The sequence below is a fragment of the Pinus tabuliformis genome, chromosome 5_2 (genome assembly GCF_031772625.1).
Source record: "Pinus tabuliformis cultivar Carrire ecotype Pingquan chromosome 5_2, CPIR1, whole genome shotgun sequence".
Taxonomy (NCBI): domain Eukaryota; kingdom Viridiplantae; phylum Streptophyta; class Pinopsida; order Pinales; family Pinaceae; genus Pinus; species Pinus tabuliformis.
In genome coordinates this window covers 1,108,188,193-1,108,476,550 of record NC_142306.1, presented here as the reverse complement: position 1 = coordinate 1,108,476,550, position 288,358 = coordinate 1,108,188,193, and the positions used below count along the sequence as shown (strand labels likewise).

Sequence of the window (288,358 nt, the reverse complement as noted above, 5' to 3'; positions counted from 1 at the left end):
AGTTGTTTCAGATTGGGAGCCAAAGGACTGGGAAGATGTGTACAATGTATGACCAAAGTATTTATGAGGAGCTCTACATAATCTAGACAATCATAATACTTTTTCATGGTAGATTTGATGTCAAAGAACTGACACCAAGCCATATTTGTTGTTTTCTTGTATCAGGGGATGTATGAGGTCCATTATCCCTAGTACAGGAACGCTCGACTATTTTATTGTCAATTTGATTAATATAACGAATTTGGGTTGTTGTAAAAATCGTGTATATATTGTGCACTAATTGATTTACTGTTGTATATTATTCCATTATGCATAGTCTTGTTGTGATACTTGGATTGGTAGAGTTATTGATTTAAGCCTCTATCCTAGACTATAGTTTCATGGAAAAAAACAACCACTAGATAGCTCAATTTCCCACCATTCTCCGCCACTTGAACTATCCATTGTCTGCCCTTGCCCATATGTTATGACCATATGTTTGAAGGTGGGCCGTCCAAACCTGAAGGTATTAATTTTCATTATATAATTCAATGTTTATGCTTGCTTTTATTGGGAAAATTTGGACATGGATTAGTGGGGGGATTCAACAGATAGAATGGGCTTGGATTATACTCTTTTTTCCATGCCCCAACTTGGTGGTTAGTTTGGTATCCTAGTCCCCGTGGCATATCATGTATGGGCTACCGTCTTTACGAGTGGCACTACATGGGAATCCTTGATTTTGGTTGAGTGGTCCCACTTCCCGACACCATATATCTCACTCTCCTCTACTCATTACAACCCCTTTTCTCTATTTTCCCATCTAGGTCCACTTTTGTCCATTGGGTCCATAAAGTGTTAGCCTGGCCCTCCCCTTCTCCACATTTGGGTCAGGCATGGGATGATGCCCCGGAGGTTGATACAGCTAAAGGAAAGTTAAAAGCATAATTTGGCCACTTACAACAGGAAATGTATCACAAAATGAAAAATATGGATGGGACATAAAAATTAGGCACGGGGAAAAAGATAAACATGGGATCTACCCCTTTTATGGCCATCACCCTAGTTCCTAGTGCCCCTATGAGTGCCCCCCCTTCATCATTAAGGAACCCACTATTTTCCCAACCCATGGTGGTCGATGAACTACTCAACCTTAAGGGATAATCACTTATAGATCATTCACAGCATGATCTCATGCCCTAGATCCTCGAGCAACAAAATGAATAAAAAACAATAAAAGGAAAAGCACATATGAAGAAGTTTGGAAAAGGAAAGGTTGAGGTAACTCATGTACCACGATTTCTCCCTCCTACATCCACAGACCCAATGTATGGGCTTGCCTCAGTATAGTTGCCCTAGAATGATGGAATGTGGCTTGGAGCCTTCCTTATTGCCCCACTTCATTCCACTGTCATTTCATGTGACATCTTCCATTTGATGGATGTACCATGGACCTCTCTCTCCCCTATAGGTTGAAACCAACTAATAGAGTCCTTTATTAACCTCTCTTGTCAAGAAAGGTGTTGGAAATAATACTGAGAGGGGGGGTGAATCAGTATTATCAAACTAATAATTTTTCATTTCCATAATCAGATTTATATACGCTACTTCATTTAAAGGAACTCGCATGTACACGCAACTGTGTTTAGAGCAACTAGCGTATATCTAGCAAACTTATGATTCAGTTAATTCATCATATATTGATCTTTAATCAGTGCATCAGAACCATATAAACAGTAACCAGGTGCAGTAAAATAGAACAGATCATCACACATAAGAAACACACATGAACACCAAGATATAAGGTGGAAACCCAATGTGGGTGAAAACCACCTGCTGCAATCGTCTCTATCTTCTTTTAATAAGAGAATTATGTTTACAATTTTTTGTACTGGTGTAGTCTTATACCAATACACAGGCTTCTACCTGCAGAAGGCTACAACCTTCTCTCGTTCTCCAGATTCTACTGGAAGGGAGCTACAACCCCCTAGCTCTTGTACTAGCTGATATGTTTACTAGTACGTAGGTGTCAGCCTATAGAAGGCTACAACCTTCTCTTTTCTTCTAGGGAACACGTTTCATAAATTTTCAGACTAGATCCATCAACAACATCATTCAATCATCAAATATATCGGCATCAACCAATCTCCTTTTTGAACCAACCACAATTGAATCAATCAATCACTCTGATCATTCAGAATGTTGTCACCAGAATACAGTAACCAAAACCCAAGCAATAACCCAGAACACTACAACAACAAACAGAAGCAACTAAAACATATTTTATAAGGTATACGCTACTTCCATGTGTCGAACCTGCGTGCATACGCGCTTTCCTCAAAGCGAACCAGCGTACAGATCTACAAATCAAATTTATGATGTATACATTGTTTTGATATGCAGAACCAGCGTGTATATGCTTCTTTTCTGAAGTGAACCTGTGTACAGATCTGTAAAAGATGATTTAAACATAACAATTGTTCCAGACTTCAATCATACCCAGATCATCATATTTACAGACTACAACATGCGCCAATTATTCAGATACATGATCAAACCACATAAATATAATTCACTTCAAGCCTTAATATCTTGATGCATCATTAGATCTTATCCTTCATCAACTGCTAAGGTTCTTCCTCGATTCAGATCCAGCACAACACCATAAGCCAATAACCTGCATATTAGATCTCACACTATATCATATATTCGCTACTTGCACACTTTGGCCTAATGATCTTCTCCTCCTTTTATAGTTTTAGTCCTTTCTCAATACCATGGTCCAAAACCACTTAGGACCAATACCATGGACCAAATACCTGGGATCAATACTTCGGACCCAATACCTTGGACCAATACCATGGACCAAATACTTCGGACCAAGCATTTAGTTTTCCAAGGTATACACGCTTTTCCTTTTGTGAAAGTGTATGTGTACGTATACGCAACTTCTATACAGTGAACCCGCATGTATATACGGTTTGGCCAATGGTGAACCTGCGTATACCTCTCTTTCTTCATTTTGTGTAGTCTGATCTGTAACTCTGTATTGTTAACCTGCACTACTATGATCTATCATCTGATTGAGTTGCTTTCTGAACTGATTCCTTGAAGCTGCCCTGCATTTCATCACATTTGTAAACACTCCTGTCATGCATTCTGTCACATCTGATATCTTTTCTGTAGATTCATCTAGTTACCATATACAAGAGAGTTGTTTTGCTACAAGTGGGTTGCCATCAAGTACAACACATACATCATAATGCCAACAATCTCCCCCTTTGGACTTTATGGAAACAACCACACCAAGTCACTCTCCCCCTTTGACATCAAGGGCAAAGGGTCATGCTCCCCCTAAGTGTATGCTGAATTATCTGATATGCTGAAGTGCTGATTGAGCTCCCATGATCGAGTCCATGCTCCCCCTAATCATAAGAAAAGTTTGCAAAAAGATGTTCTAAAAGAAGAACATGACTCTATACATACATCATAAATGATCTGCCTATCACCAATGACTCATACATGCATCCATCTCCCAACCAAGTAGGGATATACCAAATTTGACTCATCCACCCATCCAAGTGGGGATATATCAATTGTTTATAAAAGTCAAGAAACATTACATCATTCATCCCATGCATAGTGGGGTTACAAATTAGGTCTTTTCATGACCGTTACAATAAAAGATATACATGACATATATAACAGAGACCAAATGTCTTGAACAAGACCATGATAGTCATCAGCAATTATCATCAGCAGCATTTGTCAACAGCCAGCACCAGCATCAGGATCCAGCATCTAGACCAACAACCTGTATATGTCCATCAATTGTTCCCAAAATATCATCAACCATGTTCTCCCCTTGAACCTGTTCCACAGGTTCACTATCAGATATGATCATTGCATATGTCAGTAAGAGATATCAAAGCATTATCATCAATCAGATATACATCAAGTGATCAAAAACACTATGAGGACCAATATATCAGTAGATTGAAATCATCATCAAATAGAGCAAATAATTGACAGATCCATAGCAGACCACCTTTTTCCTGAGTCTGGCCCACTATTTTTCTTCAAACCAACATATATGCGACTGTGTCCACAGAAACTCACGTATGTACGTGACTACACTTCATGAAACTCGCATATAACCACCTTTTTCTAGAAAAAAAAAGGATTTAACAACAGGATGATGCGGAAACTACTCCCAGCTTTTGTCTGAGATATTCAAATGTCTCTCTGGGCAGTGGTTTAGTGAATATATCAGAAACTTGTTCTTTGGAGGGAACATACTCCAATTTGACTTTTTGTTCAAGCACTTGTTCACATAGGAAATGATATTTGATGGGTATGTGCTCGGTCTTGGAGTGCATAACTGGATTCTTTGAAATACTGATGGCACTTGTATTATCACATAGAATGGAGATGGGTGGAGTACATGTGATCTAAATATCTTGCAAGGTTTGCATCATCCAAAGTAATTGTGTGCGGCAAGATGCAGCAGCCACGTATTCTACTTCAGCTATAGATAATGCAATTGAACTTTGCTTCTTGCTAAACCAAGACACCAACTTGGAACCCATATAGAATGCACCACCAGTAGTGCTTTTTCTATCATCAACACTTCCTGCCCAATCTGCATCTATATATGCATGAAGTGTAAGATCTATATCTCTAGGATACCATAAACCAAAGTTCTATGTTCCTTGAAGATATTTGAAGATCCTTTTGACTGCCTGAAGGTGAGATTCCTTTGGATTTTCTTGGAATCTTCCAACTATTCCCACTGCATGCATGATGTTCGGTCAGGTACCTGTTAGATAAAGCAGATTGCCAATCATGGATCTGTAAGTTGGTTGATGTACCGCTGTTGATTCATCATTTGAGCTGAGACTACATCCTGTTACCATTGGAGTACATACTGGTTTAGAATCTTCCATGCCATACCTTTTCAAGATCTGTTTGAGATATTTGGTTTGTGAGAGAAAAATACCATCTTTATTTTGCTGAACTTGTAGACCAAGAAAGTAGGTAAGCTCACCAAGCAAGAACATTTCAAATTCTTGCTGCATTACTGAAGCAAAATTCTGACTCATGGATTCTTCATTGCTACCAAAAATGATATCATCAACATACACAACAATTATTAGCAATTTATCAGTGTCCATCTTTGTATATAGATTGCTATCTGCTGACCCATTTGAAAAACCCTGTTGGTGGAGATATTTTTCAAGACAGTAATACCATGCCCTTGGAGCTTGTTTTAGACCATAGAGAGATTTCCTAAGTTTGCATACAAGTTTTGCATTATTTCCAAGAATGAATCCTTATGGTTGTTCAATATAGACTTCTTCTTTAAGTCTCCATTAAAAAAGGCAGATTTTACATCCATTTGGTGTACTTTGAATTTCTAAAAACTAGAAAGAGCAAGAAACATTCTGATGGCTTCAAGTCTAGCAACAGGTGCAAAAGTTTCTTCAAAGTCTATACCTTCTTGTTGAGCATATCCTTTAAAAACAAGTCTGGCCTTGTTTCTAATAACTTCTCCATTTTCGTTCAGCTTGTTTTTGAATATCCATTTAGTTCCTATGATATTCTTATCATAAGGTCTAGGAACTAATTCCCAAGTATTATTCTTTTCAATTTGCTCAAGTTATTCATTCATGGCCTTGACCCAACATTCATCTATGTATGCTTCATTTATAGTTTGAGTTTTAGTGGAAGATAGTAATGCTAGATAGCTTGAGGCTTCAGCAATGGTTCTTCTAGTCTGCACATCTGCCCCTTTTTTCCTAAGATTTGAGTTTCTGAATGATTTTTCTGAACATACCTGGATGGAGTCTTTTCTTCTATCGTTATCTCTTCTTCTGGTGCTTGATTGGTTTCTTCTTCAGAATTAGTGTGATTTGATGTGGGAAAATGATCCTCATCTTCTTCATTGTCATAATCTTCGGTTTTTATCTATTTTGGATTTTTGCATGCTTCATCAACCACAACATCAATACTTTCAATCATTTTCCCAAGTCTTGTGTTGTAACAATTATATCCTTTACTTCGGGAAGAGTAGCCAAGAAGAATACCTTCATCTGCTCTGGGTTCAAACTTACCAAGTTTTTCGTTAGTCCTTTTGATGTAACATTTGCTTCCAAAAACTTTGAAGTATTTTACAGTAGGAGTCCTACCATACCAAAGTTCATGTGGAGTTTGAGTGTTGTTTGCCCGAACATTTGCTTAATTGAGAATAGTGACGGTGGTGAATGCAGCTTCACCCCAGAAGGTTGCAGGAGTTCTAGATTCATTAGCATAGCACGAGCCATTTGTTGAATAGTTGTTCATCCTTTCTACCACTCCATTTTGTTGAGGAGTCCTTGCAATGGAGAACTGCCTTTTTATTCCATGTTGTTCACAAAAGTCAAAGAATTCGTCTCAGTTAAATTCCCCTCCTCGATCAGATCTGAGGCATTTGATTTTGTGATCTGATTCATTTTCAACCAAAGCTTTGTAGGCTTTGAACTTTTCAAATGCTTGATCTTTATGCTTTAGAAGACCTATCCAACACATTCTAGAAAAATCATCAATGAAAAATATAAAGTATTCTTCTCCACGAGGTGACTTTTTCCTTGACGGACCACATAAATCAGTGTGAACAAGTTCAAGAGGCTTACTAGCTGACCCTTCCTTTTCGATGAATTGAGATCTGGTTTGCTTATCGAATTGACATGATTTGCATATAGTATTCTCAGGAATGTTGATATTTGGAAGATCACGAACAACCTGGAATCTGCATGCTTTTCTTATTTGAGAAAAGCTTAGATGTCCCAACCTTCTGTGCCATAGCCAGTTTTCATCATTTTTGCTTAGATAGCATTGTTGTTGTCCTCCCTTGAGTATGTATAGGTTGTTTGGAGTTCTAATCCCTTTAATCACAGTTTCTTCTGTTTCAATCTCACGAACAACACATCCATTTGATCGAAACACTACTTCATTTCCTTGATCACACATTTGACTCACACTCAATAGATTATGCTTTAAGCCATCAACATACATAACATTCCTAGCTTTAACTTTTTCTTTCAAGAAAACAAAGCCTTTAACTATTATGACAGCAGGAGTTTCATTTCCAAATGAGACATTCTTTTCCTTTTCTAAGGCATTATATGAGTGTAGTTTTTCTCTATCACCTGTCATGTGTTTTGAGCATCCACTGTCGATGTACCACTGGTTTTCTTGTCCTTCTGCATACAAGGCTATACCACATCTTTCTGTTTGCAATTCCTTCTTCCTCCATATTTTGGGATTTAATGGAGTTTTCTCTTTTTGAGTTATTTGCCAAAATTTACTCCTACATTTAGATTCTTCATGGCCAAAATTGTTACAAATTGAGCATTCTATTTCATTTTCAAGAAGAGAAAAGTTATTATAGGAACTTTTCTTGATCCCTGTCACATTCCTTTGATTTTGTGATTCTCTAGTCATGATAGTTTTGTAAGCAACACATTGAGCAGCTTTGTGTCCAACATTATGACATGAGAAACATTGACCATTAAAGAAGTTCCTGCAATTATCAAATCTACTGACCTGTTGATTGTATTTGAAGTTCCTCCTACTGACCTGTTGATTGATATTCTTTGAAGCAAATTGAGTATGATTTACCTGAGGATGATTGTGGCTTATGTTCATCCTTGAAGTAAATTGAGCCTGATTCACCTGGTGATTCGCTTTATGCCTTTTCTGACGATTGTCGAACTGTTCATTGCTCTTTGCTGCATCATGATAGCTTTTAATGGAGGTTGACGGCTTCTATGATTGAAATGTTTCTTCAGTGTATCCAAGACCTGTCTTTATTAGAGGAGAGCATTGCACTTTGATAATTTCATTTAAGATTTCTGATCCTTTAGCAAATCTAAGATTGAGAGCTTTTGTTTTCTCAAGATCCTTTGTTAGACCCACAATTTCACATTCTAGCTTTTCATTGTGTTTTTGTCTTTCAGCAAGTTGGAATGTCAAGGTATCTATAATCATATTCTTTTCTTCTAAACATATTTTTAGTTTAGAGATTTCTTCATAAAGGTCATCTTCATCTAAAACATCCAAAATATCATCATCTTCATAAGCCATTAGAAGTCTATAGTCATTACTATTTTCATCTTCATCACTATTTGATAAACCATCGCTATCTTCATGAGTATAGCAGCTCTTTTTACTTACACTTTGTTTTCTATTCCATTTTGCAGTTTCCTTCCCTTTATCATATTTATCTTTATGAGGACATTTGGCAGCATAATGACCGACTCTACCGCAGGCAAAACATTTGAAAGGTAGTTTACCTTTGAATCTACCGAAACCACGTTGAAGATTCTTGACAAAGTTCGATTCCTCTTCTTCTGCTTAAATATGTCCTGATTCATTGAGTTCTTCCTTTCCTTTTGTTGAAGCTTTAAATGCGGCTTCTCTCATATCTGATGGACCTCATTTTCTCATCTCAAAGGCAGTTAAGATTCCATGAAGTTGTGTCATAGTAATAGTCTGTAGATCCTGCTTTTCTTCTATGGCAGATACTTTTGATTCAAATTTAGCAGATAAGGATCTTAAAACTTTTTCAACTAAGGTAACTTCCTTTATCTCTTCACCCAAATTCTTCATGCAATTAAAAATCTCATCTATACGTAAGAAGTAACTAGCTACACTTTCATCATTGTGCATCTTGAGAGTTTAATATTGAATTCTGAGAGTTTGTAGTTTAGCACGTTTTACCTAAGAGTCTCCTTCGTAGCTTAGAACGATTTTGTCCCATATTTCTTTGGTTGATTTGAGCTGCATAACTTTGACAAACTGTGATTGTGACAGACTTCCCAATAATGTATTGACAGCCTTGGCATTGGTTTCATATTGTTCTTTGTTGGGTGTGGAGCCTGATTATCTTCTGTATTCAAGGGTTTCAGCCGGATGTATACCCCAGGAAGACTGTACACCCCTCCATGCGGGTGGGTGCGAGGGGGGACCTGTCCCCCCTGCGGGGGTCCCCGGGGAGGTAAATCCCCCCTGGCTGGGGGGTCCAGGGGCCAGCGTTCCCCCAACGGGGGTTCAGGGGCAGTGCCCCCGAAGCTAAAAAGAGATGCAAAATTGCCTTGTAAAAGTCTAGTAATTTCTAGTCAATCTGGGTCGTTCATTAGGCGGATGATCTGACGGTAGAAGTTATGTTTAATTTAGGGTTTTTTTTCCCTAGAAGGCAACCCCTCATTATATTTGATGGAATTGTATTGCGTCTATGTATATCTGTATTCTGAGTGAGGAAGAGAGAGGAGATTGAGAGCGAAGAGGGTGTTACAGCGGATCTGTTGTAGGTTGTATCTCTTCAGTTTGCTAGATAATATAATAAAAGAAGGACTGGTTGTTTCTCCGTGGATGTATCCCAAACTGGGTGAACCACGTATATCTGTGTCTCTCTTGTTTTATGCATTTTCTGTGTTTATATTTCTGCAATATTTTATGTGTTCCATTGCTCCGTAATATATAATTTTCTAACATTCTTTACCTGTTGCGTCTGTAGGAATTGCTAATGGAAAAGTATATCCTCCATCTACGATTTCCCAAACATCTATTCCAAGAGATTGAAGATAGGTTGTGGTTCTTACCTTCCAATAAACAAAATTTCTCCCATCAAAGATTGGCGGTCTGATGGATCCCTCGCTTTCTTGATTACTCATGATGATGGATCTTCCTTCAAGTGATCAAGCTTCTTCTAAAGGACCAGCTCTAATACCAATTGTTGGAAATAATACTGAGATGGGGGGTGAATCAGTATTATCAAACTAATCATTTTTCATTTCCATAATCAGATTTATATACGCTACTTCAGTTAATGGAACTCGCATGTACACGCAACTGTGTTTAGAGCAACTAGCGTATATCCAGCAAACTTATGATTCAGTTAATTCATAATATATTGATCTTTAATCAGTGCATCAGAACCATATAAACAGTAACCAGGTGCAGTAAAACAGAACAAATCATCACACATAAGAAACACACATGAACACCAAGATATAAGGTTGAAACCCAATGTGGGTGAAAACCACCTGCTCCAATTGTCTCTGTCTTCTTTTAATAAGAGAATTCTGTTTACAATTTTTGTACTGGTGCGGTCTTATACCAGTACACAGGCTTCTACCTGCAGAAGGCTACAACCTTCTCTCTTTCTCCAGCTTCTACTAGAAGGGAGCTACAACCCCTTAGCTCTTGTACTAGCTGATGTGTTTACTAGTATGTACGTGTCAGCCTAAAGAAGGCTACAGCCTTCTCTTTTCTTCCAGGGACCACGTTTCATAAATTTTCATACTGGATCCATCAACAACATCATTCAATCATCAAATATATCTACATCAACCAATCTCCTTTTTGAACCAACCACAACCGAATCAATCAATCACTCTGATCATTCAAAATGTTGTCACCAGAATACAGTAACCAGAACCCAAGCAATAACCCAGAACACTGCAACAACAAACAGAAGCAACTAAAACATATTTTATAAGGTATATGCTACTTCCATGTGTCGAACCTGCATGCATATGCGCTTTCCTCAAAGAGAACTAGCGTATAGATCTGCAAATCAAATTTATGATGTATACGTTGTTTTGATATGCAGAACCAGCGTGTATACGCTTCTTTTCTGAAGTGAACCTGTGTACAGATCTGTAAAAGATGATTTAAACATAACAACTGTTCCAGACTTCAATCATACTGAGATCATCATATTTACAGACTACAACATGTGTCAGTTATTCAGATACATGATCAAACCACATAAATATAATTCACTTCAAGCCTTAAGATCTTGATGCATCATTAGATCTTATCCTTCATCAACCGCTAAGGTTCTTCCTCAATTCAGATCCAGCACAACACCATAAGCCAATAACTTTCTTATTAGATCTCACACTATATCAAATATTCGATACTTGCAGACTTTGGCCTAATGATCTTCTCCTCCTTTTATAGTTTTAGGCCTTTCTCAATACCATGGTCCAAAACCACTTAGGACCAATACCATGGACCAAATACCTGGGGCCAATACCTTGGACCCAATACCTTGGACCAATACCATGGATCAAAATACCATGGACCAAATACTTCAGAACAAGCATTTAGTTTTCCAACGTATACGCACTTTTCCTTTTGTGAAAGTGTGTGTGTACGTATACGTGACTTGTATACAGTGAACTCGCGTGTATACGCAGTTTGGTCAATGGTGAACCTGTGTATACCTCTCTTTCTTCATTCTATGTAGTCTGATCTGTAAATTTGTGTGTTAACCTGCAATAATGTAATCTTTCATCTGAGTGAGTTGCTTTCTGAACTGATTCCTTGAAGCTGCCCTGCATTTCATCACATTTGTAAACACTCTTGTCATTCATTCTGTCACATCTGATATCTCTTCTGTAGATTCATCTAGTTACCATATACAAGAGAGTTGTTCTGCTACAAGTGGGTTGCCATCAAGTACAACACATACATCATAATGCCAAAAATCTCCCCCTTTGGACTTGATGGCAACAACCACACCAAGTCACTCTCCCCCTTTGACATCAAGGGCAAAAGTTCATGCTCCCCCTAAGTGCATGTTGAATTCTCTGATATGCTAAAGTGTTGATTGAGCTCCCATGATCGAGTCCATGCTCCCCCTAAGCATAAGCAAAGTCTGCAAAAAGATATTCTAAAAGAAGAACATGACTCTATACATACATCACAAATGACCTGCCTATCACCAATGACTCATACATGTATCCATCTCCCAACCAAGTGAGGATATACCAAATTTGACTCATCCACCCATCCAAGTGGGGATATATCAATTTTTTATACAAGTCAAGAAATATTACATCATTCATCCCATGCATAGTGGGGTTACAAATTAGGTCTTTTCATGACCGTTACAGTAAAATATATAAATGACATATATAACAAAGACCAAATGTCTTGAACAAGACCATGATAGTCATTAGCAACTATCATCAGCAGCATTTGTCAACAGCCAGCACCAGCATAAGCATCCAGCATCCAAACCAGCAACCTGTATATGTCCATCAATAGTTCCCAAAATATCATCAACCATGTTCTCCCCCTGAACCTGTTCCACCTGTTCACTATCAGATCTGATCATTGCATATGTCAGTAGGAGATATCAAAGCATCATCATCAATCAGATATACATCAAGTGATCAAAAACACTATGAGGACCAATATATCAGCATATATTGACATCATCATCAAATAGAGCAGATAATTGACAGATTCAACTAGTCTGGCCCACTGTTTTTTCTTTAAACCAACATATACGCGAATGTGTCCACAGAAACTCGCGTATGTACGTGACTACACTTCATGAAACTCATGAATAACCACCTTTTTCTGGAAAAAAAAAAGGATTTAACAGCAGGATGATGCAGAAACTACTCCCAACTTTTGTCTAAGATATTCAAATGTCTCTCTGGGCAGTGGTTTAGTGAATATATCAGAAACTTGTTCTTTGGAGGGAACATACTCCAATTTGACTTTTTGTTCAAGCACTTGTTCACGTAGGAAATGATATTTGATGGGTATGTGCTTGGTCTTGGAGTGCATGACTGGATTCTTTGAAATATTGATGGCACTTGTATTATCACATAGAATGGAGATGGGTGTAGTACATGTGATCTGAATATCTTGCAAAGTTTGCATCATCCAAAGCAATTGTGTGCAGCATGATGCAGCAGCCACGTATTCTGATTCAGTTGTAGATAATGCAATTGAACATTGTTTCTTGTTGAACCAATACACCAACCTGGAACTCATATAGAATGCACCATCACTAGTGCTTTTTCTGTCATCAACACTTCCTGCCCAATCTGCATCTGTATATGCATGAAATGTAAGATTTGTATCTCTAAGATACCATAAACCAAAGTTCTGTGTTCCTTGAAGATATTTGAAGATCCTTTTGACTGCCCGAAGGTGAGATTCCTTTGGATTTTCTTGGAATCTTCCAACTATTCCCACTGCATGCATGATGTCCGGTCGGGTATCTGTTAGATAACGCAGATTTCCAATCATGGATCTGTAAGTTGGTTAATGTACCGCTGCTAATTCATCATTTGAGCTGAGACTACATCCTGTTACCATTGGAGTACATACTGGTTTAGAATCTTCCATGCCATACCTTTTCAAGATCTATTTGAGATATTTGGTTTGTGAGAGAAAAATACCATCTTTATTTTGCTGAACTTGTAAACCAAGAAAGTAGGTAAGCTCACCAAGCAAGGACATTTCAAATTCTTGCTGCATTACTGAAGCAAAATTCTGACTCATGGATTCTTCATTGCTACCAAAAATGATATCATCAACATACACAACAATTATTAGCAATTTATCAGTGTCCATCTTTGTATATAGATTTCTATCTGCTGACCCATTTGAAAACCCTGTTGGTGGAGATATCTGTCAAGACAGTAATACCATGCCCTTGGAGCCTGTTTTAGACCATAGAGAGTTTTCCTAATTTTGCATACAAGTTTTGCATTATTTCCAAGAATGAATCCTTATGGTTGTTCAATATAGACTTCTTCTTTAAGTCTCCATTAAGAAAGGCAGATTTTACATCCATTTGGTATACTTTGAATTTCTAAAAACTAGAAAGAGCAAGAAACATTTTGATGGCTTCAAGTCTAGCAACAGGTGCAAAAGTTTCTTCAAAGTCTGTACCTTCTTGTTGAGCATATCCTTTACAAACAAGTCTGGCCTTGTTTCTAATAACTTCCCTATTTTCGTTCAGCTTGTTTTTGAATATCCATTTAGTTCCTATGATATTCTTATCATGAGGTCTAGGAACTAATTCCCAAGTATTATTCTTTTCAATTTGCTCAAGTTATTCATTCATGGCCTTGACCCAACATTCATCTCTACATGCTTCATTTACATTTTGAGGTTCAGTGGAAGATAGTAATGCTAGATAGATTGAGGCTTCGGCAATTGTTCTTCTAGTCTGCACACCTGCCCCTTTTTCTCCTAAGATTTGAGCTTCTGGATGATTTTTCTGAACATACCTGGACAGAGTCTTTTCTTCTATCGTTATCTCTTCTTCTAGTGCTTCATTGGTTTCTTCTTCAGAATCAGTGTGATTTGGTGTGGGAAAATGACCCTCATCTTCTTCATTGTCATAATCTTCGATTTTTATCTGTTTTCGATTTTTTCATGCTTCATCAACCACAACATTAATACTTTCAATAATTTTCCCAAGTCTTTTGTTGCAACATTTATATCCTTTACTTTGGGAAGAGTAGCCAAGAAGAATACCTTCATCTGCTCTGGGTTCAAACTTACCACGTTTTTCATCAGTCCTTTTGATGTAACATTTGCTTTCAAAAACTTTGAAGTATTTTATAGGAGGAGTCTTACCATACCAAGGTTCATGTGGAGTTTGAATGTTGTTTAACCAAACATTTTCTTGATTGAGAATAGTGACGGCGGCAAATGCAGCTTCACCCCAGAAGGTTGCAGGAGTTCTAGATTCATCTAGCATAGCATGAGCTATTTGTTGAATAGTTATGTTCATCCTTTCTACCACTCCATTTTGTTGAGGAGTCCTTGTGGTGGAGAACTGCCTTTTTATTCCATGTTGTTCACAAAAGTCAAAGAATTCGTCTGAGGTAAATTCCCCTCCTCGATCAGATCTGAGGCATTTGATTTTATGATCTGATTCATTTTCAACCAAAGCTTTGAAGGCTTTGAACTTTTCAAATGCTTGATCTTTATGCTTTAAAAGACCTATCCAACACATTCTGGAAAAATCATCAATGAACAATATAAAGTATTCTTCTCCACGAGGCGACTTTTTCCTTGATGGACCACATAAATCAGTATGAACAAGTTCAAGAGGCTTACTAGCTGACCCTTCCTTTTCGATGAATTAAGATCTGGTTTGCTTACCGAATTGACATGATTTGCATATAGTATTTTCAAGAATGTTGATATTTGGAAGATCACGAACAGCCTGGAATCTGCATGCTTTTCTTATTTGAGAAAAGCTTAGATGTCCCAATCTTCTGTGTCATAGCCAGTTTTCATCATTTTTTCTTAGATATCACTATTGTTGTCCTCCCCTGAGTATGTATAGGTTTTTTGGAGTTCTAGTCCCTTTAATCACGGTTTCTCCTGTATCAAGCTCACGAACAACACATCCATTTGATCGAAACACTACTTCATTTCCTTGATCACACATTTGACTCACACTCAACAGATTATGCTTTAAGCCATCAACATACATAACATTCCCAGCTTTAACTTTTTCTTTCAAGAAAACAGAGCCTTTACCTTTTATGACAGCAGGAGTGTCATTTCCAAATGAGACATTCTTTTCCTTTTCTAAGGCATTATATGAGTGTAGTTTTTCTCTGTCACCTGTCATGTGTTTTGAGCATCCACTGTTGATGTACCACTGGTTTTCTTGTCCTTCTGCATACAAGGCTATACCACATCTTTCTATTTGCGGTTCTCTCTTTCTCCATATTTTGGTATTTAATGGAGTTTGCTCTTTTTGAGCTATTTGCCAAAATTTACTCCTGCATTCAAATTCTTCATGGCCAAAGTTGTTACAGATTGAGCATTCTATTTCATTTTCAAGAAGAGAAAAGTTATTATAGGAACTTTCCTTGATCCCTGTCACATTCGTTTGATTTCGTGCTTCTCTAGTCATGATAGTTTTGTAAGAAAAACATTGAGCAGTTTTGTGTCCAAAATTATGACTTGAGAAACATTGACCATTAAAGAAGTTCCTACGATTATCAAATCTACTAACCTGTTGATTGTAGTTGAAGTTCCTCCTACCGACCTGTTGATTGTAGTTGAAGTTCCTCTTACTGACCTGTTGATTGATATTCTTTGAAGCAAATTGAGTATGATTTACCTAAGGTTGATTGTGGCTTATGTTCATCCTTGAAGTAAATTGAGCCTAATTCACCAGGTGATTTGCTTTATGCCTTTGTTGATGATTGTCAAACTCTTCACTGCTCTTTGTTGCATCACGATAGCTTTTAGTGGAGGTTGATGACTTCTGTGATTGAGATGTTTCTTCAGTGTATCCAAGACCTGTCTTTATTAGAGGAGAGCACTGCACTTTGATAATTTCATTTAAGGTTTCTGATCCTTTAGCAAATCTAAGATTGAGAGCTTTGTTTTCTCAAGATCCTTTCTTAGACCCACAATTTCACATTCTAGCTTTTCATTGTGTTTTTCTCTTTCAGCAAGTTGGAATGTCAACGTATCTATAATCATATTCTTTTCTTCTAAACAAATTTTGAGTTTATATATTTCTTCATAAAGTTCATCTTCATCTAAAGCATCCAAAAAATCATCATCTTCATAAGCCATCAGAAGTCTATAGTCATTACTATTTTCATCTTCATAAGCCATCAGAAGTCTATAGTCATTATTATTTTCATCTTCATCACTATTTGATAAACCATCGCTATCTTCATGAGTATAGTAGTTCTTTTTACTTACACTTTGTTTTCTATTCCATTTTGCAGTTTCCTTCCCTTTATCATATTTATCTTTATGAGGACATTTAATAGCATAGTGATAGACTCTACCACAGGCAAAACATTTGAAAGGTAGTTTACCTCTGAATCTACCGGAACCATGTTGAAGATTCTTGACAAAGTTCGCTTCCTCTTCTTCTTCTGAAATGTGTCCTGATTCATTGAGTTCTTCCTTTCCTTTTGTTGAAGCTTTAAATGCAGCTTCTCTCATACTTGATGGACCTCCTTTCCTCATCTCAAAGGCAGTTAAGATTTCATGAAGTTGTGTCATAGTAATAGTCTGTAGATCCTACTTTTCTTCTATGGCAGATACTTTTGATTCAAATTTAGCAGATAAGGATATTAAATCTTTTTCAACTAAGGTAACTTCCTTTATCTCTTCAGCCAAAGTCTTCATGCAATTAACAATCTCATCTATACGTAAGAAGTAACTAGCTACACTTTCATCATTGTGCATCTCGAGAGTTTCATATTGAATTCTGAGAGTTTGTAGTTTAGCACGTTTTACCTTAGAGTCTCCTTCGTAGCTTAGAACGATTTTTTCCCATATTTCTTTGGCTGATTTGAGTTGCATAACTTTGACAAACTCTAATTGTGACAGACTTCCCAATAATGTATTGACAGCCTTGGCATTAGTTTCATATTGCTTTTTACCTGCTGCATCTGTAGGAATTGCTGATGGAAAAGTATATCCTCCTTCCACGATTTACCAAACATCTGTTCCAAGAGATTGAAGATAGGCTATGGTTCTTACCTTCCAATAAACAAAGTTTCTCCCATCAAATGTTGGCGGTTTGATGGATCCCCGCTTTCTTGATTACTCATATGATGGATCTTCCTTCAAGTGATCAAGCTTCTTCTGAAGGACCTGCTCTAATACCAATTGTTGGAAATAATACTAAGAGGGGAGGTGAATCAGTATTATCAAACTAATAATTTTTCATTTCCATAATCATATTTATATACGTTACTTCAGTTAATGGAACTCGCGTGTACATGCAATTGTGTTTGGAGCAACTAACGTATATCCAGCAAACTTATGATTCAATTAATTCATCATATATTGATCTTTAATCAGTGCATCAGAACCATATAAATAGTAACCAGGTGCAGTGAAACAGAACAGATCATCACACATAAGAAACACACATGAACACCAAGATATAAGGTGGAAACCCAATGTGGGTGAAAACCACCTGCTGCAATCGTCTTTGTCTTCTTTTAATAAGAGAATTATGTTTACAATTTTTGTACTGGTGCAGTCTTATACCAGTACGCAAGCTTCTACCTGCAGAAGGCTACAACCTTCTCTCGTTCTCCATCTTCTACTTGAAGGAAGCTACAACCCCCTAGCTCTTGTACTAGCTGATATGTTTATTAGTATGTAGGTGCCAGCCTATAGAAGGCTACAACCTTCTCTTTTCTTCTAGGGACCATGTTTCATAATTTTTCAGACTGGATCCATCCACAACATCATTCAATCATCAAATATATTTGCATCAACCAATCTCCTCTTTGAACCAACCACAACTGAATCAATCAATCACTCTGATCATTCAGAATGCTGTCACCAGGATACAGTAACCAGAACCCAAGCAATAACCTAGAACACTTCAACAGCAAACAGAAGCAACTAAAACATATTTTATAAGGTATACACTAATTCCATGTGTTGAACCTACATGCATACGCGCTTTCCTCAAAGTGAACCAACATATAGATCTGTAAATCAAATTTATGATGTATACACTATTTTGATATGCAGAACCAGCGTGTATATGCTTCTTTTCTTAAGTGAACCTGCGTATAGATCTGTAAAAGATGATTTAAACATAACAACTGTTTCAGACTTCAATCATGCCCAGATCATCCTATTTACAGACTACAACATGCACTAGTTATTCAAATACATGATCAAAACACATAAATATAATTCACTTCAAGCCTTAAGATCTTGATGCATCATTATATATTATCCTTCATCAACTGCTAAGGTTCTTCCTCGGTTCAGATCTAGCACAACACCATAAGCCAATAACCTACATATTAGATCTCACACTATATCATATATTCGATACTTGCACACTTTGGCCTAATGATCTTCTCCTCCTTTTATAGTTTTAGGCCTTTCTCAATACCATGGTCCAAAACCACTTAGGACCAATACCACGGACCAAATACCTGGGGTCAATACCTTGGACCCAATACCTTGGACCAATACCATGGACCAAATACTTCGGACCAAGCATTTAGTTTTCCAAGGTATACGCACTTTTCCTTTTGTGAAAGTGCGTGTGTATGTATACGCGACTTGTATACAGTGAACCCGCGTGTATACGCAGTTTGGTCAATGGTGAACCTGCGTATACCTCTCTTTCTTCATTTTGTGTAGTCTGATCTGTAACTCTATGCTATTAACCTGCAGTACTGTGATCTGTTATCTGAGTGAGTTGCTTTCTGAACTGATTCCTTGAAATTGCCCTGCATTTCATCACATTTGTAAACACTCCTATCATGCATTCTGTCACATCTGATATCTCTTCTGTAGATTCATCTAGTTACCATATACAAGAGAGTTATTCTGCTACAAGTGGGTTGCCATCAAGTACAACACATACATCATAATGCCAACACAAGGAAACACATGTAATTTCTAAAGCCCATTTGGAAGGGAATGCCACTACGAAGTGTCCACCTTTTCCCCTGATTAGTAAGCTCATTTGTTCCATTGCACTGATAGATTGTTGTATTATAAAGTAAGGAGATGCATTGGATCTTATACAAGATTGCAGGTGGGTCTTCATCTTGGACTTGGTCTCCCTATATGGGATCCAAGCCCTCGAGAGGTTCATCATGGCACTTATAGGGTGAGCATTGAGAGACATGGGCCTCCACCACATTAGAGCATTTATTTCCACACCATGGGATTATTTAGCACCACAAATTTCCTAATCCTTCCCTAGCCATACATATATGATGATGTACTTGGACCATGTTGCCCAGCCGGCCACACACTTGCACCTGACACTTGGCAGTCGATCCAGGGTCCAGATGGATTTTGTCTCATCTAGAGAGACATGAGAGGGCATGCATCATCTTCTAGTCCTCACTAATCAAGCATCAAATTTTTATTAAGCCATTGGAGACCCATGAGACCATAAATTGTGCCCCATAGCCACTTGGGAGCACCAGATGATGTTTTTCTTGGAAATCAAGGGGCCACCCCCTTGATCATCATTTTTAGAGCCCTCCTCTTCATCGTGAAACTTAGAGGACTCATTTTGGCCTTCCAACAACCCTTCCTACTCCATTATGCACTATTTCCACCCCCTTGGGATGGCTTATCATTCACTTTTTATAGCTATTTAGTGGGCTTGTCACCAAAAGAGTTGTTATTTGCACATTAAAATATTATTAGGGGCATAATTAGGCTAATTAGACCAAATCGGATTTGTGAGAGGCTCATATAAATTAAAGAGATCTCATTTGTATTTGGAAATCACATTTGGGATTTTCGGCCCTCTCATTAGAGGTTTAGACCTACAATTTGTGGAATGATTTGGATGAATCAATGCATTTTGATGTGTGGAAAGATTTCACTCTCTCTCTTGGAGCTTCTTATTGGCAAAATTTATGGATGAATATACTCTTCTTTGTCTTCTAAGTGCAATATAATACTACATTTATGTTTTAATGGATGTTAAAAACAATGTAAACTTTGAAACAGGAACTATAAACTCAAAACGGGAACTCTGGCCAAAAAACCCCAAAAAAACATCAAAAACAGTGCTAAAAACGAAAAGTGTTGATGCTAGAATAACACCTTTTTTTTTCTAGGGTAAATTTTCAAAATGTTTTAAAAATGGAGATGAAAACCAATTTTTTGTGCAAAAATTGTCCAAAAAACACCCTCAAAACGAAGTGTTGATGTTCGAATAACATTTTTTTCTTCTCAATGGTAAATTTTGTGCAAAAAACACCCTCAAAACGAAAAATGTTGATGCTGGGATAACAAAAAAAAATTTCAAAAGTGAAATTTCAACATTTCAAAATAATAACATAAAATATTTTATCATGACCCCGAAAAAAAATTAAAATTTCAAAAAAAAAAAATAGTTAATTAATTAATTAAAATTAAAATTAAAACAATGAAAAAACACAAAACAAAAAAAATAAAAATAAAAAATAACAAAACATAAATAAAAATATATACTAAAAACAAAACATAAAATAAAATAAAAAACAAAAAAAATCAAACATCAAAAATAAAAATCATTCATAAAAGTGTAAAATGTAAAAAAACAAAAAAACAAAACAAAACAAAATTAACCTATAAAAAATAAGAATTAAAAAACTAGAAAAAATTACAAATTATAAACAAATAAATAGTAAAAACAAAAAAACAAACAAATATGTTAAAAAAAAACACACACACACACACACATTAAAAAAAACTATAAAATTAAGTAGGTAAAAATAGAAAAATTAAAAAAACATTAACAAAAATCTAAAAAAAAATGAAAATTAAAAACAAACTAGATTTAAAAAAAAAATGGAAAATTAACAAAAATAAAAATAAAAAACTAGTGAAATCAAGATTAAAATGATGATTACGTAAAAAAATAAATGTAAAAATAAATATATATGAGACAAAAAATAAATAAAAAATGTTAAAAAAAAATTGTTTCAGAAACCATAAAAGAATTTGGGAAAAAATAAATAAATAAATAAAATAAAATATAAAATAAAAAAAAAATTATATATAAAATTAAGTAAGTAAAAATAGAAACATTAAAAAAATCATTAACAAAAACTAGCAAAAAATAAAAATTAAAATTAAAAACAAACTAAATTAAACAAAAATAGAAAATTAAAAAAAAAAATAAAATTAAAAACTAGTAAAATTAATATTAAAAACATTTAGAAAAGACAAAAATAAGCTCAAATTATTAAAAAAAAAAAAATCTAAAAAAATATCGAAAATTTAAAAATATAGGTCTTTTCCAATTAAAAAAATTAAAAATTAAAAAACATTTTCAACTTACAAAAAAAATGTGTTTTTGATTTAAAACATAAATAAATAAATAAATTTTTTATTAAATTTTCATTATTTATTTAAAAACAAACCCAAAATATATATATATATATATATATATATTTTTTTTAAATGTAATTTTTTTCTATTTGAAAAAAAATATTCATTAAACAGTTTTAATAAAAATTATTAAATTTTAATTTATTAAACAATTTTAATAAAAATTAAATTATTAAAAAAATTTATTAAAATATTTTAATAAAAATTAAATTTTAATTTTGTTTTTATTATTAAAAAAAAAAAAATTGGCCCTTGGCCGCGCCACCACTGGGCGGCGAGAGGGCCGTGGGGCAATTCCACGAGACCTCCCGCCGCCCTGTGGTGGCGCGGCCAGGGTTTGCATGCAGGCCCTGTTCAACGGCCGTGCCACCACCGGGGGCGGGAGGGTCGTGGGGCTATTCCACGCAGATCCTCGGCCCCCGGCCGCGCCACCACCGGGCAGCGGGCGGGCCGTGGGGCGATTCCAGGAATCGCCCCACGGCCCGCCGCCGCCCGGTGGTGGCGCGGCCGGGGGCCAAATATTTTTATTTTTTTTTAAATAAAAACAAAATTTTAAAAAATAAAATTTAATTTAATTTTTATTAAAAAAATTTATTAAATTTTTTTAATAATTTAATTTTTATTAAAATTGTTTAAAATTTATTTTTTATTAAAATTGTTTAATAAATTAAAATTTAATAATTTTTATTAAAATTGTTTAATGAATTTTTTTTTTTCAAATAAAAAATAAAAAATTCGTTTAATATATAAATAAATAAATAAATGTTTAATAATTTTTTTTAATTATTAATAGATATTTAATAAAAACATTTTTAATAAATTAAAAATTAAAATTGTTTACTTTGGGCGGAGGGCCACCAATTTCTTTTATTTTTATTTTTTTTACATCAACTTAAAATAATAATAATAATAAATTTTTAACCCGGATGCGGGTGTCCTCGAGGTTCATTTAAGGCGGATTAACTCTCCGCCGGCAGCTGTCTCTGCACCTGGCAATCCGGCGCAGCTCCCACAAACCCACCGCGACTGATATGAATGCTAAGGGGTACAGAATGATGGTTAAGCATTCGACAATGAATGCGCGCCCAGTTCGAGATCCCGCGCAGGCTGTTTTATTCATGGCTCGGCTTCTGGTTTCAGCTATCGCTCTCATCGGCTCCTTCCATGTCCGTCTGCTTTTTTTCCCGCACCCCTGTTTCGCTCTGGCCGCTTGGGGGTTCATCCGGAATCTGGTTTCGGCCTGGTTCGCCCACTCTCGGCCCTATTCTGTCTGGTCCTGCTTAATACCCTTCCCAGGTCTCTCTGTTAGTTTGAAAATGGTGCGACGCCGTGGTGTTTCTCGTCGTGGAGGCACCAGTGGCAATCGTGGTCGTGCTTCTCAGTCTGCCCCCCAGAATATAGTTCCACTGGCTTCAGCCTCCCCGTCCTCTCCGCCCTCTGATCATGGCAGGCCCTTCCCGCACAATTCCTTCCAAACCACCCGTTTCAAATTTCACAGTCGGCTCAATAAACCCGTTCTGTCAGCCAACATTACAGTGATCCTAGCTGAGGAGGAGGATAAACCCAGCAGCTCTGTTCATACCACAACGTCTCAGTCTCAGGACGACAACGTTCTTCAGGGAGACGTGGTTGGTGCTGTGTTCAATGGTGACAATGTGCAGGAAGAGGGGAATGCGCCTGAAGCACCTCAGCCTCCAGTGGATTCTACACAGCGCAATTTGCCTGCGGTCGAGCCGGAGCACCCTCCCGGTGGCATTCTGAATTTGGAAACTCCTCCAGGTGGCGGCGACATGGGAGATGAAGACAACGCAGTCGTCATGTGGATGGGCTCTCCTAGCCAGGTGGAAAGGGACGCTCCAGACTCTCTGAAACATGCTTGATTTCTTCGGTACAATGCACACTAATGGCAATCTCCCTTCTGGTCTTTATATCTTTCTACTATGCTTCTCTGGATTATGTTAACTCTGTTTTGTTTCAACTCTTGGTTTGGTAACGATACTCGCCATTATAGTATAATGAGTTGTATCAGGTCGTGGCTCATAAAGCCATTGTTTTTGTCAAATTTTGTATATGGCTATCAGGGCAGAATTATTATTAGTAAAGCCATAGTCCTCGATAGTTTTGCAGTGATGATCACAGCTCTGGTTCACACTTTTGTCTGTAAGGGATTTGAAAAACATGTCTTAAGTATTCTTAATCCCAGGATTGTTGTCACAGGGGTTTATGTCTATCAAGATATCTGGTTGAGGGATGGCTTCAGCCCCCTCTGAGGTCTTGACCTCTCTGTACATATTTTTTTCTCTTTTTTAATAGAAGTAGCCTTTACGCAAAAAATAATAATAATAATAATAATAAATTTTTTAAATTTTAAATTAAAAAATTAAATTTGTTTTAAGAAAATTAAAATATTTTTTATGATTTGTATTTTTAAATAAATAAATAAATAGAAATTGTTAACATATATATATATATATATATATATATATATATATGACCCTCACAACCAATATAGTTGGATAGAGATCAAAGACATTAATAAGAAAAAGTCCTACATAGCAATATGTTATTTTCCCCCCATTAATTCTAACTTCTATAAGAAGAAGAATCTAGATAAAACTAACCCTTACAATGGTTTAGAGAATGATATTTCTAACCTAAGAAATGACGGTAATATCCTTTTAATAGGTGCCTTTAATGCTCGAACTTCAAACAACCAAGCTATTATTCTAAGCAATCATTCCAACCCTAATCCTCTTTGGTTAGACGAAGACCCTACTTTGGCTAGCAGGTACAAAAGGAGCTCTGAAGACCTCGGGGAAAATTTGTTTGGGTCAGAGCTAGTCAAGCTCTGTAGTGCTCAGGATCTCATAATTTGCAACGGTCTAAAGAAGTGGCCCAATTCTAGCAATATGACGTGCATCCATGGACTTGGTAGTAGCGTGGTAGACTATGTTATTTCTGATCTCCCATTATACAATGAAATAATAAATTTTGACATCTTAAACGACCACGAACCTGACTCTGATCATAGGCCTTTACTTATAACTCTCAATTTTGTCATGCATAGAGTTCCCATAGAAAATAATACTTATAGCCAAAAGAACTTAATATTTGATAGAAATAAAAATGATCTCTTTCTAAATGAATTAAAAACTAATTTGCTTCCTTTATCTAGTATAGACAACATAGAAGACCTCTATCATAATTTTACTACAACCCTCTCATATTCTATTAACAAGTTTTCAATTGAAGTTTCAAATAATAAAAGAAATAGCAAAACCAATCCATGGTATGACAAAGATTGTAAAAGTGCGAGAAGAGCAATTAAGGAAGTTGTTGATGAATCTCTTAAAATGGACAAGATAAAAATATACAAAGCCCTAACTAAAAGGAAAAAGAGGCAGTACATTCGTCAAAGACAAGAGAATCTCTTACACCTCTCTAAGGTAGCTTCTAAGAAATTTTGGAGGCAGATTCTAACTAGGAAGACTAAGGATAACAATAAAATTGCTCTTCACGATTGGAATTCCTATCTCAAAAAGCTTTATGAATCTCCAAATGTCATGGATAATTTGGAAATCCTTCTCACAACAAAAGAAGTTTTCTCTTTAGAAGACATTAAGTTTGGGGTTAATCGCCTCGCTAATGGGAAAGCTAAGGACATTGAAGGTTACCAAGCGGAAATCTTAAAAATTGGAGGTCCTGTCCTCATCCCCCACATCCACAAGCTTTTCAATCAAGCAGTCAAGCAAGGGTTCCCTAAACCTTGGACTAAGAGCCTCATTATCCCTATTTTTAAAAGTGCGGATACAAATAACCCCTCTAATTATCGAACAATTATGATCAGCCCTCTCTTAGCCAAGTTATATGGTAGTATTTTGGAAAAGAAGTTAAGCATATGGCTTGAAAGTGAAGGTAAGCGGGCTAAAGGCCAAGCAAGTTTCAGAAGGCATCACTCAACAACAGACCACCTTGTTACGCTTAGGATCATTGCGAAGGAATGTCGTAATGATAAATCCAATTTATTTTGTTGCTTTGTGGAATTTAGAAAGGCTTTCGATACGGTTCCTAGATACAACCTTTGGAATAGATTAGAAGAGCTAAAGATTCCTCTCGAGTTGAGAGCTGTCGCTATAAGGTTATACGAGAATGTAATTGCCAAGCTAAAGAGCAATGAGGGGTGGTCGAAAGATATTAAGTGTAACATCATAGTTAAACAAGGTTGTCCCCTCTCCCCTACCCTATTTGGCATTTACATCGATAAGCTCGAAGGCTATTTAGAGGAAGCAGGATGTGATGGCACGATCTTAGCTGGGATAGTCGTCATCCTTCTTCTTTATGCTGACGATATTGTTCTTTTGGCAAGGTGCCCATCTGATCTTGATAAGCAACTCAGGCTTCTTAAGGATTTCTGCTCTACCATGGGTATGACTGTTAACACTAACAAAACAAAAGTTATGATTATCAAATCCAAGAAGGATACTTACACTAATTTTATGTATGACAATAATAACTTGGAGGAAGTGTATTCTTACAAGTACCTAGGAATTGATATTCATCACAAGCTCAACTGGAACCATAACATTGAGAAAAGGATTAATGGGGGGTGGAAAGCTTATTTTGGTCTTGAAAATAATTGTAAAATAGCAAACCTCGTAATGTGGGATAAAAAGAAGTTCCTCTTTGAAACTTTAGTCACTCCTGTTATCTTATATGGCTGTGAGGTTTGGGGTTGCAGCATCTCCAGAGAATCATGGAGAAAGATTGAGCAAATCCAGAAGCATTTTATAACTTATAACCTGAAAATTAAAAGTAATACACCCTATCCTATTCTCCTTATAGAAGCAGTTCTTTCCCCTATTGAGAGCCTAGCTATGCTTAGGTTTCTGTTGTACAAGCACAAAATCAATAACATGGACGATTATAGACTTCCTAAGCTAGCTTTAAATTCTAGCCAAAACCACCTAAGGCTCAATCGAGGGTGGCATAAAGACACAAGGGCCTGGTTAAACTATTGGGAGATCAACGAAAATGATGCATTGCAAAACATAAATAACATTAAAGATATTGTTACTTCTAAGTTCAAAGAAAAAATGTGGTGTGAGAAAGATTTAGCAGCTAAAAGAAAATTAAGTTATTATAAGAAGGTCATCAACCCCACCCTAGAAGATCAAAAGTATCTCTCTATTTTAACTAGCTCAAAGAAGAAAATTAATATAGCAAAGATTAGAACGAATTCTCATGAGCTCCATAGTGAAACAGGTCATTGGGCAGTTCCTAAAACGCCATGGATGGAAAGGATCTGCCATATATGTGAGAATAGGAACATCGAGGATGAAAACCACTTCCTCTTAGAGTGCCCCGCGTACAACCACATTAGATCTCAGTTTCACAATCTTTGTAACAATACTGACCTTCCTAGTCTTTTACAATGTCAAAATTATAGTGAACTCGGGAGGCTTCTCTCCAAGCTTTTTGAGCATAGGAATAAAATCTTAACTCAAAATAAATAATTTGTTTCTTTAGGTCCGATAGACCATTGTTTGGTCTCAGCGGATGTTAACCATCATCATCATCATCATCATCATATATATATATAATTATAATTATAATTTAATAAAAAAAAGATTGTTTAAAAAAAATGTAAATTATAATTTATTTTATTTTTTTAAATATAAAATGTAGGTTTAATTTTTTTTTGAAAATATAAAATGTAGTTTTAATAATTTGTATTTTTAAATTAAAATAATAATAATAATAATGTTTTAAAAAAATTATTTTTTTTTAATAAAAGAAAAGATTGTTTAAAAAAAAAATTATATATTTATTTATTTTTAAATAAAATGTGTATGTTTAATAGAAAATAATTGCATTTTTTCTTTTTTAATAAAAAATATAAAAAAAAATTGGTTTTTTTTTTAATTTAAATTTATTTTTGTTTTTTTTAATATTAATTTTACTAGTTTTTTAATTTTTTTGTTAATTTTCTATTTATTTTTTTTAACTAGGTTTTTTTTTTTTTCCCAGTTTTTGCTAATGTTTTTTTTTTAATCTCTATTTTTACACACACACACATATATATATAAAATTTTTTTTCTTTTTTCCAAATTCTTTTATGGTTTGTGAGATAAATTTTTTTTTACATTTTTTGTTTTTTTTTTAATATTAATTTTACTAGTTTAAAAAAAAAAAATCGTTATTTTTTTTCTTTTTCTTTTTAAACTAGTTTGTTTTTAATTTTTTTTTTCCTTGTTTTTGTTTTTGCTAATATTTTTTTTTATTTCTCAATATTTACTTACTTAATTATATTTACTTTTTCAGATCTCTTCCGCAAATCTCCCGCTTTCGGAGCTGATCTGTCACAGGTGAAAGCTCTTCCGCAGATCGGGCTTTCTCAGATCTCTTTCGCAGACCTCCTCTTCCGCAGATCGGGCTTTCTCAGATCTCTTCTGCAGATCTCCTCTTCTCTCTGCAGCTGGGTTCTAGGGCCGCTTCTGTTCGTCGTCGCCGGGACTGGTTGCCTCAGCTCCCTCTCTTCAGTAAAAGGGGTTTCACGCATCCATCATTCTCTGGTTTGTTGGGTATCGGTCTTTGGCTTTCTCTGTAGGATTTTATAACATTTGGCTGGATCAATTCACTGCGGGACAATACATTTAACTGTTGAACCTGTTGGAAAGCCGAAGTATATATATATATATATATATATATAGATATATAACGCCTCGTGGAGATCTAGAATGTAGACAGAATATCATTGTTACGATCTGTAACAAGGCGTAGGAAATCTTGGGAGCTGATCTGTCACAGGTGAAATAAAGAAGTGGAAGCCCGATGAGCCACGAACAAGGAATCATATCGTGAATTCTGCCACTGTGGAAAACAAAACAGTGAGGGGCTAATCGCAGGGCTAAGAGGCCAACCGTTGCCAAAAGACTTTAATTGGCAGATCTGCCAAGCGCAGAACCAAGTTAATCATTTATCCAATGAGTTAATCAGCTGTCGTTGAGACCTAGCGCTAGAGAAAGTCAAATCCATTGTAAATGTGGCGATCTGATCCGCACTCGCTGTTTAGGTGAGATCTGGTTAGTCACCGGCATCTGAAAATTTTGAGTGAATAAGTTTGTTTGCACATTTAGAATCCCAGATCTAATGTTTTGCGGCTAGATCTAGATCTAGGCGGCTAGGTTCTAGATCTAATCTTCTGCAACTAGATCTAGATCTAATCTTATCTTCTACTTTATTTCTTTGCGGCTGGGTTCTACGGGCAAGTAAAATATGGCTCCTAGCTTCGCGAAAATAGCTACTGGCTCATCCGCTTCTGGAGGACAAGCTCTTGCCCATATCGTCAGTGAAGCCCCAGCTCCCACTGTCTAGGTGGTTCAGGCCTCACTCGATGAAGCTTTGAAGTTTTCTGAAAGTGCCCTAATTTGTCGGTTCAATGGTTTTTGGCCGCGGCTGACAGCTCTCCACAACTGGATCTCGGAGGTATGGAAACCTGTCATTTCTGATGAAATTAATATCTACCCCTGTGCTAGGGGTTTCTTTATAGTAAAATTTGAAAATCCTGAAAGCAGACAATGTATTCTAGATTCTAGCCCTTGGTTTTGGGAAAAATCAGGTCTATTCATGAAGCCATGGAACCCATCATTCGATCCCACTACAGCAGTCATAACCTCAGCGCCAGTTTGGGTGAGATTGCCAAGCCTACCTTTGCATCTTTGGAATCTCTCATCGCTAAAAGCCATTGGAAATGCAATTGGAAAATTTTACTGCAGGTGCCTAGAGACAGAGGAATATGCCAGAACCACCTATGCACGCATTTGTGTGGAAATGGATTTCGACGCCGGATTCTCAGCTGAAATAAACCTAACAAGTAAAGACTATGTGTGGAACCAGAAACTCGATTACGAAAGTGTCCTCTTCAGATGTCGATCCTGCTTTGAGATAGGGCATCTAGCCAAAAATTGCCCAAAAGCCTCCCAGAAAAATTTTGCTAGAAACAACCACCACAGATCTACATGGTGGGAAGGAGCACAAAAAAAACACTACATTGTCATTAAAGAAGAATACTCTAGAGAAAACTCTGAATCACAAGAAATCGGGCAGGAAAGAAACAACTCTCAAGACAAGCAAGGAGAAAGCCCCCCCCAACAAATCAATAGTTATGAGGATTCGACCGCACAAAATAAATCTTCATTTAACAGCAAAGCAGATCTCCTAGACCAAACTTCTTCTCCAACTATCTTCAAAAGGACGAACACAATAGATCGCGAAGCTAAGACACCGATGTTCCAAAAACCAGAAGAGATGAAGGGGATGCAAGATAAAGGAAGTTGGAAGACCGTAGAGAAAAAAAAGGAAAGCTACAGCACCAATCTCGCCAAGAAAGACGAGGAGCCAAATAATTAAAAACTAAGAAAATTATAGGTCCGATAGACCAATCTAGTCTCAGTGGACGTTAACCATCATCATCATATATATATATATATCTATATATATATATATATATATATATATATAATTTTGTTTTTTTTTTCAAATTCTTTTATGGTTTATGAGATAATTTTTTTTTAACATTTTTTATTTTTTATTTTTGTCTTTTTTATATACATTTTTATATTTGTTTTTTAGAGACAATTATTTCATGTAGATTGAAAATTTAATTAACGATGTATAAATATGTAGAATATCGAAAATGCAAAATATCGACCTTCTTTAAATATGCAAATCAATAAAAACCCCACTACAAAAAATAAATAAATAAATAAAAACTAGAAAATATGAAGAAGAAGACCACTTCCAAAATTATTAAATTTACGATATAATTATTTACATTTCATACATTAGAAAATTTAAAGTCAAAAAATAGGTCTTTTAAAAAAAGGGTCTGATGCAGAATAACCACTTTTTTAAATCAGCATGAAAATCACTACCATTATAAAACGCAATGTACATTTTAAAAAATTAAAGTGCCAAAAACTATGCTCTAAAAAAACATGTGTGTTCTGCATCACCCCTTTCCAAAATTGGGTCACTTTTTTGCTATCTCTACAAAACGGGTAACAGTATCAGTTCTTGTTTCAAAGTTTACATAGATTTAATGCATGGAAATATTTTCTTATGGTGAAATAAGGTGCCCTAATTAATGTGAATTAGTGGACTCATTGAAACTATTGAAGATTTTTGCATGTGTTACTCATTGGACAAAGAATGAATGAATGTTCCTAGAGGATTGTTTGCATGTGGATCCTTGAAACTCCATAATAATTTCCATCGAAGTATAAAAGTATAAATTTGTCATGTTGTTGATCTGTAGAGAGTGAAGTTGCTTATTTAAGCCTCCTTGGAGAGCGAAGTTTCCCTAATCTTGATCATTTTTACTTCAATATTCCCAATAGCTAGGCACTAATCCTGGATCCTTGGTGATCACAATAAATCAATGAGACATCATTCTTTTCACATTTTTATTCCTCCTTTTCCTCTTCCCTTCAAGGATTGGTAACCTATCTAGGGCTAGGTGCAAAATCCTTTAGGAGTGAGATCTTGCAAAACTAATTGGACAAGCTTCTATGCTAGTGTTTCCTCTAGCTCTTCTCCAATTTTGGGGTCATTCTCATGGTTGAATCTCGAGGTAATTGATGCCCTATCCTCTGTACCAAGAGGGAACCCTTGAAGTTGCTTTGACTTGAAGATTTCTTAAAGGTTTTCAAGTTAAGGCTTATCATTCAAAACATTTTCTCTTAGATATCTTGAACTTGGATGAGCCTTTATCTCGACATATCTCTCAATCCTATGTCTCACATAATATCTCTCTCAAGGGGTTTTTCGTGGAAAGTCATCCTAGCTCTTCCCAAAGCTCGCACTTTAATTGAATATTTCTATTGAATGAGCCATCCTTTCCTCACTTCAAACTCTAGTATAAACATATTAATCAAAAGTGAAGATCACTGGCACTCCTCCCGTTAGTGAAAATATGAGAATAAAAGGGGACATAGGTTGTGGTGACAGTGGGCCTTGTCCCAAATTGTTGTTGTGCCTTCTAGCTTTAGCCCACAAACTAAGATTGTTAGTTTATGCGACAACATTTTTGGCATTGTTGCTAGGGACACAAGACATATGTCTTGTTCCCATACAACATCATTGATATATCCTTATGGCAACTCCATTGGAAGAACAAAGCTAGAGTTATTCATTGAACTTTAAGGTTAATGCTTGTAGGGTGAAGCAAGCACCTCTCTAGGCATTTCTAATTTCACCTTGGTGACTCCTACATAATTAATATATGTAAACCTTATAGGAGGTCTTCTTTCGAAAAGTTCCCTACTTTGGACATCGCTTCCATCCCTTGGCACCCTAATCATGTCACCTAGAATACCATATGTGGGATCCAAGTTTGATGGTGATCCACTCTCCACAATAGATCATGTAGCAATAGTTGTTGCACATACTTCAAAGGTTGAAGTGATTCACCAGGATGTCCTCATATTTCTATTCATGAGATCCCTCTAAGGTCATAATTCATGGCCACATAATTGCAAACCTAAGAGCACCTCATCTATTGAAGCATTCTTTGATGGTTTTCTTAAACATTTTCAAGCATGCCAATTGCCAGGCCAGGAGGGTAACATGTGCTTTGTATTAAGGTGGAATATTGATATATACATGAAGAGGGAGACTGTTGGGTTTCATCTCCCAATGTCTCTTTGTCTTCCAATTCTTTTATTTTGTTATTTATAGTATTTACATGGATTTACATAATCCCAAAGATTAGGTATCAACATTCCCCCCCTTAATATGAAGGGATGTTGTTGAGTCAAAGTATCATTTCGAATCTTTCAAACTTTTCTCTTCCAAGCACTTTGTTGAAGATATCTGCAATCTACTCATTTGTGGAACAATGGCATAGGTGGATTGTCTTGGCCTCAACATGATCTTGAATCAGATGGTATTTTGTATTGATGTGCTTCGTTCGATCATGGAATTTTGCGTTCTTGGCCAACTTTATTGCAGAAGCATTTTCAATCGAAAGAGTTGAATGCACTTATTTCTCCTACAAATCTTCCAGAATTTTCCTAAGCCACACAATTTCCTTTGTTGCTTCAACTGCTGCCACATATTTTGCCTCAATTGTGGAATCTGTTGGAACTGATTGTTTGCATGACCTCTAGGAGACAGCTCTTGATCCAAGACTCATAACATAATCTGAAGTAGATACCCTGGTTTCTTTATCTCCATCAAAGTTTGAATTAGAGTATCCAATCAAGCTGAAGTCGCTAACTTGTGTATAATTAAGCCCAAAGTCTTGAGTTCCATTCAATTACTTTAGAACTCTTTTTGCAGCGAACCATTGACCCTCACAAGGCTTTTGTATAAACCTGGAGAGGATTCCAACAACAAATCAAATGTTTGGTCCAGTAGTAGTCATATAGTTGAGACTTCCTACGTGTTGTCTATACTTCATTGCATCCTCAAATTCTTTTCCTTCAGTGGATGTGAGCTTTAAGGTATGTTCCATAGGAGTAGTCAAAGGATTGCACTCATCCATGCCAAACTTGTTCAACATATGTCCAATGTCCTTATTATGAGAGAGGAATATATACTTTGGATATCAAGTTACTTCAATACCAAGATAGTAGTGAACATAGCCCAAATATGTCATTCAAAACCTTTCCTTAATTCCTTCTTTATGGATGCAATGTAGCTCTCATTATTTCCTGTCATCAGAAGGTCATCTACATACACCACAAGATATATAATAAAAAAATTCCAACTTTCTTGACAAACAAAGTTGCATTATCAAGATCATAATGTTTGAAGTTGAGTTTGAAAAGATGCTCAGGTAACTTCTTATACTAGGTGTAGTGTCCTATCTAGGGTGCTAGACTAGGCTATATTTATTATCAACCAGGATGCGTAAACTTAGAGGCATGCGTCTAAAGTATATAGACATAAAGGATTATTAGCTAAGTGGTTATGATGGTAGGTCACAGGACTTCTTTACAGAAGACTGAGGTATGTTAACTACCACCCAAACACCTAGGTCACTCAGTTAATCTACCTAATTACCACGCTGTCACTCAATTCATTTATCAAATTAAAACACTGTGTATCACTTCAAACCAAGATTTCAATCTCCTTACAGAGACATGATGCATGAAACCCCTGTTTAACAAATACTTAGCATTCACTAATATTCATGCAAGCTAAAGACATCTGGAAATTATAAACATACTTTGAAATGAAAGCAGAGTTCATAACATTGCTTTAGAGGACAACAGAGGATCGAATCCCTTACAGGATACGATTCACGATCCCAGTGATGAACTGTTCAAGCGATCTCATAAACATAAACCATACGCATTCAATTAAAATCAACACCCAATTCTAATTACTGTGCGTGTCATGTAATACCCTAAGTTGCAAATGAAAAGAAAATAACAATATACCAGTTTAACGCAGGGCCCGTCCGCGTTCCAGAGGTATACTGGATTGTGTTCAACCGATTATCAAATCAATGCAACAAGACAAAGATCGTAACTGTAACTGTGTTCTTGATATTAAGTTCAAACTCTGTTTCAAACGATACAACGATTACCAATACATTGATTACACAGGACTGTATTTACATATGTGTTTACAACCCTTACATTTCGAAAACGAATGTACATTCATGATATGGTTGTTGCCGCTTTTATCATGTCGAGATTTTAAAATGTTTCTATCCTAAACTGATTTCAAAAAGGAACAAAACTAAATCAATTTAGAATGCTTTGCTGTTGCTGCCTTTGTCGCCAACATGCTATACTTTGACCACTGTTGACCGCGCATGTAGGAGGATCGATTCTGCTGTAGGATAGGTATTTGTCCATGCTTGGACATTCTACTTTTCATCCCTACCCTTCGTTCTAGCCCAGCTGTCATGCCATATGTCAAACAATGAACCAATTACAGGATGTTGGAACTTCCTGTAGCCATTTTACCAAAAATCCCTAATTCTTTAACATAAAGCTCCTAAATCAATTTCAATGCATTTTAATAACTATAGGACTATTAACTAATCAATTTTCAAGGGATCTAAGAGATATATGATGGAAAGAAGTAGGCAAATGATATGTTTTAGGAGGAAACAGGAGGTCATAGGATGGTACCAACATCTCTCCCCGACTTAATGAATTAGCATGTCCTCATGCTAACCCCGAAGTGCTTCCCTTGAACTCTGTCCCTGCCTGGATCTTTGCTGCCTTTAGCAATGTATCCACATTCTTTTTCACCTGGGCATCTTTCTGACCATGGAGCTCCTGCTTTAATCTTTTGTATTTTTCTTTGAGGGTCTTCTTCTCGTTGTACCACTTGGTGGCCCATTTACAAATATCTGTTTGCTCAGCCTCAAGTTCACTGATTCGCTCCCTTAACTTTTCATTCTTCTGCTGAGTCTCTTTACTCTACGCTCGGAGCATCTCATTTTCTTTCTTGATAACCTTTTCTAACATATTAGCCTCCATGAGTTCTTCCTTCAATTTCTCAATTTGTTTCTCCAGTTTCTTCTGTTTCTCAATGGGAGGTGGTGAACCTTTTTCTTGCATGTTATGGATTTCAACTTCTATATCAGCTCCTGGTCCTGGTGGTGAGTGGTCACTACTTTCAATATCCATTGGTATAGGTGCATTGGATTCAAGCTGGTCTTCTTGTAACTGGGCTTTCGGTGCTCTCCTTGTTCTTCTTGAATAAGTGGTGAAAATTTTATCTTGCTCTGCCTTCTGAGCATCTTCTTTTCTCATTTTCCTAGTCCTTATGCTGCTCATAGGTGGAGGTACCTTGCTGGCTTTGGATACTAGGATCTCTTCATCGATATCCTTCATGAAACCTGAGTTCTCTTGCAGTTCTTCTTTGTCTTCCTCATCTTTAATTTGATTAGCAGCTAAGAACTCCTTCCATGGTTTCCCTCTTCTCTGCAATTCATGCTCAATAAGAATTTTAATTAAGCCAAAGTGATATAGGCTCTTGTCCTCATTTCCCTTCTGCTTTTGTATGGTCTTCGACATCTTGGTTAAGCTTTGTAATAGAAAATATGGTAGGCTGATAACACATTGCCTTTTCAAGTGTAGCAGTAACTTAATATGGTATAGATAGACAATACTATAACGGCCTTCGCAGGTTACGAATTTTTGGAGAATATAGACCATCTCATCCCAGGGATGCATCAACCAACTCCTTGGAACACCTTTCTTCCAGTTAACTGATGAGACTCTGGATCTAGACATAAATTGAGTCCACGATTTCTCTTTAAATTGCTTTGTTTTAAAGTACTTCTCCCCTTCTGGGCTAATCCCTATTGACTGGGCTATGGTGTCCTCCGAAACCCTGAATGAGAAGTTACCTATCAGGGCTTTCTCTCCATTGAATGTGAAAGCAAATTGTTTGGTAACCTCTTCATTACTTCCATGAAATTTCTCTAAAAATGGCAACCACTCTATCTCTCTGAGAATCGAAATGCAATCTTCATGATATTGAGAACTATCAAACATGCTCGGCTCGACCCTATTGGTCATTTTGGCAGAGGGTCGTGCTCTAGCAATTTCAACAAAGAAATTTCAATTTGTTACCTGGTGGTGTCGCTCCCTTAATATTCAGTATGATGCTCAGTCGGTCGACTGTCTTGTGACTTTGGTGGGAGTCGAAACCGAATGGTTATATTCCCCTCTTGTGGCGCTCACTGCTTTCAATCCTTACTGTGGAAGTCACGGGAGTCAAATGCTAGTGTGAAATAACTTAGAATGATGATGAAATAACCACTATACTTACTTCATAGTGTATTCATCCTTTGGAACAGAGGAATGGCTGTACCGCTTGTATAGATGTCATCATAGGAGCGCTGGAAGCGTATATGCAACACTAGGGTATGATTTCAGGGAGTCCTCTGAATCATTTGACCACGTCGGGTGGTGGAATCATAATTCGGCCGTGTGGAATACAATGAATAGGCCCGCTTTAACATTTGTTTCCTTCCTCTCTTTTTTTAAAACACAATCCACCACGTGTCCTGTTTCTATTGGTACTCGGCCAAATGGAAGATGTTGGTATGACTGTAGGGTGCGGTTGGCATAACAAGGTTGATATGAAAAGGGGTAATGGATTTAGAAATATGAAATAGGTTGGGGTATGACAGTGAGATAAGGGATGATGGAAAATGTAGTGCCCTTGAAATCGATCATAACAGTCATAGTCATTAAAATTAACATTAAAAATTAATCTAAGAAATTAAATGTTAGGAATAAGGAACATATTACACTTTTGTTGGTTATTGTTGCATTGACATGCTGAGTAGGATTGGCATTGGCATTGGCATTGCTGACTATTCTTTGTTGTTCATCACAGGTCCCCTGAATAGATTCGAATGCAACAGGTCCCTCTGAAATCTTGAAGATGTTCATGCAACTCCTTATATGTATACAGGTTCCTTGAGCTTGGGTTTTTGATGGAGTCTTGGTGCCCAGCAACCTGTGAATCCTTGTAGAAACTTGATGAAACTTTGTTGAAGTAGCCCTGAAGTAACAATCTCTTAACAGGTCCCTTCTATGTGTCTTAAACAGGTCCCATTACTGTTGGTGTTGGTAGCATAGTCTTCTGGACAGAACAGGTCCCCCTGCATAATGTTTATAACCAGGTCCCTCTGAGATAAAACAATGACAAAACAACTTATTTATTGAAATCTGGAATGCTGGATCAAACTGCTTTGAAGATGTACAATGAGGAGATGAGATAAGAAATCTTTAAGAATTTACAATGGAGAGATAAGAGAACAAAATGCTGATGCTTCTCTCCCTGACTAAAGTTTTGACTTGTCCTCAAGTCATTACTCAGTGGATAAATCAAACAGTGAACAAAAGAAAGAGAATTCTTACCCGCCAACGAATTGGTTTTCAAGTAGGAATTCAGGGTTAGAGTGTGCCAGAGGCTGGTTTTCACATCTAACCCATTGTTATTAATTTTTTATTTTTATATTTTTTTAGTTTTTGTTTTGTGTTTTTTTTTTTTTTTTTTTTTCTTTTTGAATTTCTAAATTGAAAGGAAATGAACTAAGGCAGGGATACTGCAGCTGAGGGCTACAATATCTCAACCTCTCTTTGCTGAGATACTGTTTGGAGAAAATCTTGCTTGCTGATGGGCTTAGTGTATAGTTTCAGGCGATGACCATTGACAGTAAAGGAATGACCTTCTCCATCAATAGTTTTGAGCTTGACTGAACCATTGTCGTAAGCCTGAATAATTTGGTATGGGCCCATCCAATGGGTGGTAAACTTGGCTTTATGATCTCTGAATTTAGAGTCAAAAAGTAAAGCCCAGTCACCTTCCTTGAACTGCTTCTTCTTGATATGTGCATCATGCCACTGCTTCCTTTGTTTTTGCATGAGGATTGTGGTTTCCTCTGCTTGCTGCCTCATTTCATCCAGCTGGTTTAACTGCTGAATTCTTTCTTGTTGTGCTTGGTCCAAGTCAATTTGCAAATCTGCAGCCAGTTTAAAAGTATATATTTGAAACTCAATAGGAAGCATTACCTCTTTACCATACACCAACTGATATGGTGTAAATCCTGTAGTATCCTTCCACGTAATTCTGTAAGCCCAGAGTGCATCTTTGAGCTTCTCTTCCCAATTCTTCTTGTTCATTGCCACAGTTTTAGTAATGATCCCTTCCAAAGTTTTGTTTGTGGATTCCACCTGCCCATTGGCCTGTGGATGGTAAGGGGTACTTTTCCTATGCTTGATTTGGTATTTGTCTGTGATGTCCTTCACTAGCTTTGAGGTGAATTGAGTACCTTGATCAGTCACTATTTCCCTTGGTACTCCATACCTTACAAAAATCTCTTCAAAAAGGAAATTTACCACTGTGTGTTCGGTGGCTCTAACCAGTGCTTTTGCTTCAGCCCACTTTGTGACGTAATCAGTACATACTAAGATGTACTTCTTACCATTGGAGGTTGGGTTAATGGGTCCTATAAAGTCTAGAGCCCATTTGTCAAATGGCTCTAGGTGAACTTGGGGCTGAAGGGGCATCTCATCTGTAGCTGTTGGCCTGCCCATTCTTTGGCAGCTGTCACAACTCTTCACATACTTCTTGGCATCCTTGAAAATGGATGGCCAGTAGTATCCAAGAGTAAGAACTTTGAATGCTGTCCGCTTAGCTGCAAAATTCCCACCACACGGTTCATCATGGCAAGATTTTAAAATATCAATTACCTCATCATTTCTTACACATCTTCTAATGATCATATCATAACCAGTGTAAAATAAATCGCCATTAAGCCATGAATATCTAGCACTTTGTTTGACTAGTCTCTTCTTTTCCTTTGCAGTAAAGTGTGGAGGTGTCCTTCCTGTAGACAAATAATTGGCCAAATCAGCATACCAGGGATTTACTATGGAAATTGCAAATAAATTTTCATCTGGAAAAGAATCTTCAACCGGAACAACCTCACCTGGATTTTGCAGTCTAGAAAGAAAATCTGCCACCTGGTTCTCTTTGCCTGGTCTATCTAACACTGTGATGTTAAATTCCTGTAACAATAATAACCATCTGGTAACTCTGCCACTAGTTATTGGTTTATTCATTAAATTTCTAATGGCAGAATGATCATTATGTACAAAGACCTCATAACCAGTTATATAATGTCAGAATTTATTCACAGCATATATGATGGCAAGTGTTTCCTTTCCTGTGACTGTGTAGTTTAACTCTGCAGGTGTTAGATTTTTGCTAATGAAATAAATGGCATAATTACAAGATTCTTCTTTTTGGCCTAATGAGGCACCCACAGCAGTGTCAGATGCATCTGTAAAGATATGAAATGGTAGGCTCCAATTAGGCCCTCTCAAGACTGGTGCGGTTGATAACTTCTTTTTGAGTAGTTCGAATGCTTGTTGGCAGTTCTCATTCCAGTTGAAAAGTACATCTTTGGTTAGAAGTTTAAACAAAGGTAAAGCTATTTTACTAAAACGTTCAATAAACCTTCTATAATAGCTTGCATACCCAAGGAAACTTCTTACCTCTCTTTGATTCTGTGGAATTGGCAAATCAACAATGATCTGGATCTTTGCTGGGTCATCTTTGATGCCTTGAAAAGAAATATAGTGGCCTAATACTATCCCTTCGTTTAACATCATAAAGCACTTTTCATTGCTGAGGGACAGATTAGCTTCAATACATCTTTTCAAAACTCTCTCAAGGTTTTCTAATGCATGTTCAAATGAATTGCCATACACTGAAAAATCATCCATGTAAACTTCAACACAATCATGAATTAAACCAGCGAAAATAGCTAACACAGCTCTCTGAAATGTAGCTGGAGCGTTGCAAAGTCAAAATGGCAAAACATTGTAAGCATAAGTGCCCCAAGGACAGGTGAATGTGGTTTTGTCCTGGTCTTCTGAGGCTATCCTGATCTGGTTGTAGCCACTGAAACCATCAAGAAAAGAAAATGATGATTTCCCAGCTAGGGTGTCTAACACTTGGTCAATAAATGGTAGTGGGAAATAATCTTTGAGCGTTGCTTTGTTCAGTTGTCTGTAATCAACACAAATGCGCCACTTACCATTTTTCTTGGGCACTATAACCAATGGGGATACCCACTGACTGTCAGAAATAGGATATATGAAATTAACTCTCAAAAGTTTTTGCAATTCTTCTCTGACAATATCTTGGAGCATGGGGTTCATTCTTCTCTGTGGTTGCCTAACTAGTTTAATGGTGCTATCTGTATAAATATGGTGAGTGCATGTGTCGGGGTGAATCCCATGCATATCGGTGTAGTCCCAAGCAAAGGATTTCTGGTATTTTCTCAATAGTCGAATCAATTTCTCTTGTTGAGATGAGTCTAGGTGATTGCCTATGTTCAGAGTTTTCCCTGGACTAATCTCTATGATCTGACTCTGTGTGTTGGTGATGGATTGAACTGGAAAAATGTCGTGAAATGTGGTTTGCAAAGATTGAATGGTGCATGTTTCCTGAAAGTTTTGGGCCAAAAGTACATCTGCAGCATGATATTGGTCATTTCTGAAATTTTCGGACATATCAAGTTGAGAAAGGAATAATTCTACCAAATCATTATTGTCTTGTTCTTGGAAATCATAGATTTGGTCAATGCTAAAAACAGATTGTACTTCTTCTTTATCATTGAATTTATCATCAAGCCACAAATTGTGTGTTACTGCTGGTGATTGTGCCGATGGATAAAGGGTGAGTTGTTTTCTTTCGGTCCCTCTGGAAATGATCATGTTGCCCGATCGACATCCTATGAATGCATCAGCAGTCGCTAACCATGGTCTACCAAGGATGATAGGGTGCCCTCCTAAATTGGATTTGGGTTGAAGAACTAAGAAATCCACTGGATACTCCCAAGAGTCCAGTGAGACAATTATGTCCTCCAAAATCCCTTCAGGAATCACTTTAGACCTATCAGCTAGTTCTAGAACAATCGTTGTATGTTGCAAATTTATGAGTTGGAGTGTTCTCATGGTTTCAAGTGTCATGACGTTGATTGCGGCCCCAAGATCTATCGAAGTGTTTGGAATTTGTATGTTGTTAATGATGGTGGTCACTTTGGGAATGCCAGGATCAACATACTTTTCCATGGAGATGGTATTGGTCATAAGGCCTGCTAAATGTCCTATAACATGAATGGTTTGAGGATCAATCCTTTTTCTAGCAGGCTTCTTGAGGCATATGTCTTTGATGGCTTTAGTATAGATGGGAATGTCTTTTATAGCTTGCAGCAGTGGAATTTTTATGTAGACATTCTTGAGTTCATCTAAGACATCAAACTGTGGTATAGACAGTGGAGGTTTTATTTGGACCAATCGGTCTGGAAAAGGTGGATGCAGTGGTTGCATCTGCTTGTCTTTGGTATCATCGTTTGGTTTTCTTTGATTTGTCATTTCATTTTCATTTTCTGTGTTTTCTTCTTGCTTATCTGTTATTGGAGAATCTTTGTAGAGTACCCTACCAGACCTCAAGTTGATATTTTGCAAGGGTAGTGTGGAATATGAGGTTCCCTCTTCTACATTGTAGGCTGGCCTCTCTGCTCTATTATTTGGATTTGGGACAGTTTGAGCAGGAATTTGAGTGGGTCTGGGAGGTTGTGAGTTAGCTGGAAATTGCAGTTGTGGTGGATTTATTGGTGGAGGAGCAGGCAGTGCTTGTTGAGTAGGTTGAGGCTGATAAACAACTTGCTGAGGATACTGCTGATATGGTTGAGAATGTGATGAATACGGTTGTTGGTATTATTGATATGGTTGTGAATATGGTGGGTATGATTGAGGATATGTATGATAAGATTGAGAGTACTGTTGAGATGGTCTCCATTGTTGTTGTGGTTGGTTTTGGTGCTGCCATGGCATGGGTACATTCCATGAGTTCTGTGCATACATTTGATCATTTATAGGAAATTGCAAATTTTGATTTGGAAACATACCTTGAGGTGCTGGCCTTGGCTGCCATGGTCTCTTTGTGCCCATGTAATACACGTTTTCCATCTCTGCATTGGCTGCCATATTACAGTTCTGCAAAACCTTAACTTTAGGACAGTTAAACATATCATGATGTTCAGTACAGAAAGCACAAACTTGGATGTTTTCTAGTGGGCAGTCTTTTAATGCATGTTTCTTCCGGCATTTTGGGCAGAAGATAGCCATTATCTGATCTTCATCTTCTTGTTTCTTCTTAGCTTTTAAAGTGTCAATTTGGTTCCCTAGGGTGCTTAACAGATCTGTTTTAAACTCTTCTAAAAGATTCCCTATTTCAGCCCTTGTGACACTTGCGGAGGCAGATTTCGTGACTTTGGATGACAGGGTTCTTTTTCCCATTTTAGCTTTACTCCTTGAATACTTTTCGCACAACTCAGCGATTTCTTCAAAGGGTAAGGCAGAAATGTCACCTTTGCCCATCAAGTTAAGATCATCCATGTATTCCTCTCGGATACCTTTCAAGAATATTGTGCGGATCAGATCAAGAGGCATAGTTCGGTGTTTGGATTTTTGTAAGTTGTAGACAAACCGTTCTAAATATTCCTCTAAGGTTTCATCCTCTTGCTGGCTCATTCTAAAGATATCATCTTTAGAATCTTTGGATCTGCAATAAGGCTGATATTTCCTTAGAAATATTCTCCTCATGCCATCCCAATCAACTATAGCATGCTCACCAAGCCTCATGAACCATCTTAAGGTTGATGCCTTTAATGTCGTTGGGAAGAGTCTAAGCCTATGGGCATCATCTGTATAGCCATATGTTCGACATACAATGTCAAACTTGAACAAGAATGAGTCTGGATCTTCCGAAGCCATACCATAAAAGTTTGGTAGCACGGATGGGGGTATGTTTTTCATTTTGATCTCTTCATCTTCTTGTGGTTCATGTATAGGAAACTTAAAAGTTGACTCCTCTTCATCTCCCTGTCCTTGAAGTGCTACTGATCTAGTTCCTTCCTCAGCCATTCTAATAGGTCTCTCTGTGTCAGTGTCACTTGTTTGATAGAGGAGATTAAAGAAAGATTGTTCGGTCACTGTGCTACTTTCTCCTTGTGTGGAAGATCTAGGAAAGTGCTTCTTCTGCGACTTATGTGTGAATAAAGTTTGCCTTTCGATGAGGGTAAGTCTTTGTCCTGACTTTTGTTTTTCTTCTAATGCTTGGATGACTTCCTCAGCTGGCGTTGTATTCCCTAAAGAGTCTGCTCCTGATGATGATGGGTTAGTTTTTAGATGGGGGGGGTTTTTACAAATCTACCCTGACTGTCTCTAAATCTAGGCATAAATGAACATGATTTCTAATTGTGTTTTTGTTTGTTTTTGTTTATTGAAGTTTTTTTCTTTTTAAATCCTTTAAGTACGCCTCCCCAGCAACGGCACCAAAATGTAGTGTCCTATCTAGGGTGCTAGACTAGGCTATATTTATTATCGACCAGGATGCGTAAACTTAGAGGCATGCGTCTAAAGTATATAGACATAAAGGATTATTAGCTAAGTGGTTATGATGGTAGGTCACAGGACTTCTTTACGGAAGACTGAGGTATGTTACCTATCACCCAAACACCTAGGTCACTCAGTTAATCTACCTAATTACCACGCTGTCACTCAATTCATTTATCAAATTAAAACACTTGGTATCACTTCAAACCAAGATTTCAATCTCCTTACAGAGACATCATGCATGAAACCCCTGTTTAACAAATACTCAGCATTCACTAATATTCATGCAAGCTAAAGACATCTGGAAATTATAAACATACTTTGAAATGAAAGCAGAGTTCATAACATTGCTTTAGAGGACAACAGAGGATCGAATCCCTTACAGGATACGATTCACGATCCCAGTGATGAACTGTTCAAGCAATCTCATAAACATAAACCATACGCATTCGATTAAAATCAACAACCAATTCTAATTACTGTGTGTGTCATGTAATACCCTAAGTTGCAAATGAAAAGGAAATAACAGTATACCAGTTTAACGCAGGGCCCGTCCGCGTTCCAGAGGTATACTGGATTGTGTTCAACCGATTATCAAATCAACGCAACAAGACAAAGATCGTAACTGTAACTGTGTTCTTGATATTAAGTTCAAACTTTGTTTCAAACGATACAACGATTACCAATACATTGATTACACATGACTGTATTTACATATGTGTTTACAACCCTTACATTTCGAAAACGAATGTACATTCATGATATGGCTGTTGCCGCTTTTATCATGTCTAGATTTTTAAAATGTTTCTATCCTAAACTGATTTCAAAAAGGAACAAAACTAAATCAATTTAGAATGCTTTGTTGTTGTTGCCTTTGTCGCCAACATGCTATACTTTGACCACTGTTGACCGCGCATGTAGGAGGGTCGATTCTGCTGTAGGATAGGTATTCGTCCATGCTTGGACATTCTACTTTTCATCCCTACCCTTCGTTCTAGCCCAGCTGTCATGCCACATGTCAAACAATGAACAAATTAGAGGATGTTGGAACTTCCTGTAGCCATTTTACCAAAAATCCCTAATTCTTTAACATAAAACTCCTAAATCAATTTCAATGCATTTTATTAACTATAGGACTATTAACTAATCAATTTTCAAGGGATTTAAGAGATATATGATGGAAAGAAGTAGGCAAATGATATGTTTTAGGAGGAAACAGGAGGTCATAGGATGGTACCAACACTAGGCTCACAGTGCTTGCTTGAGGCCATACAAGGATTTTACAAGCTTGCATACTTTGTGTTCCTCGCCCTTCATAACAAATCCTTCTGGTTGGGACATAAAAACATTCTCTTTCAAATATCCATTCAAGAAAGCAATTTTTACATCCATTTGATGGACTTTCCAACAGTTTTGCGCTGCCAAGGAAAAGGGTGCCCGAATCGTAGCTCATTTTGCTGCTATGTTGGGGTGGAATTTCGAGGAGACCCAGAGCTCGTGTTACCTGAAGGCAGGAAATGTGGTGACATAGGTAAAACAAAATCATTTTGAATGTTTTTGAATTCTTGTGGTTTTACACTTTTTTTGTTATTTTTCATGTATCCAAGACCAACTATTAATATCACATGCAGATGTTGGACCTATTCGACCAGTGGGCTCATCATATATTCAACGACGTGGGGAGTCGCTACTTGCACAAGTTGGAGCATAGGTAACTGCAAGATCAAAGGAGGAGATTCAATATCTCAACGTATTTGAGGCTCCTGTAGAGTTCGAGTGTCACGTTCATGGATTGACCCATAATGTACGAGAGACTAGGGTTAATCATATCCCTATGAGACTACAATGTTACACCATTGGGGTGCCATACCACATTAGTTAGCTACTATGCAAAGTTGCCTGTGTGGTTGTTTCTTACCATGATCACAACCAGGACTAGTCAACTAGGAGGCCATAGAGCCATATTTTGACTACATGTGATTTGATAGTATAGGTTGTGTGGCCATAAGTGTCTCGAACACAATTTTTGTAAGACCAAACTTTTATATATATACAATTATCTATCAATGTTTCCTATTTACTTTATTCTTATTCAATATGTGATGTGAATTGAAATGTTTACATATGTTGTAAATGTTTGTCTAAAACATAATTTTCCAATGCATCAGTTTATGTAATTAGACTTTTAGGAATTTGTTGTTATTGAATGTAATCAAAATGTCTTTCTAGAAGGCGAACCCTTAGAAACATGTGAAGCATAGTTGGACTTTGTACTAAGTAGTCATTATTCAAATGTAGTACTACGAGTTGTGAATCAACCCTAGTGATCAATGGTGAACGCCATGTGAAGTAGCGTCAGAAAAAAGTTTGATCACTGCGCTATACTCAACAAATCCCTTGTAGGCTCACTTATTTTCCATTCATATCATAAATAGCCCATGCCGTGGATGAAATATTGTGAGTTCTATGGCTAGCGCCATCAACATAACCAACATATGGTTGAAGGGACAACAACATATGAAAATCAAATGTAATCCAATATTAACAAAGACAATAGGAAACTTTGAAGAAAAACACACTGGAAACACACTAACACACCTATATAGTATGTACATAGTGACTATGTGAATATGATCTAAGAATAGTATTTTTTGAGGTACAACCCAATTCTAGGATGTGCCAAGTGGATTCCATTAAAATATATGAGCTCGTAAGCCCCTTTCGCAAGAACACGTTTAACTATGTACGATCCTAACCACATAGGTTCAAAGTTCCCAGCCCCTAACTTATTGACTTCGTGATCGTACAGAAGGACTGGATTACCTTCCGAGAAGGCATGAGGTTTAACACTCTTATTGTATTGTGATTTGATACGTCTCTTATGGGACTCATTAGCCATGGCGGCATCGCGCTAGGTTTCATCTAAACATGTTAGATGAAAGAGATGCGCTTATTTTGCGGAATTTGTGGGAAGGAGTTCAACAACAAGCTTCAGAGATGGAATCTCGCAATCAATGGGAAGGATTTCCTCTAAGCCATACACCAATTAAAAAGGCATGAATCCAGTGGCAGTCCAGACAAGGGTTCGATATGCCCACAAAGTCGTATAAAGGATGGGGTGCCAATCCAATCATGTGTTGTAGCATTTTTTTCAAATATTTGTTAATAGCTTCTATTTTCCCATTTGCTTGTGGGTAATAGGGAGTTGAGTTATCATGTTGAAGGCCTAACTTGGCTATAAGCTCAAACATCATATGATTTTGAAAATGTTTCCCATGGTCTGTAGCAATGGCTTATGGTACACCAAACCTAGCAATAACATGATTAAAAAGAAAAAGTTTTGTTGTATTGTCGTTGTTATTATATGTAGGCATCGCTTCGACCCATTTGGTGAAATAATCTACTGCCACAAAGATGTACCCATTCCCTTGATCCAAGTGAGGGTTACATGTCATAAATTCAATGCGCCATTTCGAAAAAGGTCCAACGGCGATAACAAGATGTAGAGGAGTTAGTGGAGCACAGGTTTTATGATCATAAATATGGCAAGCATGACACTTTTGGAATGTGAGGATGCAATTGCAAAACATAGTAGCCCATAAGTAACCAGAATGCAAAATCTTCTAGACGATGGCATAACTAGACATATGTCAACCACATGCCCCAGCAAGGCATTCGTTTAGAGATTTCTCAGCCTCTTCGTGGGTGAGGCACCTTTGAAATATGGTATGAATACCACAACGATAAAGGGTGTCACCAATTATAATGTAATGTTTAGCTTGGTATCAAATATGTCGTTGATCAGAGTGAGAGGTATCGGGCCGAAAATTCTGGGTCTGGAGATAGATGATAATATCCCATACCAAGAATCATATGAATCTATTAGAAACAATGACTCGTCAAATGTAGACTCAATTTCGGGTGAGGGAAGGTCGCAGATTATTTCGGTGAAGAATAGGGATTTCTTAGATTTGGATTTGATAAATTCCAAATCGAACTCCTGGAGAATGACAATCCATTTAGAGCACTTCCCCCCAGCAATTGTCATGACAATATATTTCATAAGGTTGCAATAAAAAACTACCATAGTCTTCTGAACTAGAATGTAGTGGCGAAACCTTTGGAAAGCTTGAATAGCTACCAAAGCTAAATTTTGAGCATGAGTATATTTGATTTTGGTGTCATTCAAATTCTAACTCAAATAATAAACGGGGTGTTCGTTCCTAACATCATCTTCCTAGACCAATACCATAGCAATGGTAGTAATAGCAGCAACGAGATACAGGAAATAATCGCATTGATAATCAAGGGGATACAACAATGATGATCAAGCCAGAACATCTTTGAAAGCATCAAACGTCTTTTGGGCAATATTGTCCCAATGGAAGTGAACCTCTTTCTTCAACAATTGAGTAAATCCTTTGGTCAATTCAACATAGTTGGGAACAAATCTTTGTAGAAAGTTAGCCTTCCCTTGGAGGCATTGTAACTGAACAAGTGAGGAAGGAACAGGTAGATCAAGGATCACTTGTACTTTAAGCGGATCAATAGAAATTCCTTTCTTAAACACAATAGATCTGATAATTCTACCAGATTGAACCAAAAATACGCATTTATGCAGATTTAACTTGATGTTATAGTGTCGACATCATAATAACATGGCCCTGACATGCATCGAATGATCCTCATGATGCTTTGAATGAGCGGGTAAGTCATCCAAATAGGGTTGTACAGTGTGTTTAATATCATGGAAGGCATAATTCATAGCCCTTTGGAAAGTTGCACCAACATCTTTCAAATTGAAAGGGAGCTTACATTAGACAAACGTACCCCATGGACAAATAAATGTAGTTTTATGTTGGTCTGATGGGAGTATGTTGATTTGGTTGTAGCTAGAAAAACTTTCCTTAAACTAAAAAAGAATCTCTTCTAGCACAATCATCAACAATCTGGTTGATAAATGGAGTTAGATAATTTCCTTAGGGCAAGCACAACTAATATCTCAATAATTGACACAAACACGAATCTTACCTTGTTTTCCATTATAGAAACAATGTTTGAGACCTAATCAGTAAGAAGAACTGGGTAAATGAAACCAACTCGAAGAAGTTTTTCAACCTTTCCTTTAATAGTAGCATCTTTCTTAGGATGAACAATACACAAGCGTTGTTGGACTGGAATATCATCTGGATACGTTATGATTCCATGTACAATGATATTGGGAATAACACTTGGCATCTCTTCATATGACCAGGAAAAAACATCTCAAAATTCACTAAAAAGGGATTTATAGATCTTGACCTCATTGAGAGAATAAGATGCACCAATATGTAAATTCTCGACAATTCAAGAGGAACATTCCCTTCAATATTCGATAAGCTCTTCTCTGAATTGGTGCCATGGATAGATAGGGAATTCGTAGATATTTCAATGATATTGGGTGAATAAATATCTCCAAGATTATCCTCAGAGGTCTTAGGTAAGGAGGAATGATGATGATTATCGTCCCATGGTGCATCATCTGAAATCATGATTTCCATGATGCTTTCATCAATACAGAATGTACCGGATAGGATAATAAGATGAACCATAATATTGAGAGTTATCAAACCAATCTATCAAGGAGAAAGCAGAGTGTGCCGAACAGACCAAATAGATAGCTTCATATTCGAGCTCAATAGGGCTAAGCGGCATGCGGTCACCAAATGTATCAACATTAGAGGCATTTGGAACTATCCAAGGATTGATTGGAATAATACTAGAATAAATCTCATTGATGAAGGAAACCGGGTTTTGAATGTTGGGAGGAGGGAGGGAAAAAGTTCCCATCAAAGAATAATCTTTAATCAGTCCTACTATGACATGTTGGTAAGGTGGTGGGGATTCTCCCACAAGAGGGATGCTTCCAATAGTCTGAGAATTATTGGCAAAAAAGGTAAGTTGGTTGATAGCCACGATGAACCCCTGGTGAGGGAAAGTGATCATTATAAAGTAAGTCGAAATGATAGTAACCATGGCATAAATCCATGTTAGGCCCAGTAAAAGGTTATAGTCCAAAGCTCTGTATATAACTTCGACTTCTACTGACACCATTTTCCCAGATAATTCTATTTGTAACGTATTCAAAATTTTGTAAGGCTTGAAGCCTCTTCCATCAAATGCTTTGAGAGTAGTCGATGACTAATTAAGTGAAGGATAACCAATATCCTTCCAATAGGAAAGTGACATGATACAAGTCAAAGCACCTCCGTCGACAATTTTTCGATGGATAGTCTTACTGTGAACAACAACCTGGATCATAAATTCCAATTGTGGTGGAAGTTTGGGTGTATGATTCTCATGATTAAAGACCACAAGATTTGAATCCGAAGGATCTATGCCTCCAATAACGACAATTAAATATCTCTTCTGGGCGGGACAATTCTGTAAAACCTCGAGAGTTAACATAGCAGAAGACGCTTGAGCTAGGTCTTCTACTATATTATAATTTTGCGCAGCTCTTGCATGTGGATTGAATGCGTATTTGTGAATAAATCCCTTAGGAGGTTTAGTAGTTAATTCAGTCAGAACCACATTTGGAGGAGGATTCGAAGCAGATTAGGTAGAACTGGCAGGTTGATGAGTAGCCTTACCAGCCATGGGATTCAAATTACCATAATATTTATTTCTCCTAGCCACCATGATTTCATTTTTTGGTTTAGTTGAAGATAACATCATAACCAACGAAGAGGAAGTTGGATCCCATGCAACCATGTTTATATCTTGTTTAGGGAAGGGATATATTAACATAATAGGCGCAATAGAGAATGAATTGAGGAATTTATTAACTTCTTCCCGATGTGGACCTTCTCGTGTAAAATGTTCCCCGATACAAATTAAGCAAGGATAACAAGGTTTTTGTTTATCTTTAGGAGACTAGTTATTTTGTTTATCCTGCAAAGACATATATTTCTTCTTCTTTCCTTTTCCTTTCTTCTTACTTCCGAGTTATTGTGATTTCCCTTTCATAGATTGGAGGACATTAATATCGGAAGTAGTCGCAGGAGTAACAGAGGAGGGCTTTTGAGTAGTCGTAGCAGGATATGGACTAGATAGTTTGCTCACTATCTACTGGCTAGTAGAATAAATCACGCCATCATTGGCATGTGATTCTTTAGTAGGAGGTGGTGGAACAGTGTGTTGAGGTCTTGGAGCATTGGGTATTTTATCATAGAGTGTGTCGAATTGTGTATAAACGAGATCAAGATATTGGGCACGAGCAATTACTTTCTCTTCAGTAACGACTCTACCTTTAGAAACATCTTCAGTTATTGGTGCTAACAATGATTTGGTGAACCATTCAACCAATAACTGATCGGGAACGTAAGTTTTAACCAAACGACATCAACGTCTCCACTCATGAATATGATCTGATATATGGGTGGAATCAAATTGTTTGAAAGAGGTCAAAAGTTTGGTTCCAATTTCGTAACGAATAGGCAACTAAAAGTGAGTTAGAAACATATTTTCTAAGGCACTAAAGTTGTTGAAAGAAGCTCGTGGAAATTCGATATACCACTTAGTTGTCGTACCAGTGAGAGTTCATTGGAAAATCCGTAAACATATAGAATCATAATTAATGAGTTCAATGAACACCATAAATGATATGTCATAACATGGGTAGATGAGTCTTCTCCAGGATTGCCATTGAATTTGGGAATGTCACTTGGTAACTTTGTAGGAATGACCAACCACCAAGGAGAGTGACAAATGGGATCATTTGTAAGTCGAGTTAAATCTGTAATCTCAAGAGTTACAACAAATGGAAACTGCCTATTAAATTCTTCCTAGGAAGGTTGACCTTGAGGAGGAAGGTTAACCTGTGGTGGAGGATACCCTGGGTATGACGTAATAGGTTGGGCTAGGAGAATTTGCATTCCTGGGTATGGAGGATTTTGATAACCAGGATATGTATAACCAGTCTATCCAGGATAAGTATAACCTTAATAAGGAGGGAGTCATTGTGTTTGAAGTTGTTGACCTTGATAAGGCATCTGTTGCATAGGATTTTGACCAACAGGCACTTGCAGGATACCTTGGTACTGTTTCCCATAGGGATTTTGTAATGTCCCTACATTAGGTTGATTGGTTTGTGTCTGTGACATGCCATATACAGTTTGTTGTACTTTCATTTGATGTGTGCACTGACCAAGTGGTCGATTTTGTAAGGTAACTTGATGATGTTGGTTAGCTAAGATGTGACACATCCCAAACACTCATGGAACATGTTGCATTTGAGATGAAGCCTGGATAGGTTTAAAATCTTGAGATACAACTTGGGCAGATTGAGGTATAGGTTGGAAAGTAGGAACTTGAGATGTAGTTGGAACAGGTTGAGAAATTGGTAATTGAGTTAAGGTCAAACCAAGTTGTACATGCAACATAGGGTGCCAAGGATCGGCAACCATTCTTGGAAAGGGAGGACCAATAGGATGTTGAATTGAATAGGTATGAGCACCAACTTGTTGCATTTGATTTAGAAATGGGTACATTCCATCAACAGATTTCCCCCTTGGTGGGGGATAGGGAGTATATGGAGGTAACTTCCCCCTAGGAGGAGGGTACCCGGTATAAGGTGGAGGAGGTTGTTGTAAATGTCCCATTCCACTAACATTTGGACCATATTGTTACAAAATAGATGCTTGGGAAGAAATGGATGCAACTAGTGGTGAGGCACTCATTACGGGAGTTTTAGATGGTATTCCAGATGAGGATGGAGAAGTAGAAGTCCATGGATTGGTCATTGCGCCAAAAAAGGTTCCAGATAAGGACTGATAACCAAGTGGTACAAATGGACCACCATACAAATGTGTTTTTGGTGAAGTCAAAAACATAGAGGTAGCTATAAATTCGGTTGACTCACTCATTATAGTATATATAGGTTGAGAAACCATTATCGATTCAGTCATGGTTAAATTTTCCAAAGAAGTAGGTCAAGGGAAACTCAAAGGTGTGTTGAAACAAGGGGTACTCAGTGAAGGAGCTTGTATGGGAGTATGAGGAGTAGGAAAAGGATGGGCTTGATAAAGATGAGTCCCTCTTAAATGGATAGGAGAGGAGGGTCGAGAATCTTCTTGAGGAATATCCTCAATACTCAAAATACCAAGTGGAAGTTGTTCATTGTCAAGATCGAGATATACAGGTTTTTGTGGTTGGGTCGAAGGCAGAGGAAGAGAAAGAGAAGGCCTTGAAGTAATAGGTTGAGTTAACTGAGGCTCCTCAGGTTGTATAACCTCAGGATGTAATGTTTTTGAATCTGAAATTTCGGGTTCAATGACCTCAAGTAGTAAAGTCTCAAAGTTTTCAATTTTGACTGCATCAGACTCACTAGTATTTAAAGATGTGGTTTTGGGTTCAGTGCTTATAAGAAAAGAAGATTGTGGTTGATTCACTTCAAATGTAGTACCAGAGGGGGATGCTTCCAAAGCACTAGTAGTGGTAGTTTGTGTCTTTTTGTTATTTTGAAGACGTCTAGGTGTTGCCTCAAGAGGTAAAGGAGGCAATCTTTCCATCCTATGTGAACGATGGGGTTATTGGGGTTGTTCTTCCATGATGGTTTAGTAAATTTTAGAAATTAACAACAAAAAATAAGTAAAAAAGTGAAACTCGACATTTGGTTTACCAAGCAACTATGAACTACAATATACCACCATGGAATAGCAAGGATTTACATACGGGCAGGAAATATCCTTCAATGTTATGTTTGGTGTCTCATAGTGTACAAGGTGGTTGACTCGGTTACGTAAGGCATGATAGCAACCTAATGGGGACTTCCAAAATATACTTGGAGGTATGTGGAAGTGCAGTCCATAGTAGTGTTGTCTAATGTGTAATTGTTCAATGAGAGTGTTCCCATATACTTTTCATGCATGGATCACCACCTGAGATACCCGAAGGTATGTGGAGAATGATCTGATACACTTACATATGTGGAACAAGATATCGCCCCCGAAATGCAACGCTGACAAAAAATGATAGCTCCTACGTTTAAAGACATTGGAACACGTCCCTAGACTAGACCTTTATATGTTTTCATTAATGTTCCAAATGCTCCTTAAGATTGATTCAATAAATTTTAAATTTTATCTTGAATTAGATTTCAGTTTCAAGGCTCACCATGAGTTCACCTGAATTCCCTACAATGCAATCTAACATGATAATATGAACTCTTTACTTTTCAATGAAAAAATATCTATGAGAAGGAAGAGATTCAAACAATAATGCAACAAACAACACTTCCTAATCAAAATTTTTCAAATGCAACTGCTCCAATTTCCTAATTTCATTCAAAACCCTAAATGCAATGCAAAATATGCAAAATGATGAGATTTTTCTTTTCTTTCCTCTTAGTTCGCAAATGCAATGAAAACTAAGATGCAACAAGATCACTGATAAAAGAAATAACATAGAATATGATTGTAATATCAATTTCTTCAAGTCAATCAATAATCCAACAAAATTTTGACCAAAGACCTAATTGATAAGAAAAAACAAAGAAATTATTGCCAAAGGCTAATCAAATAAAAATAAAAAACATTACGATGGCTTTTCAGAGGTAAAGACAAACTTAGAGACACAAAGAAAAATTTGTGAACTCATACAGAATAAGGAGCACGGCCAAGGACAACAAATTTTTGCATCCTACGAGATCAATGCAGGTGCAGGTGGACACTAGTGTGTTGCAATGCAGGCACAGAGAAGGGACTAGTGCGTTAAAGCACTCTCTCTCAGAACAGAGATTATGTTGATGTAGTTTTGGTCAAACATGACACAAAAAACCAAACCAAACTCAAATAAATGTTGGTCAATCAATGTATGAGTAAGTCAATTAAGGTCTCATTAAGAGGTGAAAAATATGCTAAGATCAAGGAAACCACTAAGGAAAGAATTGATCCCCAGTATGGTTGCCAATTTGCTATACGAATTTTTCACGTTTGTGGATAAAGGTGAATTCCCTAGATCTAGTGGCCTGATCTAGAACAACAGAAGACAAAAAGATTCAAGTTTTCCTTAGAGAAATTAGAAAATGGTAAAGAAGCCTACCTGGAATCTGAAGCAAGCCTTCCTTTCCTCCCTGCTTGTAAACTCCAACTCTAGCTTCAAGTGCTATAATTAAAACCTGTACACATGAATAAAAAAGCAAAGAAACCACAATCCATGTAGTATAATCTAAAATATTTATTCAATGAATCAACATGGCATTGAAATATATGAGTGCAAACATAACACATCAAATATAGGAAAACAAGATGCTTTTTGTATTGACAAATATAGGAGAGAGTTTACAACCATGAATAGTAGTTGAATTTGTAAATGTCTCCCCAAGTTGACTTGTCCTTCTTTGTCATAAAGCACACCTCAACACCAACCCTAATGAATAAATGTGATGACTCCTTTAGGTTCAAATCAGTAGCATGAGGGCACTATCAATCTCCAAAATCCAACCCAGACCTTATGGGAGGAAGTAAATTTACAGGAGGAGTGTGGTAGTTTAGGAATTCTTATCCAATTACGAATCTAGGCTTGAGATCCACTTAAAAGGGGAGGATGAGCTCAAGGTATAAGATAGGAGCTCTCCAAGATAGGATTTGAGTTATTATTCATGGTAAATAGTTAAAACTACCTTGGAAGCTTATGGAAGAGGAAGCTTAAAAATTATTATTTTTTCCCGAATTTCTAGAATCAGTGCACCTATAGAAGTAAGCAAGAAGTTTTGACCAACGTTGTCTAACAAGTATGCAACATGTGTGATGAGCCTCAGTATTGTAGCAAGAATGTTGTAACTCCCAAGGCTACCAACTTTAATTATCAACCCGGGGTTCATACAAACTTAAGAGGTATCGACACGATGTGTGCAACATACATTGTGTCCTTCCTTCATTGTCATGATGTAATGGAGTGAATGTAATGAAATCAAATCCTAAACTAATTGCATAAAATTAAATGCTCGAAATGGAAGCCTTAACCTATTGCAAGAAAGAAAATACAAGGAAGGAAAAACTATTCTAATTGCATGAAGTAAAGGTCATTAATTAAAAAGGCAAGTCCTAAGTGGTGTTTACTCCTCCTCAGCCATTGATGTATAGCCTAGGGGTCATGATTCAACCCTAAGGAACAAAAACCAATCTTTTTTGAGCAAATATGGGCAAGTATACACATGTTCGAAGAGCGATATAGGAAACTGTTGGATGCTACAAGATGGTATAGGATGTTATAATTCATCGAATGACCAAGCAAATCAAATCCAAATTCGATGGGACACATTTTTTTATTGAATAGGATGTCTTAGGTCTCCATTCCAAGTGGAATCACTCAAAAATACCCCTGTTAACCCATGCTAAAAAATAACAGAAAATTACTAGTCTAAAATCTAGAAATTCGAGAACTAGTGAGCTAATAAATCTATCAAACACCTAACCTAATCAAGTGAAAATGAAATGGGGTAAATTTTTTTATTAACTAGAATGTTTGTGTGATCTAATGCAAGTGAAATAAACTCGATTGAATCTCGTTAACATGTTCTAAAAAATAGCAGAAATTTACTACTATATGCCACAAGGGACTTCCAGAAATTTAGGTTTGGGAATAAGCAAACTAATCCAAGTAGCTCAATGATTACTATGATCTTCCAAATTTGGTCCAAGGATGAAATGATGCTTGTGATTTTGAATAATAACTTGCTTCAACCATTTAACTCAATCATACAACAAGAAATCATTAATACTAAACGCAAAAATAGAAAAAAATTAAGAACAAAAGATGCATGTGAATAAGAAGTGAAAGGAAGAAAAGTAAATGATAAGAAAGGGCTTTGAGACTCCTTGGATGGCCAAGCCCAAGAAACTTAGTGTCCTATGAAAGAGACCAATATTTAGAAGTTGTACATGGCACGAATCTTCATTATTTCCATCAATACAATTACATCCCTGCAAGAAATGACAGTGAGACTACAAAATATGAGTTCTCTCCGCAAGAAGACTAAGAAAAATTAACCCCTAGAGGCAAATTCGACTTGGTACTTATACAAAATGATTAGGAAGCATTTCCCATGAAAGGAGGAAGCTTTCCCCTCCAAGATCCCTCAAACAGTGGATTTGGTTCCGAACACTAGGAATCTGCATTAAATGACTAGAAACACATTCCTAGATTTTCTCAATCACTGGAGCTCGAGAATCTGTGCAATAATTTCATAATATCTTGTTGATTTATTATCCAATATTGATCCTCTTGTAGTAGGGAGTGGGTCCCTAAATTATCTCCTCCTCCAAATCTTCAGAATCTGCCAAATATTCTCACAATATTCTAAAAAAATAAATAATATTAGGCACAAATATGCAATTATCAATAAACCTTCCTAAAGAACATATTAAAGTTAAAAATACATTATCTAATGCAAAGAGAGAGGTTTAATGTGATGAAGGATGGCCAGATGGGCCTTAATTTATGTCTACTTTGGAGGCCCATCATACCCCCCTGCTGAAAGTGTTGCTCATCCTTTGAGAAACTTAGTGATCTCATTGTGCCTCATTCATGGCCCTCGTGGCCTCCCTGATTTGTTCTATAGTTGTTCAACACTTTCTGATCCAGGTGGCTCCAGAGAAACACACAGGACAAGGAGGACTCAGGAAAAGCTCAAAAATAAAAGTGTTTGGATTATGCCCGAACAAGGACCAGAGCGTATACCTCATCGTTCTGATCGCGGTGGTGTGAACAGTTCGTCAATCCGAGTCCGTATGCGAAAGTTAGAAGCAGTCAAAGTTGGGTTGACTTTTTTATGACTGGGTAGCTTAAGGTGGCCACAATTTTGACCGAACCCGGCCACCGGATTCCGGCCAACTCCGGCCGGATTTTGGGCGAAATTGTGGGTCATTAATTTGACTCTGACGGTCAAAAATTGAATTTCAAAAAAAAGGTGCATTATTGTTTAAAAATATATATATATTAAAAGGGGGTGGGGGCCACCACCCCCAACCAACCTACGTACCTTACCATAAATGGTGACGCCGGTGGGAGTTGAACCCACCCGGCCACATGGGCCGGCCCACAGGATGGACCCATAAATATACCCACTCTGCATTAATACAAACCAACACCAAATATTTACGCACCAACTTAAACCATATTATAACAAACAACGCCCCTATTTTGGCTAAAAAACCATAATGTAATAAAATAGGGAGGGGCGGGGTTTGACCACTTGACCCCTCCTCAACCAAACCTATTTATTGCCATTATGCCAACCAACCTTGTTGGGTAATCTACTGGTGAATTTTAATATAAACCCAAAATTTTACCAGTGCGCGTAGTTCGAGACAGAGATGGAGGATCCAGGAGTTGGTACGCAAATCGAGGCAAATTAAATAATTTTTAATGCAGGAACCATGAATTTTGTAGGAAGGCCAAATTTCCACTTTGTCAGAATTTGACAAATTTTATATGGATTCAACACCTCTCGTCACCACAAACGCAATGGCGTTGTCCGTGTCTCCATCAGAGTTCTGCATTTTTTGGCCATTTTCAGGATGAAGGTGGAACCATGATCGCTGCAAAAACAGGGAGCGGAACCATGAGCCTTGAAATTTTCCCGAGGTAAAATTTTGCCATGTTGGAATATAATCAAGTTTATACTTGTTTTTCATGGTTTTCTGTAGGGATCACAATGGCGAGATCAGATTCTCCATCTGAGTTGCACATTTCCAGTCCACCCATGGAGTAGAATCCTTGAGGAATCCCAGGGGAATCTAAAAGATTCCTTGAGCCCCATATTCTCAATTTCTCAGAATTCAGATTTTGGACAATCGATTTTGCACTACTCCACGCCACAAATCTTATGGTGCATTCAGATTTTTCATTCTCTCATTAAATTTTCCAGCCACTTTTCTAAGTGCCAGTGCAAATGTCCACATTCATGTGCGAGCAATCATGTTCATGAGATTGATGCCATGAGATCGATGGTCCGAACAGTTTCAGCAGTTTGACACCCGCTTCTTCAGATGGCCGTTGGTTGTGAGGTATATGCAATGTTCATGTACTTCTTTTGCTATGCATTACGCTGCACAGATCCTTGATTGATGTTGATGCAGGATCTTGTTTATTACATGTTTTCACGATTCCTTGCTTGATGTGATGCAGAATCTTCTATGTGATGTACTTGCTGTCATGATTTTTCATGTTATGTGTTGAGATACCTTGTTGTACATTGATGGGATACTCTTGTTGTCGTCATGCATGTTTTTCATTGAGATCCCTTTTATGCCATGTTGGCAGGATGCTCATCATGCATGTTTTTGTGTCATACTAATAGGAGTCTTTTGACTGAGAGTTCTTGTAGTGGAACATCTCTTAGAGCCACTCCTGCGTGAGGGAATTTTCGTTGTATGATCGCGACATCATCTCTTGTGTACATCATCACTATTGACAACACTTAATGCAGTGGCCTACACCATCTTGACACTGGGGGCCGGAGATGTAGTCCCTCCTGGACGAACTCCGTTATCAACAGCTTATGTTTTTATGTTGCTAATGATTGACATGTTCCTCTTCTTTACAGCATGCAGATGTATTCATTAATTTTCTTTTAAAAAATGCAATTTAACACATCGTGAAAGTAAAAGGTCTTCGAAGGGTCCTTCGTCACACCCGGACCTGGATCAAGTGGTATCAGAGCAGTCTTTGCGTTGATGTGAATTGCAGCGTGAACAATGGAACGTGCAGTGGCAGAGGATGAAAGAGCGATGTACGAGACCATGCTCAACATTTCCAAAAGAGTGGAAATCATGTATGAAACTCTACAGAAAGAGATAGAGGAAAAGGAGCGATTGCAGTTTCAGTTGCAAGCCACATAAGAGGCCATGGAAGAACTGAAGCAAAACAAACATAATATTCAAACAGGGAACGCAGAATTGAAGATGTGTCTACATGAAGAGAAAGAGGAAAAACAAAGTTTGCTACGACAGCTGCAAGCTAAGGACGAGGGCTTGGAAAATCTGCAGCATGACCCATGCTAGGTAAAAAGTAGTTCTCCATCTTCATGTATGTTTCCTGATGATGATTTCGCTGGTTTTGAAAATCATACCACAGGGATTAGCTCCAAACTATTGAAGAAAATGGGGTATGAAGGGAAAGGCTTGGGCATTAATGGCCAAGGCATTATCAACCCCATCAAAGTGGAGGAATTACCCCGTCAGGCCGGACTTGGGTATGTGAGAAAAGAAGTTGGGGAATGCGCTGAGGCAGCTAGCGAACCACCAACAATAGATGATGAGAAGGACTCATCAGTTCTTTCCAAATCGAAAGAGGAGGTAAAAGATGTTGATTTCCTTTCGGTTTCGTCTTCACATAGTGTGAGTTCTGTTGGAAATTTGAAGATCCCAATTACGGGGAAAAACATGAGGCTCCTTACAAGGATGAGGCACGAGGAGGAAGAAGAACTTGGTGTTAATAACCAAGGCATAACTCAACCTTTGGAGGTTGTGCATGAACATTGATTTGCAGGCTCGAGATACACTAAAGGGTAGTGCTCGAAGGTGTCAGAGTTGTCTGAGACATCAATGAAATCATAGAGGAAAGAGAATGATGGGAACACATCCCCATCATCCCATGGCAGTGCCCATTGTAGGGAGAGAGTTGAGGCAAGCTCTCATCGCCATAATGACATCAAAGACAACAAGGGAAGGTATAACCACTTTCGATCTTCGAATGTTCATTTCGATTATGATCATGTTGTTAATAATGAACGTAAAACATGGCATCGAAAAACATGCACCTTTTGTGGATTCCATAACCATACATTTTCTAAGTGTTGGAAAAGAATGGTGGCACTCAAAAGGATGAGGCATGAAAGACCCTCTCAACAGCATGAAAAGAAACAGGTTAAGCAGATATGGAGGAAGAAAACCTACTGCAGTCATTGCGATAGAAGTGGCCATCAAAGAGCCACTTGTTGGAGGCTCCATCCAGAGCAGTGCCTTAAAGACAAAGCGTCGGTGCGTGAACCAGGCAAAGCAATTGTTTGACAAGAAAAACCACCTCAAGGAAGTGACCCATTCACATTGATAAGTGAAAAATGGTTTCTAAACATGTTGTTGTTTCATGGTCGTTCTTTTGTAAATCATTTGTTGCATTTTAAAAAAAAGTGATGATGTGTTTTCCATCACTTGTTCAACAACAATGATGTATGGTCATATTTTGAGTCGCATTTTACACTCTGAAAGTGATGTTATGTTTCCATCACTTGTCAAAACAATAATGTTTGGCCTTATGTATGTAAATCATGCGTTGTAGTGATGATGTGTTTTCCATCACTTTTTGAAGCAATAATAATGTGTCAGCCTTGTTGTCGTAGCTGGGGTGTTGCGTCCATCTTGATGTAAACTTGACCACTGAGTATGTGTTATAAACTCGTGGCAAGTGTGGGACATTTGGGTCATTAGTTGGTCATGTCATTCAAGCATGTAATTTGAAAAACAAGGTATTACAAGTTGCAGAGGTAGTAGGTGTTGGCTCATCGCTTAAGGCTTCGAAGAACAAAGGTGAAGGAGATGGAAGCAAGACCTTTTCAAGACGCTTGTGATGCAGACAGGGTACAGACAGGGTACAGAAAAGTTGCAAATTATTTTTCATGCTTTTGGAGGACCAAAAGCTCCTCAATGGGGAGGATTGATCTAGGTGGCTTTAGAGACACACACAGGATAAGGACTCAGGGAAAGCTCAAAAGTAAAAGTGTTTGGATTATGCTCGAACCAGGACCAGAGCGTAGACCTCGTCGTTCTGATCACGGTGGTGTGAACAGTTCGTCAATCCAAGTCCGTATGTGAAAGTTAGAAGTAGTCAAAGTTGGGTTGACTTTTTGATGACTGGGCAGCTTAAGGAGGCCACAATTTGGACCAAACCCAGCCACCGGATTCTAGACGAAATTGTGGGGTTGTTAATTTGACTCCTACGCTAAAAAATCGAATTTCAAAAAAAAGTGCATTATTGTTTTAAAAAAAAACAAAAAACAAAAAAATATATATTAAATGGGGTTGGGGGCCACCAACCCCACCACCCCCAACCAACCTACATACCTTACCATAAATGGTGAGGCCGGCGGGAGTTGAACTCGCCCAGCCACGTGGGTTGACCCACCGGACGGCCCCATAAATATACCCACTCTGCATTAATACAAACCAACACCAAATATTTATGCGCCAACTTAAACCATATTACAACAAGCAGTGCCCCTACTTTGGTTAAAAAACCATAATGTAATAAAATAGGGAGGGGTGGGGTTTGACCACCTGACCCCTCCTCAACCAAACCTATTTATTGTCATTACGCCAACCACCCTTGTTGGGTAATCTGCCGGTGAATTTTAATATAAACCCAGAATTTTACCATTGCATGTAGTTTGAGACAGAGATGGAGGAACCAGGAGTGGGCACGCAAATCGAGGCAAATTAATTAATTTTTAATGCAGGAACCATGAATTTTGCAGGAGGGCCAAATTTCCACTTTGTCAGAATTTGACAAATTTTATATGGATTCAACACCTCTCGTTGCCACGAACACAATGGCATTATCCGTGTCTCCATCAGAGTTTTGCATTTTTCAGCCATTTTCAGGATGAAGGTGGAACCATGATCGCTACAAAAATAGGGAGCGGAACCATAAGCCTTGAAATTTTCTCGAGGAGGTAAAATTTTGCCATGTCGGAATATAGTCAAGTTTATACTTGTTTTTCATGGTTTTTTGCAAGGATCATAATGGCGAGATCAGATTCGCCATCTAAGTTGCAAATTTCCACTCCACCCATGGAGTAGAATCCTTGAGGAATCCTGGGGTAATCTAAAAGATTCCTTTAGCCCCAGATTCTCAATTTCTCAGAATTCAGATTTTGGACAATCAATTTTGCACTACTCAATGCCACAAATTTGATGGTGCATTCAGATTTGTCATTCTCTCATTTCATTTTCCAGCCACTTTTCTAAGTTCCAGTGCAGATGTCCACATTCATGTGCGAGCAGTCATGTTCATGCGATCGATGCCGTGAGATCGATGGTCCGAACAGCTTCAGCAGTTTGACATCCGCTTCTTCATATGGCCCTTGGTTGTGAGGTATATGCATTGTTCATATATTTCTTTTGCTATGCATTGTGCTGCACAAATCCGTGATTGATGTTGATGCAGGATCTTTTTTATTACATGTTTTCATGATTCCTTGCTTGATGTTATGCAGAATATTCTATGTAATGTACTTGCTGTCATGATTCGTCATGTTATGTGTTGAGATCCCTTGTTGTACGTTGATGGGATACTCTTGTCATCATCATGCATGTTTTGCATTGAGATCCCTTTTATGCCATGTTGGTGGGATGCTCATCATGCATGTTTTCGTGTCATATTGATAGGAGTCTTTTGACTGAGAGTTCCTGTAGTGGAACATCTCTTAGAGCCACTCTTGCGTGAGGGCATTTTCCTTGTATGATCACGACATCATCTCTTGTGTACATCATCACTATTGACAACACTTAATGCAGCGGCCTACACCATCTTGACACCGGGGCCCGGAGACGTAGTCCCTCTTGGACGAATTCTATTATCAATGGCTTATGTTTTTATGTTGCTGATGATTGACATGTTCCTCTTCTTTACATCATGCAGATGTATTCATTAATGTTCTTTTAAAAAATGCAATTTATCACATCACGAAAGTAAAAGGTCTTGGAAGGGTCCTTCGTCACACCCGGACCTGGATCACTTTCCTGTAGCAACTTTTTGCCTTCCTATAGTAGGGCATATTCTTCTTTTATTTGTTTAGTCATGGATCCCTTGGTGCTTGGCTTCTTCTGAGAGGCTTGGGGCTCCTTTCTTTTGGATTGGAGGGAGGTTATCTCTTCAGTTTGCTTCTTATTCTCCTTTTATCCTTTGTTCTGATTTTTTTAAGGCACTTTATCTTATGTTTCAACATTTTATTTTTCTTTGCCACCCTCTTCTTCTTCTGCAGATCCATCCCTGACTGTCTCTTTAAGTCCATAAAATCTTCTCTATCCATGTCAACAACATTTGTCCATGTCTTCTCAAGGTTTGTGCAAGGGAACCCTGCTGCCAATTGTCAATTTCATAGCACTCATCATTTCAGCTTATGGCAAGAGGAGGAGTGCTTCCTATTGATGAGTGAGGTGAAGAATGGTATGTCAATCTCAAAACAAGTTTATTCTCCCATCATAATGCTCATCCTTATAAGAAAACTCCACAATTCAATTTTCTATGGTTTTGCTACAAGATGTTTAGTGGAGGAATTTTGCAAAAATTCATAGAATTTTTGTTTGCAAGAGGTGATAGATCAAGTACTTACCCCTTATTTGAAGACTCCTTCAAAGTTCTAGGGTTTTTTGGCCAATAATCCTCAATATAGGGCCCATTTTTTCTTTTGGGACAATCTTGTAGCAAGCTGACTATCTCCTGTAGCAGCCCTGTTTTTCCTGTAGCAGCTCCATTTTCTCCTATAGCAAAGCAGTTTGTGCCTTGAGATGCTTAGTTATGGTTGCTCTAGTGGTTGGCCTCCTCACAGGTGTCAAAATTTGCTTCTCTTCCATTAAATCCCGCACCCATTTCTCTTAGTGCTCCTTCTCGGGATTTTATGTTTTTCCTATTCCTGTGTATTTCTTCTCTGCCCTCCATGGTATTTGTCTGTTGTTGTTGATATGTGCGCAGGTCCTTTGTTGCTACCCAAGGTGCTACTGATGTTGGTGTTGATTTCTCCTTGGAGTTGTAGAGTGCCTCATAAGGTGGTATCACCCCCTCTACTTGATGGGAAAGGGAAAAAAAAATATTATGGCTTGCTATAATGGTTGCACAGGTTGTTATAAGAGGAGGTTTTCTTCCTGTAGTAGTCCTTCCTTCTCTTTTAGGGTCTAATAACTGTATGGGAGTGATGAGAAATGATGTAGAGGGTTTGGAGGGTGATGCCAGGGCTCAAAGGAAGTAGTGTAGGTTTGTGAAAATGGAGAGGATGTGCTATGTGTGTTATTTTCAAGAAATTTTCAGTGTGAGCCAAAGTGTAGGGTTTGTTCTTGAAAAATATTAATTTTTTATTTTTAAATGGGATGGATGAAAGATGGATAGATAGTGGATATGAAGTGGATGGAGTGCTTGGACTGCTTTGGTGACTTGGCCTTTCCACAAATTTTCTCTTTTAACTGTTGTCCCCATTCCTCATAATCATCACCCTTCCTAATTTGGCTTTTGCACGTTGCATGAGTGAGGGAGTTAGCTACAATTAACTAGTTGAGGGTGGCTGATACTGCTCACGTATCCTTAGCTTATAAAACCTCACCTCTCATGCATTGATAACAAATTTCTAACTATAATATGCTCAAGAGAAGAGGTCAAGAATATTGCATACATGTACCTACCTGATGGTTGTTGGAGACGCATGCATGTTGTTGCTGAGTTAATGATCGATCCATGGTCCTCTGGAGGTGAAAATTTCCTTTGTTTGCTTCTGCACAAATCTTCATAGCTTGATTATTCTTTGACTGATAAGGTTGTCGTGTGAAAATTTCTTTCCAGTGCCCAATCTGTTGTTGGTGGAGTTGATGGATGCTAGCCCAAAACCTATGCCTTTCAGTTATCGTGAGAAAGCTATCTTAGTCAAATCCAGCCTTCTTGGAGTGTTGGGCTTAGCCATGGGTGATTTTCACCTTTCCCACACTTTTCACAATTGTCATACACCCTTCCAACACTTCATCTCGCTATTATTTTCCTCCAAAACCCCTCATCCAACTTCCTATAATAGTTTAGGACATCCTGTAGCAATTTCCTGTAGCGAACTTGTTTGCCCATATCTCCCAAATGGTATACTGAATTGACCTGAAATTTTTTGAGCATGTTGCCATCATCCTTATGCACCTCCCCATAAAACAATCTTGGCCAATGCATGCACTAATCTCGAGAAAAAAATGTTCCTAGATGATGGAGGTCGATTTCTCGAAGTTTGTGCACTGGAATTTGCTGAAATTTTTTGGGCATGTTACCATCATCCATATGAATCTCTGCATGAAACAACTTTGTAAATGGATGCACGAATATCAAGAAAAATTAAAAATGGTTGTAGGTGATGGAGGTCAATTTCTCGAAAAGTGTGCACCGGAATTTGCTGAAAATTTTTGGGCATGTTACTGTCATCCATACGCATCTCTCCCTGAAACAACTTGGCAAATGGATGCACTGTTTTCAAAATATGACAAAAATAATTGTTTTCTCTATGTATTTTTGTTTCCTGTAGCATGTTAGGGCAACAAGGAAAATGAGTGGTAATATCTTAGGAATGATGAGTGGATGGTGGAAATAGATGAGGGTGATGGATTGGCATGGCTTTGGTCCTTCTGGAGCATTTGAGCAAAGGAGGAGAAAGTCTAAGTTTGACTTCCTTTGACTACGCTTTTGATCAATTTTTCTTTTGGTGGCTAACTTGTTTTTGTTGCTTGCAAAGGTTGGAAAACACCTTCATTCATGAGAGAGAGACATGTGGAGCAAAGATTTTTTTATATATGTTTTTTCTTCTAGGCCTACTAGCCGCCTCAATGAGGTTTCAACTAGTAGGTCTGCCTAGGCGCCTCAAAGGAGGTTTTCACCTAGGATCTTTTCTTTTTCTCTTTTTTCTCTTTTTTCCAAACCATTGACCGCCTCATGGAGGTTTTCAATCGATGAGCCAATCTAATATGCCTCAAAGGAGGTTTTCACCTGAGATTTTATTTTTTCCTCTTATATTTCATTTTTTAAATTTCTTTTCCTATCCTACTCTACTTGAAAAACAAAATCTCTTTCAAGTTTAAGAATACTTCCAATGGAGCCATGTGCACATAAAGATGACAGATAAATTGATGTGTAGGCTTGAAATGTATTCTTTGACATGTACCTGAATATGAGAGACCAACTTCTTTAAATGATATGAGTTCAAGAATTGTTGAAGAAGAGTGTATGGTTGCAACTTACTAATTGTCTGAAACCATATTTCAATATAATTTTGATGCCCCTGGTCCACTTGTTGATTTGGATCATCTTGGATGTCTTCTTCTTCCATGAAATTAAGATCTTCTTCTTTTTTCTGGTTATTCTCTTGAGAACATAGAGGATCTGGTGGTAAACATGATGGAACTTTCTCAATACTTGATTTTGATGTCTGCTCTTCATCAAGTGCAGCCCATGATTCTTTGGTCTTCTTATTTGAATATTTTTTTTCTACATGGTGTCCTTCAATGAAATCAAGTGAATCCCCTTTTTGCAATACTCTTCTTGAGCTAAGATGAATACCATTGAGATCAAGAGGAGATATTTGGAAGTGTTGTACCTCAGCATTGTAAGTGGGTTGAGCTACTTCCTTGTGAGGGTTTGGAAATGGTGGTACTAGTGTTGAATGGGAGTGCATATTTGAGATGGATGGGGTTGGGGTTGTGGTTGTGGTGGTGGTGGATGGTAGGGATAACATGGAGTTGGGTATGAAGGATATTGAGGAAAATATTTAGGATATTGTGGATGGCTTCCATAAGTTCCTTGCCAACCTTGTTGCCAAGATTGGTTTTGGGGTTGAGATGGCCAAGGTTACCAAGGAAAGGGTGTGTTCCAATTACTTTGAGATGGGTGTGCATAAGCTTGAAATTGTGAATTAGGCTCTTGCATCATATCAGGTTCAATAGGTTGTCATGGTCCTCCTGGAGCTACATAACATAGCTGCATTGGAAATTGACTTGCTCCATTGTCCTCTGGGTAAACTTCCTTCAACCTTGGTAATGAGGGGAAATACTTAACATCATGTGATTCTGCATGGACAACACAAATATCAATGTCTTCTTTTTCATCATTTTGTATTCTTAACATTTCTACTTGTTCACTTAGATTGCTAAGAATTTATATTTTAAAGTTATCAAGCAAATTTCCAAGTTTAGCTTGACTTTCCGATCTTGATGTTGATTGACTTACTCTTGCCCTTCCTCTTGATACGTGTTTGAATGTTTCACAAATTTCTTCAAATGATAATTGGTATACATAACCTCCACCCATGAGATCAATCCATTCATCCCTAATTGTTCTAAGTAAGAGGGTTTTTAGTGTGTTAGATCCTAAATGATGTAGTTTTGCCCTCTTAACATTATACATGAACCTCTCTATTATATCCTCAAGGCTCTCACCTTCTTTTTTATTCATTCTAAAGATTTCTTCTTTAAGATCATGATCTTTATATTTTTCTAGAAATATCTTTTGCATATCAGTCCATGATCTTATTGAATTATTCCTTAAACTCATGAACCATTTAAGAGCTCTATCCTTCAATGTTGCCGAAAACAATATCAAATTTTGAGTGTTTAATAAGTAACCATAAGATCTACAAACAATTTCAAATTCCATGAGAAAGGTTTCCAGATCCTTTGACCTTAGACCATGAAAGTTTGGAAGAAAAGATGGAGGGATGTTCACCATGTTCACACTAACATCAGTATCTTGAATGGGAAATCCAAGAGAATCTTCTTCATTTCTATCATCTCCATCCATTTCTTCTATCTTCTCTGCCACCTCTTCTTCTTTTACCTGCAAAAATGAATGGTGGTGTGGCTCTTACTGCACAACGTGATCAAATGGGGGTTAGCGTTGGATAAGTACTTTTTTGTCTTTAAAAAAAAAAATTGAATGGGAATGTTAATAGAATGCAATTTTATGTTCTTGAAATGAAATATGCCTAATGCAATTTTTTGTTTTTGCAGAAACTAAAAGAAATGAAACAACTAGGGAAGAAAACAATGCATGCTTTGACACCTTCCCGACAGCGACACCAAAAAATGATGAGCCTCAGTATTGCAGCAAGAATGTTGCAACTCCCAAGACTACCAACTTTAATTACTAACTTGGGGTTCGTACAAACTTAAGAGGTATCGACACTATGTGTGCAGCATACATTGTGTCCTTCCTTCGTTGTCATGATGTAATGGAATGAATGTAATGAAATCAAACCCTAAACTAATTGTAGCAAATGAAATGCTCAAAAGGAAACCTTAACCTGTTGTAAGAAAGAAAATACAAGGAAGGAAAGACTATTATAATTGCATAAAGTAAAGGTCATTAACTAAAAATGCAAGTCCTAAGTGGTGTTTATTCCTCCTCATCCACTGATTTAGAGCCTACGGGTCATGATTCAATCCTAAGGGACAAAAACCAATATTTTTGAGAAAATATGGGCAAGTATATACATGTTGGAAGAGTGCTACAAGAAACTACAGGATGCTACAGGATGTTATAATTCATCGAATGACCAAGAAAATCAAATCCAAATTGGATGGGATATTTTTTCTATTGAATAGGACATCTTAGGTCTCCATTCCAAGTGGAATCACTCAAAAATACCTCTGTTAACCCATGCTAAAAAATAACAGAAAATTACTAGTCTAAAATCTAGAAATTTGAGAACTAGTGAGCTAGTAAATCTATCAAATGCCTAACCTAATCAAGTGCAAATGAAATGGGGTAATTTTCTTTTTATTAACTGAAATTTTTTGTGATCTAATTCAAGTGGAATCAACTCGATTGAAGCTCATTAGCATGTTCTAAAAAATAGTATAAATTTACTGCTATTTGCCACAAGGGACTTCCAGAAATTTAGATTTGGGAATAAGCAAACTAATCCAAGTAGCTCAATGATTACTATGACCTTCCAAAGTTGTTCCAAGGATGAAATAATGCTTGTGATCCTGCAAAATAACTTACTTCAACCATTTAACCCAATCCTACAACAAGAAATCATCAATACTAAATGCAAAAAAAAAAGATGCATGTGAATAAGAAGCGAAAGGAAGAAAAGTAAATGATACAAAAGGGCTCTAAGGCTCCTAGGATGGCCAAGCCCAAGGAAACTCAGAGTCCTATGAAGGAGACCAAGATTTAGAAGCTGAACATGACACCAATCTTCATTATTTCCATCAATACAATTACATCCCTGTAAGAAATGACAGTGGAGCTGCAAAAATATGAGTTCTCTCCACAAGAAGACTAAGAAAAATCAACCCCTAGAGGAAAATTCGACTTGGTACTTATACAAAATGATTAGGAAGCATTCCCCATGAAAGGAGGAAGCTTTCCCCTCCAAAATCCCTCAAATAGTGGATTTGGTTCCCAATACTAGGAATCTGCATTAAATGGCAGGGAACACATTCCTAGATTTTCTCAATCATTAGAGCTCCAGAATCTATGCAATAATTTCATAATATATTGTTGATTTATTATCCAATATTAATCTTCCTGTAGTGGTCCCTAAATTATATCCTCCTCCAAATCTCCATAATCTACCAAATATTCTCACAATATTCCACAAAAATAAATAATATTAGGCACAAATATGCAATTATCCATAAACCTTCCTAATGAACATATTAATGTTACAAATGCGTTATCTAATGCAAAAATAGAGGTTTAATGTGCTGAACGATGGTTAGATGGGCCTTAATTTATGTCTAATTCGAAGGCCCATCAATGTGTTGAATGCATGTGGCTAAAAATACAAGGTCTGTTAGGGTTAAAAACAGTGTTTTTAGGCTAATTGTCCCAGGAACTCAAACTTTTTGGAGAAGTGATTCTTAGGGTTTTGTGAAGGGATTATGACAAAGTGTTCCAATATGTTAAATGATCTGGTTTGCAGGCCTATTGGGCTGATGTGACAGAATGGCCCATAACATGTCGTAAAATGAAGTTTATAGTTTTCAAGTTTTTATCGTAAGTGATGGAAGGACATAGAGATCGATGCCAAATCCAACCTTAGCAATGAATTCAAAATGAATGAAATGCCAATGATGTCAAGAAGTAAACCCTTTAAGAATTTGGCTCATTTCCTTCAACAAATAGGGTTTGAGACTAGAACCAAAAGGCTAAATAATCCTTCACCAAATTAATATAAACAATGAATTCAAGATTACCCTTGGGGTGTAGATCAATTGGTGATAAGGTGAAATACTAAGGCACTCCTTGTGACATCACTAAATGAAATGCCTGACTAGCCTTATGTGTCACGTGAAGGGCTAAGTTACCCACCCATGTGGGTAACCCCTAGGAGAAGATTTTCTCTTATTGGTTTTTCTTTCCAACTAGTACCGCCATTATTGTCCACAAATAGCTACCCTTAGATGCCTCCCATTCATGCTCCAATAGTACGTTATTTCATCTAGCTTTCTTATCTAAGGTGGGCCATCAAATATAAGTTATATTAACAATTTTTATACTCAATTTTTTTCATTTAATGTTTAAGGGCATCCTAGCATGAATCACACGTTGAATTGCATGATATACAACTTTTGGTTGTAATATTGTTCCCATGATTCACCTTAGTGGTTATCACTTAACCCTATTCTAGTGTGACCTTCCTTGAGGCCCTTCTTTCTACTAGCTAGGAGGAGCACAAATAGGAGCATCTAATTGATGTTGTGTGTCCATGATAATCTATACTTAAAATTTTCCATCTCTCCCTTATATTCACATCCCATCTTCAAGTTGATTGTTATTTGTCACTAGTATTGGTTCCCTATTTTCCTCATCCCTTAGTAGTGTCCAAAAAACTTTGCCTTAAGAGGTTGATACAAAAAAAAAGGATCATGATCCATAATGATAAAATGCAAAATATTGTCATGAATATGTAAGGGTATGTGGACAAAATCCTACCCTAAGCTCTAACCCTCCCACCCCCATTATCGTTCACCCAAATCCTATATAATGTATGGGCTATCTAAATAAAAGGAACTTTGATTATCCTTACGTTGATGAGAAATTAAATGCTCATATTTAAAGGGTCAGTGACATATTAGTAAAAGCTCGTAACACAAGTTATATCTGCAAAGAAAAAGAAAACCAATGAATAAAAAGGTGCACAAGAGGGATGATAAAAATATAATGAGGAAAGGGGCAACTTGGGTCCCATGATTACTCCCTCTTCAAATCATAATGCTCAAGGATGTTGGAATTTCATAATCGATATAAAGATTGTGACATCCTCCATGAAGTAAACCCTTACCATGTCATTGACTACTTGCATCCACAAATTGATGGGTTAACCATGGAAATGTTCCTCCACTTAGGGTTGGAAGAACCTAATAGGGCCTTCTAATAACCCTACCATATCTAAGCATGGTAACTTGTTTACAAATCATAAACTAGAAAGATATTTGAATATGATGCGTGTGTGAAGTAATTTAATGTTTTTCACTTTAAATATTGACCACTCTGATACTTTTATGGTTCTTGCACCTATGATGTTATATCACTTGATTCCATGAGTATGTTTTAAATGCTTCCTCTTATGAATAGATACCATCCCCCAAGATATTACAAGACACTTCTCCAACATTTTAGATAGGATATCTAGCCCATTTGATGACTACACGAGGCACCAAAGCTAGGACACTGATCACTATTTAAGGAGCATTGACCTTTGGATGTATCCAGAATAGTTGATAACACTCTCCTCTCTCTCTGGGACCTAAAATGCTACCCAACTCAACCAATGCATTGCTTAGATAGCTAATGTACCCCAGAGATGACATGACACCCCCAAACTAGTATCGTACCTTCTTAATGGATGGTGCTCTATTTTTTGAATGTTTTGATGACGATTTGAGACCCATATGGAGGGGATGGTACACTGATCTACATGATGATGTCATTCCATATCTCCATGAAATCCCATTCATGTTTCTTGGATTTGATGACATGGGCTTATTTGATAATGACGTCTTACAGAGGGAACCATTACTTATTGATTGGACACCTTTTGATGAGGATATGTGGCTTTGGAGTAAGGAGCACCTTCTTGAGTCATCCATGGTATATTTTGTTGATAGATGCACCTTTTAGAGGATGCCATCACATTTTGAGGCATTTTATCTCACACATGTGCATTGAAAAAGGCTAATTTTATGTCTATTCATTGATCTAGCCATCTTTGGGGGTCGGCTTGTGGCCTACCTAACTTGTTATCACAATTCATATTTATTTTTAGGGATTTTAGTCTATATTAAGGATGATGTAACTTGTTTTCCCTCATATAAATAGAGGGAAGTTGAATTTTTCTTGGATCACCATCGCACTCACACTTGAGAGAGTCCACACTAGCTTTTCTCTTTTCTCTTAGTCATTAAGGAGCATTAAATGAGCAAATTATCTTGGGGAGAAAATTGTGAGTGGATGGATCTTTCTCTTGGATGATGAATCATGATTCTATAGTGGTTTTGTGCAAATTTAGTGTGAGTATCTTCTTCCATCTTGTATTTATTGTAGAAGTAAGATTTCATAAAATTTTCATGAGAGTGTTGAATCTTTTGTGGCTCTAACATCTCCTTAGCAATATTATCATCCAACTTCTATATTGAGGAATATAATCAAAGCCTCCTTCCATTTATCTCCAATTTGATTGAAAGTCGCTATGGTTTGAGAAGTTGAGAGACCTTATTGTAGCTTTCTCTCCTTTCCTTAAATCACTTCTACCAGTCCTCTTCGATAGATTTTTGTTGTATTATGCCTTGATTGAGAAGGGCACTAGTCCACTACTATGTCAATCTCTTAAAATATAAAAAAAATAAAACGCTATTTTTTTTTAATGTGTTCTAGGGTAAATTAGGGTTAGGTTATGAAAAAATCTACATTTTTCAGTATTACTTATATTAGATCTTATGGTTAGAATTTGCATGAATTATATTTGAAAAGTATCATTATCATTTTTTATGCATTTCTCAACCATTAATTAGAGTTGACATCTAGGGTTTCTCTTGTTGCCTTATGTGCTTTTAGCCATTAAAAATTGTTGTAATCCTTTTATAATTTACTCATTAAATAATATTTTATTTCCCACTTGTTTATTATAACTTTTGGCTATTTCTTATGGTTGTTATAATATTTTCATATTTTGATTGTGATAAAAGCAAACTTAAATTATGTCATAGGATCTTAGTTCGAGTGGTTTGGTGAACAATATGTTTCCCTAGTTGCGTGGATTCAAGTCTCTGAAGATATGTTGTAACTTGCTTGTTTGTGGCCATTATGAAATAGTTGTATATGGTGTAATAATGGAAACCAATATTTTGAAGTTACCAATTCTCCAAAAATTCTCGTTTTGGTTTTAAAAAAAATATTGAAAAGAAGAGACAATAAAAAAAACTAGATTATAACTACAATATGTAAGTTAAAGATAACATGTTTTTGGGAACCTATTTAAATCTTCCTAGACTTGCTAAACCCTCTAGATTCAACCATAGGGTCCTTGAACTTATTGTCTTGAAATTACATCTTATCTCACATGGAACCCTTATTTTTTACCATTTAACCTTGGGTGTAGTCTATAGTAGAACTCTTAGGGGGTATTTACCCTGAGAGTAATTGTGTTATTCAATCCTAAATATCTATTAGGAAAGTATCCATTGCAGTATTGTTACAGGTAATTTTGTCGCATCCATTTCAATGGCCTAGAAGTTGGATCAATCAACATCCTTAACACTTTGTCATTATCCATTTGCAAAGCCTCAAGGATTGATTCTCCAAAAATTCCAAGAATTATGGGATTATCATCTCAAAAACTCATTTTTGGCCCCAATGCACCTTGCCCTTTGGTCCACCTACGATGGTTGCATGTTGTATAAATAAGAAGTTGCACTGACCAACGCAGGTTGCTCTACTCTGTAGGTGCGATGATTCTAAAATTTCAGGAAAAATAAACAATATTTTCGAATATTCTTCTTTTAGAAACTTCTAATGTGGTTTTAACCATTTGCCATGGATAGAGATGTCAAATCCCTATTTTATCCTACTCTAGTGGTCTTATCTCTTATCCTTAGAGCTTATCCTCCCTCATATGTGGATCTCGATCCTAGATTGGTAAATCCTAAACTACCACTTTCACCCTATAAATTTACTGCTTACCATGGCATCTGGGTTGACTTCTGGAGATTACTAGTGTCCTCACATTGTTTCCTTGAGCTTAAGGAATCATCATCCATTTATGCATTAGGGTTGAGTGCAAAGATTTGCTTTGTGGCAAGGAAGGACAAGACAGTTGGGGAGACATCTACAAAGTCAACTTTTATATATGGTTGTAACTCTCTACTTTATTTATTAATACAAAAAGCACTTTGTTTTCCTATACTTGTGTCATGTTGATGTTTATGTATTTCAATGTCATGTTGACTCATTGATTAGAGACATTGAATTATGTTATGTGGATATTGTAGTTTTCTTGTTTGTTTTAGTCTTTGTTGCAGGTTCCATGTATAGCTTGAGGAGATAGAGTTGGAGCTTACAAGCAAGAAGAAGAGGAGGACTTACTACAGACTCCAAGTAGGTCCCTTTTCCATATTCTAATCTCTCTAAGTAAAAAATAGATCTTTTTTCCCTCTGTGGTTCTAGATCAAACCACTAGATCTAGGGAGTTCATTTTTGTCCACAAAAGTGAATTTTCCATATAACAAGGATGGTATTTGACCACAGGATATTGGGGGAACAATTACTATGGTGACAATGGTGACTAATCCTATTGTTGATTTAATATAGTGTGCTTAGTGAGGCTTTTCACTAAAGTGCTAGATTTTACAGCAACATTTTTGGCACCATTGTCAAGGAGGAATTAATTCCTCACTGTGATTTGAAGCTTGTACTTCAATCATTAATAATGAGATTATCCCAAATCCTTGTGTAAATTGCTTATCTATCAACTCCGCAATCTCATTCTAGCTCAAGAGATCCTAGTTTAAGGGTTGTTAAGAAAGCAATTGTTCCTCTTAAAAGGAAGAAATCTCAGAAGAATCTTATAACTAGATCTCTCTTAAATAGTCCATATACGTCAAGCCACAATGACTAATCCATGGATCACAAATGATTTCAAACATTTGGACATGAGTACCATTAAAGGATACCCAAATAAAATGCCTGATAAGTTTGAAGAGTGGTTGTCTACGTTCACTATAAATGATGTGGTCATAGTTGAAAAACATAGATTTGTTTTACTGGCATGTTGGTGGTCAACATATTAAAGAGGAAGATGTTGTGATCAAATTATTTTCTCTATATTTTGAAGAAAACACTAAATCATGGTACCAAGACTTGAATGACAAAGGAATCCAGAATTAGGATCAGTTCCATGAGGATTTCAACAAGAGATGGGAAACCAAGAGATATGCAAGATTATGAAAGAAAGAAGAAAGATAATGAAAGTGTCTAGGACTTTAATCAAATATTTGATGCATGTCGAAGCCCTTAGAAATATTCCGATCCTCATCTGCTATGGGGTGTGGCTGGCTAGGAACAAAGCCACTTTTAGGATACTTCATCTACACCAAATCTCATTTCAGCGCAAATTGGAGCAATTTATGCTCAACTGCCAACTAAAGACTCCCATCATGTACCTCACATCATTTTTGAAGAAGTGATCAACCGAAAAATTCCATGGTCCTATTTTGATGGAGCATCCAACAAACATGGCATTTGTGGGGGCAACCTACTACTTTTCTTCAATGATCGACACTTATTGAAATCAAATATTGGCTTGGGCATGAGAACCAACAACTATGGAGAACTACTATCCCTCAAACTACTTCTTTGTTTGTCTTAGGAAAATAACTGACATTCTCTTCAAGCTTTTGGGGACTCCTTGAATGTTATAAACTAATTTAATGCCTCTCAAAGATGTCACAATCACACACTACTACCAATTCTAGAAGATATTTTACAACTAAAACAAGCATTTGACTATCTATCTTACTTCCACATCTACATGGAAAGAAAATTTGAAGTGGATATTTTGTCTAAAGAGGGCACTAGACAACATGTGGGCTCTTGGCAGGTCTTTGAGCATATAGAATGGATGGTCCAAAAATATCAGCATTAGCCTTTCATTGAAGCATAACATCTTTTACTTTTTTGGCTTTAACGAGATCACTAATTTATATACACAACATTGTTTGGATTTTTTATGAGCATTATATCTGACAACAACAATTTCTTATTTAAATGCTTCTAGTTTATGTTGCATTAGTTTACACAATACAGGTTCTATATGATATGGTTTTGGATATAGTCATGGACCCAATATTTTATGATGTTATATCTTTTATCATGACCTCAGGGCTAGTTGTTTTTTAGCCCAGTTTCATTTACTTGGTCCTTGGGAGAAAGGTGGAATGAACATTGATGAATATACTATATGTAAATCTTTTCATTAATAGAAAGTTGCAATATTTTTCTTTAGGAAAAATTCAAATATTTGATGCCTTAATTGAGGGAATACCAACGAAGTTTAAGCTCATTGCAAATACTATATTGATGCAATATCTTACTTTTGATGGATACTTTGGATATGTGTTTAAATATAAGGGTCCTACTAATTTGGCTCAAGATAGCCTCTCAACTTCCATAATTGATTTCTTCTCATATCCTAAAGCCAAAATGGAACCAAATTTTAAATATATGAATAATGTTGAGTCAAAGTTGCATGCCTCTGACTAGAAGTTTGATAAGTTAATTGATCAGCTAATGCAATGCCAAATTACATGATGAATAAGTTGACTCTTTTGGATAAAGAAATATGATCTCATCCAAGTTACCCTCCTAAGCCTCCTTATAGTGATGACAACACCACCTAAAATAAACCTTAGCCCAAGTAGTATTAAGCCTCATCCTCAGTAGAATGTTCTTAACACTCTTACCCCTAATTGTAGGGATAATAGGATGAAAACAAGGTAATAGAGGCATATAAATGTTCACTTGGGCTAAATGAAAATTGATCCTCAAGTGTAAAGGTAGAGAGGATTTTGATTGTAAGACGTACCCATCGAGTAAGGACAAAATTCAACCTAATGATTTTATAATGTTGAGCATAAAGATAAACTCCTTGTTAAACTTTGATTTGAACAAACATGGGTATGTTTCATGAAACCCTTTAACTTCAGTAGAGGTTTTGTCCCCATATTACTCATGATTCCTTGCTCAAATTATTGCCTCCACACCTTTCTTTGACTTAGGAGTTCTTACTTTACATGAATCTATATCTCAACTCCTTTTGCTTGTCACTTGGAGGGTTATTTGTGGCCGATATGGACACGAAGCTAGGGTCATTGGAGGATAAATTGAATGTTTTTGCATTTTCAAATTGTAGCTCAAGGTTAGCCCTCACAAATGGCAAGTCATAATTGCACTTCTCTTCCTCATTCCTCAAACAAAAACTCACCTTAAAAGCTTGGTCCCATTTCATCTTTCCTTATATTTAATATATCTTGCATCTAACAACCATTTATATGATACCTTATCCACCCAATCTGGAACCAAACCTTCATTTAATTCCTTTCTGCTTCACCATGATTTTACCACTTCTTAATTGGACCTAAAAACAGAAAATAACATTGTAACAACCCCAGGTTAAGTTTCCATGTAAATAAAAATAAGACCAAGGTCATGGGACACCTATTCCAAGTTGAATGGTGGGGAAACCATCACAATGGGCATCAATTTTGATTTATTTATGGCTATGGAGATGGACAAAGGCAAACAAGAAATAATTGGCAATTAATTTTGGAAATAGAGGAAAATAGAATAAAAGGAAGGTGAAGAGACATAGATATGCATGCAAGGGAAATTATAGGAAAATTAAGGAAAATGAAGAAAAATGGAGGCATCAATAACAAAAAGGCACCTGAGAATCACTTGACAACCTTTTCTCATTCTTTGATCAGGTTCAGCAAAGGAGATATAATAAGCACTTGGACAAGCAAGCAATGGAGGGAAGAAGACAAGCAAAGGAAGGAAAATGGAAAGCAAGGAGAAGGTTGGATTAGCAGCTTCAGGAGGAAGGTGGTGCAAGTAACAAGTTGCATGTGTGATTTCCTTGTTGAGGTGTGAATGCATGGTACATGCATTTGTTTACTTGGTTCATTTGTTGTCATTGGCATAGTTTTCGCCTAGAGTGATAGTGGTTTCATCCATGCCTTGCCATTTCCTAGATAACCATGGTGTGACGAGGTTCATTCTCGGTTGAGCTTTGGATTTCCAAAAGGTTTTGGAACCGGGTGAGGTGGTCTCAAAAAAATTCCCAAGGGTTGGGGGTGGATATGGTTTTCTCTAAGAACCCCTTGACAAGTGGGTGGAGATAGGAAAATTCCTCAAGGTATGGTGAAGGAATTCTAAGGCATCCAAGCTTTTTTTGGTTTTGTGATCTCTTGTCTGGTTTTGGCGAGATTACGGTAGTTTGAGGGTGGAGGTGATTTAACCTCTAGATTCCCTTGCTTTTTTCTGTCTTAGTTTATCCCATTAGATCCCACATTCATGCTTGGAATATGGCACGAGGGTGATTGGATGAAAGAAAGATTTGGTTCACCTCAATCTATGGTTTGGTGATATGTGGAAGTCCCTCACTTGGTTGGCTTTTTCATATGTTAATGAGAGTTATTTTCCTATTGTGATTCATGAGCACTTGTAATTTTTATTATGACGATTTGATGGTTGTTCTATCATGGTTAATATTCTGGTTAGATATTATTTATAAGCAGGGTTTACAGTGTGCTCCAATTATGGCTCTTGTTATGCTTTGATAAGTTAATAAATGATTGATGAATGCATGGGCTAACAAGTGTTGTTGCAACTACTTGAGAGGGCATTAGACCTTCTCGGTGATTTCCCAATGAAGTTTAGAGATTTAAGATCAGATATGCATTCATGACCTGTAACTTCTATGCTTGTCATGGCTAGGCATGGTTAGGTCAAGTTCTTGATCAAGTTTTGAATGATTAGCATAGTTAGCATCTTATTTATGCTTGTGGAAAGTTACAAGAAGTTTTGGGCAGTAATCTAGAGTCTAGCTTAAAAGGTGGCTTAGATCTTGGGACCACACCCTCTGAATTGGAGATTCTGGGCTATAACCGCAAGGAAGGAGGCTTATACATGTGGTTGTAGGGATATAACCATGCCCTAACCTTGTCATGCATGTGGTTGTGGGCCCAAGTCAATGCAAAATCAATCTAGCTCAGGGATTGGGCACCTAGAGTGGTTGTTTAGCTCTCTTGTATTTTGTAGCACCTGAGGAAGGTGAGGAAGTTTAAGATTGTAGGCGCCACTTCCTTAACTGGAATTTGGAGGTTGGGTCATGCCATAGTGGAGCTCCACTTTGCATTTACCCAGAGGGCTTGTAAAAGTGGGTAAATGTGGGGTGGCGGTGTTACAGCTTGGTATCAGAGCTTCCAGGTTCAAACACTTGGATTGGATGGGTTAAATGTATATGGTTATGCATGCATAGTAGGTCAGACATGCATCAAGGTGGTCATTATGTAGTATGTGTCATCATGATGTTGTTGGTATGTTATGATGTTGATATATTTGTCGAGATGGAGTAAGAGATGCAAATTATTAGAGTGAGGTTACAACACTAGACCTCAAGATAAAAGCAGATCGTCATATAGGTTTGTATGCTTAGCATGCAGGTATGATGGTTAGGGGTTGTTATATGCATTGTGGTTATAAGCATGTTTGTCATTTTATTGTTGTTGTGTTTACTTATACGATAGATGCTAGTTGATTAGTTTTGTCATATGCACATGCGTCGGTTAGTCATGCATGATAGTAACTTGTTGTTATATGCATTACGGTCATATGCATGATGATTATGTTCATTGCAACTAAGATCTTGATGTTATATATATCGTGTTAATCTAGATTGGCCTGTATAGATGGTTATGGTTATGATATTCATGCATGAGGTGATATATTTGTGGTATTGTGTCGTACTAATCTAGATTGACTTTTGCAGATGTAACAGCCTCCCCTGAGATACATTGGGGTATGAGTTCGATTATATGATCTATTTGGTTTATCTAACATGGTATGTTTACAGGTTTTTTGAATGTTTGATCAATTGCATGATATGAGTATGTGTCTATAAGATTGCATGAAGGAATTATCTTGTTTTAAAACGTTTGTACTAACATGATATGTGCTGAGACAACTGAGATGCACTTGAGCGCAACTGGGTGCAAGTTGTAGTATTATGACTGATGACTCTACATTGCTTATACATGGTCATTAGTCTTGGTAAATGTCAATTTCAAATTAATAGACATGATGTCTTGATTGTTAGAACATGTGACTGACATGTGTGAATAATTGCAGTGAAAAGTGCTTGGTATTATCATGACAATGTAACATTTGATTTGTTTATGTAACTAACAACTCGGTGATGTAATAACGCATAATAAGACTCAATTGCAGCAAGGAAAAAGGTAAAAGAAAGGAATTGGGTGAGAATTCCTTTGGCTATGTTTGGAAACTGCAATTCCAAACGAATGAGTGCTTTGCATGAATACATGAAGTCTTCTTAACCTTGATTTTGTTTGACATCATGTGGATATGTGCTAGATTCATGAACATGTATTTGACATGTATAACAAATAATTTATAGTTATAGTTGGATTTGTCAAGAGAATTGGAATCCCTTGAGAAATTATATGTGTACGTGTTCAGTTACAGGGCAACGTGCTTGGCACAACAAGGTAAGGTAATTGGTATGTTGTATATTTATTTATGCACTGACAATTATGTTCAGTTACAAGGCAGTGTTCTTGGCACAACAAGGTAAGGTAATTGGTATATTGTTTATTTATTTATGCACTGCTAGTTATGTGTTTATGGCAGTATGATGTGAGAAATTACATGGCAAAAGAAACTTCTATGAAATCTTGCATAAGGCTCGGGTTGAGATTTCCTTTGGAAGCGCTGGGAACCATGGGGTTGATTCATCATGTTTGTTGCTATTTTTATGCTTGCGGTATTTCATGATTTTCTTACGTTTAACTTGCGGCTTTGATTGAGTCTGGTGCATGGCCATCCCACTTTGGTTGGGGTGTTGTATTGCTATTAGTTTTTCATGGTTTTTCTTCTTGTTTGTTTCTTGTTCTTGCCTTTTATGTTTTTAAGGTCTTGGGAATTGGTTTTGGAAAGAGGAAAGTTAATGGAGCTCAGGGGGACTTGAATGAAACCCAACAGGTAATGTACGAACTGGATGAAGCCAAGTAAATGTATAAGGGCAACTAAAGGCAAGAATATAACAACCGGTTAGATTGGTTGGGTCCATTGGGGTATATGGATGGTGGAAAGACAATCAAGAGAAAGGTAACATGAAAGGTAAAGTAAATGGATTTGAGGCGCCAAATGCCTTGGCTATGTTGGGAACTGTTGTTCTCAATGTTGTGCATGTTGTGCACGGATAAAGGGAGTTCTCTTAACCTTGACCTTATGATATATGGTAATTGTGTTGTGATCATGATTATGCTAATGTTTATCTGTGTGTGTATGTGTGTGTGTGCAATTGTCTGGCAGGGTCGTCAGGATCATTCTTGTGGAGGAATGATTGCTTATGCAGGTGAATGGCATGAAAATGTTCTTGGTTTACGAGGAATCAAGCGTGAAGAGTAACCCTGACAAGTCTATGAGGTTAGTATCATGTGGACATGATTTGATATTATATGATTACAACTATGCCTATGTTTATGTTATGGACAAGTAATGCTAAAGGATACATCAGCAAAGCGAAAGCAGTGTGATCTGCAGCATGTTGCGACAAGCATGGATAAGAGACTAGAGGCAAGAATTCCTGGTAGAGACGGTGTGGTCTCTAGATGTGCAATACTATTGTTGTGTACATGTGGTATTGTGTCATGTATATGGTGCAGTCGTTGTATTGTGACTTGTGTATTCATTGTGTTGTACACTGGGTGTAGATGTACGTGTGGTGTTGTACACCGGGAGTAGGTGTATGTGTTGTGTTGTACACCAGGTGTAGGTGTATGCGTTGTGTTGTACACTGGGTGTAGGTGTATGTGTGATGTTGTACACCGAGTGTAGGTGTATGTCTTGTATAATGTGATGGGATAGGAAAGTATGGGCCTGTTTGGGCCCTTGTTGCTGATATTGAGGGTAGATGTGGTTTAGTTTATGGATGCCCTTGTTGCTGGTATTGAGGGTTGAGGCAGTTTAGTCTCTGGATTCCCTTGTTGTTGATATTGGGGGTAGAGGTGGTTTAGTCTCTAGATGCCCTTGTTGCTGATATTAAGGGTTGAGGCAGTTTAGTCTCGGGATACCCTTATTGTTGATATTAAGAGAGGAGGTGGTTTAGTATATGGATTCCCTTGTTGCTGATATTAAGGGTTGAGGCGGTTTAGTCTTGGAATACCCTTATTGTTGATATTAAGGGAGGAGGTGGTTTAGTATATGGATTCCCTTGTTGCTTTGAAGACGAGGCACTAGGTGCTTGTTGGGTTTGGCAACCAAACCAGTGTGTGTACATGATTGAAGAGAAGAGAAGGAATTGGGTGCTTGTTTGGTTTGGCAACTGATCCAATGTGTGTACATGGTCAAGAGAAGAGAAGGCAATAGGTGCTTGTCGGGTTTGGCAACTAATTCAATGTGTGTATGGAAGGACAAGGAGCAAAGGCAAAAGCAAAGAACCATTTGAAAGATAAGTATAAGTATTTTATTTTAGTTTCTAATTATGCACATAGTTTATGATTTTGATTTATGATGATTGAGTTTTGAGCTAACCAGATGTGATATGTTTATACATGAGGATGTAATCAAACAACTAGTTTGACTTGTTGTGACGTGATGGAAACATAATTGCAAGTGTGTCATTTGAATTAATTTCAATTCCTTTTGAATTTAATGGAAATTATGTGCTTGGTACAGGAAAGCAAGGAAATGTCCGGTTTGGGTGGTTGAAATTGACTGCAAGAATTATCAACAACAATAAAAAGGAATTGGAACAAGCAGTGGTATGTTGGTAAAACATTCAAGAGTAGTAGGGACATTGTGGGACATTGGTACCCAATAGTGTCCATTGATTTCCATGAGCATGCTATAATCAGGATGATGGTTTTGAGACACAGATATGCCTTTGTTTTTGGACCTCCCGATGAGAGGAAACTTTGTTAAGGAATGGATGGCCCGAGGGACTATGTAGCAGAGAAGGGGATGTTAGTAGAACTTGGAAGGTGTGTGACTGTGCAAAAGGGGGTAACCGGATTTCCGAAGGGACTGTGTAGCAGAGAAGGGAAGGTCGGGGAATGATTTTTTTGTCATTAGCATTGCCAAATGGAATTAGAAGCACATTGGGAGTGTGACCTAGGACAATGAGCCGGTAATTATTCACTGAGAGAACAAGTAGCACAAGGATCATATCGCTAGACATTGGATGCAACTTTGAATTTGGCAATGGATTTTGGATTTCCTGGGAAGAAGGTGAATCCTGGTACTACTTTTGAGGGTGGAGGTGTGAGCCTCTAGATTCCCTTGTTGATTGATGTGGGCATCATATCCTTTTATTTGTTGGTTAGAGCAAATGTGCATATGTATATGTGTATATTATTGTAAATATTGTATCGAGCTGTGGTTAGAGAGCTCCATAGATAGTATGATTATTTGTTGGTTGAAGAAAATGTGCATGAGTATATATGTGGTTGTTATTGTAAATATTATAATGAGTTATGTTACAAAGCTACAATAAACAATATGTTTGTCATGTTTCCAATAGGATGTCATTGTAATTATTGCATCGAGTTGTGTTATAAAGCTCCATAGGCAGTATGTTTTGTTTTTAGCGATTTTTTGATCATAGGTGTCATAGAACACCGAGGATAGTGTTCCCCTAAGGGGGAGGGGTTTGTAATAGCCTTGGGTTAAGTTTCCATAAAATAAAAATAAGACCAATGTCACGGGACACGTATTCCAAGTTGAATGGTGGGGAAACTATCATAGTGGTTATCACTTTCGGTATATTTATGGCTATGGAGATTGGCAAAGGCAAAGAGGGAATAATTGAAAATTAATTATGGAAATAAAGGAAAATAGGAGAAAAGGAAGGTGAAGAGACACAAATTTACATGCAAGGGAAATTAGAGGAAAATGAAGGAAAATGAAGAAAAAGGGATGCATCAATGATAAAAAGGCACTTGAGAATCAATTGAAAATTTTTGCTTATTCTTTGATCAGGTTTAGCGAAGGAGAGAGAATAAGCACTTAAACAAGCAAGCAAAGGATGGAAGAGGACAAGCAAAGGAAGTCAAAGGAAAGCAAGGGGAAGGTTGGATTAGCAACTTCAACAAGAAGGTGGTGCAAGTAACATGTTGCATGTGTGATTTCCTTGATGAGGTGTGAATGCATGGTACATGCATTTGTTTACTTGGTTCATTTGTTGCCATTGGCATGGGTTTTGCCTGGAGTGACAATGGTTTCAGCCTTGTCTTGCCATTTCCTCGATAACCATGGTGTGATGGGGTTCATTCTTGGTTGGGCTTTACATTACTGGAAGATTTTGGAATTGGGTGAGGTGGTCTCAAAAAAATTCCTAAGGGTTTGGGTGGAGATGGTTTTCTACGGGAAGCCCTTGACAGGTGGGTGGAGATAGGAAAATTCCTCGAGGTATGGTGAATTAATTTTGAGGAATCCAAACTTATTTTAGTTTTATGATCTCTTGACCGGTTTTGGTGAGATCACAGTAGTTTGAGGGTGGAGGTGGTTTAACCTATGGATTCCCTTGGTTGTTTATGTCTTAGTTTTTTCCATGAGATCCCACATTCATGCTTGGAATATGGCATGAGGGTGATGTTGAGCCTCACAATTGCTTCTTTTTTACACCCTTTTTCACTCTATCTATTTATTTTTTACCTTCATAATCACACATTGCGCATCAAATCACGTGAATTATGACATGGCAGGTATACAATTGTCTTGTATTTCATAAATTGATAATGTTCTTTATTATTTAGTTTAATGTTTACTTTAGCTACCGAATTGCAATGATTTTGCAGCTAATACACGATTCTGCAGCCAAGTCCGTGGTTTGACAGGTTCCAAGGTGCCAGTTGGGAAGCGAAATATATGGATAGGTGGCAATTGATGCACTCAATGATTTCCTCCTATTCTCATGAACAAGATCGATGGAAATAGATCCTAGCAATGCGGTCAAAGGCAAAGTCAACCTTCGTAATCGGCAACAAGTGAGCGAAAACGAGATCTGTGCCTCATGATTTGCTTTGATAATAGAAAATCATGAGCGAAATTATGCAATATTATCTTTTCAAGTTAAATTTGGTTTTTATTGATAGGGATTAGGCATATAGCTAAGAACAATTAATTGCCACAAGCTCTATAAATATGTCTCTCGGCAGAAATGAAAACAATGATAGTGAACGCGACAGTGAGACTTAAGCTTTGTTATTTGATACTTTGTTTTTAAAAAGAATCGCTTCATTTTCTTAATGCATGGTTAAAGTGCTTGATCAATAACGTAGTGGTTGCTTGCTTCTCATGGAGGCCCCCCTCGAGACAGTAAGGATTCTTGTTTTGTTTTAATAGTTAGCTATTAGCCTTATATTCTCGTAGATTTCTGTTTATTCAATTGAGTATTTATGTTTTCAATTTTCTTTCAGAGTTAAGTTAAAATCATTGTGCTAATCATTCTTACTGTTAAGATTTTGAATGCACATGGATAAAACTTAGCATCAGTGATCTAGTTTCACATAGAGTTTCATCTTATACAGTAAGTTTATTTGCAGAATTAGTTATTAAATTCAAGCATGTGTGATCTTTAATTCAAGTAAGTGTGAGTGTGTTTTAAGCGGAAGTTTGTTTCATTTCATTTTTCATGCAAGTGTGACTTTTATTCATGTAGATGTGTGATTTTATTTAAACATGAGATTTCTTAAGTGAGAGCAGTTTTCATTTATGCAATAGAGTGTGAATTTCATTTAAGCAAAGTATGGATTGATTTCCATTTATGTAAAGTGTGAGAATGATTTCTAATTTAAAGTAAAGTGTGGAATCTTATAAGTAGAAGCAGTATTGTTTGAAAGCAGAGAGTGCGATCCTCATTGTAGAGATAATCTTATTTTCTAGGAATAACTAATTTGCTCATGTGCATTTCATTAACTTAATTTAGAATTTATATTTCAATAACTCAATTTAATATAGAATAAAAGGCTTCTAGCACATACAGTGCACTTACACTTCATCAGCTTACTAGCCCCGGTCAATAATTTATGTAAACAATTTAAGGTCAATTAAATTGTAAAACATGTGATTGGATGAAAGAAAGATTTGGTTCAACTCAATCTATGGTTGGGTGGTATGTGGAAGTCCCTGATTTGGTTGGTTTTTGCATATGTTAATGAGAGCTATTTTCCTATTGTGATTCATGAGCACTTGTACTTTTTAATATGATGATTTGATGGTCGTTCTGTCATGGTTAATATTATGGTTATACACTGGTTATAAGCATGGTTTTTGATGTGCTCCAACTATGGCTCTTGTTATGCTTTGATAAGTTAATGAACTGTTGATGAATGAATGGGCTAACAAATGTTTTTACAACTACTTGAGAGGGCATTAGAAATTTGGTGATTTCTAGATGAAGTTAAGATATTTAAGATTAGATATGCATTCACAACTTGTAACTTCTATGTTTGTCATATGTTTGATGGAACGCCTTTCATGGCTAGGCATGCTTAGATCAAGTTCTTGTTCAAGTTATGAATGATTAGTATTGTTAGCATTTTATTGATGCTTCTGGAAAGTTACAGGCAATTATGGGCAGTGGTCAGGAGACTAGCTTAAAAGGTGGCTTGAATCTCGGGACTACACCATCTGAATTGAGGATTTTGAGCTATAACCATAGTGAAGGAGGCATGTGCATGCGTTTGGAGGGTTATAATCACACCCTAGCCTTGTCATGCATGTGAATATGGGCCCAGGTCAGTGAAAAAGCAGTTTAGCTCAGGGATTGGTCAGATGGAGTGGTTATTTAGCTCCTAGGTGGTCTGTAGCCCCCGCGGAAGGTGAGGAAGGTTTAAGATTGTAGGCCCAACTTCCTTATCTAGAATTTGGAGGTTGGGTTATGTCATAGTGGTGCTTCACTTCACATTTACCCAGAGGGCTTGCAAAAGCATGTAAATGTGGGGTGGCGATGTTATAGATACATGATATCATCATCCCCAAAGTCCACTATTTCATCACCTTTGTCAATTTTACCAAGGGTATTGAGTTCCCTAGGACTCTTGCCTTGTGCAGTCGTAACCTTTACCAATGCAATTTCATCATTTTACTGCAAACACTTAGTCTTCCTTCCAACTCATTATAAAAAAATAATTTTGTCCACTTATTAACTCATTTCATAAATGGCCTATAGTACCTCTCCTACATCATGCAATCCCTTGTCATGAATATGTCTCTATGTGTGTAGACACACACACACACACACACACTTGTAACATGATATGAAAAATACATATATATTCAAGCCCATTTATATATAGATCCCATTTATTGGAAAGGGTGGACAATTAACTATATTGATAGGAGTTGTAGCAGCACTAATTACAAAACATGATGAATCGACCACATTAAGACTACCATTTGGAGAAGTTGGTTTGATATCTAAACTATGAGAATGTAAATGTGTGGAGAGAATCTTTTATTCTCTATTTTTTTCTAACACTAGATATTTCTATGGAATGAAAAAGACCCATCAAACTACAAACTTTTTTCACTATTATTTACTTTTGGGATTATGTCTTGTACCATTGACAACAATCCAAAGATAAAAAGAGAAATGAAAATATCACTATTGTGTAGAAAAACAACTTAAGAGTAAGCATTACTTAATCTATGAGATCTTGATTATAAGTACAACATAGATGTGAAAAGATGGGCTCTTGGTACATTTTTATTGGAAAGTGTATCCCATCTTGTCCATAAATTGGAAGGAAAAGATATAATATTCATGAATGAATGGAAGGATCAGGGTTATCACCCAATGGATAAAAGTCACTCTAGGGATAATGGATTTAACAAAAGGTAATATATGCATGTAAATGTTCCCTTGGGCTAGATGAAAATTGATCTGCGAGTGCAAAGGAACAAAGGAGTTTGATTGTAAGACTTTCCCATTGAGCAGGGACAAAAGTCAACCCCGATGATTTGATAGTGTAGAGCGAAAATGCATTCAATCTCACTTAAATCATCCCATTTATCCTCACAAGGATAAGATACTTGCTAAACTCTGATTTGAACAAACATGAGTATGCCATGCTGCTATGCCTTGGATGATCCACATCATCAAATCCTGCGCTAATGAACACATTGAACTATTAATGTGATTGAGAACCCTCATAAAATGGATACAACATGGCTATCAAAGAAACACTCTATTGCTAAGCTAATCGTTCATAGTAGAAAACTCCTATATAAAATTTTAATAACTTTACCAACATAACATTTTACTAATCATATCTTAAAAAAAGAAAACAAACTCAATATCTTATATTTCAATTCTATAATAATACATATAAACAATTCTTACTATTATAAATTAAATATAAATATAAAACTTACATGATTAACCTAAATTTCCTCCCCAATTAACAAAAGTTGCATTCAGGAACACTACCCATGCCCTTACCATTATAAATTTAAAACTTACATGATTAACCTAAATTTCCTCCCCGATTCACAAAAGTTGCATTCAGGAACACTATCCACGGCCATTAAGAGCAAAAGCAAGTAGGCATCATGGCCAAAACCTTGTGATGATACATGTAAAAAATACATGGTATAAATGTTACATGATGAACATATATTTCTACCTTGATTCAAGGTTGGTAATGGTTACATAGAGTTCCTCATCACAATCTTCATAGTCATGAATTAACACATTTAATTGAAAGCGCACTTGTAGTGTGCAAAAGAGAAAAAATTAAGAAGTTTGAAACAAATTGCTTTCTGGTTAATGCTTAGTTTGACGAAGAATGCAAAAGCGAAAGGAGAATGTGGAAAGAGTCAAACAACGATAACATAAAGCTTAAAGTTTACAAGCAAATATTAAGAAAGAAAAAGGTTGATTTCATGGTTTTCAAGGAGGTAAGAACTAATCTTCCTTGGGAAAAATAACCCGAAATTATTTTGGAAGGAGATCCAACCGAGAAATATGCAAACAAAAAATAGTATTACAACTTCTAAATGGTTTGACTATGCAAGGCAACTCTATGATCAATATCCCAAGGTTGACCCTCCCCCCTTGGTCAACACTGATACTGAGCTTTTCACGGTGCAAGAGGTAGAGATGGGTATCAAGAAGTTGGGTGTTGGAAAAGAAAAAGAATTAGCTGAACTCCAAGCAGAGTGTCTAAAGTGGGGCTTAAATATTCTTGCACCTCAAATTACAAAAAATTTCAACAACATCATACAACATGGTTTCCCCACAGATTGAACAACTAGTCTGGCAATACCTCTTTCAAGAGTGGTGACGTCAATAATGCCTCCAATTATAGGATCATAATGATAAACCCCTTGTTTGCAAAGTTATTTGGAAGCATGATAGAAAATAAAATTAGCAAGTGGGTAGAAGAAATAGATAAGTGTGTGAAGGGGCAAGCAGGTTTTAGACCTAAACATTCCATAGTTGATCATTGTATAACTTTAAGGCACGTCATTGAAAATTTTTGGGAGAAAAAGGAAGAAGGCTTTTGTTGCTTTGTTGATTTCAGAAAAGCGTTTGACACAGTTCCTAGGGATAAGCTGTGGCACAGAATGGAGGAACTTGGGGTTCCTAAACATTTGAGAGTAGTTGTGCATAGGCTGTATGGAGAGGTGAAAGTCAAAGTTAGAACTTCAACATGCATTTCTGGATGTTTTAGAAGTGATATTAGGGTCAAGCAAGGTTTCCCATTGTCTCCTACCCTTTTTGGTTTATATATCGACAAGCTTGAGGAGTGGTTAAATCACAAGGGGTGATGGTATCCATTTGGGCAAGTTTGTTATAAAGGCTTATTTTGTATTCAGATAACCTTATTCTGATTGGTAAATCTGCTCTTGGTTTGCAAGAGCACTTACTATCCCTTCAACAGTTTTGTAGAAGGGTGGGGATGCAAGTCAATATTAGTAAAACGAAAGTAGTGGTTTTCTCTAAAAAAGAAAACATAACCAACATAAATTCTACTTTGAAGGCAACATTCTAGAAGAAGTTGCGGATTACAAATACCTCGAAATTGACTTCAACAAAAATCTAAGATGGGATGGTTGTAGAAAAAAAAGAACTTTAGGGGGTTGGAAGACATTTTATGCTTTTCAAAATAGGTGTAGAGAGGCAGAGTTATGGGACTGGAAAACCACTCGAACTATTTTTAGGCTTCTAGTGATTCTAGTTATTCTCTATGGCTTTGAATTGTGGACCAGCAATACATCCAACATGTAGTGGAAACAAATTGAGAAAATTCAGAAGTGTTTGATTACAAACAAATTCAAAATTAAAAGTGCAGTTCCTTGTGCTATCTTGTTAAGTGAAATAGGGGCTACTCTTATTGAAGCAATTGCTATGGTGTGAGTAATAGGGTATTTAAAAAAAAGTAAGCAAATGGAAGAGTGCATATAGCCTAAGGTTGTCTTTAATGACATATTGTGCACAAGAAAGAAGACTTGGATGCAACAAAATAACAAATGGTTTAGTAAATGGGGTATTTGCTTGAACAAGTGTCCCATAAACAATAAAGAGATAAAAACTTTTGTTATGGATAACTTCCACAAGCGTATTTGGGATAAGGAGCTAGGGAGAAAGAAAAAGTACTATATTGAAGTGTTTAATCCCACTCATAATCATCAACAAAAAATGTACATAGAGGCCAATATTTCTTGGAGAGCAAAAATTCTTCTTGCTTAGTTAAGGACTAATTTTCATCAACTCTGTTGTGAAACGGGGTGTTGGAGAAGGCCAAAAGAAGTGTGGGAGGAAAGAGTATTTATTTTTTGTTCCTCCATAAAAGTGGAAACGAAAAAACAATTCATTTTAGAATGCAAGGCCTTTCAAAGACAACGGGAAAGTTATGCAAATATTCTGTAGCTAGCTATTGGGATGATCTATTTAGCGAGGGGTTTGTTGAAAAGTTGGGAGTGTTTATTGTGAGGATTCACATGAAAATGATTGAGTACATCAACCAGATGAAGAAACAATCTGTCCCATAGGCTATTATTAACTTTGTGAACATTATTTTTATTTTTATTTTTTTTCATTCATTCATTCAAGATTGAAACTTATGACTCAGATTTCATGAATTCCAAATTGAAAATGGCTAAAATGTTTCAAAATAAGCAATATGATGAGTTCACTTTAATTCATTCACACGTGTAAGATTTTTCATTCATTTACAAGTGTAGATAATTTAGATAGACATTCATGTCAATCAACTCTGTTGTGGAAATTTCGAGTGTTTTATTATTTACTTTGAGAAGCCGAGTCACTGTTTTAATCCACTTTAAGAAAGAAAGAAATAAATTATTTTAACGTCCACGAGGCTAAAGATAGCCTATGGGACAGATTGCTTCTTCATTTGCTTGATGTATTCAACCCTTTTTCTGTGAAGCTTCACAATAAATGCTCCCAACTTCTCGACAAACCCCTCGCTAAATAGATTATCCCAAGAGCTAGCTGCTAGCATATCTACATAACTTTCCCTGTTGTCTTTGAAGGCCTCACATTCTAAAATGAAATGTTTTTCTATTTCCACTTTTACGGAAGAACAAAAAATGCATACCCTTTCCTCCTGTTAGACTCCGTCTCATGTCAGAGATTGATTCTTCTTCAAAACCCTGTTTTGAAGAAGAAATCATTAATGTGTTGTTTAAATTTATGTAATTTATCTCCAGCTCTTCAAAAGGGAGCAGTTTCCTCAGCTCTTATCTCTGCAAAAGCACAAACACAATTCAAAGCATCATCAGCAATCAGAGGCAAAAAGCTATTTGGAGAAGTCTCACTGAAGATCCCGAACACCTGTTTTGGAAATGGTCATAAATGAATTATCTTATAATATAGAACTTATTGACCCATTTGAGCAGCAGTGACAGGCATATATATGGAAATAAAATGTATTGATGGTGGAAATGGAGGGAGAAGGAATGCCGCTGTGGTGGTTGCAAGTGAGGCTCATGCAATTACATTAGTAGTTGAAGAATTACTAGGAGTTGTTTTTACTATAGCTACATTAACAGATGAAGCTGTTGAAAATGGTGAGTTGGACTCTCCTAGATGTGAGAATAATCTATCATCAGCTAGATTTGGTGGAGAGCTTGCATCTCTTTGCATTGCTATGGTCAATTCAGTGTGGAGAACTATTCTACATGCTCTGTCATTGGTATTATCCAGGTCACAGGGTGAGGCTATTGTATTGGAAATACTGAAAGGTTACCAAGCATTCACACAGGCTTCAAGCATTCTTCGTGCAGTGGAACCTCTGAATGCATTTCTGGCTTCTCTTTGCAAAGTTCACATTAAGTACTCAAAATGATTCAGATAGGAGGAGCACTGTTGGTCCCTTATCACCTCCTGGCTCAAAGCGTACTGAACATGTTGCTGATTAAAAAGATTATGTTGTTCTTACACCCAAGAAATGTGCAGGTGCTCAGGACTCTTTTTAACATAGCGCATCAGTTGGATAATGTTTTGGTCTCATCATGGATGTTGGTTCTGGAAACTTTGGCAGCCTTAGATCGCATCATTCATTCACCACACGCCACTACACAGACTTATCTGATCTAATGGTTCCATTAATATATTAGAGTTGCGGACCTGTTGAAGATATTTGCACTGTTCTTGCAACCCACGAAGAAATACATCCGACTGCAATACTAAGTGTTGTTGCTGGTCTAACCCCTTGATCTGGACCAGGTCACGAAGTCTAGCATCACTTCAAAAGTTTGCCTGAACCGCGGGATGCTTTCATGATCCAGATTGTGTGCTGAAGTAACCGAGCTTCTGAGGCATTGTATTGGGCATAAATACGATGTTAATGGCTTCAAATTGATAAAGAACCCGGCATCATCTTAAAGATTTGTGAGCACGTATTCCCTAGTAGCCTAACAAGATCCAAAATTACTCGATCAGTTCATGCATATGTCTAAGAGATCTGAAGTCTTCTCTTATTCGCTGGAGAAAGCTATGATAAGGGATTCTGCCTCCCCTTCAAGGAAAATCTGTAGCAGAACCGTTACAATAGTTTCGAAGCATTCATCCATCTCAAGCTGATTCGAATAGGGATACTCTGATGTTCGGTTTGGTAATTGCTACAAGGCATGTTTACAGTTCGGTTGATGTGAAGATCTATTCATTCCTTCAAATTGCATTAAACAATGATTAAGGGTTTTGATGGCTCGGAAAGCCAGTTTAAATTGAAACACCAGCCTTCGAAATTTTGAAATTTTCTTTGGCGCGTACAAATGTATAAGACTCTGTTTGAAGTTACTTTTCAGATCTAATAATGTGTGATTTTGAGGTATCCTCAGCTCTCTGAAAAGGAAATTCTGAAGCATATTCATTCAATGAATTGCTCAGTCTCCAAGAATAAATGTGTGGCACGTAAGGGAAACATTATGTTGCGGGAATTAAAACAAATGTGAATGCTAGGGATTTGACATAACGAACAGTATTCGAGCTGCAGGCAGCAGAAATATTTATAAGCAAACTGAGCATGAATTTTTGCCCCCGAGTTCAACTGTATCATAGCGTTTTTGGTGATAAAGGGACCAAACACCACGAAGACATCTGTCACAGCAGAAAACAGGGTCAATTCGCCTATTTTTTATCTTCAGTCAATGCTTCAAACAGGATCAGCTCTCCATATGTCAAGCCATCAGCAGAATGTTAGTTTAAAGGTTATTTTTATGGCCAACGCATTTCCAGATTTGGGGAGCAGTTGCAAACTGGCATTCAGGATTCGATTGCCTGTAGCTTCAGCAAATGGGATTGACACCTACCCTTCACTTTAGTCACCAGAAGACACCTGTTACCAGATGCATAAAATTCGTTTTCTTATCTATAACCTCAGTTAAGCAGCGCTCCAAAGATTTCAAAATAAACAAATTCGCCTATTTTCATCCTTAATTATGATTTCATGGGATTTTTGCTCCGGATTTATCTCTCAGCTGGCCAATTATCATAAGATTTACTGAACGCTGTTCTATGTTTAGGAAACGCCCTTTCCTACTTTTTGTAATGTTAGTTAAAACTGCGCCCCTGTTTTGGGCAGCGTTTCAGGATTGTATTAAAAATTCATTTTGAGAGTTAGTCAGAGGGGGGGAAGTTTTTTCTGAGTGCTGAGAGCTGCCGTAGCGTAGCAGAGCTTCATTGTACAGTCATTGGCAGAGATATTTAATGGAATTTCACAGCTCTGTTTGCTGAGATTCATGTGGTATGTTAATTTAGCATAAGTTTTCCCTTTGTCTCATATGTAAACTGTTATGTTTCATTTCATTTCATGACCATTTCAAGCTGAACAAATGAAGTGATTAGGTAGGAATTCATAGTATTATATGCTCCTCCTATAAGTTTGTTCGCGTTCAATGTTTTCTACTGTTTAAGGAGGATTCAGAGTTATTGTCTGCCCTCCTTAGCTCCTCACCAGTCTTGCCATCCCATTGAAATCCAGATTTGATGCTAAATTTCATGCCTACCTTGCCTCAGTCAATAACCTGTGTTGTTCATTATATTTTTCTGTTTCAAACTGTGATCTTGCCCATTCAGCCCGGAAAATCCCCGTCATTTAATTAAAAACCCCAAACAAACCTTCCTTATCAATTTACTAGCCTAAGATCTTTATTCCTAATTGGGTCAGCTCATCCTATTGAAAGATCTACCGAATCTGACCCGAGAGAGCCTTCTCATACCTCGTAGGGCTAGCTACGAGGTGAAATGGTTTGATGTAGCCTTGAAGGTTTACCTTCCTCAGCCTAGGGTGAAATCTCAAGCGCTAACACCTCCCACACTTCCTTTGGCCTTTTCCAATGCCCTGTTTCACAACGGAGTTGATGAGAATTAGTCCTTAACTGAGCAATAAGAATTTTGGCTCTCCAAGAGATATTGGTCTCTATGTATGCTTTTGGTTGATGATTATGAGTGGGATTAAACACTTCAATATAGTAATTTTTCTTTCTTCCTAGCTCCTTATCCCAAGTACGTTTGTGGAACTTTTCCATAACAAAAGCTTTTATCTCTTTGCTGTTTATGGGACACACGTTCAAGCAAATACCCCATTTACTAAACCATTTGTTTTTTTGCTGCATCCAAGCTTTTTTGCTCTTGCACAATCTATCATTAAAGACAACCTTAGGCCATCTACCCTCTTCCATTTTCTCAATTTTTTTAAATACCTTATGACTCGCACCATAGCAATTGCTTCAATAGGAGAAATCCCTGTTTCACTTAACAAGATATCATAAGGAACTGCACTTTTAATCTTAAATTTGTTTTTAATCAAATGCTTCTGAATTTTCTCAATTTGTCTCCACTGCATGTCGGAGGTATTACTAGCCCACAGTTCACAACCATAGAGAATCACCAGAATCACTAGAAGCCCAAAAAGAGTTTGAGTGGTCTTCCAGTCCCATAACTCTGCCTCTCTACACCTATTTTGAAAAGCATAAAATGCTTTCCAACCCCCCAAAGTTCTTTTCTTTCTACAACCATTCCAGCTTAGATTTTTGTTGAAGTCAATCCCGAGGTATTTGTAATCCGCAACTTCTTCCAGAATGTTGCCTTCAAAGTAGAACTTATGCTGGTTATGTTTTCTTTTCTTAGAGAAGACCACTACTTTCATTTTGCTGATATTGACTTGCATCCCCACACTTCTACAAAAATGCTCAAGGGATAGTGAATATTCTGGCAAACCAAGAGCCGATTTAGCAATCAGAATAAGGTCATTTGCATACAAAAGAAGCCTTATAACAAACTTGCACAAATAGATACCATCACCCCCTTGCGAATTTAACCACTCCTCAAGCTTGTTGATATATAAACCAAAAAGGGTAGGAGACAGTGGGCAACCTTGCTTGACCCCGATATCACTTCTAAAACTTTCAAAAATGCCTATTGAAGTTCTAATTTTGATTTTCACATTTTTATACAACCTATGCATAGCTGCTCTCAAATGTTTAGGAACCCCAAGTTCCTCCATTCTCTGCCAAAGTTTATCCCTAAGAACCGAGTCAAACGCTTTTCTGAAATCAACAAAGCAACAAAAGACTTCTTCCTTTTTCTCCCAAACTTTTTCAATGATGTGCCTTAAAGTTATGCAATAATCAACTGTGGAATGTTTAGGTCTAAAACCTGCTTGCCCTTTAGCACGCTTATCTCTTTCTTCTGCCCACTTGCTAATTTTGTTTTCTAGCATGCTTCCAAATAGCTTTGCAAACAAAGGGTTTATCATGATGGTCCTATAATTGGAGGGATTATTGACGTCACCGCTCTTGAAAAGAGGTATTGCCAGACTAGTTGACCAATCTGTGGGGAGCCCTTGTTGTATGATGTTGTTGAAGATTTTTGTAATGTGAGGTGCAAGAATCTTTGAGCCCCACTTTAGATATTCTGCTTGGAGTTCAGCTAAGTCTTTTGCTTTTCCAACACCCAACTTCTTGATACCCATCTCTACCTCTTGTACCATGAAGAGTTCAATATCAGTGTTGACCAAGGGGGGAGGGTTAACCTTGGGAACTTGCTCATAGAGTTGTCTTGCATAGTCAAACCATTTAGAAGCTATAATATTATTTCCAATTTGTATCTTTTTCGGTTGGAGCTCCTTGAAATAAATTAATTGTGAACTCGAATCATGGAATCGTGGACAAGTGTCTCGATAACATTTTGTGCATCACAAGCAATCCACGCATAAATTTTATCAAGGGTATCCTTGGATCATGAGAATATCATATAGAAAATGGGGAACCTTATAATATATATATATATATATATATATATATATTATATATAATGTTATTAATATTTAATTGTTTTTAAAATTTTAAAGTAGGTTATATGATAAAATATTTTGGTTTTATGTATTAGGTAATGGTACAAGTTGTTAACATATGTTTTTTGTTTTTTTCTTTAATATGATGATTAAAGAGGAATATTAGGAATTGTGTAAATATTGTTTTAAATTAACATTTTTGGTTTGAGAGTGTAATTTAAAATAGTTTTATTTTAAAGTGTAATTTAAAATAATTTTATTTGATGAAAAGTTTGTTATTGGTAAGAATTTGTTTTTATTATAAATTATTAGAGAAATTTTATTTTTTTATAAATTATTATTGTGTTGAGAGGTATTTTCTAGCTTGTTTATTATTATGGAAGAGATGTAATATATTGTTATATTTTTTTTTTAGACAAAGTTCGGGTGCTATATGTTAATCTGAAAAAAAGAGAAGGCAGTTTGCCATACATATAGTGCTTCATGAGCATGCTGGATCCAAGGAATTACAAAAAGTTTTTCTTCCTTGATCCTATTCCTAGTATTCCTGCCTCTGGGGCTTCTTAAACTAGTGTAAATCCGAACAAACTGCAGACACCAAAACTTACAACTACATAACATAATTAATCAATCTCTATGTGACTGATCTTCCTGGCAGTGGACGCTTCTGGATTTGGATCAGGCTCATTCTGTTTAGCGCTTGAAGAGGAAGGAACATCTTGGAGCTTCTTGTCCATCATGGTCTTAAGAAACATAATTGATTCTTCGGCATGGCTACATCGATTGGCTATGCTGTTAAACTATTCATATAAGGAGCTAGCTCTGTGAAGGAAGAGATTCATCTCAGCCCTATATTTCTCATTCAGAATTCGGCATTGGTCCTCCAGTCTTGTCTCCAGACTGCGCACTTGATCCTCCAGAGCCCTCTGTTGAGCTCGCACTTCTTCAAATTCGGCCTGTAAATCTCTACAGTGAAAACATTGTTCTGGACGCTCCATAGTCGCCAATTGGGTCTTGCCTTTGTTGTTCAGCGCTTTCCCACAGAAGCTAAAGTCTCTTTGCTTGCTGTAAGCAATTTCCCCGGCTCGCACAGGGCTGCTGTGCGCTTGGTGGTTCCCACGGACTGCCTGAAGAAAGGCGGAAACAATTTTACTCTTCTGCTTGCGGGCACAAGTATTCTCTGCGTGATGGAGAGGCATGTATCCCGTTCTATAAATAGAAGCTAACCACAAGTTAGAGGGGCGGGAAGGAGCCCTGCATTTCCCGATGCTCCAGCTCATGGTCAAAAAATTATCATGAGTAACACAAGTGGTCTGTCGCCAAGGACGCCTTTCACCTGCAATTCGCTTGATTCCCCTGCACTGAGTAGATCTTCCAATCCTGCTTTCGATCAAAATCTTTCCTACCATACCTGTTCTGCCAACTGATCTGATTGATTGCCTGCTATCATAGATTCTACTATCCTCGGTACGCTTGCTGATGACTGGATGAGGAATATTCATGGTAACGATTGTAAGGAGGACTTTTCGTTACAATACAGGATACCTTTGGGGCGCTCGCAAGCTCTATTAGCGCACTTGTCAGCCTCCTTATTCAGTCCTCGGAGGATATGGTAATAGGTGACTTCTGCCAATGAGGCGCTGAGGATTTGGTTCCTATGATTTATCTGCTGAAGCAGAATGTTCGGTGAGCTCATCCTCTGCGCCATAAGTCAAATAATAATTGTTGAATCCCCAAACACTATTACCTTATTTATCCCTAGTTTGATCAGCTGAGAGAGACCCTGGTACAAAGCCAACCCTTCTGCCCTGTTGTTGGACAACTCCCCCAATCCCCATTCAAACTGAAGAATTCTTTCCCCGTTAGCATTGCAGATTAGACCCCCTGCGCCGGCTTGGCCCGGGTTTGATTTTGAGGCGCCATCAAAAAATAAATAGAATTTATTATAGTTTCTCAGCCAGCTTGCAAATTCAGTTTCCTTTAGCCTCAGCTTCCAACCCCTGTTTGATTCTTTCATTTCAGTCTTTCCTTGATTTAAATCTTGAGCGCTAGTTATGTTCTCTTGGGCATAACTTAGCAGATTCCTCTCTTCCATGCTGTAGCTGTTCATCTCTATCCTACCTTTGATGTGGATTGTGACTGCCTCCAACGCTAAGCATTTTGCCTTGTGACAGATTGCTCTGATGTTATAGCCCTTCTCCTGGAAAACCCTTCTATTTCGTGCCAGCCAGATGCGCCATAGGAGGGTTAGAGGAATGGCATTCCATATCCTTTGCGTCAATTTGCTACTTTTCTCTTTCCATGGGCAATTCTTTCTCCATTTATGTATTGTGTCTGCAATAGTTGCCTGAGGCTCCCATGGAGCATTCCCAATTGAAGTCATCTGTCTCCAACATTCATCAGCAACCGAGCAATCTATAAACAAGTGTTGTATTGTTTCCTCTGACCTGCAGCAATTCGGGCATCTTGATGGTCCCATTATGCCTCTTTTCTTTAAGTTTTCCGCTGTTAGAATTTTTCCTTTCAGGAGCAGCCATATGAAGAATTTGACCTTGGGAGGTGCTTCTGCTCTCCAGACAATTTTCCATTGATTCCATATATCCTGTGGGAAGGTGTTGTCACAGAGATGCTGGTGCCCCGCTTTGGCCGTGTATTGTGTTCCCGTTGGGTCCCAACTGTAACCATCTTGTTTGCCTTTCTGAATCGGTGCTTTGTTGTGAAGGAAGTTCTTTAAGGCAGCGAGGCTGGGTTCTAGCTCCCTAGGGAAAGCCGGGAACTTCCAACCTGTCCAAGCTTGAGATTGGGCATCCCATTGTGATATTTGATCTAGATACCATATTCCTTGTCCATTTAACCAGTTTATAGCAGGAATTGCCTCCACTTTTGATTCAATTGGTTGCTGTCCTAGAATTCTGTCTGTGGAGAAATTGATGCTACTTCCCCCTCCTGGGACTTTTGAGATGTTTTGAGACATGAAGGGTATGGCTTTCTTGCATAGTTGCCAAATTTTTTAACTTTCTCTACTTGGAATGTTGGTTTCCAAAAGTTGTTGCCTTGAACTGCTCAAGTATTTTGCCTCTAAAACCTTCTTCCACCAAGCTATAGGCCCTGAGATCATTCCCCATATTATTTTAGCTCCAAGAGCCAGGTTCAGCAATTTTGGGGATCTTATTCCTAGTCCTCCCCTTTCCTGAGACTGGATGACATTCTTCCAGCTAACAAGGTTGAATTTTCTTTTTTCCGTTTTCCCTCCTTGCCAAAGGAAGTGTCTGAGAGCTCTTTCCATTTTAAGATGGAAAACAGCAGGGGCTTGGCATAAAGAAAAACGATAAATAGGGAGAGAGGCCAAACCTGATTTGAGAAGAACAAGTCGTCCTGCTGGGTTCAGCCACATGGTGCCCCATTGCTGGATTTTTCTCTTTATCTTATCAAGGATTTCATTCCAAGTGCTAGCTTTCAGCGGTCCCATACTTACTGGCATCCCAAGATAGGTGAAGTGGCTCCAGAGAAGCTTGTAAGAGACTCCTAATATACTTGCAATACTATGGATGGTGTGTGTTGCAGTGTTCCAACCATATATGCAACTTTTTTGCTGATTGATCTTTCCCCCTGAGTATTCCATGAATTGGTCCAAGATCTTTTTGAAGCGCCTTGCTATAGTGGTGGACGCTCCTCCAATTAGGAGGGTATCATCCGCAAATTGAGAGTGGTTGATGTTCTTTGTCCCTTGCTCAAATTTGATACCCGTGATTAGACCTATTCTCCTATGGAAATCCAGGATTTGGTAAGGGACTCGGCCATAAGGATAAACAAGTAAGGAGACAAGGGGCAGCCTTGCCTAAGGCCTCTAGAGGATTGAAAGGCAGCGCACGGTCTCCCATTTATCAGAGGAGAGATCCAAGGTTCCGAAATGCAGGCTTTGATCATTGTGATGAAAGAGGAGTCAAAACCCATTTTGTGAAGAACAACAAAGAGGAAAGAATGCCTTACCCTGTCGAAGGCGTTGGCAAGATCCAGCTTTAGAAAAAATCCTTTCTCCTTTCTACTTATGCTTGAGTGGATAGCCTCTTGCACAAGAAGGATAGAGTCGGAGATGTGTCCGTTGGGAAGGAAGCCTCCTTGGTTTTCTGAGATCAGGGATTGAAGATGGGGCTTGAGTCTAGTTGACAGAATTTTTGTGATTATTTTGTACGCAAAATTGCATAGGGATATTGGCCGAAATCTAGAAAAAGTGGAGGGTCTATTTTCTTTGGGGATTAAGGCTAGATGGGTGGAGTTGGTAAATCCCCCCATTTTGCCTTTCTTTAAAACCCAGCGTATCATCTTGACGAGATCTTTTTTGATCAGCTGCCAATACTCTCTGTAAAAGCTGATCGGAAATCCATCAGGCCCTGGAGCTTTATCTGGGTGGAGATTCCAGATCGCTTTTTAGATTTCTTCTTCATCAACTTCTTTCTTGAGTGTGCTGTTCATTTCTTGTGTGACTCCTTTGGATAGGTGCTGTAACAAACTTGAGTAGTCCTCCTCCCCTTTATCCTCAGTCAGGAGATTCTTGAAGTGGTTGGTGGCTGCTTCCTTTATAGATTCCTGAGTATTGTAGTTGTATCCTTCACTATCTTTAATTGTGCTCACAGTGTTTCTAGCCTTACGAACTGTAGCCTGCTTATGAAAGTAAGAAGTATTTTTGTCTCCCTCCTGAAGCCAGAGCTGTCTTGACTTTAACCTCCATTTTGTTTCTTCGTCCTTTATAGTTTGTCTCAGCTGAGCGTAGAGCTTTCCTTCGTTCTCCTTGGCTTGCTGGGTCAGCCCAAATGCTTCGATGTTTCGCTGCACTTCCTCTAGATCTTGCTTAATTTGTTTTTTGTTCAGCTCAGGCTCTTGGTAATTATTTTTTGCCCAATTTTTTAAGCCCTGTCTAACTCTCTTTAGTTTTGTCTCCCAGATATAAGTTGGGGAGCCTTCCACATGTTGTATCCATGTCTGCCACACCATGTCTTTCGCTGCAGGAGTATGGTTCCAAATGGAACAATATTTAAATGGGAGAGGTCCAAGCTGACATTCACTATGCAAGGTGAGCGTGATTGGATAATGATCAGAGGCGGAGATATTGAGGATATTTGACTGACCGGTGGTGAAAGTGGACAGGTAAGATATGCTTATTAGGAACCTGTCAAGACGCTCCATAATATTGCCAACTCCTAATCTTCTGTTGCTCCAGGTATATCTTCGATTCTTAGGCCTGATATCTATGAGATCTTGCTCCTGCATAATATTTTCAAGTCGATTTCTGAAAGGATCTGGGGTGAAGTGTCCCCCTCTTTTCTCGTTTGCATGCAATACCAAGTTTAGATCCCCTGCAATAACGAGATTGTTGTCTCGCTCTTCATCTATACTGGCTTCCAGCGTGCTCCAGCATACCTCTTTCTCCCTATAATGGTTCGGAGCGTAAATATTGTAGATAACCACCGCTGCTCCATCTGTCTTACTTTCTAAGTTAGCCCGGATCCAGTTCTGGTGTATTCTGGTGGAGATGCAATTCCATTTATTATTGTCCCACATTGTTAGAATGCCGCCTGAGGCTCCTCTTGCTTCACTTGCACATCCACTGTAACGTTTTTGCTGGTTGATGACTTTATTCATTTCTGATTGATCTTGTTTCGTTTCTTGGATGAGAACGATTTCAGGATTTTCACTTTGGACTAAATCCTTGAGGGCTGCTATCTTGGAGGGGTGCCCTAAACCCCTGCTGTTCCAGGATAGCATTTTCATCATGATTTACCACTTACATGGAGAGGTGCTCGCCTCTCTTTGCCCTTGTTGTTGTTTTCTTTCTCCGAATGCCCAAGAATAAAGGATTCTATGGGAGTCTGAGAACCCAATGCAATGTCTTTCTGGGCACTCTCTTCTCTCTGTTGTTTGGCCGATTTTCTGCCAGGCCCATGCTTCTTTGGAACATCACTGGGCGCCCCGTGATCCTTTGAAGAACTTCTGGTAATCCTGGTGGAGGGGGAGTCGGGAGAGGGTTGGGAAATGAGGGGGGGAGAGGGGTGAAGAGGAGGGTCAGAGGGGGGGAAATCAGGGACTGATTCTTCCTCAGAGAGGGAAGCGAAGGGATTAGAGGATGGGGGAATGGGAGGATCGAGAATACGAGAGGGGGAGGACGGACAATGTAAGGAAGGCTGCTGGGAGGAGGTGGAAGGGTGCTGGAGGGAAGAGGATTGGAGGGGAGGATGCTGATGGGAAGGACCAGGGGCATCAGAGTCCGAGATCTTGGGGGGAGGGGATGATTTCTTCCTTTTAACAGTTTCCCATTGCCCATCTTGCTCTTCTGGTTCAACATTAACAATCTTAGGACATCTATTTGCAAAGTGACCATATTCGTGGCATACCTTGCATTTGAAGGGTATTTGCTCGTAATCCAGCTGCTGAATATGGCACCAGTCATCTACTTTCAGTTTGATTGCTTTCGGCAGTCCTCGTCCCATATCAACCTCAACGCAGATCCGCGCACAAGCCTGCATGTTGTCTTTGGGTTCACTGCGGTCTATATATTTTCCAACCGCGTTCCCTATTGCTTTCACAGAGTCATCCCCCCAGCAATGCAGTGGGAGATGAGGAAGTCTGACCCAGACTGGAACCGCACTTGGTATATCTAGTTCAGGGTCGAAATCCGGGGTCCATTTATTGAGATAGAGGCCCCTGGAATCCATAAAGTAAGGCCCATTTCTGAATATGAGGTCTTTGTCCTCCTTGGTTTCAAAATGAAAGGTAAAATATCCTCTACCACAGAATCGGATGGATATTTTGCCCTGGATCTTGTCCGACCAATTTCTTTCGACCCACTTTTGCACTGTCTTAGGTGAAGGCCATAATCCTGTAAATTGTCCGATTAACCCTTTCTCTGCTAGGGAAATGGCTGCCATGCGTGGAATGGTCGGAGGCAGAAGGACTTCCTGTAAAACATCTAGCTTCTTTACAAACTTGGATGCTAATGGTCTAGGTCTCTGAGGAGGAAGAGACTTCACCAGGTTTGAAAAAGCTCGCTGCAGCTCCGGATCCCCACTGGGCGGATCCGGAGGATCCATGGATCAGCTCGGACAGACAACTCCAGGCAGGCTCAGTCGCGGGCAGGCTCAGGCGCAGGCAGCGCGCGCGCAGCAGCAAAAAAATTTCAAGGTAATATATTGTTATATTATGCTATGAAAATATTTTGATTTAGACAAATGAAAAAAAAGAACAAAAAAATTCAAATTGTTTACCAGTTTAGATTTATCTTAACTTCAGGTTTTTAAAGGGATCAAATCTTTTTGCATCTTAAGATATTCCCATCTCAAGAGATTTGATCCCTCTGGGCCCTTGGTAGATCCGGAGTTAAACTGGATCTACGCTGGTTTAATTAGCTTAGATTCATTTTAATTCTAGATTTACCAAGCCCCTACACTGATCAAATCTTGATATACAAACTTCTTTTAAAGTGAAAAGGGATTTAATCTCTTTCTATACTTGGTAGATGCAAAATTAAAATGAATATAAGTTAAATTAAATTATAATAATGAAAAAAGTTAAATATTTTGGAAGCCAAATCTTCAATAACACATACATAGCAATGCACTAAATTAAAACATACTTTAAATATTTAAACTTTCAACTTGATAAACCCAAAATTTTAAAAACTAAAATAGATACAAGCTAGGCTAATTAAATTATAATAATGAAAAAAGTTAAATACCTTCAATAACTATACATTAGATTACATTTTAAATGCACTCATAATTATATTTTGATAGATTAGTCATAACTTTTCAAGTCGAAATTGTTATGGGAAAGGCTGATCCGACATAATTCTATGGACACTATTTATGTGTTATTAAAAGTTTAGTCTAAGTTATCTAAAGAACAGACGTTGGAAAAAACTTAAAGAAGCTTGGGAAGAACAGGTGTGTACATTTTGCACTTATGGGGCTTGGAATGTGATGCATTCAAAGACATCAGAGATTCCATGAACACCATTTATGTGTTATTAAAAGTTTAGTCTAAGTTATATAAAGAACGACGTTGGAAAAGACTTAAAGAAGCTTGGGAAGAACGGGTTGGTACATTTTGCACTTGTGGGGCTTGGAATGTGATGCATACATTTTGCACTTATGGGGCTTGGAATGTGATGCATTCAAAGACATCAGAGAAAGTTATGGGAATATGCTAGCATCGGTTTCTTGGCATTGTCTTTTCAGCGAGGGGATTGTTGGAAAGTTGGGCCAGTGCATCATCAATTTGAACAAGAAAACGATTGAATTGCAAAAGACGAAAAACAGGGAACTAATAGTCCCATAGATTATTTTTAGTCTCGTGTACGTTAAAATATCATTTCATTTCATTTCATTATAAGACTTAGTTTAGTCAAAATTAAAAAATTAAAAGAACCACGGTTATTTGTAAAATAAAAAAATATCATCACTCATCCTATGAAAATTTAAATGTATAATTTAAATGTATAGTGATGATAATCTCCACTTTCTAAACTAGTTGTTTTTAGTGTCACTTTTTGGAAGTTTTTACAGTGGATTTTTCCCAGTCTAAGTTTTCTAAAATCTGGCCAGAATTTATTGAAATAATGCATTTTTCTAATCTGGCCAGAATCTATTGAAATAATGCACAATCCAAGTGCCCTACAATTTTTTCAAGAAGCTGAGTCTATATTTAAAATTAAAAAACCAGTTTAAATAAAGCAAATCAGAATTTAACATCAAAACTTTCCTATCAGGTTCAACATCTGAAGTCCAAAAAATCCAACTACAGACAACTCCCTTTCTATTTCTAAAAACCCTTTCTATTTCTAAAAATACAATGGATCCTACTTAGTTTTCATGGTTCTCTAAGTAAAACAACATTCTATTGAAATTAGGCCATACCGCTCAGGACCAGCACCAGCGCTGCAGCAGATAAGATCAGTGTCAGGACTTGAGCAGTGTTCCAAATTTTTTGATCATTTCAAGGTGAGTTATGGCAAATTCACATGACTAGCATTACATTTACAAAGTTGGCCATTGATTATGTTTTAAGAGTAATTCGAAGGAAACTGAAATTGGTATATCAGTTTGCAGGCAGGTTATTACCAGTGTGAAAATGGGTAGCAAAGAAACTGTATGTGTGACCGGAGCTAGTGGGTTCATCGGGTCATGGGTTGTCCGTTTGCTGCTAGAACGAGGCTACTCTGTGCGGGGAACTGTTCAAGATCTCGGTAAGGAAAGCTGGATTTAAATTGTTTTCTGTTAAACGAGAGCTTTTTCTTGTTTGTTCTGGGTTATGATGAATCCCATGTTGGTGGGGATTGTAAATTGAAATATGTTCAGGAAATGAGAAGGAGACTAGGCACTTAGAGGCCATGGAAGGAGCCAAGGAGAGACTGGAATTGTTTCAAATAGACCTGCTGGATTATGGTTCTATCGAGACTGCCATTAATGGGTCTGTTGGTGTTTTCCATTTAGCGTCTCCTTGTATTGTCGAAGAAGTCAAGAACCCACAAGTGAGTTATGAATGTTGCGTTCTTCAAGTCAATTAGATGTTTTTATATTCAGTTCTGATTGCAATCTTTTACTATTCATGGTACAGGGACAAGTGTTTCTATGTTCAGGCCGAACTTTTCATTGCTATTTTTTACTGTTATTATGTGTAAATACATGTCTGGTGCTGTGCAGACCGAGGTTTCAGTATCGGGGTATTGGGATAACTGGTTCTATGAATAATTTTCTTGGATAATGTTTGTTACTGTGCATCCTTCCGTTTCAATATCCAGGTATTAGGATAAATGGTCATGGTCATATGAATAAATTTATAAATAAGTTTTTGGTACTGTGCAGACTGAAGTTTTAATATCTCAGTAATGGGATATACAAGCACAGATCCATCTAAACCCCTCCCTGAGATGCGTCTGAGACTGCGGTTTAGATTGGTTTGTGCTAGTTTATCAGATATCCTAATACCTCAATATTAAAAATTTAGCACCCTGGTTTGCACACACTTCACTTTTATTCACAATTTTCCTGTACTGAGAAGAACGAGGTGCGTTGTAAAGTCTAGGTGCGGGTGAGAAGTGAGGTGCATTGTACAGCCTGGGTGGGGGTGACTAGCGAGGCACATTGTACCTCTGGGGTAGGGCTGATCCGTTATCCCTTCATGGATGTGTCTGCCTGTGCATGTAACAGTGCATTGGGTTTAATATGCACATCGAAATTGCAGAACTTGAGGATTCATATATTGAGTTTCACAAATTGGCTGGTGTATCAAATATTGGAACTTGCGTTATGTAACTTTGCTATTAGGATAAATGATTATATAAATGATTTGATATGTATGCAGGCCCAGCTTTTGGATCCTGCAGTTAAGGGTACCATGCATGTCTTGCAAGCAGCGCAGAAAGCCAAAGTGAAACGGCTGGTGTTAACCTCCTCAATCTCTGCAATTACTCCGAGTCCGAACTGGCCTGCAGATTTACCTAAGGATGAGAACTGTTGGACTGATCTTGATTACTGCAAAGAAAATGGGGTGATAATTTGTTCTTTGGTTCTCCAAAGAAATGAGTTTGATTGGACTGTTTTGGTAATGGTGCCAAATGGTTGATAAGCACATGACTTGATTTGTGTAGATTTGGTATCCTGCAGCAAAAACACTCGCTGAAAAAGCAGCTTGGGATTTTGCCAAAGAGACTGGTTTGGATGTGGTTGTTATCAATCCAGGAACTGTGATGGGACCGATTCTGCCTCCTGCCATAAATGCTAGTATGGCCATGTTTCTTCAGCTTCTTCAAGGTATGTTCTTATTTCATTTCCCCTTCGCATTAATAAATAAATATTTTGAGTTTTGTACATAGTTTTTAGTCCCATTCTTTCAATCTAATAATTTTGGGCATATCTGGATCTGTCACTGTCGCTGGTTGAAAATCAGTTGGTGCCTTTCTGAACTTTGTAGGTATTGGCCCATTGAATATTACAAATAAATTTAACAAATAAATATTCTGAGTTTTGTACATAGTTTTAGCGTAGTCTAAGTGTTCTACGTTTTTCCCTTTTTCTGAGCATTTTTTGAAATATAGTTGAAATTGCAGATTTCAGTGGTTGAGATTGCATATTCTAGGTGCCATGTAGTTTCTGAAGGCACTGAATTGATTTATGCATTCAAAAATGGGATTTAAGCAATGTAAAATTGAGAATTTTCCAACATTTGCGTTACCAAATTCTGGTGATATTTGCTAGTAAATGTCAAAAACATAGAATGTTTAGACTCTGCCTTATTTTAGTCCCATTCTTTCACTCTAATAATTTTGGGCAGATCCGTTCTGCGTCTCTCACTGGTTGAAGACCAGTTGGTGCCTCTCTGGACTTTGTCAGCATTGGCCTATTCAATTTCTTCCCTTCACCACGTTCACGGTACAAGACCTGTGGCAAATTGCCAGTCCATAGTTTTCACTGCATTTTTGTAGCTCAATTAAGCAGACTCTACAAGATTTGGACTGGTGCCAAGCTGAAGACAGAGATTCAAATGTAGTCAATTCTTTTGCTCCATCAGTCATACAAACCTAATAGGGTTTCATGCACATTGCAACCTTGCTTCATTTTCATCTTTCCTTCTTTATTCTCCTTCCCTTTATTTAAGGTACAATGAGACATGTTAGAAAATGTTTAACATTGTAGGGACGGAACGTCATCTGGAGAAAGCTCTGGACACATCTTTGTCAAGTGGTGGAAAAAGATACAATGACACGGGAATACTTGTTTAAGAGGCCCACTACATAAGTTGAATGGTAAAGTTAACGATGAAAATGAAGAAAGGTTACTTGGCATTAAGTAGGGCTGGTCTCTATCATCTACCCTATTTAGTCTTACATCCCAAATTATTGTTCACAGAATTCCACCCAACCATAGACCTCACTGCTTTAAATTTCTTAGCAGCAGGTCACCAACGAGTTGGGGCTATGAATCCACCAAGGCAAAGGCTCACATAGAGCTAACTATGGTCACACAAACAATACTAAACAAGTACTAGGCCAGGTACCAATTGTTAAATTTTCTTACGGCTATATTGTTCTTAATTGCATTTACTCATTTACACATTAAATTCACCCCATAACATCATAATATTATTCAGATTTACATCATTATTCAACAATGTATGCAACTATGTAGAAAGAACTATATCATCATCAATGCAGTGGAACATAAAGGAACAACATAAGAAAAACATTCGCACATAGAGACACCAGGATTGGTCAGACACCAGGGCAAAACCCACTATCGGGAAAGCCCTTTCAAATTCTTCTTCTTATTAGATTGTCATTGAATGATTCAACAAAAGAGAGTACAAGAATCCATATCTTCAGTAATAAACCTATCCAACAAAATCAGCGAAACAATATCCATGAAATGAACCCAACAATACTCATACTCAAAATCCTGATTTAGAAGTGATGAGTCTCATCATTGAGTAATTATATGGGCCTTAATTGGCCTTAATTCACCTCCTAGCTTAGCCAAACCAACTATTCTCACAACTTATTGCATACTTTTGATTATATTTTTCTTATAAGTTGAGTTAGAGTTGGATATTTTGCTTTGTGGTCTAATGTGCATGTAATACAGAAATAAAGGATAAAAGCAAGGGAAATGTAGTGATAAAAGGTAAAAGCAAGGAACTATGGTAAAAGACCTTGGTAAAAACTTGGATGAGACAAGGGAGAGGAATTACAGGAGGTAAATCCTCTTCATTTACTAGCCATCCTGATCCGGATTTAAACAGGAACGCAACAAATTACAGAGATAACCATAAACACAGAGATGCAGCGGAAATAATACTTCATTTCATTAATGTAAAATACTGAAATATGCTTACAAACAAAATTGAAAATAAACCAGCTAGGGCAATGGTAGCTTATCTCTGAGAAGAGATGTGGCGGCTACATGCCTCTGAACTATGTTACAATGAGGCTCGAAGGCCTATTTATTGTTGAGAAACAATGGAAAACCCTTAACATTCCAAAACCTAACCCTAAAAGATGAAACACAAAACTGTGGGCCCTGTTTGGGAAAATTGGTATATCAACTTTCGGGGTCGTAACTTTGGCATATTGACGCGCGCAGTATCTCGTTAGAAAGATCTATCCAAGAATTACAACTTTGGGAAGAGCAATATCGGTCCATGGACCCATGTTGCTCCCAGTTTTCCCAAAAAACGTCGTTTAGGGCCTCAAAACGTTTCCGGAAGTTCAGGACCTGAAAAACTGCTAAAAATAGTAAACTAGGCTACAATTAAGGAAACTGAAATGCTAAAAGAAACAATGGTGGGGGTCTAAGTGGATTTCGCAGGTGGCCACCAATATCCACCTGGATCATTCCTCCCCCCTTAGGAAGCAATGGTCCCGATTGCATTGAGTTCCTCCATGAGATGAGGAAATTTCTGTTGACCTTGGTCCCTGGTGAGCCACTTGCCCTCGTGAAGGAGTTGGCCTGCTTTGACAACTCGATACAATTGGATATTTTGCTGGCGAGTGTGCTTAATTTGTGTGTCCATGATTCGATCAGCTGCAGCTTGTTCCATGCAATCTGGATTTAACTTTGTGGGTGTGAGCTGTTTTGCAATGTCGGATGTGTCTAGTAATGGTGGAAAGTATGGCCGAAGCCGGTCCACATTGAACGCTGGGTGCAGGCCAAGAAATGGGGGAATGCTAAGCTCAAATGCATTGTCTCCCACAACATTGGTAATGGTGTAAGGACCATATCGGAGTGGTCTAAGTTTTTGATAGGTTCCGGTAAGGTGTTCCTTTTGCAAATGCTACTAGACTTTGTCGCCCACCTGAAACTTGTGTGGCACACGATGTTGATCATGTCGCTGCTTGTACTTGGCATTTGATTTCTCCAGAATGTCATGGACCTGCTGGCGAATATGTTGGATGTGCTCAATGATGCTGTTTGCCTTATCTGTTTCGGACTGGACATAAGCCGAATCTGCGTGAGTAGTTGCAAATGGCATGGCCACATCAATGGGACATAGTGGCTGGAATCCCAAGCCCACCTGAAAAGGGTTGTGGCCAGTTGAGCTGTGGAGAGCTTGATTGTAGCTGTGCTGAACATAGGGGAGGCTCTCGTCCCATGTGCGTGGATGCTTTGAGTTGTACATGCGCAGAATGTGTGCGATCATCCTGTTGACAACCTCTGTTTGGCCATCAGTTTGAGGATGGAAGGCTGTGGACTTAGTGAGTGTGGTGTCGAGCATCGACCAGAGACTGGACCAAAATGTACAGAGGAACCTGCTGTCCCGATCTGAGATGATAGACTGTGGGATCCCAAGTGTACTCACACTCGTTCAAAGAAGGGTTTAGTAGTGGCTTCTACTGTGATATTCTTCTTGCAGGCAGCCATAATGGCCATCTTCGAGAACCTGTCGACGACCACAAAAACACAGTCGTTTCCATGCTTAGTGGAAGAAAGGCCTGACATGTAATCCATGGAGATGGATTCCCAAGGTCGACTAGGAGTAGGCAACGGGGTATAGAGGCCTTGCTTCTTGATGGTCGGTTTGGCAATGGCGTAGGCAGTGCATGATCTGATGTACTTTCTGACATCCTGTCGAAGATTCGACCAATAGAAATACTTCTGCAGTATTGCCACCATTTTCTCGACCTCGAAATGTCCCGCAGCTCGACTGTAGTGTGCTTCCCAAATCATCTTGGCACGCTCGCTTAAAGGAACACAAAGGTGACCCAGGTGGCATAACAGGGTATCCTGGAGGTGAAAATCTGGAACATGCTGACCCTCCAAGAGTGTCTGGTATGTGTGGCTGAATTCTGGGTCGCTTTTGTAGAGAAGTGGCCAATCAGAAGTCTCGTGCCCACAAGAGTTGAGTATAGTGGTTAACACCATGATCGGTGGTCGACTGAGGCAATCTGCAACATTATTGGTGCTACCCTTCTTATACTTGATATTCAAATGGAACTGTTGCAAGTATGTGGACCACTTCTGATGGCGATCATTCTGCAATTTCCCTTGGGTCTGTATGAACTGCAAGGGTTGGTGGTCTGTGTGGATGACCGTTTCATTCACCAAAATGCAATGCTTCCATTGTCGGCAGGCCTGCACAATGGAATACATCTCTTTGTCATAAGTGGGATACTTCCGGACCATGTCTGAAAGTGTCTCACTGTGATATGCCACTGGATGCTCGTGTTGAGTGAGGACTGCCCCAATAGCATAGTCAGAGGCATCTGTCTCGACCTCAAATGGTTGTTGCAAGTCTGGTAATGCGAGCACTGGTGCTGTGCAGAGGCGATCTTTCAACTCTGTGAATGCCTTCTGTTGAGATTTAGACTAAAAGAATTTTACTTTCGCTCCTCCCTTGGTGACTTGACTCAAGGGCCAAGTGATATGAGAAAATCCCAACACGAACCTGCGGTAGAAGTTGGCAAGACCTAGAAAGCTGCAAAGCTCTGTCGGAGTGGTTGGAGATGGTCAATCTCGAATGACTTGGATCTTGGATGGATCCACATGTACCCCTTGTTCATCAATAATGTATCTTAGATACTGAACCTGGGTCATGCCAAAAGTGCATTTCTCCAAATTGGCACATAACTTGTGTTGCACATAACTTGTGTTGCCGCAGTGTTTGGAGAACCTGTCAGATGTGGTGGAGGAGTTCTTCCCAACTCTGGCTGAATATCAGGATGTTATCCAAGTATACCACTACAAATGAGTTGGTGAATGGCCACAAGATGTCATCCATTAGCCTCATGAAGGTTGCAGGAGCATTCGTCAATCCGAAAGGCATAACAAACCATTCGAAAAGGCCCTCCTTGGCTTTGAAGGCAGTCTTCCACACATCGGAGGATTCGATTGGTACCTGGTGATATCCTGACTTCAAATCGATCTTGCTGAAATATTTTTCCCCCTTCAGTTGGTCCAAGAGGTCATCAATCCATGGGATCAGGTACCTATTATGGACAGTGATCTTGTTCAGCACCCGATAGTCAATATAGAGTCTCCAAGTCCCATCCTTCTTCTGTACCAACACGATCGGCTCCCACAGGGCGATGAACTTGGACGGATGTGACCTTTCTGTAGCAGCTCCTGAATCTGCCTCTTGATTTCATCATTCTCCAAAACAGAGCGCTGATAGATTGGTCCATTGGGCAGTGGCGCACCTGGGGTTAGATCAATGGAGTGCTTGACCTGACAGTGTAGAGGAACCCCTGCGGGGGAGGTGAAGATATCCTCGTACTCCTCCACAACCTTGTCCATCTGTAGTTGTTGTGCGGAGGGGCCTTGTTTGGAGGTCGTGGCCACCATCTTCTTCGTTCCTTTAGGGCGTATCATCAGGAAAACAAATTTCCCGGTTTTGGAAATGAGCTTACTACATTGTTTTGCAGTAATCAAAGAGATGGCGGTAGGTGGTGCTACCTCCGGTATCCTGTACAACTTATTTCCCAAAGTAACAATAACAGCACGGGGCCTTGATTCATACACAGCATGTCGCTTCCACAAGTAAGGTTGTCATAATAATACATCACAAACTTCAAGGGGAGCAATGTCACACAATACCTCATTCGTGAAGGGCTTGATGTTGTATGGAAGGTGACAGTGCTGGCTCACGCGAAGATCCCATCCTTGGTGAAGCCACCCGATGGTGTACAATTGTGGATGTGCTGTGGTTGGTAAGCCCAACCGCTTCACGACCTCTGCCAAAATGAGGTTCTTTTGACTCCCACTATCGACAATGAACTGTAGCAAGGAGCCCTTTACCCACATCTGGGAGTGGAAGAGACGTTCCTCCTCCTCTGGATCTTCGGGTTCCTCCTTCTGGATCTTCGTGGTGGCAACGGTGGCGTTGGGCTCCACATCGATAATCTGCTTCCCTTTGTCATTCCCCTTGTCGGGTTTTGACTCAGAGTCGGAACATGCATCTGATTCTGAAACCTTTAGCTCGGCCACCAGTGAATGTTTTGCCCGACACTCGCTTGTGTTGTGGGTGGAGCTCTTATGGAACTCACACCACTTTCTTGTGTCCTTTTTCGGCTTCACGGCGCTGTTCTTTGCTTGCAGCTTTGGCGGGTTTTCTTGGGCCGCCCTGCCTTGGCTTTGTCCTTTGTTCTGTGGTTTGGGGGCACCTTTCCCTTGCTTCGGATTCGCAGATCCAAAGTCTCGCTTCTTCTGTTTAAACTTTTGCTCGACCTTGACGGCATATCGGTATGCTGTGCCGAGCGAGGGGATGTTCAGGAATTCTATTTCTTCCTGGATGTACTTGTGCAGGCAGCCACGGTATTTGAGTATCAAATGCTGCTTTGAATCCTTGATACCCAACTTTGTGCGAAGGGTATGGAAAATATTGGTAAACTCTAGCACGTCTTGGTCCCTTCCCTGCCGCAGCGTGGTCCACTTTATGTGTTGATCCTTATAGCTTCCGATAAGGTAGTACTGCCCCTTGATGGCCTCTCGGAATGAATCCCAAGTGGGTGCGGCAGAAAACAGTGAGCATGTACTTTCATCCTTTTGCTCACAGTAGGTTTCCCACCAGTCCTTGACGTGGGGGGTTGCTTTGAGAAGAGTGAAAATAATCTTTTCTCGACTGGAAAAATCATGAACAGAAAAATAACCCTCTAGCAGATTTATCCATTTATCGACGGCGTCTGCGTCTATTTGACCCTCGAATACGGGGATTTCAAAATTAACTTGTACCTTAAACGGTGTGGTGTTTCCAGAGTAGTTGTTGGAAGCCGATGCGTCGCCCTCGGGTAGCCGCTGAAGGATCTAGGCAAAGTTGTCCATCATCGCGTTCCTTTGTCGCTCAAGGGCTTCTTCGAGCAAGATTTTGATAGGATCCCTGCCCCCTCGTCTTTCTTTTCATCCGCCATGGGAGGCCGTCGGGATTTGCGAGGCTGGTCTTGCAAAGGTTCGACTAGTTCAAGCCCTAACTCCTTATATCCTGACCTTGTTGGGAACATGCAAAGAAAAACAGAGAAAAAACAGACTTCTCTGATACCACTGATCCGGATTTAAACAGGAATGCAACAAAGTACAGAGATAACCATAAACACAGAGATGCAATGGAAATAATACTTTATTTCATTAATGTAAAATACTGAAATATGCTTACAAACAGAATTGGAAATAAACCAGCTAGGGCGATGGTAACTTATCTCTGAGAAGAGATGTGGTGGCTACATGCCTCTGAACTGTGTTACAATGAGGCTCGAAGACCTATTTATTGTTGAGAAACAATGGAAAACCCTTAACATTCCAAAACCTAACCCTAGAAGATGAAACACCAAACTGTGGGCCCCGTTTGGGTAAATTGGTACATCAACTTCCCGGGGTCGTAACTTTGGCATACGATCTTCGTTTGACGCGCGCAGTATCTCGTTAGAAAGATCTATCCGAGAACTACAACTTTGGAAAGAACAACATCGGTCCAAGGACCCATGTTGCTCCCAGTTTTCCCAAAAAATGTCGTTTAGGGCCTCAAAATCCGAAGTTCAGGGCCCGAAAAACTGCTAAAAATAGTAAACTGGGCTGCAATTAAGGAAACTGAAAAGCTGAAAGAAACAATGGTGGGGGTCCAAGTGGATTTCGCAGGTGGCCACCAATATCCACCTAGATCACATCTATTCGAATATCCCTCCATCAGCTAAAAGTACACACAACCAAATCAGGAGTACTAAAAGACAACCAAGCAAGGGGAAGTACAAGCAACGTCCCTACTAGAAGGCAGCTGAGCTAGTGAAAGTGAAAGGACAAGTTACCATTAAGTTGGGAGATGTACCTCCCTAATTTTGAGGGAAGTCGTTAAGACTTCAGATGTTTAAATAGAGAGGCTTAGGACCTCAGTTTTTTAGGCAATTAACCAATAGTCAGTCAGTTAGTTAGCAAGTATTCGAACCTTTTGACTTGTAACAATTTGATGTAATACAGTGTTCTTTGATAATGAAGATGAGTTTTGATTTGAGCCAGCATTGAGTTAACTCAGAGGGCTGAAGATCTTGGGTTAGGGCCCAACCCTAGCAGCCAAAGCTCCTCTTTCTTGTATTGTATTCTAGCATAGATTCCTGCTTTCTGTTTGTTTACTTAAGTAGTTCATTTCCATTACAGCAGTACAATAGATGCATGGTTTGATTGTTCATTTGGTTAAATAGATACATTTTCATTACAGTGGTTCAACACAAATTTCTGGTTTCCTGCTCATTGACTTAAGTAGTTTCTTGTTTCCTGTTCATTTGCTTGAATAGTTGCAGTCCATTACAACAGGGTAGAACAGAGTAGTTGTGTTTCAGTTTGTTCCATTTATGCTTTCATTTAATCAGTAGGTTGGCAAAGAAAAGATCCATCAGGATGCTCACAGGTGTCTCAGCCTCACCTCCTCCCTTTGGGACCATGATGTGAGGAAAAAACCCTGCAGCGACCCCAAAAACACAGGGTTTTGGTTTCATAGGGTTTGTTGTTTAATGCAATCACGTGGTTCATCATATCGTTGCTTGGTTCGTTTCATGATCATTCACTCATTTCCTAGTCATTTGTCCCTTCACCCTCTGCCTAAGACCTCACTCATTGTAATATCCCTTCCCAGGAATATTTCTCAAATACCAGCAAACCCCAACCAGAAAAACGTACAAGTGGTATAATAGTTGGAAAATTCACAGATATGAAATAATGATAGTGCAACAAACAACAATGTATACATGAAACGTAAACAAATACTTAAGAAATGCAGCAAGAAATGCTAAGCCATTTTATTATACTGAGCAATAAAATGAGTACAGGAGGTGATCAGGAAGATGGCACCTCTACTTGCAAAAGGCAAGTGAAGAAATACACTCAGAATAACAAAGGAATGGCATCACACTGATCTACGTCCTAGCTGCTGGAAAACTGTCGTGCTGCTGGGAATCGAATGAGGATTTGGGGCTGCTCCCCTCCTCAGAAAAGGTTGAAACTTTGGAATCGGACTCTACTCAAGAAACCCAGAAAAACCCACAAAGCTTTCCTGGAATGGCCGACCCTCGAAAATCACCCCCTTGGGGTTCTGCGCAGTCTCTCAAGGCTCTGCGCTACCACTGAATGAAACCCTCGAGAAATCTGCCTGAAACCTCTGCCAAAACCCTCCAATATGCAAGGGCTGATCCCCTGCTCAATCTCCCAGCACAAATCCTACTGCAAACCCTCAAGCCAGAATCCCTGCCAGAAAGAACTGCGTCATCCCTCTCAGTGCTGCGCAGTCCTCCAAAATGCTGATGAACTACCGCTGAAATGCTGATGAAACTACTGCTGAAACGTTGATGGAAATACATTGCCCGAGCAGGCACTCGAAGTCCCCCGGGGCTAAGGGTGAGATCTCCGAACGGAGACACTCAATGCACTAAACAGTGCTGCAGATTAGCTAAACAGCCAGCGTGCTCTAAGCCGAAGCGACTATCTCAAATGCTCATAACTGAATCCAAAATGAGGAAGCTCTTCTCTCCTTTATAGCCTTTGCCTCTCTCAATCCCAAGGCCCACCTTCTCTAGCGCAGTCCCTCTCTTGCCACATGTTTCTTCCCTACTGCGCAGTCCCTCCAAGTGTCTGCGTGGGCTCCATTTCTGTGTCCCCCCTTTGGCCCCCTTGGCTCCACTTAAGTCACAACGTTGTGCTACTAGGAAGTGACTTTTATTCTAAAAGTGAGTTATGTCACCCTTTGCTCACTTTTTTTATTCATAACTAACTATAGAAGGCAAAATTGTGCAAAAATTGAAGCCTTAGCTAATTAGGAATATTACAGTCCCCCCCGGCAAAATGTTGCTTGTCCTCAAGCAACTGAAGTGATGGATGCTGCAAAATTTTCTCGCTCTCCCAAGTGGCATCCTCATCGGGTAAATTCTTCCACCTCACCAAGAATTCCCAGACCGTCCTGCTCCATAGCTGCCTCTCCCTGGTATCAATAATAGCCTCCGGCTGCAACACCAAATGCCCCTCATCATCCATGGGTGGTAGCTCATCTGTCACTGTCACCTGCTGCCCCAATGCCTTTTTCAGGCATGATACATGAAAGACGTTATGAATCTTGCTGCCTTGGGGCAGCTCCAACTCATATGCAACCTGTCCAACCCTGCGTATCACCCTGTATGGCCCATAATAGCGGGGCTTGAGCTTCTCATTCCCCTTCTGCTTCAGTGACGACTGTCGGTATGGCTGTAACTGTAGGTAGACCATGTCCCCTACCTCAAACTGTCTCTACACCCGACCCCTGTCAGCATACAACTTTTGTTGGTTTTGCGCTGTAGCCATGTTATCCTTAATAGCTCGGAGAATATCCTGACTCTCCTGGATCCAAATCTTGGCCCTCGGAGCCTTGCTATCACCAAACATCACATTAGCAAAGATAAAGGATGACACCCATACAAAGCATAGAATGGTGATATACCAATGGTCATATGATGTGTAGTGTTGTAGTAGTACTCCCCTAGATGCAGCCACTTCAACCATGCCCTCTGCTGCCCACTGACATAGTTACGCAAGTAGCCCTCTAGCCACTTGTTAACTATCTCTGTCTGTTCGTCTGTCTGTGGGTGATAACTGGTAATCGGTGTCAACTTTGTACCCACTAGCCGAAAAAGCTCCTGCCAAAACCCGCCCATGAAACGGTTGTCCCTGTCACTGACGAGGGTCTTAGGAAGACTATGTAGCCTGAAGACCTCTCTGAAGAACAACTCGACCACCTGTGCTGCTGTGTATTGTGCGGATATGGCAAAGAAATGGGTGTACTTCGTCAGTGGATCAACGACGACAAAGATACAATCCTTGCCCTATACCATGGGCAACCCTGTGATGAAGTCCATCGAAATGCTCTCCCATTTCCCCTCCGTAATGGGAAGAGGCTGCAATAAACCCGTGGGATGGCTCATCTCCCCCCTTGTTCCTTTGGCAAACGTCGCACTCCCAGATATGTTGGAGTACGTCCTCCTTGAGGCCCTTCCATGGAACCTCTCTCTGATGGCCCTGTAAGTTTTGGTAAACCCCTGATGGTCGGCCAATGGTGAATCATGTGATGCCTGGAGTATCTTCTTCTTGAGTTGAGATCCCTCAGTCAAGAAGTTCCGATCCCTGTAGTAGATGATCTCATCGATCACCCTGTACCTGTCATCTGCCACCTGCCCATCCAGAATTTCACATGCAAACCTGTCCTTGGAGTACTCTACTAAGAGTCGAGCCCTCCAATCTATGTCCAAGCTCATAAGAGACAACGTGGCTGGTCTACGTGAAAGAGCATCTGCTACCACGTTGTTCTTACCCTGACATACTCAATGTCAAAGTCATATGCTTGAATCTTGCTGATCCACTTCTGCTGCCTCTCTTGTAGCTACTTCTGCTCCAAAAAGAATTTGAGGCTGTTGTGATCAGTCCTCACCCTGAACCTGTTACCCACTAGACACTGCCAGAATTTGGCCAAGGCATGCATGATGGCTAGCATCTTCTTGTCGTATATGGAATACCACCTCTCGTGCGGAAGGAGCTTCCGGCTCTCATAGGCTATAGGGTGACCTCCCTGCATCAATACTGCGCCGATCCCCTCTCCTGACGCGTCACACTCCAAAACAAATGGCTGCATGAAATATGGCAATGCAAGCTGTAATATTCCTAATTAGCCATGGCTAATTGGAATATTCAATTTTTGCCTTGTATAGTTATTTGTAAATAAAAAAAGTGAGGAAGGGGGACATAACTCACTTTTAGAATAAAAAGTCACTTCCTAGTAGCACAACGTTGTGACTTAAAGGGGAGCGAAGGGGGGCCAAAGGGGGACGTAGAAATGGGGCCCACGCAGACACATGGAGGAACTGCGCAGGAGCAAAGGAACACATGGCAAGAGGGGAATCACGCAGGAGGAGGTGAGCCTTGGGATTGAGAGAGGCAAAGGCTATAAAAGAGAGAGGAGCCCCCTCATTTTGGATCATTACGGTTATGAGCATTTGTGATAGTCATTTTGACTTAGAGCACACTGGCTGTTTAGCTAGTCTGCAACACTGTTTAGTGCATTGAGTGTCTCCGTTCGGAGATCTCACCCTTAGCTCCGGGGGACTTCGAGTGCCTGCTCGGGCAAGGTATTTCCATTGGCATTCCAGCAGAAGTTTCACTAGCATTTCAGCAGCAGTTTCATCAGCTTTTTGGAGGACTGCGCAACACTGAGAGGAGGACGCAGTTCTTTTTGGCAGGAGCCTGAGTTGTGGGGTTGCAGGAGGTTTTGGTGCTGAGAGATAGAGCAGGGGATCAACCCTTGCATATTCGAGAGTTTTGGCCGGGGTTTTAGGCAGATTTCTGGGGAGTTTCATTTAGTGGCAGCACAAAGCATTGAGGGACTGTGCAGAACCCCAAGGGGGGGTGATTTTCGGGGGTCGGCCATTCTAGGAAAGCTTTCTGGGTTTTTCTGGGTTTCTTGAGTAGAGTGCGTTTCCAGAGTTTCAGCCTTTTCTGAGGAGGGGATCAGCCCCAAATCCTCATTTGATCTCTAGCAGCAACAATAGCACGGCAGTTTCCCAGCAATTGGGACGCAGATCAGTTTGGAGCCATTTCTTGCTATTCTGAGTATATTTCTCCACTTACCTTGAGCAAGTCGAGGTGCCGTCTTTCTGATCACCTCTGTACTCATTCCTTTACTCAGTATAATAAAATGGCTTAGCATTTCTCGCTGCATTTCTTGTGTATCTGTTTATATTTCATATATATATTATTGTTGCTGCACTACTGTTATTATATCTCTGTGCTACTATACCACTTGTGCGTTTTCTGGTTGAGATTTTACTAGGGTTTGAGGAATATTCCGGGTTAGGAATATTACAGTGGTATCAAAGCATAGATCTGGCTCAGCCTGTGGAGCTAGCAATCTATGACACCAGGGGAAAAACTCTACATCTGTTACAGAGGTCAGAGATACAGGGACACTGGGCGTAGGTTGGAGAACACTTACGGAGAGGGAGACTGTGTTCCGGTGGTGGATGCAGAACAGGAGGAGCCTGTAGTGGATGTAGAGCAGATGGCAGACGAGGACGGGAAGAAATTTGCTGAAATGCTCCTCAAATCAGTACAAGATCTGTCGAGGGAGATTGAGGTGATGGGGCAGAGATTCACGGCAGTAGAGGCTAGACAGTGTGAGAGCTCACGGGTTTTTTAGGTTGGTGAGGGATCGGGCGCATCTCACCATTTGCTAGAGCAACGTGATACTGCGCAGTAGGTAGCCTCACATGCCCCTACACGCTCTACCATGCCCACTTTCTTAGGAGCAAACACGGGGGCCGTAGCCCAGCAGGAGGCAGAGCCCGGACATATGGGCTTTTATTTTGCAGAGTACTAGGCCTATGGGTAGGAGTTCAGGGAAGCCCTCTCATTCAGAGATTTTGTTCAGCTCCAGCGGGATAGTAGACCCCGCGACCATCACAGAGGGTACCGGCATTACCATGATGGTGACACCCACCGTGCAGCGAGTAGATTCCAGTTGCCTACGTTTGATGGTTCATCGAACAGTTCGGCAAAGTCATGGGTGGAGAAGCTGGACATTTATTTCCAGCTTAACCTGATGTCGGAGACAGAGGCCATCAAGGTGGCAACATTGCATTTGGATGGTGAGGCTCAGGATTGGTGGTTTCATGGGATGGTTACACTCGGGCACTCTACAGTGACAACATATGCGGAGTTTACCAGGAGATTGATGAAGCGATTTGATCAGAGGGATCCAGAGCAGCATTTTGTTGAGCTGACGAGGCTCAAACAGACAGGGAGCCCAGAGACCTACATTGCAGATTTCTTGAGGGTCTCCGTGATGGTACCAGACCTATCCACGACACGGAGGGTCTACATGTATGTTGAGGGGTTAGCAGAGCCACTTCGAGGTTTAGTCCGATCCACTAGACCAGCCACACTCCAAGACGCTATTAGCAGGACCCGGGACTTACAGGATGTCTTACCCAGGGCCCGGACACCTTACCCCCACAGACAGATTTTTCAGTCTAAGGGGAAGGATGTGAGGATTCCACCTCCAAAGGGGAATCCAGGACGAGTACAGCTTGATGATGATGCCAGGAGGGAGATGAAGAAGCGGTTATGCTTCACTTGTTAGGAGCCATGGGCACCAGGGCATAGATGTGCTGCTGGCAAGGCACATTTTATTGAGGTCTTCTCTGAGAGTAGTGGAGAAGAGGATGACGAGGATGATGGGGAGGCAGGGGATAGCCTTGCCGTACAGGGACCTTTGCCACCTCCACTGCCAGCAGCAAGTGGTGCATCTTTTGCACCCACCGGAGGGGCCCTTGCAGCATTGCGAGGAGTTCCCAAGTATCTGACGCTACGCGTATGAGGGATAGTATGTGGCCAGCGAGTATCAGTTTTGGTCGACAGTGGGGCGACCCACAACTTCATCGATGCGCAGATGGTTGAGCGGAGAGGTATACAGACAGAGAGCTTCGATGGGTTTTCAGTCTTGGTCCCAGGAGATCAGACCATGTGCTTGTTATGTTCCAGAGCTTTCAGTGACGATGGGCACCTACACATTGACTGACCACTTTTTCGTGGTCAATATTCCGGACACCAACATGATACTGGGTGTTCAGTGGCTTATCACTCTAGGGAAGGTCACGACAGATTGGAAGACCCTAGAGATGGAGTGGGATGATGAGAAGACAGGGAGGCATGAGAAGATACGGGGACAACACACATATCCGCCTCAGATTGTTTCGGCTCATCGGATGGAGGCAGTCTTCCGAAAGGGAGACATAGAGTGGGCAGTAGAGCTGCGTGCATTAGAGGCAGGGACTTCAGGGCAGACAGTACATCCAGAGATACAGTCTATCCTTGATCGGTATGCCATAGTGTTTGGGGAGATTCCACCAGGACAACCACCGGATCGGGGGTTTGAGCACACCATCGAGCTTGAGCAGGGCATACAGGCTGTGATTACACCCCCTATAGGCACCCCAAGGCCTATTGGGATGAGATTGAGCGGGCTATCCGGGAGTTGCTGGCTCTTGGGCATATTCGACTGAGCACGAGTCCTTTTGCTTCTTTTGTGGTGTTGGTGAAGAAGAAGGACGGTACATTGAGGATGTGCATTGACTACAGGGCCCTGAACAAAAACACCCTGAAGAACAGGTACCCCATACCTAGGATCGATGAGTTGATGGACGAGTTGAGAGGGGCACGTTTCTTCTCAAAGATTGATTTGAGATCTGGGTACCATCGGATTCGCGTGAGGGAGCAGGACATTCCCAAGACCGCCTTCAGGTGTCACTATGGGCACTTTGAGTTCTTGGTGATGCCTTTTGGGCTAACCAACCCCCCAGCTACATTTCAGTCCTGCATGAATCACATCTTCCGTAGTCACTTGAGAAAGTTTGTGTTGGTATTCTTCGATGATATTCTCATTTACAGCAGGACTTGGGAGGAGCATCTCCAACACATTGAGATAGTATTGCGTATCTTACAGGAGCAACAGTTCTATGCCAAACTCTCCAATTGTGAGTTTGGATTGACGAAGATGTTGTATTTGGGACACATCATAGGGGTGGACGGAGTGAGGGTCCATGAGGAAAAGATCAGGGCCATCAGAGAATGGCCAGAGTCGAGAAACGTGATGGAACTTCGAGGATTCATTGGCATTTGTACTTACTACCGGAAGTTCATCAAGAGTTTCTCACAGCTTGCTGCACCCCTGACAGATTTGACGAGGACTGGGGCTTTTAGTTGGTCGTATACAACGCAACGAGCCTTTGACAGGCTCAAGGAGGTTATGAGTAGCTGCCCAGTGCTTGCATTGCCAAATTTCACGCAGCCATTTGTTTTGGAGTGTGATGCGTCAGGAGAGGGGATCGACGCAGTACTGATGCAGGGAGGTCACCCTACAGCCTTCGAGAGCCGGAAGCTCCTTTCGCACGAGAGGTTGTATTCCATATACGACAAGGAGATGCTGGCCATCATGCATGCATTGGCTAAGTATTGACAGTATTTGGTGGGCAACAGGTTTAGGGTGAGGACTGATCACAATAGCCTCAAGTTCTTTTTGGAGCAGAAGCAGCTACAGGAGAGGCAGCAGAAGTGGATCAGTAAGATCCAAGCATATGACTTTGACATTGAGTATGTCAAGGGTAAGAACAACGTGGTAGCAGATGCCCTTTCACGTAGACCAGCCACGTTGTCTCTTATGAGCTTGGATACAGATTGGAGGGCTCGACTCTTAGTAGAGTACTCCAAGGACAGGTTTGCATGTGAGGTTCTGGATGGGCAGGTGGCAGATGACAGGTACAGGGTGGTCGATGAGATCATCTATTACAGGGACCGGATCTTCTTGACTGAGGGGTCTCAGCTCAAGAAGAAGATACTCCAGGCATCACATGATTCACCTTTGGCAGGACATCAGGGGTTTACCAAAACCTACAGGGCCATTAGAGAGAGGTTCTCATGGAAGGGCCTCAAGGAGGACATACTCCAACACATCCGGGAGTGCGATGTTTGCCAAAGGAACAAGGGAGAGATGAGCCATCCCGTGGGTTTATTGCAGCCTCTTCCCATTCCGGAGGGGAAATGGGAGAGTATTTCGATGGACTTCATCACAGGGTTGCCCATGGTACAGGGCAAGGATTGTATCTTTGTCATCGTTGATCGACTGACAAAGTACGCACATTTTTTTGCCATATCCGCACACTATACAGCAGCACAGGTGGCCGAGCTGTTCTTCAGAGAGATCTTCAGGCTACACGGTCTTCCTAAGACCATCGTCAGTGACAGGGACAGCCGTTTCATGGGTGGGTTTTGGCAGGAGCTTTTCCGGTTGGTGGGGACGAAGTTGACACCGAGTACCAGTTATCACCCACAGACAGACGGGCAGACAGAGATAGTTAACAAGTGGTTGGAGGGCTACTTGCGTAACTATGTAAGCGGGCAGTAGTGAGCATGGCTGAAGTGGCTGCATCTGGGGGAGTACTGCTACAATACTTCACATCACATGTCCATTGGTATGTCACCATTCTATGCCTTATATGGGTATCATCCTTTATCTTTTGTTGACGTGATGTTTGGTGATAGCAGGGCTCCTAGAGCCAAGATTTGGATCCAAGAGAGTCAGGATATCCTCCGAGCTCTCAAGGATAACATGGCTACAACACAGAACCAGTAGAAGCCGTATGCCGACATGGGTCGGGTGGAGAGTCAGTTCGAGGTAGGGGACATGGTCTACCTAAGATTACAGCGATACCAACAGTCGTCACTGAAGCAGAAGGGGGTTGAGAAGCTCAAGCCCCGCTTTTATGGGCCATACAGGGTGATACGCAGGATTGGACAGGTTGCATATGAGTTGGAGCTGCCCCAAGGCAGCAAGATTCATAACATTTTTCATGTATCATGCCTGAAGAAGGCATTGGGGCAGTAGGTGACAGTGACAGATGAGCTACCACCCATGGATGATGAGGGGCATTTGGTATTGTAGGCGAAGGCTATCATTGATACCCAGGGAGAGACAGCTGCGGAGCAGGACGGTCCGGGAATTCTTCGTGAGCTGGAAGAATTTGCCGGATGAGGATGCCACTTGGGAGAGTGAGAAGATCTTACAGCATCCATCGCTTCAGTTACTTGAGGACAAGCAACATTTTGCCGGGGGAGACTGTAATATTCCTAATTAGCCATGGCTAATTGGAATATTCGATTTTTGCCTTCTATAGTTATTTGTAAATAAAAAAAGTGAGGAAGGGGGACATAACTCACTTTTAGAATAAAAAGTCATTTCCTAGTAGCACAACGTTGTGACTTAAAGGGGAACCAAGGGGGGCCAAAGGGGGACGCAAAAATGGGGCCCACGCAGACACATGGAGGAATTGCGCAGGAGGAAAGGAACACATGGCAAGAGGGGAATCACGCAGGAGGAGGTGAGCCTTGGGATTGAGAGAGGCAAAGGCTATAAAAGAGAGAGGAGCCCCCTCATTTTGGATCATTCCGGTTATGAGCATTTGTGATAGTCATTTCGACTTAGAGCACGCTGGTTGTTTAGCTAGTCTGCAACACTGTTTAGTGCATTGAATGTCTCCGTTCGGAGATCTCACCCTTAGCCCTGGGGGACTTCGAGTGCCTGCTCGGGCAAGGTATTTCCATTGGCATTGCAGCAGTAGTTTCACCAGCATTTCAGCAGCAGTTTCACCAGCATTTCAGCAGCAGTTTCATCAGCATTCTGGAGGACTGCGCAGCACTGAGAGGAGGACGTAATTCTTTCTGGCAGGAGCTTGAGTTGTAGGGTTGCAGGAGGTTTTGGTGTTGAGAGATAGAGCAGGGGATCAACCCTTGCATATTCGAGAGTTTTGGCATGGGTTTCAGGCAGATTTCTGGGGAGTTTCATTTAGTGGCAGCGCAGAGCATTGAGGGACTGTGCAGAACCCCAAGGGGGGGTGATTTTCAGGGGTGGGCCATTCCAGGAAAGCTTTCTCGGTTTTTCCAGGTTTCTTGAGTAGAGTGGATTTCCAGAGTTTCAGCCTTTTCTGAGGAGGGGATCAGCCCCAAATCCTCATTTGATCTCTAGCAATAGCAGCAGCACGACAGTTTCCCAGCAGCGGGGACGCAGATCAGTTTGGAGCCATTTCTTGCTATTCTGACTATATTTCTCCACTTGCCTTGAGCAAGTCGAGGTGTCGTCTTTCTGATCACCTCTGTACTCATTCCTTTACTCAGTATACTAAAATGGCTTAGCACTTCTCACTGCATTTCTTGTGTATCTGTTTATATTTCATATATATATTATTGTTGCTGCACTACTATACCACTTGTGCGTTTTTTGGTTGAGATTTTACTGGGGTTTGAGGAATATTCCGGGTTAGGAATATTACACAAGCACTGGGCAGCTGCTCATAACCTCCTTGAGCCTGTCAAAGGCTCGCTGTGCTGTATCTGACCAACTGAAAGCCCCCTTCCTCGTCAAATCTGTCAGGGGTGCAGCAAGCTGTGAGAAACTCTTGACGAACTTCCGGTAGTAAGTACAAATGCCAATGAATCCTTAGAGTTCTGTCACGTTCCTCGACTCCGGCCACTCTCTAATGGCCTTGATCTTCTCCTCGTGGACTCTCACTCCGTCCACCCCTATGATGTGCCCCAAATACAACATCTCCGTCAACCCAAACTCACACTTGGAGAGTTTGGCTTAGAACTGTTGCTCCTGCAAGATACGCAACACTGTCTCAATGTGCTGGAGATGCTCCTCCCAAGTCCTGCTGTAAATGAGAATGTCATCAAAGAATACCAACACAAACTTCCTCAAGTGACTGCGGAAGCTGTGATTCATGCAGGTCTGAAATGTGGCGGGGCATTGGTTAGCCCAAAGGGCATCACCAAGAACTCAAAGTGCCCATAGTGACACCTGAAGGCGGTCTTGGGAATGTCCTCCTCCCTCACGCGAATTTGATGGTACCCAGATCTCAAATCAATCTTTGAGAAGAACCGTGCTCCTCTCAACTCATCCATCAACTCGTTGATCCTGGGTATGGGGTACTTGTTCTTCAGTGTCTTCTTGTTCAGGGCCCTGTAGTCAATGTACATCCTCAATGTACCGTCCTTCTTCTTCACCAACACCACGGAAGAAGCAAAAGGACTCGTGCTCGGCCGAATGTGCTAAAGAGCCAACAACTCCTGAATGGCCCGCTCAATCTCATCCCGATAGGCCTTGGGATGCCTATAGGGGGTAGTAATCACGACCTATATACCCTGCTCCAGCTCAATGGTGTGTTCAAATCCCCGGTTCGGTGGCCATCCCGGCGGAATCTCCCCAAACACTATGGCATACCGGTCAAGGATGGACTGTATCTCTAGATGCACCATCTGCCCTGTAGTCCCTGCCTCTGATGCACGCAGCTCTACTGCCCACTCTACATCTCCCTTCCGGAAGACTGACTCCATCCGATGAGTCGAAACAGTTTGAGGCGGATAGGTGTGCTGTCCCGTATCTTCTCATGCCTCTCTGTCTTCTCATCATCCCACTCCATCTCTAGGGTCTTCCAATTCGTCGTGACCTTCCCTAGAGTCATGAGCCACTGAACACCTAGTATCATGTTGGTGTCTGGAATATCGACCACAAAAAAGTGGTCAGTCAATGTATAGGTGCCCATCGTCACTGATAGCTCTGGAACATAACGAGCACACATCATGGTTTGATCTCCCGGGACTAAGACTGAAAACCCATCGAAGCTCTCTGTCTGTATACCTCTCCGCTCAACCATCTGTGCATCGATGAAGTTGTGGGTTGCCCCATTGTCAACCAAGACTGATACCCGCTGGCCACGTACTGTCCCCCATACGCGTAGCGTCAAATACTTGGGAACTCCTCGCAATGCTGCAAGGGCCCCTCCGGTAGGTGCAAAAGATGCACCACCTGCTGCTGGCGGTGGAGGTGGCAAAGGTCCCTGCACGACATGACTATCTCCTGCCTCCACATCATCCTCATCATCCTCTTCCCCATTGCTCTTGGAGAAGACCTCAATGAAATGTGCCTCACCAGCAGCACATCTATGTCCTGGTGCCCACGGCTCCTGATAGGTGAAGCACAACCGCTTCTTCTTCAACTCCCTCCTGGCATCATCGTCAATCTGTACTTGTCCTGGATTCCCCGTTGGAGGTGGAATCCTCACATCCTTCCCCTTAGACTGGAAAGTCTGTCTCTGGGGGTAAGGTGTCCGGGTCATGGGTAAGACATCTTGTAAGTCCCGGGTCCTGTTAATAGTGTCCTGGAGTGTGGCTGGTCTAGTGGACGGACTAATCCCGGAAGTGGCTCTGCTAGCCCCTCAACATACATATAAATCCTCCGTGTCGTTGATAGATCCGGCACCATCATTGAGACCCTTAAGAAATCTGCAATGTAGGTCTTTGGGCTCCCTGTCTGTTTGAGTCTCGTCAGCTCAACAAAATGCTGCTCTGGATCCCTCCGATCAAATCGCTCCATCAATCTCCCGGTGAACTCGGCATATGTCGTCACTGTGGAGTGTCCGAGTGTAACCATCCCATGAAACCACCAATCTTGAACCTCACCATCCAAATGCAATGTTGCCACCTTGATGGCCTTTGTCTCTGACATCTGGTTAAGCTGGAAAACTTTGCCAAACTGTTTGATGAACCATCAAACGTAGGCAAGTGGAATCTACTCGCTGCACGGTGGGTGTCACCATCATGGTAATGCCGGTACCCTCTGTGATGGTCGCGGGGTCTACTATCCCGCTGGAGCTGAACAAAGTCTCTGAATGAAAGGGCTTCCCTGAACTCCTGCCCATAGGCCTGGTACTCTGCAAAATAATCGCCCATATGTCTGGGCTCTGCCTCCTGCTGGGCTACGGCCCCCGTGTCTGCTCCTAAGAAAGTGGGCATGGTAGAGCGTGTAGGGGCATGTGAGGCCACCTGCTGCGCAGTATCACGCTGCTCTGGAAAATGGTGGGATGCGCCCGATCCCTCACCAACCTGAAAAACCCGTGGGCTCTCACGCTGTCTAGCCTCTACTGCCGTGAATCTCTGCCCCATCACCTCAATCTGCCTCGACAGATCCTGTACTGATTTGAGGAGCATATCCGCAAATCTCTTCCCATCCTCGTCTGCCATCTGATCCTTCTGCTCTGCGCCCACCACAGGCTGTTCCTATTCTGCATCCACCACCAGAACACAGTGTCCCTCTCCGTAGGTGTTCTCCAACCTACGCCCAGTGTCTCTGTATCTTCTACCTCTGTAACAAATGTAGGGCTTTTCCTCCGGTGTCATAGATTGCTAGCTCCACAGGCTGAGTCAGATCTATGCTCTGATACCACTGTAATATCCCTTCCCTGGAATATTTCTCAAATACCAGCAAACCCCCACCAGAAAAACGTACAAGTGGTATAATAGTCGGAAAATTCACAGAGATGAAATAACAATAGTGCAGCAAACAACAATGTATACATGAAACGTAAACAAATACTCAAGAAATGCAGCAAGAAATGCTAAGCCATTTTATTATACTGAGCAATAAAATGAGTACATGTTAAATTGGCAACTAGGGCCAAACTCCATGTGGGTCAGTTTATTTATGGCAACTGATATTTTTATTGGATCCCTCTCGTCGAAAGGTGTAGGATTGATCCAAAGATCATCCGATTCTGATAAGTATTTATGGAGATATGAATTTATTTTGTTTATGTAATTATTGTCAAGCCGACCAGCTCTTATGTAGGCTCTAGAAGCCCAACCGACGTGTCTATTCAACCTCTACGTTTTTAGTATAAATAAAGGAGGATTTGAAGTCATTTGGCAACACAACCCTTGAGTGATCTCCTCCTCTCCACGTCTTGGGTTTTTTGAGAAAGAGTGAGACACCAAGAGAAGGCAATAATATATGCAGTGGTAATATCTACACGCTGTTCATGATCAGGACGCAGGCAATGATATAATATGCCGGTAATACACACCGCAAGTCCATAAAGCTGAGCCACAGTGATGAAGAGGCAACGCAGTCTTGGTTATACGTTGGACAGTCATACGTTGGGCAGTCAGGTATTCACACGCAGATTATGGAAACAGTAATACGCTGGTCATGGAGTAATATGCTGTTCATGGAAACCTAGCCGTAGTCACAAGTATGAAAAGAGCCGCAGTTAAGGGAGCCGTCTCTGCAGTGATGTTCCTAGATCTGGCAGCGTGGTCATACCCTAGATCTGGCAGCGTGAGATACGTGGACACATATACATATACACGCTGATACGCAATATTGGAAACACATATATATACACTGTCCAGAAATAGAACACTGTCATATGTATGGGTATGGAACGATACGAAATATGGAAATAAAGATATATATAATGGAACGCTTTCATGATGCCCTAGCTCTCACGCAGAGATGAATCAACTATGTACAACAATCTCTAATCCGTTGGAGACCTAGACGCACAGCAAATACTTTATACGCTGTCATGCACATACGTAAGATCAGGAAGACTTACACGCTGGAGAGTTACACGTTGTTAAGGTAAACATAGTCATGATTGCATATACGTTGGGCATTATATGTACGTTGTTCAATATGCTTTGTAAGAGTTCATATATACGTTGGAAATGAATATGTATATGAAGCCAACAACAATATAGTCATACACATAGCATCTGAATGCGGCAAACAGCAATACAGTCATACGCTGTCATAGAGATATCATCTGAACGCGGAAAATGACAATACAGTCATATGCTATCATGTCATCGCATTCACTGGAACTCATACATGTATACGCAGTCATACAAGAACTCGTTCATATATACTTGTAGTCCAGTTCATGCTAGAGATACACGCAGTCTAGTTCATGCAAGGATACCTATTATACGCTGGTCATAGAAACTCCAATACGCTGGTATGAGGGACGCTTATACGCATAATGTAGTCCATGTTTAAGATTGCCCTTATATATGAGGGTAAATACGCAGCAAGTCAGAGATCTGGCCGCAGTTAGAAGGGAGGCCTGTAGCTGCCAAAAGGAATATCTTACGCAATATGAAGGTGTCACTGTTACACAAGGTGGCACACATGTGGCAGCACAATGAACAGCATGATAGATCTATTCTCTCAGCTCAATGAAGACTATGTTAGAAGTGGCATAACTCTGATAATGAAATAGATTTCAATGACAGTCAGAGATCCTTGGCATATGGCAATCTCATCATGTTTCAAAGAACAGTGACAAGGATCATGTTAATCATATATATGTATAGCAGCATGATGATGGATAGGATCATGAGCATGGGCAGCATAATCATGGACAGCTTGATGTTGAGGACAACTCAGTGATACTTGGATGCAGCACTACATAATGAATAGGCAGCATCAAGAAGCAGCACAACACATGGGTAGCATGATGTATGAGGTCATGGACAACATGATGTGTGGGCAGCACAATGATCATGAGCAGCTCGATGATACAACATGATGGTGCTACACGGTCAGGTGCAGCAAACGGACGAGATGCAGCACGATGATAGGTGAAGGAGTCACCTTAGAGAATCAGTTGAAGCAGAATGTCTTCAACTGATCTCATTGTTATAGAAGATGATCTATGCTTAGATCTAGACAAGTCAAAGTGTTGATTTCTGTTGTAATTGTACTCTCTCTCTCTCTCTCTTTCTTTGCTGAACTTTGAAGATAAAAGAAGATTTGATCAAAGGGTTTCCCACACATTGTGGGGTTTGTCCCTGGCTCGCGCCACATCTTGTGTCCTCTTGTCTTGGCTTGTCTTCTGCGTTTTATATTTATGTTCTATCTGCAGTTTATCGTAATGCTGATGTGATTGCTAACTGTGAAAATTTAAATAAATTGCTCTAGCATAGAACATACCTAAACTTAACAGTACAGGAGGTGATCAGGAAGATGGCACTTCTACTTGCACAAGGCAAGTGAAGAAATCCGCTAAGAATAACAAAGGAATGGCCTCACACTGATCTGCGTCCCAACTACTGGAAAGCTGCTGTGTTGCTGGAAATCGAATGAGATTTTGGGGCTGCTCCCCTCCTCAGAAAAGGTTGAAACTCTGGAATCAGACTGTACTCAAGAAATCCAAAAAAACCCAGAAAGCTTTCCTGGAATGGCCAACCCCCGAAAATCACCCCCTTGGGGTTCTGCGCAGTCTCTCAAGGCTTTGCACTGCCACTGAATGAAACCCTCCAGAAATCTGCCTGAAACCTCAGCCAAAACCCTCCAATATGCAAGGGCCGATCCCCTGCTCAATCTCCCAGCACAAATCCTACTGCAAACCCTCAAGCCAGAACTCCTGCCAGAAAGAACTGCGTCATCCCTCTCAGTGCTGCGTAGTCCTCCAAAATGCTGATGAACGACTGCTGAAATGCTGATGAAACAATTGCTGAAATGCTGATGGAAATACCTTGCCTGAGCAGGCACTCGAAGTCCCCCGGGGGATCTCCGAACGGAGACACTCAATGTACTAAACAGTGCTGCAGACTAGCTAAACAGCCAGTGTGCTCTAAGCCGAAGCGACTATCTCAAATGCTCATAATTGAATCCAAAATGAGGAAGCTCCTCTCTCCTTTATAGCCTTTGCCTCTCTCAATCCCAAGGCCTACCTTCTCCAGTGCAGTCCCTCTCTTGCCACGTGTTTCTTCCCTACTGCGCAGTCCCTCTAAGTGTCTGCGTGGGCTCCATTTCTGTGTCCCCCCTTTGGCCCCCTTGGCTCCCCTTAAGTCACAATGTTGTGCTACTAGGAAGTGACTTTTATTCTAAAAGTGAGTTATGTCACCCTTTGCTCACTTTTTTATTCATAACTAACTATAGAAGGCAAAATTGTGCAAAAATCGAATATTCCAATTAGCCTTAGCTAATTAGGAATATTACACTCATACTGTCATTCTCCTTCGGCCCGAAACGCTTTCGCAGGAGCTGATAATTCATGTGTAAAAGGTTTTACCGGTAAAACGCATTTCACAAGCCAAATCGTCTAATCACCGCTCAAATACACTTTTCCGCATCTGAGTCTTGACTTTTTTTTTTTCCCTTTAAATCCCCATCGTCGATTTGCCTTGTTAGATTCAACCACTGTCGCGCACCCGCTCACCAACCTGCTCAGTCACATCCCCGCCGTAGATCTGCCTTGCTAGATTCGATGGCCATTGCGCCATATCACGTGGATTTCCTTCCGACCATTATTGGGCTGAGAGCACGCAATATGGGCGGTTTCCCTGTGCTACTTGTCGACCGGGGAGGCGAATCGCGCAAAATTCTACAAAATCATTTACGGCTTTGAGGGTGCGCGAGATACAACTTATTGCCCTCCAAACCTGCTCGTCATTTCCACACGTTTCTTTTTGCGCTCCAATCTCCACCGTCGATCTGCCCTGCCAGATCTGACGGCTGTCGCATCACCCGATCGCTTTATCGCCTTGAACTCTCCACCATCGATCTGTCTCTTGATTTGACGGCTGTCGCTTCACCCGATCGCCAACTGGCTTGGTCGATCTCCGCCGTTCATCTGCCGATCGCCTCCGTGATATAATCCCAGCCATCCATCCTGTTAGTCCACCATGTCCGCCCATTTGCCTACGTACCCTCCTATTATTTGATCTCAACCATTCATTTACCCTTCACCCGCCTGATCCAACGGTCCTCATGCACTGTTGCTCATTATGTCCTCTTTTCACCATTTTGACCTCTAACCGCTTCTTCTGCTTATACACAGACTTAGCCTAGTTCCATTTCTGACCCCTTAGTCTAGTTTTGCTGCTTTACTCCTGCAACTTAGATAATTAGCATTAGATTAGTGTTGCTTAGCAATTCTGCGAGACTAGCTGTTTTCATGATTAATTAGGTTATGGTGATTTAGGTTTGCATGTTGTTTTCTTCATTTCTGCAGTAGAATTACTCTCCCATAGAATAGGTTTGCTCTCCTTCTATCAAAATCAAGCTTATTCTGACCCTATAGAAGTCTGGCTTGGAACCCCTGGGGTCTCTTTCCAGATGAGCAGTGACAACAGGTAGTACCTTCACTTCAACTTGTGTATATAGCACAGTCACCTCCAAGTTTGTACGAACCCCGGGTTGATAAGTAAAGCTGGTAGCTTTGGGAGTTGCAGCATTCTTGCTGCAATACCTAAGCTCACCAAGAAGCTTGTGGTGAACTGTCACTATTTGCAGTCAATTGCCGAACATTGCGGTTAACGAGCGAAAACTTCTGTCAACTGAAAAATGCAAGTTTAGCTTCCACTCGCAGGGAGGAAGAGGTGTACGAGTGACTAAGAGCTTCAAGTCACTCCCTTGAGCTGGCAAGCCAGCGACTATAGTCGAACTTTTCCTTCGGTAAGCCAACAACTATGACCCAAAACCCTAGAAACATGCACGAGCTTCAGACCCTGTAATTTCTCTTTCGTGCGAATCAATTCTTCTTGGACGTGCCTCAGACCTGTGCGAGCCAAAACCAAGAAAGAGAATAGAAGAATGTTTCATGATGATGTCCAAATGAGGTTAAAGTCACTTGTATTTATAGCCTTCAAAGGGTTTCCAATTTGCTTTGAGGCTGACTTGATCAAATATGCACATGTGAGCTTTTAATTCAAAATTACAGTTTTCCCTTATCCAAATTGAGCGCTTCAATAGTCAAAATTGGTCCTCTCGAGAAGAGGAATGTCGTCCCATGGTTGGAATTTGTCACTGCACTGCCAAATTAACACTCCCTCTCAGCTAGGGAGAATTTCCAACTGCATTATGTAGTCATCGCAAGAATCATGTCATCAAATCATATCCAATCTCAAGTATCTCATTATCAAATGCCATCACTTCTCATCTCTTACTTATTCCTGCTTATTTCTTGATTGTCCCTACTTATATGATGAACATTCTCGAATCTAAAAGAAGAAGAATTTGACATCAAAAGGGAGCTCAATCTACCACCCTCTATCCATTGGGGAGCCACTGCTACCACTCAGAATTATTTTCAGCGGGGAGCCAAATCTACAACCTGTATCAACACTGGAGAGCCTAGTTCAATCTGGAACAACATCAGGGAGCACATCTCAACTTGGAACCACATCGGGGAGCTTAGTCTCAACTCGAAATCTCATGGGTGAGCTAAACATCTACAACCCCATATCGAGCAATAAGTGATTAAGGGGAGCACATCTCAACCCATCTATTGCCTGCTGATCTTCCCAACAATGACCCTCAAGAGTCATGTGGTAGAACACCTACATCATAATCCGAGCTTGGGCGAGATACCTGACTTACCAAAAGGTAAGGATCACACGCCCCCAAGGCTCCTCAACTTGTTGGCCAGATGGGGAGGGACGATCCCAACAAGCCCGACTTGTGGGTATGATGCCAACTGGGGTATACTTTGCAAAGACCAAGATAGGAGATCAAAATCTCCAACCCTATGGGTAACATATAGGTATGATACCCTATTGTCCAGAGATCCCTCAACCCCAGGAGCCCTCCATCTCAATTCCACACCCTCGGAGCTTAAATGAGGGGGAAGAGCTGGCTCAGTGTCCTCGATTAGCGATTCTTTTTGTAGATCAGAAACATATTATCGTGCTCATATCTGGTAATCATCATGTCTCAATAGCAACAATCTCCTGTTCATGCAGGTTATCAAATCAAATATCATTTTAGAACAAAAGTATATATATCACAAAAGGATACCTTATTCATCGTCCCTCTCATGGAGGTGCCAACCACAAGCCTAAGCTTGTCTCGTACAACAGTACTGTCTCAATATACGAAGGTATCTTAGTCCCAGCGATATACAAGATTTTTTGCCAATTGGATCCCACTCAATATTATCATAATGTATTCCTGTCATATTCAGAACCTGCTCAAATAGCTCTCCAAAGAGCTTCTTCATCTTGCCTCATAGCTAGCCATGTCGTACTCAACCTCAGTCGTGTTTAAAGTTACAGACTTCTCATCCAAAATATCATGGCAGATCTCATACTAAGGCAACACACAGATGTGCTTATATTATTAATCACGATCCTGATAGTACATATGTGCAATGACATATCATAGATGATCTCAGACCAAAAATCGATCTTCCCATGCAAATATCTCGAAGGGTGCTTGGTGGCAACTCGTGTATGAAGTGGATCAATCATGAATTCACTCAGGTTCTATTCCCAACATCTATATATATATATATATATATATACACGGTTGTTCAAGCAGAACATCAATGCTTCAATCAACTGTTGGTTGCCAAGTCAAGTTCAACAATATCTCGTCACAACTTCTTGAAATTCAATTGGAGTGTCCAAGGATTTGCAATTACACTTTCCAAAAATTCTTGAATAGCTTTATGATGTACATTTTCTTTTCTAAACTCCAAAAAGTAATTCATTATGCCATGTTTCTTCATTTTGAACCTCAGAGGCCAACTCCCTCTTATTTTGATCATCAGAGGCTCATTATCTGTCAAGAGTAGGCTATCAATATATAAAACCAAAATCAAAGTCATACCTTGGACCACTTTTGAAGTAGAGGTGTGGATCGACACATCTTCCTGGCTTCACTAGGTAACTGTCAATGCAAACACACCAAGCTCAGGGAGCTTGCTTCGTACAATGCTTTCTGCAAACATAACACTTTACCAAACCAATATGCTCAACCTTACACAAATCAATAATGTGTAATCAAATCAACTAAGTCAGCTTATCAAAGTTTAGATGCCAGATCAAAACTAATATCAAAATCATCAATATCACTGTAACAAATTCTTTGGACCAGGTGATAGGTAGAGCTCACATCCAAATATCAAGTTATGACTTCATCTATTGTCATGCCAACAAATTGTCATTTACCAAGCAATATCAAACCAAAATTCATCAATTCATCCTCATGATCATAATATAAATCATTTCTGTCACTAGATGCAAATGCATACACCAAGGATAAGTCATGCAAGCTCCATCCATTTATTGTGAGATTACTTCATACTGAATCACAACTGTTTATACTTCAACCATTGTGCCAAGGACAATGAGGCCAAAACCATTATTCAATACCAATGTTAGTCACTGAAAGTTGCTATGTGCACATAACACTGTCATTAAGGAAAATCATCAGATCAAAACTCTAACTTGTCATCACTGTGAATTCAAATAATCCTTAAGCCAAAACATATCTATGAACCATCAAGCATCATGTCAAAGTTCTAAAACATCTTCAATCATTCAAGCCAATATGCTCACTAAGTCAATCCAATAGGTCAAATCTTGTCAAACCCATGTAATTGTTATCATATACTGTCATACACTAGCTTCAATGATCAAATCGAAATAACATACTAATATGCATATTCCGATCACCTGAAAACACAAGTTTAGTCAGCACATTCACATTCTCTCTAGAAAGTCAAATATTCAACTTTTCTTGCTCATAGGACATTCTATTGTTTGCTCTATGTCTGTAGGATTGACATACTCCTGGTGCATTCTTGATTTTATGCATAAGGCTTTAGATTTTGTGACCTGCAGGCATAACCGTACTCATAGGCTTTCTTCCGCAAGGCTGTGAGGCTTAGAGCTGCACTGATAAGATTGCTTCCATACAGTTGGGGTTTAAACTAAGGGAAACCCTCTCTTCTCAGATCAGAACTTGCTGTTGACTATCAACATCAGATATTTCGTGTATTCATGTCAAAAATCTTACTTCAATAATAAAGAATCTTCTATGCAAATGATAATAGGTGTAGGGATCTTATGGAGAGATTCTCCCTCTGAATGAGTTTCCCCTTTAGCCATTATTATTCAAGTCATCAACCTGTCTATAATATTGTCATGTATCAAAACTGTTAGATCATAAAATCAAGCTATATCAGATTCTAAAACATATATCCATCATGGTCATAACATGTTAGCTTCAGGTACTTCATAATTACGTCATGACATTAGTCTTTCATCAAGGGTTAATGTCAAATTGCTAATAGGGGTATACTTCAAGAATCATGATCACAACATAGCTCAATCCATCAAGTCAGAGCATTCAATTTTACAATATGTCATAATTACTAAGCTCATCACAGTCAACAAAAAGACCCTGAATATCAATCTCATTGTTACTTTTCTATCATCATGGTTATCATGCTTATCACAAGCATTATCAATAGTATCAAGCTACCATATATAAGAATCAATGTGCAAACCTTCTTTATGGGATCAAGATATCCAAAACAATATATGTTAGCCAAACATCAAGTATACCAATATATCAAAAATCAATATTTCTAAGTAGCTTCATCATGTCTAAAAAGTAAGATACTTGTTCAATACCAAGTGCACCATTTCATCATAAGTAACATAAATGAAAATCACTTTCATATGCATGCATGCGCCATTTGTGAAGGTGATATACTCATCATACCTTAGGACTTACCTTTCCATCCAATATTGCAGCTGAAACATAACATTGAAACAATGTACCATACATACCTTATAGTATTCAAATACATGTGCACCTTCTTATTTTACATAGGTAGCTGTAGCATTTTGTCACCTTTTCATCAAGTGCCTCTTTACCTTTTCCGATGCTGGTTCTTCTCTTCATGCACTAGCCATGATCCTCAAGAAGGATCCACTTATCACAACTCATCAGGAGGTTAGAAACATCCAAATACTCAAGTATACATGTAGGAAGTAATAATCAAAACAATAATAAGATCTAAACAAAAGTAAAGACATAAAGGAGCAACATAAATCGCAAAGTACATATCTTCAATGAGAGGTGATCATCTCCCTCTCAATCAACCTTCAAGAGTCGTGATTATCCATTGCCCATATAACACTTATTGCCTTCAATATATATTCATCAACTTCATCAATAACTAAGGCCGAATAGAGACTATCCCATCTAAGGCTTCAACAAATCTATCACAAGTGCTTGAACATCTTCACATTGATCATGTTAGGATCTCTAGATTGTATATCTCAAATCTTTGCCATAGACCAAGGTTTCTTCCAAACTGTAAACTTATAATATCCATCAAACCCTAATAACCAAATTGCCTAGGGTTTCCTTCAAACCCTAGAATTTTAGGTCTCTTGCATCCTTCAAAGGTGTCTTCATAGGGGTGCTCTTCAATGATTTTTCTTCAACCCAACTCTGAAACCATGTTAAATTTTCTTAGGGCTATATTGTTCTTTGCTTTGATAATTGCATTTCTTCATTTACACATTAAATTCACCTCATAACATCATAATATTATTTATATTTACATCATTATTCAACAACATATGCAACTATGTAGAAAGAACAATATCATCAACAATGCAGCAAAACATAAAGGAACAACAAAAGAAAAACATTCACACATAGAGACACTAGGATTGGTCGGAGCCTAGGGAAAAACCCACTATGGGAAAAACCCTTTCAAATTCTTCTTCTTATTAGATTGTCATTGAATGATTCGACAAAAGAGAGTACAATGATCCATATCTTCAGTCATAAACCTATCTAGCAAAATCAGCTAAACAATATCGATGAAATGAACCCAACAATACTCCTACTCAAAATCCTAATTCAGAAGCTCGTGATGAACTGTCACTGTCTGCAGTGAACCGCTGAAAGCTGTAGTCAACGAGCGAAAACTTCGGTCAACTGAAAAAAAGCAAGTTTAGGTTCCAGTCGTAGGGAGGAAGAGGTGTGCGAGCGATTGAGAACTTCAAGTTGTTGGAAATACTGAAGGGGGGGGGGTGAATCAATATTCCTTTTCAATTGTTACTTTTACTAGTTAGATCACTTATATTTAGAACACAAAATGAACAACAATAAGAATAAATGCTTTTATTAATTTCTTCTATAAATCAAGTACAATATATGTAGGGCTCCAACCCTAGATGAAGACACCGATCTTCAATCTCCCAGGCTCCAACCTTTATTTGCCAAGCACCAACTTGGACTTCAAGGCTCCGACCTTGTCAATTTTGAGGCACCAACCCCAAGGGCTCCAACCCAATATCTGGTTCAGGCTCCAACCTGGTTTCTTGAGGACTCCAATCCTCTAGGGCTCCAACCCTATCTTCCAAAGCACCAACCTTGTCTTTTCGAGGCTCCAACTTCTTGGGCTCCACTTCATTAAGATATGTTTGGTTATACTTCACGACTCCCAGTGTCTTCTTCAACGAGCCTTGTCTATCTTCGTCTTCACTGTAGTCTCCACATTATGTCATCAATGACAACCTTGATCTCTTCACATGAAAGTGTCTCTGCTATCCTTCATGGTACCCAAACAAATATCTCCAAGTCACCTCATGATTTCATCATCATTGCATCATGGTCTTCAATAGTAACTTCAATGTGTTTACAAGGAACTGCACTAAGCCTCCCAATGTCTTCTTCAACGAGCCCTGTCTATCTTCGTCTTCACATTAGTCTCCATGTTATGTCATCAATGACAACCTTGATCTCTTCACATGAAAGTGTCTCCGCTATTCTTCATGGTACCCAAACAAATATCTCCAAGTCACCTCATGATGGCATCATCATTGCATCATGGTCTTTAATAGTAACTTCAATGTGTCTACAATGAACTGCACTAAGCCTCAAAGTCTGCACCAAATAATTCTTCTAAGAATTCTTTAATATACCTCAACACTGCTGCTTCAAAGTTCAAGGATGCTTCTATACGTCTCCAAAAGATTGCTTCAATACATCAACCAAGCTTGCTGCAACAATTCCGCTTCAATTTGTCCTCAATAAGCTTTCCAATCAGTCAACCAAGCTGATAATGAACTATAGATCTGACTTCTTACTCCACAGGGCCGAGGTACAGGACAATGCCACTTCTTTTTACAAATATGAACTTACAAACTTCTGTTTATATGTAAAGAAGATGTTCTATACAGGTCGAGGTTAGTTTCCACAGATTTGAGTGATTAATCTCCACAGGACTGAGGTATCTTTTGCCCAAAACGGAGGTCTGTTCACAGATCTTCCACAGGGTCAAAAAAACAGACCTGAACCTCCTTTACACAGGACCAAATTCACAATTCCGAAACTGTTCCAAATGAACTCTCATATCTGAATTCTGCTATCACTGTCTTGGGCTGCTACAGGTGGCTTTGAGCTTCAGATTATTTGCAAAACAATGATGTAGTATGCACTTAAAATATTAACTTTCGTATCCCTGTTTTCGGATCCAAATTATGTATCTACTTTAAGAGCGAGGGGCACAAACATGTATATATACCTTTTTATGAGTCAAATTGTTATGTATGAAGGAGAGCCAACAATCATATTTTTAGTAGCCGACATATCTTTAGGATATTATAACAATTTTTTTTGTTTGCCCTGTGATTGTTGATTTTTGGTAGCATTGGATGTGCTCTAGCCATGAAAATTGGTGGAGAGGTTAAGGCACATGAGATCTCCAAGACCCAGAAATCGTTTGGGGAAATTCCACCCAGATGGAGAGATAAATAATTAATATTTTTAACGGGGGTTCCTAAGTATAAACTTAGGAAAATTAAAATATTAATGTGTATTAATATATATGGGTGAGAAAGTTCTAAATAACGAGGATCAAGCCAGATCTAATCCTAGCTATTGATTAGGGACTTAATCTCGGCCGTTGATTCGTCAAGAGGAAAAGTATAAGAGGAGGCTTGAGGGTTAGTTGGAGACACACCAAGTTGATCAGTCAATTCGATTTTCTGGGGCAGGGTTTGCTGAGAAATCAAGTTAGTGATCTGTTGCAACGAGGGGCAGTTTGACAGAGTGACAACGCAAAGCTAGGAACGCTGAGGTTGAGGAGGCAAACACAGAGGGCCAAGAGGCTGATGCAGAGGAAGTAGAGGTTGACGCAGAGGAAGCAGAGGCTGACACAGAGGGTTGCAGAGCTGACGATGGGCTAAAGAGGCAAAGCTGAGGAATTTTCATGGGGCAGACTAAGAGCTGGTTAGATGATGCAGAGCCGTAGAGGCTGACGCAGTTCTTGAGGGTAGCTTGGAGAAGCTTTCACTGTCCAGCTAAGGGAACAATTGAAGTCACTATGAGGCTATTCATTTGGTTGCTGATTACCCAAAACATCTGTCTCCGAAGAAAGGTACTTCTGCCAAGAAAAATATCTGAAAGGTGAGCCATTTCTGGCACCCTAGTTGTATTCAGAAAACAGCATAATAATAAAACCCTCATATCTACTGCACCGGTTTTCCCGCATTGGGTTTTTCCGGGGACGATTGTCCAAAAATAACGGTGTCCCTTGTGTTGTCTCAGTTTATATCAGTTGCTGATCTATATATGTGTGAAGGCTGCATTTGTGTTTATTTCGATATTTATATTAATAAATAACTTGTTAATGGAAAGAACAAGTAGGAGATAATAAACCAGATAATGCAGTAGGGATTTATGATGTGTCAGACTTAGAAATTTCCACATGGTATCAGAGGGATTGCAGATCACAGGAGGACTGAAGACGCCAATAGGAGAAAATTGAAAAATTTGCAGCAGAAGCAGTTGTTCCGAGAGATAGCGTTGTTCCAGAGCAGAAGCAGCAAGAGAGGAAGTGACGCAGGGCCTGCGTCATCATTTCGAGCCAAGGGAAGCGGCCAGCCAGAGGCAGAGTGAGGCAGAAGAGGCTCACGAAGAGCCACGTCACCCTGCTCAGCCAGGTAGGATTGACACAGTTGGCCGGAGGGGCAGATTCAGCCTTTGTCGGGATTGCGCATAGCCTAAAAGGCTTAGTTTCTTCAGTTGTCGGGGCTTGGAGAGCTGTGGGAAGATTGTGATTTGAGGAGTTGGTGGGACGCTGTTTCTGTCGATACAGAACAATGTCTAAGGAGAAGGAACCAAGGTAGAAGGAATCACTAACTCGACGGATTTCTAGCCAAGGAATCCAGATCCGAATTGCAATTGCAAGGAGGATTGGAGAGGAGCGGTTCAACAACTAGCCAGAGGATTTCCAGGAGGGAAATCAGGACTTAGAGGGAGATTTCCAAGAGGGAAGTCGAGACTCAGAGGGAGTCCAAAAGAGGAGTTGAAATGGCAGTGAACGAACTGAGGGATTAGGACAGGTTGGACGGGGCTTCCAACTTTATCATCTGGAAGGCCAGGATCCTGGCAGTCTTGGATCGACATCGCATCAAGGACTATGTCTTGAAAGTAGTGGCTATCCCAGTTGACCCAACTGAGAACGAGAAGTATGAGGATGCCTAGGCGAGGGCGAAGTGGATGATCCTTGACAGGTCAAGGATCATGTCATACCACATATTGCTGAGAAGAACATAGAAAAGGAGATGTGGGACACTTTGACAACCTTATATCAGGGCTCTTCCGTGCAGTGGAAGATGCTATTGGAGAATCAACTGTGGTCATATCAGATGCAAAAGGGAGAGGAGATAGATCCCTTCCTCCTCAGATTGCAGGAAATTCGGGACCAACTTACTTTTGTGGGGTCTACATCGAATCCAAAGTTTATGGTCAGGACTGCTCTGAATGCAGTGTCCGAGGACTGGGAGATGTTTGTCCAAATCATCTTGGGTAGAGCGACTCTCCCCAGTTGGGAAGAGATGTGGGCAGCTCTTCGATAGGAAGAGATGAGGAGGTTGACCGAGGCGGGGAGTAGTGGTAAGGGACTTCGAGTCAAGAAAGAGGAGGAGCAGGATGCGGCTCTAGCATTTGCGGGACAAGAAGGAAAGAGGAAGAAGGACATCTCCAAGGTAAGTGCTTCCATTGTGGAGAGCTCAGACATTATGCATCCCAATGTCCCAGGAAGAAAAACAAGGAAAAGGCTTCTGACTCAAAGGCAGCGCCAGCGAAGGTGGAGAAAGAGGTCGAGACTGATGACGATTGTGCCATGAGTGCTCTAGAGGTACCCAAACTCATGGATCACATCTGGCTACGGGAGCCCTTAACGACAGTGGCATGATGACAGATGTCGGGTGGAGCAAAGTATGATGGAGCAGCAAGGCAGTGCTAGAGTGCTGAAGTCTGTAGCAGCGCAGTAGTCGGCTGCAACAGTGCAAGAGGCACAAAGGTGTTTGCAGTAGCGTAGTGGCAGCAGAGGGAGCACAAGATGGCAGTAGAGGCAACTTCAGCATTACGTGGCTTCCAGACTGACCAAGATGTCAGTATTTGGGGGAAGTCAGTTACCTACTTCTCGGTAACTGAGTTGCAGAGTTAGCAGTGGCAGTGCTAGGGGTAGCATGGGCAGAATGTTGAGAGGGAGCTACAATACAGATGTAGCAGTGGTAGTATCATGGGCTGCAATACAGGAAGTAGCAGTGCAGGGGATGTGAGGCAGCAGGCCAAGCATCAACACAGGTACCAGTGCGGAGGATCAGTGTGATGCTTCCATGGTGAGGCATTACTAGAGCACATTCCTCGCTAAGAGGGAGTGTTGATTTTTGGTAGCATCAGATGTGCTCTAGCTATGAAAATTGGTGGAGAGGCTAAGGCACATGAGATCTCCAAGACCCAAAAATTATTTGGGAAAATTCCACCTGGATGGAGAGATATTAAAATAATTAATATTTTTAATAGGGTTCCTAAGTATAAACTTAGGAAAATTAAAATATTAATGTGTCTGACTTAGTTACCGGATCTAATCCTAGCCGTTGATTAGGGACTTGATCTCAGTCGTTGATTCGTCAACGGGAAAAGTATAAGAGCAGGCTTGAGGGTTAGTTGGAGACGCACCAAGTTGATCAGTCAATTCGATTTTCTGGGGTAGGGTTTGCTGAGAAATCAAGTTAATGATCTGTTGCAGCGAGGGGCAGTTTGGCAGAAGGCCGAGAATACATAACAGAGGGGCAGGGAGAGTGTCAGAGAGACAACACAGAGCCTAGGAAGGCTGACGCAGAGGCTGAGGAGGTTAGCGTAGAGGATGCAAAGGGCCAAGAGGCTGACGCAGGCAGCGCAAAGGGCTGCAGAGTTGATGCTGGGCTGAAGAGGTAGCGTTGAGGAATTTCCCCAAATAATTTCTGGGTCTTGGAGAACTTAATTATTTAATATTAAGTTTATGTTAAAATATTGTATGTTCTATGCTTAGAGCAGTTTACTTTTTTTCTTATTACTATCCACAGATTAGCAATCACATGTACATAAAGTAAAGTGCAGATAGAACATTTAAACGATCAACAGAAAACAAGCCAAGACAAGAGACACAAGGTGTGGCGGCTAGCTAGGGACAAACCCCAATATGGGGAAACCCTTTGATCAAATCTTCTTTTATCTTTAATAATTCAGCAGAGAGAAATAGTACAAAAATCTGATTTATATCAGCAGTAGCCCTAGATCAGCCCTAAACTAGGGCAGTCAATATTTGTCAAACCGGAGGTCAGATCACCTTGATTCTGGTGCCAAAAATTGCGGCCTTCCAAGGAGAATCAGCCACACCAAACTCGCAGTCAAAGAGGAGTCCACGCTGGTCAAAGTTCTTTTCTGCAACTTCAGCCCTAGAAATCTGCTTCCTTTTTTCCACACGTGTGAGAGAGAGAGCCTCTCTGTGCAGGAGAGAGAACATACTCTTTTCTGCGCGGGAGAGAGAGATATATGTGATGAGAAGTGAAGTGTGCAAATGAGGAGAATGCTCTTTGTATTTATATGCAAAACGTTGGAGTTGAATAGACATGACTGTTGGGCTTTTAAACCTACATAAGTTGATGGCCGACCTTGACAATTTGTCCATAATCAAAATAAATTCATATCTTCATAAATACTTGTCGGAATTGGATGATCTTTAGATCAATCCTACACCTCTCGACGAGAGGAATCTAGGAAAAATATTAGCATCCATAAATAAGGTGACCCACATGAAGTTTGGCCCTAGTTGCCAATTTTAACACTCCCTCTCAACTAAGGAGTACTTCATCTGCAATCTGTCGGACCGTCACTGTTGTCCAACCATCAAATGCACTGTCCAGTATAGCTTGACCCTACTTGCTCTGCTCTACTTTGCTTTGCTCTGCTCTGTTCTGCTCTGCTCTGTTTTGCTCTGCTCTTCTTTGCTTTGCTCTGCTCTGCTCTCCTTTGCTCGAATTATGAAGAAGAAGAAATGATTGAGGATGTATCATACCATCCTCCACTGACCCGAAGTCAGTCTCAGAGTGTGTACCACTCTCACTGGTCCCAGACCAATATCATTGATCCCAGATCAATGAAGGTCATCCTAGCACAGGGAGTACGGTAGATACAGCGATGCGTCCATCGATAGAACTACTATGGTCCCTATCCTCATTTCCCTGCTCATTGATCAGATGAGAGGTACTTCCCATGAGTCCCAGACTGCATGGGTAGGATGCCTCGACAGGAGAACTAATCATCCTGTCCACAGGAGAACGAATCATCCTGTCTAGTGGATGCCACGGAGAACTAATCATCCTGGCCTACAAGAGAACGAATCATCCTGTTCCACAATCGCCATGGAGAATGAATCATCCTGGCCCACAAGAGAACTAATCATCCTGTTCCATAGTCGCCACGGGGTGTCACAGGGGAAGGTTGAACCTTTTACCCTGTACAAAGTGCACCAACAGGGGATGGTGAGTCACCCTGTGGTCACATATCGTTCCAAGAAGTACTGCGCGCCCCCTGGAGCTCCTAGAGCTTAGTTCATCATACTTGACCCTCATCAGAGGGTCTCTGAATGACACCAAGTCGTTCTCGAAAAGTCAGGAATTTGACCTTTCCTAGGGGCTTTGTTAGAATGTCGGCGACCTGTTCATCTGTACCGATATGTTGGAGCCTTATTGCTCCTCGCTGCACCATATCTTGAATATAGTGGTACCTGATATTGATATGCTTGGAGCGATCATGAAATACCGGATTTTCTAATAAACGAATCTCGCTTTAGTTGTCACATAGAATCACAGTGGTATCCAATGTAAATCCAAATAGCTCACTGAAGAGCTTTCACAACCAGACTGCCTCACAGGAGGCGATGCTAGCAGCAATGTATTCTGCCTCGGCGGTGCTCAAAGCCACTGACTTCCGCTTCTTGCTCATCCAGGATATCGAGGCAGATCCCAAAGAGAAACAACACCCGGAGGTGCTCTTTCGGTCCTCCACATTGCCTACCCAATCAACATCAGTATACCCAAGTAGTCTCACAGTTTCGACGGTGTATCTTAATCCATGAGTGATTGTGCCATGAAGATATCTCAGTAGATTCTTGGCACCAATCCAATGTGAGTGGCGAGGCTCAACCATATGTTGACTAAAAGTGTTGACTGCAAAGCGTATATCCGGACAGGGAGTTTACCAAGAACATTAATGCTCCGACGAGCTGTCGATACTTGTTAGCATTTCGTAAAATAGGTCCGGCAACACTACCGCTTAGCTTCTTAAAGTTAAGCTCCATCGGGGTAGTTATGGGCTTGCAGTCCACCATGCCGAATCTTTCCAGTACCTTCACCACATACTTTCCTTGAGATAGGAAAATCTCCCCTGGTTTCTGCCAGACTTCGAGTCCTATGAAATAGTGCATAAGTCCCAGATCTTTCATCTCGAATTTAGAAGCCAGCTCCCTCTTACATTTGTGAATGAGAGGGTTTGCACCTGTTAGAAAGAGGTCGTTAACATAAAGCACCAGTATGAGAGGCTTGTCATTATAACCTTAAAGTAAAGGCTAGGGTCGGCTTCACTTCTAGTGAATCCTAGCTTCATCAAATAACTATCGATTCTCTCGTACCATGCTCGGGGTGCTTGCCTTAGCCCATAGAGGGCCTTTTTCAACCTGCACACATGAGATTCTTGATCATAAATTTCAAATCCTTCGGGTTGCACCACATAGACCTCCTCTTTGATCGAACCATGTAAGAATGCAGTCTTGACATCCATCTGATGTAGGTTCCATCCTTGCGACGCAACAAGGGCTATGATCGAGCTGATGGTGGTATATCGGGCAACAGGTGCAAATATCTTGTCATAGTCTATACCTTCCTTCTGGGAGAAGCCACAAGCGACAAAACAAGCCTTATACTTTTCCATACTTCCATCAGCTGAATGCTTTATCTTGTAAAGCCATTTTGAAGTGACAACTGTCTTGTCCTGGGGTTTGGGGACCACATCCCAGAGATCGTTCTTCATAATAGACTCATATTCTTCGGTCTTAGCATCCTTCCATACTTGATGTTTGACGACATTTGTGAATGATGAAGGCTCATTTTGGATGATGGTACTCATGATGGTCAGGTATCCCTGATACTTGTTCGGCTTCTTACTTTCATGAAAGGTTCCTCGGGGAGCTGTGTGTCCTTTAGCATCATCAAGTGCCCCCCTAAGCCATGAAGGTCTCTTCCTTGAAGAGGAAGGCTCAGGTGGTGGAGGATCAATAGGATCCAAGGGTTCTTCCACATCAGGCATTGTCTCATCTTCTTTTTCTTTCGGTTCCCTGGTGTCAGCTTCTTGAGAGCTCCTCAAAGTAGGAAGATTGTCCACCTTGTTAAGGGCCATATCTTTGTCAAAGGTGACATCATGACTAATCTCGACTTCCCTTTGACCAGCTACATAAATTTTATATCCCTTAGTATTTTCACTATAACCCACAAAGATTCCTTTCTTTCCAGATGCACCTAGTTTATTCCTTTTCTCTTTCGGCACATGAAAATATACAGGGCTTCCAAAAATTCTAAAATGAGATATGTCAGGTTTCTTACTGGTGAACATTTCTTCAGGAGTTTTGGAACCCAATGCTTGATGAGGGCATCGGTTTTGTACATATACGGCGGTGTTTGCAGCTTCGGCCCATAGAAACTTCGGAAGCCTTTGATCATGGAGCATAGCATGGATAGCTTCCACAATCATACGGTTCTTCTTTTCTGCCACACCATTCTGCTTAGGAGTATATGGTGTAGTAGTCTCCCTCTTAATGCCAGCCTCTTTGCAAAAGTCATGAAACTCATTGGATTCATATTCAAATTCAATGTTGCACGAAGCGCCCCCCCCCCAAACGGTTCCAAGCCCCGAAGCGCGTCCCGTACGGAAGCGCCTAGGAAGCTTGGCCGGAAGCACGCTTCCGAAATTTGGAAGCGCCGCTTTTGAATTTTTTGCCGCTTCCTGGAAATTTGGAAGCGTGGTACGGAAGCGCCGAAGCACGCTTCGTACGGCGCTTCGGGGAGGAAGCATACGCTTCCAGACGCTTCCAGAAAATCATTTAGAAAATCGTTTTTTTTAATTTTTTTTTTTTTTTTTTTTTTTAATTTTAGGTGAGTTTGCTTGTGGGCAGTGGGTCCGCCTTGGGTTAGGGTGACGAATGAAGGCAAAAAAAATATAAATATAGCAGATGCTCCCTCATGGTAATGTTAAATTCTTAAAGTAAAAGTGACATTCTCCTTTATTTTTCATTTTCATCCTTTTACTTAAATTTTTAACATTACCATGAAATGACTCAGGATGTTTGAGAGTGGTTCCAGCCTCATTGGACTTCATATGGAGAAAATAGAATTTCATATCCTATTCAAAATTCAGCAGACTTAACAGTTCTCAGGAATTCAGGATCAATGGGATTGTGGCATTTCATTAGATTATATCAAGTATGAAGGTATGCGATTAGCATTTAATCAAGAGCACCAAGCCCTATATGTACCCTAGTGTTGGTGGTGTTAATTGTTGAACTCCTTTGTCACGCGGTACGCCCTTAGCAAAAAATTACCTTTCAATCAAGTCAAAATCATCGATCAAGCATGTTAAGCTTTTTCTACCATATTTTAAGTCTTGAATTAGGTCGTTTGATCAAAATTGGGCAATGTTGACTAATATCCCTAGACAATCGAGGTAGAGGCAAAGGCTAGACAAGAGGAGAAGAATCTAGATTCTAGATGGTTGATGCTCGAATAATTAATCATTAATGTACAATGGATGTTATATCTATCTTGATTTATGCAAAAATATGCATGTTTTCATGTCTTCTACAATTAATTTGCTATTTGGGATGTTTGTTTTGAGTATAAATGCAATATATATATATATAGCAGACGCTTCCGCGGACGCTTCGCTTCCTAGATTTTTGGAAAATGACGCTTCCGCGTCCCCACTTCCAAAAAACGCTTCCGCTTCGCCCCCGCTTTGTGCAACATTGGTCCCATTATCAGTCCTTAGGATCTTGATCTTCTTTTCGGTTTGATTCTCGATCAAGGCTTTGAAGTGTCGAAACCGGGAGAACACTTCATCCTTCCTTTTCAAGAAATATATCCAAGTCTTGCGAGAATAATCATCTGTAAAGTTGAGGTAATATAAATATCCTCCCAAGGAGTTCACAGATATCATACCGGATATGTCTGAGTGAACCAATTGCAATATATCGGAGGTCTTGCTTTGGCTTGAGGGAAATGGTCCCCTTTTGAGCTTTCCTTCGGCACATCCCGAACATACACCTTCTTGCTCTAATCTAAACTCGGGCATCCCGGTTACCATTTTTCTTACATCAGGTAGAGCTTTATAATGAAGGTGAGCAAACCTCTGATGCCATAGTTCGGACTGAAGAGATGTGTCACAAGACATGACACCCAACAGACTTCCTCCGACCTGATATAATGAATCAACTCGAAACCCAAGAGTAAAAGCATCTTTAAAGTTCTTTTTCCATACACGTACCTTGCCATCGCTGAAAGCCACCTTGTAGCCTTTGTCTTCCATTGCCGAAATGCACACCACGTTCTTTTTGAGATCAGGTACATATAATACATCTTGTAAGTGGATGGTATTACCCTGATTCAATTGAAGAGTGACATTCCCTACGCCTTTCACGGGATATTTTGAATTGTCTCCAAGAACAATTTCCAAGTTGGTTTCTTTCTCTACTAGATTATATAGAGCTTCTTTGTAACTAGTGAAGTGCCTTGAGGCACCACTATCAATAAGTCAATTTCCCAGCGAGTCCGGGGGAGCAGTGGTAGATAGAGCAGCTGGTAGATAATATTTATCTTGCTTATTGTCAACTGTGTTAGATTCATACCTGGAATTTCTTGCCTTCTTGAATGTTTGTCCTCTTCCTTGATTTCCAACGCTCCTTTTACCTTGGCCATTTGTCCTGCCATTTCTTTGATTGCCTTGAGAGGGATTTTGATCATCATCCCGGTGTGAGTTCCTTTTATCAAGACACTCCCTTGCATAATGACCTGGTTTATTGCAATGGTAACGTCGTCCTTTTCTTCCACCCTTTGATCCAGCCTTTTCTTTGGATTTAGCCTCAGAATTGTTTCTTCTTTTAGCATGAGAAGAAAAGGCAGCGGGATGACCTTTAAGTGTGGGCATTTCTTGTTCTTCTATCCTTGCTTCTTCTTGAATGCATCTTGCCATTAATTCCTCAAATCCAGGAATTAAATTATTGTTGAGGAGAGTAGTCCTGAATATATACTATTCAGATGGTATTCCTCCAAGAGTTGTGAGTGCCCTGTCAGGAATTGCTTCCCCAATAGATAGGAGATCGTTCTTGATCTTGGTGATCCTTAAGAAATATGCTTGCATATTTTCATCTTTGCCCTTCTTAATTTCCTTCAGCTTATTTCTAAGAAACAGGACTTGATTTGCATCATTAACTTTAAATAAACTCACCAGTCTATCGTAGATTTCCTTGGAGGTGTTCAGCTCAGAAACATAGGCCACCAAGCGCTTATCGATAGAGTCCTGGATGATCTTCTTTGCTTTGACTTCTCCCTTGGTTCATTTGTTCCCGGCAGCAGCGGATGCATTTGATGGAGGCTCAACAACTCTGCCTCTCACATGGTCCAGCGCTTCTTGTTCTTCTAATGTTAGATCGAGAGACATCTTCCATCCGTGGTAGTCAGACTTCTCATGGAGTTTGTCTTCAGTAGGGAAGTGCGTTGAGGACCCCATAGTTCTTTTTAGATAGCCTCGCCAACCTTCTCTTTGGTGATTGCTCTTGCTCTTGCTCTTGCTTGGGCTCTATCTTCACCTCAGCTCCGATACCGTGTTAAATTATGGTATGTTCTATGCTTAGAGCAGTTTACTTGTTTTTCTTATTATTATCCACAGATTAGCAATCACATGTACATAAAGTAAAGTGCAGATAGAACATTTAAACGATCAACAGAAAACAAGCCAAGACAAGAGACACAAGATGTGGCGGCTAGCCAGGGACAGACCCCAATATGGGGAAACCCTTTGATCAAATCTTTTTTTATTTTTGATAATTCAGCAGAGAGAAATAGTACAAAAATCTGATTTATATCAGCAGTACAAACCCTAGATCAGCCCTAAACTAGGGCAGTCAATATCTGTCAAATCAGAGGTCAGATCACCTTGATTCCGGTGCCAAAAATTGCGGCCTTCCAAGGAGAATTAGCCACACCAAACTCGTAGTCAAAGAGGAGTCCACGCTGGTCAAAGTTCCTTTCTGCAGCTTCAGCCCTAGAAATCTGAGTCCTTTTTTGCACACGTGTGAGAGAGAGAGCCTTTCTGCGCAGGAGAGAGAAGAGACTCTTTTCTACGCGGAAGAGAGATATATATGTGATGAGAAGTGAAGTGTGCAAATGAGGAGAATGCTCTTTGTATTTATATGCAAAACATTGGGGTTCAATAGACATGACTGTTGGGCTTTTGAGCCTACATAAGTTGCTGGCCGACCTTGACAATTTGTCCATAATCAAAATAAATTATAATTTTCATAAATACTTGTCGGAATCGGATGATCTTTAGATCAATCCTACACCTCTCGACGAGAGGAATCTAGGAAAAATTTCAGCATCCATAAATAAGGTGACCCACATGAATTTTGGCCCTAGTTGCCAATTTTAAAGATGTGCTCTAGCTATGAAAATTGGTGGAGAGGCTAAGGCACATGAGATCTCCAAGACCCAGAAATTATTTGGGGAAATTCCTCAGCGCTGCCTCTTCAGCCCAGCGTCAACTCTGCAGCCCTTTGCGCTACCTGCGTCATCCTCTTGGCCCTCTGCGTCCTCTACGCTGGCCTCCTCAGCCTCTGCGTCAACCTTCCTAGGGTCTGTGCTGTCTCTCCGACTCTCTCACTGCGTCTCTGTTATGTATTCTCAGCCTTCTGCCAAACTGCCCCTCGCTGCAATAGATCACTAACTTGATTTCTCAACAAACCCTACCCCAGAAAATCGAATTGACTAATCAACTTGGTGTGTCTCCAACTGACCCTCAAGCCTGCTCTTATACTTTTCCTGTTGACGAATCAAAAATTGAGATTAAGTCCCTAATCAACGGCTAGGTTTAGATCTGGCTTGATCCTCGTTATTTTGAACTTTCTCACCCATATTATATTAATACACATTAATATTTTAAATTTCCTAAGTTTATACTTAGGAACCCCATTAAAAATATTAATTATTTTAATATTTGCCAGCGCAGAGCCTAATATTTTCTCACTTATTTTAATATTAATTTTAATAGTGTCGGAGAGACAGCACAGAGCCTAGGAAGGCTGACGCAGAGGCTGAGGAGTCCAGCGTAGAGGACGCAGAGGGCCAAGAGGCTGACGTAGGCAGCGCAAAGGGCTGCAGAGTTGACGTTGCGCTGAAGAGGTAGCGTTGGGGAATTTAGACTGAGAGCTAGTTAGCTGACCAGAGTCGTAGAGGGTGACGCAGTTTCTGAGGGTAGCTTGGAGCAGGTTTCGCTGTCCAGCTAAGGGAACAGTTGAGTTCACTGTGAGGCTATTCATCCGGTTGCTAATTAGCCGAAATATCTGTCTCTGAAGAAAGGTTCTTCTGCCAAGGAAAATCTCTGAAGGGTGAGCCATTTCTGGCACCCTAGTTGTATTCAGAAAATTGCATAATAATAAAACCCTCATATATGCTGCACCGGTTTTCCCGCATTGGGTTTTTCCGGGGATGATTGTCCAAAAATAACGGTGTCCCTTATGTTGTCTCAGTTTATTTCAGTTGCTGATTTGTATATGTGTGAAGGCTGCATTTGTGTTTATTTCGGTATTTATATTAATAAATAACTTGTTAATGGAAAGAGCAAGTAGGAGATAATAAACCAAATAATGGAGTAGGGATTTCTGATGTGTCAGATTTAGAAATTTCCATAGTGATGTATGCATTACATCTATCTGCCATGTGATGGATAATATAGGACTTTATCTGCCATGTGAAACATGGATATATAAGACCTTTTCTGCCATGTGAAAGATGAATCATATAAGAACTATGGAAACGGCCCTATCTGCCATTTGAGTGATGTCTAACACCATGTTGCTGCATTATACATTATGTCTACCATGTATGGTCATAGGGAACCATGCTGCCTACATTATACATTATGTCTGCCATGTATGGTCATATGTATGCCATGTTTGTCTGCCATTAAACAAATCCATTTGTTAATAAGGAATTTTTGATATTGTTTCAAAACATATTCGTTGCCAAGGATTATGTTTGTTTTAATAATGTTTGGGATTTATAAAAACTAGACATTAGTATTTAGGGTCATAATGTCATCATGATATGCTTCATCCATGTCATCTTGATATGCCATAGTGTCATCATGTACTAGTGTAGTGATATGACGTAGGCAACTTCATCATTAGGAAAGTTCCAAGATAGTAAGATAGTCTTCCAACCATCAAATGAGATCTTCCATGTCATCATCTAATCTTCCAACTTTCATTAAGTACCATCATTAAGTGTGGTCACTCAAGAGTATGACATCATCAAAAGTATGGCTTCATCAAGTATAATCCTTCACATCACGAGGTTATATATTGGCACTTAAGATCTAGATCATCAATCAAGGCACATGATTAGCACTTGGAAACACCATAGTTAATTCGAGTACTTCTTAGGGCTTCCTTCATTAGTGGTTTGACTTCTTCGTGACTTGACATCTTCGTGGCTTTGGGTTGAGAACCCCAACAGAGCAGAGGGCAAACCTCAACAAGAAATGCTCAAGCAATCATAAAAAATGCTTATTCTACCAAATCGTGTAGGAGTGTCCTTACCTGAATGTCCTTCGTTTGGGTAGATCCCGCAGGGTCCAAACCCTCAGCTTCTCTCGATGTTCTTGAAACCTGAAAATTATTCAAATGGAATAGACACGACAGTAGAAACATAAAGCATATACATGATGTTAACTTTAAATCATATAAATGAAAGACTAATTATACATCAATATAAGATTCATAAATGAATTACAACATAATTTGATGCATAAACACATTTCATATTGGAAATAGAACAACATTCCTTTTATTGAAGTAAGCTATAAATAAGGTGGAGAAATACGACCTTAGTCCTTCTCTGGTTCCAAGCAGAACTGTCCTCTGGATCCATCTTTTCCCAGCCTTTAGCAATCTCCCTCCATCACCAATACAAGGATATCTCAAGCAAGATGGGGGATATCTATAATCAAGGAAACAAGGGTTTCCTGAAGCTTTGGGGAGCGCAGGAGGCACAGGGATACTTCAGACTCGATTAGGGATAATCTCACTATAGTATCAATATCTCATCCTTTCTCCTTTAAGGCCTTCCCATGGAGGTTTATTATACTTCTCCAAATTAGTTTTTTCAGTTGGGAAACAGTTGGGCCATGAGCAATAGGAGATGAGTAACAGGTAAAACCTGTGAAATCCACTCGAAATTAAGGAAATTTAATTTTTTAAAGTGTTTTAACATATGTACGCGGGTTGGATATATGCTGACCCACGTGTACACGCTTTTATCATAGGGCAAAGTAGCGTATAGGGAATAAAACACTGTTTTTTAGATTTTGGACCAAGTCTGGAAGGAAGGGTTGCCCTAGGCCATAATCAGAGCATCAGATCTACCAAGAGTGGTAAATGGTGCTATAACAGATGCCCCCTAATATATGAGGTCAGAAGGGGTACATGATGGCCGAAATGTATTAAGTGTATGGAAGGAATCATGCCGAGACCGAGGAGGAGTTCACCAGAATTCAGCCTGCCAAGCCATCGAAAGAGATCAGAAAGAAACTACTGTCTGAGGCGGGCATACCCATGCTCAGAAATAGTAAAGCATGTCTGCATGTCAAGTACAAAAGCGGATCCAATATGCATATAAGTATAAAGGAACTGAAAATACATAATGGATCATCTGATCATAATCAAGAAAGTACATGTCTGAATATCACATATAAAGAGCTGATCAATGATGCTGAAGTATGAAGTTGATCACTGAAGTCAAGAAACTGATCCAAATAGTACCAAGTGAACATGATGGAATAAATGGTACTACACTGCAACTCAGGTGCCAACATATAAGATGTCGCTGTAAGGAACTGCAACATATAATGTGGATGGTGTCAACTAGCAGAAACAGGAGCAACTGACAAGTGAACTAGGACATGCTGATGCAAACCCGAGGTCTTCACCGACCGCCATGGTACATTTCTACACAATGGGAATGAATGATCTGAAGTCGACCATGTGAGAAATTGTTTGATTACCGGTCATTGATGTATACCGTTAACAAACGCGAGACTACTCACCGATAATGATGATGAGAGTCAAGGTACCCAGTACAATCTAACAAGTGCAAATAAATGAGCTGTAGTTGAACACTTGAAAGAGTTTATCAATCAGGAGACAATGATGTTTACCCACGGTCGATAGCGAAGGAATTTGCCACTGATGACTGCAAACCCTAAGGTACTGCCAAATGGACTCTAGATCCCTTTCCCAGAGCAATGCGCTGAAGTCGATGGGAAAAAATTTGCTAGAAGGAAGGCATTAAGGCATCCTTCATGAATCTAGCGCGAGTGTAACCCGTAGGCCATAATGTGGAAGGAAGCGAACGAACAAAGATGTAGTGACCCAACCGAAGCACGTTTCTGGCATACACAAGATGTGGCTAGCGCACGATAGAAACCTTTTGAACCAACCAATAATGAACGTTGACATAGAGGCGAGAAATCCACCAATAGGGTCAAATGGAAACCAAGGCACTGCACGAATCCCAATGTGTAATAATGAAAGCTGATGTCGAGCACAAGGGAAACCATCGAGTCAAAGATCCATGATACTGATCGATGCTGAGCACAAGGTGACCTATCAATAATGAAAATAAGGCCAGGGTGTGGCTCTAGATCTGCCCTCAGAGCAATTTGTCGTAGTCAATAAGGACAAGACCCGCCAGCAAGAAGTCAATGGAGACCTTCTCAAACCGGCACGAGCAAAGGACCAATAAAACTGATGTGATAACGAACATGACGCTGACAACCAGGGATGGCCAACTGAAAAATAGGTCAAGAGACACCGTAGAGAGGCTGACTCAGGTTTACTTCCCTTGAACAAAAGCACGACTCAACTGTGACTACATGGCAACATATGATAACTTTGTATAAGTTTGTCATGTAGGAGGCATAAGCAAACTCTCCATATGATTGGAAGAGGTAACCAATCGGAGGAGGACTGACTCGATAACAAGGTTAAGGCTCTCCTAAGTCAAACTAAAGCCCACCCCAATGGAGGAAAGACTTTCTTTTGAGTGCTTTGTTCAAGGGCGACACGACTGACTCTAGCTGCCATCAAAATATGGAAATAATGTCCCATTCTCGCTCTTTTTTGGAATATATTATTTTTTTGTCTTTTTCTTGTATATGAATCTTGAAAAAGAATAAAAGAATGCTATAGTACAGTGGAAAGAACGAGTGTCAAAAAAGCAGATGCTCTAGTTCCTGGGAAGGGAACATTCCTATGCTCAATGCAAGGTGGCGAAACTGGTCAAGGACACTCAAAGGGATGTTCTTTCCATGGGTATAAGGGTGTGTCAAGTTGCAGAGGCTAAGTGATTGCAAGGTTGATTTTGCATAAGACATGGTCGATAAGTGGCTTAAACACGAGTTCAAGTGAAGCCGGCTTAAGGCCAAAAGGTGCAAATAGTCAATATGCAATGTAGCAGTACAACTCAACACAAAGGAGCCTCTAGGGTATAAGGCCAGAAAATAGCGTAGAAGAACGAGAATGAGTCTTCAACGCATAAGTCATGGCGGGACTAAAGAGGACTCCCGAGCCTAAGAACAAAAAGTCAGAATGGGTGCCAAATGACAACAAGGTACTATCTAGGGTGCCTATGATAAGGTAGGCTCTACCACACAAGTCATGATACTTCTAAGCAATGGGAAGGTTCTGCACCATAACTTGGTGGGGTCGATCCTAAGGCGAAAATGGGAAAGGAAACTGATAAGTGCACAATGCAGGGGAAAAACCTAACCTATATGCCAGTTTCGAGAACCAATACCTGTCAGAACGGATAAACCATAAAAATGTCCAAAGGAGAAATCTTCCAAGTTTTGTAGACATAAATAGGAACACTGGACAAGAAGTTAATACATCCCACATATAAACTTCAGATAAAATCGTGTTATAGAATACAAAACTTGAAAATGCGTACCTTATATATACAATATGTTACAAGGAAGAACACAGCTTTGCGGCTTACGCATGATAGTTCTTCAGGGCTCAGGCCAAGGACTCCTTTGGTAGTCAGAACTCATGGCTTCAAAAAGTTCCTCCTGTGAAGGCAAATCAAACTCCAAGAAATCATGAGAACTACAAGGATCAAAAGAGGGAATTAAGGGGTCCCATGTCCCCATAGGAGAAATTGCTCGGTCAACTGCTGAGACCAAGTCCCAAGAAGTAAAATTATAGCTCAACGGATCCTTCTCAGAAGCAACTGAACATTGAGGATTCAATGCCACATAATTCACCTGTGGTGGGGTAGAGTCTACTTGAACACTTGGAACAAACCAAGGGGTATTCTGTAGTAAATTCGAATTAGGGTGGTGATTATCAGATGCAAGTTGATCAATAGTGACAATATTCCCGTTATGAGGAAAACACATCACTCAAAAGAGTGAAGACACCACAACATTCATAGGATAGACATAATCACGCCCAAGTAGCATATTAAAATCTAAAGGGCGATCAACCACCATCATATCGATTAAGACAGTCTTCCCACCTAAAGTAATAGGCAATTTAGGAAGAACACCCATAGATTCACTAGGTCTTCTATCATAGGCTAACAACTGACTCTCAACTGTCAACAACTTTGGAGAACCCAAAGCTTTCCAAGTCAAGGAGGATATAATACTTGCAGAGGATCCTTCATTGACCATACGTCGATAGACGTTTGTGGAATTAACTCTAACCTTTATTTGGAAAGGTGCAGTAGAAGGAAGACGAGGCTCAACAAGACTATCCCAATCAAAGGAGACACTCCTAGAACTTGGAGGGGGAACATTCGAAGAAACTGGAATGCCCCCTATACCAGAAGACTTTGTACTAGAAATCAAACAGACTCTGTTGTTAGGCACTTCACCCCCCAAAAGAGGAGTGTAATCAGCCAGAGATTGCACTGGCTCAACCACATTATCAACCAATGGTTGATGAGACTGTTGAGAAACCATATCAGATCCAGGAGTAGAAGAACCTTCAGACTTGGACCATATCCTTTGTACCTCTGGAATACCAGGGCACAAATGAGTAAGATGGTCTCCCTTGCATATCTTACAAGGGAACTTAGGTTTAAGACTTCTACGCTTAGGTTTCTGATCAACATCCATTCTACCAACATGACTAGCAGTGGTTGGTGGAAAGTCCCTAATATGACTCGCAGAGGTTAGTGACTCTTTGCTAGTATGGCTTGCAGTGATTAGACTTATGCCCCCGGCGTGACTTGTAGCGACTGAAAGCTCATTTCCAACTTGACTCGCAGAGGTTGATGATGATTCATTGCTAGTATGACTTGCAATGACTAGACTTATGCCCCCAGTGTGACTTGCAGCGCCTGAAAGCTCATCTCCAACATGACTTGCAGAGGTTGGTGATGAATCGCTAGTATGACTTGCAGTGACTAGACTTATGCCCCCAGCATGATTGGGAGCGGCTGAAGGCTCATCTCCAACATGACTAGCAGAGGTTGATGATGAATGTATAGAACTATTCTTCTTCTCCATCTTCCTCTTTCTCCTCTTTTTAGATGTCTTATTACAAGAGGGAGGAGGAAGGGGAATCCCAGATTTCTCTCTGAAAGAAGATGAATAACCCATTTGATGCCCTTGAAATAAAGTATTCATCTGAGAAGCTTCAAGAACATCTGGAATATTCGGAGTGGACCACAGCCAAACTGGTAGTCCAACATTCAATCCAGGAATATTCAAAGTGGCCATCAAGGAGGTACCAACGTTTCCAAAGAAAGGAAAGCACAAGGATCCCCTTTTGGAAGGGTACCTTGGTTGGTTTCCATAGGAATATTGGCCATATCTAACTTATTCGCAGATCCTTCCATTATGGGAATGTGCAAATGACTTTCCAAGGAAGATAGATGCACAATCAAAACCTTTGCCCTTGAGGAGGCAACTCCATAACTTTCAAAATAAAGATCAAAAGCCTTTCAAGATCGGCGGAGTGGTAGGTCGGTCACTCAGAATCTAAAGTCCAAAAGTGACAAGACAAATATACTAAAGCCAACTAGATACAAAGAGAAAAGAGCACTCGACTATAAAATCCCTAAAGATACAACCAATCAAGCAACTTCCAAGTATTTCCGCTCCGGGTGATGAGGACCGGACATCAAAATACAAGAAAGCAAAGTAAGGGACCTTCCAAAGATATCCTGGGATAATGACGGCCCAGACCTACCAGCGAAGGTATTAGAAGCAGTTACGCTTACCCCTAGACAACAACCTTTGCCGGTGCAAGCACCCAAGCTTCGCAAGGGTACCCTCCAGAAGTGCTGTTGAACGTGATGCAACGTCAGCCTCAGGTGCCACGGGATTCCCCTCCGCAACCATCCATGCGATCCCTAGGAAAGGCCACTATGGATACCAACTCGTATCAAAAGCAGGGTGGAACAATCGTGAGGCGGGATCCAACAAGTAGGAGAGGGGGTATCTCTCTTCCTTGTATTCACTCTCCCTCGTGCTTAACTCCCAGTCACGGATCTTTCCTGGTCTTTCTAACGATATTGGGTTTCGCTCTTTATTCAACGTCTAAGTTTTGTAATTTGAGCAACCTTGGAGAGTTAACTCTCCACTCACCTATTCCAAGGCCCTAATGAACAAATTATTTACAAAACTTTCCAAGGTCGCTCAAATCACAAAACTCTTTAAGTCAGGGGAAATTACGAGAGTGAATTGATGATGTTTTTATGACGCAAAAGAAATCAATAGAAAACTAACTATATGAATGCAGTCATTTTCTTCGATGAAGAGTGATCTCTACTTGGGTTCTAGGAATAAACTTGTACAAGCAACTTTTTCTTTTTCCAGAAAACACACTCCACACACCCAAAAGCTAACAAAAAGACTAAAATGTCTGTAATGCAAACTATAATGATAGTGCATGGATGCTCATACAAGAAGCAAAAATGTGTTTCTTTATAGAGACAATAAGCCAACTTGAAAATGAAGAGGGCCAAAAAAATTAAAAACAAATCTCTCCAAAGCAAGCAAAACAAATTGCAAAAGATCACAATTTGCTTCTCAACAACAAAGCAAAAGAAACCGTAAGCAAAAGTTTGGAAAAAGAAAAACAAAAAGCAATGTTTTTGTGTTTTTTCTTTTAAGGAGACAAAAGCAACTTTTTGAGGTCACAAAAGTACTACTAAAATTCAAAAGATCAAGAAATAAGTACAAGGAGTCTTTCAATCTTGCAAGTTATAAACTCGAAAATGAATGAAACTTGAACAAGAAAAACTACAACTGATCCAAATAGCAGCAAAAGATTCCGACAAACTGACAAACATGTCAAGAAAGAAATACTTTCAAACTTGTCAAAAAGACTCTCAAAAAAGCAAGAAAAGAAACAAGGCCATAAAGCAATGAAAAGCAAAGCAAGGGAACTTGAAATCCGGGCTGAAAATGAAATTGAAAACAATTTTCTGTTCTGGAAGACCAGAACAACCAAGAACTTCATAATGAAGCCTTGAACCCAAGATACCAACTACAAACTTGCTTAAGAAGCAATCCTAGGCCAAATCTTTTCAGTGAAGGAGATTTTTGAAAAAGAAAGCTTGCAGGAAAAATGAATTCTCTGGACAACAGATGACCATACAACAACATAAACCACCAGGCAAAAGACCTAACTGGGCAGAAAGATTTGAAAAAACAATCCAAAAAATTGCATACGCGACTATGTAAAAACACAGAAGCGTGCACCCGCATTTCTAATACAAGAAACTCGCGTATACGCGAGTCTGCTTTAAAGAAACCTGCGTGTATACGCCACTGTAGTCAAAGAAACAAACGTATTCAAAGCTTTATTAGGAAAAACAAAAATCAAGATCTGATAAAAACGATCAAACTTGATGCCTGGGATACTAATGGGCCAAACAACACTGTAAAAGCAAGCAATCAAGAAACTGAACCCTGATTGAGAACAAACAACCCAAACCAGGAATAATAAGATTGTTATCCCCAGTGGAGTCGCCAATTCTGTTACGGGTGAAACCACCCTAGGGCTTTGGGTTGAGAACCCCAACAGAGCAGAGGGCAAACCTCAAGAAGAAATGCTCAAGCAATCATAAAAAATGCTTATTCTACTAAATCGTGTAGGAGTGTCCTTACCCGGATGTCCTTCGTTTGGGTAGATCTCGCAGGATGCAAACCCTTAGCTTATCCCGATGTTCTTGAAACCTGAAAATTATTCAAATGGAACATACACGACAATAGAAACATAAAGCATATACATGATGTTAACTTTAAATCATATAAATGAATGACTAATTATACATCAATATAAGATTCATAAACGAATTACAAAATAATTTGATGCATAGACACATTTCGTATCGGAAATAGAACATCATTCCTTTTATTGAAGTAAGCTATAAATAAGGTGGAGAAATACGACCTGAGTCCTTCTCCGGCTCCAAGTGGAACCATCTTCCGGATCCGTCCTTTCCTGACCATCAACAATCTTCCTCCATCACCAATACAAGGATATCTCAAGCAAGATGGGGGATATTTATAATCAAGGAAACAAGGGTTTCTTGAAGCTTTGCGGAGTGCAGGAGGCACAGGGATTCTTCAGACTCGATCAGGGATAATCTCACTATAGTATCAATATCTCATCCTTTCTCCTTTAAGGCCTTCCCATGGAGGTTTATTTGTACTTCTCCAAATTAGTTTTTTTTCAGTTGGGAAACAGTGGGGCCACGAGCAATAGGAGGTGAGTAACAGGTAAAACTCGTGAACTCTGCCCGAAATTAAGGAAATTTAATTTTTTTAAGTGTTTTAACATATGTACACGGGTTGGATATATGTTGACCGGTGTGTACACACTTTTATCATAGGGAAAAATAACGTATAGGGAATAAAATACTGTTTTTTATATTTTGGACCAAGTCTGGAAGGAAGGGTTGCCCTAGGCCATAATCAGAGCATTAGATCTACCAAGAGTGGTAAATGCTACTATAACAACCATGTACTAGCTGTCCCATTTAGACATGTTGTACCTTGCTACTCCATGTACTAGTTGTCCCATCTAGACATGCTGTACCTTGCTGCTCCATGTACTAGCTGTCCCATCTAGAGATGCTGTACCTTGCTGCTCCATGCACTAGCAGTCCCATCTAGACACACTGTACCTTGCTGCTTCATGTACTAGCTATCCCATCTAGTCACGCTGTACCTTGCTACTCCATGTACTAGCTGTCCCATCTAGACATGCTGTACCTTGCTGCTGCATGCACTAGCTGCCCCATCTAGACATGCTGTACCTTGCTGCTGCATGCACTAGCTGTCCCATCTAGACATGCTGTATCTTGCTGCTCCATGCACTGGCTGTCCCAACTAGACATGCTGTACCTTGCTGCTCCATGTATTGTTTCATGTACTTGCTGTCCATGTATTGCATCATGTACAACTATACTGCTGTCCCACTGTAACACCTACAACACACATAGATTTCCATGCTATCAGCTACAGCACACATAGATTTCTATGCTGTCACCTACATCACACATAGGGTCCTTCTTACGTGGCTAGGTATCCTTTTCTAGCTGCGTATAGGTCTCCTCAATTGCTATGAATCTGGCCTCTCTTTACTGCGGACTTAGGCCTCCTCTAACTGTGGATTTAGGCCTTCTTTATAGGCCTCCTTTAACTGCGGATTCAGGCCTTCTCTAACTGTGACCATACCTCTACCTTAACTGTTGCTAGAGCTCTCCTCCATCTGCGACTGGGTCTCCTTTCCACCTGCAGCTAGGGCTTTTATCATGACTGTGGCTAGGGCTAGTTTGTGGCTCCATTTAGATCTGCGGCTAGGGCTAGGTCTCTTCTTTAGGACAACAACTTAGGTTTCTTCTAGACCAGTGTTGAGGGCAGTTTAGAACTTCTCCTTGCTGCGTTATAGTAGTCTCCTCCATGACTGCGTTAAGGCTGATTAGGGCTTCTTCATTAGGACAGTGTAGAGCCTAGGGCACTCCCTCTAGATAGCGTAGAGCCTTTCTCCATTAGGGAAGCGTTATCCTTTAGGATCTCTCCTCCTAAAACCCAAAGACAAGTAGAGAGGAAGAGATCCCAAGTGAGTGTGTCCAAATGACTTTCAAGGCACTTCTATTTATATTAAAATGTTGAGCACATGTGGGGCTTATTTGGTTGCTGGCCAACCTTGACAAATTGTTCCATGACACAAATAAATCATATCTCCATGAATACTTATCGGAATCGGATGATTCAATCCTACACCTCTCGATGAGAGGGATCCAAGAAAAATATCAGTTGCCATTAATAAGATGACCCACATGGAGTTTGGCCCCAGTTGCCAATTTTAACAAATCTCGATCTAGAAATCTTACCTCTCTATCACCTCACTCAGAGGGAGATTTTCCACGAGAGTCTTGCCCTCCTGTCTTGGACTGCGCAATCCCTTTGGGGATTCGATTTGCTGCCTACGCAACGCTTTTGAAGTCCCTCCTCTCTTCAATGCTGGCTCTTCCAGTCTACTCTCTTTCTTCACCTCCGCCTTGGTACCTTGTGAAAATTCGGAATCCCCGAATCACTACTGCAACAACTGATTAAGTTTCTTCTATTTGTTAAATAGCTGAACAAATTATTTACTGTGTTCTATGGCAAATATCGAAACCAATACACTGCAATCTTCACTAATTAAATTTTATGCGGAAACAAGAACTGAGCAAGAAAGAAATACACAACACAAGTGACACTGTTGGTTTTGGAAAAATGACCCCGGTAAAACCCAATGCGGGAAAACGGGTGCAACAACTAAGGGTTTGTATTATTATTCAGTAGTTTCTGAATACAATCTTTGGATGCCTTGCTGGCTATCCAATACAGAGAATCTGATTGACAAAGAGATGAGTGAGATATACCTCACACTATCATTGGCAATCCAGTACTGATCCAACCACTGAATGGCTAACCCCTAGCTGCCTGTGTGTAGTTTCTATGCAATCACTGCATTGCTCTGCGTCATCGCTGTTGGGAACTGCGTCACTCCTTTAAGCTGATCGATTTGCCTCTGGAACTTCGACTTTTTGCCCTCCCAGTCTCACACCTTGGCTTCTGGCTCTGGAACTTGATTCTCCAGCAAATTTCGGATCTCCTCTCAGGCTTTGCGCTGCCTCAGCGTGGCCCTATGTTGCCTAGCGTGGCTTTGCGTTGCCTCTTCTTGGTATCTCTCTGCCTCCTCTACGATGTATTCCTGGATCAGGAAATCTTCCTTACGAAACTATCCCTGCCCCTCATTGCAAGAAATCATTTTGATCACTTCCCCGACAACTGCTGCTCTCTTGAGAAAATTGATATTTGATCTCTTACTTGATGTGTCTTCCAAATGCCCATCAAGCCTCTTCTTATAATCCTCCAGTTGAGTAATCAACGACTTAGATTAGATTCTAATCAATGGCTTAGATCATTTCGACTTGATCCTCGTCTTCTTCTAGAAGTTTCACCCTCGGTTTAATTAATAACCTTTAATTATTTTAATTTCCCAAGTTTAGACTTAGGCACCCATTAAAAATAATTAATTATTTTAATAAAACTGTCTCCAGGTGGAATTTCCCAAAACGATTTCTGGGTATTTTGGAATACATGTGTCCTAGCCTCCTTGCAAATTTTGAGGCTTAGAGCACATTCGATGCTACCAGAAATCAACACAACTTGGCCTGATCTGATCTGCCCTAGGCCGAAATTCGGCCTCCCAAAACCTAGAAATTCGCCCTTCCAATCTGCCCAGAAATTCAGCTTGCCCAAAATATGCTGCCTAGAAACACATGTTGAAAATGCAACAAGATGATGGAGCTTAGTGGAAAGGAGTCACCTTCACGAAGTGGGCCCGCAGGCTATTTTTGGCGCAAAGTCTATTTTTAGACTTATGGATCATGGTCTATGAGTTGCAGGATGCTATTTGTGGATGATTGGTCATGTTGGTAAAAATAGATGGACTTCTATTTTTAGACATATGGGCGGAGTCTATTTTTAGACTGCCAGGCTAAAAATAGAACAGTCGAATATTATTAGCTCTTAATAATATTTGGACTATAAACATTATCTTATCCTCTTGGAGCACTTCAGTTCGAGCTACGGATGTGGCAAATGCAACTGCCAGAAGGAAATACGCTTTTCTTATGGGTTAGTTGAGCTATTGCATGATGGACTTCAGTTAGAATTCAAGTGATTGAGTTTGGTGGAGTTGATTGAGGAGTTGATGGAGTTGTGTTCAGTTTGACTTGGTTGAACTAGTTGTATTTAGTCTAACTGCAGAATACACTAGTGATGAGTGATGTGAATTAATTATTAATTAATTCACTAATTATTAACTCATAAAGCAACTAAAGAATACATCAGTTAACTCAGTGCATGGACAATTCAGTGGAGACAGGTGTTAGAGGTGGAGACTACTATCAGTTGTGACTATAGCTGTGCATGAGATTTGCACAATTAGTGATTGAGATTGCCAATGAGGATTGCGTAGTACAAGCCAAGGAAAACGAGCTTGGATCATTCCCATTCTTGCTTTGGATTGCGCAGTAGAGGCAGGCAGACAGCGGAGGAGATTTGAACCTGTGACTTGATTCAGATCTGAGCTAGTTTGTGTGTAGCAGGTGGAGATAGTACTGAGTACTTGTGAGGAGTATTGTACTATGTATTGTTACATGTTCTCTATCATTATAATATACAGATAGTTGGGGGTTTTCAGCTGTATGCTTTCCCCGGTTACATACTGTGTTGATATGTGTTATTGATGTGTTTCAATTTGCGCATGCGAATTTTTTGATTCTGCAAATTGATGATCAACGTAGAGGAGGTTATGTATTATGCATGCATTCCGCAAATAGTGTATAATCGGGATAATCTCTGTGAATAAGTGTCATATTATTCAAAATTTCTACAACACACGTGCAAGCTAAAAAGAGAGATGCGAGAGAGAGAGAGAGAGAGAGAGAGAGAGAGAGAGAGAAATATGATTTTCGTCCTTCGTGTCCTTCGCTTGGATGCCCAAACACTGTCTTGCTTGTGAGAGGTCAAATGGTGCCTTTGTGGAGGAGGTCAAATGCTTTTATATAGTCTTCTGCCTTCGCGAATGGGCATGTCTCTTCACTGGGGCCAACTTGGCTCGATGGAGGGCCGACTTCACTATTTTGGAGCCAAAAATTCAAAATTCAAATTTTGAAATTTTTTCTTTTAAATCTGACATGAATGTGTCTTACAAATTCTTTATACATTACAAGGGCTAAAATATAAATTATGGAGATCGAACATAGTAGAAAATTCAACAAAATATACTCTCTAGAAAATTAGGAAATCCATTAGGGTTCCAATCTTCATATTTTTGGCAGCTTTTTGCATGTTTTCTCTTGTAATTTGTTACTAATTTTAACATGTCAGTGGGTCCCATGCCACTAAGAAAAGAAGAAATAAGCTTTTGGGCTTCTAGAAATGTCCCTTCATGTGCATAAACGTCTGGAAGATATCCTGGAAATATTTTCCTGAGCACTATTGTTTAGCAAACAGCTAGAAATGTTGCATTGCATTTCCCATCCTTTTTGCCATATTTCCATACCAAGTATGGAAATCTGGGGCTTATTTCAGTGACGTAGTTGTGACCTAAATCATTCTTCAGTTGCCAATAAAGTGTACCTAAATAGTAATTGAAAGTTCAAAGGGTGGTGAAAATAAAGAAGGAATCTTTTGACGCTTCCCTCACCCAAATATTAGCTTGCCTCTGAAGTTTCTTCTGGACTTTTTCCTTCAGATTTTGTGGTGACAAGGCCTACCACACTTACTTTGTGGCTAGATATTCCAGTTTCCTCAAAATTTTTCCAATTCTGATATCTATCTCGATAGGAAGTTTGGTAAAACTTGGTTATACCAAAGTTTATTGTTTGGTCTGTTAGTATATCACTTGACTAGAAGTCTTAAAAAGAAAGTGACTAACGCTGTCAAGTTGAGAGCATGTTATTTACTCTCTAATGTATTGTGTCTATGTCCTTAAATCTTATTTATGGAAAACTGTGTATTTGGATTCGTGCATTTCAAATGAAGGTTAAAGAAGAACAATTTCTCAACTTGAATGCACCAACCCATTTTTCTGAATATTAGATCTTAAAATTCAATAAATTGAAAAGTTTGAAGATCTGGTTTGAATGCGTTGATTAAAATGATCTATATAAACTTCTGAAACATCCATGCAATCAATCACAAGGATTCCACTGCTTGACCGTATTTAAGTTGCTTTGTGATTGGGTATTATTCAATTTATTTTTCATTTATTACATGTAATTTGGTCTTTATATTCTTCTTTTATGCATCTCTTCTATTATTTCAGCATGTTTTACAAATCTTCAACTCGATTTCACTCAAATCCCATGCTCCTGGAACCAATGACCTTTTACTTTCACCAGATATTATGTTGAATTTTGTATTACTAAATATCATTACTTTGCTACCCTTGTTATGAAACAGGTGGCACAGATGGATATCAGAATAATCACATGGGCTGTGTACATGTAAAAGATGTTGCGGAAGGACATATATTACTATATGAAACCCCTTCAGCATCAGGAAGGCACCTTTGTGTTGAAGCAACAAACCATTGGAGTGACTTTGCTGAGATTGTGGCAAAACTATACCCTGAATATAAAATACACAGGTAATTTGCACATCTTGTTTAATTCCTAGATATTTTATCTGTTAAATAATGAATTTAGTTTGAATGCACTTCTTGAGGTTAAGTCCAAAAGCTCAAGTGCAAACCCACTGCACCTCAAATGGGGCCACTGTTACCTCACCAACCCTCTTCTTGCTTTTAGTCAGCTCTCCTTTGACTCAAGGGGGGTTCTCCCTTGTATATAGGATTGCTAGGGCTTGGTAGTTCCAAGATTTGGGCTCAAAAATACCTATGGCTCAATCTAAAGGGTAATATCAACCAAAAAAGGCTCAAATGGGTCCCCAAACACAAAGAAACAAGTAATTTCTATATAATCTTGGAGAGGAAACCCTAGCAAAACAATTTTAAAGATTGTAAAGAAAAGTGGGTGATGGAAGGTAGAAGATCAGTGCCTTAGTTTGTCAATATATATATATGTATTTTCCCGGGGGTGGGGGGCGAGGAATCAAACAATTATAAGGTTTATTTGGAGTGATAACTAGATCCAAACAAGCGAGGGCAAATGAAATAAACTACCCTAGGGTTTGAGATCTAGGGTCTCAAATTTTCCAGATGATTAAGCAAAAGAAAAAGCCATCTCTATTTCTCAAATACTTGGAAGAAGAATTTAGCTCAACAAGGAACAATGAAGCAAATACCAAATATACTAACTTAGCACATGAACATTTATCCCATGGAACATAATACCGAGATAAAACAAATTAACTAATTTACTTTACCATGTATCATTCAAGATTGACTTAACCATCCATGAAATGAGATCACATCACTTCACAGTTCCAGCCAAGAAAAGTAGCTCATCTTAACTATCCGTAGCCAAATTATAAGAAAGAAAAATCGCATAAATTTCAGACCTCCTCAGGGATTTCTTCCCCAAATTCAACCATCACCAAATGTGAGGAAGTGCACATTTATTTATAGAGGAGGTGCTCAACTTCCTTCAAATTAAAATATTATTTTTCTAGAATAAAATCCCCTATTATAGCCTGAGGGGAAAAAGGCCCTCTTCATTAATGAATATCAAAATTACATAACATTAGGGGCACTCATGCCACTTGTACAAATTCTAATGGGCTCAAGCCTACAAAAGTGGCCCATCTCCACGAATGAGGGATATAAGAGGGGCTTTGGTCCACCATCCATCCTCCAAAGGCCCTTCAACGCTCCTTCTCGACAGAATATGCAAATATAATCTCCAAGTGTTTCCCAAAATGGGCAAGAGCGCTTCAATAACCATACTCTAGCCTCCATGTCATGATACAAGTGGGCAAACAAACCCTCAAATCACAACAAAGAACCCTTCAAAAGGGGTTCTCCTTGAAACAAGAAATGTGATCAAAACCCCAAATATGAAGAGGCACAGCCCCAAATCTTGAAAATGTGGCTACTTCAAACCCTCCTCCTAATGGACATATGGTCCTTCAGCTGTACCAAAACCTTCCGAGGCTGTGTAGCAAATCTCCCTCGAAGGGCTGAGAAAAAAAAGTTCCAAGTTATGGTCTTCATCACAAGTCAGCCAAATATGAATTTAAAGTTTGCTCAGTTTGAAATCTGTAAGTCGGCCAGAGAAATGTTTTAAATCTAGATCATAGTGCAGAATCTTCATAGATCGGCTGTAAACCTGCTCCAGTGGTTGGCTTTAAACCTTTTTATTCTGCCCACTTTATGGTGCCTTATATCAGTACACACACACATAAAATACCCCATATATTTATAAGGTACTGAATTTTTGTTCTGGTCCGAGGCATCTTAGCTTAGTCTGATGAGGCAGAAATGATATACAACTCTGCTTGCTCAAGGGGGCACTGGAATACATCAGTACTGGTGATTTAAGGTCCCACTTTACAACTGCAGTTGCTTTATACAAGTTTTCTCTGATACCTTTGTGCCTTTGCTAAAGGAGATATGAAATTTGATTGTAAAGTAATAGAATCTCTATGGTATGCTACAAACCTGAGGAATATCAATATGGGCACCAACATTAGGTGGCTAGATCCTTCAGTACCACTTCATATCTAGCAACTTTTAGACAGCATTATTTATAATATTTGGATTCTCCATTTTATTGTTTAAGCTTGCAACAGCAGGTCTCTCAGAAGAACACCATTTTTAAAACACTGAGTACATATAAATACGCATATTTAAATAACTATTCCTCACTTATGTACTTGATCTGCCCCTGGCATGGTGTGTCTGAGGCAGATCTGACTTCTTTCCAACATAAAAATTATGATGTTAAAATCTCTATTCTAGCAACCTAGGTAAATTAATTCCTTACGATTTCCTTACTGGAAAATTAATTTAGATTGAATTCATCAGCTGATAAAATAAAATACACTTGCTGGAAATTTAACTGGAAATAAAAATCAACGGAAACTATGGGAAGCCAATCTCCAAAATTCACGGAGAAATTTCTGCCCTTCAAGTACCAACTTTTCTTTAAAATTACTTCAAGCATACAAGGACTCTGAAATTGGGAAAATAGCCCACTAAGAAAACAAGAAAAAACTACAGCAAAATCTAGATGTTCTGGTGCACAACACAACCTATATGGCCTTGCCAAAACCCATTGCAAAAACCCTCCCGTTGCTGCCGCAATCTATCTGAGAAATTTGTATGCCCCCCTTCTCTTTTGTTGCATTATATGAATTCATGAAGTTGCCTCTATGCCTGATGTGTACGTCCCCTTTAATTTTTGAGAGCTGGGTTAATCTCCTTTTGCTACTCACACTATTTCCTCTTTTCTTCTTTGGACTTGCACATTGCTTGAAAATCCTTTATCACTCTCTCACTTGTGTTTTTCTAACATTCTTTTCATATCACACTCGCTATGTTTTTTCCCCTCACTTTATCTTTCTTTTATAACATTGAGTTGATGTGTTATGTAAAAATTAGGTAGTTATAGATTATTAGGCAAAGGGCATGATCAAAGATCACGCCCGTTCACCAAGAGGCACCTAAGGCGGTATATAGCTAGGGCCTCTCACAAAATGTAATCATTATATATTCAATTATTAATAAAATATTTTTACCATGGCTGTCAATAGCTAGTTTTTTTGCTTTATTGGGTATCAGAGCGAGTTTGCTCCTCGGGCTCTATTGATCTGCTGCCATCGGTTTCCTTACCCTCTGCTGCATCGACCTTCCATCTCATCGCATACACATTGACACTACCATCCTGCTCGACTTCTCGTCATATCCGGCAGACCACCGTGGAGCGTTATCTGCTACCTTCCAACAAAACCCCCTGCGGCTAATTGCTGCCACTACTGTTGTCCAGACTTCGGTGATTGATCATTGCCATCTGAAGCCACTACCGTCGTATAAACTAGCAACAACCTTACCGTCCCCGCCCTCTCACCTAATCCTTGTAGCCATATCGCTACCCAACCACCTCTGATGGCCACTAGATTCTCCTGTCGCCTCCGCCAGAGTTGTTGCCATCATTGTTGAGCAACCACGCCGCGCTTTGCCCAAGTAGCAACCACTTCTTGCTGTCGGATTTTCCATTTTCCGCAGCTGCCATATCAAATCTGCAGCACTCTGCCGCAATCCCCAACGCATTTGTCTTTTACTTTAGTCGAAACAGAGTCAACCACAAATGGTTCATTGAGTTACGACGGTTCATTGGTTTGTAATTAGTCGTAATTATCCACGGAGATTAAAGTTATATATATATATATATATATATCATAACATATAGTATATACGATATAATTGATTTATATATAAATATTATATAGTTTAAAACTATATATTAAAAAAATTTGTCATATAATTAAATTAAATTATTTAATTAAAAAAATATATATTATTTAAGCTGGTGGATAAATATACACCCCCACAAACTCGTTCAATGTCGTCAATGTCAATGGCCGATTTTAGTAAAAAATTGATTGACTTGGAGAATAGGATTACTAGCCACTCTGATGATTTCAACAAAAAATTAGTCAATCTCGAAAGTAAATTTATTGGGCATTCCGATGATATCAAGAAGCTTCAGGATACGACAAATTAGATAGAATTACAGCTTGGGCAGAGCCTGATCCAATCCGAAATGAATCATAATCAGACATTAGAATCGTTGAACACCTTGTGTGGAAATACGAAGGTTACACCCGAACAACTATTCCAAGATGATGGAGGTAATCAAGAGCACAATTCATCAGATTCAACAAAGTCAACAGATTCTCACGAAAAAGCAGAATCTCCAAAAAAATCAGCGACGCCCCATTAAGGAAATAGTAACATAGCTTTTTCAAATAAGCAACTTTGGGATGCATTCAACAATCAACACCTCTTTTCGTTTCACCATTAGCAACATATTAGCGAAAGGCAAAAGTTGAGATGCCTAAATTCGATGGGAATGAAAAATGCCGTGTTGCGTGGTTGAATAAAGTAGAAGAATACTTCGAGATTTACGACATCGACAATGATGACGAAAAGATTAGGCACGCTTCCATGAAAATGGAAGGAGAAGCATATAATTGGTATATGTGGTGGAAGAAGACGACAATCGCCATCAGTTGGAGAAAGTTTAAAGATGCATTCTTTAAAATATTCCAAGGTGTAAGGGAAGAAGAGTTCTTTTCAACACTCATCAAATTACGACAAAAAGGAAGTGTGGATGAGTATACTCGAGAATGGGAGACCTTAGTAACACGAGTACCTGGGTTATCAGAATCTCGTCTAATTCAATCATACATCTCTGGACTTAAAACTCATCTACGAGTAGAACTTGACCTTCATGACATTATGTCAATAGAAGTAGCAAGACGAAAAGCAAAAATTGCTGAAAATAAATTTGAACAAATACTGTGGTCAAAACTGGAAGAAGTATATTCGAGACGAAGAATGCCCCAGTTTGTGGATTCAAATAATACAAGATATGTTTTACCACATCGTCGTGAAGGTGAAAAATCTAATGTGGAAATACAAAGGATAAAAGAAGGCAAATGCAAACGTTGTGGCGAGAAGTGGGACCCTAAACATAGGTGTGCTAAAGGAAAAGAATCAAAGAACCCATATAACTATGAAGCAACTAACGACTCAAACAGTGAGGATTCTGACATAGAAGAAACAGAAGATGCCCCTGAATTCTCTCCAGAATTAGATGACGGAAGTATTCCGCAAGTGTCATTATCAGCTATGACAGGGATATCACAACCTTAGACTCTAAAATTGAAAGGACATATAAAGAAGAACAATGTAGTGGTTCTCGTCGACTTTGGTAGCACCCACAATTTTTTAGATGCAACTGTGGCAAAGAGACTCAACATTTTCTCATTTCCCTTACCAAACATGAAGGTAATGGTAGCTGACGGTAAGAAGATTGAAAAGGTAGGGAAATGCCATAAGGTCAAATTGCAGATTCAAGACTTTAATTTAGAATCTCCGTTCTTCACTGTACCATTAGGTGGAGTAGATGTGGTCTTAGGTATCCAATGGCTACGAACTCTAGGCACTTATGTTGCCAACCATCAAGTACAGTTCATAAGATTTAACTGGGGAGGCCAGAGGTACAAATTACACGGATTCCAAGCACCAAAGAATCAAATTGTATCATCATCTCAGATGATGAAGATGATTCGAAGAGGAGCACCCGCTTACGTAGTACAATGTCACCAATTAGAAATGTTATCTGCAAATATAATTAGTGAAGAGTCACCAGAGGTACAAGATCTAATTCAGAAGCATGAAAAGGTATTTCAAGACCTGCCTATGAAAATGCCTCCTAACAGAGAAATTGAGCATACAATAGAAGTCAAAGCAGGGTCAGACCCCATCAACATCAAGCCGTATCGATATCCACATCACCAAAAGACGGAAATTGAGAGATTAATCCAAGACCTTTTAAAGTGTGGGATCATCTCGAAAAGTAAAAGTCCGTATGCTGCTCTAGTGGTATTGGTAAGGAAGAAGGATGGTTCATTCAGGCTATGCATTGACTATAGAGGATTAAACAAAATAACGATTAAAAACAAATTCCCAATCCCCTTTATCGACGAAATGTTGGATGAGCTACATGGCACAAAATACTTTTCAAAATTGGACTTAAGGTCAGGGTATTACCAAATCAGAATCAGGTTGGAAGACATACCAAAAACGACATTTCGAACACACGAAGGTCACTATGAATTTAAAGTAATGCCGTTTGGGTTAACCAATGCACTAGCGTCGTTTCAAGCCACTATGAATGAATTATTTCGTCCATATCTTAGGAAGTTTGTATTAGTATTTTTTGACGATATTTTAATTTATAGTAAAACTTGGAAGGAGCGCTTACAACATCTGGAGAAAGTTCTTACACTACTAAAAGAGCATTAGTTCTACGCAAAAAAATCCAAATGCACCTTTGGAAAGAAAGAAGTAGAATACCTCGGACACATTATATCCTAGGAAGGTGTAAAAGTGGACCCTAATAAAATCAAAGCTATAAGGGAATGGACCAAACCGGTTAATGTATCCAAGCTAAGAGGGTTCTTAGGATTGACTGGATATTACCGAAGATTTATTAAAAACTATGCACATATAACGACACCTCTGACAAACCTTTTAAAGAAGAATTCATTTCAATGGGATGAGGAAGCAGGAAGGTGTTTTGAAGAATTAAAGGAAGTTATGTCTAGTGCCCCGGTATTGGCAACTCCAGATTTCTCTAAACCATTTATCATCAAGTGTGATGCTTCCAGATTCGATATAGGTGCAATGTTAATGCAAGAAGGGCATCCAATAGCTTTTGAAAGCAGGAAGCTCAATAAAAGAGAACATCTCAAGTCCACATACAACAACGAAATGCTCGCTATTATGCACACACTGGCTAAGTGGCGACAATATCTTTTGGGAAGTAAGTTCTCCATTCGAATAGACCATAATAGTCTCCAACACCTCCTTCAACAAAAAACACTTTCCGAAGAACAAAAAAAGTTGGATTGAAAAAATTGCCGCCTTTGACATGGAAATACTACATAAAAGGGGAAAAGACAATGTAGTAGCAGATGCCCTGTCTAGGAAAGATGAAGAACCAACACTACTTGCAGTCTCGGTTGTTGTGCCTGAATGGCTTAATGAGATTCGAAGTGAGTATGCCAAGGATCCAGAAATAACTGCGATAATCAATAACCTTCCAAATAACTCAAAATTTGAATGGAAGAATGATATTCTATGGTACAAAGGAAGGATTTATCTGAATGCAAATTCCAAGTTTAAATCCAAGATACTCAAAGAGTCACATAATTCACTATCAGCCGGACATGTAGGATTCTTTAAGACTTACTACAATGCACGTCAATCATTCTTCTGGAAAGGGATGAGTCGCGACATTCAGAAGTATGTAGTAGAGTGTGACACATGTCAAAGAAATAAAAGTGAAAATATTATGACACCTAGATTACTTCACCCCTTAAACATTTCGAATCAGAAATGGGAAGAAATATCGATGGAATTTATTGAGGGATTACCCGTATTTGAAGCCAAGGACAAGATTTTCGTAGTGGTCGACAGATTCACGAAATATGCTCACTTTATGGCAATAAAGAAATCAGACTCAGTTAAACAAATCGCTGAAATATTTTGCAAAAATATATATAAATTACACGGTTTTCCGAAAGTCATTGTGAGTGATAGAGATGCCAAATTCAAGGGTAATTTCTGGAAGGAATTGTTCAACCACATAGGAACCTACCTAAATATGAGTTCCGCTTATCACCCTCAAACAGATGGACAAACAGAGGTTGTCAATAAATGTTTGGAGGCCTACCTATGTTGCTACGCTATAGAAAAACAAAATAAGTGGGCTCAATGGTTGCATCTCGCTGAGTGGTGGTATAATTCTACTTATCACACGTCAGCAAAAATGACGCCATTCCAAGCTTTGTATGGATATGAACCCCCAAAATGGAAGGATCTAGCTACCATCCAGACAAATCTACCTGCTGTTAAAAACCAACTAGAAGAGACCCAAAAAATCGTCCAAACCCTAAAAGAAAACTTGAATAATGCAAGGAACCGTATGAAGCAACAAGCAGACCGAAATAGAACCGAAAGAGAATTTGAAATTGGAGAATGGGTATTTGTCAAGCTCCAGCCATACAAACAATTGTCCTTGAAACAAAAAGGAAAAAATAAATTGGCACCGAAGTTCTATGGACTATATTAGATCAATAAAAAGATCAGCCAAGTTGCATATAGTTTAAGACTTCTAGAGAAAAGTCGTATTCACAACGTTTTCCATGTCTTCTGCCTTAAAAGGGCACTGGGCGATCATAAATCAATGCAAACAACGCTTCCATCTCTAGATGATGAAGGAAGGATCATTCTAGAACCAGAAGGTATCTTATCTACTAGAGAAAGGAAGCTTCGATCTCGTACAATCAAGGAATACTTGATCAAGTGGAAAGACTTACCAGAAGAAGAAGCTTCATGGGAGACTGAAGCGTTTCTTTAGCAACATCCATCGTTATGTATGCTTTGAGGACAAAGCATTCTTTTGAGAGGAAGGCAATGTTATGTAAAAATTAGTTAGTTATAGATTATTAGACAAAGGGCATGATCAAAGATCATGCCCGTTCACCAAGAGGCACTTAAGGCAGTATATAGCCAGGGCCTCTCACAAAATGTAATCATCATATATTCAATTATTAATAAAATATTTTTATCATGGCTGTCAATAGCTAGTTTTTTTGCTTCATGATGACAAGGTCTAATGGTTGAGATCAAACTCCAATCAATGCTGGAGATTGCATTTAAGTCACTGATGTGAATACCTTACATTTATTAGACATTAATCAACTCACCAATAAAAGATTCTTCACTTTAATAATTGACTTTAATTAAAGTGAATTACAAAATAGAATTTATTTGGATGACTTTCACATGTTCGACATTAAACCTGTGCGAAAGTTCTTGTTTGATGCTACAAACATCAACATTCCCTCTTAGCGAGGAAGGACCTTTTTGAATAATCACCTGGGACTGGCTTTCTCTCTAACCTTGGCACAATGTTCCATGCGTCATCCTCCACCAAGGAATTCCTCCAAACTTGTTGCTCTGCTAGTTCTCCAATGATGTTGCAAATATTGAGAGGGGGGGTGAATCCATATTTCATAAATCTAACAATTTAAGTATCAAAACAATTAACCAATAACATCACATCAAAAGAACACGAGATATATATGAACAATATATTTATATTACAAGGGAAGCTACAACTTCCAGATTTACCAGTTGTTAAAGTTATGCAACTGCGGTCAAAATCCACTTTGGACAACTCATATGATGAAGATAATAATAGCAATATATGCCTTTTTTCGAGAGGACCAAAATTGATCTAAAGATCACCATATTTGGACAAGTGGAAGTTGGTTTTTGAATTTATTTATTTACTCATGTATATTGGATTAGGTCGGCCTAAGCACATGTAAAATTGGACAGGTCGGCCTCAACATCAAGTGGACCCTCATGAAAGCCTATAAATAGAAGAGACCTCAAGCTCATTTGGACACATTGATCAAGCCATCTTCTCTTCTCTTATTGTCTTGGTTCGCATAGGCTTGATGGAGGAAAGCTCGCGCAAAGGGTCCGAAACTACAGGGTCGAAGCTCGCACGTGTCTAGGGTTTCTGGATCTCGGACGCTAGCTTGTAACTAAGGTTTTTTGTCCTTGGACACTGGCACAGTATGGTCTAGAGAGTGCCCGAGAAGCCTTGGACGTTGGCACAGAGTGTCTAAGGAAGTGTCTGGGAGGTTAGGGTTTCCACAGATTAGTTTGGTCCCCGGACACACACAAAATAGTCTAGGGAGCGTCCGGGTTGTCATAGACGTTGGCACAATAACTTGAAGGGAGCGTCCGAGCTGCCACAGACATTCGCATAAAAGCCTCAAGGGAATGTCCAAGGTTTGAGGCAGATCTGGGTGAGTTTGGTCCCCGGATTCCTGCACGCAGTTCACTTGGGAGCGTCAAGATCAGTCCCAGATGCACTCATCCAGTTCTCGTGAGAGCGTCCATATATGTCTTAGATGCTCGCACAACTCCTTCATGCGTCCGGGATCAATGATGAGTTATCAGTATGCAACAGTGTTCAACACAGTGACACTAGTATCCGGCAGTTGACTACAGTCAATAACAGTGCATTACAGTCCTCAGAATTAGGATCTTTGAGTATAAGTATGTTAAGGTCATGTTATGGATGTTCTAGTTATTTTGTTACATTGATGAAGATATGGATCATTGTGCTCTCCTGAACAATTCCATTTATCAATGGTTCAAGAAAATGGTGCCTTCATCCAACCTTTTGAGTTTACAAAATGCCCTAAACTGTATAGAAGTAAGGTGGCGAATGATTTTTTTTTAGATATGGGGCACTCCCTTTGGTTGTAGCAAGGGAGGGGAACTCTGTGTTTGAGGAATATCTTCGAAGTGGAAATATCAACCTTGGAATAGAACTTAGAGTGAAGGTCGTGACCACTCCTTTTTGGCCAACATTCCAATTATATTCCCAACCCAATCTACCTTCGGATATTGCCAACTGTGTTCAAGTATTCAAAGCTTATTATTTTGCACAAAATAAACATCGTAACCTTACATGGATATATTCTCTTAGAAGATGTAATATCAGTGGCAATTTTGACAACAAAATGGAAATAGAAATGATAGTATCAACTTATCAAGCAATGATATTGTTGCTATTTAATGACCAAGAAAATTTGAGTCGTGCAAAAATTAAATTAGAATTGAACTTGACAAATGATAAACATGTTGACAAACATCTACATTCAATAACGGGGTTAAAGTACAAAATTCTTCTCAAACAACCTCTTCCGTCGTCCTCTAATACACGTGACAACAACGTACAACTAATAGGAATAATCGCCGTTACAACTGCTGCCTTCAAAAATAAAAATACGAATTATAACAACAACACCTTGCAACAGCAGTAGCCGCCAACGAATACCAGAAGCATTGCTGCTAATTCTAGCAAATCTTGGCACCCACCAGCAAACAGAAGTAACAATCGCCTCATTCAACAGTGGTGGCAACCTCCTCCGCGGTCGTCATTCAATATAGGTATCAGGGATTTACAACCAATAGAAGTAACCAGCACCATCGCCGCTGCTAATAATAAAAAAATAAACAACAGTAGCCGCTTCTTGCAGCGGCCGCCACCACTGAAGTCTAGAAGCATTGGTGCTAATTCAACCACACAGCATTGTTGCTCAGAGCATGGAAGTTACGCAATGTTTGTGGGTGGAGCGGCGAGTTCATCGGCCGCAAACAACGGAGGCAGAATGGACCCAGACGGCCTGCACCGTATTGATTTGTGGTAGCATCGGATGTGCTCTAGCCATGAAAATTGGTGGAGACGCTAAAGCACATGAGATCTCCAAGACCCAGAAATGGTTTGGGGTGTGAAAATTCTATCACTACAGCAACTAATTTACTTCTCCTACTTATTTCACCATAAGTTATTCATGAAATTACTTCAACAAACATTAAAATAAATACTGCTGCAGATATCACACCGTAATACAGAAACAAACATGTGCACAAGAATCAACACATTGACATAGTTATTTTGGACTAATGTCCCCGAAAAAACCCAATGTGGAAAAATCGGTGCAGCAAGGGAGGATTTTATTATTCAACAATTTTCTAGTACCACAGGGTGCCAAACTAGCTTACCCACAGACAGACAAATTCTCCAGCACTTCCACTAAACCTGGCATAGGCCCTACTGACCTCTGCATCAGCCTGAAACCCTCTGCGTCAGCCTACTAAGGCTTTATGCAACCTCTCTGGCCTTCTGCGTCACTCCTGCAGCCTCTGCGTGGATGACGCAGGCTTTGCTGGCTTTGCACAATCTCTGTTGCCTTTGCGTGACTTCCTTTGGTCCCTGCGTCTGCCTCTGTGCTGATCTCCTGTCTCTCTATTCCGTACTTGTTGCCTCCTGACTGCTCTCAAGACCACTGGTTCAATTTCTCAGCTAACCCCGCTCCAGAAATTGAACTGACTGGTCTCCCTTAGTATGTTCTCCAAGTGACCGTCAAGCCTCTTCTTATACTTTTCTTGTTGACACATCAATGACTGAGATTAAGTCCCTAATCAACGACTAAGATTACATATGGCTTGATCCATTTCTTTTGGACCATTCTAACACAGTTTCATATTAATATACATTAATATTTGATTTTCCCTAAGTTTAGACTTAGGGACTCCATTAAAAATATTAATTATTTTAATATCTCCTGAACTGTTAGAATCTACCCAAACCCTTTCTGGGTATTGGAGATCTCATGTGCCCCAACCTCTCCACCAAATTTCATGGCTAGAGCACATCCGATGCTACCTCAAATCAACACTCCCTCTTAGTGAGGACTGTGCTCTAGTAATACTCCTCACTGAGTATCACCCTAATCATCCGGCGTCGGTCCCTGTGCTGATGTTAAGCCTCCCTGCCCAACATCCTCTGCACTGCTGCATCCTGTACTGCTGCCCATGACTCTGCTACTGCGACTGCTGCATTTGTACGACAACTCCCTCTGCATCCGTGCTACTGCTGTCTTTTCTCCCAACACTGCATCCTTCTGCAACTCCTTCTGCATCTGTGCTGCTGCTGGTCCTTTCTCCCAACATTGCATCTGCATTGCAACTCCTTATTCATTCGTGCTGCTAACACACTACTTCTAAAAGGGGTTCTTTACCATCCCCATCTTTTCCTTGAAGTAGTCAAATTTTGACTTTCCAAGGGCCTTGGTGAGGATATCTGCCACTTGTTCTCCTATAGGAGTGTAGCTCAACTATACAGCTCCTTGTTGGACATAGTCTCTGACAAAGTGACACCGGATATCAATATGCTTCGACCTATCATGAAACACTGGATTCTCAGAGAGTTTGATGCAACTCTGATTATCAAACATGATCCTGGTCACTTCCATATTTCTTCTGAATAGGGTCACCAACAGTTTTCTAAGCCATATGGCCTCACATGACGCTGTGCTTGCTGCCATATATTTTGCCTCAAATGAGCTCAGAGCCACGGACTTCTGTTTCCTACTGCACCAGGAGGTCATTCCTGATCCAATGTTGAAACAGTACCCAGAGGTACTCTTCTGATCCACTGAACTTCTTGCCTAATCTGCATCAGTAAATCCACTCAACCTGATATCCTTCCCCTTGGTGTATAAGAGCCCATAATCAACTGTTCCTTGTAAATTCCTAAGAACGTGTTTGGCTGCTGCCTAGTGTGCCCTCTTTGGTTCCACCATGAACTGATTGAGGGTGTTGACAGCGTAGCAAATATCTGGCCTGGTATTGACCAGATACATCAGGGACCCTATGAGCTGTCAGTTTAGGGTGGGATTGACATCCTTGTCTTCTGATGCATCAATCTTCTTCCAGTGGGTGATCATTGCCATAGCCATAGGTCTACAGTGTCCCATCCCAAACCTTTTCAGGATCTCTGTAGCATACCTCCCTTGCCCAAGGAAGATATCTCCTTTCTGCTGCCAAACCATCCACCCTAGGAAGTAGTGCATTCGTCCCAGATCCTTCATATCGAACTCTATGGCTAGATTCTTCTTGTAGTCCTCAATGAGTCTGGATGATCCTGTCAGAAAGAGATCACCGCATATAATACTAAGATAAGTGGGTTGTTCTCTACGACCAGATAGTAGAGATTCACATCTGCGTCACTCTTGACAAACACCATCTTCTGCAAGTAGCCATCTATTCAACCATACCACGCTCTCGGTGCCTGCTTCAGCCTATACAAGGCTTTCTTTAGTTTGCATACATGAGACTTCTTCTCATGAGTTTCAAAGCCCTCTGGTTGTTCAATGTATACCTCTTCTTCTATTACCCTGTTTAGAAATGCCGTCTTGACATCCATTTGATGGATCTCCCATCCCATTTGTGCTGCAAGAGATGTCACGGTCCTAATAGATGTATACCTCGCTACCGAGGCGAAGGTTTCCTCATAGTCAATCCCTTCCTTTTGAGCATACCCCTTAGCCACAAACCTGGCCTTGTATTTCTTAACACTGTCGTCCGCATCATATTTGATCTTGTAGATCCATCTTGAACCCACCACAGATCTGTCTTGAGGCCTTGACACCACCTCCCGGACATCGTTCACCATTATGGAGTTATACTCCTCCACCATCGCATCTAGCCAGACGTGATGCTGAGCTGCCTCCTTGAAACTGGTAGGCTCCCCATCCTGAGCTACTAACGCCTGATACCTGTCTGGCTATTTTCGCCCCCTCTTACTGTTCCTTGGCTCACCAATGAAGTTCTCTGCATCACGCAGAATCTGACGAAGTTCTCTGCTAGTTCTTCCTTTGCCAGCAGGTGCTTCTGTTCGCTCCTCCTTCTCATCCTGAGAATCTTCCTGACCTGAGGAAGGGTTCTTCACTTCCGTTGGTTGAAGAGGCATGACCAACGGATCTTCTTTCGACTGCTCGTCGGAAGGCATTTCGCGAGATCTTCTGAAGGCTCTGTCCTCCATGAACTTTACATCTTGTCATACTACTACCTTCCTGCTCCCTGGAAGATAGATTCTGTATGCCTTAGCGTTCTCGCTATATCCCACTAGATACCCCTTTTCTGTAGTCTGATCCAGCTTCTTCATCTTTTCTTTGGGTATGCAGCAATATGCTAAACTCCCAAATATCCTTAAATGACTGACTTCAGGCGTCTTTCCAGTGAAGACTTTCTCTGGAATAATCTTGCCCAATGCCCGATGAGGAGTCCTGTTCTGAACGTAGACAGCTGTGTTGCATGCTTCCGCCCACAGGAATTTTGGCATATCCTGATCATACAACATGGCCCTAACTGCTTCTACAATGGTTCTGTTTTTCCTTTCTACCACCCCATTCTGCTCCGAGTTGTAGGGAGCTGTCCACTCTCTTCTGATGCCCTCCTTAGCTCAATAATCAGTGAAGTTCTTATCGACATACTCTCCACCATTATCTGAGCACAAGACTTTAATTTTCTTACCAGTCAGATTCTCCACTAGTGCCTTGAACTCCTTGAATCGACATAAAACCTCATCCTTGGTTTTTAGAAAATAGATCCAAGTTTTCCTCGAGTGGTCATCAATGAAGGTAAGGAAATACTCGGCACCGCTGAGAGCTTTGAAGGACATAGGTCCGCAGATATCTGAGTGTATCAGTCCTAGTACACTCTTGACCCTGTGATTGCTTCTAAGAAATGCCAACTTGGCATACTTTCTTAGAGCGCATCCCCTGCATACATCATCTCATTTCGTACTCAGATCCGGAACTCCTGTTAGAGTGCTCCTGAGAATTCTCAGAGCTCCATGGTGTAAGTGACCCATCCTTCTGTGCCATAGTTCGTTCAAGTCCTTGTTCCCATAACTGCCTTTTAGTACCATTGGAGATTCTATTTGTAATCTATACAACCAATTAATTTTGATCCCAATCTATACTTTCTTTTTCCAGCTCGGGTGTTTGACGTATACCTTTTCCTTGATGAAGTAAATTTCATAGCCCTTGCCTTGTAGTTGTGACATGGAAAGTAAGTTCATCTCCAATCCTGGTACATGAAGCACATTTGTGGCACGAAACCACTCTCCCAATTTTGTTTGAAAAACTATGGTACACTTTCTTACTGGAGTACACTTTGCCTTATTCCCCATGGTGATTTGAAAGTTCATCTTCTCTTCTCGATATTCTGAGAAACACTCCCTGATTCTCGTCACATGCCATGAGGCTCCACTGTCTATATACCATACTTTTGATGATGCAGCACTAGTCATGCACGCCACTTCTTCTTCTAACCTGGAAGCCAACATAGAGAAATCGAAATCTCTTTCTCTTGTGCAATCTTCTGAAAATCTGCGTGAGTCCCCTGAGGTAGATGCCTCTGCATTGTGGTCTCGACCCATAACTAATTTTCCCTTTCTGTCTCTGATTACTTGCTCTGATACCATGTGAAAATTCTATCACTGTAGCAACTGATTTACTTTTCCTACTTATTTCACCATATGTTATGTTGAAAATAGCAACAAGAAATGCTAAAAATAGAAGTGCTAAAAATAACACTGCTGTAAATAGCAGTTCGGGTACCAGTGTTGGACATAGCAACAAGGAATGAAAAATGGAAGTGCTAAAAATAGCATTTCGGGTTAGATTCCAATTTTAGTTAGTCCCTGAACTAAAATTGAGAAGTAAAATTCGAATTTGATCTTAGCAGCTGTTTGTAAAATAATTAATTAATTCATCTTGAGTTAATTAGTTGTAGAAAATCAAACATGAAGTCTATATGAAAAGATGCAACAGTTTCTCCATTGATTGAGGAAGTTATCCCTTGATTAAGGAGATCAGGATAAGTTGTACTTTGAGTTGTAATTAGTTAGTTGAGTTATTTGAGTTAAGTCCAGCTAGATTAGTTCCAACAGTTTGTGGAACTGATTGTGAGTTCAGTTAGTTAATGCATGCATGCATGTAACTGCTGCACTTCAGATAACTGAATATTCTCTCATAAATAACTCATGCATGTCAGTTCAGTCAGAGACCTAGTTGAGATCAAAGGAAGGGACAATGTACTATCAGTTGGAGGATTTTTCCTATATAGGAAACTCATCCATGCAGAAGGAATTATCTCCTTCAGGTTTGTGCAGTTATTTCTGAGCCAAGTGAGCAGTGTGAGGTGGGAATTCACACATGTGGAAGCACTGGACCCCAGGAAAAACTGCGCAAGGAAATAGGAGGTTTGGAGGGCAGAGGAGAAGGTTTGTGAGAAGCCTTTGACTGTCTATGAGCAACAGAAGGATTGCAGAGAGAGCAGGATAGCTTATGAGCTGATTCGTTGTGTAATCCGGACTATTTTCCACTTGTATGATATTACAGAGATTGGGGTTTTAGGCTGAGGCTTTCCCCAGGATTATTCTTCTTTGTTCATGTGTGATTGCTTTCTCTTTATTAGTTATATGTGTTCTATTGATCTTGCTCATATTCGATTAAGCTTCCTCAAAGTTTGTTGTAGAAGTAGATCTTGTATTTTGCGTTAGTATATTGCATAATCTGTTGATCTACGGTGAAATTTCTACATGGTATCAGAGCAAAGGTGATCAAAGGAGAGAACTGTATACAAGAAGGGAGAAGTTCGAAGTTTGTGGTTCCTGAATATAGAAATCGAGTTCTTATCACATCTCAGTTTCACTAATGGTGTTCAACGGTTTAAGACTCGAATATGCTCTTGATGGCAGTTCGAATTATATAGCCTGGAAGGACCGCATGGAAGCAGTATTAGACGATAACGGTCTAAAGGACTTCATTGATCAAGAAGTCCCCAAGCCGACTGATGCTACTAAATTGGCGGAATGGAAGAAATGTGTGGCTAGAGCAAGGAGAATCCTTTTGGAGGGAGTTCAAGACCACATAGTCTTGACTCTCCATGGGAAGGAGACACCGTTTTCGATGTGGAAAACATTGAAAGATCTATATCAGAACAACAACGATCAGAGGAAGCTGGCGCTGAAAGACAAGCTTTGGAAAATCAAGTGTGAAAAGGGCGACATGATCTCTACATATCTGAACAAGCTCACCACCTGCAGGGATGAGCTTGGAAGTGTAGGGATCACGACAACCGATGATGACATGGTGAGTCTTGCACTCCTCGGTCTTCCTAAGAGTTGGCATAGCTACCAAGACTCGGTAAATGGAAGAGAAAAACTGCCAGATTGGGAATGACTTTGGTCGGATCTGATGCAGGAGGAGATAAGAAGAAGCACGAGAGATGGTTCTTCATCCAAGGAGGATGAAGAAAACTGCGCCTTAGCGAGTAAGGCGAAGAAGGGGAAGGAGAAGGATTCTTATTCCAAATCCAGTTTTTCCCATGGTGGGAAGAAGTTTGACAAATCGAAAGTGCGATGCTTTCGTTGTCATGAGGTGGGCCATTTTGCTACAAATTGTCCACTGAAGAAATCCAAGATGGGATCCAAGGAAGGATCTGAAGGTGAGGCATTGGCCTCACAGTTTAAGTTGGATTTCACTCTCTTCGCATGCATGGTTTCATCCATGGTGGGATGTGGTGGGATGTGGTTGGTTTCTTGACAGTGGAGCTTCTTTCCACTTGATCGACGACAAGAGTTTGTTTAGTACCTTGGAGGAGAAAGATCTCCAGATACTCATAGCAATGGGTAATGATGAAAAGTATAGTGTCTCAAGTGTAGGCACGGTTGTTTTTCAAAGGGAGCATGGAGCTCGCATTACCTTGACCGATGTCAAGTATGTACCAAGACTGAAGAGAAATTTGGTGTCGATCGCAATGCTGGAAGACAGAGGCTATGATGTAGTCTCTAGTAAGGGAAAGGTTTTCCTTTGACACATCACCACTAGACAAGTGAAGCAGATCGGTTCGCGGGTCAAGAACTTGTATGCTCTTGAGGTTCAAGATGCAAGCAAAGCCTTGAGGAGTAAGGCAACTGATGGAGACTTGGTGGTTGAGAGGGAGAGTACATTACCTCTCAACATGCAGCGCCAGAAGAAGTGTCAAACAATTGTGGAGGAGCCACAATTGGTGAAGCAGCTTCAGGGGGTTGTGGAGTAGCCACAACTGGAGAAGCCGAGAGGAGACCGAGTGGAGGCATCCACTCATGCGGAGACCTCCAGTAAGGGGAAATTTCGAGCCAAGTGGGCAGAGGGATCATATGCATCCATACCTCTAGGTAGGAGGTGGGGCGATATGGAGTGACAGTCCCAAGAAGGTTGAAATAGGGGTAGGATCATTGAGGTACCCAACCCCTTTGATTAGACCTTGCTACGGGAGCCCCGACGAGGAGTAGTAGGACTGGCTGAGTGGGTAGAGACAGATGCGGATGGAGCGGCAAAGAGAGCTACAGTGCAGGAGTCCCAAGACTGTGCAGAGCTAGCAAGCTGCAGCAATGCGAGAGGCACAAGAGTGTTGCACCAGTGCAGGATGGCACAAAGAGGTGTGCAACGGTGCGAGATGCATGGAGTGTTGCAGTAGCTCAGAGGTCAGAGAGGGAGCACTTGTCAGCGGCAGATGGAGCTTCAGCATCAGAGGATGTTTCTAGCCCAATAGGGAGGTCAGTTGGGAGTTTTTTTGTTTCTAGAGTTGCTGGAGTAACAACACTTGGAAGAAGTGTTGCATGCAGAACATTCCAAAGGTTCAGGATCGGGTTCGAGTTGAATGCCTTTCTTGTTGAGAGGGAGTGTTGAAAATAGCAACAAGAAATGCTAAAAATAGAAGTGCTAAAAATAGCACTGCTATAAATAGTAGTTCGGGTACTAGTGTTGGACATAGCAACAAGGAATGAAAAATGGAAGTGCTAAAAATAGCATTGCTATAAATAGCATTTCAGGTTAGATTCCAATTTTAGTTAGTCCCTGAACTAAAATTGAGAAGTAAAATTCGAATTTGATCTTAGTAGCTATTTGTAAAATAATTAATTAATTCATCTTGAGTTAATTAGTTGTAGAAAATCAAACATGAAGTCTATGTGAAGACATACAACAATTTCTTCGTTGATTGAGGAAGTTATCCCTTGATTAAGGAGATCAGGGTAAGTTGTACTTTGAGTTGTAATTAGTTAGCTCTGTTATCTGAGTTAAGTCCAGTTAGATTAGTTCCAACAGTTTGTGGAACTGATTGTGAGTTCAGTTAGTTAATGCATGCATGCATGTAACTGCTGCACTTCAGATAACTGAATATTCTCTCATAAATAACTCATGCATGTCAGTTCAGTCAGAGACCCAGTTGAGATCAAAGGAAGGGACAATGTACTATCAATTGGAGGATTTTTCCTATATAGGAAATTCATCCATGCAGAAGGAATAATCTCCTTTAGGTCTGTGCAGTTATTTCTGAGCCAAGTGAGCAGTGTGAGGTGGGAATTCACACATGTGGAAGCACTGGACCCCAGGAAAAATTGCGCAAGGAAATAGGAGGCTTGGAGGGCAGAGGAGAAGGTTTGTGAGAAGCCTTTGACTGTCTATGAGCAACAGAAGGATTGCAGAGAGAGCAGGATAGCTTGTGCATTGATTCTTTGTGTAATCCGGACTATATTCCACTTGTATGATATTACAGAGATTGGGGTTTTAGGTTGAGGCTTTCCCCAGGATTATTCTTCTATGTTCATGTGTGATTGCTTTCTCTTTATCAGTTATATGTGTTCTATTGATCTTGCTCATATTCAATTAAGCTTCTGCAAAGTTTGTTGTAGAGGTAGATCTTGTATTTTGCTTTAGTATATTGCATAATCTGTTGATCTACAATGGGATGATGCAGCACTAGTCATGCACGCCACTTCTTCTTCTAACGTGGAAGCCAACATAGAGAAATCGAAATCTCTTTCTCTTGTGCAATCTTCTGAAAATCTGCGTGAGTCCCCTGAGGTAGATGCCTTTGCATCGTGGTCTCGACTCATAACTAATTTTCCCTTTCTATCTCTGATTACTTGCTCCAATACCATGTGAAAATTCTATCACTACAACAACTGATTTACTTTTCCTACTTATTTCACCATAAGTTATTCATGAAATTACTTCAACAAACATTAAAATAAATACTGCTGTAGATATCACACCGTAATATAGAAACAAACATGTGCACAAGAATCAACACATTGACATAGTTATTTTGGACTAATGTCCCCGGAAAAACCCAATGTGGGAAAACTAAAAGCAAGGGAGGATTTTATTATTCAGCAATTTTCTAGTACAACATGGTGCCAAACTGGCTTACCCACAGATATACAAATTCTCCAGCACTTGCACTGAACCCAGTGTAGGCCCTACCGACCTTTGTGTCAGCTTGAAAGCCTCTGCGTCAGCCTACTGAGGCTCTGCACAGCCTCTTTGGCCTTCTGCGTCACTCCTGCAGCTTCTGTGTGGATGACGCAGGCCTTGCTGGCTCTGCGCAGTCTCTGCTGCCTCTGCTTGGCTTCCTCTGGTCCTTGCGTCTGCCTCTTCTGCCTCTGTGTTGATCTCCCGTCTCTTTGTTCTGTACTTGCTTCCTCTTGACTGCTCTCCAGTCCACTGGTTCAATTTCTTAGCTAACCCCGTGCCAGAGATTGAACTGACTGGTCTCCCTCAATATGTTCTCCAAGTGACCCTCAAGCCTCCTCTTATACTTTTCTTGTTGACACGTCAACGACTGAGATTAAGTCCCTAATCAATTGCTAAGATTAGATCTGGCTTGATCCATGTCTTTTGGACCATTCTAACACAGTTTCATATTAATACACATTAATATTTTATTTTCTCTAATTTTAGACTTAGGGACTCCATTAAAAATATTAATTATTTTAATATCTCCTGAACTTTTTAGAATCTGTCCAAACCCTTTCTCGGTATTGGATATCTTATGTGCTCCAACCTCTCCACCAAATTTCGTGGCTAGAGCACATTCGATGCTACCCCAAATCAATGGGGAAATTCCACTCGGTTAAAGAGATATTAAAATAATTAATATTTTTAATGGGGTTCCTAATTCTAAATTTAGGAAGATTAAAATATTAAGGGGTATTAATATAAAACTGGGTGAGAATGTTCTAAATGACATGGATCAAAGCCAAATCTAATCTTAGCCGTTGATTAGGGACTTAATCTCGGTCGTTGAAGACTCAACAAGAAAAGTACAAGAGGAGGCTTGAGGGTCAGTTGGAGTCACACCAAAATTGATCAGTCAGTTCGATTTTTTGGAGCGAGGTTTGCGGAGAAAATTCGAACAAGTGATGTTGCAGCGAGGGGCAGTCAGTACATAGCAGAGAGGTAGAGATAGTGCTTGAGGGTCAGCGTAGTGATCAGAGAAGCTGACGTAGAGGCAGCACGAGCCACACAAAGGCAGCTAGAGACTACACAAAGGCTGAGGGGCTTGCGTGGGTGACACAAAAGGCCAAAGAGCTGACGCAGAGAGGCAAAACACTGACGCAGAGGGTTCTAGAGTGACGTTGAGGCTAGCAGGGTTGATGCAGAGCCTTGGAGAAGCGCCGGAAGGATTTTTGTGGGACAAAGTTGTTGAATATCTGTCTCCGAGAAGAGGTATTACTGCAGTGTAAAAATCTCTGTTGGGTGAGCTAGTTTGGCACCTTAGTTGTACTTAAGAAATCTGCTTAATAATAAAACCCTCAGAACCGCTGCATTGGTTTTCCCCCATTGGGTTTTTCCGGGGACAATTGCCCAAAAGTAACTTTGTCCCTTGTGTGTTTGTCTAGTATTTTAGTTGCTGATCTGTATATGAGTTAAGGCTGTATTTGTGTTTATTTTCAGTATTTATATGTATAAATAACTTGTTAATGGAATAAACAAGTTGGTGAAATAAACCAGATAATGCAGTAGGGATTTTTAACGTGTTAGACTTAGAAATTTCAACATGATATCAGAGCATTGTAGGTCACAAGAAAACTGAAGGCACCAACAATATCAGAAATTTTGTAGCAGTAGCAGTTGTCCCGAGAGACAAAGCTACTCCTAAGTAGAAGGCATCAGAGGAGTGATGCAGAGGGCCTGCGTCATCATTTCGAGCCAGAGAGAGGGCCAGCGTAGAGGTAGAGAGAGGCAGAAGAGGCTCACGAAGAGCCACGTCATCCTATTCAGCCAAGTAGGCTTGACGCAATTGGCCAGAGGAGTGATTCAGCCTTTGCTAGGATTGTGCAGAGCTGGGAGGCTCAGTTTCTTCAGTTGCCAAGGCCTAGGGAGCTATGGGCAGATTGTGGATTGGGAAGTTGGTGGGGTGCGATTTCTGTTGGAGCAGAACAATACCTAATGGGATAGAAGCAAGGTAGAGGGAGTCGCTGCCTTGACGGATTTCTAGCCAAGAAATCCATATTCAAGTTGCAGTTGCAAAGAGGATCGGATCGACAGTTGGCGGGAAGATTTCCAACAGGGAAATCAAGACTTAGGGGGAGATTTCTAGGAGGGAAGTCGAATCTCAGAGGGAGTCCAGAAAAAGGAGTGGAGATGGCAGTGAACGGACTGAGGGATTAGGACAGGTTGGACGGGGCTTCCAACTTTGTCATTTAGAAGGCCAGGATCCTATCAGTGCTGGATAGACATTGCATCAAGGGCTTTGCCTTGAGAACCATGGCTATCTCAGTCGACCCAGCTGATAATGAGAAATATGAGGATGCAATAACGAGGGAAAAGTGCATAATCCTTGATGGGGTCAAGGATCATGTTGTACCACATATTGCCGAAAAGAACACGACACAGGAGATGTGGGATGCTTTGATGACATTTTATCAGGGCACTTCCGTGCAGCGGAAGATGCTATTAGAGAATCAACGACGGTCGTATCAGATGCAGAAGGGGGAGCAGATAGATCTATACCTCCTCAGATTGCAGGACATTCGGGACCAACTTACTTCTATAGGGGCCATGCCAGATCAGGAGTTCATGGTGAGGACTGCCTTGAATGCAGTCTCCGAGGAGTGGGAAACATTTGTCTAAGGCATATTGGGCAGAGCTACTCTTCCAGGATGGGAAGAGATGTGGGCAACTCTTTGCCAAGAAGAGATTATACGACTGACCAAGGCGGGGAGTAGCAGCAAAGGAGGTTGAATCAAGAAAGAGGAGGAGGAGGATGTGGCTCTGGCATCTATGAGACAGTAAGGGAAGAGGAAGAAGAAGGACATCTCCAAGGTGAAGTGCTTCCATTATGGGGAGCTGGGTCATTATGCAACCCAGTGCCCCAGGAAGAAGAATACGGGAGAGGCTTCTAACTCAAAGGCAGCTTCGGCTAAGGCGGAGAAAGAAGTCAAGACTGATGACGACTGTGCCATGAGTGCTCATGCAACTCTAGAGAAGAGGTGGGGTGACATCGAGCTGTAGTCAGGAGGACTACAAAAGATGAGGGGTAGGATCCTTGAGGTGCCCAAACTCTTGGATCATATTTGGCTACGGGAGCCCCGAGTGATAGTCGCAACATGACGGATGTCGGTAGAAGCAAGATGTGATGAAGCGACAAGGCAGTGCTAGAGTGTAGAGGTCTGTAGCAGCAGTGGGGGTTGCAGCAATGCGAGAGGTGTTTGCAGCAATGTGAGAGGCACAATGGAGGTTGCAGCAGTGCGAGAGGCACATAGGTGTTTGCAGCAGCTCAGAGGCAACAGAGGGAGCACAAGATAGCAGCAGAGGTAGCTTCAACATCAGGAGGCTTCCGGACCGACAATGATGTTATGACTTGGGTAGATCAGTTACTTCTCGGTAATTGATTTGTAGTGCAACAGTTAGTAGTGGCAGTGCTATGGGCAGCATGGACAACATGTTGAGAAGGAGCCGCAATACATATGTAGCAGTGGCAGTGGCAGAGCCACGGGCAACAGTACAGGAAGCAACAGTGCAGTGGATGTTGCGCAACAGGCCAAGCATCAACACAGGTACCGGTGTGGAAGGATCTGTGTGATGCTCAGTGGTGGAGCATTATTAGAGCACATTTCTCGCTAAGAGGGAGTGTTGATTTGTGGTAGCATCGGATGTGCTCTAGCCATGAAAATTGGTGGAGAAGCTAAAGCACATGAGATCTCCAAGACCCAGAAATGGTTTGGGGAAATTCCACCCGGTTAGAGAGATATTAAAATAATTAATATTTTTAATGGAGTTCCTAAGTCTAAACTTAGAAAAATTAAAATATTAATGGGTATTAATATAAAACTGGGTGAGAATGTTCTAAATGACATGGATTAAGCCAAATCTATTCTTAGCCGTTTATTAGGGACTTAATCTCGGTTGTTGAAGACTCAACAGGGAAAGTACAAGAGGAGGCTTGAGGGTCAGTTGGAACTTGGAGACACACCAAGATTGATCAGCCAGTTCGATTTTCTGGAGTGGGGTTTGTTGAGAAAATTCGAACAAGTGATATGTTGCAGTGAGGGGTAGTGAGTACATAGCAGAGAGGCAAAGATAGTGCCTGAGGGTCAGCGCAGTGACCAGAGAGGTTGACGTAGAGGCAGCTAGAGCTACGCAGATATAGCAGGAGCCACACAGAGGCAGCTAGAGACTGTGCAGTAGCTGAGGGGCCTGCGTGGGTGACGCAGAAGGCTAGAGAGCTGACGCAGAGAGGCAGAAGGCCAGAGAGCTGACAAAGAGAAGGAGAAGGCTAAAGCTAAGGGTTCTAGAGTGACGCTGAGGCTAGCAGGGCTAATGCAAAGCCTTGGAGAAGCGCTAGCAGGATTTTCGTGGGACAGACTTGCTGAATATCTGTCTCCGAGAAGAGGTATTACTGCTGTGTAAAAATCTTTGTTGGGTGAGCCAGCTTGGCACCCTAGTTGTATTCAAGAAATCTGCTTAATAATAAAACCCTCAAAACTGCTGTACCGATTTTCCCACATTGGGTTTTTTCGGGGACGATTGTCCAAAAATAACGGTGTCCCTCGTGTGTTTGTCTAGTATTTCAGTTGTTGATCTGTATATGAGTTAAGGCTGTATTTGTGTTTATTTTCAGTATTTATATGTATAAATAACTTGTTAATGGAATAAACAAGTAGGTGAAATAAACCAGATAATGCAGTAGGGATTTTTAATGTGTCGAACTTAGAAATTTCAACATGACGCTGCGTCGGCCTGGGCTTCTCCAAAGACGCGATCAACTCAGTGACATGCGTGGGGCATATGTCCCTGCAATGGATGTGTCACTGAGTCACCTTGCCATTCACAAATCGCTCGTTTGATGTCCCTGTCTCTGTTCATCGTGTCCCTGTTTCCATCCCTGCTCCTGCTGCTGCCATCACCATTACCATCGCTGTCTCTGCTGCATGGTCTATCGAGCCCGTCATCGTCAACGCTTCCACCGTTCTCCGCTCCAGCACGCACACACAACAAGTTGATTGGTTGTACAATCAACGTCAACCGCGCTGCAGACAACCCCCACACCCGACACACTGTTGACCTGTGCATGCGGCGTAAATTGTGGTGGGCCGAGTAGTTGAAAAGTCGTGCCCTTTTAATTCGGGTCACCATCGATTAATTCCGTGGCATTTTGATACACCGATTGGTCCATATATAATTAGGTTGATATATATATATATATATATATATATATATATATATATATATATAATAAATCAAACTAATTTCATATAATTTAATTATTTAATTTAAAATATATATATATATATATGTTAAAAATAAAATAAAATAAAATATATATATATATATGTTAAAAATAAAATAAAATAAAATATTATAATATATATATATATATTATAAAAAAACATGGGTTCAAGAATAGACATAATACTGGACTCGAAATAGAGTTACCAGTGAATTATAGAAGCTGAGGTACTAGTGGCGACGAGTTTCCATATGCCAAGATGACAACCGCAAAGACAATAGCTAGCAATGTAGCTTTGAGGACAAAGCTTTTGAAGGGACAATGTTACGAACATAAATTGGATAAAATAAAATAAACATAAATAAAATATAAATAAATGTAAATACTAAATAATCATGTAATGATTATGTTAAGTAGTCATTAGTTAAGTGAAAAGGCATGTCTAAAAGACATGCCTAGTCACGAAAGGACACCTGCTTAGGTATATATGCGGATCCTTATTGTAACATTCTACATCACTTATACATTTTTATATATAATAAATTATTATTACAAAATACCTTTCGTGTATTTCTACATTAAGCCAACAAGCTATAGGTTTTGTTGCTTCATTATGTTTATTGTTTATATTTCCTACATATGTATTTGATTATATCGATGTTTCTAACCTCCTAGTTGAGATGTGATGAGTGAATCCTTCTTGAGGATCATTTGAAATGCAGGAAGGATGGCTAGAGCTGGAAATGGTAAGAGGCACTATATGAAAAGATGACAAGTTGCCTATGTCTAATAAAAGGGTGCACAGGTAATACCACAAGGTATGCATGATATGTTGTATTTCAGCAATAACGTTGATGGCTAGGTAAGCCCCAAGGTATGATGAGAATGTCTCTTTCTTTAATTTCTCATACATGCATATGAAAGTGACTTGGATCTATGTCTCCTATGATGAAATAATGTAGCTGGTGTTGAACATTTTGATCTTCTTGAATTCTATGAGGCTATCTAATGTTGATACATTGACATACGTGATGTTTGGCTTACATCTATCTGTTGGATATCTTGATCCTTTAAATAAGGCTAGCACCTTGACTCTAATGATGTTTCATCTATGTGTTGCTTTGAGTCTAACCTTTGATGAAAGATTGATGTCATGATGCTAATAGCCATGATAGATATATGTATATGATCTAATAGATCTGCTGTTACATGACTCTAGTAGAGACAGGTTGATGACATGAATGAAGATGAATGAAGTAGATTCCCAGTCAGAGGGAGAATCTCTTCTCAAGATTCTTACTCACATCACTATTTGCATTATGTACTGTTGAAGGATGATTTATGTGCATCTGACATTATTGAACTGCAACAAAGTCACAGATTTGAATCTTGTACAGAAATTAGGGTTTCTGTTCTGGACGCAGGCACAAAACGGGGAGATTTCATCCTTGGATTCACGCATGCTAAGGCCTTGGTAGCATCCAGGTAGCTAAAGACGCTCCCATGCTAACCTTAAGGGATTGTCCAAGGGTTTGACTATAGTTGACCATCTTCCAAAGTTTTCTGAAGCTGTCTGAACTCTGAATCAAGGTGTGTCTAACATATTTTGCCTCTGTACACTGATTTATGAAGTTGTTGGGTTAAATTTCAATTGGAAGATGTTAGTACTACATATGTGTTGTAGATAACAGTAAGATCTGAAAGCAGGAAAAACTTGAATGTTTGCGATAATATGAACATGAACACTGAACTTGTGTTTGCAGGTGACCAGGACATACATGTAGATATGTCATTGTGTTTGTGCTACAAGAGTTTGGCATGTTTTTGCTAATTCATATAGATGAGCAGTGTTTGGAGTTTTGTCATGATACTTGACAATGTCTTAGAACTCTGTCTTGGTATTGAGATATGTTTTATAGATCTCTCTACGATAGCAAACTTGGACTTGACCTGATGACTAATGATTTGATTTGACAATTGTTTCTTTTCCCTGATGCTATGTGGGCATAGGGACCTTCAATGACTTATGAGGGTATTCGGAAAAATGGTTTTGTATTGGCCTCCTTGTTCCTAGCACAATGGTTGAAGTACTGATAGTTGTGATTCAGTATGAAGATGAAACCTGCATGACTTATCCTTGGTGAATGCATTTGCATCTAGTGACAGAAATGACTTGTATTATGATTATGAGAATGACCTAATGAAGTTTGGATTGGTATTGCGTGATAGATGTCAAACTTTTTGGCATGATAATAAATGAAGTCAAGGCTTGATATAAGCTCTACCTATCACTTGGTTGAAAGAATTGATACTATGATATTGATGACTTTAATAATAGTTTTGATTTGGCTTTTAAACTCTGATGAGCTGACTTTGTTGATACAACATTGATTTATGTAAGGTTGATTATGTTGGCTTAGTAAGGCATTATGCTTACAAAGAGCATTGCATGAAGCAAGCTCCCCGATCTTGATATGTCTATATTAGACAGTTATTTGATGAAGTCAGGATGATGAGTTCCAAAGTATGGCTTTGATTTTGATTATGGATTTGGTTTTACATATTGATGGTCCACTCTTGATAGGTGATGAGCCTTTGATGAACTAAGTAAGAGGAAGATGGCTTCTGAAGCTCGAAATAATGTATCATGGCATGATGAATCGATTTCTGAAATTTGGGAAAGAATTCTATATTGCAAGGTTGTGGAAAAATGTTTTTGAATAATGGAAATGCAAATCCTTGGATACTTCGATTGAATTACAGGATGTTAAACTTGACTTGTCAACTGACAATTGATTGAAGCATTGATGTTCCATTTTTGAGCATTTGTCCATATACTTGATATGCATAGAACCTGAATAAATTCATGATTGAGCTGCTTCATTCACATAGAGTTGCCACCGAACATCCTTTGAAATGTTTGCATGAGATGTTCTATTTATGAAGCTAAGATATTTCTCCCACGATATGTGACTACATGGATGTATTGTTGTTAATAGAGATTATTGTTGATGAGCACATATGAGTGCTGCCTTAATATGAGATATGCCATGATATTATTGATGAAAGGTCCATAGCTTTACACTCGATCGAGATTGAGTATGAAGTTGCTAGCATGGCTAGCTGCGAGGTAGGATGTAGAAGCTCCTTAGAGATCCGTCTGATTAGGATATGAATATGACATGGATACATAGTGATGACAAAGAATCCCATATATATAGTTGGGACTGAGATACTTCCATATATTGAGATAGTGCAGTTGTTCGAGACAAGCTTAGGCTTGTGATTGACACCTCCTTGAGAGGGAGGATGATTATGGTATCCTTTTGTGATTTATATGATTATTTATGATCTAACATGATATTTGATTTGATGTCCTGTATGAATAGGAAACAACTGCTATTGAGACAAGCAGATACCAGATTTGAGTATGATGAGAGCAACGCTGATCGAGGACATTGAGCCAACTCTTCCTCCCTGTCTGAGCTCCCAGGGTGAGGAATTGAGATAGAGGGCTCCTGGGGTTGAGGGAACTCTGGACAATAGGGTATGACCCCTATTTGTTACCCATAGGGTTGGAGATGCTGCTCCCCTATCTTCATAGGGTTGGAGAATGCTGCTCCCTTGTCTGGTCTTTGCAGAGTATACCCCAGTTAGCATCATACCCACAAGCAGGGCTTGTCGAGAATATCACTCCTCGTTTGGCCAACGGATTGAGAGTGTATTTGGGGTATACAACCCAAGTCGATTATGATGCAAGTGTTCTACCACATGATTATTCAGGGTCATTGATGGGAAGATCAGTGGGCAATAGGATGGGTTGAGATAACCCTATACGGTTCTAGGTTGAGATTGAGCTCCCTAATGTGATCCCAAGGTCGAGATGTGCTCCCCTATTTGTTTGGATATCCTATTGCTCGATATGGGGTTGTAGATGTATAGCTCCCACATGAGATTCTGAGTCGAGATGTGCTCCTTGATGTGGTTTCAGGTTGAGATGTGCTCCCTCATGATATGCTCTCTGATGATGATTGATGATGATAATCCGGGTAGTAGCTTGCTGGCAGAGATTCCGGATAATAGCTTGATGGATAGAGGGGGCTAGCTTAAGCTCCCTTTCGGTAACAAATTCTTCTTCTTTTAGATTCGAGAATGTTCAACATACGAGTAGAAACAATCAAGAGATAAGCAAGAATAAGCAAGGGATAGTTCGAGATGTAAATTGATGATTTGTGATGATGAGATATTTGAGATGATCACGGCATGATGACTACATGACGGAGATGATCAGTGATGATACGTGATGACACTTGAAGATACCATAATGGCATATTGATTGATGGACAAATATTGGCAAGTGGGGTTTTCCCTAGTTGAGAGGGAGTGTTAAAATTATGCAACTACAGTCAATTCCACTTTGGACAACTCATTTGATGAAGATAATAATAGCAATAAATTCCTCTTTTTGAGAGGACCAAAATCGACCTAAAGATCACCGTATTTGGATAAGCGGAAGTTGGTTTTTGAATTTATTTATTTACTCATGTATATTGGATTAGGTCGGCCCTAAGCATATGTACAATTGGCCAGGTCGGCCTCAACATGAAGTGGACGCTCATGAAAGTATATAAATAGAAGAGACCTCAAGCTCATTTGGACACATTGTTCATGCCATCTTCTCTTCTCTTATTGTCTTGGTTTGCACAAGTTTGATGGACGAAAGCTTGTGCAAAGGGTCCGAAACTACAGGGTCGAAGCTCGCACGTGTCTAGGGTTTCTGGATCTCGGATGCTGGCTCGTAACTAAGGTTTTTTGTCCTTGGACACTGGAATAGTATGTTGATTTTGGGTAGCATCGGATGTGCTCTAGCTTCGAAAATTTGTGGAGGGGTTAGAACACATGAGATCTTCAGAACCCATAAATTGTTTGGAGAAATTCCACCCGGATGAGGATTTATTAAAATAATTAATATCTTTAATGGGTTCCTAAGTTTAAACTCAGGAAAATAAAAATATTAATGTGTATTAATAAGAATATGAATGAGAAACTTCTAAGTGACGAGGATCAAGTTTGTTTTAATCTTAATTGTTGATTAGAGACTTAATGTCGACCGTTGATTCATCAACAAAAAGAGGAGGCTTGAGGGTCAGTTGGAGACACACCAAGGGATCAAAGAGTTCGATTATTTTGGGGCGAGGTTTGCTAAGAAAATAGAGCTAGTGGTCTGAGTTGCAGTGAGAGAGGGGCAGTGCGGCAGAGGGACTTTAGTCCAAGGCCAAGAATACATAGCAGAGAGGCAGAGTAGCAACAAGAGAGACAACGCAGCTCCAGAGAGGGTGACGCAGAAGCTAGAGGGGCTGACGCAGTCCCTTAGAGGCAGCGTTGGGGTTTTCTGTGGGGTAAAGAGAGCAACAGTTCAACATATCGACTTCTGAGCAAGGAAGGCTCACTGGGAGGGTGACGCAACTCCTAGAGGAGGTGATGCAGTTCTAGCACAAAGCTTGGAGCAACCATCGCTGCCCAGCACTGGGAACAACATTGTCATCTGTGGGGTTTGATCATCCAGTCACTGGATTTGCCAAAATAGTTGTCTCTGGATAGAGGTACTTCTGCCAGGTTTATTCTCTGTTGGGTGAGCCGGATTTGGCACCCTAGTTGTATTCAAAAATCTGCTTAATAATACAAACCCTCTATATGTTGCACCGGTTTTCCCGCATTGGGTTTTTCCGGGGACGATTGTCCAAAAATAACGGTATCCCTTGTGTGATTGTCTCAGTTTATTTTAGTTCATGATCTGTATGTGTAGTCTGCAATAGTGTTTTCATCGATGTTAAATAATTAAATAACTTGTTGAGTGTAAAGAATAAGTAGGAGATGATAAACCAATGATTGCAGTAGGATTTCTGATGTGTAGATTCAGAATTTTTCGCACAGTATGCTCTAGAGAGTGTCTGGGAAGCCTCGGCCGCTGACACAGAGTGTCTAAGGAAGCGTCCAAGAGGTTAGGGTTTCCGTAGATCAATTTGGTCCCTGGATGCACACACATAATGGTCTAGGGAGTGTCTGGGCTGTTATAGACGCTGGCACAGTAACCTGAAGGGAGCGTCTGAGTTGCCATAGACACTCGCATAGAAGCCTCAAGGGAGCGTCCAGGGTTTGAGGCAAATCTGGGTGAGTTTGGTCCTCGGAAGCCCTGACACAGTTCACCGAGGAGTGTCCATATCAATCCCAAACACACTCATCCAGTTCTCCTGAGAGTGTCTAGATCTAAGACGCTCGCACAACTCCTTCTCCATATGTCTGGGACTAAAGATGATGTTAAGTTATGGTATGTTCTATGCTTATAACAGTTTACTTCTTTTTCTTATTATATTCCACCGATTAGCAATCACATGTACATAAAGTAAAGTCCAGATAGAACATTAAACGATTGACAGAAAACAAGCCAAGACAAGAGACACAAGATGTGGTGGCTAGCCAGGGACAAACCCCACAATGTGTGGGGAAACCCTTTGATCAAATCTTCTTTTATCTTCAATAATTCAGCAAAGAGAAATAGTACAATAAATCTGATTCATATCAGCAGTAGAAAACCCTATATCAGTAGCATCAGCATTAGCGGCTTCATTATCAAACTAGGGCAGACCATTTCTCACAAACCAACAGCCGGATTGACTTCATTCCACCACCAAAAGTTTCGGCTTCCAGAGGAGGTTCAGATGAACCTACAACACAGTTCAGATGAGGAGATCTTCTAGGCCACGCAGGTCAATCTTTACTTCTGCAGTTGCAGCTTCAGTTTCAGCAGTTTCCGGCTTCAAACTAGGGCAGTCGATATCTTGCAAATCGTTCGTTGGATTGACTTCATTCCACCACCAAAAGTTGCGGCTTTCAAAGGAGGTTCAGATGAACCTACAACGCAGTTTAGATGAGGAGATCTTCTAGCCACGCAAGTCAATCTTTACTTCTGCAGTTGCAGCTTCAGTTTCAGCAGTTTCCGGCTTCAAACTAGGGCAGTCCATATCTTGCAAACCGTTCGTCGGATTGACTTCATTCCTCCACCAAAAGTTGTGGCTTTCAAAGGAGGTTCAGATGAACCTACAGCGCAGTTCCAAAGATGAGATCCTTTAGGCCACGCAAGTCAATCTTTACTTCTGCAGTTGCAGCTTCAAATTCAACAGCTTCCGGCTTCACATGTGTGTGAGAGAGAGACCCATTTCAGCGCAGTAGAGAAGAGACTCATATCTGTGCAGTAGAGAGAGAGATGTGATGAGATGAGTGAGTCCAAATGAGGAAAAGTCCTCTTATATTTATACACAACGTTGGTGGGTGAATAGATGCGACTGTTGGGCTTCTGAGCCTACATGAGTTGTAGGTCGGCTTGATAATAATTCCATAATCAAAATAATACATATCTCCATGAATACTTATCGGAATCGGATGATCTTTATATCAATCCTACACCTCTCGACGAGAGGAATCTAATAAAAATATTATCAGCCATGAATAAGATGACCCACATGAAGTTTTGCCTTGGTTGCCAATTTTAACACTCCCTCTCAACCATGGAGAACTTCATCTGCAATCTGTCTATCGGTTGTTACTATTCATCCATCAAATGCACTGCCCTGTACAGCCTGACCCTTGCCCTGCTCTGCTCTATTCTGCCTGTTCTGCTTTGTCTTGATCTGCCTGCACTGATCTGTACTGTTTTGCTCTGTTATGCTCTGCTCTTGCATTGTTCTGTTCTTCTCTGCTTTTTTCTGAATTATGAAGAAGAAGAAATGATCGAGGATGTATCATACTGACTCAAAGTCAGTCTCAGAGTATGTACCACTGGTCCCAGACCAGTCTCAACCAACCCAAAGTCAGCGTCATAGTGAGTACAACTCCAATGGTCCCAGACCAATATCATCCTCCACTGACTCAAAGGAGTATGTACCACTGATCCCAGACCAATCTCAACCGACCCGAAGTCAGCGTCATAGTATGGTACAACTCCTACCACTGGTCCCAGACCGTATCATTGATCCCAGATCAATGGAGGTCATCCTAGCGTAGGGAGTACAGTAGTTACAACGATGCGTCCATCGGTACTACTATGGTCCCTAATTTCATTTCCCTGCTCATTGATCAGATGAGAGGTACTTCCCATGAGTCCCAGACTGCATGGGTAGGATTCCTCGACAAGAGAACTAATCAATCCTGTCCTCACAGGAGAACACATCAATCCTGCTGCAATTGCCATGGAGAACACATCAATCCAGGCCTCAGAGGAGAACACATCAATCCTGCTACAATCGTCGTGGAGAACACATCAATCCAGGCTGCCATGGAGAACACATCAATCCAGGCCTCACAGGAGAACACATCATCCTGCTACACAGGAGAGCGAATCATCTTGTCCCACAAGAGAGCGAATCATCTTGTTCCAGTGTGCACCACCAGGGGAGGGTGAGTCACCCTGTGGTCATATGTTGCTTCAGTAATAACCGCAAGCCCTCAGAGCTCCCAGAGCTCAATGTATGCAACATGCAGGACCCTTGTACAAGGGTTTCTTGCCGACTCCAAGTCGTTTGGGAAAATCACAGATTAGATCTTTCCTCGGGACTTTGACAAGGTGTATCAACCTGTACATCATCTTAATGCGATGGAGCCTCTTTGCTCATCAACTTACCATATCCCAGATGATGTCTATCTGCTGGAGCAATCGACAAATACAGGATTCCTCAATAATCGAATCCCACCTCTGGTTGTTATAGAGAATCACAGTGGTATCCAATGTAAATCCAAACAGCTCACTGAAGAGCTTTCACAACAAGACTGCCTCACACGAGGTCATGCTAGCAGCAATATATTCTGCTTCGGCGGTGCTCAAAGCCACCGACTTCTACTTCCTGCTCATCCAGGATATCGAAGCAGATCCCAAGGTGAAACAACACCTGGAAGTGCTCTTACGGTCCACCACATTGCCTGCCCAATCAGCATCAGTATATCCAAGTAGTCTTACATCTCCGGCAGTGTATCTTAACCCATTGTACCACGAAGATATCTCAGAAGATTCTTGGCATCAATCCAGTGAGGCTCAACCAAATATGAGCTCACAATGCTAACTGCAAAACATATGTTCGGACGGAGGTTCACCAAGAACATCAATGCGAATGAGTTTTTGAAACTCAGAGGCATTTCCCAAGTCTGGTCCGACATCACTACCATATAACTTCTAAAGGTTAAGATCCTCGAGGTAGTCACAGGCTTGCAGTCCATCATACCAAATCTTTCCAATATCTTTACCACATATTTTCCTTGAGATAGGAAAATTTCCCTTGGCTTCTGCCATACTTCAATTCCTTGGTCCTTCATTTCAAATTCAGAAGCCAACTCTCTCTTACATTTGTGAATGAGAGGGTATGCACCTATTAGAAAGAGGTCATCCACATAGAACACCAGTATGAGAGGCTTGTCATCTTCAACCTTAAAGTAAAGGTTAGGATCGGCTTCACTCCAGTGAATCCCAGCTTCATCAAGTAGCTATCGATCCTTTCATACCATGCTCGGGGTGCTTGCTTCAGCCCATAGAGAGCTTTCTTCAACCTGCATACATGAGATTTTCGATCATAAATCTCAAATCCTTCGGGTTGCTCCACGTAGACCTCTTCTTTGATCGAGCCATGCAAGAATGCAGTCTTGACATCCATCTGATGTAGGTTCCATCCTTTTGAAGCGGCAAGGGCTATGATCGAGCGGATGGTCGTATATCTGACAATAGGTGCAAATATCCCATCATAGTCTATACCTTCCTTTTGGGAGAAACCTTGAGCAACAAAACGAGCCTTATACTTTTCCGTGCTTCCATCTGCTGCATGCTTTATCTTGTAAAGCCATTTGGAAGTAACAACAGTCTTGTCCTGGGGTCTGGGAACTACTTCCCAAACATCATTCTTTATGATAGACTCATATTCTTCGGTCATAGCATCCTTCCATACTTGATGCTTGACGGCATCTGAGAATGATGAAGGCTCATTTTGTATGATCGTGCTCATGATGGTCAGGTATCCCTGATACCTGTTAAGTTTCTTACTTTGATGGAAGGTTCCTCAGGGTGTAGCATGTCCTTCAGCATCATCAAGTATCCCCCTAAGCCATGAAGGCCTCTTCCTAGAAGAGGAAGGCTCATGTGGATGAGGATCAATCGGATCCATGGGTTTTTCTACATCAGGCATTGATTCATCATCCTTTTCTTTCGGTTCCCTGGTGTCGGCTTCTTGAGAGCTCCTCAAAGTCGGAAGATTGATCACCTTGCGGAGAGCCATATCTTCGTCAAAGGTGACATCATGACTAATTATGACTTCCCTTTGACCGGCTACATAGATTCTATAGCCTTTAGTATTTTCACCATAGCCCACGAAAATTCCCTTCTTTCCAGATGCTCCCAATTTATTTCTTTTCTCTTTCGGCACAAGAAAGTATACAGGGCTTCCAAAAATTTTAAAATGAGAAACATCAGGTTTCTTACCGGTGAATTTTTCTTCAGGAGTCTTGGAACCCAATGCTTGATGAGGGCATCGATTTTGTAGATATACGACAGTGTTTGCAGCTTCAACCCATAGAAACTTTTGAAGTCTTTGATCATGTAGCATGGCCCAGACAGCTTCCATCATCGTGTGGTTCTTCCTTCCCACCACACCATTTTGCTCAGGAGTATGTGGTGTAGTAGTCTCCCTCTTAATGCCAACCTCAGGTATGCCTGTGTAAACCAATTGTAATATATCGGAGGTCTTGCTTTGGCTTGAGGGGAATGGTCCCCTTTTGAGCTTTCCTTTGGCACATCTCGGACATACACCTTCTTTCTCTACTTGGAATTCGGGCATCCCTGTTACCATTTGTCTTACATCAGGTAGAGCTTTGTAATGAAGGTGGGAAAACCTCCGATGCCAAAGTTCGGACTGAAGCGTTGTGTCGCAAGACATGACTCCTAGCGGACTTCCATCGACCTGATATAATAAATCAACACTAAACCCAAGAGTAAAGGCATATTTAACATTATTTTTCCATATACATACCTTGCCATTGCTGAAGGTTACCTTGTAGCCTCTGTCTTCCATTGCCAAGATGGACACTAGGTTCCTTTTGAGGTCAGGTGCATTTAATACATCGTGGACTTTCTAGCCTTCTTGAATGGTTGTCCTCTTCCTCGATCTCCAGCTTTCCTCTTACCTTTGCTGTTGAATTTGTCATTCCTTTGATTTGCCATCAGAGGGATTTTGATCATCGTCCTGGTGTGAGTCCTTTTTTTTCTTTGCATGAGAAGAAAAGGCAGCAGGAGGACCTTTAGGCATGGGCATTTCTTGCACTTCTTCCCTTGTTTCTTCTTGAATGCATCTAGCCATTAATTCCTCGAAACCAGGAATTACATTATAGTTTAGAAGAGTAGTCCTGAACACATACCATTCATATGGTAATCCTCCAAGAGTTGTGAGTGCCATTTCTCTGTCAGTAATAGTTTCCCCAATAGATAGGAGATCGTTCTTGATCTCGGTGATTCTTAAGAAGTATGCTTGCATACTTTCATCTTTACCCTTCTTGATTTCCCTCAACTTATTTCTAAGAAACAAAACTTGATTTGCATCATTAAATTTAAATAAACTCACCAGTCTGTCGTAGATTTCCTTGGAGGTGTCTAGATCAGAGATGTAGGCCACCAAGCGCTTGTCGATAGAGTCTCGGATGATCTTCTTTGTTTTGACTTCTCCATTTTTCCATTTGTTCCAGGCAGCAGCAGATGCATTTGATGAAGGCTCAACAATATTGCCTCTTACATGGTCCAGCACTCCTTGATCTTCAAGGGATAGATCGATAGACATCTTCCATCCGTGATAGTCAGCTTTCTCACGGAGCTTATCTTCGGCAGGAAAGAGTGTTGAGGACCCCATAGTTCTTTTAGGATAGCCTTGCCAATCTTCTCTTCGATGATTGCTCTTGCTCTTGCTCGGGCTTTGTCTTCACCTCAGCTCTGATACCATGTTAAGTTATGGTATGTTCTATGCTTATAACAGTTTACTTCTTTTTCTTATTATATTCCACCGATTAGCAATCACATGTACATAAAGTAAAGTGCAAATAGAACATTAAACGATCAACAGAAAACAAGCCAAGACAAGAGACACAAGATGTGGCGGCTAGCCAGGGACAAACCCCACAATGTGTTGGGAAACCCTTTGATCAAATCTTCTTTTATCTTCAATAATTCAGCAGAGAGAAATAGTACAATAAATCTGATTCATATCAGCAGTAGCAAACCCTAGATCAGTGGCATCAGCATTAGTGACTTCATTATCAAACTAGGGCAGACCATCTCTCACAAACCGACAACCGGATTGACTTCATTCCACCACCAAAAGTTTCGGCTTCCAGAGGAGGTTCAGATGAACCTACATCATAGTTCAGATGAGGAGATCTTCTAGGCCACGCAGGTCAATCTTTACTTCTGCAGTTGCAGCTTCAGTTTTAGCAGTTTCCGGCTTCAAACTAGGGCAGTCGATATCTTGCAAACCGTTCGTCGGATTGACTTCATTCCACCACCAAAAGTTGCGGCTTTCAAAGGAGGTTCAGATGAACCTACAACGCAGTTTAGATGAGGAGATATTCTAGGCCACGCAAGTCAATCTTTACTTCTGCAGTTGCAGCTTTAGTTTCAACAGTTTCCAGCTTCAAACTAGGGCAGTCGATATCTTGCAAACCGTTCGTCGGATTGACTTCATTCCACCACCAAAAGTTGCGGCTTTCAAAGGAGGTTCAGATGAACCTACAACGCAGTTCCAAAGAGGAGATCTTCTAGGCCACACAATTCAATCTTTACTTCTGCAGTTGCAGCTTCAAATTCAACAGCTTCCGGCTTCACATGTGTGAGAGAGAGAGACCCATTTCAGCGCAGTAGAGAAGAGACTCATATCTGTGCAGTAGAGAGAGAGAGATGTGATGAGATGAGTGAGTCCAAATGAGGAAAAGTCCTCTTATATTTATACACAACGTTGGTGGGTGAATAGATGCGACTGTTGGGCTTCTGAGCCTACATGAGTTGTAGGTCGGCTTGATAATAATTCCATAATCAAAATAAATTCATATCTCCATGAATAATTATCGGAATCGGATGATCTTTATATCAATCCTACACCTCTCGACGAGAGGAATCTAATAAAAATATTATCAGCCATGAATAAGATGACCCACATGAAGTTTTGCCTTGGTTGCCAATTTTAACAGATGAGCTATTAGTATGCAACAATGTTCAACAGTGTTCAACACAGTGACATCAGTATCCAACAGTTGACTACAGTCAGTAACAATGCATTACAATCCTCAGAATCAGGATCTTTGAGTATAAGTATGTTTAAGGTCATGTTATGGATGTTCTAGTTATTTTGTTGCATTGATGAAGATATGGCTCATTGTACTCTCCATTGCTGAATCATTTGATGACGATCTAAGAAGAAGAAGAATTTGCAAGGGTTTTTCCCTAGTCTTAGACCAATCTTGGTGTCTCTATGTGTGCATGCTTTTCTTCTATTCTTCCTTTATGTTTCGCTACATTGATGATGATGATGTTGTTCTTTCTACATAGTTGCATATGCTAATGAATATTGATGTAGATTTGAATAATGTAATAATATTATGGGGTGAACTTAATGTGTTAATGAAGAAATGCAATTATCAAAGCAAAGAACAATGTAGCCCTATGAAAAATTAACACCAGCTACGATTGGAAGGAGGTGACAACCTCCTGAAGGAAGCTACAACTTCCTTTCCGAGAACCACCCTGCCACCCTTAATGATAAAAATAAAACAAAACCTTTGGGCTCCCATATGTAATGTCCTCTACGAATTGAGGATGAATGAAGGATGAAATAGCCTATCGATCTTGATAGGCTACAATCCTCAATAAAGGGGAAAACCCCAAAATATCCAATTCTGCGCAACTTTTGGGGTAGTTGGGCAAGGAAACTCAAATCTGGGGTTGTAGTAAAATTTACTTAATCAATAAAGAAGAGGAGGCCACTCTAGGAAATCTATAAATATAACAGGGTTGAATTCATTTTGGATCATCATTGTGGATCATCTCATTTGTTTCGTTGAGGGTTTTAAGACCCCTTTGTTGAAATATGTAACTAGTGTTGGAAATACTGAGAGGGGGTGAATCAATGTTTCTTAGCAATTAACACTTTTTTTTTTTTTTTCAGAGCATTAGTTAATCTTCAGTTATTATTATTGTTCCTCTTCAAATGATCATAAATAATGATTAACAATAGACAACACCATAATACAATTTGTGAAAATTCCTTAATCCCGGAATCCCTATTGCAACAACTGATGATATTTCTCCTACTTGTTAATTTACATGAACAAGTTATTTGTAGTTTTCTATGGCAAACATTGAAATACACACACTACAGCCTTCACCATTTAAAATAATATGCTGAAACAAGAAATTGAACAATAGAAATATACAACACAAATGACAGTTATTTTTGGACAAATGTCCCCGAAAAAACCCAATGCGGGTAAGCTGGTGTAGCAGATTTGAGGGTTTTTATTATTAAGCAGAAGTTATTTCCGAATACAACCTCTGGATGCCTTGATGGCAATCCAGTACAGGGAATATCACTCCGCAGAAGAAATTAGTGAGATTACCTCACTTTACACTGCAAGTCCTAGCTGATCCAGCCGCTGAAGCAACGAGTCCCCGACTACTTTTGCGCTGCCCCTATGTAGTCACTGCGTGGGCTTGCATCACAGCCTCTAAGGCACTGAATCACATCTTTACTGAATTGATTTGCTCTCAGGAGCTGGCTCCAGCCCTCCCGGCTCAGAATGTCAAACCCTCCAGCCAATTTCGGACATCTGCGTGGAAGGCTCTGCACTGCTCTGCATGAGCCCTTCTTGGTTTTGCGTCACCCTCTCTGGGCACTGCATTGCCTCCTTTGCATGTCTCTCTGCCTCTCTGCTGAGTATTCTTGGCTTCGGAGAAGATCCTCCCGCGAAAACTCTCTGCACCTCTCTGCGTGATCACTATGAAATCACTGCACTGTTCTCTAGCTCAACAATTTGATCTAACTAATCAACTCTCTGTGTTTTTTCCAAATGACCCTCAAGCCTCCTTAAATAATCTTCTCGTTGACATTCAACGGCCTAGATTAGAAGCTAATCAATGCTTAAGTTCATTTCTGCTTGATCCTCGTCTTCTTCGAGAATTTACAGCCACAATTAGATTAATACCCATTAATTATTTTATTTTCCTAAGTTTAGACTTAGGGTCCTAATAAAAATAATTAATTATTTTAATAAAATTGTCTCCGGGTGGAATTTCCCAAATCGCTTTTTGGGTTCTTTGGAATATATGTGCTCAAGCCTCCCTGCAAAATTTGATACTTAGAGCACATCCGAAGCTACCAGGAATCAACACTCCCTCTTAGGGAGGAATGTGCTCTAGCAATGCTTCCCACTGAAGCATCACCCTGACTTCATAACATCATCCTTTGCGCTGCTGATGTCTAACATGTTGTCCACCAGCTACTGCGTTGCTGCTGCAACTGTACTGCTGCTGACATTGCCACTGTCAATACTACATCCGTACTACAACTCCCTCTGAATTTCAGCATCTGTGCTGCTGCTACCACTGCCACTGCCAACTGAACCTGCACTGCAACCTTCTCCAACTGTTGCTGCTACCGCATCAGCAATGGAAAAGAATCCAAAATCACCGAACTGGTGTTCAAGATGATGCATCTTATTGCTGGAGTTTTGACTATTGCTAGTCTTTGGACTGACCCTCTGAAGCCTCTGTGCTGCTGCTGACCTTTGCTCTGTGCCAACTACATTGCTGCCAACTCTATCTCTACGCTGCTCAGTCTCTGGCGCTCCTAGCCACTGCAACTGTCACTCCGACACTCCTCTGCATCAACTGATCCATTCCATCCTGCTACTTCTAATTTGGGCTCCCGTAGCAAGGTATTGATCCATGAGGTGGACTCCTCAAGGATCCCGCCCAACTGCAGTTCTTTCGAACTATAGTTCTATATCACCCCACCTCTAGGCGATCATGGCAAACTCCTCGATCTATGCGGATGCAACCTTTAGATCATGCTTCTCATCCTTGTCCTTCTTCTTGAGAGGACACTGTGTAGCTTAGTGACCAAGTTCGCCACACCGAAAGCACTTGATCTTCAAAATATCTTTCTTCTTCTTCCGCTGCTCCTACTGTCCCTTAGATGCGAGAGCTGCATTCTCATCCTCCTCCTTGGCCTTCGTCCCACTGCTGCTGCTGCTACTGTCAAGTTTGCACTTGACTATGTCTCTCCTCATCTCTTCCTGCTGAAGAGCGGCCCACATCCATTCCTAGTCTGTCAATTTCTCCCTACCCTGGAGCTATGGACAAATACATACCACTCTTCTGAAACTGAGTTTAGGGCCAACCTCACCATCTCGGTAGGCTGAGGTGTTGACCCCACAACTGCTAACTCATCACGGGTCTCATGAAGCTTTGCAAGGATCGGATTAATGCGTTCCCCCTTGTGCATCTGCGTGGATCTCATCTTCTACTCCAAGTACATCTTCCCCTGCTCGGAAGATCCCTGATATAGCGTGGACAAGGCATCCCACATTCCCTTTGCCTGAGATGTGACATACTACATGATCCTTCACTCCGTCGAGGATCATCCGCTTGGCCTTCGCCATTTCTCCTTTGTACTTTTTGAGCGGATTTGGATACGCGGGATCAACTACCACACTGTCGATGTAGATCTTGAGAAAATGTTCATCCAGAAGGCATGACATCCTCGCCTTCTAGATCACATAGTTGGATGCACCATCCAATCAATCCTGATCTCGCAATCCACTAGATGCCATCTCTGCCAATTGAAAAAGTCGAATGACCTCCTCTCTCCTTTGCGCTACTGCTGGGCTAGCCTACGCACTTCGTGCTAGAGTCAGTAGATCTGCTGCACCTTGTTGCTGCTTAGCAAATGAGAATTCGAATTCCCTGGCTAGGAATTCTCTGAGGTAGAAATGTTGATCTAGATTGTCATCGATGTCAATATGGCAATATTCTGGATACTAAATGATGATGTGAAGCCAAGCAAAGCAGATCCGTGAAACAACAAGAGCAGGAAGCCAAGGAGGAAAGCCATCAGGGAAGCCATTGGAAATCATTGTGAAGCCAAAGAGGAAGAGGAAGAAGTTCATCGGAAGGAGCAAAGAGGAATACACAGTGCATGAACATAAAATAGTGATTAAGAGGAGTTAACAGTGATATTGAAGAAATAAGTGGAGGGAGTATCAAACAATGGAAACCTGTTAAAATTCCCAACACATATAATAAAAGTTCACAGCGCATCAGAGAAACCAATGTCGGCGGCTTTATCGCTTTATTTTGTGTCACGTTGAATCCCCCAACCGCGATATGTATTAAGGACCCAATGGTTCCATAACAATATGCTCTATTGTTATATCGCATCCACCATACTGGAACTGCCGCATTGGAATTTATGTATCACAAAGGAATGTCACACCAAAATTTGCGATTGTGATATGTACTGCGGACCCGAAACAGGTTATGGTAACAACCCTATACAATATTGCATCCATTGCATAATCGCAAGTCCTTTTTAAAGTTGTTGTCACATTAAAACCCCAATTGTGATATAAGGTGCGGACCCGATCGCTCCATTATAACACGACCTAAAGAAACATCACATCCATCGTATTAGAACTTTCATATCACAAGACCTAAAGGGATGTAAGGTTAAAACACCGATTACGATATTACTACGGACCCGATGACACCACTGTAATATGACTCAATATGATATTGTATCCATTGAAATGCACATTTCAAAGCAATGTCAACTTGCCAATTGCGATAAAGGTGCGGACCCGACTTACTGCCGATTGCGATAAGGGTGCGGACCCGAATTACTGCCGATTGCAATAGAGTTGTGGACTCTGCGGGCCTACAGTTTATTGTATACCGCATCTACTTCGTCGGCAGTAGGGGAATCGACTATGTTATGAGTAGACCTCCGAATGTTGCGATTGCGATTAATGTGATAACGTGGCATGTGGACCTCCATGTGGGTATAGCCTTGGATGAATATTAAAAAAAGGGTCTCTCTGATAAAATCTTTTAATGTGCAAACTCATAAGTCAGCCTCTCCTCCCAATGAACGTGTCTTTTGGTTATTGGCAAAACTCATATATATACAAGTTGAAATGCTTCACTTCAGGTAATTGATTTCATGTATCTAACACAGAGAAGAAGTAACAGTCCACAACTCGTGAACTTGAAGAAACAAAGAAAGCCAAAGGTTGAGCGGGAAGGAAGAAAGCCAAAGGTCCAGTAGGAAAGAAGGAAGCCAAAGGTCGAGAAATTCTATTGATTGGGTTAATCTTTGAAAGGCTTGGACCTGTGATGACCTGTGATGAATTAGAAGAAGTACGGACTCAACCTGAAGAACAGTTTTGTGAAGATCTGTATAACCTCGAACCAACGAAGTAAGATTTGATCAGTCATCGTTTGAAGGGAACAATAGACAACACCAGGCTTGAAGTATTTGTGAGTTTGTTCCTTGGAAATGAGACACTGCGATAGTCACTCCTGAAGTTGTTACCGTGACAATAAGAACAGAGGCTTGAAACAAAGAATTGTTTTTGTGCAAACATTGAGGCTTAGCGCAAATATCTTGTTGAAAAACTTCAACAAATCTTGGAGACATTATTGGAGATCATGATGCCTATTTGAAATCATCATGAGGTAACTCTGCAAACTCTGTTTGGGCAATATGAAGAATTGTGAAGACTCCTTCGTATGAAGACAGGTTGTCGTTGATGTAGTAGTGATGCTGTAAATTGACAGAATTCAGTGAAGAAGATTTTGGGAGCAGAGAATTACTATCAAACATATCTAGACAAAATATAGCAGTGGGTTGGAGCCCAGAGAGTTGGTGCCCTGAAGGTTGGAACCTTGAACAAACAAGGTTGGTGCCTTGACAAGATAGGGTCGGAGCCCTTGGGGTTGGTGCCTCAGAATTGGAAGGATTAGTGTCCTTGGAGTTGGTGCTGCTAAATCCATGGTTGGTGCCTTGACAAGATAGGGTCGGAGCCCTAGAGGTTGGAGCCTCACAAAAGACCAAGTTGGTGCTTGGCAACAAGTTGGACCCTGGGGAATTGAAGATCGGTGTCTTCATCAAGAGTTGGAGCCCTATATATTGTACTTGATTCATTATAAAGATTGTATTAATAAAATTATTTAATTCCTATTGCTTATTTTGTGTTTAAAATATAATTGATTTAACTGGTATAAGTAACAATTGAAAAGGCATATTGATTCACACCCCCCCCCCAATATTTCCAACAATTGGTATCAGAGCCAGTACCTTCACCCAAAGCCTTACAACTTGAAGGTTGTTCAATTAGAACACAAATGGCAAAGCCAAGGAAGAAAGTCTCCAATCCTCCTAAAGATGTGTCTCCCTCAACCATCGAAGTTGAACTCAATCAATTTGTAAAGGCTCCATGGTTCAATGGAAACTTTGATATATGGGAAGCAAGAGTGAGGAATTTCTTAAAGACTCAAGGCCTTGAAGTCTGGAAATCAGTGATTACTGATAACATGATGGATGAAGAATCCAAGGAGTACATTGAAAAAGTGAGGAAGGCAATCCTAAATGGGCTACCAAATTCTATAAAGGACAATTTAGAAAAGTGTTCATCAACAAAGGGTATATGGGACAAACTTCATGGCCTTCACCCAAAAGGTACATTGACTATGAACACTAGTTAAGAAGATGATGTAAAGCAAGAAGGAAATCCAGAACCTATCATGGAAGCTGAAAATAAGAATGATGACATCAAGGCTAAAGAAGACCTAGAAGATGAAGAAAATGAAAAAGATTTTGAAGAAGATCTCCTCACTAAACTTATCGCTGCCATGGAAGAGATTATCAGTTTGAAAAGGAAAACGAGGAACTTAAGAAGAAAGCGCTAGCTGGTGACCAAGACCAAACAAGGAAGGAAGTTGACCTTGTCAAGCTTCAAGTACAAGAAAGGGATGAAGAGCTTGTCGGGCTTAAGGAGGGATTTCATCAAAACCAAATAAAGCATCATGAAGAAGCCATATCCATGACAAATCAATTGGATAAGGCAAAGAAACGGGAAGATAACTTGTCAAGCCACCTTGAACAAACTTGAAGCACAGGTTGGTCAATACAAGGAAGAAGTCTCCTCCCTTAGATCACAACTAGAAGAAGCAAGGAAACAAGCACAAGGAATTGAGAAGACAATGGAAGCATTAGTAATCATAGAAGCACAGGTTGATAAAGTAGAAAAGGAGAGAAACACCATGATATGCCAACTAAAAGCAAAGGATGAAGAAATATTCAAACTAAAATCCAACCTCAACCTTCTCAAGGCCGAAACATGTAAGGCTACAAAGATCATGGAAGAAATGGAGAGCAACCTAGCTAAGGAAAATGAAGAAATCTTCAAAATGAAATCAGATATCATATCTCTTAAAATAGAAGCAAATGAAGCAACTTGTATCAAGGAAGAGATTGAGAAACAACTTGCTAAGAAGAATAATGACAACGAAAGATTGGAAGAAGAGATTGTCTCCCTCAAGAAAAGGGTAGAAGGGATGGGCAAATTTTTGAAGAGCTCCCAAGCCTTGGACGACATGCCCAGCCATCAAAGATCCCCATTTGATAAATCAGGTCTTGGCTATGAAGGAGAATCCTCAAGCAAGAATGATAATGCTTCAAACAACAAGGATGTGAGAAAGCCAAAAAGAAATATTGATGCTCCCAGTTCCAGCAAAGGCAAAGATAAGAGTCAAGGCAACAATGAAGGAAGTCTCGTTCCAAGAAGAAATTTGGATGATGTCAAGGATGCAAGAAGCAATGATTATAATCAAAGGATCTCAAGGCAGAAAGACTTCAGAAGTACATCAAGGAAACCTCCTTCTCCCAGGTACAAAAGTATATTTCTTGGTTATCACTATTCTTGTACAAACTTTGGACACATGGCAAAAGATTGTAGGGCATATCACAAAGATAGACATTATGGTCCCCGACAATCTCTGAGAAGCAATTTGGAGGGAGAAATCATGAATTCTTATTCATGAACAACATAGAATGCTTCAAGTGTCATAACATTTGTCATATGGCACGTGATTGTAACTTGACTTGGGCTCCTACACAAGCTAGAACCATCCCAGAAAAGAAAGTTACACAAGTATGGAGAAGAAAGCAAATACAATCTGAAAATCTCTTGAACTCTCCAGACAACAACACATGTTGTTTACTTGGTGAAGATATCCTTGATATTCCGAGTGTTTGATGATGGGATTCTGCCAAAAATATACCGTGCATATAGTTAGGGGGAGCTTGTGATTCTTGATCATTATTGCAGAAACTATCTGTGAAAGGGTGCTTATGAAATCCTTGATGAGCTATATTAACAATGATTCTTTGATAGACCATCTCTCAGAAACACTCCATTGAAGAACATGATCTCTTATCTATCTAATGGACTGTTGTTAAAGATGTTTTCCACTTGATCTCTAAGCAAAAATTGGAGCAGCAGAGAAGGCGATCTAATGCTAATAAGGCGAATAACTATGTTGCTGTTATTATAGAAGTCGAATGTTTCGACTCAGGGATTTACCAAAGATGCATATTTTGCACTTCATGCTTACATAGACGCTGATTGGGCAGGTATATTGATGGTCGAAAGAGTACTAGTCGAGGAGCATTTTATTTGGGATCTCGCTTGGTATCATGGTTTAGCAAAAAACAAAGCTTCTTTGCTTTATCTACTACTAAGGCATAATATGTTGTTGTTGCATCATATTGTACTCAACTTCTATGGATGATACAAACATTGCAAGACATTCAAATCACTTGTCATCAACCTATACCTATTTTGTGCGATAATACTAGTGCCATAAGCATTTCGAAAAATCTTGTCATGCACATAAAAAGCAAGCATATTCCAATCAAATATCACTTTCTGAGAGAGAAGGTGCTTGAACAAAAGGTCAAATTGGAATATGTCCCTTCATAGGAACAAGTTGCAGATATATTTACAAAGCCACTTTCATGTGATTTCTTTGAATATCTCAGACATACACTAGGAGTGGTCTCTGCCTCATCACTTCGTTAATTATTCTAACAAATCTTTTATGTTTAGGGGGAGATGGGACTGTAAATTATTACAATTTACTTTCTGTACATGGATCTCATGAAGGACAGTCACGTATATATGCGAGTTTGGTTCTAGACAATAGCGTATGTTTCTCTATGATGAAGAAACAGTGGGATACTCTCAGGGATAGGTTCTGGTTCAAGGGGAGCATTTGCTATATTTCTAGAAGTGCATTGTTGGCATTATGATTTCTTGAGAATTACTTGTTACATAATGATGCTTATGATTGGGGATGCTATTGATGACACATTTGTTGCTGAAGTTTTGGATGATGACTATATGTTGCCTAAGAAGCTAATTATATTATGATGCTTTATGATGATGTCCTTAATTCTCTTATATATTGGTGATACATGATGATGATGTAGGATTCTATATGGTATTTGATGGTTGCTGAAGATTTTCATGGTCTTGCTTTGATCTTGGTCATAGATGTCATTTTTGTCTCTTGATGTAAAGGTCATGTAAAGACCCATGATGTAATCATTGTAGTACTTAGTCATGTTTGGTCTACTGGGGTCAAGTCAATTATGTATGTAATCCCATTATTTTGGGCATTTGTTGTAATGTTGAGTCAAATATGTAACACCACTGTGTTGGGTGATTAATGTAAGCATGAGTCCTTGATGATAGGAAATGTCATATTTGATTGAATCATAGAGTCATGTACTTCCTTGAAGTCAGCATATGCTCAGGGGGAGTATGGTCAATGTTCATATTCAACAGATCAGACCTACAATGAGAAGTCTTCATTCAACATTGATCAACCCTTTGCCCTTGATGTCAAAGGGGGAAAGTAGCTTGGTGTTTGGAAAAGAATGCTTGGAGAGAAGCTTGGTATGTATACAAATGTGTTTATAGGTATCTATAGACAGTGGTGACCAAACACCAAAGTGGTTGCCATCAAGTCCAAAGGGGCAAATTGTTGGCATTATGACTAATGTGTTGTCCTTGATGAAAACCTCCTTGATAATGTCAACATGATGGTTATGCAGATGCTATAGGTGAGATAGACAAAGGGATATCAATTCAGAGACAGAGGAATGATAAAAGTGAAGTTTGGAAAGTATACGTGGGTCCTATGAAAAAAGGCCGCGTACATACGTGGTTATGGTGAAGAAAAGTCGCGTACAGTTTCCACACCATGGGATTGTCAATACCAGGGGTTTTACCATGGTATTGGCCCATGGTAATGAGCGCGACAACAGATATTTGATCCCGTCAAAGAATACCATCGACATTACTAAGGGATTGGCCTAAGGTATTGGCTAAGGCCTAAGCTATATAAGGAGATGGAGATCAAAGTGTTAGGTGTGCAAGTTTTGTGTTTTCTATGAATTATTTGATTTGAAACAAGTTTGCATTGAGGAGCACGGAAAAGACACAAATTTGAAGTATGGTATCATATGTACTTGTTTGATTTGCTTATTAAAAATATCTAACTGTGATAGATTTGTGGTTAATGATACTCTAACATGAATATGAGACAGTAAGGGTTGCGAAGTATATTTTTTGGTTGTAGTGAAAGCAAGACTCAGTGACTTCAGATCTATACGTTGGTTTGCCTCTGAAAGATCGTGTACATACACGGATCGTCTTTTGAATAGTTGCATATATTTTCTGCAGTATGGACAGATTTGTATGCAGGTGTCAAGTATGAAAGGCGTGTACATACGCATGAGTGCTTTATAAGAGTTGGGTACATTTACTAGGGTTTTGCAGTATGAGCTGATGATAATGGTTGATCTGTTCTTTTATGTTCACTGCTATCTATCAATGAAGTCTCTCTTATAATAATCTGTGTTTGATAGTATTGTTTGGGTTGAATTGATTATGAATTAGAAGTTGACTAAGTGATGACACTGTTGTGTGATAATCTGTATTTGGTTCAGTGATTTATGTTGGCTTCAGTATCTGTTTAGGTGATTGATTCAATGGTACAGTGATCAATATTTTGAGATCTGTACGTGGGTATTCTTCAGGAGAAGCACATACATATGCAGGTATGATCAATAAGAGTAGCATATATAATCTGATGCATGCTTGATCAAGGTTTGCAGTGGTAGTGACTGGTTTCTGTGATGGGTAACAATTTTTGACTTGGTAGATTGATGAGGGTTATGCACTGGTATGATTTGTTCTGAATTGATCAAGTTGCATTGGTTACATTAGAAGATTTGATGATCCAATATTTGAGTAGTTGATTTCAGAATTGTTCAGAGTGGATCCAGTTTGAAACATTTTGAAAAGTCATCCACAAAGAGCTGAGGATAGCAGTCTTCACCAATGTTGCACGAAGCGGGAGCGAAGCGGAAGCGCGGAGCGCGGAAGCGTCATTTTCCAAAAATCTAGGAAGCGAAGCGTCCGCGGAAGCGTCTGCTATATATATATATATTTTTTATATTTTTTTGCATTTATACTCAAAACAAACATCCCAAATACCAAATTAATTGTAGAAGACATGAAAACATGCATATTTTTGCATAAATCAAGATAGATATGGCATCCATGATTCCATTGTAGTTACTAGGATGTACAACAATCATCTATATTCTAGCTATTACAAACATACATCAAATTTTTAAGCATATTATAAAACATAAAACATTTAAGCATATTATAAAACATAAAACATAGAGCATATTATGATTTATCTAGCAAGTGAGCAACTGTCAACATTTGTCATGTCCAAAATTCAAATAATAATGTTTACAAAATATGTCACTTGGTCACCGCCAAGCCAAAAAGGTTCAAAATTCAAATTCACAAGTCTACAAGTCTAATGAGTAATCTATGACAAAAAGAAGTAGATTGTGAATATATCTACTAATCTCTCCTCCTTCCACCACGAATAGAACGTGATGGCGGGCCTCCACGTGGTGGCAATGAAGAAGATGGTCCCTGTGTAAGTCGTGGCACTGGAACTGATGAAGAAGAACCCCCTGCTGTTGGTGTTGAACCATGGAACCTAGGAACCAAGGGACCAGATGGGGGTGGGGGTGGTGGCATATCAACACGGTCATCATCATCCTAGAATCGCTCAAAAAATTCATGCAAAAAAAAAAATAACACTAGTTAACAAAAAAATTAAAAACATGAATTAGAGAAATGCTTTATAAGGGAAAATTGGAAAATTCATACCACAATGGACATACCTGGATAAGAGCATCCTCTAATTGCTCTAGTCGCAACACTCCATCCTCCAAATTGGGCTCCTCTGGATTCTTGTCCCAAATCAACAAGTCTTTATTAGACTTTGCATCTTCACAGTAATGGGACAACAATCGCAGTTGTAATGAACATAAACCAAGCTCTCTGCCCGGTCTAAATTCAACCTGTTCCTTTTAACACTGTGGATGAAAGAATAAGAGCTCCAACACCTCTCTGCAGAAGAAGTGTTTACCACCTGTGATAGCACCCGCAATGCCAAACTCTGTAGAAGTGGAGTACCCCCTCCATGCATGTTCCACCACTCAAGAGCAGAAAAAGTCTCTCGATCTTGAATTGCATGCATGCTCCCAAATGGACCAGTGTTGAGCGTATAGTTGCTCACCTGTCTCCGTACCAATGCAGCCTCCTCATCATCAAGGATTAATCTACTCAATGCAGCCATATATTTTTCGTGAACCTCTTTATCTTGGTGTGGTTTTTCCCTGCTTCCCCCCCCAGGTGCTGGTGTTGAAAGCCATGATGGATGATAGTATTTAGGTGTCAAAACATATGCTAATGCATGCAATGGAATATTTAGCATTTCCCATCGGTTTTGCACCTCTTCACGAATATAATTGTACAAGGTGGTATCTCTAGGCTCAACAATGTCTTTAATCTGCCCCAACATGCTATCCATTTGCTCATACACCTCCCCAATTATTGGTCGATCTGAATCTGCAAACTTGATCATGTAATAAATTGGTTTGGTGAATTGCAAAACATATTTAACCTGTGACCAAAAGTAACTGTCAAGAACAGTGTCCTTGACTGCATTAGCACCATCTGTGTCAGTGTTAATTTCATCCCATGTTTCAGCACACACCAGATTAGTTAAAGCTTGTCTCACCCTCACTAGCCGCCTAAAGGTGAGGTAATAACTAGCAAATCTTGTCTTTGCAATTTTAAGCAATTGCAACTTGGAGTAAGTGCCATAGAAGTAGTTTACCCTTGTATGCCCTGTGATGAATTTAATGAGCTGCTTCCCTTTCCTGTAAACCTCAGCAATCCACCCACAATCTTTGTGTTTCACAATATCATGCATCAAAAGGTTCAATGTGTGAACCAGGCACCCAGACCAAAAGATGTGTGGATGAGTACGCTCAATAATTTTTCCTGCTGCCTTACAATTTGCTGCATTATCTGTGATCACTTGAACCACATTATTCGGACCAACATCTTTGATTGATTTCAGTAGGAGATCTGCAATGTTTTGTGCAGTTGCACTGATGGAGGAGGAGTCATGACATGCAATAAATACTGCACCACTAGAAGAAACACCAAGAACATTTATCAAATGTTGGTTTCTAATATTTGTCCACCCCTCTGATACAATGGATACCCCAGAATCCACCCACTCATGTGTAAAACGTGTCAAAGCTCTTTGAACCTTAGCTTTTTCTCTTTCTAATAACACTGTTCTAGCTTTCTCATAGTTGGGGGCCTTGTATCCTTTTGGGGCTTCATTGATGGCCTTTACCATGTCATGCCAATAGGGAGAGCGAAGCACATTGAATGGTACACCGCAAGCACAAAGAAAACGGACTATCTTTCCATCCACATCATCCCTCCCAGCAACATTAAGGAAATCCCCTATTGTTTTTCTACCTCCAGAGGTTGCAGAAGTACCATGAGGAGATGGGCAACTACCAAATTTAGAGGTTGCACTTGATTCAGAATGAGTTTTTTGTTTCTTGTTTTTTTGTTGTGCAGCCATCTCTATTTGGATGTATTTTTTTCTTTGTTCAGTTGAAATGTTTGGGCAAATTTGTACCCCCACAGAACCCTTTTTTTCATCACTGTCCAACACCCCACAAAGATGCCTCCTCAGACGGGTATATGAACCCGTATATGGTTTTCCTCCATGACAACCATGAGGGCACATAAATTTGTAAGATCCACCACCCTTTCCCCCTTCAAGTTTGGTCACATAGTTCCACAAGGGTGTTGATGTACCTTTCCCATCTTGTGCTTCAGTGTCCCCTTCAAGTTCATCCCGTTCCTCTTCAAACCCTTCTCATCATACATTGGGTCACTACTATTAGGACCAAGTTCATCCCCTTCCTCTTCCCCTCTATTCCTCACCCTTGCCATCATTAAAACCAAGAGTGGAATGATACATAGAAGCCAAAAGAACACCATCTTGGAATATGGATATAGGTGGTGGACAACCTGTAAATAAAGGAGCAAGTAGAAACAATGGGAAAGAGTAGGAGAGGGAGGAGAAAAATACAATTTTTTTTTCAAAAAAACAAGGGAGTTTGGGGTTTGAACTTACCTCTTTAGCTCTTGTAGATGAAGTCCTCCAAGCTCTTGCTCCAAGCTCCTCCTCCTTCTCCTAGCTCCTCCTTCTTCACTCCTCCAAGCTCTCCTCTCTTCTCCTCTCCTTTCCTCTCTTCTCTTCTCCTCTCCTCTCTTCTCTTCTCCAACTCTCATAAACTCAAAGTGAGAAAATGAGAAGAGAATGGGGGCTTTATTCTTTTCTAAACTCACCCTAAACTCACCCTAAACCCACCCTAACCTCACCCTAACCCACCCCCTCATGCAAACTCAAGTTAACTTTTAAAAAAAATAAAAAAAAAATCGAGTTACATTGCTGCACCCGCGGACTTTTCCGGAAGCGCGGATCCGGAGCTCGTGAAGCGTGCGCTTCCGGGCCGAAGCGAGGCGCTTCCGGTGGCCCGAAGCGCCCTCCGAAGCACGGATCCGGGCCAACGCTTCCTATATTCCAGAAATCGCATAAAAAAACAGGAATCGCGCTTCATAAATTTTGGAATCGCGCTTCGCCTGGAGGTTCCGGAACGCTTCCGTACGGGACGCGATTCCGGCCTAGGATCCGGGGGGGGGGGGGGCGATTCCTGCAACACTGGTCTTCACAAAGGGGGTTGTAGCCCCCTTCCAGTAGGAGCTGGAAAATGAGAGAAGGTTGTAGCCTTCTGTAGGTTGGATCCTGGGTACTGGTTAAAGTCTGCGCCAGTACAAGATTGTAAAAAGATTATTTTCAATAAAAGAAGACAAAGATGACAACAACGGTGGTTTTTTCCCACATTGGGTTTCCACCTAAAAAATTCTGGTGTTCATATGATTATGTGTGTTTATGTTCTATTGTTGAAGTTTCTAAGTTTACTTAATTAGAAACCCTCCATGCACTTTATCTGATTTATTCTTACCTACTTGTTATTTTCCTTAACAAGTTATTTACAATGTAAATACTGAAAAGAAACACTAGTGCATGCTCAACATATTACAGATCAACAACTAAAAGAAACAGAAACAAACACACCATATGAAACAATTATTTTTGGACTAATGTCCCCGGAAAAACCCAATGTGGGAAAACCGGTGCAACCATCTGAGGGTTTTCCTATTAAGCAATATCAGAGTACAACTTGGGTGCCGAAATTGGCCTACCCAACAGAGAATTTCCTTGGCAGTAATACCTCTCAGTTTCTGACAAATCTCCTGGCTGAAACCTTGGATAATCCTTCCGGTAGCTACTCAACACCAATCTGCCCCAGAAACCCTAGCGTTAGCCTCTCTCTGGATTGTGTCAGCCCCTCTCTGCCTCACGCTGGCCCTGCGTCACCCTGGATGGGTCTGCGTTAGCCCTCTGGCCCTTTGCGTTAGCAACGCTAACCTCTCTGAGGCTCTGCGTAGCTCCTGGCTACCTCTGCGTGGCCCTGGCTGGCTTTGCGTCACTCTCCTTGGCTTCTGCGCTGCTTTCCCGACACTATCTCTGCTTCTCTGTCTCTCTGTACTCAAATGCCCCTCAGCTTCATCTCCCGATCACTAATTCTCTCTCTCTTAGCAAACCCCACTCTAGAGAATAGAATGACTGATCACTCTAGTATATTCTCCAAGTGACCCTCAACTCTCCTCTTATACTTTTCCTGTTGACATATCAACGACCGAGATTAAGTCCCTAATCAATGGCTAAGATTAGATCTGGCTTGATCCATGTCTTTTGGACCATTTTAACACAGTTTCATATTAATACACATTAATATTTTATTTTCCCTAAGTTTAGACTTAGGGACTCCATTAAAAATATTAATTATTTTAATATCTCCTGAACTGTTTAGAATCTGCCCAGACCCTTTCTGGGTATTGGAGATCTCATGTGCCCCAACCTCTCCACCAAATTTCGTGGCTAGAGCACATCCGATGCTACCCCAAATCAACATCTATCTGCTTCTTAATTGCTCATACTTATTGTTTAATTAATGAATAATGGACTAATAATGCACTGATTAATGTTGTACAAATGATCAGATTAGTTATCTAGATATATGCAGGTTTCTGTAGTAACAGTCACGTACATACGCTAGTTTCCTTTACAACAGTCGCATATAATAATCAGAATAAGAAATTGAAATTGAAAGTGTGTAAAACACTGATTCACCCCCCCTCTTAGTGTTTTTCCTAACAGGTTAGAGGGCAAAGCCATTGCTCGCTGGAATGGTCTCGACGAGCACTACAAGATGGTGTAATCCGTTCTTGTGTTTGCCTTGACACAACCACCAAAATCTTGATTTACTTCTGGGGCTGTTTATGGCCCTTTGACATGAATGACAACTTTCTACCAACACATGTCATCTCATATCCATGATCAATGCTGATATACTCAAGAGAGAGAGGAATAATGCTGTTCTTGACAATTATTTCCTTCCTTGTGCAACTTCAGCTTTGCCTTTGCCTCTGACTTCCACCTTTGATGTGCATCTGCATTTTGGCATTTCCTATGATTATTGAAACCTTGATATTTTGGTAAAAATGTTGGATATAGTGATATAATTAGGCTTTGGTTGGCAGTCAAGCTCAAGACTCAATAACCAGTGTCACTGAGCATTATGTTCTTTTGGCAACCATACACATCCTCCTTAGGCTAATGATAAATTGTTCGTCTAACAGTGTGTTTTGGAGTTTCACTTGACAGAAAGTGACTCTGTAGTTGCATTATCAGAAGACATTCAAAGTTGTTTAGTAGTTGGGGAAAGAAGTAACCCCATCATGTACTGCAAGATCATATCTGCTTATTACATTCGTGTCTAGTATCGGGAGATTTTATCCAACTTAAAAAAGACATGGGATTGGCCTAATCTGAACGAATAAATGTTTACCATTTAGGATTTTTCTCGAGAGATAATTCTGATTGGGTTGCTTTGAAATATTGGAAAACCCTTTCTACATTGGACCAACTTGAAATATCATTAGCAAATTACATGTTGGAGAAATTCTACATTGTTGCATGTTATTCTTTCAACGAGTAATTGTATATGAAGCAGTGTTGTGAAAAGCGCGATTAAATCGCGCTTTTTTCCCCACGCCGATTTAATTGCGCTTTTTACACGAAAAAATCGGCTATTTTTTTGCTGATTTTTTTTTCGAAAAAACACGCTTTTTTAAAAAAAGCGTGTTTTTTTCGAAAAAAGCAAGATTTTTTCCGAAAAAAGCGCAGGGTTGCCAGGACAGCACGATTTTATAAATTTTTTTTTGGTTTTTCATTTGGTCATTTGGGTTTTTTCACGCAATTTTTTTTGAAAGAAACAAATAATTTTTGAGTGGGACAGCTTAATGATCAAGTCTAGGCCCTAGTATGGATATGCTATTCATGGTAATGTTAAATTTTTAAATTAAAAGGATGAAAATTAATCCTTTTACTTAAATTTTTAACATTACCATGAAATGACTCAGGATGTTTGAGAGTGGTTCCAGCGTCATTGGATTTCATATGGAGAAAGTAGAATTTTAGATTTCATTTAAAATCCAGCAGACTTATCAGTATTTCAGGATTTCAGGATTGGGAGATTGTAATGTTTCTAGGTGACACCACCTGCTCGGGCTACCCCTGCCACCAGTAGAGGACGTGGTCTACCTCCTATAGCTCCTACTTCTAGTTCTTCAGCTTCTAGAGCACATCAGACTCCACTGCCATCTCCACCAGCACAGGCACCAGCGTTTACATCTAGAGGGAAAGGGAAAGCTGTGGCATTTTCTCGCAAGAGGGGCAGAGGAAATCAATAGGATTAGACCTCATTTTATTGTATATGACATTATGACATGATGAGATACATCATCATATTTTTTGTTGATATTTTGAGGCTGAGTTAGGACTCAGGAGTCAGGACTTACTATTCAGGACATGATTCAATGTTATGTGTGATTTTAGCGCTAGAAATGATATTAAACATCTTATATATTAGTTTTTTTATCATATTTATGTGTCAATGTATTTATTTTATGTTGTAGATGGTTTAGATATTAAAAAAATTGAAAAAAATGAAAAAAAATGAATATTTTTGTACCAAATGATTTTTTCCCGCTTTTTTCCGCTTTTTTCCCGATTTTTTCCGATTTTTTCCGATTCATTCCCCGCGCTGATTTAATCCCGCTCGCGCTTTTCACAACATTGATATGAAGTATTTGTCTGATGGTTATTGGAATTCAGTTATCTGGAGTTTTTTTAGTTCTTTGGTTTTTTACAACCAGCATAGTTCCATCTTAATTCTGGAACTCTTAAGCACCGATAGGGATGAAAAAGAAATTGAGCTGTAAGTTGCTCAGTGCTTAAAAGATTTTGACTTAAGATGGATCTGTGCTAGTTTGTGTGTAAATAAATTAATGCTTTGCTATTATTTTTTGAAATTTTCTTTTTGTAAATATGGATTTTCTTCTTCTTATTATTTTTAATTTTTTACTATAATGATTACACATCTCAGACATGCTTCTGGGATGTTGCTTTTTCATTTTTTTCTAAGTATTATATTGGGCCCATTTTTTCCATATGACATGTCAGCATTAGGCATGGATGTTACACATATCCCTCAAAAGTGGTCTGTATAATGCAGCTCGTTTCTCTTGGTGAAATGACAGTCTTAATAAACGTGCTCTTTGAATTGTACTTGGAATGCGTAAACTTGACTTATCCTTGTTTACTGTCGAGTGTCTGATTGAAGAGGAAAAAAGCAATGTGAAAAATACGGAAACAATGAGTGACTGATCATTGAAATGAAGAGATTGCTATGGTTAACCACGTAAGCATGCTCACCTCAGTCGATTTATTTGCAGGTTCACTGAAGTGACACAACCTGGTTTGTTACGTGTTCAGAGTCCTCCAAAGAAACTTGTTGACCTGGGCCTCGTTTTTACACCCATGGAGCAAGTAATTAAAGACTCAGTTTCTAGTTTAAAAGAAAAAGGCTTTTTGAATTGAATAATGACCATCTTTGTATGATCAGATCTTATTACAGTGGAAACGAAGACCATAGGACTTCCTAACCATCTGGAAAAGGAAATATTTCTGAATTAGTTGATGTGGACCTGCTGAATGACGTTCCCCATTTTCTATTCTATATACCCACTTGTGCAAAGTAGATACCATCCTGTTCCAGTGAATTGAAGTACATTTTCAAAATGCGCTACTATGATATTTTATAGGATGTCTGAGTGTAAAATAATGGTACTGGTTATTGCAAACAATCTGATGTTTGGATGTATGGAACTATAAATAGATGTTATTTTCTGATCAAGAAGGCTTTCCTTACCAACTGATTTCATCTTCAGAAACTAAAAGCTCTTGGACTTGTGTAGATGGGGCTTGGTCATTGTAGTTTAAATGCATTATGTAGTGGCACAAAGTTGTTAAGATGTTACTAGAATATGGATAGTGATATGGACTTGGAATTTGGGGATGTAAGTTTTGTAGGGGTATGCGTGGATGTCAATTTTTTAGAAAGTTTAGGATAAGATGCAGCTCAAAATGACATAGGGAAAACACAAACAAATATATATATTTTTTTGAATAAGGTGTCATTCCAAAATCAGATTTCATTTTAGTTTTAGAAATAACCCTACATAACCTTAAAGATTGGATTTTTATTCAGGTTTTTATGCAGGTATTTTATGTATTTTTGAATATTGGATTTTTATTCAGGTTTTTATGCAGGTATTTTATGTATTTTTGAATATTATCAGATACAAATTTTGAAATGATTTTCTAAACAATAGAGGAGTAAATAAACAATAGATGTAATAGAGGAATAAGTAAACAATAGATGTAAAGGGTTAGTATTTAGATTGGATTCAATAAATACTATACACTTATTTTAACAATTAATCACTGGATAGAAGGGTTTTCTTGGCCTATAAGCCAGGGGTTTCATACATCATTTTGGCCTCTGGTTAGATTATGACTTTAAATTAGATTATAATTATATTATTATTTGTTATTCTACAACTAACTTTTGGGTTTCAACATCTTTATTCACTATGAGGAGGTCATTATGGTGGTTGGGGATTTGCCATAGATTTCATATATTTGTCCTTGCCATATAAATTTCGTGAATTATTTCTATAGATTGGTGATATAGGTACTTGTTACCCACCCAAGTGGTTAACCCCTAGGAGAAAAACTTTCCCCTTTTTGTTCAGCTTGCCAACCAGTAGACCTATGATGATCCACATATAGCTAGCCTCAAGGCCTCCCATCCATGCTCTAATTAGTTTTTTATTTCATCTAGCTTACTCATCAGATGAAAGTTAGTCATCTTTTATAAGGTACATTAACTATTTTTGTATTCAAGTGCTTTCATTTAATGTTTTAGGGAATTCTAGATGGATCATAGGTTGAATTTGATGATAGACTGCTTTTGGTTGTATTATTGTTCCTATGCTTCACCTTGGTGGTTATCCCTTGTCTCTAGTCTACTGTGACCTTCCTTGGAGTATTTATGTTTACTATTCAAGAGGGGCACTAGTAGAAGGCAATGATTGATGTTATATGTACATGGTAATCCATACTTAAAACTCTCCATCTCTTCCTTATATCCATGTCCCATTTGTTGGAAAATACAATATGGCAGCTTCTTACTTTAGATTTCCTTAACCTTAATACTTGATTGTGAACTTTATTTATCTTCTTGTGTTTCTTTATTAGATCTTTTTCATCAAACAAATATCAAGAGCGTAAATAGTAAAGACAATGGACACAAATATTAGGCTCCAAGCTAGGGCAAAACCTGAAAAACTCTTCTCTTCTTATAGAATTTGCTTCAAATGAGACAACCAAGACCCAAACCCAAGCCTCCTCCAAGTACCAAGTCAACCCTCCAAGATGACCTTCTAATTAAGTCAAAGTCAAATCAAAAGAACTAGAGACAAACCCTTCCAATACTGCATCAAACTCAGACTTTTGGCCTCCCAGCTACAAAATTTCAGACTTGCAACTACACAACTTCAGAATTTCGGCCCTTGCAACTTCGACCCTTGCAATTGCACTGCTACTCCGCATGTGTGAGGGAGAACTAGGGCAAAACTTCGATTTTTCCTTCTTTCAACTATTGCTTTCTTCTTGATTTTCTTGTCCTTCTTCCTCAACTTCGCACTTTAGATTGAACTCTTCTATTGCAAATCAAATGAGTGAGTGAATGAGGTTGAACTCCTTCTATTTATACCTTTCTGTGTGGGTCAAATACCCCTCTTTAGGCCGACTTGTCTCTGCCAGGGCCGACTTGTGCTAGGAGGCTTCTAGGGCTTTCCAAACTCAAAATAAATTCCTTTGACAAGATACATTTTGCCGGAATGGTCTTATAAACATGATGTTTAATCTCTTGACCTAAGACATTACATCCTATGACCGAACAAACCCTAGAAGCATGAAGAACATGCTTTTACCTAGAAGACCATCAATAATGAGCATGAAACCCATTTTTTCTAAAATAATAACTTTTTCTTTTCTTCTTTTGTTTGTTACATAAGATACATATTGAAATGAGTACAACAACAATTATGAAGACCAAAACTAGTTACATTTCCAACGCTCCTTCTTAATTGGGGAGGTATTCATAATTGTACAACTAGTACAACATCATTCTCAAACTAAAGAGTTCTCATAAGAAGAGTCAGATTGATAAACCAATTGTAAGCATCATCATTATGCAACACTGTCTTTGATGCCTAACTAGACAAGCTCTACTTTATTCAAGAGCATTATGATGGGATGCTTTACGTGTGATACCACAGTACCTCTATAAGGCACATACCCTATCCGAATGTTCACAAGGTATGTCCTTTTGGGACTATTCTTATCTTGGATTCCTAATCCTGAATTCTCAGAACATTGATCCTCTTCGACCACTCTTATCTTGGATACTTGTCCCATCCTCAAAGATTGTCAATACCTTTCCTTTCTTGGATTCTTTATCCTCAAGGAAACCACAGATGTTTATCCAATCCTTCACCATTCTCTCTTTACGACCTTTACTTAGTCTTACCAGAAGAGAATGCATATGTGATGTCCAAGATCACTCCCTCGACCCGAAAGGATATCCCTATTCTCTTTTTGATTAGATAACAGATCCTTGCTCCTTTTTAAGGAGACTTCCTTTGCTCCCTCTCAAAACCAAGGGAGATTCCTGAGTTCCTTTCAAATTGGGAAGTCAACACCACAAGCCTTATAACTTGTCTTCAAAAGAGTATCAACTACTTGTTCTTCATAGCTACATTGCTCCCTCTTTCCTTCACATTTCTTGTATCGAGCTTGCTTCCTTTCGAGGTATCATGGAGCCATCTTTACTCTTTAATCTTGTGACATGATCTAGGTCATTTCTCTTGTTCACGACTTTCATCTTATTATCATAGATGAAGAAATTATATTGAGCCTTTCCAAACTTCAAGCTTATCATAGCTTCTGCATGAAATGTTGATTTTTGGTAGCATTGGATGTGCTCTAGCCTCAAGATTTTGCAGGGAGGCTAGGACACATGCATTCCACAATACCCAGAAATCGTTGTGGGAAATTCCACCCGAAGGAGGTTTAATTAAAATTATTAATTATTTTTAATGGATGCCTAAGTCTAAACTTAGGAAATTAAAAGAATTAAAGTGCATTAATTAAACTGGGTGTGAATCTTCTAGAAAAAGACGAGGATCAAGTCATTATGATCTGAGCAATTGATTAGAATCTAATCTGGGCCATTGATTGATCAACGAGAAGATTATAAGAGGAGGCTTAATGGGCATTTGGAAAACACATAGAGTGAGATCAAGAGATCGATTTCTCAAGAGAGCAACGCAGTAGTTGCTAGAGAGGTCATTGAGGAGATTTCTTGCAGCGAGGGGCAGAGATAGGTTTCTAGTTGGAGAGTTTCCTGGTCCGGGGATACATTGCAAAGGAGGCAGAGAGAGATCCAAAAGAGGCAGCCTAGAGCCACGCTGGGCAGCGTAAAGCCAGGCTGAGGCAGCGTAGAGCCTGAGAGGAGATTCACAAATTTGTTGAGGAGAAAATCAGATCCAGTGTCAAGAACCGAGGTGTGAGACCAGAGGGCCAGAGGATCGAGCATCCAGCCAGCAGATCGATCAGCCAAAGGGAGTGACACAGTCCCTATCAACTGTGATGCAGAGCAGCGCAAAGGCTGCGCAAAGGTAGCTTGGGGCTAGCCATTCAGTGGGCTGGATCAGTGTGGAATCGCCAATGATAATGTGAGGTATTTCTCACTAATTTCTCTACCAGACAGATTCTCTGTATTGGATAGCCAGTAAGGCATCCAAAGATTGTAGCCAGAAGCTGCTGCATAATAATTAAAACCCTTAGTTGCTGCACTGGTTTTCATGCATTTGGTTTTTCCAGGGACATTGTCCAGAAACAATGGTGTCAATTGTGTGTGTGCTATTTCTTTCTCGCTCAGTACTTGTTTCCGCATATTATTTATGTTGTGAAGGTTGCAGTTATATTTATATTGATGTTTACTGTGGAACACTGTAAATAACTTGATTAAGAAAATTAACAAGTAGGAGAAATATAATCAGTTGTTGCAGTAGGGAATCGGGTCACCGATTTTTCACATGGTATTAGAGTGCAGGAGAGAAGAGCTGAAAGAGCCAATGCTAAGCTGAAGAGGGAGATCGAAGAGCTGCGTAGGCAACAGATCGAATCGCCATAACGATTGCACAATCTACTGCCAGGAGGGCAAGATTCTCAAGGAAAAATCTCCCTTTGAGTGAGTCGACAGAGAGAGTTTTTCCAGATTGAGATTTTTCAGCGACAGAGGGAGCAACACAACAACACCTTCAGCGTAGAGCAGTCTTCAGGTGGCACATCAAGGGAATTTCTTCCTCAAAGAATTCCTAGCCAAGGAATTCGATTTCTCACTCAGAGTAGTAGTAGGCAAGTGCAAATATGCTTACTCCAGTAAGGAGTGCGTAGAGCAAGCCAGCAGCTGCACAGAAGAGAGAGGGAGCAGTTCGAATTTTTTGGAGAGATGGCAACAACAGTATTGAGAGATCAAGATCGATTGGACGGAGCCTTTAGCTATGTGATCTGGAAGGCTAAGATCTCTTGCCTTCTAGATGAACATGATCTCAAGATGTATGTCAATAGTGTCGTAGTTATGCCCGTCGATGCAGATCCACTCAAGAAGTACAAGGCTGAGATGGCGAAGACTAAGAGAATCATTCTCGATGGGTTTCGACATCATGTAGTATCCCATATAGTCGGCAAGGATATTACCCGACAAATGTGGGAAGCCTTAGCCACGCTATACGAAGAATCTTCCGAGCAACGGAAGATGTACTTAGAAGAGAAATTTTTTGATTTGTGATAGCATCAGATGTGCTCTAAGTCTCAAATTTTGCAGAGAGGCTTAGGCACATGTATTCCAAAGAACCCAGAAAGCGTTTTGGGAAATTCCACCCATAAACAGTTGTATTAAAGTAATTAATTATATTTAAAGGGACCCTAAGTCTAAACTTAGGAAAATAAAATAATTAAAGGGTATTAATATAAACTGTGGGTGTAACTTCTAGAAGAAGACGGGGATCAAGCAAAAATGATCTTTAGCCATTGATTAGCTTCTAATCTGGGCCGTTGAATTTCAACAAGGATATTATTTAAGGAGGCTTGAGGGTCACTTGGAAGACACATAGAGAGTTCAAAAGTTCGATTTTTTGAAGCAGAGCAACTGTTGGGAGAATTTCAATAGTGAGCTATTGCAGAGAGGGGCAAAGAGAGTTTTGGCTAGAGGATCTTCTCCGGAGCCAAGAATACTTAGCAGAGAGGCAGAAAGACACACAGAGGAGGTAACGCAGAGGGAAAAGAGGGAAATGCAGAGCCAGGAAGGGCTCACGCAGGCCCCACTGCAGAGCGGCGCAACAACTTCCAGCGCAGAGGCCCAATTTTGTTGAAGGAGCTGATGTTTCTAAGTCGGGAGGGCTGGAAAAGGCTCATGAAGGTAGATCGATTCTCAGTTGGGCTGATGCAATGACTTAGAGGCTGACGTAGGGTCCATGCAAGGTCAGTGCAGAAGTAGCCGAGGAACTCACAGTTCAACTGTTGGATCAGGCGGGATCAACAGTGTTGGTGAGGTAATCTCACCAGTGTTTCTTTCCAAGTGATTTTCTCTGTAACTGGATTGCCGAGAGGGAATCCAAAGTTGTATTCAGAATACTTCTACATAATAATAAAAACTCTCAGATCTGTTGCACCGATTTTCCCGCATTGGGTTTTTCTGGGGACATTTGTCCAAAAAATACTATCACTTGTGTGTATCTTTCTCTATTGTTCTGTTCTTGTTTTGGGAAAATTGATTAATTAAGTGAAGATTGCAGTTGTATTAGCTTCGATATTTGCTGTAGGAAGTAATAAATAATTTGTTTCAGTAATTAACAAATAGAAGCTTAATCAGTTGCTGCAGTAGTAGGTTCGGGTGGGATTCTCGAATTTTCACATGGTATCAGAGCAGTGTAGGTGAAGCAAGAATAACAGTGCCAGAGAACCCAATGTTGAGCAGAAGAGGGAGATTGAAAAAGCTGTAGGAGGCAGTAGTTCGAAACCCCAGAGGGTTTGTGTAGTCTTAGCCGGAGGGCTGAATTTCGAGGCAGTCTCTCTCTGAGTGAGTCGATAGAGAGAAGGGCTACAGATTAAGATCTTGCCATGGTAGAGGGAGCAACGCTGATGCCTCAGCATGAGGAGAAGCTGGTGGGACGCAATCTTTTTTGCAGGTTGTTTTGCTGAGCAGAAAGACATCAGAAGAGAAGGAAGAAGCACGGTTGAGGAAATTTCTTCATCATAGAACTTCTAGCCAAGGAGTCTGAATTCTCACTTGCTGAGCAGCAGTGGAGAGGGTTAGATTTACAAGCTCCAGCAGGGAGTGGGTAGGCCCATCTAGTGTTGTGCAGAGGAGAGAGGAGGTCATTTGATAGTTCTTGTGGCAGAAATGGCGGCCAATGGCTTGAGAGATCATGATAGGTTGGACTGAGCATCCAACTATGTCATCTAGAAGGCTAGAATGTTATTCCTTCTAGATGAGCATACTCTCAAGACATATGTTGACAGCGTGGTGGCTGTGCCTGTAGATGTAGATCCGTTGAAGAAGTACAAGGCATAAATGGCGAAGGCAAAAAGAATGATCCTCGACGAAGTGAAGGATGATGTAATCTAAGGAGATGTAGGATGCATTGTCTATGTTGTATTAGGGATCTTCCGAGCAGCGAAAGATGTACCTTGAGCAAAAACTGAGATTTGCTTAGATGCAGAAGGGGGAGCATGTGGATCCATTCCTCATGAAGCTTCAGAAGACCCGTGATGAGGTATCTGATGTGGGGTCTACACCTCAAGACTCAGAGTTGGTTAGACTGGCCCTCAATTTTGCCTTAGATGAGTGGCAAGTCTTTGTCCAAACTTCAAAGTATCCTGGGCAGGATGACTTTGCTGAATTGGGATGAGATGTGGGCAACTCTCAAGCAAGAGGAGCTGAGGAGAGACTTAGTCAAATGTAAACTTGATGGAAGCAGCAACAATGGGTTGAAGCCCAAGGAGGAGGAGAATGCAACCCTTGTATCTAAGGGGCAACGAAGGCGAAAGAACGACGTCTCGAAGATAAAGCGTTTCAGGTGTGGTGAGATGGGTCACTACGCTACACAGTGTCCTCTCAGGAAGAAGGACAAAGATGAGAAGCCCGATCTGAAGGCTGCGCCCGCGAAGATCGAGGAGGAGGAGTTCACCATGATAGCCGAGATACCTCCAGGAGGGAGGTGGGTTGATTTGGAGCTGTAGTTCGAAAGAGCTATAGATGGGCAAGATCCTTGAGGAGCCCACCTCTTGGATGAATTGCTTGCTATGGGAGCCCAGATCAGAAGTAGCAGGATGGACTAGTGTCGGATGGTGTCGAGGAGTGTCAGAGAGACAATTCGAGTGGCTAGGAGGGCCAAAGACTGAGCAACAGAGAGCAGGGTTGGCAACACTGCAGATGGAACAAAGCAGTAGTGTTAATTTTAACATGTTCTTTGCTTAGATCAGTTACTTCATGAGCCCATTCTTTATTCCATTGACAATCATATTAGTCATTGAATTATAACAATAACTGATGAAAGAACATTCGACATTAATGCAAAAGACAAGCCAAGACAAGAGAACACAATAATTGGCATAAGCCAGGGAAAAACCCCAATATGGGGAAAACCCTAGATCAATTCTTCTTATTATTCAATTGTTTAGTAGAGAGAGAGAGAGAGTACATCAATTCAAAGTCAAAATTGGCTTGGAAAACTCTGACCTTAGGTAAATAGATTAAACAGTTGCAATTCTAGAGCAGTCACATAATGTCCTCTGAATGGTGACATACGCTGCTGCTGCCCAAGGCTTCTGTGCAAACTTCTGAGCTTTAGTTATGGTGTTGCAGTGAACCTAATTTAGCTCCAAGATGTTGTGATTCTTTGTTCAAACTAGTAGCCCTTTGTAGTGGTTCCAGCTAGGGTGCTAGACTGGACTCTATATTTAATATCGACCGAGGTGCGTAAGCTTAGAGGCGTGGTCTAAAATATATAGACATAAAGAATTACCGCCCAGGTGATTATGAGGTAAATTGCAAGGCTTCTTTACGGAAGACCGTGATATGCAGCCTATCCTTCACACACCTAGATTACCCTACTGATGTACCTGACTACAATGCTGGTTATGACATGCATCTATCAAAGCAAACTGTGAATCTAAAGACTGTGTATGATTGTGGCAATGATTCTAACCCCCTTACAGAGGTATCACTCAGAAAACCTTTGCTTAAAACACACACAGCGTGCAAGATATTGACACTATGAAACTATATAAAAAGAACATGAATAGACAGTGAAATAAGGCAGAGTTTATGAGCATGCATCTGTAAATCACACAAGGACCAAATCCCTTACAAGATTCTCGTTCCAGATCCTAGTACTGACCATTCAACATAACAATAAACCCTTCGGATGCGCACACCATATACATGTAATGAAACTCAAAACATAAAGGAATCGAAAGCTCAGATGACTGCAGCGTATATACTATGTGAATCAACAGTTATGTAAATCGAACTATGATGCAACCTGTGTGATACATAAATCGAAACTAATACAACGCTGTGTAAGCATATAGATTGAAATTAATACAACGCTGTGCAAACATATATATATATATATATATAAAACTGAATGAAATGTAACAAAACGAAGAGCAGTATACCAAACAAAGGACGCAGGGCCCGTCCGCGCCTAAGGGTATACTGACTACCACCGTTCAGCAATCAACCAATGCAAAAGAGTGAACACACGTTGGGACTGTAACCGGTTCTGTGTATTAACTAAACTCTGTTCTGAGCAAATGTTTTCAACAACTGATTAATTAACCTTCAAAACATTTAACTAACTGTATTTACACATGCGTACATACAGCCATGTCATCGATGCAGTGAATGTACATAGTGCTGTTGCCGCGTTTTTACATAGTCTTTTTGCAAAATGTTTCCATACCATAAGTTTCAAAAAGAACAAAAATCAAAATGAAAATAGAACAATGCTGTTGCTGCTTTTATGCGCCAGAGTACCCTGCTTTGACTGAAGTTGACCGCATGCATAGGAGGCTCGATTTGGATGGAAGATAGGTGTTTGTCCATCCTTGGACATTCCACTTCTCGCCCATGCTTTTCGTTCTCGCTCATCCGCTGCGCCACATGTCAAACGGTAAACTCATTACAGGTTGTGGGTACTTCCTGTAGTCAAGTCATCAAAAACCTCTAATTCTGGAACATAAAACTCCTAAATTAATTCTTATGCAATTTAATAACTATAGAACAATTAATAATCAATATTCAAGGATTTTGAGGGGTAAATGATGAAAATGTAAGGATAAATGATGTGAAACTGGGAAGGAAAAAGGGGCTTAGGATGATACCAACATCTCTCCCCGACTTAAGGACTTAGCATGTCCTCATGCTACCCCAGAGGTACTCCCTTTGAACTCTGTGCCTGCATGGATTTCTGCTGCCTTGAGCAGGGTATCTACATTCTTCTCCACCTGTTGATCCTTCTGTCCCTTGAGCTCTTGCTTCAGCTTTTTATATTTCTCTTTAAGAGCCTTTTTCTGGTTGTACCATTTAGTGGCCCAGTTGGAAATCTCAGATTGCTCAGTCTCTAACTCACTGATCCTTTCCTTTAGCTTTTCATTTGTCTTCTGTACTTCTTTGCTTTGTGCCCTGAGCAGTTCATTTTCTCTTTTGATAACCTTTTCCAACATGTTAGCTTCCATGAGCTCTTCTTTTAATTCCTCAATTTGCTTTTCTAACTTCTTTTGTCTCTTGGTAGGAGGTGGTGAACATTTCTCCTGCTGGTTATGGCTTTCCACCTCTATGTCAACTTCTGGTGCTGGTGGTGAATGATCACCACTTTCAACATCCAAATGGGCAGGGGCAGGAGATTCAAATTGGTCTTCTTGCAGCTGAGTTTTTGATGTCCTCCTTGATCTTCGGGAGTAGGTGGTGAAGATTTTGTCTTTCTCAGCTCTCTTGACATCCTCTTTTTGCATGTTTCTGGTCCTTATGCTGCCCTCTGGTTGAGGTGCTCTGTTGGCCTTGGACACTGGAATTTCCTCATCTATATCCTTCATAAACCCAGAATCTTCTTGCAGCTCTTCTTTTTCCTCCTCATCTCTGATCTGGTTGTCAGTTAAGAATTCTTTCCATGGCTTCCCTCGCTTCTGCAACTCATGTTCAATGAGGATTTTAATCAGGCCAAAATGGTATAGACTTTTGTCCTCATTCCCTTTTTGTTTCTGGATAGTTTTGGCCATCTTTGTTAAACTTTGCAGCAGAAAATATGGCACACTGATTACACATTGTTTCTTTAGATGGAGGAGTAGCTTGATATGATAGAGATAAACAATGCTGTATCTACCTTCACATGTTATAAACTTTTGGATAATGTAGACCATTTCATCCCAAGGATGAACTAACCAGCTTCTTGGAACTCCCTTTTTCCAGTTTACTGAGGAAACTCTAGACCTGGACATGAACTGTGTCCATGATTTCTCCTTGAATTGTTTAGTTTTAAAGTACTTTTCTCCCTCAGGGCTGAGTCCAATTGCCTGAGCTATGGTATCCTCTGAGATTCTGAAGGAGACGGTGCCTATTAGGGCCTTTTCTCCATTGAAGGTAAAGGCAAATTGTTTTGTGACTTCTTCATTGCTCCCATGGAATTTTTCCAGAAAAGGTAACCACTGTGCTTCTTGAAGAATCTCAATGCAATCGTTATGGTACTGTGAGCTATCGAATGTACTAGGTTCAACTCTATTAGTCATGGTGATGGCAGAGGGTTATGCCTCTAACCCTTCTCTGTCTACACTTTTAGAATTTAAACACAGAGATGTCAAGTCGGTTACCTGGTATATGTAGCTTCCTTCAATCTTCAATTATGGTGCTTAGCTGGTCGATATGACTGCTGTGGGTGTTAGAAGTAGAATGGTGATGCTTCCCTTCTCGGCGCTCACCGGTTTCACTGTGTAAACCGACCCCAAACAGTGATACTTTCCTCTGCGCTCTTTGTTCAAATTTTCACTTTGTAACCCCACTCAAATGGTAACAATCGCCTCGGCGTTCCTTGCTTCACTCCTTTACGTTGTAACTCTACCCATATGATGACAATCTCCTCGCGTCCCTTGCTTCAAACTTTCGCTTTGTAAGTTATGGGAACCGAGGATGTGAAATACCCTGTACTCGCCTTACAATGTAATCATACAATTTAAAAACAGAGGGCTGTACGCTTGTATGCATATTAGCATAAGGACGCTGAGAGCGTACCGAAAGGGCTGAGCTATAATGCTGGGTAGCAATGCTGGGTGGCGAGGTTATAATTCGGGTGTGTGTGGTGTAAAACATATAGGCCGTTTGTTATGATTTGACTGTATGGAGTAAAGAATATATATATAGGCTGCTTCTATCTCATCCTTTGTATTTTTTAACAAACACACAGTTCACCACGTGTCCTTTTCAATTATATTCAATCATGTAGAGAATGTTGGTATGCCTGGAGGGTATATGTGTTGGTGATGGGTGTTAGGGATAGGTGGATGTAGGGAATGATGAAACTTGGTGGGATAAAGGGTGGTAAGTGGATGTATGAAGGTGTCCTTGAAATTAATTACAACAGCTTATAGTCACCAAAATTACATTAAAACTAATCTAGGAAATTAATTGCCCAAGAATAGAAATACATTACTCCTTTGTTGATCATTTGACATGCTGAGTTGCTAATCCTTTTGACTGTTCTTTTGACAGGTCCTCTGAGGGAGGTTGAATACACAGGTCCTTTGAGAAAGTTTTGAAGATATAACAGGTCCCTTTTGAAAAATTTGAATGTACAGGTCCCTTTTTGAAGGCTGAAAATGTAATAGGTCCCTTGTGAAAACTGAAGATGCAATAGGTTCCTTAGGAAGATTTGAAGATACAGGTCCCTTGAGAAAACTGTAACAGGTCCCTTGAACAACTGAAGATGTTCATGCAACTCTTTGTATTATTACAAGTTTACTGAGCTTGCAATTTGCTGGAGTGTTTTTAACAGGTCCCAACTGAATGTTTTAAACAGGTCCCTACTGCTGGCTGGAATGTCTCAAACAGGTGTCAATTGCTTAAAACAGGTCCCTTCTGAATATCTTAAACAGGTCCCATTACACTGATGGTGTTGATAGCATAGGTGTCTGAACAAAACAGGTCCCCCTGCAAACTATTTATAACCAGGTCCCTCTGAAAATCATGACAGAACAGCTTATTTGTTAAAGTCTAGAATGCTGGTAACAAGCTGCTGTTGGAAATTTACAGTGAAATATAGAATAAGAAATCTGAAGAATTTACAAGGGAGAGATAAAAGTAACAGAACAGATGTCTCCCTCTCCCCGACTGAAAGTTTGACTTGTCCTCAAGTCATGATGCAACTGAGAAATGAAACAATAAACAACAGAAATAGAATTCATACCCGCCAATAAATTGGTTTTCAGGTAGGAATTCGGGGTTAGATTGTGCCAGATACGGGTTTTCACAGCTAACCCATTATTATTATTATTATTATTTTTTTTTTTTTTTGAGTTTTTTGTTTTATTTTATTTTTTCTTGATTTTGAAATTGAAAGAAAATGAAACTAAGGCAGTGATACTGCAGCTGAGGGCTGCAGTACCTCAACCTCTTCTTGCTGAGATAATGTATTGAGAAAATCTTGTTTGCTGATGGGCTTGTTGTACAGCTTCAGGCGATGACCATTGACTGTGAAATAATGACCTTTGCCATCAATAGTTTGGAGTTTTACTGATCCATTGTCATAAGCCTGAACGATTTCATAAGGGCCCATCCAATGGGTGGTGAACTTAGCTTTATGATCCTTGAATTTTGAATCAAAAAGCAGAGCCCAGTCACCTTCTTTGAAGTGCTTCTTCTTAATGTGTGAATCATGCCATTGCTTCCTGTGCTTTTGCATGAGGGTGGTGGTTTGTTCTGCTTGTTGCCTCATCTCATCCAGCTGATTCAACTGCTGGATTCTCTCTTTCTGTGCTTGATCCAAATCAATTAGTAAATCTGCAGCTAATTTAAAAGTTTGAATTTGGAATTCAATAGGAAGCATGACATCCTTACCGTACACCAACTGGTATGGTGTAAATCCGGTGGTATCTTTCCAAGTAATCCGGTAAGCCCAGAGTGCCTCCTTGAGCTTTTCCTCCCAGTTTTTGCGGTTCATTGCAACAGTTTTGGTAATGATCCCCTCCAAAGTCTTGTTGGTTGATTCCACCTGCCCATTGGCCTGTGGATGGTAGGGGGTACTTTTCCTATGCTTTATCTGGTACTTGTCTGTGATGTCCTTCATGAGCTTGGAGGTGAATTGGGTACCTTGATCAGTGACAATTTCTCTTGGCACTCCATACCTCACAAAGATCTCCTCAAAAAGGAAATTGACTACTGTGTGTTCGGTTGCTCTTACCAGTGCTTTTGCTTCTGCCCACTTTGTGACATAATCAGTACACACTAAGATGTACTTCTTACCATTAGAGGCTGGGTTGATTGGTCCTATGAAGTCCAGAGCCCACTTATCAAATGGTTCTAAGTGAACTTGGGGCTGAAGGGGCATCTGATCCGTAGCTGTGGGTCTGCCCATCCTTTGGCAGCTGTCACAACTCTTTACATACTTCTTGGCATCCTTGAAAATGGATGGCCAATAGTATCCAAGAGTAAGAACTTTGAAGGCTGTCCGCTTCGCTGCAAAATGCCCACCACACGGTTCATCATGGCAAGATTTTAAAATGTCAATTACCTCATCATTTCGGACACATCTCCTAATGATCATATCAAAACCAGTGTAAAAGAGATCGCCATTGAGCCATGAATATCTAACACTTTGTTTGATCAGTCTTTTCCTTTCCTTTGCAGTGAAATGTGGAGGTGTCCTACCTGTAGACAAGTAATTAGCTAAATCAGCAAACCAAGGAGTTACTATGGAAATTGCGAATAAGTGCTCATCCGGAAAAGAGTCCTCAACAGGAACAATCTCACCTGGATTTTGCAGTCTAGAGAGGAAATCTGCCACCTGGTTTTCTTTGCCTGGTCTATCTAGCACTGTGATGTTAAATTCCTGCAACAATAGTAACCATCTGGTAACTCTGCCACTAGTTATTGGTTTATTCATGAGATGTCGAATGGCAGAGTGATCAGTATGTACAAAGACTTCATAACCAGTTATGTAATGGCGAAATTTGTTCACAGCATAAATGATGGCAAGTGTTTCCTTTTCTGTAACTGTATAGTTAAGCTCGGCAGGTGTGAGATTTTTACTAATGAAATAAATTGCATATGTACAAGATTCTTCTTTTTGGCCTAAGCATGCACCTATGGCAGTGTCAGATGCATCGGTAAAAATATGAAATGGTAAACTCCAATTAGGCCCTCTCAGGACTGGTGCAGTAGATAGTTTCTTCTTAAGTTGTTCAAATGCATGTTGGCAGTTCTCAGTCCAATTAAAAAGTACATCTTTGGCAAGAAGTTTAAACAAAGGTAAGGCGATCTTCCTAAAATGTTCAATGAATCTGCGGTAATAGCTAGCATACCCAAGAAAACTTCTTACCTCTCTCTGGTTCTGTGGAATAGGCAAATCGGCAATAATCTGTATCTTGGCTGGGTCAACCTGGATGCCTTGAAAAGAGATATAATGGCCCAACACTATCCCTTCATTTAGCATCATGAAGCACTTTTCGTTGCTGAGGGACATGTTAGCTTCAATACACCTTTTCAAAACTCTTTCTAGATTTTCTAATGCATGTTCAAAAGAATTGCCATATACTGAAAAATCATCCATATACACTTCAACACAATCATGAATCAAATCAGCAAAGATAGCTAACACAGCTCGCTGAAATGTAGCTGGAGCGTTACAAAGTCCAAATGGCAAAACATTGTAGGCATAGGTGCCCCAAGGACAGGTGAAGGTGGTTTTGTCCTGGTCTTCAGAGGCAATCCGGATCTGGTTGTAGCCACTGAAACCGTCAAGAAAGGAAAACGATGATTTGCCGGCTAGGGTGTCTAACACTTGGTCAATGAATGGCAGTGGGAAGTAGTCTTTGAGTGTGGCTTTGTTCAGCTGTCTGTAGTCAACACAGATACGCCACTTGCCATTCTTCTTAGGCACAATAACCAATGGGGATACCCACTGACTGTCAGAAATAGGATATATAAAGTTGACTCTCAAGAGTTTTTGCAACTCTTCTCTGACAATGTCTTGGAGCATGGGGTTCATTCTTCGTTGCGGTTGCCTCACCGGTTTAATGGTGCTATCAGTGTAAATGTGGTGAGTGCATGTGTCGGGGTGAATCCCATGCATGTCAGTGTAATCCCATGCAAAGGCTTTTTGGTACTTTGTCAAGAGTCTAATCAATTTTTCTTGTTGAGATGAGTCAAGGTGGTTGCCTATGTTTAAAGTTTTGCCTGGACTGATCTCTATGACTTGACTCTGAGTATTGGTGATGGATTGAACTGGAAAGATGTCATGAAATGTAGATTGCAAGGAGTGGATAGTACATGTTTCTTGAAAGTTTTGAGCTAGAAGTACATCTGCAGCATTATACTGTTCATTTCTCAAGTTTTCAGATATATCAGGCTGTGAGAGAAATAATTCTACCAAATCAGTATTATCTTCATGGAAATCATAGATCTGGTCAATGCTAAAAACAGATTGTACCTCCTCTTTGTCATTAAATTTGTCATCAAGCCACAAGTTATGTGTGACTGCAGGTGATTGTGCTGATGGATAGAGGGTGAGCTGTTTCCTTTCGGTCCCTCTAGAGATAATCATGTTACCTGATCGGCATCCAATAAATGCATCAGCAGTCGCTAACCATGGTCTGCCTAGAATGATAGGATGTCCTCCTAGATTGGATTTGGGTTGAAGGACTAGGAAATCCACCGGATACTCCCAAGAGTCCAGTGAAACAATGATATCTTCCAAAATCCCCTCAGGAATGACTTTGGACCTATCAGCTAGTTCAAGAACAATTGTGGTATGTTGCAAATTCACAAGCTGGAGTGTTCTCATAGTTTCAAGGGTCATGACATTAATTGCAGCTCCAAGATCTATCAAAGTGTTTGGGATCCGTATGTTGTTAATGATGGTGGTCACTTTTGGAATGCCCGGATCAACATACTTCTCCATGGAGATGGTATTGGTCATAAGGCCTGCTAAATTTCCTAGAACATGAATGGTCTGAGGATCAATCCTCTTCCTAGCAGGTTTCTTTAGACACATATCTTTGATGGCTTTGGTGTAAATAGGAATGTCCTTTATAGCTTGCAGCAAAGGGATTTTTATGTAGACATTTTTAAGTTCATCCAAGACATCAAATTGTGGTGGAGGCAATGGTGGTTTGACTTGGACCAAACGGTCCGGAAAAGGTGGTTGCAGTGACTGCATTTGTTTGTCTCTGGTTTCACTGCTTGGTTGTGTTTGAGTTGTCATTTCATTTTCTTTTTCTAAGTTTTCTCCTTGCTGATCTGTTATTGGAGAATCCTTTTGGAGGACCCTACCAGACCTCAGGTTAATGTTTTGTAAAGGCAGTGTGGAGTAGGAAGTTCCTTCCTCTACATTATAAGCTGGCCTCTCTGCTCTATTGTTCGGATTTGGGACAGTTTGAGCAGGTATTTGCGTGGGTCTGGGAGGTGGTGAATTAGTTGGAAATTGAAGTTGTGGGACATTTATTTGTGGAGGAGCAGGCAAAGTTTGTTGGGGCTGATAAACAACTGGCTGAGGGTGCTGCTGATATGGCTGTGAATGTGATGGATATGACTGAGGGTACTGCTGATATGGCTGTGAGTAAGGTGGGTATGATTGAGGATACTGATGGTAGGATTGGGGATATTGTTGAGATGGTCTCCATTGATTTTGTGATTGGTTTCCATGCTGCCATGGCATAGGTATATTCCATGAGTTTTGTGCATACATCTGATCATTCATAGGAAATTGCATATTTTGATTAGGAAACATACCTTGGGGTGCTTGCCTTGGTTGCCATGGTCGCTTTGCACCCATGTAGTACACGTTCTCCATCTCTGTGCTGGCTGCCATGTTACAGTTCTGCACAATTTTAACTTTAGGACAGTCAAATATATCATGATGCTCAGTACAGAAAGCACATACTTGTATATTGTCTAAAGGACAGTCTTTTAATGCATGCTTCTTGCGACACTTGGGGCAGAAAATGGCCATGATATTGTCTTCTTCCTCTTGTTTCTTTTTGGCTTTTAAGGTATCAATTTGATTTCCTAGAGTACTCAACAAATCTGTTTTGAACTCTTCTAAAAGATTACCAATTTCAGCCTGGGTGACACTAGCAGAGGCAGTTTTTATGACCCTAGATGACAAGGTCCTCTTTCCCATTTTGGCTTTACTTCTTGAATATTTTTCACACAGTTCAGCTATTTCTTCAAAGGGTAGGGCAGAGATATCACCTTTGCCCATTAAGTTGAGATCATCCATGTATTCTTCCCTGATACCTTTCAAAAAGATTGTGCGAACTAGATCAGGAGGCATGGTTCGGTGTTTAGATTTTTGCAAGTTATAGACAAACCGTTCTAGATATTCTTCTAAGGTTTCATCCTCCTGCTGACTCATTCTAAAGATGTCATCTTTAGAGTCTTTGGATCTGCAATAAGGCTGATATTTCCTCAGAAATATCCTCCTCATGCCATCCCAATCTACTATGGCATGTTCCCCTAGCCCCATAAACCATTTCAAGGCTGCTGCCTTTAATGTGGCTGGAAACAATCTCAGTCTGTGAGCATCATCTGTATAACCATAAGTGCGACACACAATGTCGAACTCAAATAAGAATGAGTCCGGATCCTCTGATGCCATACCATAGAAATTGGGTAACACGGATGGGGGTATATTTTTCATTTTAATCTCCTCATCCTCCTGTGGTTCTTGTATAGGGAATTTAAAAGTGGATTCCTCTTCCTCTTGATGGGGAACTGATCCAGATCCCTCCTCAGCCATTTTGCTTGGTCTCTTAGTGTCTCTTGGTGAAAAAGAGAGAAAGGAATATTGTTTGGTAATGGTGCTACTTTTCCCTTGGGTAGAAGATTTAGGAAAAGGTTGCTGCTGTGATTTATGTGCAAACAGAATTTCTCTCTCAGCAAGAGTAATGTGCTGTCCTGAATAAAATTTCTCAGCTAATGTTTGAATATCCTCCTCAGTTGGTGTTGAGTCTGCTCCTGATGATGATGGATTAGTGTTAAGATGGTGGGGGGGTTTCACAAATCTCCCTTGATTGTCCCCAAGTCTAGGCATATATGAACATGATTCTAACTGTGTTTTTGGTTGTTTTTGTGTATTGAAATTTTTTTCCTTTTTGTTTGAATTCTTCACGTACGCCTCCCCGGCAACGGCGCCAAAATGTAGTGGTTCCAGCTAGGGTGCTAGACTGGACTCTATATTTAATATCGACCGAGGTGCGTAAGCTTAGAGGCGTGGTCTAAAATATATAGACATAAAGAATTACCGCCCAGGTGATTATGAGGTAAATTGCAAGGCTTCTTTACGGAAGACCGTGATATGCAGCCTATCCTTCACACACCTAGATTACCCTACTGATGTACCTGACTACAATGCTGGTTATGACATGCATCTATCAAAGCAAACTGTGAATCTAAAGACTGTGTATGATTGTGGCAATGATTCTAACCCCCTTACAGAGGTATCACTCAGAAAACCTTTGCTTAAAACACACACAACATGCAAGATATTGACACTATGAAACTATATAAAAAGAACATGAATAGACAGTGAAATAAGGCAGAGTTTATGAGCATGCATCTGTAAATCACACAAGGACCAAATCCCTTACAAGATTCTCGTTCCAGATCCTAGTACTGACCATTCAACATAACAATAAACCCTTCGGATGCGCACACCATATACATGTAATGAAACTCAAAACATAAAGGAATCGAAAGCTCAGATGACTGCAGCGTATATACTATGTGAATCAACAGTTATGTAAATCGAACTATGATGCAACCTGTGTGATACATAAATCGAAACCAATACAACGCTGTGTAAGCATATAGATTGAAACTAATACAACGCTGTGCAAACATATATATATATATAACTGAATGAAATGTAACAAAACGAAGAGCAGTATACCAAACAAAGGACGCAGGGCCTGTCCGCGCCTAAGGGTATACTGACTACCACCGTTCAGCAATCAACCAATGCAAAAGAGTGAACACACGTTGGGACTGTAACCGGTTCTGTGTATTAACTAAACTCTGTTCTGAGCAAATGTTTTCAACAACTGATTAATTAACCTTCAAAACATTTAACTAACTGTATTTACACATGCGTACATACAGCCATGTCATCGATGCAGTGAATGTACATAGTGCTGTTGCCGCGTTTTTACATAGTCTTTTTGCAAAATGTTTCCATACCATAAGTTTCAAAAAGAACAAAAATCAAAATGAAAATAGAACAATGCTGTTGCTGCTTTTATGCGCCAGAGTACCCTGCTTTGACTGAAGTTGACCGCATGCATAGGAGGCTCGATTTGGATGGAAGATAGGTGTTTGTCCATCCTTGGACATTCCACTTCTCGCCCATGCTTTTCGTTCTCGCTCATCCGCTGCGCCACATGTCAAACGGTAAACTCATTACAGGTTGTGGGTACTTCCTGTAGTCAAGTCATCAAAAACCTCTAATTCTGGAACATAAAACTCCTAAATTAATTCTTATGCAATTTAATAACTATAGAACAATTAATAATCAATATTCAAGGATTTTGAGGGGTAAATGATGAAAATGTAAGGATAAATGATGTGAAACTGGGAAGGAAAAAGGGGCTTAGGATGATACCAACACCCTTCAACATTGCCTTCGTGCATTATGTAGGATTTGGAACCATCACAAGTCACTCCACAATGAACACATCTGTTACAATATTGTATGCGGCCTACCTAGGGTGTGAAAACACCTTGATTCAACCTTCACTACCTCTGAACATCAATGTCCTGTCGTAGGTTGACTGCGGCTAGGGTAAACACTCCCAAATAAGGTTTCTTTGCTCTCATAATAGTTCCCAACAGTGATGTTATAGAAGCTCAGCCTTGTGGCCCTCTGAACAGAGATGATAGATCATAAAACAAACATACAAACACACCCAACTCACCTCTGCTCCTCTGTCTTGATTTGGCCAGAAGTCCTCTACCCTAGATCATCTTAAATCAGCCCTAAAACACCTCCTCGCTAACCCAGACATCCGCTGCCTTTCTCTGCAAGACATCTGCACCTAAGAGGAAGACAATCTTCTCCCCAAACTCCTACTAGCTGCCTCCTTGCCCTAGCCTCAGATCCGCTGCCCTATTTAAGATATAGGTGCTCATAGGATGTGTTAATTTTAGGTATGTTCTATGCTTAGAGCAATTTATTTCAATTTTCACAGTTAGCTCAATATCTTCTCTAGATTAGCAATCACATCAACATTAAAGTAAACTACAGGTAGAACATAAACATAAATCGCAGAAGACAAGCCAAGACAAGAGGACACAAGATGTGGCGCTAGCCAGGGAAAAACCCCAATGTGGGGAAACCCTTGATCAATTCTTCTTATATGTTCTTCAATAGTTCAACAGAGAGAGAGAGATAGTATGTTTACAACTAAAGTCAACACTTTGACTTATCTAGATAAGAGCATAGATCATCTCTAAGAAGATGATGCATGAGATCAGTTGAAGACATGTTGCTTCAACTGATTCTCCAAGGTGACTCCTTCACCTATCGTTGAGTTGCATTTCGTCATCATGCTGCACCTCACGGCGCTGCACCATGCTGCACCGATCATCACTATGCTGCATCTCATCACGCTTCATTAATCATGGCTGTACCCATCACTATACTGCATTATGTGCCATTGCTGCACCATGTTGACATCTTGACCTATGTGTTGGTTGCACCTTGCTTGCTTGTTGTCCCTAGCATGCTTGTTGTCCTTAGCATGCTTGTTGTTGCATGCTAGTTGTCCTTTGCATGCTAGCTATAACATTGCATGCTTGGTGTATTTGCTGCTAAGTATCATACAACTATCCCAATGTTAGTTAGTTGTCCCTTGCATGCTACTCTCCTTCGGAGATAGATGCTTCGACTGTTCCGGCAGTTCTGGCTATTCTCGGCAGTTCTGGCTGTTCCCGGCAGTTCTGACTTTTCCGGCAATTCCGGATTTTCTGGCATTTCCGGCTTTTTCGGCAGTTCCAACTTTTCTGGATTTTCTGGCAGTTTCGGTTTTTCCAGCAGTTCCAGCTTTTCCGGCTATTTCAGCATTTTTGGCTTTTTTGCCTTTTCCGGCTTTTCCAGCAGTTCCAACGTTTTCGACTTTTCTGGCTTTTTTGGCAGTTTCGGCTTTTTTGGCTTTTACGGTAGTTCCGACTTTTTCAGGTTTTTCGGCAGTTTCGACTTTTCTGGCAGTTCCAGCTTTTCTGGCAGTTTTCAGCTTTTCCGGCAGTTCTGGCGTTTTCGGCTTTTTCGGCATTTCCGGCAATTTCAACTTTTCCAGCAGTTCCAGCTTTTCCGTCTTTTCCAGCAGTTCTGGCTTTTCCGGCAATTCCAGCTTTTCTGGCTTTTCCAGCAGTTCCGACCTTCTGCCCTCTAAATCAGGGCATCGTTATCCCTTAGGGTCTCTCCTCCTACTAAAACCCAAAGACAAGTAGAGAGAGGAAGAGATCTCAAGTGTGTGTTGAAATGAGTTGAAGGCCACCTATATTTATACTAAAACGTTGAGCACATGTGGGGTTTATTTGGTTGCTGGCCGACCTTGACGAATTGTCTTATAACGCAAATAAATTCATAACTCCATGAATACTTATCGGATGATCTTTAGATCAATCCTACACCTCTCGATGATAGGGATCCAAGAAAAATATCAATTGCCATAAATAAGATGACCCATATGGAGTTGGCCCTAGTTGCCAATTTTAACACTCCCTCTCAACTAGGGAGAACTCCATCCATTGATCCATATGTCTGATTGTACTATCTCTGCCATCAGTGCCCTGCACTGCTCTGATCTGCTGAGCTCTGCTCTGCTTTGATCTGCTGAACCATGAAGAAGAAGAATTGATCGAGAATGTCTCATACTATTCTCTACTAACCTGAAGTCAGTTTCATTTGAAGAGAGTGTGTCACATCACTCTTACTGACCCGAAGTCAGTTTTATTGATCCCAGATCAATATCACAAGAGAGTGTCTCAAACCACTCATACTGATCCCAGATCAGTTTCATTGGTCCCAGATCAATGGAGGTCATCCTAGCATAGGGAGTACGGTAGATACAGCGATGCGTCCATCGATAGTACTAATATGGTCCCTATCCTCATTTCCTTGCTCATTGATCAGATGAGAGGTACTTCTCATGAGTCCCAGACTAAATGGGTAGGATGCCTCGACAGGAGAACTAATCATCCTGTCCACAGGAGAACGAATCATCCTGTCAGTGGATGCCACGAAGAACTAATCATCCTGGCCCACGGGAGAACTAATCATTCTGTTCCACAGTCGCCATGGGGTATCACAGGGGAAGTTTGAACCTGTCATCCTGTACATAGTGCACCGCCAGGGGAGGGTGAGTCGCCCTGTGGTCGTATGTTGCTCCAGTAAGTACCCCAAGCCCCCCAGAGCTCCCAGAGCTCAATGCATGCAACATGCAGGACCCTTATAAGAAGGTCTCTCAACGACTCCAAGTCGTTCGGGAAAGTCACAGATTTGACCTTTCCCCGGGGTTTTGAAAAAATGTCTGCGCCCTGTACATCAGTCTCAATGCGATGGATCCTCCTTGCTCATCGACTTACCATATCCTAGATAAGGCAGTATCTAATGTTTATCTACTGGAGCAATCATCGAATACGGGATTCCTCAATAATCGAATCCCACCTCTGGTTGTCACAGAGAATCACAGTGGTATTCATCATGTGTACAAACAACTCACTTAAGAGCTTCTGCAACCATGCAGCTTCACACGAGATCATACTTGTAGCTATGTATTCGGTCTCGGTGGTGCCTATAGCAACCGACTTCAGCTTCCTGCTCATCCATGATATCGAAGCAGAATCCGAAGAGAACTAGCATTGAGAAGTGCTCTAGTGATCCTCCACACTGCCTGCCCAGTCAACATTCGAATAATTGTGCAGTTTCATATTTCCGACAGTGTATCTCAATCCATGAGAGATTGTGCCCCGAGATATCTCAGAAGATTCTTGGCACCAATCCAGTGAGGCTCAACCAAATATGAGCTCACCATGCTCACTGCAAAACATATTTTTGGACAGAAGTTCACCAAGAACATCAACGCGAATCAGTTTATGAAACTCAGAGGCATTTCCCAAATCTGGTCCGACATCACTACCATATAACTTCTGAAAGTTAAGATCCTCGAGGTAGTCAGAGGCTTGCAGTTTATCATTCCACATCCGGAATCCAACTCCCTCTTACTTCTGCAAATGAGAGGGTCTGCACCTGTCAGAAATAGGTCGTCCTCATAAGGCGTCGGTATGAGAGGTCTATCATCCACAACCTTCGAGTAATGGTTTGGATTGGTTTCACTCCTAGTGAATCTCAGCTTTATCAGACAACTATCAGTCCTTTCATACTATGCCCGGGGTGTTTTGCTTCAAGCCACAAAGGGATTTCTTCCACCTGTATACATGAGATTCCCGATCATGAATCTCAAACTCCTCGGGTTGTTCCAAACTTGTGGACCTGCTGCATGAGGGGAATGGTCCCCTTATAAGATTTTCCTTCGGTACATCTTAGACATGTACCTTCATGCTCTACTTGAATTCAGACATCCCTATCACCATCTGACTCACATCGGGTAGGGCCCCATAGGTAGACCTCCGGTGTTATAGATGCGATATTTCAATTGACATGATCCCCAATGGACCATCCTACAACTTGATACAAATTGCCAACCCAGAACCCATGAGAAAAAGCATCTTTGAAAATTCTTTTTTTTTTTTAACACATACCTTTCCATCGATGAATGCCACCTTGAAACCTTTGACTTCCATTTCTGAGATGGACACCAGGGTCTTCTTGCGATCAAGTACATAAAAGAGATTCTGTAAATGAATCGAGTTACCCTCATTCAATTGAGAGTTAACATTCCCTACACCCTTTTTGGGATAGGTGGCATCGACTCCAAGTATAATCCCACGATTGTTTCCATCTCTACCAAATTAGAGAGTGCACCCATTTATCCGATGAATTGCCTTGAAGCACTACAATCTATAAGCCAAATTCCCAAAGAATCTGAAGGAGAGGGTCAATACAAGATAATGCTTCTTTATCTTATCAAAAACAACATTTGATTCTTCATACCTGGGGTTCCTTGCTTTCTATGAAGAGTTGACCATCTCCTTGATGACCTGCATTACCTGTCATTCCTTTGATCATTGAAGATGTTCCTGAAATGATTGTTATCATCATCAAGTGATGTGTCCCTGCCATTCAGACACTCCTTCGCATAATGGCCGAACTAGTTATCTGCCTTTCCTTCCACCTTGAGATCCGGTCTTCCAATGAAGTGATCTTTAGGTAGGCCATATTCCGCTGCGCCATTCTGATAATATTCTCTGCTTCGACTTCACCCTTGGTGAATTTGAAGAGGGATGAGGAATCCATTGATCCTTTTTTTTCCCCAACTGTCTACGGTGATTGCTCTTTCACTCTTGCTTGGGCATTGCCTTCACCTTAGCATTGATACCATGTTAATTTTAGGTATGTTCTATGCTTAGAGCAATTTATTTCAATTTTCACAGTTAGCTCAATATCTTTTCCAGATTAGCAATCACATCAGCATTAAAGTAAACTGCAGATAGAACATAAACATAAATCGCAGAAGACAAGCCAAGACAAGAGGACACAAAATGTGGCGCTAGCCAGGGAAAAACCCCAATGTGGGGAAACCCTTGATCAATTCTTCTTATATGTTCTTCAATAGTTCAGCAGAGAGAGAGAGATAGTATGTTTACAACAGAAGTCAACACTTTGACTTATCTAGATAAGAGCATAGATCATCTCTAAGAAGATGATACATGAGATCAGTTGAAGACATGTTCCTTCAACTGATTCTCCAAGGTGACTCCTTCACCTATCGTTGAGTTGCATTTCGTCATCATGCTGCACCTCACGGCGCTGCACCATGCTGCACCCATCATCACTATGCTGCCTCTCATCACGCTTCATTAATCATGACTATACCTATCACTGTTCTGCATTATGTGCCATTGCTGCACCATGTTGCCATCCTGACCTATGTGTTCGTTACACCTTGCTTGCTTATTGTCCCTTGCTTGCTTGTTGTCCCTAGCATACTTGTTGTCCTTAGCATGCTTGCTGTTGCATGCTAGTTGTCCCTTGCATGCTAGCTGTAACATTGCATGTTTGGTGTATTTGCTGCTAAGTATCATACAACTATCCCAATGTTAGTTAGTTGTCCCTTGCATGCTACTCTTCTTCGGAGACAGATGCTTCGGTTGTTCCGGTAGTTCCGGCTTTTCCCAGCAGTTCTGGCAGTTCCGGTTGTTCCCAGCAATTCCGGCTTTTCTGGTAGTTCCGGCCTTTTCGGCTTTTCCGGCAGTTTCGGCTTTTCTGGATTTTCTGGCAGTTCCCGCTTTTCTAGCAGTTTCAGCTTTTTCGGCTTTTCCGGCTTTTCCGGCAGTTCCGGCTTTTCCATCTTTTCCAGGTTTTCCGGCAATTCCAGCTTTTCCGACTTTTCCGGCTTTTCTGGCAGTTCCGGCTTTTCTGGAAGTTCTGGCTTTTCTTGCTTTTCCGGTAGTTCCGGCTTTTCTGGCTTTTCCGGCATTTCCGACTTCTCCGGCTTTTCTGGAAGTTCCGGCTTTTCCGGCAGTTCCGACAGTTCTGGCTTTTCCGGCAGTTTCAACTTTCTGCCCTCTGGATGAGGGCAACATTATCCCTTAGGATCTCTCCTCCTACTAAAACCCAAAGACAAGTAGAGAGAGGAAGAGATCCCAAGTGTGTGTTGAAATGACTTGAAGGCCACCTCTATTTATACTAAACCGTTGAGCACATGTGGGGTTTATTTGATTGCTGGCCGACCTTGATGAATTGTCTTGTAACACAATTAAATTCATAACTTCATGAATACTTATCGAAATCGGTTGATCTTTAGATCAATCCTACACCTCTCGATGAGAGGGATCCAAGAAAAATATCAGCTGCCATAAATAAGATGACCCACATGGAGTTTGGCCCTAGTTGCCAATTTTAACAGGTTGTCCTCTAAATGAGGTTGGAGGACACCTATATATGCAAATAGACATGATACTTGAGGCAAATTTAAATTTCAAATTTTCAATTTTCCCGCCTTAATAAGGTCATGACTTGTAGAATTTCTTTTAGGTGAATAAATATTTTCGCTTATCCAAATTTGGTGTTCTGAAGGTCAATTTTGGATCTCTCGAAAAGAGGAATTCAATGCCACAATAATCTTCCTTAAAGGGCAGACCAAAGTGGAATTTGGCCCTAGTTGCCAATTTTAACACTCCCTCTCAACTAGGGAGAATTCTACCTGTCAAACCATTAGCCACTGTCACTGATCATAAAGCCATCCTGTCACCATGAACCATCTCTAAATCCCGTCTCTGCTCTGCTGAACACTGATGTAATATTGAAGAAGAATTGATTGAGAGTGAGTCACAAGACATCACTCTTCACTGACAAAAGTGAGTCTAGAGGTAAAACCTCAATCAGACTTGATCCTAGATCAAGTTGAAGAACACCATGCATCCTAGTCATAGGGAGTACAACAGTACTCGATGCGTCCATCGGTAATGCTATGGTCCCTAACCACTTTTCCCAACTCATTGGCTAGATGAGAGGTACTTCCCGTGTGTCTCGGACTACATGGGTAGGATGACACTGAATCAATAGTAGGGAAATAATGTGTCACATCCTTCTCACAACCACACATAGGGAAATGGCGAACCACATCCTACAGTCACACATTACAAGCACACGCAGGGAAAGGACGAACTACATCCTACAATCACACATCACAATGACACGTAGGGAAAGGATAAACCACATCCTACAAACACAAGTTACAATCACATGTAGGGAAAGGATAAACCACATCCTACAAACACAAGTCACAACAATCAATTGTAGGAAGGATCCTACACGTGGGGAAAGGATGAACCACGTCCCACCAACATGTCAACCAACAATCGTAGGGAATGAGCATCCTACATGTGGGGAAAGGATGAACCACGTCCCACTGACATGTCAACAAATGCCTATATGCATCTCTCACTGGGGTATCCACAGGAGAAGGTGAACCACTCATCCTGCTCATATGCCATAGGAGAAGGTGAACCACTCATCCTATGCATATGTCATCAACAGTAGGGGAAGGTGAACCACTCACCCTACATACATGTGTCGTAGGGGAAGGTGAACCACTCACCCTACACACATGTCAACCACCATGGGGTATCACAAGGGAAGGTGAACCACTCACCCTGTACACAACACACCACTAGGGGAAGGTGAACCACTCACCCTATGGTTGCTCATAGCTCAATAGGTACCCCAAGCTCCTAGGAGCTCCCAGAGCTCAATGTTCAATCTTAACCAAAGATCCCTTCATATAGGGAATAGTGTTTAGGCTGCTTTCTGAAAATCAAGACTAGATCTTGGTGATGGTATCAAATCGTCAATGGGAGCCTCATAGCTCCATCTAGCAGCATATAGATGTATACACAACAAACATATTGATTTACAGCAGAGATCTTGGCAGCACTTAGTAATCCTCTGCTTCTTGCATATCTTGATGAAGAAAAATTTAACTGATCTTACTCCCTCTTACTCAGGGAGACCACAAGCCTAAGCTTGTCTTTCCAGAGTGCAAAGTGTCCATCAGGCAACCTGCTCATCATGAGATCTATCCACTCAAACATGCCATAAAACAAGAATGTCCTTTGCTGTACCATATAAAGTGGTATTTGGTGTCAACATGTGAAACACTGGATTCTTTGAATCCTATTCTGCAATATACAACAATATGTGCATAAATGATTGCTGAAGAGTTTCCTTAAATTCATACATTCGACTTCAATAGTGCTTTAGAGTAACAGACTTCAGACTTTAATTTATTTAGGAAGTAAAGGTGGTCCTCAACATATATATAGCACTTAGATGTGCTCTTTTCATTTGTTGTACTGTCAGATCAACACCGTACTTTTAGATGATCTTAATGAGCAACCTATCCAATATACAGGGCTTGACCATAAATCGACTTAGAGTCTTCATATCAAGGTATACCCCAGTGTCCCCATGCGTAGTCTATATCTGGATCAATAGTTGCTGCATTTTACTAGGCTTTTAATGCTTAGGAACAATGCTAGATCTTACATCTTAAATTACCTCTTTTCATTTGAAAATGAGAGGATTATCATCTGATGGACAGACATCCTTAAAACATTACAACTCCCTCTGAATCCTTGCTTTAGGATATCATCAATCCAATGTCAAAGATTATCATGCTGCAAGGAGGTGATGTGACAACAAGTCTTTATGAATAATTCTGAATGTAAAATCACCCTTGCATAGATACCTTCTGTAGTCTGCCAGAATAATGGGATGCTGGATTTAATTCTGAATCGATTCCCTTGATACCAGTCAATACAACAACTGCAATCTTCTTCTTTGCTGAAAGCAAGTGCTAATGAAACTGATACACTTTCAGAAATCTGCAAAGTAAACACTCTTATTGCCATACAAACTTTATACTGCAAACCTTGATGCAACTGTCGTATTACAGACATTACTACGGGAACCTCCTATTGCAAATCAGGACTGAATATTGAAAGCCTTGCTCAAGATGACATCCACAAGAGTTGAACGCTTCTCAACAAGTCATGAACTCTAGGTTACTGATAAGAGGATTCTTGCATACCTCCACAAATGATCATCGTGAAATGATGCCAAAATCAGAAGATAGGGTATCCAAGATTTACATCTGTCTTGTTCACATTGTGAACAAGACTATAATATTGTCATTGATATAGAAGGTTTACATAATGCTGAACAGACCATAAGAGATGTTGAGCTGCCATTCATAGAGAACTGCCTCACATAGCAGACCTTATGTCATAAATAATAGTGAGGTTTATAACAACTTCAGATCTTCAAACTTCCAGGAGGATCATTTCTACTATGATCTTTTCCTACTGACATAATTTCAGCTCTGCCACTTAAAGCTTCCTCTTAAAACTGAAAGATGATTGATTCCATTACAAGAATCAAATGCTTTCACTGTTGGATGCCTGTTGCTATATGTCACTGTAGAATGTGCAAGTCAGAGATGAATATGATCAACATTCACTTCTCTATAGTGCCATATAAATATGCCCATTCCAATATTGTTCTATCATACCACTATGATTCACAAATGAGCTTTGTGTCAATGCCAAATGCATAGAACTGAATGATGATACCAGAGGACATATAATTGTAGAGGTCAATGTGAATTGATTCCATATATATATATGGCAGAGAACCATACTTAATTCGTGCTTGATAACAGCCAATTCACAGGGATACGTTATGTACTGTGATGAAGAGGAACGGAGCAAGATGTAGAATCAAGGCCCATACAATCTTACCAAGAGCGAAAGTCTTGTATCTGAGAGCATGTCTCTTCTATGCTGCTGAGAGTAAGGTAATGAACCTAATTATCCAACGTCCTATAGGAGTCTTGGCTTCTCTCCCTTCAGACAGAAGAATAAATTAAGTCCTTTTGAAATGAAATGGAGCTCAGAACATTAGGAGAACAAGGCTACGTCTTTTCTAGTCCTCGTAGGATCAAAAGAGAATGTTATGTCAAGGTGACGATAAAAGATCTTGATCTTATGCCTAAAATATCCTTCCAAATAAGTAGATTCAGAATCTTGATTCATTTGATGACTATCTTTTATGGGCTATCAACGTGGTATTTAATTATAAAATAATGCCATAGGATTTCGTACCAGGAATAGAAGATAAGGTTGATATGGTAGAAGGAAGGCCTTCAATGCCTTACAATTCTAGAACAATCCCTTCACACTTTGATAAATTCAGTGATAAAAAAATGATAAAAGATGCAGATCTTGGAGGTTTCTATTTTAACCTTTACTTATACCTTTGCTTAGCTTGGATTAGGACTGCTGCCTTTGAAGCAGAAAATGAGGATGCCAAAACTTTCGGTCTATCTGAATGCCTGCATCTATTTTTGAAACTTGGAGAAGCCACAATCCGAGTGAATAATTGATACTTTTGTGAAATAAACCTCTTTTGGCCAAACCTTGCTAGCCTTTCCATATCTGATACGGATCTTGCCGGTCTTAAGCCTTAACCAGGGAATTAAATTTTTTGCTACATTATTCAATTATTGTTTTCAGTTATAGATAATATAGTGTAGCATAGTTTCAGAGAGAGGAGATAATATATGCACGGTTATATTGCTTTATTCTTATTGTAATATGACAGTTATATAATATGTTCTGTATGTTAATATGACATTTTTATTCCATTGCAATCATATTATATGCACAATAATATTAAAGAACATTCAACATAATGCAAAATTACCAAGACAAGAGAACACAGTAATTGGCATGCCAGGGAAAACAAGATTAAAACCCTAGATCAATTCTTCTTATTATTCAATTGTTCAACAGCAAGAGAGAGTGCATCAATTCAAAGTCAAAATTGATGGAAAACTCTGACCTTAGGTAAATAGATTATTGCAATTCTAGAGCAGTCACATAATGTCCTCTGAATGGTGGCATACGTTGCTAAGGCTTCTGTGCAAACTTCTGTTTAATTAATTGCAGTGACCCTAATTTATTCCAAGATGCTGTGATTCTTTGTTCAAACTAACAACCCTTCAACACTTTCCTGCACTATGTAGGACTTGGATATCACAAGTCATACAATGAACAAATCTGTTACAATATTTGCAACCTACCTAGGGTGTGAAAAACATTGATTCGGCATGCTACCTCTGAAATTGTTGTAGGTTGACTGCGGCTAGGGTAAACACTTAAATAAATTTCTTCTTTTTCCCAACAGTATGCTATACAAGCTCAGCCCTAACTGAACAGAGGATAGATCATAAATATATTGCTGATTTGACCTTTAAATATATTAAATCAACCCTAAAACACATCCTCGTTGACCCAGACATCTGTTTTTCTTGCAAGACAAGTCAGTAGATGAGGGTCAGCGCATAGCAACAATCATTTCATATGGTTTTAAACTTCAATAATTTGGGATGTTTTTCTCATTAGCAGCAATAGTTTGCTGGAGTGGTAGTTGGCAGTGGCAGTAACAGCAGCACGGATGCATTTTCAGAAGGAGTAGCAGTGGAGGCATTTGACGAGTGTAGATGCAACATTTTCACAACAGTTGATGGAAAACAGGTCAGACATTAGCAGCGCAGAGGACGATGTGATGAAGTCAACGTGATGCTTTAGATTGAAGGCATTGCTAGAGCACATTCCTCGCTAAGAGGGAGTGTTGATTTCTGGTAGCATCAAATGTGCTCTAAGTCTCAAATTTTGCAGAGAGGCTTAGGCACATGTATTCCAAAGAACCCAGAAAGCGTTTTGGGAAATTCTACCCAGAAACAATTGTATTAAAATAATTAATTATTTTTAAAGGGACCCTAAGTCTAAATTTAGGAAAATAAAACAATTAAAGGGTATTAATATAAACTGTGGGTGTAACTTCTAGAAGAAGACGAGGATCAATCAGAAATGATCTTAGCCATTGATTAACTTCTAATTTGGGCTGTTGAATGCCAACAAGGAGATTATTTAAGGAGGCTTGAGGGTCACTTGGAAGACACACAGAGAGTTTAGAAGTTCGATTTTCTGAGGCAGAGCAACTGCTGAGAGAATTTCAATAGTGAGTTGTTGCAGAGAGGGGCAGAAAGATTTTTGGTTGGAGGATCTTTTTTCGGAGCCAAGAATACTCAGTAGAGACGCAGAAAGACACACAAAGGAGGTAGCGCAAAGGGAAAAGAGGGTGATGTAGAGCTAGGAAGGGCTCACGTAGGCCCCATGCGGAGTAGCGCAACAACTTCCAGCGCAGAGGTCCAATTTTGCTGAAGGCGCTGATATTTCTGATCCGGGAGGGTTGGAAAAGGCTCTTGAAGGCAGATCGATTCTCAGTTGGGCTGACGCAGTGACTTAGAGGCTAACGCAGGGCCCACGCAGGGGAAACACAAAAGTAGTTGGGGAACTCGCAGTTCAATGGTCGGATCAGCCGAGATCAACAATGTTGACTGAAGTAATCTCACCAGTCTTTCTTGCCAAGTGATTTTCTCTGTAACTGAATTGTCAGGAGGGCATCCAGAGTTGTATTCAGAATACTTTTGCATAATAATAAAAACCCTCAAATCTGCTGTGCCGATTTTCCCGCATTGGGTTTTTCCGGGGACATTTGTCCAAAAAATATTGTGTCACTTGTGTGTATCTTTCTCTATTGTTCTGTTCTTGTTTTGGGCAAATTAATTAATTAAGTGAAGGTTGCACTTGTATTAGCTTTGATATTTGTTGTAGGAAGCAGTAAATAATTTGTTTCAGTAATTAACAAATAGGAGAAGTTCAATCAGTTGCTGCAGTAGTAGATTCAAGTGGGACTCTCGAATTTTCACAAAGTTGAGATGCACGAGGATGCAGAAAGGGGAGTGAATAAACCCCTTCCTTAAGAGGCTTCAGGATGTCCGGGATCAACTGGCTTCAGTAGGGTCAGGTTCCCAACCTACAAAGTTTGTTCGATTAACGTTGAATAACGTTTCTGAATATTGTCAAGTGTTTGTCCAGAGCATCCTGGGCAAAGAACACCTGCTAGATTGGGAACGTGTTTGGGTTGATCTGCAGTAGGAGGAGATGAGGTGTGATCTGGTGAAGGCCAGAATCACTGGCAGTAGCAGCAGTGTGACGAAGAATGTGAAGGAAGAGGAGGACATGGCCCTTGCATCAAAGGGGCAATAGGAGTAGCGTAGGAAGAAAAATGACATTTCAAAGATCAAGTGCTTAAGGTGTGGTGAGATGGACCACTGCAACACTCAGTGTCCTCTCAGAAAGAGGGACAAGGAGGAGAAGCAAGACCAACAAGCTGCATCTGCTGATATTGGCACATTGTCCTCTAGACTGGAGGAAGAGTTTGCCATGATTGTCGAGATGCCTCTAGGGGTGAGGTGGGGTGATTTGGAGTTGTAGCCCCAGAGTGCTACAGGATGGGTAGGATCCTTGAGGAGTCCAACTCTTGGATTAAGACCTTGCTACGGGAGCCCATAGTTAGTAGTAGCAGGATGGACCAATGTTAGTTGGTGCAGTCAAATTCTAGAGTGACAGATGCAATGGTTAGTAGCGGTCAGATATTGAGCAGTGCAGAGCAGAGTTGGTAGCAGTGCAGATGGCGTAATGTAGAGTCAGCAGCAGCATAGAGGCTTCAGTGACAACGCAAAGGCTAGCAGCAGTCAGATCTCGGACGACGGATGCATCATACTGAACACAGTTAGTTCAATATTTTGGATGCTTTTCCGTTGCAGATGTTGCAATCGTAGTAGCAACAGATGGAGAGAGGATTGTAGTGCAGATGCAGTGTTGGTTGTAGTTCAGCAGGGTCGACAACAACACAGATGCAACTCATATAAGAGTTGCATAGTAGTTGGTGGGTAGTTGAGCCAGAGATCAGCAACGCAACAGGAGATGATATAGACACATAATGATGCTTCAGTTGGTTGCAGCACTATAGCACATTCCTCGCTAAGAGGGAGTGTTCATTTCTAGTAGCATCGGATGTGCTCTAGCCTCAAGATTTTGTAGGGAGGCTAGGACACATGCATTCCATAATACCCAAAAATCGTTTTGGGAAATTCCACCCGGAGGAGGTTTAATTAAAATTATTAATTATTTTTAATGGATGCGTAAGTCTAAACCTAGGAAATTAAAATAATTTAAGTGTATTAATTAAACTAGGCGTGAATCTTCTAGAAAAAGATGAGGATCAAGTCAAGATGATCTGATCCATTGATTAGAATCTAATTTGGGCCGTTGATTGATCAACAAGAAGATTATAAGAAGAGGCTTGATGGGAATTTGGAAAACACATCGACTGAGATCAAGAGATCGATTTCTCAAGAGAGCAGCAGTTGCTGGAGAGGTCATCGAGGAGATTTATTACAGTGAGGGGCAGAGAGTTTTTCTGTTGGAGAGTTTCCTGATCTGGAAATAAATTTCAGAGGCGGCATAGAGAGATCCAGAAGAGGCAGCGTAAAGGCACACTAATGCAACGCAGAGCCTGAGAGGAGATTCACAGATTCGTTGAGGCGCAGATCAGATCCATTGTTAGGAATCGGGGTGTGAGACTAGAGGGCCATAGGATCGAACATCCAACCAATAGATTGATCAGCCAGAGGGCGTGACACAGTCCCTATTAGCTGTGATGCAGAGCAGCGTAGTGACTGCGCAGAGGCAGCTTGGGGCTAGCCATTCAGTGGTTGGATCAGTGTGGAATCGCTAGTGATAGTGTGAGGTATTTCTCACTAATTTCTCTGTCATTCAGATTCTCTATATTGGATAGCCAGTGAGGCATCCAAAGATTGTATTCAAAAACTAGTACATAATAATTAAAACCGTCAGCTGCTGCACCGATTTTCTCACATTGGGTTTTTTCGGGGACATTGTCCAAAAACAACAGTGTCAATTGTGTATGTGCTATTTCTTTCTTTCTCAGTATTTGTTTCTGCATATTATTTATGTTGGGAATGCTGTAGTTGTATTTATTTTGATGTTTATTGTGTAACACTGTAAATAACTTGATTCAAAAAATTAACAAGTAGGAGAAATATAATCAATTGTTGTAGTAGGGAATTGGGTCACCGATTTTCCAGATGAAAGTGATATCCTTGTTGACCTTCAGGTTATCTTCTTGCACTGCTACCTTTCATTCCCAGGATAAATACATCTTGACTTCTATTGACAGGCATCATCTGTTCAACTTGCCTCCACATTCTTCATCTCTTCCTGCAATATTCTTCTAGGTAGCAAAACAATATGTTACCCAGATAACCAACAACAATTAAAATTAGACTTACCTCATCATGATGACCTTTTTGTCTAATCAACATCTTCATGGTTCATCTCCATACGACTCTTCCTTCATGCATCAAAGTGCCGAAGCATCGAACTTGATTACCAAGTTAAAAATTTTCTTCGGAAGATTATACTAGATGTTAATCATTGTTTTACATAATCTGTTGATCATTGTTTTACATAATCTCGAGAAAGTCTTAATTCTTTAATTTATCCTTGAGTAAGTCAAATTCTTTTCCTTAAACATCACATAATCATATAGAGCATGTTACAAGATTCTATATGAATCTCATCCAAGATTCTATGTTTCAATATGCATTCCTATGCTTCTTATTCTATCATCTAGCTATGTGTCTCATAATGAGCCCACAACTTGACCCATTGCATTCCTTTATCCCTTTAGAAGTATTGTTTCCATACTTATATGGAATGTATACTAACCTTGTCATAATGCTTTTTCCAAGAACCTTCCAAAATGATGGTTCTTATAGGATCATTATGATCCACCTTAGCAAGATGACTTCCTCTAACATAATGTTAGGTAATTCCTAGATGAACAATATGCAAAATGGTCTATATATCTATCTATAAAGACTAGATTTCTACAAAACAACTTAACCAAATAGACTCTAAGAATGCCACTATCACATGCTTCTCTCTATGATGTTATACAAAATCAAGACTTTTCTAAAGTAAACAACAATGCATACTATTCTAAAGGAAAGACCAATCTTTATAAAAAACCTAATAGATAGGGTGCCGCCTTCAATAGTAAAGATCTTTCACATCTTCTTTCTTCACCTTCTTCGTAGGTTCTCCCATTTCTTCAACTATGTGAGCCTCGCTTCTTTCCTTCTTTTGTTATTTTGCAACCTAGGACAACCCCTCTTAAATTGTCCGTACTCATTGCACTTAAAGCATTGAACCTTGGACATATCTTTCTTCTTGGACTTTCCAAACTTGCTTTTCTTTAGCATCTTGATTCTATTGAAGAATGTAACTAGTGTCAGTCTTCATAATTGTACTTGAGTCATGATGTAATATATTTGTCAAAATAAATCTCTATTATTATTAATTTGACTTATTAAAGCATGGATTTCATGCTTGGGTCAATGGTCATAGGTCAAGCCTCCATTGTAGGCTTTTAGGATTTTTGTTTAAGTCAAAGTCAAATTTATTATGTAAAAATCCCTTCTTGGGTTCATGGTGTCAAAGATAAAAATCTATTTTGTCATGTCAAAAGCCTCCTCCATCAAGTCACCTTGCAAGTCGGCCTCCAAACTGATCCTCTACAAGTCGGCTTCACAAATTACTCATGTCAGCTCATTTATAGTTAGAAACAACTATAAATACCCATGTGCACTCGACTGAACAGAGAGATGAAGTATCAAGTTCAGATAGATAACAAAGACAACAAAGGAGGAGGATTCAGATCATTTGCAAGGTCGAAGATTTGGGTTATTACAGGGCCGAGGTACTAAGCTATTACAGGACCAAATCAAGACACTATTTCAGGACTGAAGTATGACATAACTACAAGACCGAAGCATAGCACTGAAGCCTGTCAAGACTACAGGATCTAAGCTCGACATAATCACAAGAACAAACTGAGGCATCACAGTATTGAAGGACCAAAGGTATCACATCTTTCAGGAATGAAGTACAGGACTGAGGAACTGAAGCATGATGTGTCACTTAGGAACAAGGTTGACTTGATGGATGGAAGGAGTCTTTGGTCTAGGGTCTTGGTCATCTCAACTTATTTTGAATCTATTGAAGGAAGAGTTCTTGACTGGGTTTTCCCCTTGTTAGGGGTTTTGGCCTTGGCTCTGTGCCTATCTCTAGTGTCCTACTTTGTGATCTTCTTGTTTGGCATTTGTCTTGATGATAAGAACCTAATTTAATGAATAAGAGCTAACATAGCATCACAAGGACTTGCCATTGTAAGAGAAATCAATTTAAAAAGAGACCTAATCTAACTGCCCTTGATTTCTCAACATGGTATCAGAGCAAGGTTAGCTTATTTAAGGGAAAGAAGAAGGTCACTAAAAGCTTCATGGCATCAAAGAAAAATATGAATCTCTAAGACAAAGCTCCTAGAAGAAGTCATGTGCAATTCTGGGCATTTTTGCAAGCCCTAATCAAAGTAACTAGGCCAAATTCCTATTTATGAAGATTAAAGGTTTTTAGAGAAATATATAAATCTTGTTTTAAAAACCATAGGGCTAGTTCAATAGGGCATACAAAACCGAGATCATTAAAGAAAAAAACGAAGTCTTGGGCACATTTTTCATGAATTGAAATTAAGATTCGAACTCTGTAATTTCTCAGAGATCTGAGCACTGTAGTTAAGTGATGCAGGAGCATGAGACTTGGAGGGAAAAGGCTTCAAACTTATTCCAAAAATACAAAAAAAAAAAAATCTACATGCAAAGGAGTGGGATCCTTTAGCCATCAATTTCCATGCTTTTCTAGTTAAGCATAGAGCTAGAATATAGGATTTGATCATGATGTAATAAGTGTGTGTTAGTTCGTTGTAGTGGAGATTCTCGAGGAGAATGCCTCACAGAATAGATAGGATTAATAAATTTTAGCCTTTGTATTAGGATCTGGTTGTTAGGATGAACCAGTACTTATGTAATTTTCACGCTATTGTAAAGGGATTTTGACTGTTAAGGAAATTTGGCTTTTCAGGAGCAAATCCAGTGAATTGGGGAAAATTGTCTCTGTGCTTGTGAATGATAAATTCTCTGTCAAATCCCGAAGGATAATCTCCTTCTAAATCTCTGTTTTATTGTGAATTTCCAAGTTTAAATGGTGTTTTTGTGAAATTGGGTTAAATTGTGTCAATTGTGTTAAATTCCGTGTTTTTCCCTTTTAAACTGAGTTTATCGTAAATTCTGAGTTTATTAAGCAGAAGGTCAAGATTGTGGAGGAAGACCATGTTGAAATAGATTGTCATTGATGTCAATATGGCAATATTTGAGGAGTCAGAGGAGGCAAAACAGAGCTATCGGAGCTACAGGAGGAGTATTACAGAATATAAAAGCAGAGCATATCGGAGGAGCAAACAGAGCTATCAGAGGAATAAAACAGCGCTATCGGAGGCATATCGGGAGTATCAGGAGCAATGTATGCCAAAGGACTATCGGGAGTAATGGATGCAAAAAAAGAACTATTGGGGGTAATATATGCCATTGATGCCAAAGAGCGGAATACATATATATATGCGGAAGAGTTAAAGGAGGCGGAAGAGTTAAAAGAGGTAGAAAACATATACATATATGCAATATGCACTATCGGAGTTAAAAATAGTGTATTATATATATATTGGCGATATTATAATTGGCGGGTTCTACTATGAGTCACTACCAAAAACCCCCGACTGCGATATACATGTGCGGACACGATGCTATATCTGTCCGGGTGTATAAACAGATGAAGTCCGCTTTCAGTGTATTGCATGGTTTTCCAGTATATTTCATATATTGGGCTTATTATATAATTGCTATATGTTGCGGACCCGATGCAACATTACAATTTGGCTTAATATCATATCGCATCCGCAGGAGAATTGGCCATCGGCCATCAGAGATGTCATGAGCTCATCTTATATAGGACTTCCAGAAGCTGCGACTGCCGATTGCGATTACACAGCGGACCGATGCAGTTATAGATGCGGGTGTAATAATTTTTGAAGTCCGCCCTTAAGCGTTTCGGTCAGTTTTTTCATATATTCCTGTGTATTTCAATATTTGTATTGCGCGGGGTTTGAAGGCCAAAATGCATAAAAACGCTCCCGATAGTTCAGGAGGCCTGAACGATGCTGATTGCGATTGCGATGGTGACGTGGCAGGTGGGGCCTCCTGATTGATACAGTCTCTCCGTAAAACAATAAAGTCTTGTGTATGCCTATTATTATTGAAAAAAGGGGCTTTGTTACAGTTTTAATATGCAACATGTTTTTCTCTGTGGATTTTCGGTCTGCCCTTATGAATTTACGTGTCCCTGGAGTGTTGGTGAACACGAAGAGACGAAGGAAGTCAAAAAGTCGGGAAGCCGAAGGACAAGCCAGCGCAGAGGAAGCCAAAGCAACATGAAGAATCAGGAAGTCGAAGAGGACAAGCCAGTGCAGAGGAAGCTGAAGCGAGCGTTGAGGAAGCCGAAGAGCCAACGAAAAGCGGAAACCAACAGTCAGAGGCATCAGGAACACATAAAACAGGAAAAACAAGGAAAGGGGAGCAAGTGTGTGAATAATCAGAGTAAGAGAAAGCCAAAGTTCAGGTAGAGGCAGGAGAAGCAGGAGAACAGGAGTGAAGCATAAGCTCAACAGGCTTGGGAGCAGAGAACTACAACAAAACAATTTATGACAGTTAATCATAAAGGGTTGGAGCCCGCGGGTTGGAGCCTCAGAACTGAAAGGATTGGAGTCCTTGGGAGTTGGTGCTCCTAAGTCCAGGACTGTTGCCTTGGAAAAACAGAGTTGGTGCTCTGGAGGTTGGAGCCTCACAAAAGTCCAAGTTGGTGCTTGGCAACTGATTGCAACCATTTATATATTGTATCTATTTCATTGCACAGTTTATATTAATAAAAGCATTTATTCCAGCTATCTATTTCTGCGTTTCATATATAAATGTTTTTGGTGATAAAAAGAACAATTGAAAAGAAATACTGATTCACCCCCCCTCTTAGTATTTCCAACAAACCACAGACAGAGACGGAGGAGATCAACGGTGTTCGGCGTGGAGGTTAACCGGTAGTTAACAACCCGAAGCAGTTTGAAGAAACCACAAGTGGTTATCAGGCGGAAGAAGGGCGGTAAATGGTATTTAACCATTCGGCTCTGATTCTATATGTTTCGCGCCACGTTGTAGAGAGGAGAGCGAGAGAAACCACTTATTAGGCGGGTTTCAAATTCACAGGTTAGCCACCCGATATGTGTTTAAGCCATTAGATCTGTTGATGTGAGATTGATAGTTGATAGGGGTAGAAGGTTCGAGGTATGAACGCAGGTGAATAAAATTTGAAGTCCGGTCTTTTTGTTGGTGCACTGTTTTTCGTGTAATTCTATGTATTTCCCGATAAAGTGTTGCGGCCCCGTTTTGTAGAGAAAAAGCAATTAAACCATATGGGTCCGGGTTTTTTTCAAAGACTAAGGCCAAGAAAAGGTTTCGATAGTTTGTGGGCCATAACGAGTTTAGAATGGGATTCCAAATTTATTAAATTAAAGTTTGTATCATTGCCGGGTTCGATATGGTGGTGTTTTAGTAGAATTCGGCGATTGTTGGAGGCCCGCTAACTTAGTGAAGCCCTAAGAGTTATCGGTGGATGACAAAGAGTCCATTGAATGAGCATTTACTCCCGCAAACATAAATAGAAGTCATAATCTCACAGTTTGGGAGATTATCACTCCTTCCTGTACCCAGACCACCATCATTAGTGGTATTAGAGCAACCTATTGACACTGAATTGAATCTCAAAAGAAAGAGACAGAAATTTAATATGGCTTTCAGAGTTGGAAGAGGACGAGGATGTGGTAGAAGAGGTCGACCAGTTGCAAATGCTGAGGTGATGGAAGCTATGCAACAGATGCAGGCTAGATTAGAGGCATTAACAACAGGGAGGAATATAGATGATGGAGATATTAGTGAGCCTGAGGTTGAAACTGAAGAAGAGGAGGAAACTGTAGCAGTTACTCCTGAGATGAGATTCTTCCAGTCAGTGTTGAGATCCACAGCTAGGCCAAAGACTGAGGTTTCAATATATGAAGGAGGATTGAATCCAGAAGAATTGATAGACTGGATTAATGGCATGGAGAAATTCTTTGATTATGAAGAAACATAAGATGAGAATAAAGTAAAGTTTGCTATCACCAAGCTAAAAGGACATGCAACACTTTGGTGGGATGGAGTGCAGGCAGAAAGAAAGAGCCTTGGCAAGCAACCAATAAGAAATTGGAACAAGATGGTAGCAAAGCTAAGAGGTAAGTTTCTACCAAGTAATTATCAACAAACCTTGTTCAGACAAATGCAGAATCTTAGACAGAGGTCTATGACAGTGAGAGAATATACAAAGGAATTCTATAAGGTAAGTATAAGAGCTGGACAAACTCAGGATACAAATGAGAAGGTGGCTAGATATGTGAATGGTCTTAGGATGGACCTTCAAGATGAGATAAGTATACTGTCTCCTAAAACAGTAGAAGAAGCTTATCAGATGGTACTGAAAGTTGAAGAAAAACTCATGAGGAAGCAATCTGCCAGAGGAAGAGGTACTTTCCGAGGAAAAGGAAGTCAAGGTGGTAGAGGAAGATCTACAACACCTAAAGATGGAGCTAGCAGTAGCTCAAACCAGCATGCAACCACAGGAGGTGATGCAGGTGGCAGAGGGAGTTTTTCTAGGGGAAGAGGAGGCAGAGGAAGAGGAAGAGAAGTAAGATGTTACAGGTGTAACAAACTGGGACACAGAGCTTTTGAATTCCCAGAGAATGCAGGAACAAATCAGAGGAATGCAATTGTTGCTCAAGTTGAGGACGAAGTAGCAACAGAGACAGAAGAAGAAAATGTACCAGAGGGAGGAGAATCTTTGGTAGTCAATAAAGTTTTGCTCAAGCCAGCAAAGGAGATAGTTGAACCATCACAAAGAAAGACTTTGTTCAGAACAGTGTGTAAGGTTCAAGGGAAATGCTGTCAGATGATCATTGATAGTGGCAACACTGATAATTTGGTCTCTACAGAAGTGGTGGAGAAATTAAAGCTGAAGACAATGAGACATCCAACACCTTACAAGGTGTCTTGGTTACAAAAGGGATATCAGTTGATAGTGAATGAACAGTGTGAAGTGGAGTTGCAGTTGGGCAAATATAAGGATACAATTGTATGTGATGTGATGCCCATGGATGTGTGTCATATATTGTTTGGAAGACCTTGGCAATATGACAGAGGAGCTATGCATGATGGGAAAAGAAACACCTACAAGTTTGGTAAAGATGGTATCAATCATACATTGCTACCTATGGGAGAAGAGGACGCATCAGGAAAGAAGATTGATCCAAAAACTCTATTACTAGGAGGAAAGGAATACTTACAGCAGATTGAAAAGAGGTAAATTTTGCTGTAATTTGCAAGCCCAAGGTAATAATGAATTCTACTAAAGTTTCTGATTTACCCATTGAAATTCAAGAATTGTTGGACAACTATTGTGATATCATTGTTGATGATTTTCCTAATGAGTTACCACCCATTAGAAGAATTAGCCATCATATAGATTTGATTCCTGGAGCAAATCTACCAAAAAAAGCAGCTTACAAAATGACTCCCACAGAAAATGAAGAGGTTAGAAAGCAGGTTTAGGAACTGCTTGACAAAGGACTGATCAGAGAGAGTTTGAGTCCTTGTGCAGTACCAACAGTGTTGAGTCCAAAGAAAGATGGAGGCTGGAGAATGTGTATTGATTCAAGAGCCATCAATAAAATCACAATCAGGTATAGATTTCCTTTACCTAGAATTGAAGATTTGATGGATTGTTTGAGTGGAGCAAAGTATTTTACAAAACTAGATCTTAAGAGTGGGTATCATCAGATAAGAATAAGAGAAGGGGATGAATGGAAAACTGCTTTTAAGACAAATGAAGTATTGTATGAATGGAGAGTAATGCCTTTTGGGTTGTCAAATGCACCAAGTACGTTTATGAGACTCATGAATGAAGTTCTAAAAGAGTTTATTGGTAAATTTGTAATAGTTACAACAAGAGAAATTATGTCTTACAAAGGTTACAGCAAGAGAAATTATTGCTGAATTTGAAGAAATTTTCATTCATGAAAGAGGAATTAGTGTATTTGGGTTTTGTTGTTTCTGCTGAAGGATTGAAGATGGATCCAGAGAAGATCAAGGCAATCATGGAGTGGCCTTCACCTAAAAGTATCTTTGAGGTAAGAAGTTGTCACGGTCTTGCTAGTTTTCATAGGAAATTCATAAGGAATTTTAGTAAGATCAATGCTCCTATTGTTGAGACTATAAAGAAGGATAAACAACGATTTAGATGGACTGTTGAGGCAGAAAAGAATTTTCAGCTGTTGAAGAAGAAGATCACTGAAAAACCTATTTTGGTTCTACCTGATTTTAGTAAACCTTTCCAAGTGAAATGTGATGCCAGTGGAGAAGCTATTGGAGGTGTTTTAAGTCAGGAAGACAGACCTATAGCTTATTTTAGTGAAAAGCTGAATGATTCAAAGAAAAAGTATTCTTCTTATGATAAAGAGTTTTATGCAGTTGTATAGTCATTGAAGAAGTGGAGACATTATCTAATGTCAAAATAGTTCATACTTTATTCAGAGAACCATGCCTTGTAGTATATTATGCAGCAACCAAAGCTTAACCAGAAACATGCTAAATGGGTAGAGTATCTTCAAGGTTTCCATTTTGTCTTGAAGCACATAAATGGCCAATCAAACAAAGTTGTAGATGCTTTAAGTAGGAGAAATACATTATTTCTAGAGAGTAAAATTCAAGTGTTGGGTTTTGATTTTCTTAAAGATTTGTATGAGACAGATTTAGATTTTAAAGAAGCATTTGAAGCTTGTAAGAACCCTGTTTTGATGGATAGGAATAAATGGTTGGATTATTTCTTACAAGATGGATTGCTGTTTAAGAGAAATCAGCTGTGCATACCAAATTGTTCTATGAGGGAGAACTTAATCAAAGAGAAACATAGTGGTGGACTTGCAGGACATTTTGGTATAGATAAGACTTATGAACAGTTGAACAGATTTTATTTCTAGCCGAAAATGAGATCTGAAGTGGAAAAATATGTGAAAACTTGCAAACTCTGTGAATATGAAAAGGGAAGAAGCCAAAACGCAGGTTTATATGTTCCATTACCAATTCCATATAGGCCTTGGGATATGGTAAGTATGGATTTTGTTTTGAGCTTACCAAAGACTCAAAAAGGAAATGATTCAATTTTTTTTTGTAGTGGGCATATTTTCAAAAATGGCACATTTTATTCCATGTTATAAAACTAGTGATGCTACTCACATTGCTAATTTGTTTTTCAAGGAGATTGTAAGACTGCATGGGTTGGCTAAGAGTATTGTCTCAGACAGGGATTCCAAATTTGTTGGACATTTCTGGAGGACACTATGGAAAAAGTTGGGAACTAAACTGAATTTCAGTTCTGCCTATCATCCATAGACTGATGGATAGATTGAAGTTGTGAACAGGAGTTTGGGTAATCTTTTAAGGAGTCTTACTGTAGAAAATCCAAAGCAATGGGTTCAAGTATTAGCACAAGCTGTATATGCATATAATGACTCACCTAACAAGAGTACATGATAGAGTCCATTCCATATAATTTATGGAATGCATCCAAGAGGAGTGTCTGAGTTAAGTAACTTGGGAAAGGATGAGATGAGAAGTGCAGAGGGAGAAGATTTTGTTTCAAAAATGCAAGCAATACATGAATAGGTGAAACAACAGCTACAGGATAGCAACATCAGGTACAAAAACAGAGCAAACATGAGAAGAAGAGAGGTGAACTTTGAAATTGGAGATTTGGTTTTAACACACGTAAGGAAAGAAAGATTTCCAAAGAGGGAGTATAACAAATTGAAGTTCAAGAAAATTGAACCATGCAGAGTATTAAGGAAATTTTCTGCAAATGCATATGAAATTGAATTACCCCGTGATGTTAGAATATCACCAATTTTAAATGTTGCTGATCTGTACAAGTATGAGGGTGGAATTGCAAAAGATACAGAAGAAGACCAAGAGACACAGGGAATTGACTGGGTAAAACAGTTACCTATAGCAAAGTAATTACAGCCGAAAGGATTTTGGACAAGAAAGTGATCAAGAAAACCAGAGGACACGAGTACTTTCAGTATTTGGTCAAATGGAAGGATCAACCAATTGCTGAAGCTACTTGGGTAACAAAAAGCATGCTACAGAAATTGGGCAGTTCTGTAAAAGATCTCATGGACAGGAGCCCATGAAGAATTTTGTCCTCAGGAGTCTGATGCAGGAGCATGAGACTTGGAGGGAAAAGGCTTCAAACTTATTCCAAAAATACAAAAAAATCTACAAGCAAAGGAGTGGGATCCTTTAGCCATCAATTTCCATGTTTTTCTAGTTAAGCATAGAGCTAGAATATAGGATTTGGTCATGATGTAATAAGTGTTAGTTAGTTAGTTGTAGTGGATATTTTCAAGGAGAATGCCTCGCAGAACAGATAGGATTAATAAATTTTAGCCTTTGTATTAGGATCTGGTTGTTAGGATGAACCAATACTTACGTAATTTTCATGCTATTGTAAAGGGATTTTGACTGTTAAGGAAATTTGGCTTGCCAAGAGCAAATCCAGTGAATTAGGGAAAATTGTCTCTGTGCTTGTGAATGATAAATTCTTTGTCAAATCTCAAAGGAGAATCTCCTTCGAAATCTCTGTTTTATTGTGAATTTCCAAGTTTAAATGGTGTTTTGTGAAATTGGTTTAAACTGTGTCGATTGTGTTAAATTCCGTGTTTTTCCCTTTTAAACTGAGTTTATTGTAAATTATGAGTTTATTAAGCAGAAGGTCGAGATTGTGGAGGAAGACCACAGACAAAGACCGAGGAGATCAACGGTGTTCGGCATGGAGGTTAACCGATAGTTGACAAGCCGAAGCAGTTTGAAGAAACCACAAGTGGTTATCGGGCGGAAGAAGGGTGGTAAGTGGTATTTAACCCTTCGGCTCTGATTCCATACGTTTCACACCACGTAGTAGAGAGGAGAGCGAGAGAAACCGCTTATCGGGCGGGTTTCAAATGCACAGGTTAGCCGCCCGATATGTGTTTACATCGTCAGATCTGTTGATGTGAGATCGACAGTTGATAGGGGTAGAGCAGGTTCGAGGTATGAACGCGGGTGAATAAAATTTGAAGTCAGGTCTTTTATGTTGGCGCGCTGTTTTTCGTGTAATTCTATGTATTTCTCAATAAAGTGTTGCGGCCCCGTTTTGAGAAAAAGCAATTGAACCATATGGGTCTGGGTTTTTTTTGAAGACTAAGGCCACGAAAAGGTTTCGATAGTTTGTGGGCCATAACGAGTGTAGAATGGGATTCCAAATTTTATTAAATTAAAGTTTGTATCATCGTCGGGTCCGATATGGTGGTGTTTTAGTAGAATTCGACGATTGTTGGAGGCCTGCTAACCTAGTGAAGCCCTAAAAGTTATCAGTGGATGACAGAGAGTCCATTAAATGAGCATTTACACCCACAAATAGAAATAGAAGACATAATCTCACAGTTTGGGAGATTATCACTCCTTCCTATACCCAGACCACCATCACCTATTCTGGGCACAATTATATGTTGAAAGGTCTAAAACAAAGTTGCATCTTCTTAAAAGGAGATCACTGAACTTAAGAGGGAGTTTAATAAACCAAATTTCAGTCACCATTTGCATAGAGATATAGAGGTCGAGTCACATGAAACTGACAAACATGTAGCATATATATATATATATGTTAGTCACCATTTGCATTGGGATATAGAGGCCGAGTCACATGAAGTTGGCAAACCTGTAGCATTCACACACACACACACACACACACACACATATATATATATACAGTGCGAGCCTGAACAATCACCTAAAGGAAAGTTGACTTTTGAGGAAGAATATATCAGTTCTTTCACATCAAATGGAGTGTCTCGAAGAGTACACCTATAACCAAAAAGTCTATGCTCAGTTGCTGATAAAATTCATTTAATAGATCAACCTTAGTAGCATCTTGAAAGTCCTAGCCAGAAGATGATCTCAAGTCTACAAAGATAGCAACCAAGAAAAAGAACAATCTACAAACAATGAAAAGAACCCATTCGAAGTATCTTACACAAGCGTATGGAAAGGAACTTTGAAGACCTCATCAAGTAAGTGTTGTTTTTGTTATTTTGTCTCAATGCTCTAACAATATGCTTCCAACTTTGCAAGAAAAGACAATAAGTTTTATGGAACATCAATCCATCAAGGCAAAGGTATGTAGTCTGAAGGTATGTATAATATGGTCATTTTCTAAGATTATTTTAGAGTCTAGTTACATATATGGCCCTTAGGTTTGAAGAGTTTTCAACATATCAAGGGGGTGTAAAAACCCTATCTTATTCCATACAGAAACCCTAGCTTTTAGTCTAGGGTGAAACTGAAAATCTTTGAAACTGAAATCCCTAACTTGTAATTACATTCGTTTACTCTTGGTAATACTTGTCAATAATTGTTGTAAGGATGGGGAGCTCTTTCACAAGGAGCTTCCACCTCTTCTCAAAAAATTAATATTATCTTTGTTACTTACATTTTTCTTTGAAGAAACTAAGTTTGCAGGTATATAACCAAATTCAGATGAAATTTTCAAAGAGAGTCTTAGAAGGAGTCTTGTTGCTAAAGGAACCCTTCAACTAAAAATCCCACAAGGTTTGTAAAGGAAGAATCTCAAGGTATGTATGAAGACTTGTAGTAAATCCTTTTAAAGGTATGGTCATTTTAAAATTTGTTTATATCACTAACATTTCTCATGTTAGGTCTCTTGAATCTTAAAGATTCTTGTTAGGGTGATTAATCATTAGATTGAATCTACCCTCATTATATTATCATTCTTGTGGAACCCTAAAAAGGTTCACTGTAAAACCCTAACCTAAGGGTATGTCAATATTTATGAAACCCTAGTCTACTTAGGGTTGTTGATGAAGTCTAGAAATCCTATTCTTTTGATGTTTAGGGTTTTGGTATTGTTATGATGGAAACTCGAGTCCTTTAGGGTTTGTTGTTAATGTCTATGTTAAGTATTGAAACCCTATATCTTTAGGGTTTGGTAAATTAGGGTTTATGAGCAAAACCCCTATAATATTTATAGTAAGATCCTAGGAATGAAACCCTAGGTGTATGTTCGTGTGTGTGATCAAAACCCTAGTCTGAAAGAAAAATTGTTGTATTTCTAACTTTGATTTATTGATGTTCCTGTCTTGGGTTTACCTAGTAGATATTGATGTGAAATGTATCCTAGATATGTATATGTGAGTATGTTGACTTAATTGTTGATGCTCGTAGTTTGTGAATTCTAGGGTTTGTAACAAATCCGAGTAGAAGATTGATATTCTAGGATATGATGATATTGTTTTTGATATAATTTAGCTTTGATGATAAAAAAATCTAGGGTTTGCTACAAACCTTAGTAGAAGTTTGTCATGTAAAAGTATATCGTTGAAACCTGTGCTATAATTTTATTGTTATTTGATTGAATTATTGATATCTAAGGCTTTGTGTCTTGAAGATGGAATCTCAGGTCTGCAATAAATCATAGTAGAGTTTGTTATAAATCTATGAAAAGTAATATTGAGGCCCTAGATATAATGAGATTGATATCTTAAGTGAGTTGCTCTAAGTGTTAATGATGAAGTCTAGGGTTGATGACAAAACTCTAGCAAGAAGTTGATATCTAGCATCTAAAAAGATGTGTCTCTTGAACCTAACTAAGTTTAGGTGTTTGATGTCTAAAGTCTAATGTTTCCATTATAGTATTGACATGATTTTAATATAGTTAACTTCATTTTTCGATTTGTATTTGGTTGTACTTGTTATTAAAGTGTTGCAGGTGCATAATCTTTGAGATGATGAAGATGTTCGTATAAGCAAGATAAAGGGAGTTATATGAATGATGATGATGAAGATGACCTTGATGTCGTAAGAAGGAATGAAGTCGTGAAAGGTTTTCCAATGTTATAGAAGAAGGAAGTGGTTGATCTCCCTAAATTGAGAGGGAGCCTGGATAGAAGAAAGGGTATATCTCCCTATTTGAGAGGGAGGGCATATTTTGACAGTGAATACTTTGAAGTAAGCAAAATACCATTGATAAATATTCATCAAGTTGCAAACAAAAGACGAGAGGAAATCTAAAGATGTGATTGGTGCTGTTGAAGAAATGAAAGAAGAAGAAAGCTTCCGACAAATTATATATGAATAACTTGATGATGAAAGTAGCATCAAAATGATTGAGTACCCCGAAGGTTTGTGTTTACTTATATATTTGAAAGTTTATTGTTGATTGGGGTTTGTGTTGTACATGAAATCTCTCCATAAAAAGGTTGAACACTCTGGAAGCATGCTTGGACAAATGTGTATATCTGGTTTGATAGGAGAGTTGAAACATCTAATCATGGATGCTTGGGAGGACATCTAGTTGGCCTATGTGTTGATGCCTAGATCTCGAAGAGGGAAGGTGGTGTTGGTCATGGAGCTCCGACCTTGGATACACACCTAGATCCTTGGGTTGATGGTTAGCAAGTAACCCTGATGGTACCTAGAGTGGCTGAAAGCTTGAGTCCATCTTTGTCCCACTTGGATAGAATACCTTGGTCAGGTATCTAGTTCATAGCACTGATTGTGTCGAACTCTTCGTAGTTCATTTCATTTTGAGATCTTCCATGTACTCTATATGTATGTAATTATGAATACCTCCCTAGTTAAGATGGAATGTTGAAGAATGTAACTAGTGTTGGTGTTCATAATTGTACTTGAGTCATGTTGTAATATATTTGTCAAAAGAAATCTTTATTATTATTAATTTGACTTATTAAAGCATGGATTTCATTCTTGGGTCAATGGTCATAGTTCAAGCCTCCATTGTAGGATTTTAGGATTTTTGTTTAAATCAATGTCAAATTTATTATGTAAAAATCCCTTCTTGGGTTCATGGTGTCAAAGATAAAAGTCTATCTTGTCATGTCAAAAGCCTCTTCCATCAAGTCACCTTACAAGTCAGCCTCCAAATTGATCCTCTATAAGTTGGCTTTACAAATTGCTCATGTCGGCTCATTTACAATCATAAACAGCTATAAATACCCATGTGCACTCGACTGAAAAGAGAGATGAAGTATAGAGTTCAGATCGATAACAAAGACAACAAAGGAGGATTCAGATCATTTGCATGGTCGAATATTTGGTTATTGTAGGGCCGAGGTACTAAGTTATTACAGGACCAAATCAAGATACTATTTCAGGACTAAAGCATGACTATAGGACCGAAGCGTAGCACCGAACTCTGTCAGGACTACATGATCTAAGCTTGGCATAATCACAGGAACAGATTGATGTAGTATTGAAGGACCAAAGGTATCACATCTTTTAGGAATGAAGTACAGGACTGAGGAACTAAAGCATGATGTGTCACTTAAGAACAAGGTTGACTTGATGGATGGAAAGAGTCTTTGGTCTAGAGTCTTGGTCATCTCAACTTATTTTGAGTCTACTGAAGGAAGAGTTCTTGATTGGGATTTCCCCTTGTTAAGGGTTTTGGCCCTAGCTGTGTGCCTATATCTGGTGTCCTACTTTGTGATCTTATTGTTTGGCATTTGTCTTGATGATAAGAACCTAATTTAATGAAGAAGAGCTAACATAACATCACAAGAAATTGCCATTGTAAGAGAAATCAATTTAAAAGTAGACCTAATCTAACTGCCCTAGATTTCTCAATATATTCTAGCAATAAAGGCTTGAGATTGATCCTCTGATCCATTTCCCTTGATCCTTGTTTCTTCCAATATGCATTGAGCCCACAACTCATCAAAAGGAGTTGAATCTTTCTTAGAGTAGATGCTTGTTGCAAAGCTGCTCCATTCTGGTGACAATGCTTTTAGTACACATATAATCATTTCTGAATCAAAAATTGTCTCTCCAAGCCCCTACAAGTGATCTCTTAATTGAGAGATCTTCATTAGAAAGGTTGTCATGTCCTCATCCTTTGATTTCTTTATTTTATATAGTTTATTCCTCAAAGACATATTTTATCCCGATGTACTTACATAGTACAAATTTACTAGCTTGTTGTACATAGCCTTACAAGTTTTCAAATTTGTAACAAATGGAACCAGAGGATCCTTAATGGGTTCAACTATGATCCTTTGAGCTCTTACTTATCCTTTCTTATACTTTGTTAGTTATTGAGTTTTGTATTTACTAGGTTCAATAATTTCCTTAGTGACATATTCCATTACCTCATGTTCAGTGAGTGTTAAGTCAATCATTTTCTTCCATGCTAGGAAATTTGATGCTCCAACGAGCTTATTTTCATCCTTGCAAAAGGACCCATATGACCTATAGATTTAGACATAGAGTAACAATGTGATACTTACTTGATAACCAATATTCTTCTCTTACTTGATGATGTCTCTTAATTTCTTGATGCCTACAAGATCTTTGAAGAGAATTTAATAATGTCCTTGATGTAGAGAAATCAGTGCTAGTAGTGTTTGGGTTTGATTTATCTTTCTTGATAATTACTTGTAAATTATGTTGGCTTCTTTTACTTCTTTATTATATTATCTTTCATCAAGCAATTACCAATTATGTGTGTATGAAGATCACAAGAACAAGAGACACAAGATGTAGGCACTCAACGAGGGAAAAAACCCTATCTAGGGGAAAACCTAGTCAAACTTCTTCCTTCAGTATTTTTCACAAGACAAGACGAGATAATCCAAGACTCTTCGACATAGACATAGACTTCCTCCAATCACCAAGTTAGCCCTTCCTTCCAGTGACTTCGATATAGATCTTCGACCTTGTTGCAGTAGAACTTCAACCTATGCAACAACAAAACTTCGACCCCAACAACTCCAGAACTTTGACCTACCCAACCGCAAATCTTCGACCCCAACAACAACCCAGTAACTTCGTATGAAGGAGAGAGAGAGAGAGAGCCCAAAACTTCGACTTGTTCTTCTTCTGCAATTCTTTCTTATTCTCCTTGAACTTCACACTTTTCTACACTTCCTTCTTGTTTATCGAACTTGTTGAGTTGGTGAGCAAATGGATCGAATTGCACTCGTATATATAGCCTCTTCTGTGGCTTGAGTTGTCCTCATGTAGGCCGACTTCATCAGATAAGAGTTGACTTGGTGTGGAGGTGACAAATTACATATTTGACTCAATAATAATTATTTTTACATGATTCAAAATACCAAGAAGGGTCTCATTAAATGGACAATGACTCTAATGACTAAATATAAAACCTAGAAGTCCTCAATGGGTACTTTGACCTATAAAATGATTACCCAAGCATGAAACCCATGCTTTAATAAGTCATTATAATAATAATAAAATTTTATTTTTCATTCTTTGATAAATACATTTCATAATGACTCAAATATAAAAATGAAGACCAAACCTAGTTACATTCTTCAACACTCCATCTTAACTAGGGAGGTATTCATAAATTACACATATATATACAAGTACAAGGAAGATCTCAAAACATAAGAACTACAAAGAGTTTAGGCACATGCGGTACAAACTAGATTTCTTACGAGGGAAATGTATCCGAGTGGGACTAATATGGACTCAAGCTTTCAACCTCTTTGGGTACCATCAGGCTTACTTGCTAACTATCAACCCAGGGAACTAGGTGTGTAATGCATGGTTAGAGGTCTATGACCAACGCCACCCTCTCTACTTCGACAACTAGACATCAACACATAGGCCGACCAAATGTGCTCCCAGGAATTTGTATTACACAAGATGCCTCATCAAATCTCTTCCAAACATTTGTCATCAACGAGATTAGTAATATAAACCAAACCAAGCATGCTTCTAAGATGTTCAAATTTTTTATTAGGAAGAGACTTTGTTAACACATTAGCTACTTGTTTGTTGGTCAGGACATACTGTAGCTTCATGATCCCATCTTGTACCAAGTTTCTAATGTAGTGGTATTTATTGTTGATATGCTTCATCCTTGCATGGAACACGGGTTCTCCAAACATCTTAATGTTGCTTTGATTGTCACAATTTATATAGAAGGACTTAGAGGCTTCCCAAACAAAACTGGCAGAAGTTTCCTCGACCATACGCCTCCTTTCCTACTACTTCACATGCAGCCACATACTCAACTTCAACAGTACTCAAAGGAACATGATCTTGCTTTCTACTCATCCATGAGATCATAACAGACCCCAAATTAAAACATCCACCTGTAATGCTTCTTCCATCAGTCTCATTGCCACCCCAATCAGAATCTGTAAAACCTATCAACTTGACTTCCTTGTTGTCGTACTTTATGCAGTGATGTATAGTGCCAAATAGATATCTTAATATATGCTTGGCAACTATCCAATGATCATGACGAGGCTCAAACCAAATTTGACTAAGAATGCTCACACCAAAACATATATTTGGTCTAGTACTTAATAGATACATAAGAGAACCCACCAACTTATGATAGGTGGTACGATCTCCGAGACTTGAGTTAGAGCTTCTCAACTTTTTGAGATTAGTGATCATGGGAGTAGTCATGGGCTTGGAATCCATCATACCAAATTTTTGTAACAACTTGATTATATAATTTTGTTAAAATTGGCAACTAGGGTCAAATTTCACCTTAGGACATTTCATAGGATGGAGATGATTATTGCATTGGATTATTCTTTTCGAGAGGTCCAATTTTGATATAAATATCATCTCATTCTGACAAGTAGAAATGGAATTTTGAATTTATTCTTTCTTATGCACAAATTGACAAGGTTGGCTTCAGTCAAATGTAGGCTCATGAAGCCCAATGGATGTGTCTCCTCACCCTCAATGAAGTGTATAAATAGGAGTGACCTCTCTCTCATTTGGACATCACTCATCTCATCACATATCTCTCTCTCTCCTCTCTTGATTGGTTCGTACAACTTGGAGGCTTCTCTACTTCGCACATGTGAAAGAGGATGAATTTCAGGACTATTTTTGTAGGCCAAAAATTTCGAGAAACAAGGTAGCGTTGACTTGGGTGACTTTGACTTGCATTGACCTCGTTCTAGTGGGAAAAAATCTAATTTTTGAAGGCTGCATTGATTGGCACTATTTTCAAGGTGATTGGGAGAGTTTGACCGAGTTGAATTCAACGTTGACTTTTTGATTTGACTACAAAATGTACAGCAGGGTTTTCTCTCTCCTTTGACTGGGTTGAACGATCTATATTGGGCTGACTTTGACTCTCTTGGAAGGCTGAATTCTTCTATTGTTGACCAAGATGCTTGGAGGACATTTTGGGGCTGCTTTGACCATCGTTGAATATATGGTTAGGGCTGCATTGACTGTTGTCGACTGCTGATTTGGCAAGACTGTTTTTGGCATGTAATTATGATATTTGTACACTCTCTCTTATTCTGAACTATTGAATAATAATAAGAAGATTTGATCAAATCGTTTCACTACATTGGGGTTTGTCCCTGGCATCTGCCATATCTTGTGTCCTCATGTCTTAGCTTGTCTTCTACACATGCTTTTATGTTCTATCTACATTTATTGTCAATGTATTTAAGTTAATGTGACTTCTATTGAATATAATTGGAAATTGTCATTGGGATGATGAGGAACATTGAAATTGTGCTAAAGCATAGAACACACCATTGTTATCTAAAATTAAAATGGTATCAGAGCTCAGGTGAAGACAAAGTCCAATCAAGAGTGAAGCAAAGAAATCACTAAGGGAAGTTGTTGGACAAGGACTTGGAAATAGTCCTAGTGACGACTACATCTTACTTCAAATCTCAGGACAAGCTTAAGGACAAATCCGACTATCATGCATGGAAGATGTCTCTAGATTTGACATTGGAAGAAAATGATGCTATGGACTATGTCAAAGGAGGAGTAGTGGAGCCTCCTTCAAATGCATCTGCAGTTGCACAAACAAAGTACAAGAAAGGCGAGGTAAAAGCTGAGAAGTTTATTGTTGATTCTATTCACAAGCCTTTGGTTGCCTATATCTCTGGTTTAGAAACATCTAAGGAGATGTATGACAAGATGGTTGGGATGTTCAAAGTAAATAATGCAAATCAAGTTCTCTTTCTCTAGAACAAGTTGAAAGACATCAAGATAGATAAAGGAGAATCCATCCAATCCTATTTCATGAGGATTACCGAGATCAAGAATGATCTCCTATCTATTGGAGAAGTCATTGGTGACATGGAGCTTACTCTTATCGCACTTGGAGGCCCTACAAGAAAATGGGATGTGTATAACAATACCATCCTCAACAATGACATGATTATGAAATTTGATGAATTATTTGTTAGATGCACTCAAGAAGAAATAAATATAATGGAAAGAGACAAGCCCTCAAAAGGGAACAATCGTATCGCCTTCTCTGCTCATTCTAAGAGGAAGAACAATGCTGGTCCAAGAAATCAAGGTCAAGGGTTCAAGTCGAGATTCAAAGAAGGAAGAAAAGGAAGATGCTTCAATTGTAACGGATTTGGCCACTTCACTAGAGAGTGTCCTCACAAGAGATGATGAAAACCATAACAACAAAGGCAATGACAATCAAAGGAACACCAGGTTCTAAGGAAAGATGAATGCTTCCATGGCTCGAAATGGAAATGGTTGTCCTCCCAACAAGTCGAGAAACTTCAGGTATGAAGAAGTTAATGTTGTAAAGCAAAAACAATTTTATCTTATTTCTACTCTCACCACCGCCTCTAGTTTGGATACATTGGATCATTGGTTGATTGATAGTGGTTCCTCAAGGCACTTCACTAGATACAAAAAATATCTCTCAAAATTGGTTGAAAAGAAGACTAATATGGAGATTATACTCGGGGATTCTCGTGAAAGGAATTGAGACTTTTATTCTTCACTTAAATCAAGGTCAAACCCCTCCACATACAAGAAGCGCTATATGTACTTGATTTGAAAAAGAACTTGGTCTCTATTTCTGCAATGGAAGATAAAGGTTTCAAGGTGACATTCATTGATGGGAAGGTTCGTGTTTGGAACCTAAGAGATGCATTCACTCTTGGATTCAGGGTTGAAGGTCTCTATCAGGTTGGAGGAAGTCTGTTGGGAGCAATGACTTGTGATACTTCTCTTCAATCCGAATTGTGGCACCGAATATTTTCTGACCTTCATTCCAAAGCCTTACCTAATGTAAGGAAGATGGTCACATGGATGCCTGAATTCAACTTAAATCATGAAGGTATTTGTCAGGGATGTGAGGTTGGGAAACATACAAGGGGACCATTCCCCTCAAGTGAAACTCAAACCACCGATATTCTTCAATTAGTCCATTATGATCTATCAGGTATGTTGCTCATGACATCTTTGGGTGAATATTTGTACTATGTTATTTTTGTGGATGACTTCTCTCGCAAACCATGAATCAATTTCTTAAAGAGAAAGGATGAAGTGTTCAAATGATTCTGCTCTTTCAAAGCCTTGGCCGAGAATCAAACAGGGAAAAAAATCAAAATATTGAGGACTGATAATGGGACCGAATATTAGTCAAATGAATTCAAAGACTATCGTAGAGAGGATGGCATTAAGAGAGAGACCACTATCGCATATATTCTTGAACAAAATGGTGTTGCCGAAAGGAAGAATCAAACTATCATAGAAACCACCTGTGCCATGCTTCAAGACTAAGGTCTACTGAAATTCTTATGGGGCAAGGCTGCCAACACCGCTATGTATGTCCACCGATGCCCACATCAAGCTTTGGACTTCAAGACACCAGAAGAAGTTTTCACCAGTAAGAAACCATATGTTTCTCATTTTCGAATTTTTGGTTGTCCCGTATATTTTCAGGTGACGAAAGAGAAAAGAAACAAACTAGATGCATCTAGGAAGAAAGGAATGTTTACGGGCTATAGTGAAACTTTGAAGGCATATATAATCTATGTGCCTAGTCAAAGGGAAGTGGAATTAAGTCATGATGTCATTTTCGATGAATATTTCTCTTAGAAAGATCCAAGATCTTCCTATCCCTAGGAAGGACAATGATGACGCTGATGCAGAAAAACAAAATGAACCTCTGTCTGATGAGTCGATACTCGATGTTGAAGGTCTGATGGATCCCAATGATCCACCTCCTAGTGAGCCTGTTAGGTCCCTATACTACTAGTGTAACCCCTTATTATTATTAGTGCAATGTAATATCCCTAACCATGAATATTCCTCAAACCCCAACAAAATCTCAACCAGCGAATGTACAAGTGGTATAGTAGCCAAGAAAATCACAGAGATATAATAATAGCAGTGCAACAACAATAATGTATATACGAAATATAAACAGATACTCAAGAAATGCAGCGAGAAATACTAAGCCATTTTATTATACTGACTAGAAGAATGAATACAGGAGGTGATCAAGAAGATGGCACCTCAACTTGCACAAGGCAAGTGAAGAAATACATTCAGAATAGCAAAAGAATGGCTCCTCTCTGAACTGCGTCCCAGCTGCTAGAAAACTGCAGTGCTGCTGCTATTGTTGAAAATCAAATGAAGGTTTGGGGTTGTTTCCCTCCTCAGAAAAGGTTGAAACTCTGGAATTAGACTCTACTCAAGAAACCCAGAAAAAACCCAGAAAACTTTTCTGAAATGGCCGACCTCCAAAAATCACCCCCTTGGGGATCTGCGCAATTCCTTAATGCTCTGCGCTGCCACTGAAGAAACCCCTCCAGAACCCTTCCTGAAACTCTGCCCAAAATCCTCCAATATGCAAGGGTTGGCCCCCTGCTCAAGCACTCAGCACAAATCCTCCTGCAAAACCCCAATCCAAAACTCCTGCCAGAAAGAACTGCGTCATCCCTCTCAGTGCTGCGCAGTCATCCAAGATGCTCAATCCTCCTATCCAAAATGCTGCTGAAACTATTTAAAAAATACTGATGGAAATACCTTGCCCGAGCAGGCACTCGAAGTTCCCCGGGGGCTAAGGGTGAGATCTCTGAACGGAGACACTCGATGCACTAAACAGTGCTGCAGACTAGCTAAACAACCAGCGTGCTCTAAGTCGAAGTGACTAGCTCAAATGCACATAATCGGATGCCAAAATGAGGAAGCTTCTCTCTCCTTTATAGCCTTTGCCTCTCTCAGTCCCAAGGCTCACCTTCTCTAGCGTAATTCCTCTCATGCCACGTGTTTCTTCCCTTCTGCGCAGTTCCTCCAAGTGTCTGCGTGGGCTCCATCTCTGCGTCCCCTTTGGCCCCCTTGGCTCCCCTTTAAGTCACAACGTTGTGCTACTAGGAAGTGACTTTTATTCTAAAAGTGAGTCATGTCCCCTTTTTCCTCACTTTTTTTATTCATAAATAACTATAGAAGGCAAAAATAAGCAAAATCGAATATTCCAATTAGCCATGGCTAATTAGGAATATTACAGTCTCCCCTGGCAAAATGTTGCTTGTCCTCAAGCAAATGAAGTGATGGATGCTACAAGATTTTCTCACTCTCCCAAGTGGCATCCTCATCCGGCAAATTCTTCCACCTCACCAAGAATTCCCGGACCATCCTACTCCGCAGCTGCCTCTCCCTAGAATCAATAATAGCCTCTGGCTGCAACACCAAATGCCCCTCATCATCCATGGGGGGTAGCTCATCTGTCATTGTCACCTACTGCCCCAATGCCTTTTTCAGGCATGATACATGAAAAACGTTATGAATCTTGCTGCCTTGGGGTAGCTCCAACTCATATGCAACCTGTCCAATCCTGCATATCACCTTGTATGGCCCATAAAAGCGGGGCTTGAGCTTCTCAGCCCCCTTCTGCTTTAGTGACGACTGTCGGTATGGCTGTAATCGTAGGTAGACCATGCCCCCTACCTCAATCTATTTCTCCACCCGACTCCTGTTAGCATATAGCTTCTGCTGGTTTTGCGCTGTAGCCATGTTATCCTTGAGAGCTCGGAGGATATCCTGACTCTCTTGGATCCAAATCTTGGCTCTCGGAGCCTTGATATTACCAAACATCATGTCAACAAAAGATAAAGGATGATACCCATACAAAGCATAGAATGGTGACATACCAATGGACATGTGATGTGTAGTGTTGTAGCAGTACTCCCCTAGATGCAGCCACTTCAGCCATGCCCTCTACTGCCCACTGACATAGTTACGC

At 39.9% G+C, this 288,358-nt stretch overlaps 2 protein-coding genes across 4 annotated transcripts; one reads left to right on the top strand and one right to left on the bottom strand.

Moving 5' to 3' along the window:
• Positions 1-101,887: 101,887 nt before the first annotated feature.
• On the bottom strand, positions 101,888-103,231 carry LOC149163102 (uncharacterized). The gene has a single exon (XM_089435345.1). It carries the CDS (start codon positions 103,229-103,231, stop codon positions 101,888-101,890), a length of 1,344 nt encoding a protein of 447 aa, XP_089291471.1.
• Positions 103,232-106,236: 3,005 nt separating this feature from the next.
• LOC149163101 (cinnamoyl-CoA reductase 1-like) lies at positions 106,237-229,026 on the top strand. 3 transcript variants are annotated; one of them, XM_089437530.1, is made up of 7 exons: positions 106,237-106,452; positions 106,561-106,697; positions 106,810-106,982; positions 107,816-108,001; positions 108,102-108,264; positions 169,787-169,973; positions 228,552-229,026. In XM_089437530.1, exons 2-7 carry the CDS (start codon positions 106,583-106,585, stop codon positions 228,694-228,696), a joined length of 969 nt encoding a protein of 322 aa, XP_089293656.1. In that variant the 5' UTR covers positions 106,237-106,452; positions 106,561-106,582; the 3' UTR covers positions 228,697-229,026. The 3 variants fall into 3 exon arrangements, with proteins under 3 accessions (XP_089293656.1, XP_089293655.1, XP_089293657.1); XM_089437529.1 differs by having other exon boundaries at positions 106,240-106,452; positions 106,554-106,697; XM_089437531.1 differs by lacking the exon at positions 228,552-229,026 and adding an exon at positions 227,282-227,312 and having other exon boundaries at positions 106,242-106,452; positions 106,554-106,697.
• Positions 229,027-288,358: the final 59,332 nt, after the last annotated feature.

Coding starts and splice junctions, on each gene's coding strand:
- LOC149163102 (XM_089435345.1), bottom strand. CDS start 103,231: ATGATGAAAATGCTATCCTGGAACAGCAGGGGTTTAGGGCACCCCTCC.
- LOC149163101 (XM_089437530.1), top strand. CDS start 106,583: ATGGGTAGCAAAGAAACTGTATGTGTGACCGGAGCTAGTGGGTTCATC. Junction 106,698..106,809: donor GGGAACTGTTCAAGATCTCG/GTAAGGAAAGCT, acceptor AAATATGTTCAG/GAAATGAGAAGGAGACTAGG. Junction 108,265..169,786: donor GTTTCTTCAGCTTCTTCAAG/GTATGTTCTTAT, acceptor GTTATGAAACAG/GTGGCACAGATGGATATCAG.